This window comes from Gorilla gorilla, chromosome Y (genome assembly GCF_029281585.2).
Source record: "Gorilla gorilla gorilla isolate KB3781 chromosome Y, NHGRI_mGorGor1-v2.1_pri, whole genome shotgun sequence".
Taxonomy (NCBI): domain Eukaryota; kingdom Metazoa; phylum Chordata; class Mammalia; order Primates; family Hominidae; genus Gorilla; species Gorilla gorilla.
Window position 1 is genome coordinate 8,039,638 of NC_073248.2, and position 207,863 is coordinate 8,247,500.

A 207,863-nucleotide genomic window follows, 5' to 3' on the forward strand; every position below is an offset into this window, starting at 1 on the left:
TAGATAGATCAATAGATAGATAGAATAGATAAATGGATAGACACATAGATACATAGATACATAGACAGATAGATGATAGATAGATAGATTATAGATGGAAGACATAGATAGATGGATAGATAGACACATAGACAGATACATAGATACATAGATACATAGGTAGATAGACAGATGATAGATGACAGATGATAGATTAGATAGATGATAGATAGATAGATGATAGATAGATAAACGGATAGATAGACACATAGATACATAGATACATAGATAGATGATAGATTAGATAGATGATAGATAGAAGAGATAGATGGATATATAGACACATAGACGGATACATAGATACATAGATAGATACATAGGTAGATAGATGATAGATGACAGATGATAGATTAGATAGATGATAGATTAGATAGATGATAGATAGATAGATAGATAGATAGATAGATAGATAGATAGATAGACAGACAGACAGACAGACAGGTAGTTGGGATCTATCTGCTATTTCTCAGGCTCCCTTCTGGAAGTTGGAACTGATCTCACTTGTTCCAAGACCCTCACCTTAAATCACATTGTTAGACGGTGAACCATCCAAAGCCCCCAGGCCAGCAAAGATACTACCAGGGGCCATTCCAGGACCTGAGGTATCACCACCCTCCAGCCAAGACCCAACGCAAGACTCCCCTTTGGGTAAGGCTAGGTCTTCAGTGCACAGCGTCTAACAAGGGACAGGAGAAAGGTATGTCCTGGAGATGGGCTTGGCCCGAGAAGAGCCATGGAGACTCACGTTCAGCCCCTGCCCATCCACGCGGGAGGGAACACCGCGTCATGGGGCTCCCCAACGCCTGGGCTCTCCTGAATGAGATCAACATCACCACCACCTCCTACATCCGTGCCTGCGTCTCTCATCCTGTTGAGTCGTGCCGTGGGGAGCAAGTTCCCTAATTCTGTCTTCCTGTGTGGACACAAAACCAGCAGCCGATGCCCCAGACACAGAGGCGTTGAGGGCATGGGGCCAACACGCTTGCCCCACTAACGGTTTGCTGAATAATCACTAACAATGAACCAGATAGATTACTAAGAAACAAGACACGCATATTTTCTTTCTTTCCTTTTTTTTTTTTTGAGACGGACTCTCTCTCTGTCGCCCAGGCTGGAGTGCAGTGGCGCAATCTCGGCTCACTGCAAGCTCCGCCTTCTGGGTTCACGCCATTCTCCTGCCTCAGCCTCCCGAGTAGCTGGGACTACAGGTGCCCGCCACCATGCCCGGCTAATTTTTTTTGCATTTTTAGTAGACACGGGGTTTCACCGTGTTAGCTAGGATGGTTTCGATCTGCTGACCTTATGATCTGCCTGCCTCGGCCTCCCAAAGTGCTGGGATGACAGGCATGAGCCACCGCGCCCAGCTTTTTTTTTTTTTTTTTTTTTTTGAGACGGAGTCTTGTCACCCAGGCTGGAGTGCAGTGGTACAATCTCAGGTCACCACAACCTCCGCCTCCCGGGTTCCAGCGATTCTCCTGCCTCAGCCTCCCGAGTAGCTGGGATGACAGGCATGCACCACCACGCCCGGCTAATTGTGTATTTTTAGTAGAGACGGGCTTTCTCCACATCAGTCAGGCTGGTCTCGAACTCCTGACCTCAGGTGATCCGCCCGCCTCGGCCTCCCAAAGTCCTGGGGTTGCAGGCACGAGCCACCGCGCCCAGCTTTTTTTTTTTTTTTTTGAGACGGAGTCTTGCTCTTGTCACCCAGGCTGGAGTGCAATGGTACCATCTCAGGTCACCATTTCTGTAACGTGCAAATTTCTGTAACATGAAAATGTCTGTAACGTGCACGCACAGAAGCCTTCAGAATGAAGACCCACGCTCCCAGGGAGGCACAAGCTTTTGGAGTGGAAGAAGAGGAAGAAGAGAAATTCTAATGGGGCTTGGATCTTCTCTCCTGGAGTGGGAAAAGAGGAATTCTATTGAGGGAAAGTAAGAGATTGCTAGGAGGATCCTTTGCCCAGGCTGGAGTGCAGTGGCGACTCTTGGCTCACGGCAGCCTCAACATCCCAGGCTTAAACAATCCTCCCACCTCAGCCTCCTTAGTAGCTTGGATGACAGGCATGCACCACCATGGCTGGCTAATTTTTTTCTTTTCTTTTTGTTTCTTTTTTTTGCGAGACAGAGTCTCACTTTGTCACCCAGGCTGGAGTGCAGTGGAGCGATCTCGGCTCACTGCAACCTCCACTTCCCGGGTACAAGCGATTCTCCTGTCTCAGCCTCCCCAGTAGCTGGGACTACAGGCACCTGCCACCACGCCCGGCTAATTTTCTTTTTTTTACTTTTTTTTGAGACAGAGTTTCACTCTTGTTGCCCAGGTTGGAGTGCAATGGCATGATCTCGGATCACTGCAAACTCCACTTCCCGGGTTCAAGCGATTCTCCTGCCTCAGCCTCCCGAGTAGCTGGGATTACAGGCATGCGCCACCACGCCCAGCTAATTTTGTATTTTTAATAGAGACGGGGTTTCTCCACGTTGGCCAGGATGGTCTCAATCTCTTGGCCTCGTGATCTGCTCGCCTCGGCCTCCCAAAATGCTGGGATTACAGGCGTGAGCCACCACGCCAGGCCGAAGTTGAACTGTTGTCTCCACTGGCCAAAGGGTGGTTGCACCTTCTCCTCTTCCCCCCAGGCTGTTGGACTTTGCCCCACTGCCCGTGAGCCGCCGATAGCCCCTCCTGAGAGAAAGGATAGAAAAGACTTTGGAGAGGTTTGCAGATGTCTGGGAAGACAATTGCAAAGCTGGCTGGGCGCGGTGGCTCACGCCTGTAATCCCAGCACTTTGGGAGGCCGAGGCAGGCAGATCACAAGGTCAGGAGATCGAGACCCTCCTGGCTAACAGGGTGAAACCCCATTTCTACTAAAAATACAAAAAATGAGCCTGGCATGGTGGCGGGCACCTGTAGTCCCAGCTACTCGGGAGGCTGAGGCAGGAGAATGGTGTGAACCCGGGAGGCGGAGCTTGCAGTGAGCTGAGATCGCGCCACTGCACTCCAGCCTGGGTGACAGAGCGAGACTCCATCTCAAAAAAAAAAAAGAAAGAAAATTGCAAAGCTTCCTTTTGCCCCCTGGTGACGGTGATTGTTTATTTATTTTATTTTATTTTATTTTATTTTATTTTATTTTATTTATTTTTTGAGACTGAGTCTTGGTCTGTCACCCAGGCTGGAGTACAGTGGCATGATCTCGGCTCACTACAACCTCTGCCTCCTGGGTTCAAGCGATTCTCCTGCCTCAGCCTTCCAAGCAGCTGGAATTACAGACGCCCACCACCATGCGCGGCTTATTTTTATTTTATTTTATTTTTTTGAGACGGAGTTTCGCTCTGTCACCCAGGCTGGAGTGCAGTGGTGTGATCTTGGCTCACTGCAACCTCCGCCTGCTGGGTTCAAGGAATTCTCCTGCCAAAGTGCTGGGATTACAGGCATGAGCCACCATGCCAAGCCTTTTTATTTTATTTTATTTATTTGAGATGGAGTCTCTCTCTGTCACCCAGGCTGGAGGGCAGTGGCGTGATCTCGGCTCACTGCAACCTCTGCCTCCCGGGTTCACGCCATTCTCCTGCCTCAGCCTCCCTAGTAGCTGGGATTACAGGTGCCCACCACCGTGCCCAGCTAATTTTTGTATTTTTAGTAAGGACAGGGTTTCACCATGTTGGCCAGGCTGGTGTTGAACTCCTGGCCTCAGGTGATCCACCCTCCTTGACCTCCCAAAGTGCTGGGATTGTAGACATGAGCCACCGCGCCCGGCCTCCTTTTTAAATTTTTGAGACAGCATCTTGCTCCTTTGCCCAGGCTGGAGTGCACGATCGTGGCTCACTGTAGCCTGACTCCCCGGCTTAGCGATCCTCGTCTCTCAGTCTCCTGAAGTAGCTGGGACCACAGCTGAACGTCACCACACCCGGCTAATTTTTGTATTTTTAGTAGAGACGGGGTCTCACTATGTTGCCCAGGCTGGTCACCAACTTCTGGCCTCAAGCGATCCACCCTCCTCGGCCTCCCAAAGTGATGGGTTTACAGGCATGACCCACCATGCCTAGTCCAAGTTTTTTGTAGAGATGGAATCTCACTATGTTGCCCAGACTGGTCTTGACTCCTAGGCTCCAGTGATCCTCCTGCCTCAGCCTCCCAAAGTTCTGGAATTACAGCCATTCTTTACGCCTTTGCTGTTTTTTTGTTTTTGTTTTTGTTTTTTTTAGACAGAATCTCACTCTGTCGCCCAGGCTGGAGTGCAGTGGCACAATCTTGGCTCATTGAAACCTCTGCCTACCAGGTTCAAGCGATTCTCCTGCCTCACCCTCCCGAGTAGCTGGGACTACAGTCACGTGCCACCATGCCTGGCTAATTTGTTTGTTTGTTTGTTTGTTTGTTTGTTTTGAGACGGAGTCTCGCTCTGTCCCCCAGGCCAGAGTGCAGTGGCGAGATCTCGGCTCACTGCAAGCTCTGCCTCCCGGATTCATGCCATTCTCTTGCCTCAGCCTTCCGAGTAGCTGGGACTACAGGCGCCTGCCACCACGCCTGGCTAATTTTTTGCATTTTTAGTACAGACGGGGTTTCACCATGTTAGCCAGGATGGTCTCAATCTCCTGACCTCGTGATCCACCTGCCTCGGCCTCCCAAAGTGCTGGGATTACAGGCATGAGCCACTGCGCCCGGCCTGTTTGTATTTTTATTAGAGATGGAGTTTCAGCATGTTGGTCAGGCTGGTCTCGAACTCCTGACCTCAGGTGATCCACCCGCCTCGGCCTCCCAAAATGCTGGAATGACAGGCGTGAGCCATCGCACCCGGCTAATGCTGTCTTCTTTGTGGTCATAAAACTTCCCCAGAGAGAGAATTTACAACACTCATCATTTTTCAGAGGTTTTTGCTCTTAGTCAGAAAAGGGAAGCTCCAAGAAGTTTCTTTCTAGATGTGTTAATTCTCAAACGCCTCAGTTCAGAAGAATTTATATACCAATGTGGCTATTTTTTTTTTTCCGAGACGGAGTGTTACTCTGTCACCCAGGCCGGAGTGCCGTGGCGTGGTCTTGGTTCACTGCAACCTCTGCCTCCAGGGTTCAAGCGATTCCCCTGCCTCAGCCTCCTGAGTAGCTGGGACTACAGGCACCCACCATCATGCCCAGCTAATTTTTTTTTTTTTTTTTTGTATTTTAGTAGAGACGGGGTTTCGCCATGTTGGCCAGGATGGTCTCGATCCCCTGACCTTGTGATCCGCCTACCTCAGCCACCCGAAGTGCTGGGATTACAGGCATGAGCCACTGCACCCAGCCTGTTTTGTCAACCTTATGATCTCTGTTTTTTGTTTGTTTGTTTGTTTTGAGACGGAGTCTCTCTCTGTCACCCAAGTTCGAGTACAGTGGCGCAATCTCAGCTCACTGCAACCTCCGCCTCCCAGGTTCAAGTGACTCTCGTGCCTCAGCCTCCCGAGTAGCTGGGACGACAGGCGCCCGCCACGTCACCCGGCTATTTTTTTTTTGTATTTTTAGTAGAGACGGACTTTCACCACGTTAGCCAGGATGGTCTCGATCTCCTTACCTCGTGATCCGTCCACCTCAGCCTCTCAAAGTGCTGGGATTACAGGCATCAGTCACCACACCTGGCCCACTTACCATCTTAACTGTGTGTGTGTGTGTGTGTGTGTGTTTTTTTTAAAGGTAGCTCTCCAGAGAAAGACCCTGTATCTTTTTCTTTCTCGATGACATCCTATGATTGGGCCATGAGTCACCTCCAAGTTCAGTGCTCATGTCATGGAACTGTTTAGCTGTGGGGCCCCACTGAACCCTTTGTGGTCACGCGGCAGCTCTCGGAGGATCCACGGTTCTCCTGAACGCCCCTGGCTCAGCTACTCAACAACGACACCGTGGACAGAGCGACGTCCTTCCTCCAAAGCTGCCCACTGAGAGATTTTCAGGTCAAAAATTGTAGTGCGTTGAACAGTGACCCTTAACATTTATGTCCACGTTAACCTCAGAATGGGACATTATTTCAAAATAAGGTCTTTGCAGATGTAATGAAGTAAAGAATCTGAAGATGAACCGGGAGCGGTGGCTCACGCCTGTAATTTCAGCACTGTGGGAGGCCGAGGCGGGTGGATCACGAGGTCAAGAGTTCAAGACCAGCCTGGCCAACATGGTGAAACCCCGTCTCTACTAAAAAATAAATAAAATTAGCTGGGCGTCGTGGCGGGCACCTGTGGTCCCAGCTACTCGGGAGGCTGAGGCAGGAGAATGGCGTGAACCCGGGAGGCGGAGCTTGCGGTGAGCCGAGATCGCACCACTGCACTCCAGCCTGGGAGACAGAGCGAGATTCTGTCTCAAAAAAAAAATAAATAAATAAAATAAAATAATCTGAAGCTGAGATCATCCTGAATTTAGAGTGGGCCCTACATGTAATGACAGGTGTCCTTCTAGAGACAGAAGAGGAGACACAGACACAGAGGAGGAGGCCACGTGGAGACGGAGGCAGAGACTGGAGTGATGCGGCCACAAGCCCAGGGATGCCTGGAGCCCCCAGGAGCTGGGAGAGGCAGGAAGGACCCTCCCCTAGAGCCTCCGGAGGGAGCACGGCCCTGAGACACCTGTTTCTCAGACTTCTGGTCTGCTGAACTAGGAAACAACCTATTTTTATTTTATTTGATTATTATTATTTTTTTTGAGACGGAGTTTCCCTCTTGTTGCCCAGGCTGGAGTGCAGTGGCACGATCTCGGCTCACTGCAACCTCCGACTCATGGCTTCAAGCGATTCTCCTGCCTCAGCCTCCCGAGTAGCTGGGATGACAGGCACCTGCCACCACATCCAGTTAATTTTGTATTTTTAGTAGAGACAGGGTTTCTCCATGTTGGTCAGGCTGGTCGCAAATTCCCAACCTCAGATCTTCCACCCGTCTCGGCCTCCCAAAGTGCTGGGATGACAGGCGTGAGCCACCGCACCTGGCCCCAATTCCTGTTATTAAACGTCCCTAGTTACTAGTCGGGACTGGCAGGGATGGCTGCAGAGAGGAGCATGTCGTCAGTCACTAGAGGGCAGCAATGTCCCCCACCTTCAGGCAACTGGATTCTCACATCTGGGTCGTGGCCACAAGGACCTCCCAGAAGCTCTCAGGTGGTGCTAGTGATGCTTCCATGGACCACACCTCGAGAAGTGGGAAGAGCTTTAGAAGCTGTCTGGGCTCGGTGTGGTGGCTCACACCTGTAATCCCAGCACTTCGGGAGGCTGAGGCAGCAGGATCTCTTGAATCCAGCAGTTTGAGGCTAGCCTGGGCAACATAGTGACCTCATCTCTTAAAAAAAAATGCAGGCTGGGCGCAGTGGCTCACGCCTGTAATCCCAGCACTTTGGGAGGCCGAGGCGAGCAGATCATGAGGTCAGGAGATCGAGACCATCCTGGCTAACACGGTGAAACCCTATCTCTAATAAAAATACAAAAAATTAGCCAGGCGTGGTGGTGGGCGCCTGTAGTCCCAGCTACTTGGGAGGCTGAGGCAGGAGAACGGCGTGAACCCGGGAGGCCGAGGTTGTGGTGAGCCAAGATCGCCCCACTGCACTCCAGCCTGGACAATGGTGTGAGACTCCGTCTCAAAAAAAAAAAAATGCAAAAACTTAGCTGGACATGGTAGCGTGTTCCTGTCGCCCTAGCTACTGGGGAGGCTGAGGTGGGAGGATCACTTGAGTCTGGGAGGTGGAGGTTGCAGTAAGCTAAGATCACGCCGCTGCACTCCAGCCTGGGCGACAGGGTGTAACTCTGCCTTTAAAAACAAAAACAAAAACAAAACAGAGGCCAGGAGGGGTGATTCATGCCTGTAATCCCAGCACTTTGGGAGGTAGAGGCTGGAGGATCACTTGAGGTCAGGAGTTAGAGGCCAGCCTGGGCCACATAGCAAGATCCTGTCTCCAAGAAAAAGGAAGGAAGGAAGGAAGGAAAAAGAGAAAGGAAAGAAAGAGAAAGAAGGAAGGAAGGAAAAAGGAAAAGAAAGGAAAGAAAGTAGAAAGGAGAGAGAGAGAAAAAAAGAGAAAGAGAAAGAGCAAGCAAGCAGGGAGGGAGGGAGGGGAGGGGAGGAGGAGGGAAGGAAGGGAGGGAGGGAGGGAGGAAGGGAAAGAAAGGAAAGAAAAGAAGGAAAGAAGGAAAGAAAGAAAAAGAGAGAGAAAGAAAAGAAAGAAAAGAGACAGAAAGAAGAAAGGAAGGAAGGAAGGAAGGAGAGAAAGAAAGAAAGAAAGAAAGAAAGAAAGAAAGAAAGAAAGAAAGAAAGAAAGAAAGAAAGAAAGAAAGAAAGAAAGAAAAGAAAGAAAGAAAGAGAAAGAAAATCCCAGGACATAAGTGCTTTGGCCCCACTGTGGATGGAGAGGTTGCTTTTGCCCAGCAGGGCCCCTTGGGCATGACCAAGAAGCACTCTCGTTGCCACCTAACAAAGGCCTGTCTGAGTCGGGACCACGCAAGATGTGGACGCACGCAGGGAAAGCTGTCAGCAGCTTACACCCATAAAGCCCTTTGCCGTCCTCACCCGGAGGTGCAGACTCTGAGGACCCCTGAGGGAAAGAAAGGCAGGAAAGTCTGACCTCCTTGTCAGAGCCCTGTGTCCAAGAACTGGGTACTCAGCGATCACAGGACGGTTGGGTTTCTCCACCTCCTCCCTCAGGTCACAACTCAGCCGTCTGTGCCCCAAACTGGCCACCGACACCAGGTTCTCTCTTCTTTTAAAGGGTTTCCAGAGAGGTGTACCTGGTGCCCAGTCCTGAGTTGAAAACAGAACATACGTTGCACCGTGGCTCACGCCTGTCATCCCAGCACTTTGGGAGGCCGAGGCGGGCGGATCAAGAGGTCGGGAGATCGAGACCAGCCTGGCCAACATGTTGAAACCCCGTCTCTACTAAAATACACAAAAAAATTAGCCGGGCGTGGTGGCGGGCACCTGTAGTCCCAGCTACTGGGGAGGCTGAGGCAGGAGAATGGCGTGAACCCGGGAGATGGAGGTTGCAGTGAGCCAAGATTGCACCACTGCACTCCAGCCTGGGGACTCTGTCTCAAAATAAAAAAAGGAAAGGAAAGGAAAGGAGAGGGGAGGGGAGGGGAGGGGGGAAGGAGGGGGAGGGCAGGGGGGAAGGAGGGGAGGGGAGAGGAGAGGAGGGCAAGGAGGGGAGGGGAGGGGAGGGTAGCAGAGGGGAAGGGGAGGGGGGAGCAGAGGGGAGGGGAGGGGAGGGGAGGGTAGCAGAGGGGAAGGGGAGGGGGGAGCAGAGGGGAGGGAAAGGAGGGAGAAGGGAGGGGAGGGGAGCAGAGGGGAAGGGGGGATGGGAGGGGAGGAGAAGGGGGGACGGGAGGGGAGGAGAGGAGGGGGGAGGGAGGGGAGGGGAAGGGGAGTGGGGAGCGGACGTGAGGGGAGGGGGAGTGGAGGGGGAGGGGAGGGGGGAATGGAGGGGAGGGGAGCAGAGGGGAAGAGGGGAGACAGGAGGGGAGGGGAGGGGAGGAGAGGAGGAGGAGGGGGAGGGGGAGGGAGGGGAGGAGAGGAGGAGGAGGGGGAGGGGGAGGGAGGGGACGGGAGGGGAGGGGAGGAGAGGAGAGGAGGGGGAGGTGTGACAGAGGGGAGGGGAGGAGGGAAGGGGAGGGGAGGGGAGGAGTTGGGGAAGGGGAGGGAAGGGGAGAAGAGGGAGCAGAGGGGAGGGGAGGAGGGGATGAGGGGAGGGGAGGGGACGAGGGAGGTGGGGAGGAGAGGGAAGGCGAGGCAGGGGAATTTCCCCAGGCCACATGCCTCAATTGTGCTATGAGGGAAAAGTAAAAATGCCTGTGGTGGGTGCTGAAGACAGATACCAGCCCGGAGATTCCCGCGGGAATTAGAAACACCCTGATCCGGACCTTGGGTCAAAGCAATGAAGAAATAACACAGGTCCTAAGAGGCCGTGGCTCCTGATCGGACAGATTTTAATTTCAGAACTTCATCCACGTTTTTGGGTTCAGGCAGGGGGAGCGATGAACAGGTGCTATAACAGCCAGCCTCTTTCAAAAGATTTCCTTTGTGTTGACAAACTGAGTTGACACTTGCCCAGTGAAAGAGAGATGATTTGCTATCTCTGTGTGACCACCTGCTCCCCAGGACCCGGTGACCAAGATAAGCCCCCTGCCCCCAGCCAACCAGTCAAGGTGCCACCTGCGATAGCCCCTGAGTGACTCAGGCGGTGCCCACATTACCGTGGGTGACGGTAGCTTTGGTTTTCAGAACCTCTGATCACAAAACATAAGGTTTCTCTGGGACACCCTGGCTGTGCCTCTACGGAGGAGCTCAGCTGTGGAGAAACTTCTGAGTTAGCAGGGTGGAGTTATAGAAAAAAATATCAGGCCGGGCGCGGTGGCTCACGCCTGTCATCCCAGCACTTTGGGAGGCCGAGGCGGGCGGATCACCTGAGGTCAGGAGTTCGAGACCAGCCTGGCCAACTGGGTGAAACCCCATCTCTACTAAAAAGAATAATAATGATAAAAATTAGTTGGGCGTGGTGCCGGGCACCTGCAATCCCAGCTACTTGGGAAGCTGAGGCAGGAGAATCGCTTGAACCTGGGAGGCGGAGGTTGAGATGAGCTGAGATCGTGCCATTGCACTCCAGCCTGGGTGACAAGAGTGAAACTCCATCTCAAAAATAATAAAATTAAATTAAATTAAATTAAATTAAAAAAAAAAAGATATCAGACCGGGCACAGTGGCTCACACCTGTCATCCCAGCACTTTGGGAGGCCGAGGCGGGCGGATCACCTGAGGTCAGGAGTTCGAGACCAGCCTGGCCAACTGGGTGAAACCCCGTCTCTACTAAAAATACAAAAATTAGCCGGGTGTGATGGAACACACCTGTCATCCCAGCTACTTGAGAGGCTGAGGCAGGAGAATCACTTGAACCCGGGAGGCGGAGGTTGAGGTGAGCCGAGATTGTGCCACTAAACTCCAGCCTGGGCAACAAGAGTGAAACTCCATCTCAAAAAAAATAAAGTAAAATAAAATAATAAAAAAATAAAAAATAAAGATATCAGGCCAGGCGCGGTGGCTCACACCTGTTATCCCAGCACTTCGTGAGCCCGAGGCAGGCGGATCCCCCGAGGTCAGGAGTTCGAGACCAGCCTGGCCAACAGGGTGAAATCCCATCTCTACTAAAAATACAACAATTAGCCAGGCGTGGTGGCAGGTGCCTGTAATCCCAGCTACTCAGGAGGCTGAGGCAGGAGAATCGCTTGAACCCGGGAAGCAGAGCTTGCAGTGAGCCAAGATCACACCACTGCACTCCAGCCTGGCGACAAGAGCAAAACTCCATCTCAAAAAAATAAAAATAAAAATAAAATAATAAAAAAATAAAAAATGAAGATATCAGGCCAGGCGCGGTGGCTCACACCTGTCATCCCAGCACTTTGTGAGGCCGAGGAGGGCGGATCCCCTGAGGTCAGGAGTTCGAGACCAGCCTGGCCAACAGGGTGAAAGCCCATCTCTACTAAAAATACAAAAATTAGCCGGGCGTGGTGGCAGGTGCCTGTCATCCCAGGTACTCGGGAGGCTGAGGCAGGAGAATCGCTTGAACCAGGGAGGCACAGGTTGAGGTTAACCTACATAGGGCCACTGCACTCCAGCCTGGGCGACAAGAGTAAAACTCCATCTCAAAATAAATAAATAAATACATAAATAATACATACATACATACATACATACATAAAATTTAAAAATAAATAAATAATAAAACTATCAAAGCCTGGGAGTCAGTCTGAGACCGTTTCTGTGGCCAGCGGGTTCTGAGAAGGTAGAGATCAGAGTGTGTGCAAGAGGAGATTGTGAACGCCTCGAAGTGGCCAGGTCCCTGCCTCCCGGGACCCAGGACAGGTTCCCGAAGGCCAGAATGAGGGGTCTGAAGGGAGTGTGAGGAGAAGGAAAGGAAGAAGGTGGTTATTGTAGAAGTTTTGCTGGGGTTGCTGTAATGAATGATGACAAGGTAGAGAATGGAAACCGCGGAGATTCATCCTCCCTCCATCCTGGAGAGCAGGAGTGTGAGGTCCAGGTGTCTCAGGGCCACGCTTCCTCCAGAGGCTGTAGGGGAGGATCCTTCCTGCCTCTCCCAGCTCCTGGGGGCTCCAAGCATCCCTGGGCTTGTGGCCCCATCACTCCAGTCTCTGCCTCCGTCTCCACGTGGCCTTCTCCTCTGTGTCTGTGTCTCCTCTTCTGTCTCTTGGAAGGACACCTGTCATTACATTTAGGGCCCAGCCTACTCCAGGAGGATCTCATCTCCACATCCCTTAACTTAATGACATCTGCAAAGACCCTATTTCCAATTAAGATCCTATTCACAGGCTCCAGGTGGACGTGAATTTTGGCGGCAGGGTGGACACCATCCAACCCAGTACAGTTATAAAAAAGCTATATTTTACTCCAGGAGGAGAAAATTGCAGGAAAGATTCACAAGTTCCCGAAACAGGCTGTTAATATGGACACAAGCCAACGCCTCCTCCCTGGCAAGCAGCTGAGATCTGCAGAAGGAGATCTGTGTACCTGGAAAAGGCAAGAAAAATCCTTAAGAATGTGAAAACATGGGGCCGAGGCGGGCAGATCACGGGGTCAGGAGTTTGAGACCGGCCTGACCAACATGGTGAAACCCCGTCTCTACTAAAAATACAAATATTAGCCGGACGTGGTGGTGTGTGCCTATAGTCCCAGCTACTCAGGAGGCTGAGGCAGGAGAATCGCTTGAACCCGGGAAGCGGAGCTTGCAGTGAGCCAAGATCACGCCACTGCTCTCCAGCCTGGGTGACAGAGTGAGGCTCCATCTCAAAAAATAAATAAATAAATAAAACTGAGCACAGTTGGAGCCCCTCATCCCCACGACCCCTTTTAACAGTAACCCAGGGGATGGTATCTCAAGTTCAGACAGAAGTGGGTCGGTCTTGCAACTGCCGGAGACCGTGGCCCCTGCCCCGGGGGGCCCTGAGCAGTAGCAGAACCAGCCACATCGCAGAAGCCGGGAACCAGGGGTCAGCCTCACGGTGGGTGGAGGGTGGGGGGCTGGAGGATCTCTCATTTCCCCGAGACAGACCTGCACGTCCACCCTCTTAGAAGCCAGGGCAAGAGCAAAGAGTGGGCACTTGGTCTGAGAGACCCACTGGTCACGGAAGGTCTCAGCAACACCATCCCCAGGAGGGTCTTGCAGGCGCCTGTGGGGCTAGTTCCTGGCTCCAGGCGGCCTTTACCGTCCAACCCAGGCAGGAGTGGTTTCCGTAACCCCAGTATTGCCCGTGGAATTCCCCTGAGACGAGGGGCTTTCCTGGTGAACTTTCCCAGCAAAAACACATCCGGTCGCAGGCTTTGCAGCCCCCTCACTCCTGGGATCCCTGGGGAAGTGGGGGCTGAGTTTCTGAGATTTCTTTTTTTTTTTTTTTTTTTGAGATGCAGTCTCGCTCTGTCACCCAGAGTGGGGCTGAGTCTCTGAGACTTATTTTTTTTTTTTTGAGATGGAGTCTCGCTCTGTCACCCAGAGTGGGGCTGAGTCTCTGAGATTTCTTTTTTTTTTTTTTGAGATGGAGTCTCGCTCTGTCACCCAGAGTGGGGCTGAGTCTCTGAGATTTCTATTTTTTTTTTTGAGATGGAGTCTCGCTCTGTCACCCAGAGTGGGGCTGAGTCTCTGAGATTTCTATTTTTTTTTTTGAGATGGAGTCTCAGTCTGTCACCCAGAGTGGGGCTGAGTCTCTGAGATTTCTTTCTTTTTTTTTTTTTTTTGAAACAGAGTCTCACTCTGTCTCCCAGGCTGGAGTGCAGTGGCGCGATCTCGGCTCACTGCAACCTCCGCCTCCCGGGTTCAAGTGATTCTCCTGTCTCAGCCTCCTGAGTAGCTGGGATCACAGGCGCGCCCCACCATGCCTGGCCAATTTTTTGTATTTTAGTAGGGACAGGGTTTCACCATGTTGCCCAGGCTGGTCTTGAACTCCTGAGCTCAGGCAATCCACCCACCTCAGCCTCCCAAAGTGCTGGGATTACAGGCCTGAGCCTCCGTGCCCGACTGACTACTCCCGGTTTAATTCATCCCAGGCAAATGCAGGCTGGATATGCTGGGACCCCTCTTTCATGGCAAAGAGGTCTTTGTAGATGTAGTTAAGCAAAGGATCTTGAGATGAGATCGTTCTGGAGGGGGGTGGCCCTAAATGCAATGACAGGTGTCCTTCTAAGAGACAGAAAAGGAGACACAGACACAGAGGAGAAGGCCACATGGAGATGGAGGCAGAGACTGGAGTCATGCGGCCACAAGCCCAGGGACACCTGGAGCCCCCAGGAGCTGGGAGAGGCAGGAAGGACCCTCCCCTAGAGCCTCCAGAGGGAGCTCAACCCTGAGACACCTTTTTTGTTTTTTTGTTTTTTGTTTTCTGTTTTTGAGACGGAGTCTTGCTCTGTCACCCAGGCTGGAGTGTGGTGGTGCCATCTCAGCTCACGGCAACCTCTGCCTCCTGGGTTCAAGCCATTCTCCTGCCTCAGCCTCCCCAGTAGCTGGGATTACAGGCACCTGCCACCATGCCTGGATAATTTTTGTATTTTTTACCAGACACGGGGTTTCACCATGTTGGCCAGTCTGATCTCAAACTCCTGATCTCATGATCCGTCCGCCTCAGCCTCCCAAAGTGCTGGGATTACAGGAGTGAGCCATCATGCCTGGCCCGACCCTGAGACATCTTGATCCCAGACTCCTGACCTCCAGGACTGGGGGATAGGATGTTGTGATCAAGGTGCGGCTTCTGGCATGGAGACTGGCAAGGCCCGAGATTGCTCCAGCAGGCACACAGGAGGGCTGCATCACCGGAGGGAGACCTGAGGTCTCCAGCCATCACCCAGGCTGCGGAAGAGCAGTGGACAGAAACCCAGAGGAAGGTTAACCGAAGCCAGGTCCCATCCCACTTACCTGGCCACTGTGCACCCCTCAACATCCTCACAAGGGATGCCTCAGCCTCCCGCGTAGCTGGGATGACAGGCACCTGCCATCATGCCCAGCTCATTTTTTTCTTTTTCTTTTTGAGGCGGAGTCTTCTGTGTCACCCAGGCTGGAGTGCAGTGGCACGATCTCAGCTCACTGCTACCTCTGCCTCCCGGGGTTCAAGCGATTCTCCTGCCTCAGCCTCCCGCGTAGCTGGGATGACAAGCACCTGCCATCATGTCCAGCTCATTTTTTTCTTTTTCTTTTTGAGATGGAGTCTTGCTGTGTTGCCCAGGCTGGAGTGTAGTGGCACGATTTCAGCTCACTGCTACCTCTGCCTCCCGGGGTTCAAGTGATTCCCCTGCCTCAGCCTCCCCAGTAGCTGGGAGGCAGAGGTAGCAGTAAGCCGAGATCTCGCCACTGCACTCCAGCCTGGGCAACAGAGCAAGACTCCATCTCCAAAAAAAAAAAAGAAAGAAAAAAAATTTAGCTGGACATGATGGCAGGTGCCTGTCATCCCAGCTACTTGGGAAGCTGAGGCAGGAGAATGGCGTGAACCCAGGAGGCAGAGCTTGCAGTGAGCCGAGATCGCACCACCACCCTCCAGCCTGGGCAACAGAGCAAGACTCCATCTCAAAAAAAAAAAGCTGAACATGATGGCAGGTGCCTGTCATCCCAGCTACTAGGGAAGCTGAGGCAGGAGAATCGCTTGAACCCGGGAGGCGGAGCTTGCAGCGAGCCGAGATTATGCCACTGCACTCCAGCCTGGATGACAGAGCGAGACTCCGTCTCAAAGAACAAAGAAAAAGTCGGCTGTGCTCCTGGCGTGGGTGGCACACACACGAGGGTCTGCACACACAGGTGCACGCCTTGCTGCGTTAAGGAGGTTCTATTTCGGGTGTCTCCCATCTGTGCTATCTCCCAGACTCACCCACCATCCCTTCTCATTTCCTTGTTTCTGTTCCTCCTGCCCAAGTCCTGCCAAGGCCGCCACCCCTCCTGCAAGCTTCTGAAGCTATTCCCAATTGCCTCCCTCCTCTGCCACCAGCCCAAGGAGTTTTTCAGAATGAGCCCTGCTGGGTGCGTGGCTCACGCCTGTCATCCCAGCCCTTTGGGAGGCAGAGGCAGTTGAATCACCTGAGGTCAGGAGTTCAAGACCAGCCTGACCAAGAAGCTGAAACCCCTTCTCTACTAAAAATACAAAAATTAGCCGGGCATGGTGGTGGGAGCCTGTAGTCCCAGCTACTCGGGAGGCTGATGCAGGAGAATCACTTGAACCTGGGAGGTGGAGCTTGCGGTAAGCCGAGATCTTGCCACTGCACTCCAGCCTGGGCGACAGAGCGAGACTCCGTCTCAAAAAAAAAAAATAATTAGTTGGACATGATGGCAGGTGCCTGTAATCCCAGCTACTCGGGAGGCCGAGGCAGGAGAATCGCTTGAACCCTGGGAGGCAGAGTTTGCAGTGAGCCGAGATCTTGCCACTGCACTCCAGCCTGGGCGACACAGCAAGACTCCGTCTCAAAAATAAATAAATAAATGAAATGAAACGGCCCCCACCGGGCATGGTGGCTCACGCCTGTAATCCCAGCACTTTGGGAGGTTGGCAGATTGCCTGAGGTCAGAAGTTCAAGACCAGCCTGGCCAACATGGCAAAACCCGGTCTCTACTAAAAATACAAAAATTAGCCAGGCGTGGTGGCGGGAGCCTGTAATCCCAGCTACTCGGGAGGCTGAAGCAGGAGAATCTCTTGAACCCAGGAGGCAGAGGTTGCAGTGAGCAGAGATCACACCACTGCACTCCAGCCTGGGCGACAGAGAGAGACTCCATCTAGAAAAATAAAATAAAAATAAAAATAAAATAAAATGACCCCATCCCCCCAGACTCAAGGTGGAGGGGAGGTGTTGGTTTTTAAAGGGCTGTTTTCTTTGTTTTTTTATTTCTATTTTTATTTTATTTTAAGTTCTGGGATACATGTGCAGAATGGGCAGGTTTGTTACATAGGTATATGTGTGCCATGGTGGTTTGCTGCACCCATCAACCCGTTATCTAGGTTTTAAGCCCTGCATGTATTAGGTATTTGTCCTAATGCTCTCCCTCCCCTTGTCCCCCAACCCCCGACGGGCCCTGGTGTGTGATGTTCCCCTCCCTGTGTCCCTGTGTTGTCATTGTTCAACTCCCACTTATGAGTGAGAACATGAGGTGTTTGGTTTTCTGTTCCTGTGTGAGTTTGCTGAGAATGATGGTTTCCAGCTTCATCCATGTCCCTGCAAAGGACATGAACCCATCCTTTTTGATGGCTGCATAGTATTCCATGGTGTGTATGTGCCACATTTTCTTCATCCAGTCTATCATTGATGAGCATTTGGGTTGGTTCCAAGTCTTGGCTATTGTGAATAGTGCTGCAATAAATGTACGTGTGCCTGTGTCTTTATAGTGGAATCACTGATCATCTAAAGGGCTATTTTCTTTCTTTCTTTCTTTCTTCTTCTTTTTTTTTTTTTTTGAGACAGAGTCTTCCTCTGTCACCAGGCTGGAGTGCAGTGGCATGATCTTGGCTCACTGTAACCTCCGACTCCTTGGTTCAAGCCAAATTCTCCTGGCCCAGCCTCCCGACTAGCTGGGACTACAGGCGCCCACCAGCACACCCAGCTAATTTTTTTTGTTTTTTGTATTTTTAGTAGAGACAGGGTTTCACCGTGTTAGCCAGGATGGTCTCGATCTTCTGACCTCGTGATACGCCCGCCTCGGCCTCCCAAAGTGCTGGGATTACAGGCTTGAGCCACACGTGATAAAATTACTTAGAACTGAATGTTTAGTAATACTGGGAACACTTAAGTAAGATCATATCAATCTCCAGGTTGCAACATTGCAACCCTCATTTTGTAAGATGTTACCATGGGAAAAAACTGACCCAAGCATGCCAGGGTGTTTGTATTAATTTTTTTTTTTTTTTTTTTTTTGAGATGGAGTCTCGTTCTGTCACCCAGGCTGGAGTGCAGTGGCACAATCTCAGCTCACTGCAACCTCCGCCTCCCAGGTTCAAGAAATTCTCCTGCCTTATTCTCCTCAGTAGCTGGTATTACAGGTGCCTGCCACCATGCCCAGCTACTTTTTGTATTTTTTTTTTTTTCAGACGGATTCTTGCTCTGTTGCTCAGGCTGGAGTGCAGTGGTGCGATCTCGGCTCACTGCAACCTCCGCCTCCCAGGTTCAAGCAATTCTCCTGCCTCAGCCTCCCGAGTAGCTAGGATTACAGGCACCCACCACCACAACCAGCTAATTTTTGTATTTTTAGTAGAGACAGGGTTTCAACATGTTGGTCAGGCTGGTCTTGAACTCCTGACATTGTGATCTGCCCGCCTCGGCCTCCCAAAGTGCTGGGATGACAGGTGTGAGGCACCACGCCCGGCCTGCCGCCATGGTTTTCTTAATACCATTCTTTTCTGTAGCCTAGTTAATTGCAAGAATGCAGTATAGCATACACAGAGCATAACAAATATGTATGAATCAACTGTTTATGTTATCAGTAAGGCTTCTGGTTAACACTAGGCTGTTAGTTGTTACGGTTTGGGGGAGTTAAAAGTTACACTTGGATTTTTTTTTTTTTTAGATGGAGTCTCTGTTGCCCAGGCTGGAGTGCAGTGGCGTGATTTCAGCTCACTGCAACCTCCACCTCCTGGGTTCAAGCGATTCTCCTGCCTCAGCCTCCTGAGTAGCTGGGATGACAGGCATGTACCACCATGCCTGGGTCATTTTTGTATTTTTAGTAGAAATGGAGTTTCGCCATGTTGGTCAGGCTGGTCTCGAACCCCTGACCTCAGGTGATGCACCCACCTTGGCCTCCCACAGAGCTGGGATTACAGGTGTGAGCCACTGGGCCCTGCCCTATACTTGGATTTTTGACTGCACAAGGTGGCAGTGTCTGTAACCTCCACATTGCTTAAGAGTTAATTCTGTATCAAAACATCTTGTTTGTACGTTAAATATATCCAATTAAAAAAAAAAATAAGGAAGCGGTTAGCCATGAGTTGACGTCAAGTTTACAACCCCATCATTTCAAACTTCCTTTTCTGGGTGTGGTGACGGGCACCTGTCATCCCAGCTACTCGGGAGGCTGAGGCAGGAGAATCGCTTGAACCCGGGAGGCGGAGGTTGCGGAGAGCTGAGATCGCGCCATTGCACTCCAGCCTGGGCGACAAGAGCGAGACTCCATCTCAAAAACACAAAACAAAACCTGCGTAGGAGACTTATGTGTATTTGGGGGCCTGGGTGCATCTTCGCCTCCTGGGCTGCAGTAAAGGTTTCAGTGTGTCTATAGACAGTTGACCCTTGGGTGTCCAGGGTGGGCTGACCAGGGGACGGGGAGATATCCTGGCCCCCAAACACAGTTAAAGGGTTGTTGGAAGCAAAAGAGAAAGGAAAAAAAGACATGCAATTGCCCGTTTAGTTGAAGCCCAGGCGTACTAACGACTCAGGATTCCGTTACAGAGCAGACGGTCTCAGAGGGGGCTACCGTCTTCTGGTTGCTAAGAGTCACCAGCATAGGGGTGACCTTGACCCTGTGATTCACAGAATGAGGCAGAAAGGATGCTGGGGGGAGCAGTGGGCAGCCTAGGGGTGGTGTGGGTTGAGCAGATCCTCCAGGAGAGAGGAAAAGCTTTGAAGGCTATTGTCCTCCGTGAGGACTTAGGGCGGTGGATCTCACTTCCTGCTGTTTTTTTCTGGAGGGAAACCATCACATTAAAATATGGCAGAGCCCTCCCCACCCAATCCACAGCCAGGGGCACATCCGCAAGCCACTTGTCCCTGAGGCCACGTCCGCAAGCCACCCGTCCCTGAGGCCACCGTTGCCTCCTGAATCCCTACGGCAGCACCAGGCCAGGCGGACGGCCCTGGTTTAACATAGAGAACTGCAAAGTGGGGCCAGGACCTCACACTCCCTCCGGGTGGGGTAAGGGCCCCCTCAACCCCCACTCACAGGGGCCACAGGAGGTGTGGGAAGTTACAGCAGGGTAGAGGGCACCCTGGGAGGGGCCCCCAAAGCCTTGGTCCTCTCCCCTTGCCACCTGGGAAGGCCTCACGATAAAAGAGACCACGGCGGGCTGAGACTTCCAACAGCAAGACCACAACCTGGTTCAGGCTGCCCGCTTTCTGGAAACTTTGCTCACGTTTCTTCCCTCCCTCCCTCCTTCCCTCCCTCTCTTCCTCTCTCCTTCCTTCCTTTCTTCCTCTCTCTTCCTCCCTCTCTCCCTGTCTCCTTCCTCCCTCCCTCCCTGTCTCCTCCCTCCCTCCCTTCCTTCCCTTCTTTTTTCTTCCCTCCCTTCCTCCTTCCTTCCTTTCCTCTCTCTCCCTGTCTCCTTTCCTTCCTTGATTTCCTTTTTTCCTTCCTTCCTTCCTTCTTTCCCTCTCTCCCTCCTTCCCTCCCTCCCTCCTTCCCTCCCTCCCTCCTTCCCTCTCTCCCTCCCTTCCTTCCTCCTTTCCTCTCTCTTCCTCCGTCTCTCCCTGTCTCCTTCCTCCCTCCCTTCCTTCCCTTCTTTTTTCTTCCCTCCCTTCCTCCTTCCTTCCTTTCCTCTCTCTCTCCCTGTCTCCTTTCCTTCCTTGATTTCAGTTTTTCCTTCCTTCCTTCCCTCCCTACCTTTCTTCATTCCTTCCTTCCTTCCTCCTTTCCTCTCTCTTCCTCCCTCTGTCCCTGTCTCCTTCCTCCGTCTCTCTCTGTCTCCTTCCTCCCTCCCTCCCTTCCCTTCTTTTTTCTCTTTTTCTTTTCTTGTTGTTTTGTTTGTTTGTTTGTTTTGTTTTTTGAGATGGAGTCTTGCTCTGTCACCCAGGCTAGAGCGCAGTGGCGCTGTCTCGGCTCATGGCAACCTCCGCCTCCCAGGTTGAAGGGATTCTCCTGCCTCAGCCTCCCGAGCAGCTGGGATTACAGGCGCCTGCTACCATGCCTGGCTAATTTTTGTATTTTTAGTAGAGGCGGGGTCTTGCCATGTTGGCCAGGCTGGTCTCGAACTCCTGACCTCAGGTGATCCGCCTGCCTTGGCCTCCCAAACTGCTGGGATTACAGGCATGAGGCACCATGCCCGGCCTCTCTCTCTGTCTCTCTCTCTCTCTTTTATTTATTTATTTATTTTTGAGATGGAGTGTCACTCTGTTGTTCAGGCTGGGGTGCAGTGGCGTGATCTCGGCTCACTGCAACCTCCAACTCCCGGGTTCAAGCGATTCTCCTGCCTCAGCCTCCTCAGTAGCTGGGATTACAGGTACACGCTACCACGCCTGGATAATTTTTGTATTTTTAGTAGAGATGGGGTTTCATTCATGTTGGTCAGGCTGGTCTCGAACTCCTGACCTCGTGATCCGCCCGCCTTGGCCTCCCAAAGTGCTGGGATGACAGGTGTGAGCCACTGCTCCTGGCCACCACCCTCCCGTCTGTAGACACAATGAGGCCCTGCGGGACCTGGTCCCCAGCCGCATCCCACCTCCTCAGCGTCCTCCCCTGTCTAGACACAGCCCCCTTACTTATCCACAAAGCCCAAGACAGAGGTTGAGGCCCCGGAACACTGGCAATTGCTGTTTTCTGCATGTAGAATGCCTTGGCTTTGCCAGGTACGGTGGCTCACGCGTGTGATCCCAGCGCTTTGGGAGGCTGAGGCGGGTGGATCACTTGAGCCGCGGCGTTCGAGACCAGCCGGGCCAACATAGCGAGACCCCATCTCTGCAAAACAAAAAAAAAATTAATTTTAAAATTAGAATACCCCCCTGTGAGCACGGGGTTCCTGTACTCGGTCCCGGCAGCTCTGACGTCTTCATGAAATGAAATATGTGTCTCTGCCCGCCCCAGAGCACTCCCCACCCACCGCCACACTTACACCCGCCATGCCTGGTGTTTAATTTACTTCTTTCTATCTTGTGTGTCTCCAGGGAGGGCTGTGATGGGGGCTGTAGTGACTGCTAATCCTGAGAGAGAGAAAGAAAGGAGGGAAGGAGGGAGGGAGGGAAGCAGGGAGGAAGGAAGGAAGGAAAGAAGGGAGGAAGGAAGAGGGAGAGGGAGGAGGGGAGGGAAGAGAAAGGAAAGCAAAGTAAGGGAAACAAAAAGGAAAAGAAAGGAAGGAAGGAAAAGAGAAAAGAAAGAGAGAGAGAGAAAGAAGGAAGGAAGGAAGAGACCAGGTGCTGTGGCTCATGCCTGTAATCCCAGCACTTTGGGAGGCCAGCGGAGGTGGATCACCTGAGGTCAGGAGTTTGAGACCAGCCTGGCCAACATGGCAAAACCCTGTCTGTACTAAAAATTCAAAAATCAGCCGGGCGTGGTGGCACATGCCTGTCATCCCAGCTACTCGGGAGACTGAGGATGGAGAATCGCTTGAACCCGAGAGGCGGAAGTTGCAGTGAGCTGAGATGGCACCACTGCACTCCAGCCTGGGTGACAGAGTGAGACTCTGTCAAAAAGAAAGGGTAGAAAAGAAGGAAAATGAAAGGAAAGAAAGAACAGGAAGAAAGAAAAAAGAAGGAAAGAAAGGAAGGAAGAAAAAAGGTAGAAAGAAAAGGAGGAAAAAGGAAAGAAAGAACAGAACAGGAAGAAAGAAAAAAAGGAAAGAAAGAAGAAAGAAAACAGGTAGGAAGAAGGAAAAAGCAAAGATAGAACAGAAAAGGAAGAAAGAAAAAAAGAAGGAAGCCGGGCACGGTGGCTCACACCTGTAATCCCAGCACTTTGGGAGGCCGAGGCGGGTGGATCACGAGGTCAGGAGATCGAGACCATCCTGGCTAACATGGTGAAACCCCGTCTCTACTAAAAATATAAAAAATTAGCCGGGCATGGTGGCGGGCACCTGTACTCCCAGCTACTCAGGAGGCTGAGGCAGGAGAATGGCGTGAACCCGGGAGGTGGAGCTTGCAGTGAGCTGAGATCACACCGCTGCACTCCAGCCTGGGTGACAGAGCAAGACTCCGTCTCAAAGAAAAAAAGAAGGAAAGAAAGGAAGAAAGAAAACAGGTAGGAAGAAAAGGAAAAAGAGAACAAGAAAGAAAGGAGAAAGGAAGGATGGAAGAAAGGAAGGAAGGAGAAGAGGCAGGGAGAGAAGGAGGGAGGAAAGCCTAAAACCTTTTTCTTTCATTTTGGGGCATTATAAGGACAGACGAAAGTCAGGGTCATTGCCCCAAAGCACACTTTGACTCATAATGCATGTAACGACAGCGCCTGTGTGTGTTGTAACGGGAGCTGTTCTGATGTAAAAGTGTGGGGTAATTTTGCCTCGTCATCCCCTTGTCATCCCCCCGCTTCTGCCCAGGACCTGCCTGGCACCTCCTCCTGCATTTGAAGTCGCCCTGGGTCCCCTCCTGTGCCCATCTCAACCCTCTCCTTCCCAGGCTCTTGTTTCCACAGAGCTGGTGGCAAATGCCCCACCCAGGTTGGCGCATCAGAGTCAGCCTCTGAGCTGGGTCCCTGTCCAGATCAGCAAGTGCACGGTGGCGTCTAATACAGGAGCCTCCCCACCCGGACCCAGCCCTGTGCTCAACTGCAGGCCCTCGGGGTCTCGTGGCTGAAGGCTGTAGGACTTTGATGTACTCTCTTCTTCTGTGAGCCCAGCCATCACCCCTGTCTGCCTAGAGCAGGGTCCCAGACCCAGAGGGACCCCAGACCGAGCCGTCTGCACTGGGAATGGGCCTTGTGCGTCCAACGCCGCTCATTTCAGAAACGCCTGCTCCAAAAGTTCAGAGGACTCAAAAACTCCAGCTCCTAAAATAGAAGAAACACCTGCCAAGTAGAGTGAGAAGATGGTTACATCCACAGAGGCACCTGCTCCAAAAGTTCAGAGGACTCAAAAACTCCAGCTCCTAAAATAGAAGAAACACCTGCCGAGTAGAGTGAGAAGATGGTTACATCCACAGAGGCACCTGCTCCAAAAGCTCAGAAGGGTCAAAAAGCTCCAGCTCCGGCCAGGCACACTGGCTCACGCCTGTAATCCCAGCACTTTGGGAGACCGAGGCGGGCGGATCACGAGGTCGAGAGATCGAGACCATCCTGGCCAACACGGTGAAACCCCGTCTCTACTAAAAATACAAAAAAGTAGCTGTGCGTGGTGGCGGACACCTGTAGTCTCAGCTACTCGGGAGGCTGAGACAGGAGAATCGCTTGAACCTGGGGCAGAGGTTGCAGAGAGCCGAGATCACACCACTGCACTCCAGCCTGGGTGATAGAGCAAGACTCCATCTCAGAAAAAAATATATATATATATCTTAGTGGTCAGGTGCGGGTGGCTCACGCCTGTCATCCCAGCACTTTGGGAGGCCAATGAGGGTGGATCACCTGAGGTCAGGAGTTCGAGACCATCTGGCCAACATGGTGAATCCCCGTCTCTAGTAAAAATTTAAAAATTAGCCAGGCGTGGTGGCAGGTGCCTGTAATCCCAGCTACTTGGGAGGCCGAGGCAGGAGAATCACTTGAACCTGGGGCAGAGGTTGCAGGGAGCTGAGATAGCACCACTGCACTCCAGCCTGGGTGACAGAGCAAGCAAAGCGAGACTCCATATCAAAAAAAAAAAAAAAAAAAAACAGGAGCAGGGCTGCAAGGTGGAGGAGGCTCCAGGGAAGAGCTGAGGTTGAGCTGGAATTCGGGAAGGGTGCCAAGAACCAGAGAAGAGTTGATACATTCAGAGGGAAGGGAAGGGCTGTCTGGGAGTGCGCGTGCTGAGTAAACAGAAATAACAGATTTCAGCGTTGGAAAGAGAAGCCCGGGACAGGTTGGTGGGTGCCCCATTCAGGGCTGGACTTTACTAAGGGTTTTTGTTTCTTTGTTTGTTTTTTGTTGAGACAGAGTTTGCTCTTGTCACCAGGCTGGAGTGCAGTGGTGCGATCTCGGCTCACTGTAACCTCCGCCTGCTGGGTTTAAGTGATTCTCCTGCCTCCGCCTTGGGAGAAGCTGGGATTACAGGCACCTGCAGGTGCCAGGATTACAGGTGGCAGGTGCCACCACGCCTGGCTAATTTTTAAATTTTTCTAGAGACGGGGTTTCACCATGTTGGCCAGGCTGGTCTCGAACTCCTGCCCTCAGGTGATTCACCCGCCTCGGCCTCCCAAAGTGCTGGGATGACAGGTGTGAGCCACCGCGCCTGACCACTAAGTTTTTTTTTTTTTTTTTTTGAGACGGAGTCTCGTTCTATTTCCCAGGCTGGAGTGCAGTGGCGCCATCCTGGCTCACTGTAACCTCCGCCTCCCAGGTTCAAATGATTCTCCTGCCTCAGCGTCCAGAGAAGCTGGGATTATAGGTGCTCACCACCACGCCTGGCTAACTTTTTTCTTTTTACTAGAGAAGGGGTTTCACCATGTTGGTCAGAATGGTCTCGAACTCCTGACCTCAGGGTGATCCACCCTCCTCGGACTCCCAAAGTGCTGGGATGACAGGCGTGAGCCACCGCACCCGGCCACTAACATATCTTTAATAAGATCCGTCATCTGAGACCAGGGGCCACCTCCCTGTCCGGGTGCTGTTTTCCACGAAACAGGGAGGAAACACAGGCAGGAGACCCTGGACACCAGCATTCACGCCTCCAAGGCTGAATTTACTGTGTCAGGAAGTTGCCCAACCCTGCCTGTATAGCCAGCAAGAATTCTAATTATAGCAAACAGAAACACTTGCAGAAAAAAAAATGAGAACGGGAACATGGCAATTTTCAAAGAAAGAGTCTTTCTTTCAAGGAAAGTCGGGTTCATGGTTACGAAGCTGCTGACCCCAGGATCCCAGCCCGTGGGAGAGAAGGGGGTCTCTGACAGCCCCCACCTCTCCCCACTGCCACATCCTTATCGGGTCTGAGTTTCAGGGGTGGGGCCCCAGCTGGAGGTTATAAAACAGCTCAATCGGGGGAGTACAACCTTCGGTTTCTCTTCGGGGAAAGCTGCTTTCGGCACACACGGGAAGATATCAGAAGCATCCTAGGATCAGGACACCCCAGATCTTCTCGACTGGAACCACGAAGGCTGTTTCTTCCACACAGCACTTTGATCTCCATTTAAGGTAAGGTCCCCTCTCCAGGGTGGGATGAGGGAAAAAGAGGGCAGGCAGGGGAGGCGGTGGACTGTGGGTTCCCAAATCCAAGCTGGCAGACACGGGGCATTGGCATGTAACAGGTTTCTGCTGAGACCTGCTGTCCGTGTGGGCACCACACCGCACATAGAGTGACCCGGTACCAGAGAAGTATGTTTGCGATCTCATTCACCCTTTGTAAGTGGATCGGACGCTGAAGCCATCATAGCATGTTAGATGCCTTGGGTTTATAAAGGTGATAGGATTAGGAGTAATTTGACGGTGCTTTCTGCTTTTTCGGTGTGCTTGCTAGAAAATGTAAACACCTACACGTGGCTAGAGTTCTCTGTTTATTAGAAAGCGCTGGTTCAGTTAGTCAATGAGCTCACGCCCAGGGCGGGCTGACTGCCAGCCGGGGAGCCGCTTTTGGAGCTGGGACCCCAGCCTGCTTGTAGTGTTTCTCAGTGGTTTTCAAAGGCTGGCGGGACTCAGAATGTTCCAGACGGCTGGTGAAACCTCAGGTCCCTCCTAGCAGCTTTATTCACAGTAGCCAAGAGGTGGAGACAGCCCTCGTACCCATCTATAGATGAATGGAAAAATATAATGTCCATCCACACAGTGGAATATTACGCAGCCATGAAAAGGAACAAGCGCTTTATTCACAATAGCCAAGAGGTGGAGAGAGCCCTCATACCCCCATCTATAGATGAATGGAGAAATATAATGTGGTCCAGCCACACAGGGGAATATTACACAGCCATGAAAAGGAATAAGCAGCTTTATTCACAATAGCCAAGAGGTGGAGACAGCCCTCATACCCATCTATAGATGAATGGAGAAATACAATGTGGTCCAGCCACACAGTGGAATATTACACAGCCATGAAAAGGAATAAGCAGCTTTATTCACAATAGCCAAGAGGTGGAGAGAGCCCTCATACCCATCTATAGATGAATGGAGAAATATAATGTGGTCCAGCCACACGGTGGAATATTACACAGCCATGAAAAGGAATAAGCAGCTTTATTCACAATAGCCAAGAGGTGGAGACAGCCCTCATACCCCCATCTGTAGATGAATGGAGAAATATAATGTGGTCCAGCCACACGGTGGAATATTACACAGCCATGAAAAGGAACAAGCGCTTTATTCACAATAGCCAAGAGGTGGAGAGAGCCCTCATACCCCCATCTATAGATGAATGGAGAAATATAATGTGGTCCAGCCACACAGGGGAATATTACACAGCCATGAAAAGGAACAAGCAGCTTTATTCACAATAGCCAAGAGGTGGAGAGAGCCCTCATACCCATCTATAGACGAATGGAGAAATATAATGTGGTCCAGCCACACGGTGGAATATTACACAGCCATGAAAAGGAAAAAGCAGCTTTATTCACAATAGCCAAGAGGTGGAGACAGCCCTCATACCCCCATCTATAGACGAATGGAGAAATATAATGTGGTCCAGCCACACGGTGGAATATTACACAGCCATGAAAAGAACAAGGCTCTGCCACAGGTGGCAATGTGGGTGAATGCTGAGGACATCATGCTTCCTCAGAGAGGCCAGATACAAAAAGATACATAGTGTCTGTATGATTCCATTTATTCCCCATGTCCAGATACAGGCAAATCCACAGAGACAGAAAGTGGATGAGTGGTTGCCACAGGCTGGGGAAGAGGAAGGACGGGTCTTTAACGGGTCTGGGGTCTCCTTTAGGGGTCGTGACAATGTTCTAGAAGATAGAAGTGGTGGGGTTTTTTTGAGACAGAGTCTCGCTCCGTCGCCCCGGCTGGAGTGCAGTGGCGCAATCTTGGCTCGCTGCAACCTCCACCACCCGGGTTCAAGCAGTTCTCCTGCCTCAGCCTCCTGAGTAGCTGGGACTACAGGCTCCCGCAACTACGCCTGGCTAATTTTTGTATGTTTAGTAGAGACTTTGTATGTTTGGTAGAGTAGTACAGATTTTGTATGTTTAGTATGTTTTGTATGTTGGTCAGGCTGGTCTCGAACTCCTGACCTCAAGCAATCCACCCCCCCCCCCCTCAGCCTCCCAAAGTGCTGGGATGACAGGCGTGAGCCACTGCGCCTGGCCAATGAAAATATTAATCAATAAATGTTAAGAGCACAGATTTCCCAACGTTCTCACTCAGGCATCTTCGTGGACCACGGCCCCTGCAGGCAAGTGTGACTGTGTGTGGTGTGCCCAGCACATTTTGGACAGCGAGGCCATTATGAGCACTCACCCCCTGGTCTCTTGGCTGAGCTGAACACAGGCTGTGTCCGAAAGGAGACTCTAGAGATTGCCTGTTGCCTTGGAGGTGGGCTGCGGTCCCTCTGCCCAGGCAGGAAGGGGCTCCGAGGCCTCTGGAACCTCGTTTCACCTTTTCCCTGCTGCCCTCAGTCCTGTCCCCAGCCTCAAGGGGCTCAGCTTTTTCCAGGCTCACCCCTTCCATTTATAATTTGGAGACAAGCAAGATCCACTGACGCTAACGCCATTTGGTTCTTTAAAAGACGTTAGGCCGGGCGCGGTGGCTCACGCCTGTCATCCCAGCACTTTGGGAGGCCAAGGCGGGTGGATCATGAGGTGGGGAGATCGAGACCAGCCTGACCAACATGGTGAAACCCCATCTCTACTAAAAATACAAAAATTAGCTGGGTGGGGTGGCAGGCGCCTGTAATCCCAGCTACTGGGGAGGCTGAGGCAGGAGAATCGCTTGAACGTGGGAGGTGGAGGTTGCAGTGAACCAAGATCGCGCCACTGCACTCCAGCCTGGGCAACAAGAGTGAGACTCCATCTCAGAAAAAACAAAACAAAACAAAACAAAAAAAAACAGAAAGGACAGCTGCCACCCCAGAGCACAGTGTAGGAGAGCCAGCCTTTCTGGGATGCGGCAGAAAGTTCCAGCGCAGGAGGCTGAGGTCCTGTACCCCCTTGTTACGGTAACTGCAGCCACTTAGGAATTTCTGTGTGTTGATTTCATAATTGTAATTATACTTCCTTCCACTGCTTTGTCATCTGAGCTTCCTGGTGCGCCGCAGAGGATGTGTTCTCCTGGTTTGTGGATACAGCTCGAGCCAAGAACGGGCTAAACCCCCAGGGCAGCAACTCTTTCTTTTTTTTTTTTTTTTTTTTTTGAGACGGAGTCTCGCTCTGTCGTCCAGGCTGGAGTGCAGTGGCGCCATCTCGGCTCACTGCAAGCTCCGCCTCCCGGGTTCAACCGATTGTCCTGCCTAAGCCTCCCGAGTAGCTGGGATTATAGGCACACTCCACCACGCCTGGCTAATTTCTGTATTTTTAGTAGAGACAGGGTTTCACCATGTTAGCCAGGCTGGTCTTGAACTCCTGACCTCCGGGCAATCTGCCCACCTCTGCTTCCCAAAGTGCTGGGATTACTGGCATGAGCCACTGCACCCAGCCGGCAGGGCTTCTTTCAAAAGGGAAAGGCTGACACACACACAGATGCATGCACATACATGCACATATACACACTCATGCAAACACATTTGTACACATACATTCGCACATGCATGCACATAAATATGCACTTCTAGGCACATACACGCACACATACAGACTCATGCATGCATATTTGTGTATACACATATATTTGTGTATGCACGTGTGTACACACGGAATGCATGCACAGATACATATGCATTCAAACACAAAGACATGTTTGAAATGCATGCATGAAAACACACAAACACAGCCGGGCACGGTGGCTCACACCTGTAATCTCAGCACTTTGCGAGGAAAGGGCGGGCGGATCACCTGAGGCAGGAGTCTGTGACCAGCCTGGCCAACACGGTGAAATCTCTACTTAAAAAATACAAAAAGTAGGCTGGACGCGGTGGCTGATGCCTGTCATCCCAGCACTTTGGGAGGCTGACGTGGGTGGATCACCTGAGGTCAGGAGTTCGAGACCAGCCTGGCCAACATGGTGAAACCCCGTCTCTGCTAAAAATACAAAAATTAGCCGGATGTGGTGGTGGGTGCCTATAATCCCAGGTACTCGGGAGGCTGAGGCAGGACAATCAGTTGAACCTGGGAGGTGGAGGTTGCAGTGAGCCCAGATCACGCCATTGCACTCCAGCCTGGGCAACAAGAGCAAAACTCTGTCTCAATAAATAAATAAATAAATAAATAATACAAAAATTAGCCAGGCGTGGTGGCGGGCACCTGTAATCCCAGCTACCCAGGAGGCTGAGGCAGGAGAGTTGCTTGAACCTGGGAGGCGGAGGTTGCAATGAGCCGAGATCGTGCCACTGCACTCCAGCCTGGACAACAAGGGCGAGTCTCTGTCAGGAAAAAAAAAAAAAAAGAAAACACACAAACACTTATGTGTGCACACAGATACACACGGGCACAAAAATGTACACACATGTGCAAGCACACACACAGATAGACACATGTACACAGTACCCGTGTGTGCACAGGCATGCATGCAGTCCTGCAAATGTGCAAACAGACATGGCTACACACAGGCATGCAGACATATAGACCCATGTACACACACACAAATATTCATGCACACATGTACAAGCACACTGACGTGCATGCGTGTGCAAAGGCGCATTTGCACACAGACACATATGCACACTCACCACCACTTTCCCTCCAGAAGCAGCTCCTTCTGCTGTGAGCACCAGGCTCTGGAAGGGGCAAGCATCCTTCATTACCCGCAACCCAGTTTCACAGCCAGTCCCAGCTGCCTGACTCTCGTTTCTCCTCCAGCAGGCACCTCTGTCCTGCGTTCCGGAGCTGCGTTCCCGATGGTCCTCCTTTGGCTCACGCTGCTCCTGATCGCCATGCCCTGTCTCCTGCAAACGAAGGAAGGTAAGAACTGGAGAAAAAATGCACGTGCCACCTGGGGAGCGGTGGGGGTAGACAGACACACAACGTCAGTTTGCCGTCCTTCAGGGAAACTTTTCATGCTGAGCTCATGGCAGAGTCTCATGCAGCGGTCAGGAATGACTCACACACTTCCCTGTACCCGTCACCAAGTTCCCTGTAATGCAGCATCTTGCAAAATGGTAATACAACCTCACAGGCAGGGACCTGATCGTGACACAGATGCCATGTGAGGTGTTTTGATGAAACTCACATGCTGGGATCAACAGCACCAATAACAATTTCCAGTTTCCTTCATTGTTTATCTTACTTTTTCATTTTCTTTTTCTTTTTCTTTTGGAGACAGGGTCTTACTCTCTTGCCCAGGCTGGAGTGCAATAGTGTGATCTCGGCTCACTGCAACCTCTGCCTCCTGGATTCAAGCGATTCTCCTGCCTTAGCCTCCCGAGGAGCTGAGATTACAGTCGCGCACCACCATGCCTGGCTAATTTCTGTATTTTTGATAGAGACGGGATTTCACTATGTCAGTCAGGCTGGTCTAGAACTGCTGACCACAAGTGATCCGTCTGCCTTGGCCTCCCAAAGTGCTGGGATTACAGGTGTGAGCCACAGCGCCCAGCCTTTTTTTTCATTGGTTTTTACGGTCTATTACTGCAGGGTTTCACTCTACCTTGAATTTCTTTTAACTTTAATTTGCTTTTCATTCTTTAACTTCTTTGTTTTTTTTTTTTTTTTTTTTGACACAGAGTTTCATTCTGGTCGCCCAGGCTGGACTGTAATAGCGTGACCATGGCTCACTGCAACCTCTACCTCCTGGGTTCAATTGATTCTCCTGTCTCAGCCTCCCAAGCACCTGGGATTACAGGTGTCCGCCACCACGCCCAGCTAATTTTTCTGTTTTTACTAGAGACGGGGTTTCACCATGTTAACCAGGCTGGTCTCAAACTCCTGACCTCAGGTGATCTGCCTTCCTCGGCCTCCCAAAGTGCTGGGATTACAGGTGTGAGCCACCGTGCCCGGCCAGAAGTTCTACTCTGAGGCGATCCTTTTGTTTTGTTGTTGAGATGGAGTCTTGCTCTGTCGCCCAGGCTGGAGTGCAGTGGCATGATGTCTGCTCACTGCAAGCTCCACCTCCCAGGTTCACGCCATTCTCCTGCCTCAGCCTCCTGAGTAGCTGGGACTACAGGCGCCTGCCACCACGCCGGGCTAATTTTGCGTATTTTTAGTAGAGACGGGGTTTCACCGTGTTAGCCAGGATGGTCTCTATCTCCTGACCTCATGACCCACCTGCCTCGGGGTTGGGATTACACACTTTGGGAGGCCAAGGCAGGTGGACGATCACAAGGTCAGCAGTTCGTGACCAGCCTGACCAACATGGTGAAACCCCGTCTCTACTAAAAATACAAAAATCAGCTGGGCGTGGTGGCAGGCGCCTGTAATCCCAGTTACTTGGGAGGCTGAGGCAGGAGAGTCGCTTGAACTGGGGAGGAGGAGGTTGCAGTGAGCCGAGATCACGCAATTGCACTCCAGCCTGGGCGACAGAGCGAGACTCCGTCTCAGAATGAATGAATGAATGAATGAATGAATGAATGAATGAATGAATTTCTTATAAGAATTTTTTTTCCCCAGACAGTTTGTTTTAAGGGATAAATTATCCTTCTAAGTTAGAAGAAAATAATGCCAGAAGTCTAGACATTCTTATGCTTTGGTCCTGCTTATCAAACCAAGGTTGCTGACCTTGATAACCACTCAAGATCCTTACAGTTTATAAAGTCATTTCCTCAAGTTTTCTAAGTGGCCGATCAGAGATAAACCCTAGAGAAATAGTTGATGTATGTTTCTAGCTTTGGGTGACCAGCAAAATGTGATAGAATATTGCCTTTTACTGGCCGGGTGCAACGGCTCACGTCTGTAATCCCAGCACTTTGGGAGGCTGAGGCGGGTGGATCACTTGAGGTCAGGAGTTCAAAACCAGCTTGGCCATCATGGCGAAACCCCGTCTCTACTAAAAATACAAAAAATTAGCTGGGCGTGGTGGTGTGCACCTGTCATCCCTGCTACTCAGGAGGCTGAGGTAGGAGAATCACTAGAACCCGGGAGGCGGAGGTTGCCGTGAGCCAAGATCACGCCATTGCACTCCAACCTGGGTGACAGAGCGAGACTCCATCTCGAAAAAAAAAAAAAAAAAAAAGAATATTGCCTTTAACATCATTGTACAGGTCATTTATGAAATATCTTGAGCCCTGTGATGGCTAAGAGGGACCTTCTTTTTCTTTCTTTTTTTTTTTTTTTGAGATGGAGTCTCACTCTGTTGCCCAGGCTGGAGTGCAGTGGCGTGATCTTGGCTCACTGCAAGCTCCGTCTCCCGGGTTCACGCCATTCTCCTGCCTCAGCCTCCCGAGTAGCTGGGACTACAGGCGCCCACCACCACACCCAGCTAATTTTTTGTGTTTTTTTAGTAGAGATGGGGTTTCACCGTGTTAGCCAGGATGGTCTCGATCTCCTGACCTCATGATCCGCCTGCCTCGGCCTCCCAAAGTGCTGGGATTACAGGAGTGAGCCACCGCGCCCGGCCTGAGACAGTCTTGCTCTTGTCACCCAGGCTGGAGTGCAATGGCATGATCTCAGCTCGCTGCAACCACTGCCTCCCAGGTTCAAGTGAGTCTCCTGCCTCAGCCTCCTGATTAGCTGGTATTACAGGCCCGTGCCACCACACCCGGCTAATTTTTGTATTTTTAGTAGAGGTGGGGTTTCACCATTGGCCAGGCTGGTCTCGAACTCCTGACCTCATGATCCTCCCACCTTGGCTTCCCAAAGTTCTGGGATTACAGGCGTGAGCCACCACACCCGGCCTTTTTTTCATTGGTTTTTACTGTCTATTACTGCAGGGTCTCACTTTACCTTGAATTTCTTTTAATTTGCTTTTCATTCTTTAACTTCTTTTTTTTTGACACAGAGTTTCATTGTTGTTGCCCAGGCTGGAGTGTAATAGCGTGACCATGGCTCACTGCAACCTCTACCTCCTGGGTATAATTGATTATCCTGTCTCAGCCTCCCAAGCACCTGGGATTACAGGTGTCCGCCACCACGCCCAGCTAATTTTTCTGTTTTTACTAGAGACGGGGTTTCACCATGTTAACCAGGCTGGTCTCGAACTCCTGACCTCAGGTGATCTGCCTTCCTCGGCCTCCCAAAGTGCTGGGATTACAGGTGTGAGCCACCATGCCCAAGTGTGTAATCCCAACCCTTTGGGAGGCCAAGGCAGGTGGATGATCACAAGGTCAGGAGTTCGTGACCAGCCTGACCAACATGGTGAAACCCTGTCTCTACTAAAAATACAAAAATCAGCTGGGCATGGTGGCAGGCACCTGTAATCCCAGTTACTCGGGAGGCTGAGGCAGGAGAGTCGCTTGAACCGGGGAGGAGGAGGTTGCAGTGAGCCGAGATCACGCCATTGCACTCCAGCCTGGGCGACAGAGTGAGACTCCGTCTCAGAATGAATGAATGAATGAATGAATTTCTTATAAGAATTTTTTTTCCCCAGACAGTTTGTTTTAAGGGATAAATTATCCTTCTAAGTTAGAAGAAAATAATGCCAGAAGTCTAGACATTCTTATGCTTTGGTCCTGCTTATCAAACCAAGGTTGCTGACCTTGATAACCACTCAAGATCCTTACAGTTTATAAAGTCATTTCCTCAAGTTTTCTAAGTGGCCGATCAGAGATAAACGCCAGAGAAATAGCTGACGTATCTTTCTAGCTTTGGGTGACCAGCAAAATGTGATAGAACATTGCCCTTTACTGGCCGGGTGCAACGGCTCATGTCTGTAATCCCAGCACTTTGGGAGGCTGAGGCGGGTGGATCACTTGAGGTCAGGAGTTCAAAACCAGGTTGGCCATCATGGTGAAACCCCGTCTCTACTAAAAATACAAAAAATTAGCTGGGCGTGGTGGTATGCACCTGTAATCTCTGCTACTCAGGAGGCTGAAGCAGCAGAATCACTAGAACCCGGGAGGCGGAGGTTGCCGTGAGCCAAGATCACGCCACTGCACTCCAGCCTGGGCGACAGAGCGAGACTCCATCTCAAAAAAAAAAAAAAAAAAAAAAAGAATATTGCCTTTAGCACCTTTGTACAGGTCATTTATGAAATATCTTGAGCCCTGTGATGGCTAAGAGAGACCTTCGTTTTCTTTTTCTTTCTTTTTTTTGAGACGGAGTCTTGCTCTTGTCACCCAGGCTGGAGTGCAGTGGCGCGATCTTGGCTCACTGCAACCTCCGCCTCCCGAGTTCAAGTGATTCTCCTGCCTCAGCTTCCTGATTAGCTGGGATTACAGGCATGCGCCACCACGCCCGACTAATTTTTGTATTTTTAGTAGAGACGGGGTTTCACCATGTTGGCCAGGCTGGTCTCGAACTCCTGACCTCGTGATCTGCCCACCTCGGCCTCCCAAAGTTCTGGGATTACAGGCGTGAGCCACGGTTCCCGGCCTAAAGAGACCTCCTTCTACTCCGACACTGTGGTGTTAATATGTTACTATTTCATTACGCTTCAGTGTGTATTGGAATGTATGTACTCTGATTTTCCATCAATACCAGAATTGCTCAGTTTGGGAGCTAGGTAAGAAAATGGATACCACAGTATAATAATCATGCCTCATGTTGAAAAATACATGCTTGGCCGGGTGCAGTGGCTCACACCTGTAATCCCAGCACTTTGGGAGGCCGAGGAGGGTGGATCACCTGAGGTCAGGAGTTCGAGACCAGCCTGACCAACACGGTGAAACCCTGTCTCTACTAAAAATACAAAATTAGCTGGGTTTGGTGGCGCATGCCTGTAGTCCCAGCTACTCAGGAGGCAAAGGCAGGAGAATCGCTTGAACCCGGGAGGCAGAGATTGCAGTGAGCCAAGATTGCACCATTGCACTCCAACCTGGGCAACAGGAGCGAAACTCCATCTCAAAAAAAAAAAAAGGAAGGAAAAGAAAAATACATTCTTTTGCAATTTGCAAACTGCCATTTCAAAAATCACAGTCTATATAGCACACTGTGTGAAATTTCCTTTTTTTTTTAAATTTGAGACAGAGTCTTGCTCTGTCACCCAGGCAGGAGTGGAGTGGCGCGATCTCAGCTCACTACAACCTCTACATCCAGGGTTCAACTGATTCTTCTGCCTCAGCCTCCCGAGTAGCTGGGATTACAGGTGCCCGCCACCACGCCTGGTCGAGTTTTGTATTTTTGCAGAGATGGGGTTTGTCCACGTTGGTCAGGCCGGTCTCCACCTCTTGACTTTAAGTGATCTGTGCCCGTCGGCCTCCCAAAGTGCTGGGATTACAGGCATGAGCCACTGCACCCGGCCTTTGTGTGACATTCCTAAACCACAATTTGTTCTCGGTTCTTGAAAATAACACGCATGACATACCTGGTTATAAAAGGTATACTTCACAACCACAGGAAAAGCATAATTGGTCTGTTTGGTTGAGTGTCCCCTCTCCCCACATCCCACACCTTTGGGAATGTGATAAAATCAAGCTTATAAGGAAGGCTGATTAGATCAATATGGCATTATTGGCTTATGATTTCTTTTTTGTTTGTTTGTTTTTGAGACGGAGTCTCACTCTGTTGCACAGGCTGGAGTGCAGTGGTGCAACCTCCGCTCACTGCAACCTCCCGCTCTGGGTTCAAGCGATTCTCGTGCCTCAGCCTCCCGAGTAGCTGGGACTACAGGCACCCGCCACCACGCCCGGCTAATTTTTGTATTTTTAGTAGCGACGGGGTTTCACCGTGTTAGCCAGGATGGTCTTGATCACTTGACCTTGTGATCCGCCCACCTTGGCCTCCCAAAGTGCTGGGATTACGGGCGTGAGCCACCACGCCCGTTTGCTTTATGACTTCCACCAGCTCACAGAAGTCTCCTGTCTACATAGAACTCCACTTCCCAGCCAGGCTCAGTAACTCACGTCTGTGATCCCAGCACTTTGGGAGGCTGAGGCAGGCAGATCGTGTGAGGTCGGGAGTTCGAGACCAGCCTGGCCAACATGGTGAAACCCCATCTCTAGTAAAAATACAAAAATTAGCCGAGTGTGGTGGCAGGCACCTGTTATCCCAGCTGCACAGGAGGCTGACACAGGATAATCACTTGAACCCGGGAGGCGGAGGTTGTAGTGAGCCGAGATCGCACCACTAAATTCCAGCCTGGGCGACAGAGTGAGACTCCATCTCAAAACAAACAAGCAAACAAAAATACCCATTACAATGTTGTTTTAAGATTGTTTTATATCAACTGGGCATGGTGGCTCATGCTTGTAATCCCAGCACTTTGAGAGGCCGAGGCAGACAGATCACGAGGTCAGGAGATCGAGACCATCCTGGCTAACATGGTGAAACACCATCTCTACTAAAAATACAAAAAAAAAAAAAAATTAGCCGGGCTTGGTGGCAGGCGCCTGTAGTCCCAGCTACTCGGGAGGCTGAGGCAGGAGAGTTGCTTGAACCCGGGAGGCGGAGCTTGCAGTGAGCCGAGATCGTGCCACTGTAGTCCAGCTTGGGTGACAAGAGTGAAACTCCGTCTCAAAAAATTTAAAAAAATAAAATAAAAGAACTCCACCTCCCAAAGGTATTGGTTAACTCCACGGGCAAAAAAAACCATACCCCTTACAATGCTGTTTTAAGATGCTTATGTATCTCTTCTAACTCCAACCTGTCACCACTTTAGATCCAAACCCACCAATCACGAACCTAAGGATGAAAGCAAAGGCTCAGCAGTTGACCTGGGACCTTAACAGAAATGTGACCGATATCGAGTGTGTCAAAGACGCCGACTATTCTATGCTGGTAAATCATACTCTCTATTGTTTTTTATTTTTATTTTATTTATTTATGTATTTATTTATTTATTTATTTATTTTTTTGAGACGGAGTCTTGCTCTGTCACCCAGGCTGGAGTGCAGTGGCGCGATCTCGGCTCACTGCAACCTCCACCTCCCAGGTCCACGCCATTCTCCTGCCTCAGCCTCCCAAGTAGCTGGGACTACAGGCGCCCGCCACCACACCCGGCTAATTTTTTGCATTTTTAGTAGAGACGGGGTTTCACCGTGTTAGCCAGGAGGGTCTCGATCTCCTGACCTCGTGATCTGCCCGCCTCGGCCTCCCAAAGTGCTGGGATGACAGGCGTGAGCCACCGCGCATGGCCCAGACTCTCTAATGTTGACGAACAAGACGTTTCCGTCTTCTGCAGGAATCTCAGAACCAATACTGCTCCCATCGCTGGTGTCATGACTACCTGGTTTCTGCCCCGAAGTCAGCTGTGGGATTTGAAGTGACTTTGGAGGGTCTGGTTCCCCGTCCGCAGGATATCTAAGATGGCACACACTGGACAGGGTGGATGTGAAAGTGAAATGAGGCTAAGCTATGACTGGTGCGAAACCCAACCCCACGCTGGGCGCGGTGGCTCACGTCTGTAATCCCAGCACTTTGGGAGGCTGAGGCGGGCGGATCACGAGGTCAGGAGTTCGAGACCAGCCTGGCCAACATGGTGAAACGCTGTCTCTGCTAAAAATACGAAAATTAGCCGGGCACAGTGGCTCACACCTGTAATCCCAGCACTTTGAGAGGCTGAGGTGGATGGATCACCTGGGGCCAGGAGTTCAAGACTAGTCTGGGTAACATGGTGAAACCCCGTCTCCACTAAAAATATAAAAATTAGCCGGGCATGGTGGCGGGCGCCTGTAATCCCAGTTACTTGGGAGGCTGAGGCAGGAGAATTGCTTGAACCCGGGAGGCGGAGGTTGCACTGAGCCGAGACTGTGCCACTGCACTCCAGCCTGGGGGACAAGAGCAAGAGTTCATCTCAAAAAATAAAAAGAAAAATTAGTCGGACGTGGTGGCAGGCGCCTGTAGTCCCAGCTATTCAGGAGGCTGAGGCAGAAGAATTGCTTGAACCCGGGAGGCGGAGGTTGCAGTGAGCCAAGATTGCTCCATTGCACTCCAGCCTGGGTAATGAGCAAAAATCCGTTTCAAAAAAAAAAAAAAAAACCAAAAAAGAAAAAAAACAAAAACAAAAGCGTGTGCTCAGGAAACAAGGTCCTTATCACAAAATCCTTCCAAATCCCCCATCTTGTCATCACCTGCGTTCTCAGGGTTGGAGAACAGCGCCAGACCTCATGGGGTGGCCCAGGTGAGACTGTGAGCTATTTACAAGTGAGTGTCTTATGGGAAAGGAGCATGTTTCCCTGAGAACCTATTTGGTCCCCTCCAAGAGCTATGTTCGTTCAATACAATTCAAATCACGGCCCTTTATGCTTCTGCTGGGGCCACCATTATAAAGTCCCACAGCCCAGGAGGCCTAAACCACAGACATTGATTCTCCCACAGTCCTGGAGGCTGGAAGTCTGAGATCCAGGTGTGGGCAGGGCTGGTTCCTCCTGAGGCCTCTCTCCTGGGCTTGGAGACGCCGTCTTCTCCCTGTGTCCTCACAGGGTCGTCCCTCTGTGTGTGTCTGTGTCCTCATCTCCTTTTGTTACGAGGTGTCTTAGTCCATTTCAGGCTGCTATCACAGAATACCATAGACTGGGCGGCTTATAAACAACAGACATTGATTCTCCCACAGTCTGGAGGCTGGAAGTCTGAGATCCAGGTGTGGGCAGGGCTGGTTCCTCCTGAGGCCTCTCTCCTGGGCTTGGAGACGCCATCTTCTCCCTGTGTCCTCACAGGGTCGTCCCTCTGTGTGTGTCTGTGTCCTCATCTCCTCTTCTTTTTTTCTTTTTTTGAGACAAAGTTTTGCTCTTGTCGCCCAGGCTGGAGTGCAATGGTGTGATCTCGGCTCACTTCAACCTCCACCTCCTGGGTTCAAGCGATTCTCCTGCCTCAACCTCCCGAATAGCTGGAATTACAGGCGCCTGCCACGACGTGCGGCTAATTTTTGTATTTTAACTAGAAACAGGGTTTCTCCATGTTGGCCAGGATGGTCTCAAACTCCTGACCTCAGGTGATCCACCCGCCTCAGCCTCCCAAAGTGCTGGGATGACAGGCGTGAGCCACTGTGCCTGGCCATCATCTCCTCTTCTTATGGGATGTCTTAGTCCATTTCAGGCTGCTATCACAGAATACCATAGACTGGGTGGCTTATAAACAACAGACATTGATTCTCCCACAGTCCTGGAGGCTGGACATCTGACATCAAGGAGTGGGCAGGGCTGGTTCCTCCTGAGGCCTCTCTCCTGGGCTTGGAGACGCCGTCTTCTCCATGTGTGCTCACAGGGTTGTCCCTATGTGTGTGTCTGTGTCCTCATCTCCTCTTCTTATAAGGGCACCAGTCCTATTGGATCCGGACTCTCCCTAGTGACCTAATTTGACCTGAATCACCTCTTAAAGACCCCAGCTCCAAATACAGTCCCATTGAACTTTAGGGCTTCGTATGTGATTTTGGAGAGTAGAGATAAAACAGTCTAGAATCCCAGAGCGATTTTACCCCATACCATGGCAAACTGACTCTCAACTTTAGAAACACAAATGCTGAAAAAAAAAACTAAGGAAATTTTGAAAAAGGTGAATGAAGGAGAACCTGCCTTACTTATATCAAAAGGCACTGAAAAGTTGTCATACCCAACGTGCGGATTGCTATAAGAATACACAAGTAGGCTGGGCGCGGTGGCTCACGCCTGTCATCCCAGCACTTTGGGAGGCCGAGGCGGGTGGATCACGAGGTCAGGAGATCGAGACCATCGTGGCTAACACAGTGAAACCCCATCTCTACTAAAAGTATAAAAAATTAGCCGGGCATGGTGGCGGGCACCTGTAGTCCCAGCTACTCAGGAGACTGAGGCAGGAGAATGGTGTGAACCCGGGAGGCGGAGCTTGCAGTGAGCCGAGATCGCGCCACTGCACTCCAGCCTGGGTGACAGAGCGAGACTCTGTCTCAAAAAAGAAAAAAATCTTGGCTGGGCACGGTGGCTCACGCCTGTAATCCCAGCACTTTGGGAGGCTGAGGCAGGCGGATCACATGAGGTCAGGAGTTCGAGACCAGCCTGACCAACATGGTGAAACCCTGTCTCTACCCAAAAAAATACTTTAAAAATTAGCTGTGTGTGGTGGCGGGCACCTGTAATCCCAGGTACTCGGGAGGTTGAAGCAGGACAATGGCTTGAACCCGGGAGGGAGAGGCTACAGTGAGCCGAGATCGCGCCACTGCACTCCAGCCTGGGCGACGAGAGCGAAACTCTGCCTCAAAAAAAATCTGAACATCATTAGCGTCAAATTAAGCATGGTGTCTCAGCAGCCATCATAGTCCTATGTCTCTCTTAGGCAATGAACAATAGCTATTGCCAGTTCGGAGCAATTTCCTTATGTGAAGTGACTAACTACACCGTCCGAGTGGCCAACCCACCATTCTCCACGTGGATCCTCTTCCCTGAGAACAGTGAGAAAAATGTTCATTGTTTGTTTATTCTCTGTCTATTCCCTCCCTCCTTCCCTCTCTCCCTCCCTTTCTCCCTCCCTCTCTCCTTCGCTGTGTCTTTTTTTCTTTTCTTTTCTTTTTCTTTCTCTTTCTTTCTTTCCTTCTTTTCCTTCTTTCCTGTCTCTCTTTCTTTCTCTTTCCCTCCCTCCCTTCTTTCTCTTTTCTTCACTCCTTCTTTCCTTCCCTCCTTCTCTTCTTTTCCTCCCTCCTCCTTCCCACCCTACTTCCTTTCTTTCTCTTTCCTTCCTTCCCTTTCTTTCGTTTCTTTCTTTTCCTCCCTGCCTCACTCCCTTCCTTCCTTCTCTCCCTCTTCTTTTCCTTCCTTCCCTCCATCCTTCCTGTCTTCCTTCCTTCTTCCCTCCTTCCCTTTCTCTCTCTCTCTTTCTCTCTTTCCCCCTCCCCTACCTTCCCCTCCTCTCCTCTCCCCTTTCCTGACACGGTCTTGCTCTGTTGCCCAGGCTGGAGTGCAGTGGTGCAATCACAGCTTACTGCAGGCTTCACCTCCTGAGCTCAAACAATCCTTCTGCCTCAGCCTCCCACGTAGGTGGGACTACACCCATGTACCACCATGCCCACCTAATTTTTTAAACACTTTTTTTTTTTTTTTTTTTAAGACAGAATCTCACTCTGTCCGCCAGGCTGGAGTGCACTGGCATGATCTCGGCTTACCGCAACCTCCGGCTCCCGGGTTCAAGCGATTCTCCTGCCTCAGCATCCCGAGTAGCTGGGATTATAGGCGCCCACCGCCATACCCGGCTAATTCTTGTATTTTTAGTAGAGACGGGGTTTCACCATGTTGGTCAGGCTGGTCTCAAACTCCTGACTTCGTGATCTGCCCGCCTCGGCCTCCCAAAGTGCTGGGAGTACAGGGGTGAGCCACCGCGCCCGGCCTTAAATACTTTTTGTAGAGATGGGGTGTCGCTATGTTACCTGAGCTGGTCTCAAACTCCTAGGCTCAAGTGATCCTCCCGCCTCAGCCTCCCAAAGTGCAGGGATTATAAGCATGAGAGCCACAACGCCTGGCCTCTTCTTTGTTTTTTAATTAATTAGAAGTCCATCGTTTTTTTTTTGGTTTTTTGTTTTGTTTTGTTTTGTTTGTTTTTCTGTGATGGAGTCTTGTTCTTGTCGCCCAGGCTGGAGTGCAGTGGTGCGATTTCAGCTCACCGCAAACTCTGCCTCCCGGGTTCAAGCGATTCTCCTGCCTCAGCCTCACAAGTAGCTGGGACTACAGGCATCCGCCACCATGCCTGGCTAAATTTTGTATTTTTAGTAGAGACGGGGCTTCACCATGTTGGTCTCGAACTCCTGACCTTGTGATCCACCCGCCTCAGCCTCCCAAAGTGCTAGGATTACAGGCGGGAGCCACTGTGCCTGGACTCAGTTTAATTATTTTTAAGTTTAATGGATTTCCAGGCAGTTATGCCGAGTTGGAAAAAAAAGACCACTCCACAGCATGACACACAGAGTGATTTCATTAATACAACTGTCTTGAAATGGCAAAATTTTACAAATAGAAAACCATCTCCTGGTTTGCAGGGATATAAGCAGGAGTGAGAGCTGAGAGAGGTGGGTTTGGCTGTAAAAGTGCTCCTTGGGGAGGCCGGGCGCAGTGGCTCACGCCTGTAATCCCAGCACTTTGGGAGGCCGAGGCGGGCGGATCACCTGAGGTCAGGAGTTCGAGACCAGCCTGGCCAACTAGGTGAAACCCCATCTCTACTAAAAATACAAAATTAGCCAGGGGTGGTGGCAGGTGCCTGTAGTCCCAGCTACTCAGGAGGCTGAGGCAGGAGAATCACTTGAACCCGGGAGGCGGAGATTGTGGTGAGCTGAGATCGTGCCATTGCTCTCCAGCCTGGGCAACAAGAGTGAAATTCCATCTTAAAAAAAAAAAAAAAAAAAAAAATTAAAAAGAAATTAGTGGCCGGGCGCAGTGGCTCACACCTGTAATCCCAGCACTTTGGGAGGCCGAGGCGGGTGGATCACGAAGTCAGGAGATCGAGACCATCCTGGCTAACACGGTGAAACCCCATCTCTATTAAAAATACAAAAAAATTAGCCGGGCGTGGTGGCGGGCGCCTGTAGTCCCAGCTACTTGGGAGGCTGAGGCAGGAGAATGGCGTGAACCCGGGAGGCAGAGCTTGCAGTGATCGGAGATTGCGCCACTGCACTCCAGCCTGGGCGACAGAGCGACACTCCGTCTCAAAAAAAAAAAAAAAAAAAAAAAAAGAAATTAGCATGGCAAAAGGGTACTTGCCTGTAATCTCAGCTACTCTGCAGGCTGAGGTTGGAGGATCACTTGGGCCCAGGAGCTCGAGGCTACAGTGACCTGAGATCTCACCACTGCACTCCAGCCTGGGTGACAGACCAAGACGTTGTCTCAAAAACAAACAAAAAAAACCATGAAAGAAAAAAAATCTAGATTGGCCAGGCACGGTGGCTTACGCCTGTCATCCCAGCACTTTGGGAGACCAAGGCCCGTGGATCACCTGAGGTCAGGAGTTCCAGACCAGCCTGGCCAACATGGTGAAACCCCATCTCTACTAAAAACACAAAAATTAGCCAGGTGTGGTGGCGGGTGCCTGTAATCCCAGCTACTCGGGAGGCTGAGGCAGGAGAATCACTTGAACCTGGGAGGCGGAGGTCGTGGTGAGCCATTGCGCTCCAGCCTGGGCAAAAAGAGTGAAACTCTGTCTTAAACACACACACACGTACACACACGCACACACACACAAACAGTGAAAGAAAAACATCTGTAATCCCAGCAGTTTGGGAGGCTGTGGTGGGCAGATCACTAGGTCAGGAGTTCGCGACCAGTCTGGGCAACATGGTGAAACCCCATCTCTACTAAAAATACAAAAATTAGCTGGGTGTGGTAGTCGGCGCCTATTGTCCCAGATACTTGGGAGGCTGAGGTAGGAGAATTGCTTGAACCCGGGAGGCGGAGGTTGCAGTGAGCCGAGATGGCGCCACTGCACTCCAGCCTGGGCGACGGAGCGAGACTCTGTAAAAATGAATAAATAAATCATTAAAAGAATATGCAGGATCTCTCCATGTTATTATTATTTTTTACAACGGCTTGTGTATCCACCATGGCCTCAAAATACAAAAGGCACTCTAAAAAGCAATTAGAGTTTTATTTTTTTTTTTTTTGAGACGAAGTCTCACTCTGTCGCCCAGGCTGGAGTGCAGTGGTGTGATCTCAGCTCCATGCAACCTCTGCCTCCTGGGTTCAAGAAATTCTCCTGCCTCAGCCTCCCGAGTAGCTGGGATTACAGCGGCCCGACATCACGCCCGGCTAATTTTTGTATTTTTAGTAGAGGCGGGGTTTCACCATGTTAGCCAGGCCGGTCTCGAACTCCGAACCTCAGGTGATCCTCCTGCCTCAGCCTCCCAAAGTGCTGGGATTACAGGCATGAGCCATCATGCCCGGCTTTGTTTTTTTTTTTGAGACGAAGTCTCACTCTGTCGCCCAGGCTGGAGTGCAGTGGTGTGATCTCAGCTCCATGCAACCTCTGCCTCCTGGGTTCAAGAAATTCTCCTGCCTCAGCCTCCCTAGTAGCTGGGATTACAGCGACCCGACATCACACCTGGCTAATTTTTTATATTTTTAGTAGAGACTGGGTTTCACCATGTTAGCCAGGCTGGTCTCGAACTCCGGACCTCACGTGATCCACCTGCCTTGGCCTCCCAAAGTGCTGGGATCACAGGCGCGTACCACCAGACACGGCTAATTTTTGTATTTTTAGTAGAGATGGGGTTTCTCCATGTTGGCCAGGCTGGTCTCGAACTCCTGACCTCAGGTGATCCACCTGCCTTGGCCTCCCAAAGTGCTGGGATCACAGGCGCGAGCCACCACACACGGCTAATTTTTGTATTTTTAGTAGAGACGGGGTTTCTCCACGTTGGCCAGGCTGGTCTCGAACTCCTGACCTCATGTGATCCACCCGCCTCGGCCTCCCAAAATGCTGGGGTGACAGGCGTGAGCCACCGTGCCCGGCCCCGATTCGAGTTCTCTTTCATGTTTGTGAACCCAGGTGGGAAGCCTCGGGCAGGTGCGCAGAATCTGACCTGCTGGATTCACGACGTGGATTTCTTGAGCTGCAGCTGGGCGGTAGGCCCGGCAGCCCCCGCGGACGTCCAGTACGACCTGTACTTGAATGTTGCCAAGTAGGTGTGCCCTTGGGCAGAGGCCCGGCTGCCCCCGGTGCGGGTGCCATCGGCGCGGGGTCGTCCCCCAACCTTACCGCTTACCGCAGCAGGCGTCAACAGTACGAGTGTCTTCACTACAAAACGGATGTTCAGGGAACACGTACCGGGTGTCGTTTCGATGATATCTCTCGACTCTCCAGCGGTTCTCAAAGTTCCCACATCCTGGTGCGGGGCAGGAGCGCAGCCTTCAGTATCCCCTGCACAGATAAGTTTGTCGTCTTTTCACAGATTGGTGAGTAGCCCAGGACACTCCCTCCCACCCTCAGTTCTGTGATACCACGGCTTTAGCGTCAGGCCAGATCGCACGGGACCACGTGGCTCCCAGCGCAGACGTTGGCCTCTCACATTTCCAGAGGCTGGACGCTGGAGGTCAGGGTGCTGGCTGGGCTCCTCGGGAGGTCTCTTCCTGGCTTGGAGAGAGGGTCATCTTCTCACTGTGTCTTCATGTGGTGCAGAGAGAGAGAGAGACAGAGAGAGATGAAGTTCTGGGGTCTCCTGTTAGAAGGGCACTAACACCATCATGGGTCCCATCATGGGTCATAGGATCCCTCATCATGGGTCATGGGACCCCCCATCATGGGTTCCATCATGGGTCCCATCATGGGTCATAGAATCCCCCATCATGGGTCCCATCATGGTTCATAGGATCCCCCATCATGGGTCCCATCATGGTTCATAGGATCCCCCATCATGGGTTTCATCATGAGTCATAGGGCTCCCTATCATGGGTCCCATCATAGGTCATAGGATCCCCTATCATGGGTCCCATCATCGGTCATAGGACCCCCTATCATGGGTTCCATCATGGGTCATGGGACCCCCCCATCATGGATTACATTATGGGTCATAGGACCCCCTATCATGGGTTCCATCATGGGTCATGGGACCCCCCCATCATGGATTACATCATGGGTCATAGGACCCCCTATCATGGGTTCCATCATGGGTCATGGGACCCCCCCCATCATGGATTACATCATGGGTCATAGGACCCCCCCATCATGGGTTCCATCATGGGTCATGGGACCCCCCCATCATGGATTACATCATGGGTCATAGGACCCCCTATCATGGGTTCCATCATGGGTCATGGGACCCCCCCATCATGGATTACATCATGGGTCATAGGACCCCCCCCCATCATGGGTCCCATCATGAGTCATGGGATCCCTCATCATGGGTTTCATCATGGGTCATAGGACCCCCTATCATGGATTCCATCATGGGTCATGGGAACCTCCATCATGGGTCCCATTATGGGTCATAGAATCCCCCATCATGGGTTCCATCATGAGTCATGGGACCCCCCATCATGGGTTCCATCATGAGTCATGGGACCCCCCATCATGGGTTCCACATGGGATCCCTCATCATTAGTTCCATCATGGGTCATAGGATCCCCCATCATGGGTCATGGGACCCCCCATCATGGGTTCCCTGATGGGTTCCACATGGGATCCCTCATCATTGGTTCCATCATGGGTCATAGGATCCCCCATCATAGGTCCCATCATGGGTCATGGGACCCCCCCATCATGGGTTCCATCATGGGTCATGGGAACCCCCATCATGGGTTTCATCATGGGTCATGGGAACCCCCATCATGGGTTTCATCATGGGTCATTGGATCCCCTATCATGGATTCCATCATGAGTCATGGGATCCCTCATCATGGGTTCCATCATGGGTCATGGGACGCCCCCATCATGGGTTCCACCATTGAGTCATGGGATCCCTCATCATGGGTTCCACCGTGAGTCATGGGATCCCTCATCATGAGTCCCATCATGGATCATGGGATCCCTCATCATGGGTTCCATCATGGGTCATGGGACGCCCCCATCATGGGTTCCACCATTGAGTCATGGGATCCCTCATCATGGGTTCCACCGTGAGTCATGGGATCCCTCATCATGAGTCCCATCATGGGTCATGGGACGCCCCCATCATGGGTTCCACCATGAGTCATGGGATCCCTCATCATGGGTTCCACCATGAGTCATGGGATCCCTCATCATGGGTTCCACCATGAGTCATGGGATGCCTCATCATGAGTCCCATCATGGGTCACAGGATCCCTCATCATGGGTCCCATCATGGATCATGGGACCCCCCCCCACCATGGGTCAAAGAATGCCCCATCATGGGTCAAAGAATGCCCCATCATGGGTCCCATCATGCATCATTGGATCCCCCATCATGGATTCCACCATGAGCCATGGGATCCCTCATCATGGGTCATGGAAGCCCCCATCATGGGTCATGGGACCCCCCCCAATCATGGGTCATGGATGGGAGCCCCCATCGTGAGTCATGGAATCCCTCATCATGGGTCTCATCATGGGTCATGGGTCCCATCATGGGTCATGGGAGCCCCCATCATGGGTCATGGGTCCCATCATGGGTCACAGGAGCCCCCATCATGGGGGTCCACCCTCATAACTTCAGCCCACACCAGTCACCTCCCAAAGGCCCCACCTTCTAACACCGCCCAACCAGGGGTTAGAGCTTCAACGGAGGAATTTGGGACAGAAGGACACACACTTTCAGTCCACGATACCCGAGCTCCGGGGAATCTCCCAGGTGGTGAGAATGTCAATATGCCCAGAGCTGACGTGCCCTGACCCCACGGGCAGGGTGCTCGGATGCTTCAGAAGAGGAGGGGGAAACGAGGAAGAGGAGGAGAAGGACAAGGAGAAGACAAGGGAGGAGAGGAAGAACATGAGCAGGGGGAGGAGGAGGAGGAGGAAAAGAAGAAACAGAGGAAAAGGAGGGGGAGGAGGTAGAGATGGGGAGGGAAAGAAGAGGAGGAAGAGAAGAAAACGGAGAAAGGGGGAGGAGGAGGAGGAAGAGAAGAAAACAGGAGGGGGAGGAAGAGAAGAAAATGGAGGGAAAGGAGGGGGAAGGGTGGAGATGGGGAGAGAAGGAGCAGGAGGAGGAGAAGAAAGAGGAGAGGGGGAGGAGGAGGAGAGGGTGGAGGAGGAAGAGGGTGAAGGAGAGAGGGAGGAGAATGGAGAGAGGAGGAGGAGGTGGGGGAGGAAGAGAAGGAGGTGAGGAGGAAGGGGAGGATAGAGAAGGTGGGGTAGAAGGGTGGTGAGGTGGGGAGGGAGAAGGAGGGGGAGGAGGAGAGAGAGGAGGACTGGGAGGAGGGTGGAGGGGGAGGAGGGGAGAGAGAAGGAGGGGAGAGGGTGGAGGAAGGAGAGCAGGAGGAGGGAGGAGGAGGGGCAGAAGGAAGAAGGAGCGGGAGGAGAGGAGGAGAAAGGAGAAGGAGGAGGAGAAAGGAGGAGAAGGAGGAGGAGAATGGGCAGGGGAGGAGGAGGAGGGAGGAAAAGGAGGCGGAGGAGGGTGGAGGGGGAGGAAAGAGGAGGAGGGAGGAGGGGAGAGGATGGAGGAAGGGGAGCAGGAGGGGGAAGAAAGAGGAGGAGGAGGGGCAGAAGGAAGAAGCAGGAGTAGAGGAGGAGGAGGAGAATGGGCAGGGGAGGAAGAGGAGAGGGAGGAAAAGGAGGTGGAGGGTGAAGGAGGAGGAGAGAGGAGGGAGAAGGAGGGGAGAGGATGGAGGAAGGGGAGCAGGAGGGGGAGGAAAAAGGAGGAGGGGCCGGAGGAAGAAGGAGCAGGAGGAGAGGAGGAGAGGAGGAGAGGAGGAGAGGAGGAGGAGGAGGAGGAGGAGGAGGAGGAGAATGGGCAGGGGAGGAGGAGAGGGAAGAAAAGGGGGAGGAGGGTGGAGGGGGAGGAAGAAAGAGAGGAGGGAGAAGGAGGGGAGAGGATGGAGGAAGGGGAGCAGGAAGGGGAGGAAAAAGGAGGAGGGGCAGGAGGAGAGGAGGAGGAGAATGGGCAGGGGAGGAGGAGAAAGGAGAGTGGAGGAGGAGGGTGACAAGGAGAATGGGGAGGAGAGACGAGGGGCAGAAAAAGGAGAGAGAGGAAGAGTAGGAGCGGAGGGGGAGGGGAGAAAGACCAGGAGGGTAGGAGGAGGGGGAGAAGGAGGAGGGGGCCAGGGCTGGACTTCCTTCCAGGGGCCCAGGGGAGACCCACACAGACAGACAGCCGGACACACAGGGCTGGGCTGGTAGTCGGGTCACACCTGAGGATGTGGAAGTGCCTGGGGTTCCCGGGAAGTGGAGGATGTCCTGGGCCACTGGGAGAGGCGGGACATCCCCTGGGGGGCTGAGGTGGGGGAGGTGAGAAGCCAGGCAGGGGCCAGGAAGTGGAAGCTTCAGGAGGATGTGTGCAGGTCAAAGTGTAGGAGTCTCCGGGGCGGGGGGGCCCATCTTGAATGACGCAGAGAGGGCCTCCAAGGCTCCAGTGCGCTGCAGGTGGGCAGAGGAGGCATGGGAAGTAGGGGTTGGCCCTGGGCAGGGGTGGGGAGTGGGCCAGGCTGCCCAACGGGGCTGAGCCGAGAGATGGAGGGGGCAGGGACAAAGACGTGCAGCCGCCAGTCCTCGGAAAAGCTGAACGCCTGGTACTTCAGAGAACAAAAGGGTGGTTCTGAAGGCTGCTCCCAGGACAGTGGGGCTCCGAGGGTGCAACCCCAAGGCTCACTCCCCCCAGTGCCCCCAACACGGCTCAGTCCTGTGTCTCTGCCTGTAGAGTTTCTTTGTTCCCTCTTCCTTCCTGGTGTTTTTCTCTCCCGCTCTCCAAATGCATAGAAGTAATTTGAAGTATCTCCAGAAAAAAAGAGAAAAAGAAAAAGAATTGATTTCTTGTACTCCTAAAAGTGTTTTTCTCGTTGCTAGAGATATTAACTCCACCCAACATGACTGCAAAGTGTAATAAGACACATTCCTTTATGCACTGGAAAATGAGAAGTCATTTCAATCGCAAATTTCGCTATGAGCTTCAGATACAAAAGGTAAACTTTCACCCCACCCCCAGCCCCCCCACCCCCGTGGACATCCCTTATTTTTGGTAAGTCGCACTCTGGGGCGTTGAAACGGGCAAAAATCTCCTCTGATAACGCCACAGAAGGCATGGATCATTAAAAAACAAAAACAAGAGGCTGGGTGCGGTGGCTCACGCCTGTAATCCCAGCACTTTCGGAGGCTGAGGCGGGCGGATCACAAGGTCAGGAGATCGAGACCATCCTGGCTAACGCGGTGAAACCCCGTCTCTACTAAAAATACGAAAAAGAATTAGCTGGGCGTGGTGGCATGGTCTTGTAGTTCCAGCTACTGGGGAGGCTAAGGCAGGAGAATTGCTTGAACCCAGGAGGTGGAGGTCGCAGGGAGCCGAGATCGCGCCACTGCACTCCAGCCTGGGCGACAGAGCGAGACCCCGTCTCAAAAAAAAACAAAAACAAAAACAAAAAAAAAAAGTTTGAGACTGTATGCGGTCTGTTGTTTTTTATTTTTATTATTTCTATTGTTATGTGGTTATTTTTATTTTTTCTTGAACTTCCTTTTTTCTTTTGTAGTGATCTACAGATTGAATGCAAGTTTCCCAGATATTTTTGATCCACAGTTCGTTGGATCAGTTGAACATAAATATATATTTATTTATTGAGCCACTCTGGCTCTGTAGCCCAGGCTGGAATGCAGTGGCTTAAATCTTGACTCACTGCAACCTCTGCCTCCTGGGTTCAAGTGATTCTCCTGCCTCAGCCTCCCGAGTAGCTGGGATTATGGGCACCCATCACCACACCCAGCTAAGTTTTTGTATTTTTAGTAGGAACAGAGTTTCACCATGTTGGCCAGGCTGGTCTCAAACTCCTGACCTCAGGTGATCCACCCGCCTCGGCCTCCCAAAGTGCTGGGATTACAGGTGTGAGCCTCCGTGCGCAGCCTATGTGTTATATTTAGTTTGTATTTTATTTTATTTTATTTATTTTATTATTTATTTATTTATTTTTGAGACGGAGTTCTGCTCTGTCACCCAAGCTGTTTGCTTGTTTGTTTATTTATTTATTTTTGAGACGGAGTCCTGCTCTGTTGCCCAGGCTGGGGTGCAGTGGCATGATCTCAGCTCACTGTAACCTCCGCCTCTCGGGTTCAACCAATTCTCAGCTTCAGCCTCCTGAGTAGCTGGGATTACAGGCACCTGCCACCACACCTGGCTAATTTTTTTTTTGGTATTTTTAGTAGAGATGGGGTTTCACCATCTTGGCCAAGCTGGTCTTGAACTCCTGACCTCGTGATCCACCTGCCTCAGCTTCCCAAAGTGCTGGGATTACAGGTGTGAGGCACTGTGCCCGGCCATATATTTATTATTTATGCTCAAATACTAATTATTTCATATGCAATTTTTCTGTAAGTCTAAATCTGCTCAAAAACGTTAGGTCTATTAATTTCTTTTATATTACCAAGTGTTTTTTAGCCAATCTGTTTGGGTTTTTTTTTTTTTAAGAAAATAAATGGCCGGGTGCAGTAGTTTATGCCTGTAATCCCAGCACTTTGGGAGGCCGAGATGGGCGGATCACTAGGTCAGGAGATAGAGACCATCCTGGCTAACATGGTGAAACCCCGTCTCTACTAAAAATACAAAAAAAATTAGCTGGGCCTGGTGGCGGGCGCCTGTAGTCCCAACTACTTGGGAGGCTGAGGCAGGAGAATGGCGTGAACCCGGGAGGAGGAGCTTGCAGTGAGCCGAGATCGCGCCACTGCACTCCAGCCTGGGTGACGGAGTGAGACTCCGTCTCATAAATAAATAAACAAATAAACCTTTTGGTCAGGTGCTATTTACTCCTAAGCTCATTATTTTGCCCCCACTGCTGCCCGAAGGCCTTCCCAGACCCCTCACTGTTTTGCTGGTTTTCCTGGAGGGAGAAATTTGAGTTTGGGAGGAGGAGGCTGTCAGGGACGGTCCAGACACTCAAAAGTTTGTTTGCTTTTGTGTTGCAGAGAATGCAGCCTGTTATCACAGAACAGGTGAGTGTTCCCTACCCCCAGCCGCTGTACTTGCCATTGCAAAGGGTGAGTTTTATTATTATTAAGAATAAAATGATACAAATATTAATAACTCTTATTAATAAAATAATGAAAATATTATTAATAATAAATGTTATTAGTCAATGTTCAGTGACTTTCATTGGACAGACTCTGAGTGTCACCCTTACTGCGATCTTGCAAAATTGGGATATTTCACATCCCCAAATTGAGGGATGGGAAAAGGAAGAGTCAGGGATGACACCTCCCAAGGTGTGAGAGCCAGATGCTATGGCTGGCCAGGTGCTGTCCAAACGAGGTCCACCCATTTGCCCCAGATTCCTTACCCTGGGCCAGGCAGCCCCAGTCCAGCAGGAACAAGCTACCAAACCATAGCTCTACCCAGCAGAGACAAGCATTCAGACAGGTGGCCCAGACCTCAGACAAGCATCCCACACAGAGGACCCTCCCCCAGCCCCTGCCTGGGATCTGGAGGAACAGACAGCCGGACCACAGCATTCTCTGTCCCCTCTCTCTCTGTCCATCTCTTTCCCCGTATCTCTTTCTCTGTCTCTGAATCTCTCTCCCTTTCTCCCTCCCTCTCTTTCTCTCTCTCTCGTGTCTATCTCCCTCCCCCTCTCTGTATCTCCCTCCCTTTCTCCCTCCCTCTATCTTTCTGGCTCTCTCCCTGTGTCTATCTCCCCCTGTCCCCATCTCTCTCTGTGTCTCTTTCCCTCCCTCTCTCATTCTCCTTCCCTCTCTCTATCTTTCTCTCTCTCCCTGTCTCTATCTCCCGCTCCGTGTCTGTCTGTCTGTGTCTGTATCTTTCTCCCTCCATCTCTCTCTCCGTCTCTCTCTCCCCGTTCCCATCTCTCTCTCTGTGTCTCTGTCTCTCCCTCTCTCATTCTCCCTCCCTCTTTTATTCTCCCTCCCTCTCTTTATCTCTCTCTCTCCTGGTCTCTATCTCCCCCCTCCCCATCTCTTTCTCTGTGTCTGTCTCTGTATCCTTCTCCATTTCTCCCTCCCTCTCTCTCTCTCTCCGTCTCTATCTCCCCCTCCCCATCTCTCTCTCCGTGTCTGTCTCTGTGTCTCTCTCTCTTTCTCCCTCCATCTTTCTCTCTGTCTCCCGGTCTCTATCTCCCTCTCTCCCCGTCTCTTTCTCCGTGTCTGTCTCTGTGTCTCTCTCCCTTTCTCCCTCCCTCCATCTCCCTCTCTCCCCATCTCTTTCTCCGTGTCTGTCTCTGTGTCTCTCTCCCTTTCTCCCTCCCTCCATCTCCCTCTCTCCCCATCTCTTTCTCCGTGTCTGTCTCTGTGTCTCTCTCCCTTTCTCCCTCCCTCCATCTCCCTCTCTCCCCATCTCTTTCTCCGTGTCTGTCTCTGTGTCTCTCTCCCTTTCTCCCTACATCTTTCTCTCTCTCTCCTGGTCTCTATCTCCCCCTCTCCCTGTCTCTCTCTCTGTGTCTGTCTCTGTATCTCTCTCCCTTTCTCCCTCTATCTTTCTCTCTCTCTCTGCCTCTATCTCCCACTGTCCAAATCTGTCTCTGTCTCTCCCTCTTTCATTCTCCCTCTCTTTCTCTATCTCTCTCCTTGTCTGTATCTCCCCCTCTCCCAGTCTCTCTGTATCTCTGTATCTCTCTCCCTTTCTCCTTCCCTCTCTTCATCTTTCTTTTTGAAACGGAGTTTCGCTCTTGTTGCCCAGGCTGGAGTGCAATGGCACGATCTCGGCTCACTGCAACCTCCGCCTCCCAGGTTCAAGCGAATCTACTCCCTCAGCCTCCCAAGTAGCTGGGATTACAGGCACTCACCACCATGCCCAACTAACTTTTTTTTTTTTGTATTTTTAGTAGAGACAGGGTTTCACTAGTGGGCCAGGCTGGTCTCGAACTCCTGACCTCAGGCGATCCACCTGCCTCATCCTCTCAAAGTGCTGGAATTACAGGTGTGAGCCACCGTGCTCGGCCCCTCTCTTAATCTTTCTAGCTCTCTCCCTGTCTCTCTATCCCTTCCCCTCTCTGTCTCTCTCTCCCTTCCCCTCTCTGTCTGTCTCTCCATTCCCCTCTCTGTCTGTCTCTCCCTTCCCCTCTCTGTCTCTCTCTCCCTTCCCCTCTCTGTCTCTCTCCCTTCCCCTCTCTGTCTCTCTCTCCCTTCCCCTCTCTGCCTCTCTCTCCCTTCCCCTCTGTCTCTCTCTCCCTTCCCCTCTCTGTCTCTCTCTCCCTTCCCCTCTCTGTCTTTGTGTCTCTATATCTCTCCCTTTCTCTCTCCCATTATTTCTCTGTGATTGTCTCTTTCTTTCTCTACCTCTGTCTGTCCCCCTGTATTAGTCCATTGTCACACTGCTGATAAACATATACCCAAGACTGGGTAATTTATAAACAAAAGAGGGTTCCTGGACTCACAGTTCCATGTGGCTGGGGAGGCCTCACGATCACGGCAGAAGGTGAAGGAGGAGCAAAGGCATGTCTTACACGTCAGCGGGCAAGACAGAATGAGAGAGTCGCTGGGCGCGGTGGCTCACGCCTGTAATCACAGCACCTTGGGAGGACGAGGTGGGTGGACCACGAGGTCAAGAGTTCAAGACCAGCCTGGCCAACATGGTGAAACCTAGCTCTACTAAAAATAAAAAAAATTACCCAGACGTGGTGGTGGGGGGCGCCCGTAATCCCAGCTACTCGGGAGGCTGAGGCAGGAGAATCGCTTGAACCCGGGAGGCGGAGGTTGCAGTGAGTTGAGATCGTGCCATTGCACTGCAGCTTGGGCGACAGAGTGAGACTCCATCTCGAGAAAAAAAAAAAAAAGAGAGCCGAGAGAAAGGTTTCCCTTATTAAACCATTAGAACTCGTGAGACTTATTCACTACCCCGAGAACAGTGTGGGGGGAAACTGCCCCCATGATTCAGTTATGTCCTACCCAGTCCCTCTCACAACAGGTGGGAGTTATAAGGGCTACAATTCAAGATGAGATTTGGGTGGGGACACAGCCAAATTACATCACCCACTCTCTCTGTCTCTCTGCTTCTGTTTTCCTCTCTGTCTCTGTTTTTCTTTCCCTCTCTCTGTCTCCCCTCTCTCTGTCTCTTTGTATCTCTGTCTCTCTCTCTCTCCGTTTTTATCTCTGTCTCTCTCTGTCCATCACCCACTCTGTCTCTTTGTCTCTCTATGTCTCTGTTTCTGTTTTTCTCTTTCCCTCTCTGTCTCCCCTCTCTCTTTGTATCTCTGTCTTTCTCTCTGTCTCTCCCTGTTTCTGTCTCTCTCTGTCCATCACCCACTCTCTGTCTCTCTGTCTCTGTTTTTCTGTCTCTGTTTTTCTCTTTCCCTCTCTGTCTCCCCTCTCTGTGTCTCTTTGTATCTCTGTCTCTCCCTGTCTGTTTCTATCTCTGTCTCTCTCTGTCCATCATCTACTTTGTCTTTGTCTCTGTCTCTCTCTTTCTGTTTTTCTCTCTGTCTTTCTCTTTCCCTCTGTCTCCCCTGTCTCTTTGTATCTCTGTCTCTCTCTGTCTCTCTCTGTCCATCACCCACTATCTGTCTTTGTCTATGTCTGTTTTTCTGTCTCTGTTTTTCTCTCTCCCTCTCTCTGTCTCCCCTGTGTCTCTTTGTATCTCTGTCTCTCTCTCTGTCTCTCCCTGTCTGTTTCTATCTCCGTCCTCCTGTATTAGTCCATTTTCACGGACTAATGAGGATCCTTCCCACCTCTCCCAGCTCCTGGGGACTCTGGGGTCCCTGGGCTTGTGGCCATATCACTCCACTCTCTGCCTCCGTCTCCACATGGCCTTCTCCTCTGCATCCATGTCTCCTCTTATTTATTTATTTATTTATTTATTTATTTATTTATTTATTTATTTTGAGATGGAGTCTCACTGTCACCCAGGCTGGAGTGCAGTGGTGCGATCTCAGCTCACTGCAACCTCCGCCTCCCAGGTTCAAGCGATTCCCCTGCCTCAGCTTCCCGAGTAGCTGGGACTACAGGTGCCCGCCACCACGCCTGGCTAATTTTTGTATTATTAGTAAAGATGGGATTTTACCTTGTTGCTCAGGTTGACCTCGAACTCCTGACCTCAGGTGATCTACCCGCCTCAGCCTCCCAAAGTGCTGGGATTACAGGTGTGAGCCACCGTGCCCGGCCACGTCTCCTCTTCTTATAAGGATATTTGCTCATTGCATTTAGGGCCCACCCTGATCCAAAATGACATCATCTCAATCTACATCTTAATGACATCTGCCATGAACAGCTATTTCATCATAAGGCCCCACTGTAAGGTGCTGGGGGCTAAGACTGCAACATATGAATTTTGGGGGATCACAATGCAGCCTCATTCTTTTGTACCCATCAAATATGAATGGTGTTTTCTTCTACTTTTTTTTTTTTTTTTTTTGAGACGGAGTCTCGCTCTGTCACCCAGGCTGGAGTGCAGTGGTGCGATCTCGGCTCACAGCAAGCTCCGCCTCCCGGGTTCACGCCATTCTCCTGCCTCAGCCTCCCGAGTAGCTGGGACCTCAGGCGCCCGCCACCGGGCCTGGCTAATTTTTTGTATTTTTAGTAGGGACAGGATTTCACTGTGGTCTCGATCTCCTGACCTTGTGATCTGCCCACCTCGGCCCTCCAAAGTGCTGGGATTACAGGCGTGAGCCACCGCGCCTGGCCGAGCTATTTCATCATAAGGCCCCACTGTAAGGAGCTGGGGGCTAAGACTGCAACATATGAATTTTGGGGGATCACAATGCAGCCTCATTCTTTTGTACCTATCAAATATGAATGGTCTTTTCTTCTACTTTTTTGTTTGGTTTTTAATTTCAGACAGGTTCTCACTCTGTCACCCATGCTGGAGTGCATGGCACAGTCACGGCTCACTGCAATCTCTGCCTCCTGGGCTCAAGGGATCCTCCTGCCTCAGCCCCCCAAGTAGCTGAAACTACAGGCGTTTGCCACCATGTCAGCTCATTTAAAAAAAAATTTGGCCGGGCGTGGTGGCTCACGCTGGTAATCCCAGCACTTTGGGAGGCCGAGGCGGGTGGATCATGAGGTCGGGAAATCGAGACCATCCTGGCTAACACGGTGAAACCCCGTCTCTACTAAAAAAAAATACAAAAAATTAGCCGGGCATGGTAGCGGGTGCCTGTAGTCCCAGCTACTCGGGAGGCTGAGGCAGGAGAATGGCGTGAACCCGGGAAGCGGAGCTTGCAGTGAGCCGAGATCACGCCACTGCACTCCAGCCTGGGTGACAGAGTGAGACTCCATCTCAAAAAAAGAAAAATTTTTTTTTTGGCTGGACGTGTTGGCTCACACTGGTAATCCCAGCACTTTGGGAGGCCGAGGCGGGTGGATCACCTGAGGTTGGGAGTTCGAGACCAGCCTGACCAACATGGAGAAACCCCGTCTCTACTAAAAATACAAAATTAGCCGAGCGTGATGGTGGGCACCTGTAGTCCCAGCTACTCAGGAGGCTGAGGCAGGAGAATCGCTTGAATCTGGGAGGCGGAGGTTGCAGTGAGCTGAGTTGGTGCCACTGCACTCCAGCCTGGGCAACAAGAGTGAAACTCTGTCTCAAAACAAAACAAAACAAATTTTCTTCTAGAGATGGGGTCTTGGTTTGTTGCCCAGGCTGGTCTCAAACTCCTAAGCTCAAGGTATCCTCCCACCTCAGCCTCCCTAGTAGCTGGGACCAAAGACGTGTGTCACCACATCTGGTAATTTTTACAGTTTTTTTTTTTTTTTTTTTTTTGGTAAAGATGGGGTATTGCTATGTTGCCCAGGCTGGTGTCAAACTCCTGGGCTTAAGCAATTCTCCCACCTGAGCCTCCAAAAGTGCTGTGGTGAGAGGCATGAACCATAGCGCCCAGCCCCTCTTTTCTTCTTTTATTATTTTATTTATTTATTTATTTATTTAGAGACAGAGTCTCACTCTGTTGCCCAGGCTGCAGTGCAGTGGTGCGATCTTACCTCACTGCAACCTCCACCTCTCAGGTTTAAGCGATTCTCCTGCCTCAGCCTCCTGAGTAGCTGGGATTACAGGTGCGTGCCACCACGCCTGGATAATTTTTGTATTTTTAGTAGAGACGGGGTTTCACTGTGTTAGCCAGGTTGGTCTCGATTTCCTGACCTCGTGATCCACCCACCTTGGCCTCCCAAAGTGCTGGGATTACAGGCGTCCACCACCACGCTTGGCTAATTTTTTGTATTTTTAGTAGAGACGGGGTTTCACTGTGTTAGCCAGGATGGTCTCAATCTCCTGACCTCGTGATATACCCGTCTCGGCCTCCCTAAGTGCTGGGATTACAGGCGTCTGCTAGCATGCCTGGCTAATTTTTGTATTTTTAGTAGAGACAGGGTTTCATCATGTTGGCCAGGCTGGTCTCGAACTCCTGACTTCAGGTGATCCACCTGCCTCGGCCTCCCTAAGTGCCCAGGTGAGAGTCATGAGCCACCATACCTGGCCCCTCTTCTTTATTTTCTTTCAAACCACAGGTCAGAGACAGAACCTCCTTCCAGCTACTCAATCCTGGAACGTACACAGTACAAATAAGAGCCCGGGAAAGAGTGTATGAATTCTTGAGCGCCTGGAGCACTCCCCAGCGCTTCGGTGAGTGGGCTGTGCAGGGTGCGCGGGGTGCGCCGGGTGCACGGGGTGCGCGGGGTGCGCGGGGTGCGCCGGGTGAGCGGGGTGCGCGGGGTGAGCGGGGTGCGCGGGGTGCGCCGGGTGAGCGGGGTGAGCGGGGTGAGCGGGGTGCGCGGGGTGCGCGGGGTGCGCGGGGTGCGGGGTGCGCCGGGTGCGCGGGGTGCGCGGGGTGAACGGGGTGCGCCGGGTGAGCGGGGTGCGCGGGGTGAGCGGGGTGCGCGGGGTGCGCCGGGTGAGCCGGGTGAGCGGGGTGAGCGGGGTGCGCCGTGTGCGCGGGGTGCGCGGGGTGAGCGGGGTGCGCCGGGTGCGCCGGGTGTGCGGGGTGCGCGGGGTGAGCGGGGTGCGCGGGGTGTGCGGGGTGCGCCATCCTGGGTCACGGAAACACTCCTCTCCTGCAAAGGAGAGGAGATTCACTCCCCCAGTTTCTGTGACCCCAAAAAGGACCCTGAACCCGACGGTGAACTCACACCTTGCTCTTACGAGAGGAGACGTGGAGGGGAAACAAGGTCGTCCCACTGACAGACACCCCCTGGGCCTTGTAATAAAGACCGAGGCGGGCGTATCACAAGGTCAGGAGATGGAGACCATCCCGGCTAACACGGTGAAACCCCGTCTCTACAAAAAATGTAACAAATTAGCCAGGCGTGGTGATGGGCGCCTGTAGTCCCAGCTACTCGGGAGGCTGAGGCAGGAGAATGGCGTGAACCCGGGAGGCGGAGCTTGCAGTGAGCCGAGATCGAGCCAGTGCACCAGCCTGGGCGACAGAGCGAGACTCCATCTCAACAACAAAACAAAAGGATCGCCTCAGCGTAGAACTTCTGGCCAGGCATGGTGGCTCACGCCTGTCATCCCAGCACTTTGGGAGGCTGAGGTGGGTATATCACCTGAGGTCAGGAGGTCGAGACCAGCCTGACCAACATGGAAAAACCCTGTCTCTACTAAAAATACAAAAATTAGGTCGGGTGCTGTGGCTTAAGCCTGTAACCCCAGCTACCAGGGAGGCTGAGGCAGGAGAATCGCTTGAATTGTGTTCCCTCAAAATTCGTGTGTTGAAGCTTTGATACCCCAGGACCTCAGAATGTCACTGTGTTTGGAGTTGGGGTGTTTAAAGAGGCGATTAAGGTAAAGTGAGGTCATTAGGGTGGGCCCTAATCTAACAGGACTGGGGTCCTCAGAAGAAGAGATGGGGACACAGACACACACAGAGGCACGACCCTGTGAGGACACAGGGAGAAGATGGCGTCTCCAAGCCCAGGAGAGAGGCCTCAGGAGGAACCAGCCCTGCCCACTCCTTGATCTCAGACTTCCAGCCTCCAGGGCTGTGGGAGAATCAATGTGTTTTGTTTCTAAGCCGCCCAGTCTATGGTATTCTGTGATAGCAGCCTGAGATGGAGTAAGGCATTGCATAAGAAGAGGAGATGAGGACACAGACACACACAGAGGGACAACCCTGTGGGACACAGGGAGAAGACGGCGTCTCCAACCCCAGGAGAGAGGCCTCAGGAGGAACCAGCCCTGTCCACACCTGGATCTCAGCCTTCCAGCCTCCAGGACTGTGGGAGAATCAGTGTGTTTTGTTTATAAGCTGCCTAGTCTGTGGTATTCTGTGATAGCAGCCTGAAATGGACTAAGACATCTCATAAAAAGAGGAGATGAGGACACAGACACACACAGAGGGACGACCCTGTGAGCACACAGGGAGAAGACGGGGTCTGCAAGCCCAGGAGAGAGGCCTCAGGAGGAACCAGCCCTGCTCATGCCCATCTCTTGATCTTGGACCTGCAGCTTCCAGGACTGTGGGAGAATCAATTCCTTTTTTCTTTTTTTTTTTTTTTCTCTTTTTCTGAGATGGAGTCTCACTCTGTCGCCTAGGCTGGAGTGCAGTGCCGTGATCTTGGCTCGCTGCAAGCTCCGCCTCCCAGGTTCACGCCATTCTCTTGCCTCAGCCTCCTGAGTAGCTGGGATGACAGGCGCCCGCCACCACACCCGGCTAATGTTTGTATTTTTATTAGAGACGGGCTTTCTGGCCATGTTGGCCAGGCTGGTCTCATACTCCCGACCTCAGGTGATCCGCCCACCTTGGCCTCCCAAAGTGCTGGAATTACAGGCGTGAGCCACCGCGCCCAGCCAAATTCCTTTTTTCTGAAGCCACCAGGCTGTGGGACTTTTTTATGGCAGTCCCAGCAGACAGATCCACCCTCATTCCAAATAAGGTTATCGTCATAGGTTCTGGGGGTGAGGTCGTAATGTATGTTTGTTTTTTTTTTTGGAGAGAGAGTCTCTCTCTATTGCCCAGGCTGGAGGGCAGTGGCGCAATCACGGTTCACTGCAGCCTCGACCTCCTGGGCTCAAGCAATCCTCTCGGGAGGCTAAGAGAGGAGAATCGTTTGAATCCGGGAGGCAGAGGTTGCAGTGAGCTGAGATCGCACCACAGCACTGCAGAGCGAGATTCTGTCTCAAAAAAAAAAAAAAAAGAAAAAAGAGAAAAAATAGGCCGGGTGCGTGGCTCCCGCCTATAATCGCAGCACTTTGGGAGGCCGAGGCGGCTGGATCACTTGAGGTCAGGAGTTCAAGACCAGCCTGACGAAGATGGTGAAACCCCATCTCTATGAGAAATACAAAAATTACCCGGGCGTGGTGGCGGGCGCCTGTAGTCCCAGCTACTCGGGAGGCAGGGGCAGGAGAATCGCTTGAACCTGGGAGGTGGAGGTTGTGAGCTGAGATCACGCCACTGCACTCCAGCCTGGGTGACAGAGTGAGACTCCATCTCAAAAAAAAAAAAAAAAAAAAAAAAAAGAAAAAGAAAAAATTAACACACACACACAAATTCCGTGATAAACACAAAATCAAGTTCAAAGCACGCACGCCAGTGCTGCCTCTGCTGCTCCTCCATGCTGCCCACACCCAAAGCACCCGCCGGCCTGCTGGGCACAGTGGAAGTCCCTGGCGCTCCCCGTGTCCCAAGCACCAGGCAGACAGGGATCCCTGGTGGTCTTTCATCTCCCTTAGGGTTCCAGACTGGGGCTGGGAGGTCCGGAAGTCGCTCCCGGTCCTGGTACTCAGGTGGCCTGCAGGTGGTCACAGTCCCTGTGCAGGTGGCACTACTGGGGTGTCCCCCCCTGGACACCACCCCATGTGGCAGCCACCTCTGTGCTTCCCAGGGCCCCGGGGAGAGCTTACAGTCCCTGGTCCCCCCAGGACGGCCCCTGGTCTGTGACCCTCTCGCCCTTTCCCCCCTAGAGTGCAACCAGGAGGAGGGCGCAAACACACATGCCTGGCGGACATCGCTGCTGATCGCGCTGGGGACGCTGCTGGCCCTGGTCTGTGTCTTCCTGATCTGCAGAAGGTGAGCCCTCGAGGGCGTCCGCGGGCGTCGCTTGTTTCCAGTGTGACCCTGAAAGTTATTCACAGAACCATCCTGAGAATTATCATTATTATTTTTGCGACGGAGTCTCGCTCTTGTCGCCCAGGCTGGAGTGCAGTGGCGTGATCTGGGCTCACTGCAGCCTCTTCCTCCCGGGTTCAGGCGATCCTCCTGCCTCAGCCTCCCAAGTAGCTGGGATTACAGGCACCCAGCAACACACCCAGCTAATTTTTGTATTTTTAGTAGAGACGGGGTTTTGCCATGTTGGCCAGGCTGGTCTCGAATTCCTGACCTAGTGATCCACCTGCCTCAGCCTCCTAAAGTGCTGGGATTACAGGCGTGAGCCACCTCGCCTGGCCCTTATTATTATTGTTATGATTATTATTATTTTTTGAGTCTTGCTCTGTCACCCAGGCTGGAGTGCAGTGGCACGATCTTGGCTCACCCCAGCCTCCACCTCCCAGGTTCAAGTGATTCTCCTGCCTCAGCCTCCCGAGTAGCCGGGATTACAGGTGTGCAACACTGCACCCAGCTAATTCTTGTATTTTTAGTGGAGACAGGGTTTCACCATGTTGGCCACGCTGGTCTTGAACTTCTGGCCTCAAGTGATCCTCCTGCCTCGGCCTCCCAAAGTGCTGGGATTACAGGCGTGAGCCACCTCACCTGGCCCTTTGAGAATTATTCACAGAAGACCAGGGGCCAGGTCCTCTCTGCTAGCTGCCCCCTGCCAGGAGGTCTGTAGAGCCAAAGCTGAGGGCTCTGGTGGGACCAAGGGTGTCCCCAGGGTGGAGGAAGCAGGGCCAGTCCTCCCCTGCCCTGCCCAGCGGGCCTGACAGAGTCAGAGGGCGAAAGACCAGGCTTTCTGGTCGGAAAGGGGCCTGGGCTAACGTCAAAGCTGTCCACTTGGATGGGCCAGGATCCGTCATGCAGACCAACTCTAGGTTTTTGGTCACCAGCTGGGTCACCCCAGGCCCTGTATCCTTTTTTTTAGAGAAGGAGTTTTGCTTTTGTTGCCCAGCCTGGAGTGCAATGGCGCCATCTCGGTTCACTGCAACCTCTGCCTCCTGGGTTCAAGCGATTCTCCTGCCTCAGCCTCCTGAGTAGCTGGGATTACAGGGATATGCCACCATGCCTGGCTAATTTTGTATTTTTAGTAGAGACGGGGTTTCTCCGTGTTGGTCAGGCTGGTCTTGAACTCCTGACCTCATGTGATCCACCCACCTCGGCCTCCCAAAGTGCTGGGATTACAGGCATGAGCCACCATGCCCGGATAATTTTGTATTTTTAGTAGAGACGGAGTTTCTCCGTGTTGGTCAGGCTGGTCTTGAACTCCTGTCCTCAGTTGATCTGCCCGCCTGGGCCTCCCAAAGTGCTGGGATGACAGGCATGTGCCACCATGCCCAGATAATTTTGTATTTTCAGTAGAGATGGAGTTTCTCCATGTTGGTCAGGCTGTTCTCGAACTCCTGACCTCAGTTGATCCGCCCACCTGGGCCTCCCAAAGTGCTGGGATTACAGGCCTGAGCCACCATGACCAGCCAGGCCCTGTTTCCTTCCTGCTGGGCATCAGAGCTTCACAGTCTGTCAAATGGGTGCCATGGTGACTTCTGTCTCCTGGGGAAAGGGGGAAAAGGGGAGGGGGAGGGGGAGGGGGAAGGGGAAGATGGGGAGGAGGGGGAGGGGGGAGGAGGGGGGAAGGGAGGAGGGGAGGAGGAGGGGGGGAGGAGGGGAGGAGGAGGGGAGGAGGAGAGGTGAGGGGGAGGGTGGGGGAGGGGGAAGGGGGAGGAGGAGAGGGGAGGATGAGGAGCGGGGAGGGGGACGAGGAGAGGGGAGGGGAGGGGGAGGGGACGGGGAGAGGGGGAGGGGGAGAGGGGGAGGGGGAGAGGGAGGGATGGGGGAAGGGGGGAGGAAGAGGGGGAGGAGGCCCTTGCTGCAAGCTGTCTCAGGTCGTAAACTCAAGTGACCTGAGGCACCAGGGGTCTGTCTTTGCAGCTGCACCCCTGGGTGGCTCCGGTACCAGCGCCCTACTCCTTTAATTAGACACCAGCGCCTGCTTATGATGATTGTCGGGGGCGTGTCAGGGCCTCGGGGGCCGGGAAAATAGAGACCCCTCGAGTAGATGACTTGAGTCTTTTGCTCCATCGTGGCACTGCCTGTCCTGCACACGCTGTGTCCCAGATGATGAGCTGGTCGGTGCTGGGTTCAGAGCTGGGCCATTTCTCTTTCCTCCGAGGTATCTGGTGATGCAGAGACTCTTTCCCCGCATCCCTCACATGAAGGACCCCATCGGTGACAGCTTCCAAAACGACAAGCTGGTATGTTGTTTTTTCTGCCTTCGGACGGGTCTGGAGGCGTGGTGGCCACTTGGGGAGGCCCAGGCGGGCGGACCACTTGAGGCCAGGAACTGGAGACCAGCCTGGCCAACATGGAGAAACTCCGTGTCTACTAAAAATACAAAATTAGCCGGGTGTGGTGGCGGGCGCCTGTAATCCCAGCTACTCGGGAGGCTGAGGGAGGAGGATCACTTGAACCCGGGAGGTGGAGGCTGCAGTGAACTACGGTTGAGCCACTGCACTCCATCTGGGCGACAAGAGTGAGATGGCCTGGACTAGGAGGCTGCACACCTGTCTGCTGGCGCTGGTGGGCGGCTGGGAAAAGCTGCAGGATGAAGGGAGTGGGGGGACACTGGGCTCCCAGCCCACCGTGATCACGGGCCGTCTCCGCACCCTGCACACCAGAGCAGAGCAGATTTTTTTTTTTTTTTAGATGGAGTTTTGCTCTTGTTGCCCAGGCTAGAGTGCAATGGTGCGATCTTGGCTCACCGCAACCTCCACCTTCCCGGTCCAAGGTTCAAGCGATTGTCCTGCCTCAGCCTCCCGAGTAGCTGGGACTGCAGGCACGCACCGACACGCCCAGCTAATTTTGTATTTTTAGTACAGACGGGATTTCACCATGTTGGCCAGGATGGTCTCGATCTCCTGACCTTGTGATCCCCCTGCCTTGGCCTCCCAAAGTGCTGGGATTACAGGCGTGAGCCACCGTGCCCAGCCCAGTTTTCAACAAGATTTTAATGATACCTGTGTCCCTAAGAGAAAGGAAGGGCAGAGGAAAAGGAGGCAGACATCTCTGTCAGATTTTTTTGTTTTGTTTTGTTTTTTGTTTTTGAGACGCAGTTTTGCTCGTTGCCCCGGCTGGAGTGCAATGGTGCAATCTCGGCTCACTGCAACCTCCACCTTCCCGGTTCAAGGTTCAAGCGATTCTCCTGCCTCAGCCTCCCAAGTAGCTGGGACTACAGGCATGCACCAACACACCCAGCTAATTTTGTATTTTTAGTAGAGAAGGGGTTTCACCATGTTGGCCAGGATGGTCTGGATCTCCTGACCTCGTGGTCCGCTCGCCTCGGCCTCCCAAAGTGCTGGGATGACAGGTGTGAGCCACTGCGCCCGGCCCAAAGTGCCGGGATGACAAGGCGTGAGCCACCGTGCCTGGCCCACAGAGCAGATCTGAGATGGGACAGGCCCCCGCAGATCAGGACGTGGGCTCTGTTATCTGGGGGTGGCCGACTCACCCTGCCTCCTCCTCTCGTCTCTGCAGGTGGTCTGGGAGGCAGGCAAAGCCGGCCTGGAGGAGTGTCTGGTGACTGAAGTACAGGTCGTGCAGAAAACTTGAGACTGGGGTTCAGGGCCTGTGGGGGTCTGCCTCAATCTCCCTGGCCGGGCCAGGCGCCTGCACAGACTGGCTGCTGGACCTGTGCACGCGGCCCAGGAATGGACATTCCTAACGGGTGGTGGGCATGGGAGATGCCTGTGTAATTTAGTCCGAAGCTGCCAGGAAGAACAGAACTTTGTGTGTTTATTTCATGATAAAGTGATTTTTTTTTTTTAACCCACTCACTGGTCCCTGTCTCTGGATTCAGTCCCATTCCTCCAACACTACTAGAGAGACTGTTTCCACTGTTTTTTTTTTTGGAGATGGAGTCACGATCTGTCTCCCAGGTTGGATGTCTCTGGATTCAGCCCCATTCCTCCAACACTACTAGAGAGACTGTTTCCACTGTTTTTTTTTTTTGGAGATGGAGTCACGATCTGTCTGCCAGGTTGGAGTGCAGTGATGCAATCTCAGCTCACTGCAACCGCTGCCTCCCGGGATCAAGCAATTCTCCTGCCTCAGCCTCCCGAGTAGCTGGGATTACAGGCACCTGCCACCACCCCCGGCTAATTTTTATATTAGCCGGTCTCGAACTCCTGACCTTGTGATCTGCCCGCCTCTGCCTCCCAAAGTGCTGGGATTACAGGCGTGAGCCACCACACCTGGCCTTTTTTCTTTTTTGAGACAGAGTCTCAGTCTGTCGCCCAGGCTGGAGTGCAGTGACGCGATCTCGGCTCACTGCAACCTCCACCTCCGGGGTTCAAACGTGTCCTGCCTCAGCTTCCTGAGTAGCTGGGATTACAGGCACCCGCCACCACACCTGGCCAATTTTTGTATTTTTAGTAGAGATGGGGTTTCACCATGCTGGCCAGGCTGGTCTTCAACTCCTGACCTCAAGTGATCCACCCACCTTGTCCTCTCAAAAGTGCTGGGATTACAGGCATGAGCGACCGCGCCCAGCCTCTGGTGTTTTATAACTAGCTCCTCCAGGACTTCTGAGAAACACATCACCTTTGCTGCTTTCCGAAGGTGCCAGATGTCCGGCCTGGCCTGTCTGTCCTCTCCGGCCCCCGGCTGTACACATGACCCTGGCTGCATGGATTTTTTTTTTTTTTTTTGACACAGAGTCTGTCACCCAGGGTGGAGTGAAATGGAGCCATCTCAGCTCACTGCAACCTCCACCTCCAGGGTTCAAGCAATTCTCCTGCCTTAGCCTCCTGGGTAGCTGGGACTACAGGCACCTGCCACCACGCCTGGCTAATTTTTGTATTTTTAGTAGAGACGGGGTTTCATCACGTTAGCCAGGCTGGTCTCGATCTCTTAACCTCGTGATCTGCCTGCCTCAGCCTCCCAAAGTGCTGGGATTACAGGCGTGAGCCACCGCGCCGGGCCCGGCTGCCCGTCTCTTAGCCACCTTACAGGGCTTGTGTAGCCAGGTAGACTCTGATGTCCCTAAACATGCGGTGTTCACGCACCTTTTTACCCACAGACGTGAGGAGCGGCCCACATCCGGCCGGGGCTCTGGGATCTGCCCTGGCAGGGTCAGTCGTGCTCACACCCCGAGGCCAGCCTGGGCTCTTTTCTCCCCACCCTGGCCTGACCTCTGTGTCCCCGCCCTCATTCCCCAGAGCTGGATGGATGCTGGCTTGACGTCTGACCCTCTCCCCAGGCCCTGTCTCCCTGTCGGGGTCTTCCCGACTAGGCCTCTGCTGGGTGTGAGGGCCAAACCGAAAACAGGGGTACCTGGAGCTGCAGGAAAGGAGGTGAAAGGAGGTATCAGCGTCGCCTGTGTGTGGCGGGGGAGGCCGGGCAGCCTGGCGCAGGAAAGCAGGGAGAAGGAATCCAGGAAGCAGGTAGGCTGGCAAGGAGGGAGCCCACCAGCCCACCTGCGGCCCCTGGGAATGGTCCCATCGTCTGCGGGTTGAACCTAAAACACGGAGCCCTGGATGCCCCACTGTAAATCCACAGGAAGGAACTATGATTTTTTTTTTTTTTTAAGACAGAGTCTCGCTCTGTCGCCAGGCTGGAGTGCAGTGGCTTGATCTCAGCTCACAGCAACCTCCACCACCCAGGTTCAAGTGATTCTCCTGCCTCAGCCTCCCCAGTAGCTGGGATTACAGGTGTGTACCACCATGCCCAGCTAGTTTTTTGTATTTTTAGTAGAGATGGGGTTTCTCCATGTTGGTCAGGCTGGTCTCAAACTCCCGACCTCAGGTGATCCGCCCGCCTTGGCCTCCCAAAGTGCTGGGATTTCAGGCGTGAGTCACCAGGCCCGGCCCTTTTTTTTTTTCTTTTTTTGGAGACAGTCTTGCTCTGTCACCCAGGCTGGAGTGCAGTGGCACCGTCTCAGCTCACAGCAACCTCTGCCTCCTGGGTTCAAGCGATTCTCCTGCCTCAGCCTCTCGAGCAGCTGAGACTACAGGCACGTGCCACCATGCCCGGCTAGCTTTGTGTTTTTAGTAGAGATGGGGTTTCACCATGTTGGCCAGGCTGGCCTGGAACTCTTGACCTCATGTGATCCGCCCACCTCGGCCTCCCAAAATGTTGGGATTACAGGCATGAGTCACTGAGTCTGGCCCCCCACCACCCCCCCCTTGTTTTTTTCTGAGACAAAGTCTGGCTCTGTCACTCAGGCTGGAGTGCAGTGGCACAATCTCACCTCACAGCAACCTCTGCCTCCTGGGTTCAAGCAACTCTCCTGCCTCAGCCTCTCGAGTAGCTGGGATTATAGGTATGCACCATCATGCCTGGCTAACATTTATTTTTAGTAGAGACAGGGCTTCTCCATGTTGGTCAGGCTGGTCCTGAACTCCCGACCTCAGGTGATTCACCTGCCTCACCATCCCAAAGTGCTGGGATTACAGAGGTAAACCACTGAGCCCAACCGGAACTGTGATTTTGATAGTACCCACGAGGCAGGATTCTCTTAAAAACAGCTATGCCACCATGTATTATTGTCTATGAAGTTATCTCCAACACTCAGCTTGCTGAGAGCCTCAGCATTTCAAGATTGTGCAGGACTGGCCAGGCACAGTGGCTCATGCCTGTCATCCCAGCACTTTGGGAGGCCGAGGCGGGCGGATCATGAGGTCAGGAGATCGAGACCAGCCTGGCTGACACGGTGAAACCCTTGTCTCTACTAAATACACAAAAAAAATTAGCCGGGCTGTGGTGGTGGGTGCCTGTAGTCCCAGCTACTCAGGAGGCTGAGGCAGGAGAATGGCGTGAACCCGGGAGGTGGAGCTTGCAGTGAGCTGAGATTGCACCACAGCACTCCAGCCTGGGTGACAGAGTGAGACTCCATCTCAAAAACAAAAAAACAAAATTAGCCGGGCATGGTGGCGGGCACCTGTAATCCCAGCTACGTGGGAAGCTGAGGCAGAATGGCTTGAACCTCGGAGATGGAAGTTGCGTTGAGCCGTTATCACACCATTGCAGTCCTGCCTGGGTGACAAGAGACTCCATCTCAAAGAAAAAAAAAAAATCAAGGAGTAAACTTGTTGGTCTTTGAATTGTAACTTTGGAGAACCTCCCCGCCACTACCAAATTCCCCAAAGTCCAGTGTACCACGTAGGATTTCACTTGATCCGCTGAGGAAACCATGCCCCAATTACTAGGTTAAAATCTATTAAGTGCCGGGCACGGTGGCTCACGCCTGTAATCCCAGCACTTTGGGAGGCTGAGGGTGGATCACCTGAGGTCAGGAGTTCGAGACCAGCCTGACCAACAAGGTGAAACCCCATCTCTACTAAAAATACAAAAATTAGCTGGGCATGGTGGCAGCTGCCTGTAATCCCAGCTACTTGGGAGGCTGAGGCAGGAGGATCGCTTGAACTCAGGAGGCGGAGGTTGCAGTGAGCTGAGATTGCGCCACTGCACTCCAGTGTGGGGGACAGAGCAAGACTCCGTCTCAATAAAATAAATAAAAATAAAAAACTATTAAGTATCAGGAGTGAAAATACATCCAAGAGTGAATGAAGCAGTGACCACAGCTCCAGGCAGGAACTCGGAGCCCAGGTCCCCGTGGGTCGCAGCTGTTTTGTGGAGGGTGTGCAGGACCCACAAGGCTGATGGTGGAAGGTCGTTTTGCCACTTGCCTCTGGGCCGAGTCACGTGACCAAGAGGAGGGCTCACGGAGCTTTCCTGATCTCTGATATCATCGGGACACAAATGAGGGTTTCTACCTGGCCAAGTGCAGAGATGTAGAGTCTGCCTTTCGGGCCAGGAGCGGTGGCTCACACCTGTCATCCCACCATGTTCGGAGGCTGAGGCGGGCGGATCATTTGAAGCCAGGAGCTCGAGAGCAGCCTGGTAGGTAAACATGGTGAAACCCCATCTCCACTAAAAATACTAAAATCAGCCGGGTGTGGTGGCGCATGCCTGTAGCCCCAGCTACTTGGGAGGCTGAGGCGGGAGAATTGCTTGAACCTGGGAGGCAGAGGCTGCTGTGAACCGAGATTGCACCACCGCACTCTAGCCTGGGCGAGAGCGAGACTCCATCTCAAAAAACAAAGATTCTTTTTACTACGGCTGGGATTTCTGGAGAGCACGGGAGAGCCGGCGCTGGAACCCCAGGGCTATAGTCTCTGTGGCCCTGCCGTGCGCTGACACCAAGGCCCAAGGTTGGGCCCGGTAGAGATTCAACACGGCTTTTCTTGCCCCGCAATGAATGTTTGAGCAGAAAGAGCTCGAAGGAAGCTGTCGTGCCTCGCGGTGGGTACCCCTTGTGGTGGATTCTCACGGGTGACCCCGCGAACACACAGCTGCCACTCTGGGGACCCCGACCGACTCCACTGTTCATGTTGGAATGGGGGCTGGAGTGGCCCTCGCGGGCTACAGGAGGTGGAGAGGAAGGCAGGGTGTCACGCCTGTTTGTTTCCCCAAGATTCACGCTGAAAACGCCCGTCTCCCAAGTGATGGCGTTGGGAAGTGGGGGTCTTTGGGAGTCATGAGGCCTCATGGATGGGATCAGTGCCCTTACAGAAGGGACTCCAGAGAGCACCCTGGCCTCATCCATCATCTGAGGACACACAGGGAGAAGGCGCCATCTACAAGCCAGGAACTGGGTACTCAGCAGAGACTGCATCTACCATACCTTGGTTTTCTGGGACCTCCAGCCTCCAGAGCTGAGACATGTGGTCATACAAATGCTCTCAGAGAAGGTAAAGTGCAGGTGCCCTGGGGTCCTCCAGCATTTACCAGGGAGCCCGGCTACACTTCTGCCAGCCTTGGTTTCTACCCCCCCCGCCTCTTCCCAGTGGTGACCCTGCCCTCCGTGCCCCGGGGGTGCTGGGGAGGAGGCAGCACCGCACGCAGACCGGGAACGTGGGCCAGCCACAGGGGCAGAGCGTGGCCCCAACTGCGTCCCGTGGGCCCAGCGCCCATCTCCAGGCCCCAGGCCGCCCTGTGGAGAGGTGCGCCGCCAGGCAGGAGGACCTCTGCGTCCTCTGTTTATTGTTTTGCAGCAGGAGGCCCAACATAGAACATACTCGCCAGTACTCGGCTGTGCAAAACAGGGGCTAGCGCTGAAGTACAAATGGGAAAACATGATTCTTTTGTTTTAAATAAATACTGAAAACGCGACTTGGGTCCTACAAGCATCTGGACTCTAGGTCTCAGTATTGGAGTGTCTCACCCATGGGCCCCACGCAGGGACGCCACGGTTCCCTCCCACCCCGTGGATCAAGACATGGAATCGGCTGCCGATGACTGGATCGCAATGCGCCCCTTTTCTAGAGCCTTCCCCGGCCGTCTACAGGCAGGATGCGGCTGGGGAAAAGACAACTGGAATTTCTCGAAGGTCGATGGTCCGCACGGTGGAGGATTCTACGTGGTTCTCTTGGTTCCCCTGGTGTGTGTGTGTGTGTGTGTGTGGAGGAGGCCGCGGCCCCTAGATCACCTTCTTGAGCTCGTCGTACAGGACCAGCACGAAGGCGCCCCCCATGCCCCGCAGGACGTTGGACCACGCACCCTTGAAGAAGGCCTTGCCCCCCTCGTCTCTGAAGATCTTCCTCCAACAGTCGACGGTGCCCGTGTACATGATGTCAGCTGCAACGACAGGGAGACAGTGAGGGCCTCGCCGCCAAGCTCTTCAAGACACGGACGCCACCTGCGCCCACAAAGACGTTTCACAGAAATAACACCCCAGACGCCTGAGCCACAGTTCTGATTACAGGAGGGATAGCTGAGGCTCCCCCAGCTCAAGCCCTCCTCCTAAGCCACTGTCTCAGGGAGGGCGGGACACAGGACTTCAGGCCCCGCCCTGGGTGTCCCCCATCTCCACCCCTGGGGTCCATGCAGAGAAGGCAGGATCGAGGGTGTAGGTGCAACCAGAGTTCTAGGAGGCGGGGATTCAGAAACTGCCGCCCGGACCATGAAACCCCAAAAAGATCAGCAGCCCATTGTTCAGGAAAATCCTTCCACACAGCCAGGTTACTTTCGGACACACTTTTGCTGTCTCACACGCCCTGGAAGTGCCTCCTTTGATGGTTCCTGACCTCCCACGGGCCCAGGGCAAGGAGCTTGGTTCCCCTTCCCGGCAGCAAGGGTCCCCCGCCCCCCGAGCCCGCGCGGGTACCTCCTTTGCGCCCGGACTGCATCATCATGCGCCGCCGCACCGTGTCGAAGGGGTAGGACACCACGCCGGCCACGGCCGTCACGGTCTGCGCGATCATCCAGCTCACCACGATGTGTGTGTTCTTGGGGTCGGGGAGCATGCCTGCGGGGGAACGGCACGTCACCTTCTCCAGCGCCTGCACGGCCACCCGAGACCAGGGTCGGCCCCCAGGGTGTGCTCACGGCCACCTGAGGTGGTGCCGAGCTCTTCCAAGACCACCAGTGCCCCCTCCACGCAGCTGCTCAGTGCCAGCTGATGTTTACAACACGACAGGTCGGGGCAGGGCCAGGAGGGGAAAAGGCCGCCTGCCACCTGCTGGAGCCCAGCAAGACAGTCCCAGAGGCCGGGGTTAGGCCTCTTTGGGGAAGAGAATAGGGCCCTGACCTTCTGAAGGGCCACCGTTACTATGGGAGTTACACTCTGTCCTCAAAATCCACATGCTGAAGTCCCACCCCCACCGCCACCCCCACCCCAGGACCTCAGAATGCAACTGTACTTGGATATAAGGTCTTTAAAGAGCTAAGACTAAAGGAGGCCAGTAGGGCGGGCCCTGATCCTACGACCCTAGTGTCCTTCTAAAAACAGATGAGGACGCAGACACATGGAGGGATGACCCTGTGAGGACACAGGGAGAAGACGGTGTCTACAAGCCAAAAAGAGAGGCCTCAGGAGGAACCAGCCCTGCCCACTCCTTGATCTCAGACGTCCAGCCTCCAGGACTCCGGGAGAATCAATGTCTGCTGTTTATAAGCCACCCAGTCTATGGTATTCTGTGATAGCAGCCTCAAATGGACTAAGACATCTCATCAGAAGAGGACACGAGGACACAGACACACACAGAGGGACAACCCTGTGAGGACACAGGGGGAAGACGGCGTCTCCAAGCCCAGGAGAGAGGCCTCAGGAGGAACCAGCCCTGCCCATGCCTTGGTCTCAGACCTTCAGCCTGCAGGACTGTGGGAGAATCAATGTCTGCTGTTTACAATCCACCCAGTCTATGGTATTCTGTGATAGCAGCCTGAAATGGACTAAGACATCCCATAAGAAGAGGAGATGAGGACACAGACACACACAGAGGGATGATGCTGAGGGCACAGGGAGAAGACGGCGTCTCCAAGTCCAGGAGAGAGGCCGCAGGAGGAACCAGCCCTGCCCACACCTTATCTCAGACCTTCAGCCCACGGGACCCTGGGGGAACGTCTGCGTGTTGAGCCCGTCTCTGGGACTTCGCGATGGCAGCCACACGTACCCTTGGCCGTATCGTACACGCCGAAGTAGGCCGCCCGGTAGATGATGATGCCCTGCACGGAGACGCTGAAGCCCTGGTACAGGCCCCGGATGCCGTCGGACTTGGTGATCTTCACCAGGCAGTCTCCCAGGCCTCGGAACTCGCGCTCTGTGCCTGACTTTCCCACGTCCGCTGCCAGGCGGGTTCTGGCGAAATCCAGCGGGTACACGAAGCAGAGGGAGGTCGCGCCGGCTGCACCGCCGGAGGCCAGGTTGCCCGCAAAGTACCTCCAGAACTGCGTGTGCTTGTCCACGCCCCCCAGGAAGATCTGCTTGTACTTATCCTTGAAGGCGAAGTTGAGGGCTTGAGTGGGGAAGTAGCGGATGACGTTGGCAAGGTTGCCCCTCCAGAAGGACAGCACGCCCTGCTCCTTGGGGATGCGGACAATGCAGTCCACGATGCCCTTGTACTGCTTGTCGGCGGCAATCTGCTTGCTGGCGTGCTGGACCTGGAGGACGCAGAGGGTGTTCAGACCGGACCCGGGGCCAACCACCCAGAAACATCCCAGCTACAGAGTGCATCCTTTTTTTGACACAAGTCACTCTTGTTGCCCAAGGTGGAGTGCAATGGGGTGATCAAGTGATTCTCCTGCCTCAGCCTCCCGAGTAGCTGGGACTACAGGCGCCCACCACCACGCCCGGCTAATTTTTTTGCTTATTTAGTAGAGACGAGCGTTCCACCATGTTAGTCAGGACAGGATGGTCTTGATCTGCTGACCTCGTGAGCCACCGCACCCGGCTCTTTCTTTTTTTAAAAAGACAAGGTCTCATGCTGTTACCCGGGTTTGAGTGTAGTGGTGCGATCTCACCTCACTGCAGCCTCCAACTCCTGGATTAAGCCATCCTCCCGCCTCAGTCTCCCGAGTACCCAGGTCTACAGATGCACAACCATCAAGCTCCACTAAGTTGAAAAATTACTTTTATAGATGGAGTCTTGCTACGATGACCAAGCTGCTCTCAAACTCCTGAGCTCAGGTGATCCTCCCTGGGCCTCTCGAAGCGCTGGGACATCCCGCCCTGCTAAGTTTAAAAAAATTTTTTAAGCCGGGCACAGTGGCTCATGCCTGTAATGTCAGTACTTCGGGAGGCTGAGGTGGGTGGATCACGAGGTCAGGAGATCAAGGGCATCCTAACACGGTGAAACCCTGTCTCTACTAAAAATACAGAACATTAGCAGGGTGTGGTGGCGGGCGCCTGCTAGGGAGGCTGAGGCAGAATGGCGTGAACCCAGGAGGCGGAGGCTACAGTGAGCCGAGATCGTGCCACTGCACTCCAGCCTGGGCAACAGGGAGAGACTCCATCTCAAAAAAAAAAAAAGGTTTTTCTAAGATGTGGGGTCTTGCTATGTTACTCTGGCTGGTCTCAAACTCCTGGGCTCAAACGATCCTCCCTGGGCCTCTCCAAGTGCTGGGACACCCCGCCCTGCTAAGTTTAAAAAATTTTCTTAGAGATGGGGTCTTGCTATGTTGCCCTGGCTGGTCTCAAACTCCTGAGCTCAGGCGATCCTCCCTGGGCCTCTCAAAGTGCGGGGACACCCCGCCTGCTAAGTTTTAAAAATTTTCTTAGAGATGGGGTCTTGCTATGTTGTCCTGGCTGGTCTCAAACTCCCGGGACACGCCACCCTGTACTAGGTTTAAAAAATTATCTTAAGAGATGCGGTCTTGCTCTGTTGCCCAGGCTGGTCTCAAACTCCTGAGCTCACGCGATCCTCTCAATGCACTGGGACGTCCTGCTTCGTTAAGTTAAAATAATTTTTTTTGAAGTGAGGTCTTGCTGTGTGGCCCCGGCTGCTCTCAAACTCCTGGCCTCAAGCGATCCTCCCCGGGCCTCTCAAAAGCGCTGGGATCGCGGGCGGGACCGGTCCTTGCAGCCAAGCCTATTCATTCCCATCACCGAGCTGTCACTCGGAGTACAACGTTAGCAAGGACGTCCCGGCGGCAATGTTCCTAGGCATCATGCTACTTTCGATAAGCCTCTCCCAAAAGACAAAAAATGCATTGCTCTGGATCAGAATTGCACAAATGAGCTAAGAAGGGGGGTAAGAACCACCAATAACCATATCCTGGTTATTCCAGGACACCTGCGGGCAGGCTCGTTGCCCTATTGGCCTTAGAATTACCCTTCACGGTGGAGGGAGCAAGAGCAGACGCCTGCCAGGCATCCGCCGGAAGGGTTGGTCCCAGCTCGGGGGACCCGCAGGATTGAGCTCAAGGTCAAGGCCCGCCAGCCGCAGGGTCCGTCCATGGGCCCTGCTCACCGCGCATGCGCCCTGCAATCCGTGCCGCATTTCCCCCCGACCGCCGGGCCCAGTGCGCACGCGTGGACGTCGCCACGCCCTGCGGCAGCGGTCACGTGATGCGGCCCCCAGAAGCCGGCGGCGCGTGGACAAAGCGATCGCGGCCTTCCACTTCCGGCGCCCGCCTGCAAGGCTCTGCTGCCCACGTCCCCGCCCGACCCGGCCACTCAGTTCCGGTCCCCTAGTCCCCGGAGCGGCCGCGCCCGCGTCCTCACCTGCAGCAGCAGCTTGACCCGCTCGATCGGAGCCACGGCCGTCTTGGAGATGGCGGCGGCGATGCCTCCGGCCAAGAAGTCCTTGGCGAAGGAGATGGCCTGTTCCGTCATGGTGGCAGGGCGGGCAGCGGAACGGGCGGATAGCCGGCGAACGGGCGCGGAGAGTGAATGGAGGGCGTCGCTGGCTCAGCCCTGCCGCCGCCGGGACCGAAAGGACGGAGCGGCCACCGCGCAGCCGCTAAGGCGCCGACGCCACGCCCACTCTCCTCCCCCCGCGCCTCCTCGCGCCGCGCCCATTGGCTGCGCCGCCCGGCCACGCCCCGCCCCCGCCTGCGTGCCTCGCCTCTGAGGGCTGCCGGGAATCTCGCTGCGTCCCGCCCCGCACTCCAGCGAACCGCGCCCATTGGCTGCGCTTCCCGGAGACGCCCCGCCCCGCACCCCTAGGTATGCCGGGAGCCAGGCCCCGCCCATGCGCCGTAGGGGCCGCTGGGGGTTCCGCGGTAGCCTTGACCTTGTGAAGGTCACGCCGCTGCCAGTACCCGAGCGGGCGGGAGGGCGGCTGCGGAGTGAGAAGCCCACCCTGATGCCCTGTTCGCTCCGACTGCGCCGACCGCTTTCTCCCGGAGGCCGCGGCGACCCCGCCGGGATGTGCGACATGTGGTGCCCCGAGCCTTGACCCTTGACCTCCAGGCAGCTCCGACCCTTTCAACACTCTCCGGGGTCGTGCGTCGGGAGACGCCGGCCCCTGCCCGCGTACACCCGGGGAGCCCCGCGCGAAGCCTGCGGCGGCTTCCACGTGGGCGCGGCTCAGTCCCGCTGCCGATCCGTGACTCCGCGCGGCCCTCCGCGCCCGGCCTAGGTTGGTGGAGTGGTGATCTCTGGGCCTCCGTTCTTTGACCCCGCGGTGCCCTCCGCGCCGGGGCTGGGGGTTCCGTGGGCCGCGCCCACCCGCCCGGGCTCTCCTATTTCCCGGTGTCTGTCCCCGTGTCTGCCCGGCGGGGGCTGCGGCCGGGGTCCTCCTTCCCGACCTCCCAGTCCGCCCTGCCTCCCTCCCGCCTCCCTCCCTCCCTCCCCCCTCCCTCCCTCCCTCCCGCCTCCCTCCTCCTCTCCCTTCCCCGCTCTCTCCCGCCCGCCCTTTTCTCCCCGTCTCTTCCTTCCCTGCTTGCCTTTGCTTTTTGCTGCTTTCCCGCCTCCCTCCTTTTTCTCCCTCTTTCCGTCTCTCCCTTCGTTTCCCTCCCTTCCTTTTTCTTTCATTTCTCTCTCTTTCTCCTTCCTTTCTTGCTACCTTCCCTCTTTTTCATTTTTTTCCTCCCTTCCTTTTTCTGCTTTTCTCCCTCCGCCCTTCCTCTATTTTTTCTTTGGTCCCTCTCTTTTTTCTCCCTCTTTCCGTCTCCTTCCCTTTTCCTCTTTCCTTCCCTTCCTCCCTTTTCTGCCTTTCCCTCCTTCCCTCTTTATTTCCTGTCTCCCTTCCTCTCGTCCCTTTCTCCCCTCTCTCTTTTCCGTTTTTTTTTTCTTTTGAGACAGAGTTTCGCTCTTGTTGCCCAAGCTGGAGTGCAAGCTCCGCCTCCCGGGTTCAAGCGATTCTCCTGCCTCAGCCTCCCAAGTAGCTGGAATGACAGGCATGCGCCACCACGCCCAGCTAATTTTATATTTTTAGTAGAGACGGCGTTCCACCATGTTGGCCAGGCTGGTCTCGAACTCCTGACTTCAGGGGATCCGCCCACTTCGGCTTCCCAAAGTGCTGGGATGACAGGTGTGTGAGCCACCACGCCTAGCTGTCTCTTTTCCGTTTTTTTTTTTTTTTTTCATTTTTCCTCTCTCCCTTTGCCTCTCTTTTTCTTCTTCCTTTTATTCTTTCCTGTCTTGGTCTTTCCTTCCTCTCTGTTTCTCCCTTTCTCCCCGTTTTCCTTTTTTTTTTTTTGAGATTGAGACTTGTTCTGTCACCGAGGCTGGAGTGCAGTGGCGTGATCTGAGCTCACTGCAATCTCTGCCTCTCAGGTTCTAGAGATTCTTCTGCCTCAACTTCCCAAGTAGCTGGGATTACAGGTGCCTGCCACCCCACCCGGCTTTTTTTTTTTTTTTTTTTTTAAGGACAGATGGGGTTTCACCATGTTGGCCAGGCTGGTCTTGAACTCCTGACCTCAGGTGATCCGCCCACCTCGGCCTCCCAAAGTGCTGGATTACAGCCGTGCGCCACTGCGCCCCGCCTCCTTTTCTTTTTTCTTCTCTCCTCCGTCTTTTTCTATCCTACCTCCCTGCCTCTTTCCTCTCTCCTCCCTCCTTTTCCTTTTTCTTCTCTCCTCCCTCCCTCCTGTTTTTCTCCATCATTCCCTCTCTCTTCTTTTCTTTTTCTCCCTTTCCCCCTTTGCCTCCCTCCCCTTTTTCTTTCCTGTCTCCGTCTCCTTTGCTCTTTTCCTCCCTTTCTCCTGTCCCTCCCTCCCCGCCTTCCTTTTCACTTCTTTCCCTTCCCACTGCTTCCTTTCGTTTCCTGTCTTTCCCTGTCTCTCCCTTTCTTTCCTGCCTTTCCCTGTCTCTCCCTTTCTTTCCTGCCTTTCTCCGTCTCTCCATTTCTTTCCCTCTCCTCCCGCTCTCCCTCTTTCCTCCCTTTCCTCCCTTCTTTTCCTTCCTCTTCTTCCCCTGTGTCTTTCTTTTTTCTTTCCTTCTCCGTTCCTTTTCTCTCCCTGTGTCTTTCTCGCTCTTGTTTTTCCTTTCTCTCCCTTGTGTACTGAGAAAATGACAGTCCCTGGCTGTGGGTGGGCAGGAGTGACCCGCCCCGGAGAGCGGGGTCACCCTGGGTGACTCCTGGGCGCAGCTGTGAGCCCTGCCTGAGGCTTTTCCTGACCTCTGGGGAGGGCGGCTCAGCCTGGGGCTGGAGGTCGGGGCCAGCTCTGGAGGCCGGAGTGGCTGCTGGGCGGCGGGACGGGTGTCTCAGAAGTCACTGAGGCATGGGTAGGTCTAACCTTGGGACATTGCTGTGGGGAAGGCTGTGGAGACCAAGCACATTCCTGAGGCTCTGCCAGGGCAGCGGGGGTGGACAGTGTCCCCTGAGGACCCAGGACCAAGCCAGGCTCGCTACAGGGGTCCTGGAATAGAGGACAGAGGCCGGGAGCGCTGTGGGTGCTGGGCAGGGGTGGGGAGTTTGCTGGGGGAGCTGCGCCTTACAGACCTGTGTTTGTTTCCCAGCCTCAGCGAGGCCGGGCTGGACGGGGCCCTGGTGCTGGTTTTCAGTGCCTCAGCGAGGCCGGGACCAGAGCTGCTATTTCCAGATGAGGCTGGTTCGCATCTGCTCTGGCCGGGGGCTCCAGGCCTGAGCCCTGGAACATGGCGTTCCCTTTCCAAGTCTGCAAAGCCTGTCTTAGGGGAGAGAAGAAGTTTCCTTCCACGCGGGTGGGGACGGCTAACCATGTCCAGACACTGAGACGGTGCTCTGTGTGCTCAGCCCTCAGCCTGCACTGGCTTGGTGGCTTGGTGACCCGCCAGCAGGGTGGTGCTGTCTGTGGGCTCTGCTCAAGCTCCTCTCAGAGCCAGGAGGATGCCCGCCTGCTTGGGCCTGGCACCCAGGATGTGCTTGGCAAATGCTTCTGGGATGGATGGATGGATGGGTGAATGGATAACGGATGGATGGATAATGGATGGATGGATGGATAATGGATGGATGGATAATGGATAGATGGATGGATGATGGATGGATGGATGGATGGATAATGGATGGATAATGTATAGATGGATGGATAGTGGATAGATGGATAATGGATTGATGGATGGATAATGGATGGATGAATAATGGATGCTTCTGGGATGGATGGATAATGAATGGGTGGATGGATAATGAATGGGTGGGTGGATGGATGGATAGATGGATATGTTTGCTTGGCAAATGATTCTAGAATGAATGGATGGATGGATAATGAATGGGTGGGTGCGTGGATGGATGGATGCACTCTGTTGGCAAATGCTTCTGGGATGGATGAATGGTTGGATAATGGATGGATAGATGGATAATCAATGAGTGGGTGCTTTGATGGATAGATGGATGTGTTTGCTTGGTAAATGACTCTGGAATGGATGGGTGGATGGATGGATGGGTGGCTGGATGGATGGATAATGAATGGGTGGGTGGATGGATGGATGCGCTCGATCGGCAAATGCTTCTGGAATGGATGGATAATGAATGGGTGGGTGGATGGATGGATGCGCTCGATCGGCAAATGCTTCTGGAATGGATGGATAATTGGATGGGTAATGGGTGGGTGGATGGATGCATGGATAGATGGATGTGCTCACTCAGCAAATGCTTCTGGAATGGATGATGGATGGATGAATAGATGGATGGATGGATGGATGGATGAATGAATTGCTAATTGGGGCTGTTTTTCCATACAGAGTGCTGCACGTGGGACTTAGCCTTGGACACTAACTCCTTTGCCCCTCGTATCTGGGAGGGAACAACACAGTCGCTATGCCTGACTAGTGCATGACCTGGGAGGCCTTTGGGGCCACACAGCCTCCCTGGGAAAGGAGGATCAGGTGGGCCTCACACCCGGGAATTGGAAGTGGGAGAGACAACAGCTGCTGGGTAGTGGGGGTAGAGCTGTGTCTCTCACCGCCCTGCCCCTCCAAGGACCGAGAAGAAAGGAATGAGCCCCCATCCGCCTACCAGGTACCCATCCATGAGAACCCCTTCTCTGCCAGCATCTGATAAAATTACCTGCGTGGCTTTAGAGATCACTGCTGCCTGACCAGCAGCCGCTCTCCTGGAATCTGTGTCCAGAAAGCCCCTTGGGGCTCAGAAAAGTAGGTGGGTTAATAATAGAAGTAGACGTGGGTTTTTTTGTTTGTGTGTTTATTGAGACGGAGTCTTGCTCTGTCGCCCAGGCTGGAGTGCAGTGGCGTGATCTTGGCTCGCTGCAATCCCTGCCTCCCAGGTTCAAGCATGTCTTCTGCCTCAGCCTCCCAAGTAGCTGGGATAGCAAGTGTGCACCACCATGCCTGATTTTTGTATTTTTAGTAGAGACAGGGTTCCATCCATCCATTCCAGAAGCATTTGCCAAGCACAGCCTGGGTGCCAGGCCCAAGCAGGCTGGTCTCGAACTCCTGACCTCAAGTGATCCACCCACCTCGGCCTCCCGAAGTGCCGGGATGACAGCTGTGAGCCACCGCGCCCCGCCCAGACGCAGAGGTGTTTTAACGGGAAGACTTCAGACTTCATCGGACGGCCGGGAAGGAATCAGAGCAGGGGTGAGGTTGGCTTTGTGCGGGGTGGGGTGGGGTGCCAGGCTCTGTGTTGGGTGGGGGCAGCAGCACATCTTTTGTAATTAATCATTGCCGAGGCTCTGCCTGTACGAAGTGTGGTCCAGGGAGGGCTGATGAGGCTGCAGGATGAGAGGGCTTGACAGACCCCTTTCCCCAGAAGAGGGTCCCCAAAAGGCATTGCCCCTGAAGAGGGCTCCCCAAGACCTCATCCCTGAAAAGGGACTCCCAGGGTCACCCCCCTGAAAAGGGCTCCTCAAAAGGCCCCCCCAAAGGGGTCCCCCCAAGACCTGCCCTCTGAAGGAGGCCCCCCAAGACTTCCCCCGTGAAGAGGGCTGCCTCAAAGACTTCCCCCCTGAAGGTGCCCCCCAAGACCTGCCCCCTGGAAGAGGGCTCCCCAAGACCTCTCCCCCTAGAAGAGCCCCCTAAGACTTTTACCCTGGAAAAGGGCTCTCTGCAAAGCTTCCCTGGACGTGGGCCTTCGAGCTGGGCAGGTGGGGAGGAGCTGTGTACTCAACATCATCCTTAGGATCTGTTGTCCTCCCGCTTCCCCTGCCCCGGTCCCCAGATAAATCCAGAGGCTGTTTTAGAGCCAGACGGACACTTCTGGTATGCACCAGACACTCATAGTGCAGTGCTCGCCGAGTGGAGGAGGAGGGAGTGGGTGAAGCCGGCCCGCCAGGCTGCCCTGCACAGAATTCCAGCCGTGTCACCCCACTGGTTTTTAAATCATCACAATCCTCGGGATGTTCTGTGCATGCCACACACAGACTCTTAGAGTCCAGAGGTCCTGTTTTTGCACAGTTACTCCAATGAATAAAAAGACGGGCTGGGCGTGGTGGCTCACGCCTGTCATCTGAGCACTTTGGGAGGCCAAGGAGGGGTGGATTGCCTGAAGTCAGGAGCTGAAGACCAGCCTGGCCAACATGGTGAAACCTCGTCTCTACTGAAAATACAAAAAAATTAGCTGGGCATGGTGGTGGGCGCCTGTAATTTTAGCTACTGCGGAGGCTAAGGCAGGAGAATCGCTTGAACCCGGGAGGCGGAGGTTGCAGTGAGCCGAGATCACACCACTGCACTCCAGCCTGGGCCACAGAGTGAGACTGTCTCAAAAAAAAAAAAAAAAAAAAAAAAGTTCCAGCAGACAGAAGGGAGAGGGAGAGGAACAAGCCCCAGGGACCCTTTATCCGGCTTCCTTCCACCTGGGGGACTCCGTCCACGGGCCCTTGGTTTAAGGGCAAATGGCGAGGGCACCAGAACACAGGGAGGCCATGCCGGAGGTCCCTGCTGCAACCATGCGGCCCCCCAGCCCACTCCCAGCAGCCAAGATGAAGGGGGGCCTGGGCTCCCCCCTAGGGCAGGCGCCTCTGATTCTCTCCACCGAGAGGCCCCCCCCATGCCGGCCTCTTCCTGGGGTGACTCCCAGAACCTTCTCGGACCCATGAACGTTTCAATTTGGGGTGGGGCCTTCCCTGGGCATCCAAGTGGTGGGAATCTGTCCCTAGCCCCTAGAACTCCTGGAGAGCTGGGCCCACCTCTGTCTCCATCCTGTCCCCATTCCCTGCCCCGGGTGGCAGGGGCTCGAGAGGAAAGAGCTCCATGCTTGAAAACCATCAAAGCAGGTTGCTTCCGAGATGGCCAGTGGTCACCTGAGATGGAGCAGAGAGCAGCTGTGGCGGGCATCTTCTCTAGAAGCCACCTGTGAGCCCTACGGAGGCCCCGGGCTTCGTGCCTTAAGACAGACGGCGTCCTGCAGGTACGCGGGGGATCCCTGCAGGCAGGGACTTTGCCTGCTTTCCCAGAACAGGACAGAGGAGTTTGGCTGGGGCAGCCCAGGGTGACCTGGATGCTGTAACCCCAGCTCTGGGCCAGGCTGACGTGGGAAGGGAGGAAGGAGGGACAGTTGCGGGCCAGGCTGACGTGGGAAGGAAGGGAGGGAGGAGCGAGGTAGGAGGGACAGAGGCCTGGCTGTTCTCCAGGGCCGGGCTCCGTGGCATCTCCTGGCAGCTGTCAGGTCCTGCTTGGCCCCATGCTGAGGCCAGTGTGATGGAGGGGTCTGGAAGCCTCATCCTTCTTGGTTGCCACGCGGTGAGGGCCACAGGCATGCGCCACCGCACTGGACTCCCCGTTTCATCATCAAAGCCAAATTTTCTTTTTGCTTCATCTAGGCCTCCCATGGAGACACCATGTGTGATTGTAAAAAAAAAAAAAAAAAAATGAGTCAGGCCGGGCACGGTGGCTCATGCCTGCAATGCCAGCACTTTAGGAGGCCGAGGTGGTAATCCCTGCACTTTGGGAGGCTGAGGTGGGCAGATCACCTGAGGTCAGGAGTTCTAGACCACCCTGGCCAACATGGTGAAACCCCGTCTCTACTAAAAATACAAAAATTAGCTGGGTTTGGTGGTGCGTGCCTGTAATCCCAGCACTTTGGGAGGCCAAGGTGGTCGGATTACCTGAGGTCGGGAGTTCCAGACCAGCCTAGCCAACATGGTGAAACACCATCTCTACTAAAAATACAAAAATTAGGCGGGCATGGTGGTGGGTGCCTGTAATCCCAGCTACGCCGGAGGCTGAGACAGGATAATTACTTGATCCCAGGAGGTGGAGGTTGCAGTGAGCCGAGATCGTGCCATTGCACTCCAGCCTGGGCAACAGAGTGAGATTCTGTCTCAAAAAAGAAAAAAACAGACCAAAAAAAAAACGGAGTCTGTCCAGAATTATACACAGTCACCCGTGCCAGGTAACAACCCTTCAGTCAACAACGGCCTTCCTAGACAGCGGAGGTCCCAGGAGATGGTAATACCGTAGTTTTCCTGTGCCTTTATTTGTAGACAGACAAATCCCTACCATTGTATTACAGCAGCCTGCAGCACTCAGCACACTCACCTGCTGTCCAGGTTTGTAGCCCGGGAGCCTGGGGCCCTGCCATGCAGCCCAGGTAAGTAGCAGGCCGGGAGCTGGGGGCCCTGCTGCACAGCCCAGGTGAGTAGCAGGGTGTATGTGCCACGGCGGTATGTGTGAGTGCACCCCGGGATGGGCACACAAAGAGAATCGCCTAAGGATGCATTTCTCGAAACAGGTCCCTGTCATTCAGTGACACACATGACTGTGTGTGTGCGTGCACAGATGGGTGTGTATGTGTATGTATGTATACACACCTGAACACATACACCTCTACACACGTGCCTGTACACGGATAGAACACATCATTCACAGAATTTATGGAACACATAATTTATATTACATAAAATATATAGAGGTCAGTTTTGTTTTATTTATTTATTTAGACGGAGTCTCACTCTGTCGCCCAGGCTGGAGTGCAGTGGCACACTCTCGGCTCACCGCAACCTCCACCTACTGGGTTCAAGCCATCCTCCTGTCTCAGCCTCCCCCCCGTAGCTGGGATTACAGGCTCCTGCCACTACGCCTGGCTAGTGTTTGTATTTTCTGTAGAGACAGGATTTCACTGTGTTGGCCAGGCTGGTCTCGAATTCCTGACCACAGGTGATACGCCCACCTCGGCCTCCCAAAGTGCTGGGATGACAGGCGTGAGCCACTGCACCCAGCCTATTTCAGCTGTTTTCTTTTTTCTTTTTTTTTTTTTTTTGAGATAGAGTTTCACTCTTGTTGCCCAGGCTGGAGTACAATGGCACGATCTTGGCTCACCACAACCTCCGCTTCCCAGGTTACAGCGATTCTCCTGCCTCAGCCTCCCCCCAGTAGCTGGGATTATAGGCACCCGCCACCATGCCCGGCTGATTTTTGTATTTTCTGTAGAGTCAGGGTTTCACCATGTTGGCCAGGCTGGTTTTGAATTCTTGACCTCAGGTGATCCGCCCGCCTCGGCCTCCCGAAGTGCTGGGATGACAGGCGTGAGCCACTGCACCCAGCCTATTTCAGCTGTTTTCTTAAAGCACAAAGCAACCTACACATTCTTCTGTGATACCAGGCCACTGTAAGGGTGGAGCAGCGTGTGACTTGGGTGTTATTGAGATCATCCGTGACCATTGCAGAAAACCACTCCCATCTGTGCAGCGGGCACCTTGAAATAGGCCGCCCAGGAGGCAGAGGGTGCACCTTGAAATAGGGCTAGGAGGCGGGGCTTGCACCTCGAAATAGGTCGCCCAGGAGGCGGGGCTTGCGCCTCGAAGTAGGCCGCCCGGGAGGCGGGGCTTGCACCTCGAAATAGGCCGCCCGGGAGGCGGGGCTTGCGCTTTGAAATAGGCCGCATAGGAGGTGGGGCTTGCACCTTGAAATAGGCCGCCCAGGAGGCGGGGCTTGCGCCTTGAAATAGGCCGCCCAGGAGGCGGGGCTTGCGCCTTGAAATAGGCCGCCCGGGAGGCGGGGCTTGCGCCTTGAAATAGGCCGTCCGGGAGGCGGGGCTTGCGCCTTGAAATAGGCCGCCCGGGAGGAGGGGCTTGCGCCTTGAAATAGGCCGTCCGGGAGGCGGGGCTTGCGCCTTGAAATAGGCCGTCCGGGAGGCGGGGCTTGCGCCTTGAAATAGGCCGTCTGGGAGGCGGGGCTTGCGCCTTGCAGTAGGCCGCCCGGGAGGCGGGGCTTGCGCCTTGAAATAGGCCGCCCGGGAGGCGGGGCTTGCGCCTTGCAGTAGGCCGCCCGGGAGGCGGGGCTTGTGCCTTGAAATAGGGCTAGGAGGCAGGGCTTGCACCTTGAAATAGGCCACCCAGGAGGCGGGGCTTGTACCTTAAAATAGGCCGCATAGGAGGCGGGGCTTGCGCCTTGAAATAGGCCGCCTAGGAGGTGGAGCTTGCACTTTGAAATAGGCCGCCTAGGAGGCGGAGCTTGCACTTTGAAATAGGCTGCCTAGGAGGTGGAGCTTGCACTTTGACATAGGCCACCCAGGAGGCGGGGCTTGCACCTTGAAATGGGGCTAGGAGGCGGGGCTTGCACCTTGAAATAGGCCGCCCGGGAGGCGGGGCTTGCACCTTGAAATAGGCTGCCCGGGAGGTGGGGTTTGCACCTTGAAATAGGCCGCCTGGGAGGGAGAGCTTGCACCTTGATATAGGCCGCCCGGGAGGTGGAGCTTGCACCTTGTAATAGGCCGCCCGGGAGGCGGGGCTTGCACCTTGAAATAGGCGTAGAAGGCGGGGCTTCCACCTTGAAATAAGCTGCCTGGGAGGCGGGGCTTCCACCTTGAAATAGGCCGCCCAGGAGGCGGAGTTTGCACCTTGAAATAGACTGCCCAGGAGGCCGAGGTTGCAGTGAGCCGAGATTGCATTATTGTACTCCAGTCTGGGCAAGAAGAGCTAAACTCCAGAGTCCGTCTCAGAAAAAGGAAAACAGCTGAAATATAGCAGACTGACGCCCAGCCCAGGAGCAGCTAAGCTGGGTGCTCTCGCCGTGAAAACAGCACCTAGGCCTGCTCCGGTTCTCCTCGCTTTGCAGATGCCTCCTGAACCTCAGTGCCTCCTGAGGTCAAGGCTGTCAGTGAAAGGGCTCCACCCCAGCCCAGCCCCAGGTTGGCCCAGCCACTCCCTGGTTGGGGGGCCAGGGAGGAAAGGGGGCTGTGTGGGCACCAGAGGGCGAACTGAGGTCTGAGGGTCGGGACACAGCCCGGGAAAAGCAACTGGGAGCGGAGCACGGGGGAAACGTGGATGCGCTGAGCTCCCTACAACCGCAGTGAGTGTGTGCCCAGGAGGGCCTCACGGGGTGGGTGTGAGTCTGGCCTGCCTGGGCTCGGGGTGGGGGGTGTTTACAGACGCATTTCAGCCCCGCAGCAGGGGCTGGGGAGGTCCCGCTCGTGACAGTCTCTGCACCAAGGCAGGAGAGATGGAAGCCGCCCAGAGAACTGCCACTCCATAGCCTGTGGGCATCCAGGGGTGAGGGGCAGCGATGGCGTCCCATGGAGGAAACACACTGGAAATCGTGCAGAAGATGGGAAGATGCAGGCTGGAGTGCGGAGAAGGACTGAGACCCTGCCTGGTAGACGGCACCGTCACAGCAGCCGTCGGCCTGCTAGGAGGTAGGAGAAAGCCCTGTCCCCATCGCCCTCCCCGGGAGTCCCCACTGGCTACTCTGGAAGGCTGCTGGTTCCCAGAACATCTGTGGGCTGGACAGTTATCCCTGGCTGTCCCTCCGTCCCCTCCTCCCCGAATGCAGCCTCCATCTCCTCCTCTAAAAATGTAGCCTCCATCCCCTCCTCCCCCATTTCAGCCTCCGTCCCCTCCTCCCCCAATTCAGCCTCCGTCCCCTCCTCCCTGAATGCAGCCTCCTTCCCCCCTCCCAAAATGCAGCCTCTGTCCCCACTCTGCAAATGCAGCCTCTTTTCCCTCCTCCCCCAATACAGCCTCCTTCCCCTCCTTCCCAAATGCAGCCTCCTTTCTCCCCTCCTCCCCAAATGCAGCCTCTGTCTCCTCCTCCCTAAATGCACTCTTCTCCCTCATCAAAACCCCTACGGAGGAGGCAGAGACAGGCTTTTGCTTTCTTTATTCAGTCACGACTACACGCTCCTATGTGACTGTCCTATGGTACTTGGGGATCGGGCGGTCCACCTGCAGCCTGGGGGAGGACATCCCTATAATGAACATGCTGCCTGGGCTTCAGGGGGCCACTTTGGTGGCCAAGATGGCATCCAGGACACCCCCCAAGTGCACCACCTGCACCTGGTGGAAGCCGTGCAGCTCCAGCAAGCACTGATACTCGCCCAGGCTCCGCTCCTTGCCTTCAGTCTGCACCAGCATGTTCAGTGACTGCATCAGGGTGTGCTGCACCACCCTCTTCTCATCCAGGAGCGTCTCCACCAGCAGCAGGCCGGCCCCTGAGGGAGACAGCAGAGAGCTGGAGTCCTGGCCAGCCAGGTGGGGATCCTTCAGCGGGACACAGGGGACACAGCAGGCAACAGTAGCTCAGAACGGTGAGCAGAGGCTGCCGAGAACCCTTGCCCAGGGGGCCGACACAGGTAGGGGAGGGGAGAGAGACAGAGACTTGATGCAGGGCAGACAGACAGGGAGAAGGAGATTTGATCGAAAGATGGATGGATAGATGGATGCATCACCTGGACCTTTTCCGATTCTCCTGGATGCATGGATGAACAGATGGTAGATGATGGGTGGGTAGGTAGGTAGAAAGATGTATGGATAGGTGGACGCATGGATGAGAAGGATGGATGCATGAACAGATGGTAAGTGATGGGTAGGTAGACAGATGGATAGATGGATGCATGTATGAGATGGATGGATGGGTGAATAGATGGTAGATGATGGGTAGGTAGGTAGATAAGTGGATAGATGGATGAGATGGATGGATGGGTGAATAGATGGTACATGATGGGCAGGTAGACAGATGAATGGATGGACAGATGGATGCATGGATGAGATGGAAGGATGGGTGAATAGATAGTACATGATGGGTAGGTAGGAAGATGAATAGATGGGTGCATGGATGAGATGGATGGTTGGGTGAATAGATGGTAGATGATGGGTACGTAGGTAGATGGATGCATGGATGACATGGATGGATGGGTGAATAGATAGTAGATGATGGGTAGGTAGGTAGATGAATGGATGGATAGATGGATGCATGGATGAGATGGATGGATGGGTGAATAGATGGTAGATGATGGGTAGGTAGGAAGATGAATAGATGGGTGCATGGATGAGGTGGATGGTTGGGTGAATAGATGGTAGATGATGGGTAGGTAGGTAGATAGATGGATGTATAGATGGATGCATGGATGTGATGGATGGATGGGTGTATAGATGATAGATGATGGTTAGGTAGGTAGATGAATGGATGGATAGATGGATGCATGGATGAGATGGATGGATGGGTGAATAGATGGTAGATGATGGGTAGGTAGGAAGATGAATAGATGGGTGCATGGATGAGGTGGATGGTTGGGTGAATAGATGGTAGATGATGGGTACGTAGGTAGATGGATGGATGCATGGATGAGATGGATGGATAGGTGAATAGATGGTAGATGATGGGTAGGTAGGTAGATGAATGGATGAATAGATGGTAGATGATGGGTACGTAGATAGATGAGTGGATGGATAGATGGATGTATGGATGTGATGGATGGTTGAATAGATGGTAGATGATGGGTAGGTAGGTGGATGGATGGATGGATAGATGGAGGCATGGATGAGATGGATGGATGGGTGAATAGACGGGTAGGTAGGTAGATGGATGCATGGATGTGATGGATGGATGGGTGAATAGATAGTAGATGATGGTTAAGTAGGTAGATGAATGGATGGATAGATGGATGCATGCATGAGATGGATGGATGAGTGAATAGATGGTAGATGATGGGTAGGTAGGTAGATGAATGGATAGATACATGGATGCATGCATGAGATGGATGGATGGGTGAATAGATAATAGATGATGGGTAGGTAGATAGATGAATGGATGGATAGATGGGTGCATGGAACAGATGGATGGATGGGTGAATAGATGGTAGATGATGGGTACATAGATAGATGGATAGATGGATGCATGGATGAGATGGATGGATGGGTGAACTGATGATAGATGATGGGTAGGTAGATAGATGAATGGATGGATAGATGGATGCATGGATGAGATGGATGGCTGGGTGAATAGATGGTAGATGATGGGTAGGTAGGTAGATGGATAGATGGATGCAGGGATGAGTTGGATGGGTGAATAGATAGTAGATGATGGTTAGGTAGGTAGATGAATGGATGGATAGATGGATACATGGATGAGATGGATGGGTGAATAGATGGTAGATGATGGGTAGGTAGATGAATGGATGGATAGATGGATGCATGGATGAGATGGCTGGATGGGTGAATAGATGGTAGATGATGGGTAGGTAGATGAATGGATGGATAGATGGATGCATGGATGAGATGGATGGATGGGTGAACTGATGATAGATGATGGGTAGGTAGATAGATGAATGGATGGATAGATGGATGCATGGATGAGATGGATGGCTGGGTGAATAGATGGTAGATGATGGGTAGGTAGGTAGATGGATAGATGGATGCAGGGATGAGTTGGATGGGTGAATAGATAGTAGGTGATGGTTAGGTAGGTAGATGAATGGATGGATAGATGGATACATGGATGAGATGGATGGGTGAATAGATGGTAGATGATGGGTAGGTAGATGAATGGATGGATAGATGGATGCATGGATGAGATGGCTGGATGGGTGAATAGATGGTAGATGATGGGTAGGTAGATGAATGGATGGATAGATGGATGCATGGATGAGATGGATGGATGGGTGAATAGATGGTACGTGATGGGCAGGTAAATAGATGAATGGATAGATATAGATGGATGCATGCGTGAGATGGATGGATGGGTGAATATATGGTAGATGATGGGTAGGTAGATGATGGATGGATGGATAGATAATAAATGATAGATGACGGAGCATTGTTAGAAGGCCAGACGCAGTGGCTCACACCTATAATTGCAGCACTTTGGGAGGCAGAGGTGGGAGGATGGTTTGAGCCCAGGAGTTTGAAACCAACCTGAGCAACATAGTGAGACCCTTTCTCTATTTTATTTTTTTTAAAAAAGGATGATAGATAGATGTATAAAGAGAGACAGAGACAGGGTGGAGAGAGGGAGGAAGAGACAGAAGATAAGGAAGGAAAGGAGGAAGGAGGAGAGAAGAGAAACAGAGATTGATGATGATAGATGAGATACCTAAAAAGACAGAGGAGGAGACAGAGAGGAAGAGGGAGAAGAGAGAGAGAGAGAGAGAGAGGCCGGGTGCAGTGGCTCATGTCTTTAACCCCAGCATTTTGGGAGGCTGAGGCAGGAGGATCGCTTGAGCCCAGGAGTTTGACGGTAGCCTGGGCAACATAGCAAGATCCCATCTCTACAAAAATTTTAAAAAAAACCTAACAGGGCATGATGACAAATGCTTGTACTCCCAAATACTCGGGAGACTGAGGCAGGAGGATTGCTTGAGCGCAGGAGGTCAAGGCTGCAGTGAACTATGATGACACCACTGCACTCCAGCCTGGGTGACAGAGGGAGACTCCCATCTCCACAAAAAACTTTTTTTTTTTTTTTTTTGAGACGGAGTCTTGCTGTGTTGCCCAGGCTGGAGTGCAGTGGCGCGATCTCTGCTCACTGCAACCTTCGCCTCCCAGGTTCAAGTGATGTCCTCTCTCAGCCTCCTGAGTAGCTAGAATTAGAGGCATGCACCACTACGCCGGGCTAATTTTTGTATTTTTAGTAGAGGCGGGGTTTCACCACGTGGCTTAGGCTGGTCTCGAACTCCTGGCCTCGAGATCCGCCCACTTTGGCCTGCCAAAGTGCTGGGATTACAGGTGTGAGCCACCGTGCCCGGGCTCAGAAAAAACTTCTTAAAAAATTAGCTGGGCATGGTGATGCATGCCTGTACGTCCAGCTACTCGGGAGGCTGAGGTGGGAGGACAGCTTGAGCCTAGGAGGTCAAGGCTGCAGTGAGCTGTGACTGCGCCACTGCACACCAGCCTGGACAGCAGAGTGAGACCTCGTCTCAAAAAATATAAAGAGAGCCGGGCGAGGTGGCTCACGCCTGTAATCCCAACACTTTGGGAGTCCCAGCTGGGTGGATCACCTGAGGTTGGGAGTTCGAGACCAGCCTGACCAACATGGTGAAACCCTGTCTCTATTAAAAATACAAAATTAGCCGGGCATGGTGGTGTGTGCCCGTAATCCCAGCTACTCGGGAGGCTGAGGCAGGAGAATCACTTGAACCCTGGGGGTGGAGGTTACAGAGAGCCGAGATCGTGCCACTGCACTCTAGCCTGGGCTACAGAGCGAGACTCCGTCTCAAAAAAAAAAAGAGAGATAGATACACAGAGAAAGAGAGAAGGAAGGAGAGAGAGAGGGAGAGAGACAAGGATGGAAGTCTCTTGACCATTTGAGCCTATGGGGAGTCCTGTTTTAACACGCAGGTGCCAGGCCCTGGCTCTGTGAAGATAATTAAGCGTTGTCTGCAAATATTCCAGGAATTCTCACAGCAGCAAGAACGCTGAACTCTTGAGGGAGGCTGAGCGCCTGTCAGATTCCCTCAGGGCCAGCTCGTTCAACTGTGGAAACCCAATATGCAGCCCTGGCCCGAACCCCTGGAGCCAGGGGTTCCAGCAGCCCCACTGGGCTCCAGGAGCAGCCTGGGTGGACGGGGGAAAAAACCTGATGTGAAGGCTTTGAGCCGAGACGGTGCGTGCTGTGTGTGTGTGCACGTGTGTCTGCGTAGAAACACACAGATTAGATCCAGCTGACACTTCAGCAACACGGCTCTAAACTGTGGAGTCCACTCATGCGTGGATTTCCCTCTGCCTCGGCCGCCCCTGAGACAGCAACACCAGCCCACGGCTTCCTCCTCCTCTGCAGCCTCCTCAGTGTGAAGACCTCCTCAAGAATGAAGACCTTTATCATGAACCACTTCAACTTCACGAATAGTAAATATATTTTCTCTTTAGGATTTTCTTTTTTTTTTTTTTTGAGATGGAGTCTCACGCTGTTACCCAGGCTGGAGTGCGGTGACGCAGTCTTGGCTCACTGCAACCTCCGTCTCCAGGTTCAAGCGATTCTCCTGCCTCAGCCTCCTGAGTAGCTGGGATTACAGGCACCCGCTATCAAGCCCGGCTAATTTTTTGTGTTTTTAGTAGAGACGGGGTTTCACCATGTTGGCCAGGCTGTTCTCAAACCCCCGACCTCAGGTGATCCGCCCACCTTGGCCTCCCAAAGTGCGGGGATGATAGGTGTGAGCCACCGCACCTGGCCACACTGGCCAACTTTAAATACAGCAGATTTACCCTCCACAATTTGGCGGGCCTCTCACCCAGACGCTGGACCTGCCAACCTCCAAAGTCACATAAGCCAATTCTTTTTTTGTTGTGGTTGTTCTTTTTTGACACCGAAACTCACTCTGTCGCCCAGGCTGGAGTGCAATGGCGCAATCTCGGCTCACTGCAATCTCCACCTCCCGGGTTCAAGCGATTCTCCTGCCTCAGCCTCCGAAGTACCTGGGATTACAGGTGCGCACTACCACCCCTGCCTAATTTTTGTATTTTTAGTAGAGACGGGGTTTCACCATGTTGGCCAGGCTGGTCTCAAATTGCTGACCCCAGGTGATCCACCTGCCTCAGCCTCCCAAATTGCTGGGATTATAGGCATGAGCCACCACGCCTGGCTAATTTTTGTATTTTTAGTAGCAACGGGGTTTCACCACGTTGGCCAGGGTGGTCTGGAACTCCTGACCTCAGGTGATCCGCCCGCCTTGGCCTCCCAAAGTGCTGGGCTGACAGGCGTGAGCCACCGCGCCCGGCCTCCTTGTAAAACTTGAACCCAAAATACTATGTCTTAACAAAAACAGCGAACCTGACGATGGGCTCTCACCTGGCTTGCAGCTGTCGGCGACCCTGCTGAGTAACTTGTGGACTTTGTCGTCTGGCCAGTCATGCAGGATCCGGCACAGGACGTACAGCTCAGCGCTGGGGAGGGGGTCCCTGAAAAAGTCACCTGGTTTAAAGACAAAAGGAGACACGTCCGTCAGGTATGGAAGAAGCAGTCCTCCCCGGACAGATCCTGGGACGGCCACCCGCATCCTAAATCAGGGACAGAGAAGAGAGGGGTGTGGGCAGGAATGGGTGTTCCTGAAGTATATCCCCGTGGGGACTTGAACAGAGCTCCATGAGGAGCTGGTTAGTGATGCCACGCCCGTGTGGTTTGACTCCGGCTGAGAAAACGCTGGGGACAGTGGCTCACACCTGTAATCTCAGCATTTTGGGAGCCTGAGGTAGGCAGATTGTCTGAGCTCAGGAGTTCGAGACCAGCCTGGGCAACACAGGGAAACCCCATCTCTACTAAAAATACAAATTAGCTGGACAGGGGTGGCGGGTGCCTGTAATTCCAGCTACTCGGGAGGCTGAGGTAGGAGAATTGCTTGAACCTGGGAGGTGGAGGTTGCAGTGAGCTGAGATCGCGCCATTGCAGTCCAGCCTGGCTGACAAAAAAAAAAGGAAGGCAAGGGAGACAAAAAGCAGGAAATTCAGGGGCACCACCTGGGCGAGGCAGGCAGAGTCGGCGCAAATGGACGTGTGCCAGGGAGAGTCGGGGCTGCACTGCCGTTGACTGGGCAACAGTGGGGCCTTCTCTGGTGATCCCCTGATCCAGGCGCCCCGGGAGGGTTGCCTGTTGGGGGGAGTGTGCGTAGCTGCACGCCCCTCCGTAATTGCTGAAATAAAAAGATGGTCTGCTGTAGTGCAGTGAATGGTGTCCCCTTAAAAGATACATTCAGGGGCTGATCCTCCGTCGCTGGGAATGGGACCTTATCTGGAAATAGGGTCTCTATGGATGTCATTGAGTAAAGAATTTCAAAATGAGGTCATCCTGGAGTAGGGTGGGCCCTAAATCCAATGGCAGGTGTCCTTCTAAGAGACAGAAGAGGAGACAGACACAGAGGAGAAGGCCACGTGGAGACGGAGGTAGAGACTGCAGTGATGCGGCCACAAGCCCAGGGATGCCTGGAGCCCCCAGGAGCTGGGAGAGGCAGGGCAGGAAGGATCCTCCCCTAGAGCCGCCGGAAGGAAGCACACCCAACTGCATTGTGTTGGATGGTGACGTCCAAAAGATCTGTCCATGTCCTAAGCCCCAGAACCTGGGAATGGGACCTCATTTGGAAAAAGGTTCTTTGCAGATGTGATTAAGGATCTGGAGATGGGATCACGCTGGAGTAGGATGGACCCTAAATGCAATGACAGGTGTCCTTCTAAGAGACAGAAGAGGAGACACAGACACAGAGGAGAAGGCCACGTGGAGAAGGAGGCAGAGACTGGAGTGATGTGGTCAGAAGCCCAGGGATGCCTGCAGCCCCCAGGAGCTGGGAGAGGCAGGAAGGATCCTTCCCTAGAGCCCCCAGAGGGAACACAGCCCTGAGATGCCTTGATCTCAGACTTCCGGTCTGCAGGACAGGGAGAGGATAAATAGCAAGCTGTGAGTTGCATGAGGGGAAAGAAGGGGTGGGAGAGTGTGTGGTGGGAAGTATGAGCTGTTTTCCCCCAGCTGCGAGGAGAAGGTGCTCTTTCAGGGCTCATGATTTTAAACTTTAGCATTTCCGGCCAGGCAGGGTGTAATCTCAGCACTTTGGGAGGCCAAGACGGGTGGATCACCTGAGGTGAGGAGTTCGAGACCAGCCTGGCCAACATGGTGAAACCCCATCTGTACTAAAAATACAAAAATTAGCCAGGCGTGGTGGCGGGCACCTGTAACCCCAGCTACTCGGGAGGCTGAGGTGGGAGGATCACTTGAACCCAGGAAGTGGAGGTTGCAGTGAGCTAAGATCACGCCACTGCACTCCAGCCTGGGTGACAGAGCGAGACACCATTCAAAAATAAATAAATAAATTTTGGCATTTCTGTCTCTGCAGATCTGGCAAATCAGAAGCACAGCTATCATGATGTCCTGCAGGAGGACCTGTAGGATGGTTATGTTTTGTTTTTTTAAAAACTAGAAAAGCATCCAGGAACCTCTGGGGGAGGGGTGTGGAGGTCCCCAGCACCTGCGCCCACAGGCCTGGCCGCTGTCGGATGGTGCTGAGTTACAGCACGTCAGGTGTCTCTTTTTTTATTTTTATTTTTTTTGAGATGGAGTTTTGCTGTGTTGCCCAGGCTGGAGTGCAGTGGCGCGATCTCGGCTCACGGCAAGCTCCGCCTCCCGGGTCCAAGCGATTCTCCTGCCTCAGCCTCCCGAATAGGTGGGATTATAGGCACCCGCCACCATGCCCGGCTAATTTCTGTAATTTTAGTAGAGATGGGGTTTCACCAGGTTGCTCAGGCTGGTCTCAAACTCCTGACCTCAGGTGATCCACCCGCCTCAGCCTCCCAGAGGGCTGGGATTCCAGGCGTGAGCCTGGGCACGTGGCCCAGGCGTCTCCTGTCAATCCATCCTGGCCTCAGCAGCTGCCACCTGGAAGTTCTCCTTCAAGTCTAACCTAAGGCCGCCCTGTGACGGCTCTCGGGTCAGTTACTTCCGTGACCTCGGCACCGTGGATGCCCATGAATGCTGATCTCGGCTGTTCCCCATCTCCACTCCCCTCCCGTCTCAGCTACTTGCACCGATGATAACTTCACACAGCCGTCCCCCTGTTTATTTTTATTTATCATTATTATCATTGTCTTTTTTTTTTTTGAGTTGGAGTTTCACTCTTGTTGCCCAGGCTGGAGTGCAATGGTGAGATCTCAGCTCACTGCAACCTCTGCCTCCCAGGTTCAAGCGATTTTCCTGCCTCAGCCTCCTGAGTAGCTGGGATTACAGGTGCCCACCACCACACCTGGCTAATTTTTGTATTTTTAGTAGAGATGGGGTTTCGCCATGTTGGCCAGGCTGGTCTCAAACTCCTGACCACAGGGGATCCACCCGCCTCAGCCTCCCAGAGTGCTGGGATTACAGGCGTGAGCTAGTGTGCCCAGCCTTGTCCACCTGTTTGGAGATGCCCTCGTGTCTGTGTGGACCCGCAGAGAGAGATGCACAGGCAGACCCACGGATGCAGACACAGACACACAGGCACACACACATATACCCATCCAGATGCACAGACATGGAGACACAAAGGCACACATGCAAGCACATACCACAAGACATGCACACACGGACACATGCATGGACACACAGATACACTGACAGGTACACATGGACACACAGATACACCAACAAGACAGGCACACACACACACACACGGACACAGAGATACACCAACGCGCGTACAGAGACAGACATGCACAGATGGGCACACTCACGCACGGACACAGTGAACACCAACAGGCACGCAGACATGCACAGATAGGCACACACAGACACGCACGGACACAGATACACCAACAGGCACATGCACACAGATGCAGACATGCACAGATGGGTGCACACACACACACACGGACATACAGATAGTGACAGGCACACAACGCACACACAGACGCAGACATGCACAGATGGGCACACACACACGGACATACACCAACAGATAGGCAGACATGCACAGATGGACACACACACACACACATGGACATACAGATACAGCGACAGGCACACGCACACGGATGCAGACATGCACAGATGGGCACACACGCACAGACACACAGAGATACACCAACAGACAGGCACACAGACGCAGACACACAGACATACACACAGACGCACAGAAACACACATACCCTCACAGACACATGCAAGCACACACCACAGAGAGTTGGACACACACAAACTCAGATGCAGACACACACATTCTTATGCACAGACACACACACAAGGACATACCACACAGTCATGCACACACAGATGCGCACACAGACGTACACACAAGCACAGCAGTGACATGCACACACAGCATGCACACAGACACAGATGGGCACACAGATGCACACAGACATGTACACATATATCCACGCAGACACACATACCCTCAGACACATACACACCACAGAGGTGCACACACACACACGGACTCAGACACACGGAGACATTCTGACGTACAGACACGCATGCAAGGACATACCACACAGAGACGTGCACACACAGACTCAGAAACACACAGAGACAGAGACACACAAGCACAGCAGACGATCACATATCCACACAGACACACACCATGCACGTAGATGCAGACACAGACAAGCACACACAGACACATGCACACAGACACACAACCACAGTAGTCACATATGCACACAGACAACCACCGGCACACAGCATGCACACAGATGCAGACACAGGCACACAGAGATGCACATACACATACCCACAAAGACACACACACATACCCTCACAGAAACATATGCAACCACACATCACAGAGACGTTCACACACACGCACACACAGACACCCAGAGACAGTTTCACGCAGAGACACACACAACTACACACAGACATTTACACAGAGACATACAAGCACAGCAGTCACATATGCACATAAGATACACATAGACACAGCATGCACACAGATGCAGACATGTACACACAGACACATGCACACAGGGACACACACATACAACCACAGCAGTCACATACACACCTACCGGCACACAGCATACACACAAATGCAGACACAGACAGGCACGCACAGACACAGACATGCACACATATATCCACACGGATGCACACACATCCCCTCACAGAAACATATGCAACCACACACCACAGAGACTTGCAGACACACGTGGACACAGACACCGTCTCATGCACAGACTCACACACAAGGACATACTACACACAGACGTGCACACACAGCAGTTACATATGCACGGAAGACACACACCATGCACACAGATACACATAGACATGCACACACAGACACACATGTACACAGACACAAGCACGACAGTCATATATGCACACACCCACCGGCTCACACAGCATGCACACAGATGCAGACACACACACACACACAGACATGCACACATATACCCACACAGACACACACATACTCTCACAGAAACATATGCAACCACACACCAGAGACGTGCACACACATGCGGATGCAGACACACACACACAGACATTCTCACGCACAGACACGCTCCAGGGCATACCACACACATGCACACAGAGAGACAGATACACACACACACAAGCACCGTAGACAGTCCCATTTGCAGACACATACCCACCATGAAGACGCCCAGGCAGAAACACAGGTGCGCACGCAGCCATGCACTCTGTCTAGAAAGAGATGCTGGAGTCTGGAAAAGGTTAGCAGGGTGAACAGGAGGAGGGCTCACCTGCGGCGAAGTGGATCTGCGCTGCCTGCGGTCCGGGGGGTTGGAAGTGGGCGGCCAGCTCGATGATGTCCGGGAGGTCAAACACAGTCACCTGCATACGAGGGTACTCACGGGCCAGCTCTCGGGCCAGTGCACCCGTGCAGCCTGCGGGGAAGGAAATGCATGCTCTGTGGCTGGGTCGTCTATGGAACTCTGACGACTCTCCAAAGCTCAACAGGGGCAGAAGTAATGTTCAAGGGCATGGCATTGAGACCCATGCTGGAAGGGAAAGCCAGTGGTGGGGAGCTCGCTGGTATCCCAGACAAGACTGTACAAGCAGTTGAGTGTGGGGGCACAGACCTGCAGGGAAATCCTTCCAGCCCAGGGGTGGAGGGCTGTACTCCCTTCTCCTTCCTGCCGTGGGGATGTAGACACAATGGCCGGTGCTACAGCAGCCACTCTGGGCCACGTGTAGGGGGCACAGACCTACAGGGAAATCCTTTCTGCCCAGGGGTGGGGGCTGTACTCCTCCCTTCTCCTTCCTGCTATGAGGATGCAGACATGATGGCTGGTGCTACAGCAGCCACTCTGGACCACAAGGAGGAGAGGCATTCAGAGGTTGGGGAAATGTAAGCTGATGGTGTGAGAATCGTACCAGGCCCCTGATCCCCCAGCAGCCCTTGGGAATGTGTCTACTGCTCCACCCACTGTCCAGGGCTGGGGTGGGGTGGAGGGTGAGTCAGGATATAATCAGACTTGCTGAGGGGAATCAAGGGGTTCCAAGGTGCTCTGCCTCAGCTCTGCAGCCGAAAGAGAGGGCCCCGGAGTTTCTAGGGGGGCATTTAGGCATCCCTGGGGTCCTCCTGGAACTTGGGAATATCCACTCAGCCTGGCCCAGTTCAGGTCATTATTAGGTTTGTCAATGGAAAAAGGCAGTTTGCAGGTGTCCTGAGCAGGGAAGATAACTGTCAACTGTGGCTTAATAAACGAAAGTAAGGAGAGCCCTGGCGGGGGGGCCACCCACCTCCCACGTCGCAGGCGGAGGAGAAGTGGGACAGATTGAAGGCCGTGGCCACCTGGCACGCAGTCAGCTTCGTCGTGCCGTGCATGGCCCGCATGAACCTCAGCCGCGTCTCCGGGCTCTGGTAGTACACGTCCTGGAACACAGCGGGTGCTTAGGGGCACCAGAGAACATGGGCCGAGGGCTCGCCCAGCCTCTCCCCGGGGGTCGGGGGGAGAAGTGCAGGGCTCCAGGGCGTGAGGGCTCAGCCGTGCCTGGGCTGCAGAGTGGGCTTCATGCCACAGCTGTGTGGGATACCCCTGTCTGTGTGGGGGCTGGGCTGGCTGGGGACAGAGGACCCCAAAGTGGTGGACGATCTCCTTGGAATCACTTGGTTCACACCACAGCCTGAACTCCAAGCGTCTGAGTTTCGCAGTAGGCTTTTCACAATAAAGCTTTTCACCCTGGAGGCTCCGGGTGGCCCACAAACATCTCACTGGAGAAAACCGGGAGAGAAGCCACAATGTCTCTGCAGGTGCCCCGGCTCATCCTTCACCACAATGGTGTGGTGTGCAGAGGAGAAGCTCCTCCGAGCTTCTCCAAGTCCCCCCAGTGGCACCTACCCCGGGTCCCAGAGGAGCCCAGGCTCGTCCTGGCTCAGTGCTGTGTCCAGGGTTCGCCTGGACATCCCGTCCCTGCAGGGCAAGCAAGCCCAGCTGAGAATGCTTCTGAGCCCCGCTCCCAGCAGGATAGCCGGTCTCCATCCTGGCTCCCTAAATCCCGCGGGGGCTCCCCGGACCTCCCCTGCGTGGGTGGCAATCATGGGGCTCAGGGATCTGTCCTCTGCGATGCCCAGGCTGGCTGCTCACGCCAGCTCAGGGCCCCTGTCCATGCCTCTCGTCTTCTCCACCACTGGCTTCTCTCTCTCTCTGACTTCTCCCTTGGTCTCTGTCTGTCTCTGTTTGTCTCCCTCTGTGTGTCTCTGTCTTCCTCTTTCTCTCTCTGTTTCTGTCTCCTTCTGTCTGTTTCTATCTCCCTCTGTCTCTGTCTCTGTCTCTCATGTCTGTCTCCTGTTTGTCACTATCTGCCTCTATCTCTGTCTCTCCAAGCCTCCCTGTCTCTGTCTCCGTACCTCATTGTCTCTTTCTGTCTCCCATCTCCCTCTATGTCTGTCTGTCTCTGTCTCCATCTTTGTTTCTGTCTCCCTATCTCTGCCTCCTGTCTCTCAGGTCTCCCTGTCTCTCCGTCTCTCTCCCTATCTCACTATCTCTGTCTCCCATCTCCGTGTCTGTCTCACTCTATCTCTGTCTCTGTCTTTCTGTCTCTCTGTTTCTGTCTCCCTCTATCTCCCTGTCTGTCTGCCTCCATCTCTTTCTGTCTGTCTCCCTCTATCTTTCTGTCTGTCTATCTCTCTCTCTCTCTGTGTCTCCCTCTGTCTGTCTGTCTCCCTCTATCTTTCTGTCTGTCTATCTCTCTCTCTCTCTGTGTCTCCCTCTGTCTGTCTGTCTCTCCCCAACATCTGCAGGAAGCCCCCGGCTCCCTGGGGCTCATCTCTGCATCACACACACACACCCTGACTCAGTGCTCACTGCCACAGAAGCTCGGCCAGCGCTGCCAAGGAGGAATGAGGCCATGGCCAGCTGAGCTCACAGCATAATCCCCACGCCTGGCTGGCACAGCCCTGCAGACCGAGACCCACCCATCTGCACAGGCCCCACGGACCCCACCACATCTCACACGTCCACCTCAGGAAGGTTCTGGGCGGGGAAAGGGGAAGAAGGGGCGAGAGGATGCAGGGAGCGCTTTGCAAACAGCGGCCTCAGATAAGCAAGTGTCAGTTCCATTGAAGCAAAGAAGAAACAGGTCATTCATTTAAGGCAGCCTGTCCAACTCCTTCCTATTTCTATTTTTCCGACAGAGTCTTGTTCTGTCACCCGGGCTGGAGTGCAGCAGCACCATCATGGCTCACACTGCAGCCTTGACCTCCCAGGTTCAAGTGATCTTCCCACCCACCTGGGCCTCCCAAAGTAGCGGGCTAATCATATCTGGCTAATTGTTAATTTTTTTTTTTTTTTTTTTTTTTTTTGAGATGGAGTTTCGCTCTGTCGCCCAGGCTGGAGGGCAGTGGCGTGATCTCAGCTCACTGCAACCAGCACATCCCCGGTTCAAGCGATTCTCTTGAGTAGCTGGGACTACAGGCACGCGCCACCATGCCCAGCTAATTTTTTTTGTATTTTTAGTAGAGACGGGGTTTCAGCATGTTGGCCAGGCTGGTCTCGCACTCCTGACCTCAAGTGATCCGCCCACCTTGGCCTCCCAAGCTAGCTGGGATTACAGGCTCATGCCATCATGCCCAGCCTAATTGTTAATTTTTTTGTAGAGATGGGGTCTCACTATGTTGCCCAGGCTGGTCTCAAACTCCTGGGCTCAAATCATCCTCCCAACTTGGCCTCCCAAAGTGCTGGGAGTGACAGGTGTGAGCCCCTGAGCGTGGCCTTCAAACCTGTTTCTAGGAGGAAATTCTATTTTCATCAGCTGCTGGATAACAGTGGAGGAAGTCTACCTTGCACCTGTTCTAGGGCTGAGTGACGCAACAGCCACAGGACTAAGTTCTCCAGGCAGAATGAGCAAAGCCTTTGGGATCTGTCAGACTGGAGACAGACTGATCAAGGTGCCTACTGATCTGTGTGTCAAAGTGCTTTAGCAAAATGCATGCTAGATGGAAAGGTGTCCACGGGGGTGTTATGCTACCTGGAACAGATCTTCCACCTTCTTCCCCAACGCCCTGTGGTGCTGGTTTGTTCCCTCTCGGATGGCAAACTCCAGGTATGTAAAGAGGTTCCAGGTGAGGTCATTATTGTGCATGATGAAGCCGTGCAGAGAGTACTCGCCATCTGATGCCAGGTAGATGTTCGCTGTCTCTGTGTTACTGTAACCTGAAGAAATGGGGACAGTCGTGTGACCTCCTAACGAGAAAACCCAAGGAAACCTGACCGTAGGGGATGTATCATTGAGATGTTAAAATAAACATCACCCATCTGACTATAGCAAACCGTACACTCAAGGAAACCTGACTATAGGGGATGCATCATTCAGATGTTAAAATAAACATCATCCATCTGACTATAGCAAACCGTACACTCAGGGTCAGCTGGGCAGGAAAACAGCAGCCACCACGCCCCAGCTGTCAACTGCTGTAACTGTTACCCACTGAGGCTGATCCTTCATGATCGTGGCCACGCTCAAGTTCCCAGTTATGCAGGCAAACACCCATCTAGATGTGGCTGTGGAGGTGCGTTGTAGCTGGCGTTTGCATCTACCATCGGTTTGACTTTAAGGAGATTAACCCCCCAAAATGTGCGCTGGCCTCATCCAGCTCATTGAAAACCCCAGAAGCAAACATTGGGCTTTCCTGAGGAGAAATTCCACTTGAAGATGGCAGCAGCAGCTCCTGCCTGAGCTTCCAGCCTGCTGGCCTGCCCTGTGGATTTTGGACTTGCCAGCCCACGCAATCACGTAAGTCCTCAAGATAAATCTCCTAGGTTATATCCTAGGGGTTCTGTAACCCTGGAGAGCCCCAAATGATACAGGGAACTTCATCCTCCACCCACTTCATGCCCAGGTCAGCTGTCCATAGACCCAGTCCCCAAGCTCCCTTCCAGGATGCCCCCTCCCACAGAATGGGAGGCTGGAAGGTGGAGAAGTTGGTGGAGACCTGTATATGGAAACAGATGGCCTTGCACCACTCCGGTCCTCCTATGTAAGAAACAGCCCTGTGTTCATGTTCATCATGAAATGTTACTGTTTTCCCACCGAGCTGACCCTGAGTGTACAGTTTGCTATAGTCAGATAGATGACATTTATTTTCATCATGAATAAATGATGAGACCTATGGTGAGGCAGAAGCAGCTTCTGCAGACGTGGAACTGCTCCTAGGACTCAACTGCACAAAGCATTGTCAAAAGGAGTTGGAACAAGCTTTCATGGTGCTGGTGATGAAAAGCCTTTCACCATATTCATCATTATTTTCTTTCTTTTAATTTTTTAATTTTTTTTTGAGATGGAGTCTCACTCTTTCTCCCAGGCTGGAGCGCAGTGGCAGGATCTCAGCTCACTGCCAGCTCCGTCTCCTGGGTTCATGCCATTGTCCTCCCTCAGCCTCCTGAGTAGCTGGGACTACAGGCACCTGCCACCATGCCTGGCTAATTTTTTGTATTTTTAGTAGAGACAGGGTTTCACCGTGTTAGCCAGGATGGTCTTGATCTCCTGAACTCGTGATCTGCCTGCCTTGGTCTCCCCAAGTGCTGGGATTACAGACGTGGCCTATTCATCATTATTTTCAATACAGGAGAATGGTCCTGAACTGCTCTGGCTGGGGAAGATGTTCTGGCTTCTATGTTCCAGCCTCTAAGGATATAGTCACATGTCTCTGTGGTAAGGGCACAGCCTTTGGAGCCTCAACCAGGGCATGCTTTGTCTCCTAATCACAGAAGCACAGCCACCTCTGCCCAGGTGTCATCTGTCGTCCTGCCCTTCCCAAGCTACTCAAGGACTTGGCCATGTGCTCTCCGTTCTAGCACCGTGCTGAAGAGTTCTGTTCAATTCAGAAAACACATTGTCATCCATCCATCCATCCACCCATTCACCCACCCATCCAGTTATCCACTCACCCACCCATCTAATCATCCACCCATCCATCTGCTGATCCACCCATTCATCACTCATCTATGCATTCCCCCACCCATCCAATCCACCGATCCACCCATCTACCCACTCGTCCATCCATTCCCCCACCCAGCTACCCATCCAGCAATCCACTGATACATCTATCCATCCATCCTCCCATCCATCCGTCCACCCACCCATGCATCTATTCACCCACCCTCCCAATCATCCACCCAGCCATGCACCCATCCATCCACTCATCCATCCATTCACACGCCCACCCATCCACATGCCCACTCATCCATCCATCCACCTACCCATCCATCTATTCACCCATCCACTGATCGATCCACTGATCCATCCACCCATGCATGCATCCATCCATCCACATCCATTTATCCATTCATTCCCCCACCCATCCAATCACTCATCCATCCATCCATCCATCCATCCATCCACCCACCCACCTACCCATCCACTGATGGATCCACTGATCCATCCACCCATGCATGCATCCATCCATCCACATCCATTTATCCATTCATTCCCCCACCCATCCACTCACCTATCCATCCATCCATCCACCCACCCATCTGTTCACCCACCCTCCCCATCATCCACCCAGCCATGCACCCATCCATCCATTCATGCACTCAGCCACATGCCCACTCATCCGACCACCCATCTACCCATTCATCCATCCATTCCCCCACCCAGCTACCCAACCACCGATCCACTGATACATCTATTCATCTACCCTCCCATCCATCCATCCACCCACCCATCCATCTATTCACCCACCCTCCCAATCATCCACCCAGCCAGGCACCCATCTATCCACTCATCCATCCATTCACACGCCCACCCATCCACACACCCATTCATACATCCATCCACATATCTATCCACTCACCCATCCATCCACACATCCATCAGTCCATCCGTCCATCCATCCATCCACTCACCCACTTATCCATCCACCCATCTATCCACTTACCCACCCATCTATGCACTCATCCACCAATTCGTCGATCCATCCAACAATCTACCCACTTTTCATTTATCCATCCATCCATCCATCCACCCATCCGTCCACACACCCACTCATCCATCCATCCACACATCCATTCACCCACCTACCCATCCAGTCATCCACCCATCCATCCACACATCCATCCACACATCCATCCATCTATCCACTCACCCACTCATCCATCCACCCATCCATCCACTTACCCACCCATCTACCCACCCTTTCATTTATCCATCCACCTCTCCACCAATCCATCCACCTTCCCATCCATGCATCTACCCATCCATTGATCGATCCATCCGTCCATCCACCCATCCATCCATCCATCCATCCTTCCTCCCATCCATCTATCCACCTACCATCCATCCATCCATCTATCCATCCATCCATTTATATATCTATCAACTCTACCCATCATCTACGTATCTATCATCTATCTATATCAATGTATCTATGCATTTATCATCTATCTATGTATCTGTCTACCCATCCATACACATTATCTGTCTATAAAAATAAATAAGCAAGTAAATCAATGTCTGTGTACACCCTATTGGGTTCTGTTTCTCAGGAGAACATGGACTGATACAGCCCCTTTGAGACTAGAGCCCATAAGGAGGTCACGCTTCTCTTATGTGCTCGCGGCTGCCACTGTTCCCTCTCTGTCATTCACCCTCTGCTTCTCACCCCTTCGGGAAAAGCAGCATTCCTGAGGGCAGAGTGACAGAAGGTGTGGCCCTCCTTCCTCGCTCTGCCCAGGCTCCAGGTCACCTTCCCTCAGTGACTTCCACCTGCAAAGATTCTCAGAGCAAAACCCGCTGGGTCCTGTCACCTTGCTCTGTCTTCTCCAGGAGCCCCATGGCAGCACAGATGTCCAGAAGCCTCTCCGTTCCACACGCAGAGGCGTCCACTTTGCTGGCAATATCCACAGCCTTCTGGGGTGCTTCATCTTTTAACAAATCAAACACCTTCAGTTTGCAAGCGGTGAACAGGGCCTGTTAAAAACAAGTGCAGAGAGACTCATTAAGTCACTTGTCGAGTACTTTTTACTCCCACAGACTCAAAAGATGGAGGCCAACGTTGTCAAAAGTATACAACTTGGCCACTGAGCCTTCTTTCACAGAGAACGGTGGGGATTTATAGGACCAAGTCCCCAGCTATAAAACAAGGTGTACACAAGGTAAAAGCACATCAACGAATATCATGCAGAAAAACTAGCCCATGGGAGAAAAATCAACATGCTGCAGATATGGGCTGAGTTCAAAACCCGTATGTTGAACTCCTAATCCTCCCAGTCCCTCAGGATGTGACTGTATTTGTAGGCAGGGTTTTAAAGAAGTGATTCAGGTAAAATGAGGTCATTTGGGTGGACCCTAATCCAATAGGACTGGGGTCCCTATAAGAAAAGGAGGACACAGACACACACAGAGGGACGACCCTGTGAGGACACAGGGAGAAGACAGCATCTCCAAGCCCAGGAGAGAGGCCTCAGGAGGAACCAGCCCTGCCCACACGTTGATACTGGACTTCCGGCCGCCAGGACTGTGGGAGAGTCAATGTCTGTTGTTTATAAGCCACCCAGTCTATGGTATTCTGTGATAGCAGCCTGAAATGCACTAAGACATCTCATAAAAAGAGGAGATGAGGACAGAAACACACACAGGGATGACCCAGGGGGAAGACGGTGCCTACAAGCCCAGGAAAGAGGCCTCAGGAGGAACCAGCCCTGCCCACACCTGGATGTCGGACTTCCAGCCTCCAGGACTGTAGGAGAATCAATGTCTGTTGTTCATAAGCCACACACAGAGGGATGACTTGGGGGAAGACGATGTCTCCAAGCCAAGGAGAGAGGCCTCAGGAGGAAGCAGCCCTGCCCACACCTCGGTCTCAGACGTCCAGTCTGTAGGACTGTGGGATAATCAATGTCTGTTGTTTATAAACCACCCAGTCTATGGTATTCTGTGATAGCAGCCTGAAATGGACTAAGACACCTCATAAGAAAAGGAGATGAGGACACAGACACACACAGAGGGACAACCCTGTGAGGGCACAGGGAGAAGACGGCGTCTCCAAGCCCAGGAGAGAGGCCTCAGGAGGAACCAGCCCTGCCCACATGTTCATCTCGGACCTCCAGCCCCCAGGACTGTGGGAGAATCAATGTCTGTTGTTTATAAGCCACCTGGTGGTGATTTAATAATCACCACTCGGTAAATTAGAGGCACAGACAGAATGTGCTGTAACCACCTTTATTCCTTATTCACTGCATGTTCTCTCTCCTGATGATGAATGGCAGGAGGTGTCGTCAGCCCGTCTCCCTGTCTCCCAAAGCCTGTGCCCCTCCTGCACCTGAAATCCCCACCTCTGCTTCCCAGAGGATGCCCTGTGAGGGACCCCTGGTGTTGGGAGGGCTGCATCCCTTCTAGGCTGCCACCGTGAGGGGCCCCTGAACAGAACAGCTGAAAGACGGGGCCTCAGGCCGGGCGCGGTGGCTCATGCCTGTAATCCCAGCACTTTAGGAGGCCGAGGTGGGTGGATCAGCTGAGGTCAGGAGTTCGAGACTAGCCTGGCCAACACAGCGAAACCCTGTCTCTACTAAAAGTACAAAAATTAGCCGGGCTTGGTGGTGGGCGCCTGTAATCAGGAGGCTACTCCTGAGGCTACTCAGGATCTCCTCTTGAGATTCTTAATTACATCTGCCAAGACCCCTTTTTAAAACAAGGTCCCATTCACAGATTCTGGGGATCAGGCTATGAACAGATCTTTCAGGAGGACCACAGTTAGGAGGCTGAGGCAGGAGAATCGCTTGAACCCGGGAGGTGGAGGTTGCAGTGAGCCGAGATCATGCCACTGCACTCCAGCCTGGATGACAGAGCCAGACTCTTTCTCAAAAACAAAAACAAAAACAGAAACAAAAAAAAGAAAAAAGGGTCTTTGCAGACGTAAGTAAGCTAGGGGACTTCAGATGACTTGGAGTCAGTGGATTAGGGAGACCTCAAAATCCAATGACAGGTGTCCTTCTAAGAGACTGAAGAGGAGACACAGACACAGAGGAGAAGGCCACGTGGAGACAGAGGCAGAGACTGGAGTGATGTGGCCACAAGCCCAGGGATGCCTGGAGCCCCCAGGAGCTGGGAGAGGCAGGAAGGACCCTCCCCTAGAGCCTCCAGAAGAAACTGGATACATCTGTAGTGGACTGAACTGTGGTCCTCCTGAAAGATCTGTCCATATCCTGATCCCCAGAAACTGTGAATGGGACCTTGTTTTAAAAAGGGGTCTTGGCAGATGTAATTAAGAATCTCAAGAGGAGATCATCACGAAGAAGGGTGGACTCCAAGTCCAATGACAGGTGTCCTTCTAAGAGACAGAGGAGGAGACACAGACACAGTGGATGAGGCCACGTGGAGGACGTGGCAGAGACTGGAGTGATGCGGCCACAAGCCCAGGGATGCCTAGAGCTGTCAGGAGCTGGGAGAGGCAAGAAGGAGCCTCTCCTAGAACCTTCGGAGAAAGCGTGGCCCTGAGACAACCTGACCTCAGACTGCCAGCCTCCAGGACAGTGAGAAGTAAATTCCCTTTGATTTAAGCCGAGTGTGTAGGGTCATTTGTGAAATGCGGCCTGAGGAGACAGACACAGGTACCTTGGATAGCATAAAGCCCTCAATCAGCTCCAGGAGGCGTGTCGGGAACGGAGGCAGGGTCTCCCGAGTCCTGTGACACTCAGCCTCTGCCGCGGCCTGTCCCGCCTCTCCCGCCTCGGCCTTCTCATCGCGGCTGCCCGCGTCCCTCTGAGCGGGCTCCGAGCCGCCCCCCTCCACGTCACTGAGGTCTTCGAAGGTGTCCGCGGCCGGGATGGAGTCATGCTTGACACTCCGCCGCAGGTCCTCCGGGCGGGGCGGGTAGTAGAGCTTCACCAGCTGCTTGCAGAAGTGGTTCAGCGGGAATCCCACCACGTTCAGAAAGTCCCCGTGTATAGACTCCACCAGCATGCCGCCCAGGGCCTGGATCCCGTAGCCGCCAGCTTTGTCCCTGGGTGGGCAGGGGAAGGTAAGAGGTGACAAGGAGGAGAAAAGTTTCTGCGTCTGAACATTTCACGGCTGGGAGGCCGAGGCGGGCGGATCACGAGGTCGGGAGATCGAGGCCATCCTGGCTAACACGGTGAAACCCTGTCTCTACTAAAAAAAATACAAAAAAATTAGCCAGGCGTGGTGGCAGGCGCCTGTGGCATCTCAAAAAATAATAATAATAATAATAATGTCACAAGGCTGGGCGCAATGGCTCACGCCTGTAATCCCAGCACTTTGGGAGGCCGAGGCGGGCGGATCACGAGGTTGGGAGATCGAGGCCATCCTGGCTAACACGGTGAAACCCTGTCTCTACTAAAAAAAATACAAAAAAATTAGCCAGGCCTGGTGGCAGGCGCCTTTGGCATCTCAAAAAAAAAAAAAAAAAGAAAAAAAATTTCACAGCAAGGCTGGGCGCAATGGCTCACGGCTGTAATCCCAGCACTTTGGGAGGCCGAGGCGGGTGGATTACTTGAGGTCAGGAGTTCAAGACCAGCCTGGCCAACACGGTGAAACCCCATCTCTACTAAAAATACAAAAATTAGCCAGGTGTGGTGGCAGGTGCCTGTAATCCCAGCTACCCAGGAGGCTGAAACAGGAGAATCACTTGAACCCAGGAGGAGGAGCTTGCAGTGAGCCGAGATCATGCCACTGCACTCCAGCCTGGGCGACAGAGGAAGACTCCGTCTCAAAAAAAAAAAAAAAAAAAATCATGTGTTAAATGGGATGTTTTGACATATGTATACATGCGTCATCATTAAATCAAGCCAATTATCCCATCCAGCACCTCATGTACGAATTTTGTGTGTGTGTGGGGAGAAGACTTCAGATCTAGTGTGCTGGTAATTTACCAGTAAGACACTGTTCCTGTAAACCACAGTCACAGGCTGTAAAGAGCCTTGAACTTCTTCCTCCTGTCTCACTTAATTTTTTATTTTTTATTTTTATTTTTTAAAGACAGAGTCTCGCTCTGTCGCCCAGGCTGGAGTGCAGTGGCGCCATCTCGGCCCACTGCAACCTCTGCCTCCTGGGTTCAAGCGATTCTCTTGTCTCAGCCTCCTGGGTAGCTGGGATGACAGGCACCTGCCACCACACCCGGCTAATTTTTGTATTTAGTAGAGATGAGGTTTCACCATGTTGGCCACGATGGTCTCGAACTCCTGAGCTCAGGTGATCCGCCTGCCTCGGCCCCCCAAAGTGCTGGGATTACAGGTGTGAACCACCACGTGTGGCCCTCTTTTCTTTTTCTTATTTTATCAATTTTTTTTTTTTTTTCAAGACAGGGTCTCACTCAGTTGTTCAGGCTGAAGTGCAGTGGTACATTGTTGGTTCTCTGCTCCCTCAAAATTCTGGGCTCAAATGATGCTCTAACCTCAGCCTCCCACATAGCAGGGACACACTCAGCTAGTTTTATCACTTTTTATAAAGATGGGGTTTCACTGTGTTGCCCAGGCTGGTCTCGAACTCCTGGGCTGAAGTGATCCTCCCGTCTTGGCTTGAGCTACTGTGCCCGGCCTGTCTTTCTTTAAATGTATGTAAACATTTAAAGTATGTATGAAAGTTCAGGTGTTGGGCTGGGCGCGGTGGCTCCCAGCACTTCGGGAGGCTGAGGCAGGCAGATCACCTGAGGTCAGGAGTTCGAGACCAGCCTGGCCAACATGGCAAAACCCCTTCTCTACTAAAAATAAAAAAGTCGCCAGGCGTGGCGGTGGGTGCCTGTAGTCCCAGCTACTTGGGAGGCTGAGGCAGAAGAATCGTTTGAAACTGGAAGGTGGAGCTTGCAGTGAGCCGAGGTCGCGCCATTGCACTCCAGGCTGGGTGACGGAGGAAGACTCCGTCTCAAAAAAAAGTTCATGTGTTAAATGGGATGTTTTGATATATGTATACATGTGACATCATTAAATCAAGCCAATTATCCCATCCAGCACCTCATGTACTTATTTTGTGTGTGTGGGGAGAAGACTTCAGATCTAGTGTGCTGGCAATTTACCAGTAAGACACTGTTCCTGTAAACCACAGTCACCAGGCTGTAAAGAGCCTTGAACTTCTCCCGTCTCACTTAATTTTTTTTTTTTTTTAAGACAGAGTCTCGCTCTGTTGCCCAGTCTGGAGTGCAGTGGCGCAATCTCAGCTCACTGCAACCTCCACCTGCTGGGTTCAAGCGATTCTCCTGTCTCAGCCTCCTGGGTAGCTGGGATTACAGGCACCTGCCACCACACCGGGCTAATTTTTGTATTTTTAGTAGAGATTGGGTTTTGCCATATCCAGGCTGGTCTTGAACTTCTGACCTCAGGTGATCCGCCTGCCTCGGCCTCCCAAAGTGTTGGGATGACAGGCGTGAGCCACCATGCCCGGCCCTAATTTAAATCTTGTATCCTTTGACCAAGTGCAACTGTTTCATATTCCATATAAGTGAGATCCTGTGGTATGTGTCTTCTTCTGCCGGGCTTATTTCAATTGATGAAAAATCCTCTAGGTTAATATACATATATATTACGCAGACTCCATCTCTACAAAAACTAACAATAAAATCAGCCGTGTGTGTTGGTGTGTGTCCTGTGGTCCCACCTACTCAGGAGGCTTTGGTGGGAGGATTGCCTGAGCCCAGGAGTTCAAGACCAGCCTGGGCAACATAGTGAGACCCCATTGCTACAAAAAATAAAAAAAAATTAGCCAGGCGTGGTGGTATGCGTCTGTAAACCCAAGTCATTAGGGGGGCTGAGGTGAGAGGATCATTTTGACTTGAGAGGTTGACGCTGCAGTGAGCTATGACTGTACCACTGCACTCCGGCCCGGGTGACAGAGTGAGACCCTGTCTCAAAAAAAAATAAAATTATTTATATAAATATAATAAAATTATTTATATAAATATATAAAATAAACATATTTTCTATAAATATATTTATACACATATATTTAAATATTTTATATACCTTTATAATATAAAAATATATTTTATATAATTATATATTTATATAACACATAATACATTATATATTATATATAATTAATATGCATAATTACATACATTTAATTAATACATAATTTACATGTAATCACACATAATTTATACTAATTATGTAATATGTATTAATATGCATAGTTACATATATTAATCATATTTAATACATATATATTATCTGTATCATATTCATATAAAATTCTATATTATATAAATATATAATTATATATTATAATATATAACCGATTATTTTATATATAATTATATATAATCGATTATATATTATATATTATAATATATAAGAATATATTCTTATATATTATATAATATAATATATAAGAATATATTCTTATATATTATATATAATATATAAGAATATATATTATATATTTATATATAAATTTATATATACATTATAATATATAATATATACTAATATAATTATAATATATAATCATTATATATTATATATAATCGATTATATATAATACAATATGTATAATTTATATATAATCGATTATATATAATTATATATAATCTATAACTACCTATCATATAATCTATTTTAACAGTTATATAACCTATTATATAATCTGTTATAACAGTATTATAATTATAATAGTATATAATCATATTACATTAATATTAATCATTACTTAAAATTAATCATTAAAAATTAATCATTACATATCAATCAAAATTAATATATAATCTATACTATAATCTATATGTAATATAGTTATACATATTACAGTATAATCTATTATAGTATATAATACATTATGAATATATAATATATAATTTGTATAATGTATATTATATATATTTAATAGAATATATAATGTGGAATACATAAATTGTATATAATTGTAAATATATCATGTTACGTTATATAATGTATAATTATGTAGACATTATATGATATATGATGTAGATAAATATAATACATATAGATGCAAATGGTGGGTGATGAAGTGAAGCTGATCGGTGCACACATACTTCCCGTGCTCACCAATCTTTGGACGGGACGACAGGTAGAATCACCTCTTAGGGTGACTATGGATCACACAGTTTATTCGTGTTAATTGCAGCCAGCGTCCTGGGCACCGACCTCTGGGGTCTCCTCCTCCCACCAAGTGAACTTCTCTACCCCTGCCCAGCGCCTCCCCAGTCCCCACTGCAGCCCAGCGTTGGCTCCCACCCTGCCCCTCTCTGTCCTGGGAGTTTGGCTCTTTGGGCCCCCATGGGTCAGTGTGGTCGTGAAGGGTTTGTGCTTCTGAGCCGGGTGGCTCTCCCTGTGCCACACGGCCTCCGGAGCAGGGCCTCCTTCTTTCCCAAAGGCTGGGTGGGACACCCCATGTGTGAGGGTGGCCAGGCTTCCACACGTGTCCCCCGTCCCCCCACCGCCCCCGAGACTCACATGGGCTCCCCGCTGTGGACGTATTCCCAGAGCAGCTCCTCGGACAGCTCCGAGAACTTCACCTTCGTTTCCTCGTAGAATTCCGAGACCGTGGTGTCCAGCTGATGGTCTGCAAGGACACAGCCGTGGGGGTGAGCGTGGACGCCAGCTTGTCACCTCTGTGCCCTGACAGCTGCATGGCTGTGCTGTGGAGGTGTGTACTCGAGCATAGCACACAGTTCAGATACGGATGGTTCATGGGAGAATAAGGTTTATTTCAGACAAGAAAAGAGAGAAAGGGGCCAGGCACGGTGGCTCACGCCTGTAATCCCAACACCTTGGGAGGCCGAGACGGGCGGATCACGAGGTCAGGAGATCAAGACCATCCTGGCTAACACGGTGAAACCCCGTCTCTAGTAAAAATACAAAAAATTAGCCGGGCGTGGTGGCGGGCGCCTGTAGTCCCAGCTACTCGGGAGGCTGAAGCAGGATAATGGTGTGAACCCGGGAGGTGGAGCTTGCAGTGAGCCGAGATCACACCACTGCACTCCAGTCTGGGCAACAGAGCGAGACTCCGTCTCTAAAAAAAACAAAAGAAACAGCACTTTGGGAGGCCGAGGCGGATGGATCACCAGAGGCCAGGGGTTCAAGACCAGCCTGGCCAACATGGAGAAACCCCGTCTCTACTAAAAATACAAAAATTAGCCGGGCGTGGTGGCAGGTGCCTGTCATCCCAGCTACTCAGGAGGCTGAGGCAGCAGAATCGCTTGAACCCGGGAGGCAGAGGTTGCAGTGAGCCCAGTTTGCGCCACTGTACTGCAGCCTGGGCGACAGAGCGAGACTCTCTCTTTAAATAAATAAACAAAAAATAAAAGAAACAGATGTTTGGTCTCCGCCTCAGGGTCCGGACACAGAGCCCCTGAATCCCAGGGAATCTGTTGAGTGACAGGAGCGAAAGCAGGCGTTTTGCTATGTGGTGACAAGCCCCTTTCATCCGCAGGGGAGCTTATGTTAATGAGGGGCCTTTTGGAAAGGGCAGGCTTTGGTTGTCATGGGAACAGGGAGAGGGGCTGGAGATGCAGTTTGCTCCCCAGTGGCGGATGATGTCATTAATCCTGGCCTTTTAAGAGACCCAGAAGGGGCCGGGCGCGGTGGCTCACGCCTGTTATCCCAGCACTTTGGGAGGCCGAGGCGGGAGGATCACGAGGTCAGGAGATCGAGACCATCCTGGCTACCATGGTGAAACCCCGTCTCTACTAAAAAAAAAAAAAAAAAAAAAATAGAAAAAATTAGCTGGGCGTGGTGGCGGGCGCCTGTAGTCCCAGCTACTCGGGAGGCTGAGGCAGGAGAAGGGCGTGAATCTGGGAGGCGGAGCTTGCAGTGAGCCGAGATGGCACCAGTGCACTCTAGCCTGGGCGATAAAGCGAGACTCTGTCTCAAAAAAAAAAAAAAAAAAAAAGAGACCCAGAAGGACAGGGTTCAGGGAGCTTCTGGTGGGTGAACACATCAGGGTGTTGGGGGAGCTGTGCCACGGTGGGCATGGAGGCTCCATACATCCTGCACCCAGCACCCTGTGCTGTGCCTGGCTTCTGTCTGGCACTTCCTGACCTGCTCCTTCATAACAAACCCGCAAGCTGGGAAGGAAAGTGCTGTCCTGAGTTCTGTGAGACCCTCGAGCAAATGACCCAACCTGAGCAGGTGCTTGCAGGAGCCAGCAGTGAGCGGCAGGTGGGTCAGAAAACTACAGGTGTGCCCAGGGATATGGGGCTGGGATTGTGCGTGGAGGTCCCATGGGACCCGGCCCTTCACCTGTGGGATCTGCGCTAACTCCGACGGCTAGTGTCAGAACTGACTGAATTCTACGATGCCTCCTGGTGTCCGCCAACAAGCTGGGAATGGGTTGGTGCAGGAAGAACCCAGCAATATGGTGATACAACTGCCTGGGCCGGGCACCGTGGTGCACACCTGCAGTCCCAGCAATATGGTGATACAAGTGCCTGGGCCGGGCACCGTGGTGCACACCTGCAGTCCCAGCAATATGGTGATACAAGTGCCTGGGCCGGGCACCGTGGTGCACACCTGCAGTCCCAGCAATATGGTGATACAAGTGCCTGGGCCGGGCACCGTGGTGCACAGCTGCAGTCCCAGCAATATGGTGATACAAGTGCCTGGGCCGGGCACCGTGGTGCACACATGCAGTCCCGGCACTTTGGGAGGCTGAGATGGGAGGATTTCTTCAGCCCAGGAGTTCGAGACCAGTCTGGGCAACATAGCAAGACCCCACCTCTATAAAAAATACAAAAATGAGCCAGGTGTGGTGGCGTGTGCCTGTAGTTTCTGTGACTGTAGGGGCTGAGGCGGGAGGATCGCTGGAGCCCAGGAGGTCGAGGCTGCAGTGAGCTATGATCACACCACTGCACTACAGCCTGGGTGACAGAGGGAGACCCTGTCTCAAAAAAAAAAAAAAAAAAAAAAGAAAGAAAGAAAGAAAAAGGCCGGGTGCAGGAGCTCACACCTGTAATCCCAGCACTTTGGGAGGCTGAGGTGGGTGGATCACCTGAGGTCAGGAGTTCCAGACCAGCCTGGCCAATGTGGTGAAAACCGTCTCTGTTAAAAATACAAAAGTTAACCAGGCGTGATGGCAGACACCTATAATCCCAGCTACTCAGGAGGCTGAGGCAGGAGAATTGCTTGAACCCGGGAGGCGGGGGTTGCAGTGAGCTCAGATTGCACCTCTGTGCTCCAGCCTGGGCGACAGAATGAGACTCCATTTCAAAAACAACAACAAAAAAGAAAAGAAAATGGCAAAATAGCCGGGGCATGGTGGCTCACGCCTGTCATCCCAGCACTTTGGGAGGCCGAGGCAGGTGGATCACCTGAGGTCAGGAGTTTGAGACCAGCCTGGCCAACATGGTGAAACCCCGTCTCTACTAAAAATACAAAAATTAGCCGGGTGTGGTGGCGGATGCCTGTAATCCCAGCTACTGAGGCAGAAGGATCACTTGAACTTGGGAGGCGGAGGTTGCAGTGAGCTGAGATCGTGCCACTGCACTCCAGCCTGGGTAAGAGAGCGAGACTGCATCTCAAAAAAAAAAAAAAGGAAGAAAAAGAAAAAGATAAACCACACATTTTCCTTTGTCCTGCACACTTCCAAATCGGCGGACAACTTTCCCAAGCAGGACATAGGCACAAACCCCTCTGCAGGTGGGGGGTGAGCAACCGTCCTCCTCCCTCAAGCCAAGGGTCCCGAGAATGTCCCGGGTTCTTGTCTCGGCCTCTGGGGGTACCCCGATCCCCGGGCTGCGGTTACCTTTGCTGGAGCAGTGGACGATCGCGACACCTGTGAACACGCTGTGTTCTCTCCCACTCAACCTGCAAGACAACAACGGGTGACCACGTGACCACGCTGTCACCTGTGGGAGCTACAAAGCGAGTTTCTCAAAACCAGGGGAGGCAGCGAGGCGTCCTTGGTCCCGGCTCCGTCCCCAGCCTCTTCTCCCCGATCGTACCGCCGTGGGGTCTGCAGGGAAACCTTTACGGAGAGGCGGGGGACGGGGTCACAAATCCCACCAGCAGTGGCCCTGACGGGAGGCCCCAGGCCAGGCAGCTCTCAGCTGGGCCTATGGCGGGCAGGGGGTGCGTCTCTTCCATGTCCTGGGATGGGGATGACGTGCCGGGCTACGGGCTCCGGTCCAGGACGCCCAGTGGGAAGGACAGGACACTGCCAACTTCTCATGACCCCAACAGTCTGCAGTGGGCACGAGACACTCTGGGATCAGTGCTGCAGAATCCTAGACAAGGATGAGCATGGAGGGATAGTGCCTGCTTCCCTGCATAGTTCAGACAGCACAGCTCACGCAGCACAGCTCAGACAGCACAGCTCAGACAGCACAGCTCACGCAGCACAGCTCAGACAGCACAGCTCAGACAGCACAGCTCACGCAGCACAGCTCAGACAGCACAGCTCACGCAGCACAGCTCACGCAGCACAGCTCAGACAGCACAGCTCAGGCAGCACAGCTCAGACAGCACAGCTCACGCAGCACAGCTCAGACACCACAGCTCACACAGCACAGCTCACTCAGCACAGATCAGACAGCAGAGCTCAGACAGCACAGCTCAGACAGCACAGCTCACGCAGCACAGCTCAGGCAGCACAGCTCACGCAGCACAGCTCAGACAGCACAGCTCACTCAGCACAGCTCAGACAGCAGAGCTCAGACAGCACAGCTCACGCAGCACAGCTCAGGCAGCACAGCTCACGCAGCACAGCTCACGCAGCACAGCTCAGGCAGCACAGCTCAGGCAGCACAGCTCACGCAGCACAGCTCACGCAGCACAGCTCAGACAGCACAGCTCAGACAGACAAGCACAGACCGCACAATTCAGACGGCAGAGCTGAGAGAGATCCACCCTGCTCCCCAGGACACCCGGCCAGATACCACAGCTACTCTGTGGCTCAGAACCCGAGAGGGCTCAGAGGCCAACACGGTGCTTACCGGGACAGCATCCTGTAGGCGTCCTGCTTGTCCACCGGCTTCTCCAGAATCAGCCCCCCGACCGTCTGCGAGAGGAAGGGAACAGAGGGAGTTGGTTCCCACCGGCTGAGTCAGGCCTGTGGAAGCCCCACGGTCCCATTCGCAGAAGTCACTTGTTTTATGGAAATGAAGTTGACACGTCCTGAGAGTCGCCATTTCAAACAACTAACCGGAGTTGCCATGTTGTACCACCACTACCTGCCTGGTTCCAGAATGTTCTCTTCACTCCAGAAGGAGACCCTGTCCCCACGCAGCTGTCCCTCCCCAGTGCGCCTCCCCAGATCCTGGTAACCGCCCATCCTCTTTCTTTCACAGTGCGTTTGCCTATTGCGGACGTGGTGTAGTCATGGAATCCTGCAACGTGTGGTCCTCCGGGGCTGGTTTCTGTCACTGAGTGTGATGTCCTCAACATTCATCCACGTTGCAGCCTGTTTCACAGCCTCATTCCTTTTCTTTTCTTGAGACGGAGTCTCACTCTGTCGCCCAGGCTGGAGTGCAGTGGCACGGTCTTGGCTCACTGCAACCTCCACCTCCAGGGTTCAAGCGATTCTCCTGCCTCAGTCTCCCGAGTAGCTGGGATTACAGGTGCCTGCCACCACCATGCCTGGCTAATTTTTGTTATTTTTTATTTATTTATTTTTTGAGACAGAGTCTCGCTCTGTCACCCAGGCTGGAGTGCAGTGGCACGATCTCGGCTCACTGCAAGCTCCACCTCCCGGGTTCACGCCATTCTCCTGCCTCAGCCTCCCGAGTAGCTGGGACTATAGGTGCCCGCCGCCACGCCCGGCTAATTTTTTGTATTTTTAGTAGAGACGGGGTTTCACCGTGTTAGCCAGGATGGTCTGGATCTCCTGACCTTGTGATCCACCCGCCTCGGCCTCCCAAAGTGCTGGGATGACAGGGGTGAGCCACTGCGCCCGGCCATGCTCGTTCCTGTTCATGGCTGCATAGTATTCCACTGTGTGTGGATGGACCATGTTGTAATTACCCATTTATCCACTGACAGACACTTGAGCTGTTTCTGCCTTTTAGCTGTTGTGAATAGTGCTGCTGTGAACATTCATGTAGAAGGTTTTGGTGGAACACCTGTTTTGAATCCTTTTGGGTACATACAAGAGTAGATGTATTAGTCTGACCGGGCCACCATAGCAAAGTCCTACAACCCAGGTGGCTTAAACTACAGACATTGATTCTCCCACGGTCGTGGAGACTGGAAGGGCGAGATCCAGGTGTGGGCAGGGCTGGTTCCTTCTGAGGCCTCTCTCCTGGGCTTGGAGACGCCATCTTTTCTCTGTCCTCACAGGGTCGTCCCTCTGTGTGTGTCTCTGTCCTCATCTCCTCTTGTTATGAGGTGTGCTAGTCCATCTCAGGCTGCCATCACGGAACACCATAGACTGGGTGACTTAGAAACAACAAGCATTGATTCTCCCACAGCCCAGGAGGCCTAAACCACAGACATTGATTCTCCCACAGTCCTGGAGGCTGGAGGTCTGAGATCCAGGTGTGGGCAGGGCTGGTTCCTCCTGAGGCCCCTCTCTTGGGCTTGGAGATGCCGTCTTCTCCCTGTGTCCTCACAGGGTCGTCCCTCTGTGTGTGTCTGTGTCCTCATCCCCTCTTCTTATGGGATGTCTTAGTCCATCTCAGGCTGCTATCACAGAATACCACAGACTGGGTGGCTTATGAACAAAAGACATGGGCCGGGCGTGGTGGCTCACGCCTGTAATCCTAGCACTTTGGGACGCCGAGGCGGGCGGATCACGAGGTCAACAGTGTGAGACCATCCTGTCCAACATGGTGAAAGCCCATCTCTACTAAAAATACAAAAAATTAGCCACACGTGGTGGCATGCACCTGTAATCCCCACTACTCGGGAGGCTGAGGCAGGAGAATCATTGAAATCCAGGAGGCGGAGGTTGCAGTGAGCCGAGATCGCGCCACTACACTCCAGCCTGGCAACAGGGTGAGACTCCATCTCAAAAAAGAAAAAGGAGAAATGGTTCTTTGCCTAGGTAATTAAGATGCGGTTGGACAGAATTAGGGTGCGCGTTTTATGAGTGGTGTTGTTAAAAGAAGGGGAAAATTTCAGCCGGGCACGGTGGCTCACGCCTGTCATCCCAGCACTATGGGAGGCTAAGGCGGGCGGATCACTTGAGGTCAGGAGTTTGAGACCAGCCTGGCCAACGTGGAGAAACCCCGTCTCTACTAAAAATACAAAAATTAGCCGGGCGTGGTGGTGAGCACCTGTAATCCCAGCTACTCAGGAGTCAGGAGAATCGCTTGAACCAGGGAGGCGGAGGTCCCGGTGAGCCGAGATCACATGACTGTAATCCAGCCTGGGCAACACAGTGAGACTCTGTCTCAAAAAAAAAAAAGAAGAAGAGGGAAATTTGGACACAGACACCGAGAGGGGAGAAGGCCACATGGAGATGGAGGCACAGATAGGAACCACAGGGCCATGAGCCAAAGGAGACCATGGGTTGCCAACAGCCTCCAGGAGCTGGAGAAAGACCAAGACCAACTTCTCCTCAGTACCTCTGGAAGGAAGAAACCCTACAGACGCCGTGATTTGTGGCTGCTGGCCTCTAGAACTGCGTACCTTCCTGTGCCTTTTGAGACGGAGTCTCGCTCTTGTCACCCAGGCTGGAGTGCAGTGGCGCGATCTTGGCTCACTGCAACCTCTGCCTCCTGGGTTCAAGCGATTCCCCCTGCCTCAGCCTCCCGAGTAGCTGGGACTACAGGCGGAGTCTGTATTCTGTATCATTGATGATATAGAATTAATGTAGCTTATCTGTTACTATGTGTTATAATATTCTCTTGCAATTGATATCATATAGTATCACTTATGATACTACCAATTAGCCACCACGTCTGGCTAATTTTTGTATTTTTAGTAGAGATGGGGTTTTACCATGTTGGTCAGGCCGACCTCGAACCCATGACCTAAGGCGATCCGCCCACCTCGGCCTCCCAAAATGCTGGGATGACAGGGGTGAGCCACGGCGCCTGGCCCCTTCCCGTGCCTTTACGCCCCTCATCTGCTGGGAGTTTGTGATGGGAGTTTCTGGAAGCGAGTCCACTGCTGTCTTAAGGGGAAGGTACAACATCCGCAAGAGGCAGAATCACCAAGCACGGGAAAACCACATCAGACATTGGAAACGAGGGACCCTGGCCGCACTCACCACGATCGTGTCCGCTCCAATGACCACGTCGGGGGCCCGCAGGTCTTTCTGTAAGAAAACCAGATTCCGGTTTACTGGTGACATGCCGTGGCTCTCACAGAGAAGTTTTCCCGTCGGTACGGGCGTGAAACAGCACCGCAGGGGCGAAGCCGGGCCGACTTTGGAAGTGAAGGTTGGGGGTGCTCAAGGTCATGAGCAAGGACACAAGTGGGTCCCCCAGGTGGTCACCCTGCAGGGGCTGGAACGTGGGTGAGGCCGGGGCCCACGGGGGCTGTGGGATCAGGGGTCAGGCACTCACGGAGCATCTCACGGGCACTACGGGAAACGCAATGCCTGTTCCGTAAGCTTTTGTTCTTCCGGGGGGCAGGTAAGGTTTGATTCAGGGGCCCCAAACCTCCCTGAGTTACCCAGAATTAAGGCCAAAAGGTTTTTGATCCCTTCAATGTAATTTCAGAAAAAGCTACTTGGGGCCGGGTGCAGTGGCTCACACTTGTCATCCCAGCACTCTGGGAGGCCGAGGCGGGTGGATCACCTGAGGTCAGGAGTTCGAGGCCAGCCTGGCCAACATGGTGAAAGCCCGTCTCTACTAAAAATACAAAATATCAGTCGGGCACCTGTAATCTCAGCTACTCAGGAGGCTGAGGCAGCAGAATCGCTTGAACCTAGGAGGCGGAGGTTGCAGTGAGCCAAGGTTGCGCCCCTGCACTCCAGCCTGGGTGACAGAGCGAGACTCAGTCTCCAAAAAAAAGAAAAAAAAAACAAGGAAAAGAAAGAAAAAGAAAAAAGGTACTTAGGACGATAAAACAAATCCAGGTTGAAAATTCGGCCTCAGAGCAACAGGCAGTCACAGGACATCTGTGTGCAGCTTTGACCCTAGGTCACCCCAGCACTGGTCTCCCTAAGCTGTGCGCTGCCAAAACCCACAATCAATACCCTTGTCTTCATAGCACTACTGACAACAGCCTTACCGCTAATGTATTTCTTTCTTTCTTTCTTTCTTTTTTGAGACGGAGTCTCGCTCTGTCGCCCAGGCTGGAGTGCAGTGGCGCGACCTCGGCTCACTGCAAGCTCCGCCTCCCAGGTTCACGCCATTCTCCTGCCTCAGCCTCTGGAGTAGCTGGGACTACAGGCGCCCGCCACCACGCCCAGCCAATTTTTGTGTGTGTGTTTTTAGTACAGACGGGGTTTCACCGTGTGAGCCGGGATGGTCTTGAACTCCTGACCTCGTGATCCGCCCGCCTCAGCCTCCCAAAGTGCTGGGATGACAGGCGTGAGCCACCGCGCCCGGCCCTTGAATGTATTTCTTATATTAACAGCAATGGTATACTGTGCGCTAACACACAGCAGCAGGGAAGCTACATTAACTCTATATCTTAAATGATAGTATTATATTCATTGTAACAGCACGTTAGAACATACAGTAATAGCTATGTTAATTTTATATATTGTGACTGATATTATCTTAGAGTCATATATAACATATAGTAATTGATAAGCTACATTAATTCTGTATCCTAAATGACAGTAGTGTATTAATTATAATAGTGTATTACGGTGAGGCACGGTGGCTCACGCCTGTAATCCCAACACTTTGGGAGGCCGAGGCGGGTGGATCACCTGAGGTCAGGAGTTTGAGACCAGCCTGGCCAACATGGTGAAGCCCCATCTCTACTAAAATAATAGTGTATTACATAGGAGCATATAGTAACAGATAAATGACATAATTCTACATTATGATACAATTATATTAATTGTCATGGTATATTACATAGTATCATACAGTAACATATTAATTCTATGTATCACAACACATAGTAACAGATGTTAATTCTATATCGTAACCGATATTACTATATTAATTGCAATATTATATTCAAACATAGTAACAAGCTACATGAATCTTAAATCTTAAATGATAGTAGTATGTTAATTATAATTGTATATTGCATTGTAGCATACAGCAACAGATAAACTGCATAATTCTATATTATGAATGACATTATTTTAATTAAAATCCAATATTACTTAGTGGCATGGTAATAAGCTACATAATTCTATATCATAAATGATACTATTATATTAATTGTAGAATATTACAACACATAGTAATAGATACAGTACATTAATTGTATACCATAAATGATACTATTATATTAATTGCAAGAGAATATTATAACACATAGTAATAGATAAGCTACATTAATTGTGTGTCATCAACAAGACTATTATATTGATTGCAAGATAATTTTTGTTTTAATTTTTTATTTTTTGGAGACAAAGTCTTGCTCTGTTGCCTAAGTTGGAGTGCAGTGGGATGATCTCGGCTCACTGCAACTTCCGTCTCCCAGGTTCACGCAATTCTCCTGCCTCAGCCTCCTGAGTAGCTAGGATTACAGGCACCCGCCACCACACCCAGCTAATTTTTGTATGTTTAGTAGAGACGGGGTTTCACCCTGTTGGTCAGGCTGGTCTCGAATTCCTGACCTCAGGTGATCCGCCCCCCTTGGCCTCCCAAAGCGCTAGGATTATAGGTATGAGCCACCGCGACCGGCCACAAGAGATTATAATACATAGTAATAGATAAGCTACATTAATTCTATATCATCAATGATACTATGATATCAATTGCAAGAGAATATTGTAACACATAGTAACAGATAAGCTACATTAATTGTATATCATCAATGATACTGTACGAATTGCAAGAGAATGTTATAACACATAGTAATAGATAAGCTACATTAATTCTATATCATCAATGATACTGTATCAATTGCAAGAGAATATAACACATAGTAATAGATAAGCTACATTAATTCTATATCATAAATGATACTATATCAATTGCAAGAGAATATTATAACACATAGGAATAGATAAACTACATTAATTGTATATCATCAATGATACTGTATCAATTGCAAGAGAATATTATAACACATAGTAACAGATAAGCTACATTAATTGTATATCATAAATGATACTGTATCAATTGCAAGAGAATATTATAACTCATAGTAATAGATAAGCTACATTAATTCTATATCATAAATGATACTGCATCAATTGCAAGAGAATATTATAACACATAGTAATAGATAACTACATTAATTCTATATCATAAATGATACTATGAAATCAATTGCAAGAGAATATTATAACACATAGCAATAGATAAGCTACATTAATTCTATATCATCAATGACACTGTATCAATTGCAAGAGAATATTATAACACATAGTAACAGATAAGCCACATTAATTCTGTATCATAAATGATACTGTATCAATTGCAAAATATTATAACACATAGTAATAGATAAGCTACATTAATTCTATATCATAAATGATACTATGAAATCAATTGCAAGAGAATATTATAACATAGTAATAGATAAACTACATTAATTGTATATCATCAATGATACTGTATCAATTGCAAGAGAATATTATAACATGTAGTAACAGATAAGCGACATTAATTCTGTATCATTAATGGTATTATTAGGTTACTGCAATAGTGTATTACATTATAACATAGCAATAGCTAAGCTGTGCCACCAACTGCATCTTCTGAATGATGTTTATTTGTATCATGTATATTTACCACCTGCAAATCCCCTCATCACAGCAAAGGAATTTTCATAAGGGCCGAAGGGCAGGGGCCCCTTGCCTGGTGCATCCGGTTGGCCACCTCCAGGGCCTTCTGCTTGGCGGTCTCCATGGCGTAGCCATACGGAGTAGCGAAGGAGGCTTTGTCCAGCTTCTCTTTAAACTTGGAAGGGACCACCTCAAACCTGAGGCCCTGCAACAGGAGGAAAGGGGTCAGGACGGTCGATGAAAGACCCTAAGAAAAGTGAATGGGACATGCAAGATTTGCAGGACGCACGTAGCGTTTGCTACACTCCCCGACCCTGTCCCGGGGGAGCTCATCCATCTGCCAAGCTTCCCCTAAGTGTGGCTGGGGAGCCGGGGACCGACCAGTGCTTTCCCTAAGTGTGGTTAGTGGGCCGGGGATGGGCCCGGGACCGACCAGGGCTTCCCCTAAGTGTGGTTAGTGGGCCGGGGACCGACCAGGGCTTCCCCTAAGTGTGGTTAGTGGGCCGCGGACTGACCAGGGGCCTTCAGGGACTGCCCAGGGGCCTTCTTGGCTCTCGAGGGAAGAGATTGGCAAAGGAAGAAGCCAGGAACAAAGAGGCCAGCAGGGAGGTATTGACTCAGGCCCAGAACCCACGAGCCAACAGTGTCTGAGGGTTCCCAGAGACCTGAAGGTTGGGGCAGAGTACAAAACCCATCCTGCCCACAGGAAATTCAGGAAAAACGCCAGCAATGATGGCTGTGGGAAGGGAGGCAATGATGGCTCTACGTCAATCCCTGGTACCCAGGAAGAGACAACACCGTCCCTGGGGAGGCCTGGCCTAGAGGTAGTGACCCCCACAGAGGCTGTGGGGTCAGGAATGATGGTGGTAAATGCCCCCAGTGCGGGTGCCCCTGGCTGCCACACCCTGCCAGGGTGCAGGGAACTCCGCATCTCCCCTCTGACAGAGCAGAAGCATCGCCATCTTGGACACATACCGCCATCTTGGAGAGACACCGCCATCGTGGACACACACCGCCATCGTGGACACACACTGTCGTCGTGGACACACACCGCCATCATGGACACACACTGCCATCTTGGCCATCATGGACACACACCGCCGTCATGGACACACACCACCATCTTGGACAGACACCACCATCGTGGACACACACTGTCGTCGTGGACACACACCGCCATCATGGACACACACTGCCATCTTGGCCATCATGGACACACACCGCCGTCATGGACACACACCGCCATCTTGGACAGACACCACCATCGTGGACACATGCCGCCATCTTGGCCATCATGGACACAGTGTCATTGTGGACACACACCGCCATCTTGGACAGACACCTCCATCTTGGACACACAATGCCATCATGGACACACGCCGCCATCTTGGACACACACTGCCATCTTGGCCATCGTGGACACATGCCGCCATCTTGGACAGACACCGCCATCATGGACACACACCGCCATCTTGGCCATCGAGGACACACACCGCCATCGTGGACAGACACCCCCAATGTGGACAGACACCCCCATCGTGGACAGACACCCCCATCGTGGACACACACCGTCATCTTGGACAGACACCGCCATCTTGGACACACGCTGCCATCATGGACACGCGCCGCCATCTTGGGCAGACACCGCCATCTTGGACACACACCGCCATCGTGGACACACACCGTCGTCATGGACACACACCGCCATCCTGGAGAGACACTGCCATCTTGGACACACACCGCCATCGTGGACACACACCGTCGTCGTGGACACACACCGCCATCTTGGACACACACCGCCATCTGGGACACACACCGTCGTCGTGGACACACACCGTCGTCGTGGACACACACCGTCGTCGTGGACACACACCGCCATTGTGGACACACACCGCCATTGTGGACACACGCCGCCATCTTGGACACACACTGCCATCTTGGACAGACACCTCCATCTTGGACACACACCACCATCATGGACACACACCGCCATCGTGGACACACACTGCCATCTTGGCCATCGTGGACACACACAGCCATCATGGACACACACCGCCATCTTGGACAGACACTGCCATCTTGGACACACACCGCCATCGTGGACACACGCCGCCATCTTGGCCATCATGGACACAGTATCATTGTGGACACACACCGCCATCTTGGACAGACACTGCCATCTTGGACACACAACGCCATCGTGGACACACACCGCCATTGTGGACACACACTGCCATCTTGGCCATCGTGGACACACACCGCCATCTTGGACAGACACCACCATCTTGGACACACGCTGCCATCATGGACATGCGCCACCATCTTGGACAGACACCGCCATCATGGACACACACCGCCATCGTGGACACACACCGCCATCGTGGACACACACCCCCATCGTGGACACACACCCCCATCGTGGAGACACACCGCCATCGTGGACACACGCCGCCATCGTGGACACACGCCGCCATCGTGGACACACGCCGCCATCTTGGACAGACACCGCCATCTTGGACACACACCCCCATCATGGACACACACCCCCATCGTGGACACACACCCCCATCGTGGACACACACCGCCATCTTGGCCATCGAGGACACACACCGCCATCGTGGACAGACACCCCCATCGTGGACACACACCGCCATTGTGGACACACGCCGCCATCTTGGACAGACACCGCCATCTTGGACACACACCCCCATCATGGACACACACCCCCATCGTGGACACACACCCCCATCGTGGACACACACCACCATCGTGGACACACACCGCCATCTTGGCCATCGAGGACACACACCGCCATCGTGGACAGACACCCCCATCGTGGACACACACCGCCATTGTGGACACACGCCGCCATCTTGGACACACACTGCCATGTTGGACAGACACCTCCATCTTGGACACACACCACCATCATGGACACACACCGCCATCAAGGACACACACTGCCATCTTGGCCATCGTGGACACACACCCCCATCGTGGACATACGCCGCCATCTTGGACACACACTGCCATTTTAAGTTTCCTTGATTAAAAACTGCCTAAATCCAGCCCCCAAACATCAGCCTAATGGCTAATGTCAGCATGACCAGAAACATTCCAGCCATGGGATAAACCCCTCTGTGACCAGAAACCTCCCCTCTGACCAGAGACAGTCCAACCCCGCAATCAGTTTTCCCTCACACAGAAACATTCCGAGCCTGCGAGAAGCCCCCTTTTCCAAAGCCCTTTGTTGAGCCACTTTTTGTATTTTTTTTTTTTTTTTTGAAACGGAGTCTCGCTGTGTTGCCCAGGCTGGAGGGGCAGTGACGCCATCTCGGCTCACTGTAAGCTCCATCTCCCAGGATCGAGCAATTCTCCTGCCTCCGTCTCCCGAGTAGCTGGGATTGCAGGTGCGCGCCACCACGCCTGGCTAATTTTTGTATTTTTAATAGAGACGGGGTTTCACCACGTTGGTCAGGCTGGTCTCGAACTCCTGACCTCAGGTGATCCACCCGCCTCGGCCTCCCAAAGTGCTGGGATTACCGACGTGAGCCTCCGCGCCCAGCCTCACTTTCTGTATTTGTTTCCTCCTTCTTAAACTCTTACACTTGGTGCCGAAACCCAGGACAGGTGTTACGGACAGAGGCCCTTTTGCAACCCAGGATGCAGTGGGCAGGGGCGGCCCGTCCCGGGCTAACTCCTGGATCCCTTAGAGCCTCTGGCCCCCTGACCCTGTCCTCTCTCTCTGTCCCTCTTTGAGTGTTGGGAGTGGAGGTTCTCTTGCAACCCAGGAAGCTGTGGGCGGCAGCAGCTCATCCTGGGCTAACTCCTGGATCGTGAGGGTCTCTGGCCACGCCCCCCATCTTTTCTCTCCATGCACTTTCCAAGCAATTTGTGTGAGGAAGACAACTCATGTAAAGGGGACTTAGAGGCTCAAGCTGGAGGGTTCTCAAAACCCTCAGGTCTCAGAAATCCACCTCTGACCCCCTGCAACAGGTATTTCGCTCCCTAACCCTTGCTTTGCCTTCCTCTCTCTTCCTCCATCTTCTTCCCTCTTCTCTCTCTCTCTCTGTCTTCCCTGCGCGGCTCCAGTTTGGGAGCCCCTGTGCCAATTCCAACAGGAACATCCAACGTCAGACACAAATCCAGCCGGCTGGTAAGATCTGCCCTCCTCTGACTTTTGGTACCCAGGAAAAGTCAGGTCGGCCATCCCGGTCCTCGGAGGACCAGCGGCACTAAGCTAGAAGAGATCTTGACGGATGCCCAGTATCTTCTCAGCTTGACCGTCCTCCTTATAAAGAGGATTCTGGGTCTCTGTCTTTTGTCTGGGGTTGCCTAAAACACGAACAGACACTGTCGGCTTCCTTTTACCAGCCCACGTGGGTGCCAAACAACCCGACATTCCTATGTCCTCCCCTCTGGGATGTCTCCTTTCCAACCTGGCCAAACTTGGCTTACAGAGGAACCTAAAGCCAGAGTGTTGAATTTTTTATTGCAATAGTCTGGCACCAACACAAACCACATAATGACAGCAGATGGCCCGAACATGGCACCTTTAACTTGCAAATTCTCAGGGACCTTGACAACTTTATCACCGGGAAATGACAAGAGGTTCCCTATACTCAGGCTATCTTCTACCCTCCCTATGTCAAGTTGCACCTCTCATTGTGGGCGGCAAGCCACCCAGGCGCCGAGGCAAGAGACCGAGGACACGAGCTCTTCCGGTATATAATAAAATATAAAACAAGAATAGTTATACCAGATATAGATCTTAGATATGATTATATATGAATATCATTAATCATTAGTCGGTAGTAATTACTCTTTATTCCAATATTATAATAATCCTTGTTCTAGAATCATAATGTAGGAAAAGCCAGAACATACAGAGATAGAAGCTGAGGGGACATAGTGAGGAGTGACCAGAAGATGAGTGTGAGCCTTCTGTTATGCCTGGACAGGGTCACCAGAGGGCTCCTGGGTCTAGTGGTAATGCCAGCATCTGGGAAGATGCCCATTGGCAAGCAGACCGTGGTCTAGCAGTAGCATCAGTGTCAAGGAACAACACCCGCTACTTAGCAGACCGGGAAAGGGAGTCTCCCTTTCCCTGGGGGGGTTTAGAGAAGACTCTACTCCTTCACCTCCTGTGGAGGGCCTGACATCAGTCAGACCCACCCGCAGTTATCCGGAGGCCTAACCCTCTCCCTGTGACGCTGTGCTTCAGCGGTCACGCTCCTAGTCCGCCTTCATGTTCCATCCTGTACACTTGGCTCTGCCTTTTAGATAGCAGTAGCAAATTAGTGAAAGTACTAAAAGTCTCTGATAAGCAGAAATAATGGTGTAAGCTGTTTCTCTCCTCCTCCTCTCTCTCTCTGCCTCGGCTGCCAGGCAGGGAAGGGCCCCCTGTCCAGTGGACACGTGACCCACATGGCCTTACCTATCATTGGAGATGGCTCACACTCCTTACCCTGCTCCTTTGTCTTGTATCCAATAAATATCAGTGCAGCCTGGCATTCGGGGCCACTACCGGACTCTGCGTCTTGGTGGTAGTGGTCGCCCGGGCCCAGCTGCCTTTTCTTTTATCTCTTTGTCTTGTGTCTATTTCTACACTCTCTTGCTTCCGCACACAGGGAGAGACCCACTGACCCTGTGGGGCTGGTCCCTACATCTCGTGACTTTTTTTTTTTTTTTTGAGACGGAGTCTTGCTCTGTCGCCCAGGCTGGAGTGCAGTGGTGCCATCCTGGTTCACTGCAACCTCTGCCTCCCAGGTTCAAGCGATTCTCCTGCCTCAGCCTCCCAAGTAGCTGGGACTACAGGCGCCCGCCACCACACCCGGCTAATTTTTTGTATTTTTAGTAGAGACGGGGTTTCACCGTGTTAGCCAGGCTGGTCGTGATCTCTTGGCCTTGTGATCCACCCGCCTCAGCCTCCCAAAATGCTGGGATTACAGGCGTGAGCCACCGCGCCCGGCCTTGAGTCTTCTTAATTTATGGCAATATAAATATTTGCATAAGTGTGATAAAAATCTGTTTTCTTTAATAAGAGGACACAATTGGAAAAACTGGTCATTTTACGAAAGCTTTGACTGGAATGTTGTGCTTTCCTTTAAAGGAAAACTGGCCTACTTTGTGTACACAGTCCCTGTACAGGGTTTCTGACCTGTGCTAAGAAAAGAATGTCAGTTTCCGACAGGCCCAGAACCCCAAGTTATCTTGGAACCTCAAGAGGAAAGGAATTTGCCTACCTCATAGGTATTTAATGGTACAAACCCATGGCTGGGCTCAGCTTAAAAAAGGTCCCATCTGATATTCCTTGTCTTACCAGGGACCAGGGACTCATGTGCCTGGTTTTATGAAATGAGACCACTACTTCTCCTGTTGTCCTTCCCAGCTTCTCCCCAACCTCCCCTTTTCCCTACTTTATAAGACACGACAAAAGGGAGAAAGCAAAAGTTGGAAAAGAAACAGAAGGAAGATAAATAGCCAGATTACCTTGGTGCCACCACCCAGCCCTGGTGGTTAAAATAATAATAATATTAATCCCTGACCAGGAGAATCGCCTGAACCCGGCAGGGCGGAGACTGCAGTGAACTGAGATCGCGCCACTGCACTCCAGCCTGGGTGACAGAGCGAGACTCCATCTCAAAATAAATAATAAGGAAATAAATAAAAGTAAAAATAATAATTACTCTTGCTGCATTGTATACATATAATTAGGCCAAGTATAATAAAGCAAACCAGTCCTACCATAATTTGTCTTTTTTTTTTTTCTTTTTGACACGGAGTCTCGCTCTGTCACCCAGGCTGGAGTGCAGTGGCGCGATCTCGGCTCACTGCAAGCTCCATCTCCCGGGTTCACGCCATTCTCCTGCCTCAGCCTCCCGAGTATCTGGGACTGCAGGCGCCCGCCACCATGCCCGGCTAATTTTTTGTAATTTTAGTAGAGACGAGGTTTCACCATGTTAGCCAGGATGGTCTCGATCTCCTGACCTCGTGATCCGCCAACCTTGGCCTCCCAAACTGCTGGGATTATAGGCGTGAGCCACCATGCCCAGCCCATAATTTGTCTTTTAATAAAAGTGGGAAAACTGGAAAAAGAAAAATCGTGTTTGAAAAACTATAGTTACCCCTGTGGTGAAATTCTAGTCTTGCCTAATGGTTTTCAGTTTTTATTCTTTTCTACGGTTTGAATTAAATTCTAATTTTTCTGGCTACATGTCTCCAAGATAATGTTTTGCATTCTTTTCCTTTTTCTTTTTCTCCAATTTTTCCTAACTGAAAACCTCTGAAACCCCAAGTTCTGCTTTCTTAAAGCCCTGTGAACTAAAAGCTAGATGTTTCAACAGGTGCTGGGTGGAAGGCCCCAAAATAAAGAGTGCTACCAGGAACAAATCAACCTCTTCCCCTCCACGGCTGTGTTTGGTGACCCGTAATAACCACCTCCCTCAGCAGGAAGTGGCCAGAAAGAACACACCACCCCTCGTCCTGTTATAACTAGAGGGTCTGGATTCACAGAGCAGGAGCATTGCCATCTTGGACACACACCGCCATCTTGGATACACACCACCATCTTGGACAACCACTGCCATCTTGGACACACACCATCTTGGACACACACGGCCATCTTGGATATTCACCACCATCTTGGACACACACCATCTTGGACACACATGGCCATCTTGGATATTCACCACCATCTTGGATAAGCACCACCATCTTGGACAAGCACTGCCATCTTGGACATGCATGGCCATCTTGGACACACACCACCATCTTGGACAACCACTGCCATCTTGGACACACACCATCTTGGACACACACGGCCATCTTGGATATTCACCACCATCTTGGACACACACCATCTTGGACACACACCATCTTGGACACACACCGCCATCTTGGATAAGCACCACCATCTTGGACACACGCCGCCATCTTGGACATACACCGCCATCTTGGATAAGCACCGCCATCTTGGACACACACCATCTTGGACACACACCATCTTGGACACACACGGCCATCTTGGATATTCACCACCATCTTGGGGACACACCATCTTGGACACACACCGCCATCTTGGATAAGCACCACCATCTTGGACACATGCCACCATCTTGGACACACACCGCCATCTTGGATAAGCACCACCATCTTGGACACACACCATCTTGGATAAGCACCACCATGTTGGACACACACCATCTTGGACACACACCGCCATCTTGGACATACACCGCCATCTTGGATAAGCACCGCCATCTTGGACACACACCATCTTGGACACACACCGCCATCTTGGATAAGCACCACCATCTTGGACACACACCATCTTGGACAAGCACTGCCATCTTGGACATGCATGGCCATCTTTGACACACACCACCATCTTGGATAAGCACCACCATGTTGGACACACACCATCTTGGACACACACCGCCATCTTGGATAAGCACCACCATCTTGGACACACGCCGCCATCTTGGACATACACCGCCATCTTGGATAAGCACCACCATCTTGGACACACACCATCTTGGACACACACCGCCATCTTGGATAAGCACCACCATCTTGGACACACACCATCTTGGACACACACCGCCATCTTGGCTAAGCACCGCCATCTTGGACACACGCCGCCATCTTGGACAAGCACCGCCATCTTGGATAAGCACCACCATCTTGGACACACACCATCTTGGACACACACCATCTTGGATAAGCACCACCATCTTGGATAAGCACCACCATCTTGGACACACACCATCTTGGACACACACCGCCATCTTGGATAAGCACCACCATCTTGGACACACACCATCTTGGATAAGCACCACCATCTTGGATAAGCACCACCATCTTGGACACACACCATCTTGGACACACACCGCCATCTTGGATAAGCACCACCATCTTGGACACACACCATCTTGGATAAGCACCACCATCTTGGAGACACACCATCTTGGACACACACCGCCATCTTGGATAAGCACCACCATCTTGGACACACACCATCTTGGACACGCACCGCCATCTTGGACACACACCATCTGGGACACACACCGCCATCTTGGATAAGCACCACCATCTTGGACACACGCCGCCATCTTGGACACGCACCGCCATCTTGGATAAGCACCACCATCTTGGACACACACCATTTTGGATAAGCACCACCATCTTGGAGACACACCATCTTGGACACACACCGCCATCTTGGATAAGCACCACCATCTTGGACACACACCATCTTGGACAAGCACTGCCATCTTGGACATGCATGGCCATCTTTGACACACACCACCATCTTGGATAAGCACCACCATCTTGGACACACACCATCTTGGACACGCACCGCCATCTTGGATAAGCACCACCATCTGGGACACACACCGTCTTGGACACACACCGCCATCTTGGATAAGCACCACCATCTTGGACACACGCCGCCATCTTGGACACACACCACCATCTTGGATAAGCACCACCATCTTGGACACATGCCACCATCTTGGACACACACCGCCATCTTGGATAAGCACCACCATCTTGGACACACACCATCTTGGATAAGCACCACCATCTTGGAGACACACCATCTTGGACACACACCGCCATCTTGGACAAGCACTGCCATATTGGACATGCATGGCCATCTTTGACACACACCACCATCTTGGATAAGCACCACCATCTTGGACACACCGCCATCTTGGACAAGCACTGCCATTTTAAGTTCCCGTGATTAAAAACTGCCTAAAACCAGCCCCAAAACGTCAGCCTAATGGCTAATGTCAGCATGACCAGAAACAGTCAAAGCCTGAAATAAACCGCCTCTGACCAGAAACATCCCAAGCCCAAGATAACCTCCTTCAGACCAGAGACATTCCAACACCTCAGTCAACTTTGCCTCACAGGGAAACATTCCGAGCCTGCAATAAGATTCCCCTTCCTAAACCCTTAAATACCCTTAGTCTGTAAGAGAGAACACTCCTGACCTAACTCAGCCAGAAGCCCTGTCAGGCTTGTTCTCCAAAATAAACCCGTCTTTGACTGTGAAGCTGCTTTTCTTCTTTCGTCTTTCTTCCACTCTTCTACCCTCCTCAGCGCTCCTCACCTCTTGAAGGTGCCCCCAGATCCTGGCCCTGACGCCCATCCTGGTCTTCACGGCACCAGTCACCAAGCCCTGGACCTGCCCTGCAGATCTCAACCCCAGATCATATAGACCCCTGCCCTATGCCCTGTCACCCCCAATCATGGAGACCCATGCCTTCTGTAAGGCACCCCGACCACTCTCATCCCCGTCACTAGGACCAGGCATGTGGTGTCCCCCCTCCCAGGGTACCAGACCTCCAGTCCGTAGTCCCCAAGAGTAGACGCCTGCCCCACTGCACTATCCATAGGCAACCAGTAACTACCCTACCATCACCAGTAACTTCTCTGCCATCACCAGTAACTACCTCACATCACCAGTAACTACCCCCCATCACCAGTAACTATGCCCCATCATCAAACCCAGTAACTACCCCCCATCACCAGTAACTATCCCCCATCACCAGTAACTATGCCCCATCATCACCAGTAACTATCCCCCATCACCAGTAACTATCCCCCATCACCAGTAACTATGCCCCATCATCACCAGTAACTATCCCCCATCACCAGTAACTATCCCCCATCACCAGTAACTATCCCTCCACCACCAGTAGCTATCCCCCCACCACCAGTGACTATCCCCCACCACCAGTGACTATGCCCCATCATCACCAGTGACTATGCCCCATCATCACCAGTGACTATGCCCCATCATCACCAGTGACTATGCCCCATCATCACCAGTAGCTACCCCCCATCACCAGTAGCTACCCCCCATCATCACCAGTAACTATGCCCCATCATCACCAGTAACTATGCCCCATCATCACCAGTAACTATGCCCCATCACCACCAGTAACTATGCCCCATCACCAGTAACTATCCCCCATCACCAGTAACTATCCCCCCACCACCAGTAACTATCCCCCCACCACCAGTAACTATCCCCCCACCACCAGTAACTATCCCCCACCACCAGTAACTATGCCCCACCACCAGTAACTATGCCCCATCACCACCAGTAACTATGCCCCATCACCACCAGTAACTATGCCCCATCACCAGTAACTATGCCCCATCACCAGTAACTATCCCCCATCACCAGTAACTACCCCTCATCACCAGTAACTACGCCCCATCACCAGTAACTATCCCCCATCACCAGTAACTATCCTCCCATCACCAGTAACTACCCCACATCACCAGTAACTACCCCCATCACCAATAGCTATGCCCCATCATGAAACCCAGTAACTATCCCACCATCACCAGTAACTAACCCCCACCACAAGTAAATATGCCCCATCATCACCAGTAACTATCCCTCATCACCAGTAACTATCTCCCATCATCAGTAACTATCTCCCATCACCAGTAACTATGCCCCATCACCAGTAACTATCCCCCATCACCAGTAACTATCTCCCATCAACAGTAACTATCCTCCATCACCAGTAAATATGCCCCATCATCACCAGTAACTATCCCCCCATCACCAGTAACTATTTCCCATCACCAGTAACTATCCCCCCATCACCAGTAACTATCCCCCATCACCAGTAACTATGCCCCATCATCACCAGTAACTATCCCCCCATCACCAGTAACTATCACCCCACCACCAGTAACTATCCCCCATCACCAGTAACTATCCCCCATCACCAGTAAATATGCCCCATCATCACCAGTAACTATCCCCCCATCACCAGTAACTATTTCCCATCACCAGTAACTATCCTCCCATCACCAGTAACTACCCCACATCACCAGTAACTACCCCCATCACCAATAGCTATGCCCCATCATCAAACGCAGTAACTATCCCACCATCACCAGTAACTAACCCCCACCACCAGTAAATATGCCCCATCATCACCAGTAACTATCCCTCATCACCAGTAACTACGCCCCATCACCAGTAACTATCTCCCATCACCAGTAACTATCCCCCATCACCAGTAACTATCTCCCATCAACAGTAACTATCCTCCCATCACCAGTAACTACCCCACATCACCAGTAACTACCCCCATCACCAATAGCTATGCCCCATCATGAAACCCAGTAACTATCCCACCATCACCAGTAACTAACCCCCACCACAAGTAAATATGCCCCATCATCACCAGTAACTATCCCTCATCACCAGTAACTATCTCCCATCACCAGTAACTATGCCCCATCACCAGTAACTATCCCCCATCACCAGTAACTATCCCCCCATCACCAGTAACTATCCCATCACCAGTAACTAACCCCCACCACCAGTAAATATACCCCATCATCACCAGTAACTATCCCTCATCACCAGCAACTACGCCCCATCACCAGTAACTATCTCCCATCACCAGTAACTATGCCCCATCACCAGTAACTATCTCCCATCACCAGTAACTATCCCCCATCACCAGTAACTATCCCCCCATCACCAGTAACTATCTCCCATCACCAGTAACTATCCCCCCATCACCAGTAACTATCCCATCACCAGTAACTATCACCCCATTACCGTAACTATCCCACATCACAAGTAACTATCTCCCATCACCAGTAACTATCCCATCACCAGTAACTATCCCCCCATCACCAGTAACTATCCCCCCATCACCAGTAACTATCCCATCACCAGTAACTATCACCCCATTACCGTAACTACACCACAAGTAACTATCCCTTCATCACTAGACCCTGTCCTCCATGTGATTAGGGCTCCAGAGAGAGGCAGACACCCACTGCCTAGGCGTCCTGCCACCTGCAATAAGATCCTCATGGGGGCACCAGGAAACACTTCCCATACCCCAGCTACAAAGTCCAACCTTCAGTCACAGGGCCCACTCCATCCCTAGAAGTCCTGAGTCACTCACCTCCCCAATCCCTAGGGGTCCCCGGTCACTCCCCTCCCCCACCCCTAGGGGGTCCCGGGTTACTCTCCCCTCCCCCATTCCTAGGGGTCTTGGATTACTCTCCCCTCCCCTATCCCTAGGAGGTCCTGGATCACACTCCCCTCCCCCATCACTAGGGCGTCCTGGGTCACTCTCCCCCTCCCCATCCCTAGGGGTTCCGGGTCACTCTCCCCTCCCCCATCCCTAGGGGGTTCCGGGTCACACTCCCCAACCCCATCCCTAGGGGTTCTGGGTTACTCTTCCCTCCCCATCCCTAGGGGTCCTGGGTTACTCTCCCCTCCCCCATCCCTAGGGGTCCTGGGTTACTCTCCCCTCCCCCAACCCTAGGGGTCCCGGGTTACTTTCCCCACCCACATCCCTAGGGGGTCCTGGATCACTCTCCCCTCCCCCATCCCTAGGGGTTCCGGGTCACTCTCCCCTCCCCCATCCCTAGGGGTTCCGGGTCACTCTCCCCTCCCCCATCCCTAGGGGCTTCCAGGTCACACTCCCCTCCTCCATCCCTAGGGGGTTCCAGGTCACACTCCCCAACCCCATCCCTAGGGGTTCCAGGTCACTCTCCCCTCCCCCAACCCTAGGGGTCCCGGGTTACTTTCCCCACCCACATCCCTAGAGGGTCCTGGATCACTCTCCCCTCCCCCATCCCTAGGGGGGTTCCGGGTCACTCTCGCCTCCCCCGTCCCTATGGGTCCCAGGTCACTCTGCCCTCCCCATTCCTAGGGGGTCCTGGCTCACTCTCCCCTCCCCCATCCCTAGGGGTCTTGGGTTACTCTCCCCACCCCCATCCCTAGGGGTCCTGGGTCACTCTGCTTTCTCCATTCCTAGGGGTCCTGGGTTACTCTCCCCTCCCCTATCCCTAGGGGTTCTGGGTCACTCTCCCCTCCCCCATCCCTAGGTGGTCCTGGGTCACTATCCTCTCCCCATTCCTAGGGGGTCCTGGGTCACTCCTCCCTCCCCATCCCTAGGGGGTCCCGGGTCACTCTCCCCAACCCCATGCCTAGGGCGTCCTGGGTTACTCTCCCCACCCCCATCCCTAGGGGGTCCTGGATCACTCTCCTCTCCCCATTCCTAGGGGTCCTGGGTCACTCTCCCCTCCCCTATCCCTAGGGGTTCCGGGTCACTCTCCCCTCCCCCATCCCTAGGGGTTCTGGATCACTCTCCCCAACCCCATCCCTAGGTGGTCCTGGATCACTCTCCTCTCCCCATTCCTAGGGGGTCCTGGGTCACTCTCCCCTCCCCTATCCCTAGGGGTTCTGGCTCACTCTCCCCTCCCCCATACCTAGGGGTTCCGGATCACTCTCCCCAACCCCATCCCTAGGTGGTCCTGGATCACTCTCCTCTCCCCATTCCTAGGGGATCCTGGGTCACTCCTCCCTCCCCATCCCTAGGGGGTCCCGGGTCACTCTCCCCAACCCCACGCCTAGGGCGTCCTGGGTTACTCTCCCCACCCCCATCCCTAGGGGGTCCTGGGTTACTCTCCCCTTCCCCATCCCTAGGCGGTCCTGGGTCACTCTCCTCTCCCCATTCCTCGGGGGTCCCAGGGGATCACTCTTCCCTCCCCCATCCCTAGAGGGTCCTGGGTCACTCTCCCCAACCCCATGCCTAGGGGTTCCAGGTCACTCTCCCCTCCCCCATGCCTAGGGGTTCCAGGTCACTCTCCCCTCCCCCATCCTTTTGGGTCCCGGGTTACTCTCCCTACCCCCATCCCTAGGGGGATCCTGGCTTACTCTCCCCTCCCCCATCCCTAAGGGGTCCCGGGTTACTCTCCCCTCCCCATTCCTAGGGGGTTCTGGGTCACTCCCCGCAACCCCATGCCTAGGGGTTTCAGGTCACTCTCCCCACCCCTAGGGGGGTCCCGGGTCACTTGACCTCCCCATTCCTAGGGGTCCCGGGTTACTCTCCTATCCCCCATCCCTAGCGGTCCCGGGTTATTCTCCCCAACCCCATTCCTGGGGGTCTCGGCTTACTCTCCCCATCTCCATGCCTGGGGGTCCCGGGTTACTCTCCCCATCCCCATCCATGGGGCTCCGGGGTCACTCTGCTGTCCCCATCCCTAGCGGTCCTGGGTCACTCTACCCTCCCCATTCCTAGGGGTCCCGGGTTACTCTCCTCTCCCCCATCCCTAGGGGTCCCGGGTTATTCTCCCCAATCCCATTCCTGGGGGTCTCGGCTTACTCTCCCCATCTCCATGCCTGGGGGTCCCGGGTTACTCTCCCCATCCCCATCCATGGGGCTCCGGGGTCACTCTGCTGTCCCCATCCCTAGCGGTCCTGGGGCACTCTACCCTCCCCATTCCTAGGGGTCCCGGGTTACGCTCCCCTCTTCCATCCCTATGGGGACCCAGGTCACTCCCCACCCCCATGCCTAGGGGGTTCCGGGTTACTCTCCCCTCCCCCATCCCTAGAGGTTCCGGGTCACTCTCCCCAACCCTATCCCTGGAGGTCCCGGGACACTCTCCCCTCCCCCATCCCTAAGTTTCTCGGGTCACTCTCCCATCCCTATCCCTAGGGTTCCTGAGTCGCTGGGCCCTCCGGGGTTCAGCCCCTCTGTCCCCGGCCCCCTGCCCCGCCCAGGCCCAGGCCGCACCGCGTTGCTGAGGATCTCCTGACGGCGTGGGGAGGCGCTGGCCAGCACCACGCGCTTGTGCAGCAGCTTCCCAATCACCGGGCACAGCAGCATGGCGTCCACGCCGGGAGCCGGGCGTCCGCACTTCTGAGCCCGGAGCCCGCGGTGCGCGCAGCGCAGCTGCAAAAAAAGAGGCGGCCAGAGTCCCGCCTCCGCGAGGCCGCGCCCAGGCCACGCCTCCATTGCCCTCTCCGCCAAGCCACGCCCATGTCACGCCCCATTGATCTCCCCTGAGGCCGCGCCCAGGCCACGCCTCCATTGACCGCTCCGCCAGGCCACGCCCAGACCACACCTCCATTGCCCTCTCCGCCAGGCCACGCCCATGTCACGCCGCCATTGAGCTCCCCGTGAGACCACGCCCAGGCCACACCTCCATTGCCCTCTCCGCCAGGCCACGCCCATGTCACGCCGCCACTGAACTCCCCGTGAGGCCACGCCCAAGCCACACCCCCGCCCGCGTCCCCCCCCCGGGCACCGCCCCGGCCGCTTGGTGAAGCACCGCCCCCAGCTCCGCCTCCCGGGCCCCGTCCCCGCCCCCGGCGCTCGCCCCGCCCCTCCCCGCCCCGCCTGCGGCGCCAAGACCTGCAATGGCGCAGGCAGCTGCGGGGTCCCGGGGAGGAAAGGCTGGCGTGGATACTTGGGGTTCCTTGCAGGCGTGGCGTGGGGAGTGGAAATGCTGGGTTCCCGCGGCTGCGGTTGTGGGCAGTTGTGGGGGTGGGGGGGGTTCTTACCCGCACATGGAGGGGCCCGGCTCAGAGATGGGGGTCTTGTGGGAGCCGCGTCGGGGAAGGTAGAGATAGGGGGTTCGCCGCGGACCCGGTGCGAGTGGCGTGGAGATGGGGATGTACTCATGCCTGGTGGGAGGGGCGTGGAGATGGGGATGTCCACGGGCCTGCTGGGAGGGGCGTGGAGATGGGGGTGTCCACGGGCCTGGTGGGAGGGGCGTGGGGATGCGGATGTCCTCGTGCCTGGTGGGAGGGGCGTGGGGATGGGGGTGTCCACGGGCCTGGTGGGAGGGGCGTGGGGATGCGGATGTCCTCGTGCCTGGTGGGAGGGGCGTGGGGATGGGGGTGTCCACGGGCCTGGTTGGAGGGGCGTGGAGATGGGGGTGTCCTCGTTCCTGGTGGGAGGGGCGTGGGGATGCGGATGTCCTCGTGCCTGGTGGGAGGGGCGTGGAGATGGGGGTGTCCACGGGCCTGGTGGGAGGGGCGTGGGGATGGGGGTGTCCACGGGCCTGGTGGGAGGGGCGTGGAGATGGGATTCCCCGCGGGGATGCTGGGAGGCGCGTGGAGATGGGGGTCCCCGCGGGGATGGTGGGAGGGGTTTGGAGATGAGGGTCCCCGGGAGAATGCTCGGAGGGGTATGGATATGGGGGTCCCCGCGGGCCAGGTGGGAAGGGCGGGGAGATGGGGGGGTCCCCGCGTGCCTGGTGGGAAGGGCGTGGAGAAGGTGGGGGTCCTTGTGGGAGGGGCGTGGACACTGGGGATCCGCGCGGGCGTGGTGATGGGCGCGGCGTGGGGACCCCCTGGGGGCGCAGTGCTGGGGGCGCAAGGATGAGACCAGAGCGGGCGCTGTGAGGTGGGGGACGCCCTGGTGGTCTCGGCTGTGCCTTCCCTCCCTAAATGGACCCCACCTCCAGGGCAGCGGGTCCCTTGCGCGCCGCAGGCTGCAGGGGGCGCGCGTGAGCTGTGCGAGGATTTTTCTTAAACCCCCCCAGAGCCTAGCCGCACCTGCTCCACATAAACCCAGCGTGGCGTGGAGACTCCGGGCACTGTTTCCCCAGCCTTTGTGACTCAAAAGATTTTGAAATAAAATGTCAAAAATAATAATATACCCAGAGCCTATGCCAGTGATGTGTAGATGCAGAAAATGGAATCCTACAGTTAATTTTGTTAACTGTGGAATGACATCCGAGGGTGTCCAACACATTACGGAGAAAACGAAAAACTGTAGTCAGAGAAGTCACAGAAGAGCCAAATAAAAGAGAGGAAAAAAGCGTCTCAACCATGTGATGTCTGATTTTCAATATTGTGAGTTTTTGAAAAAAAATTTTAAAAAGCACATAGATTCACATTTCAGAATTTTGGAGAAGTAACTTTCTTCGATTTGAAGCGATAGAAGGAATCAGAAGTTTATAAACTGTACTGCATATAACATAAACTCCATGCAGGTGAAGGTTTTTGTTTGTTTGTTTGTTTTTTGTTTCTTTGTTTCTTTCTTTTTTGAGACTGAGTCTCACTATGTCGCCCAGGCTGGAGTGCAATGGTGCAATCTCGGCTCACTGCAACCTGCGCCTCCCAGGTTCAAGCGATTCTCCTGCCTCAGCCTCCTGAGTAGCTAGGATTACAGGCACCTGCCATCACATCGAGCTAATTTTTGTACTTTTAGTAGAGATGGGGTTTCGCTGTGTTGGCCAGGCTTGTCTCGAAGTCCTGACCTCAGGTGACCCACCCGATTCAGCCTCCCAAAGTGCTGGGATTACAGGTGTGAGCCACCGGGCCCAGCTGCGGGTGAGATATTAAACATAAAGAAAAATAGCAAAGGAAATTACAGTAATTCTCTATAGAAGATGAAATGAAGGCTGCCTCTTCCTACACGGGTACAGGCAAAGCTGGAGGGTTTAGTGACCTAGGGTGGGGGTTGCTGGTAACTGTCACTCAAAACCCTGGGGCTTAAAACAGCAAAACTTAATTGTATTACAGCTCTGGAGGCCAGACATCTGAAATCAAGGAATAGGCAGGGCCACGCTCCCTCCGAAGGCTCTAGGGGAGGGTCCTTCCTGCCTCTCCCGGCTCGTGGGGGCTCCAGGCATCCCTGGGCTTGTGGCCGCATCACTCTAGTCTCTGCCTCCATCTCTACGTGGGTTTCTCTGTGTCTGTGTCTCCTCTTCTGTCTCTTAGAAAGGACACCTGTCATTGTGTTTAGGGCCCGTCCTTCTCTAGGATGATCTCATCTCCAGATTGTTAATCACATCTGCAAAGATCCTTTTTCCAAATGAGGTCTCATTCCCAGGTTCTGGGGCTTAGGACATGGACGTATGGTTTGGAGTTCACCATCTAAACCATTGCAGTTGTGTTTGCTTCCTTCTTGAGGCTGCAGGGGAGGATGCTTCCTGCCTCTTCCAGCTCCTGGGGGCTCCAGGCATCCCTGGGCTTGTGGCCACATCACTGCAGTCTCTGCCTCCATCTCCACGTGGCCTTCTCCTCTGTGTCTGTCTCCTCTTCTGTCTCTTACAAGGACACCTGTCATTGGACTTAGGGTCCACCTTAATCCAGCATGATATCTTGAAATCATGAACTAATTGCACATGTGAGGACCCTATTTCCAAATAAGGTGCCATTCACCAGGTGGATGTATCTATGGGGAGGCACGAATCAACTCAGTCCCCCATACCAGCATTGCAGAAGGAGTGCTAACCAGAGATGGGGTCCAGCAGCCTTTAACATGCCTGTATTTATCCCTATAAGTTCTCCATTACGGCCACATCATTGAAACCCCAGCAGGCAGAGGTTTAACTGCTCTGAAGCCCTGACTACCGCAGCTTCCTCCTGCTCTCAATGTGCCCTTCCGTGACTTTCAGATTTTTCTTTGCCTTTTTTTTTTTTTTTTTTAGACTGACCCTTGCTCTGTCACCCAGACTGGAGTACAGTGGCACGATCTCGGCTCACTGCAACCTCCACCTCTCAGGTTCAAGTGACTCTCCTGCCTCAGCCTCCCGAGTATCTGGGACCACCACCACACCTGGCTAATTTTTTGTATTTTTTAGTAGAGATGGGGTTTCTCCATGTTTGCCAGGCTGGTCTTGAACTCCTGACCTCAGGTGATCCGCCCACTTCAGCCTCCCAAAGAGCTGGAATTACAGGCATGAGCCACTGTGCCCAGCCAATGCCTGTTTTTTGTTTGTTTGTTTGTTTTGTTTTGTTTTGTTTGTTTGTTTTTGAGACGGAGTCTCGCTCTGTCACCCAGGCTGTAGTGCAGAGGCGCGATCTGAGCTCACTGCAAGCTCCGCCTCCTGGGTTCATGCCATTCTTCTGCCTCAGCCTCCCGAGTAGCTGGGACTACAGGCGCCCACCACCACGCCCGGCTAATTTTTTTTTCTATTTTTTAGTAGAGACAGGGTTTCACCGTGTTAGCCAGGATGGTCTCGATCTCCTGACCTCATGATCTACCCACCTTGGCCTCCCAAAGTGCTGGCATTACAGGCGTGAGCCACCGTGCCCAACCAATGCCTGTTGTTAATAAGCAACCCAGTCTATGGTATTCTGTGATAGCAGCCTGCAATGGACTAAGACATCTCATAAGAAGAGGAGATGAGGACACAGATACACACATGGAGGGACGACCCTGTGAGGACACAGGGAGAAGACGGCGTCTCCAAGCCCAGGAGAGAGGCCTCAGGAGGAACCAGCCCTGCCCACACCTTGATCTCAGACCTCCAGCCTCCAGGACTGTGGAAGAATCAACGTCTGTTGTCTAAGCTGTACAGCGTACAGGACTTTGCTATGGCAACCCCAGCAAACTCATACACCCCGTCCCACCAGGCCGGGCTTCCCTCCTTAATGTTCTGTTTTGCATTGAGCCAGCATTGCATGCTTGGAGGTTCAAAGATTCTGAAATGTGTGCAAGTGTGTGGGTTTTGTGTAATTCAGTTGCCACCAACTGAGGAGATCCTACCGTCCAGGAGACACCTGGCAATGTCTGAAGATATTTTTGGCCATCACGTCTGGGGGTGTGCGTGCAGTGCGGGGGTGCTGCTCCCATCTGGTGGGTGGAGCCCAGGGTCTCTGCTCAGCACCGTACAGTGCCCAGGATGGCCCCACCGCAGAGAGTCCTCCAGCCCCAAATGTCAGCTGTGCTGAGGGGGAGGAACCCTGAGTTAGCATGAGAGGGTTTGTCTATCTACCATCTATCTATGTATCCATGTTATCCATCATTTATCCAGCTGTTCATCTATCATGTATCCATCTATCTTGTCTATGTATCTATCTATCACTCTTCCATCTATTTAGCCATAATATCTATGTATCTCTCTATCCATCCATCTATGTATGTATGTGTGTATCTATCTATCCATCTATGTATGTATGTATGTATGTATGTATCTATCATCTATGTATCTATCCATCTATCTATGTATGTATGTATCTGTCTATCATCTATCAATCTATCTATCCACCTGTCTATGTATGTATGTATCTGTCAATCTATCATCTATCTATGTATCTATCCCTCTATGTATGTATGTATGTATCTGTCTATCATCTATGTATCTATCCATCTATCTATGTATGTATGTATCTGTCTATCATCTATCTATCCATCTATCTATCTATGTATGTATCTGTCTATCATCTATCTATCCGTCTATGTATGTATCTATCATCTATCTATGTATGTATCTATCATCTATCTATCCACCTATCTATGTATGTATCTATCATCTATCCATCTATCTATGTATGTATGTATCTGTCTATCTATCATCTATGTATCCATCTATGTATGTATGTATGTATCTATCATCTATCTATGTATCCATCTATGTATGTATGTATGTATATCTATCATCTATCTATGTATGTATCTATCTATCATCTATCCATGTATCTATCCATCTGTATGTATGTATGTATGTATCCATCTGTATGTATCTATCATCTATCTATCCATCTATGTATCTATCATTTGTCTATCATCTGTCAATCTATCCATCTATGTATCTATGTATTATCATTTGTCTATCATTCATCTGTCTATCCATCATTTATCAATCTACCATCTATGTATCTATCATCAATCATTAGATATATCATCTATCAATCTACCCATCTATCATCTATCTTTCTATCTATTCTACCTACCTATCATCTATCTATTGTATCTACCTACCTATCTCATCTATCATTTATCCCCCCTCTTATGTTGTCTATGTATCTATTATCCATCTGTGTATCCATTATCTACCTATCATCTATCTAGCTATCATCTATTATCTATCTATCCATCCATTCTGTTTATCTATGTATCCATCTATCTATCGTCTGTATAACTATCCATTATCTATCTATCATCTATCTATCTATCTTCTATCCATCTACCCATCTTTCTATCTTTCCATCATCGATCCATTATCTATCTATCTTCTATCCATCTGTCTATCTTTCCATCATCAGTCTGTTATCCATCTATCTATCCATTTATCCATCATCTATATATTCATCTATCATCTATCAATCTATCGTCTACCTATCATCCATCTATGTATGTATGTATCTATCTATCATCTATGTAGCTATCCATCTATGTATGTATGTATCTATCATCTATCTATCCATCTATGTATGTATGTATGTATCTGTCTATCATCTATGTATCCATCTATCTATGTATGTATGTATATGTCTGCCTATCTATCATCTACCTATGTATCTATCCATCTATCTATGTATGTATGTATCTGTCTATCTATCTGTCTATGTATGTATCTGTCTATCATCTGTCTATCTAGCCATCTATGTATGTATGTGTCTGTCTATCATCTATGTATCTATCTATCATCTATCTATCCATCTGTGTATATATGTATGTATCTGTCTATCATCTATCTATCCATCTATGTATGTATGTATGTATGTATCATCTATCTATCCACCTATGTGTGTATCTATCATCTATCCATATATCTATGTATGTATCTGTCTATCTATCATCTATCTATCCATCTATGTATGTATCTATCATCTATCTATCTATCCATCTATGTATGTATCTGTCTATCATCTATGTATCCATCTATCTAGGTATGTATGTATCTATCTATCATCTATGTATCCATCTATGTATGTATGTATCTATCATCTATGTATGTATGTGTCTGTCTATCATCTATCTATGTATCTATCCATCTGTATGTATGTATGTATGTGTCTATCATCTATCTATATATCTATCTATCCATCTATGTATCTATGTATCTATCATTTGTATGTCTATCATCTATCAATCTATCCATCTATGTATTTAGTATTATCATTTATCTATCATTCATCTGTCTATCATCTATCAATCTATCATCTATGTATCTATCATCTATCATCTATCATTAGATATATCATCTATCAATCTACCCATCTATCATCTATCTATCTATTCTATCTACCTATCATCTATCTATTTTATCTACCTACCTATCTCATCTATCATTTATCCCCCCTCTTATGTTGTCTATGTATCTATTATCCATCTGTGTATCCATTATCTACCGATCATCTATCTAGCTATCATCTGTTATCTATCTATCCATCCATTCTGTTTATCTATGTATCCATCTATCTATCGTCTGTATAACTATCCATCTATTATCTATCATCTATCTATCTATCTATCTATCTAATCTATCTACTATCTATCTATCTGATCTATCTACTATCTATCTATGTAATCTATCTACTATCTATCTATCTATCTATCTAATCTATCTACTATCTATCTAATCTATCTACTCTCTATCTACCTATCTGTCTAATGTATCTACTATCTATCTATCTAATCTATCTACTATCTATCTACCTATCTAATCTATCTACTATCTATCTAATCTATCTACTATGTATCTAATCTATCTACTATCCATCTATCTATCTATCTACTATCTAATCTATCTACTATCTATCTATCTAATCTATCTACTATCTATCTACCTATCTAATCTATCTACTATCTATCTAATCTATCTACTATCTAATCTATCTACTATCTATCTATCTATCTATCTACTATCTAATCTATCTACTATCTATCTAATCTATCTACTATCTATCTAATCTATCTTCTATCTATCTATCTATCTATCTATCTATCATCTATCTGTCTGTCTATCTATCTGTCTATCTATCTATCTATCCTATTAGTTCTGTCCCTCTAGCGATCTCTGAGTAATGCAATGGTGTTTTGTTTGTTTGTTTTTTTGTTTGTTTCCAGCAGGATAAACGGACCAAGACAAGGAGCCTGTGAAGAGGATAAGACATTGGATCCAGCATAAAATGGGACGTGTGTTTAAAATGCAAGCCCTGCAGAAATCAGAGACAGAAACACATCTGCCCTGTGCCCTGGGAAAAAATAGAAGCAGCTTCAAAGCTCATGGTTTTTTTAATGTTTTATTTTTAGTTTTTACAGAGATGAGTTCTCACTGTGTTGCCTAGGTTGGCCCTTGAACACCCGGACTCAATCAGTCCTCCGGCCTGAGCCTCCCAAAGTGCTGAGATTACCGGCATAAGCCGCCACGCCTTGATGGAGGCTGAGACTTTTTGGAATCCCTCCCTCTCTCCATGTCCTGCCAAGAACAGAAGTAAAGTTTTCCATCTTAAAACATGTGTGTGAGTCAATAGACCTGTGTTATCTTTTCACTCAAAGCTCAGCCAGTGAACAGACTGAGTCAGCTTCCAGGAAACATCCACGGCTGTAAGAGGGGGTGTCGGCTGCTCTCCATAGCCAAGTGGCTGCAAAAATAATCATACTGACCAAAAAAAAAAAAAAAATCGACGCATTTTGCCTGCTTGCAACGTCTTCCTTTGCTGGGGGACGTCAGGGTTCTCGCATGTTGTCGAGGAAGGATATTGTCTCGGCTTCCTCTGACTCAAGCTCTCATTTTTGTTTACAAGGCAGTTTAGGGATCGTCCGTGCGTTACTGTGAAGATGCTACTCTGAGGTTTTTCACAGTTTTTTTTTTCCCCCGTGAGACACACCCAAGGCCCACGCTCAGCACTTGCGACCTGTACTCCTGCGGCCTGGATGCTTCTGTGTCAGCTTTGCTTTCTAGGGTTCAGCTTTGGAACAGTCTAGAGAAGCAGGAGGTTAATTTTCCTCCTTCTGTGGAAGTTCTGGGTCTCTTACTCATCCTCCAGTTCCCCCTGGAGGCTCTAGGGGAGGATCCTTCCTGCCTCTCCCAGCTCCTGGGGGCTCCAGGTGTCCCTGGGCTTATGGCCACATCACTCCAGTCTCTGCCTCCGTCTCCACGTGTCCTCCTGCTCTGTGTCTGTGTCTCCTCTTCTGTCTCTTAGAAGGACACCTGTCATGGCATTTAGGGTGCTTAATAATCCAGCACAATCTCATCTTCATATCCTTAAGTAATGACATATGCAAAGTTCCTTATTACCAAATAAAATCTATAATAATTTCAGGTTCTGGGCTTTAAAACAAAGCATGTCTTTCTGGGGCAACTGTTTAGTGCACTCTGCAATTGTATCCAGTTCCCTCCAGAGACTCTAGGGGAGGATCCTTCCTGCCTCTCCCAGCTCCTGGGGACTCCAGGCATCCCTGGGCTTGGGGCAGCATCACTGCAGTCTCTGCCTCTGTCTTTATGTGGCCTCCTCCTTTGTGTCTGTGTCTCCTCTTCCGTCTCTCATAGGGACACTGGATTGAGCCCAATGTAAATGCAGGATGGCCTCGCCTTACTTAATTACATTTGGAAAGACCCGATTTTCAAACGTGGTCCCATCCTGATGTTCCAGGTGGACACGGGTTTGGGAATGATAATTCATTACTAAACCATCTCTGTTTTCCTGCCATAGTGATGACGGCAGGAGAGAGGCACCAATAGAGGGCCTCCCAACAGCAGCTTCAGCCTCCATCAGCGTCCCCAGTGCACAGAAAGGGAGGGGACGGGTATCCAAGGCCACCCACTGTGGAGACGCAGAGCCCCTGGGCAGACAGGCAGCTCTCCCACTCCCACCTCCAGAATGGTCTTTCTCGCCCAAGAGAGCCTGGAATCCAATTCCACATGATGTCCCAGCACCCCTGGAGAGTCAGAGCTCTTCTTTGCGCTAAACCAGCTCAGGTGTTGGGGCTGGTGCAGGCACATCCGGTGTAGAAGAAGACAGACAAAGACCCAGCCTGCTCACCACCCACACAGCACAGAGGGGGCTCAGCGGCTGACACCCCTATAGGTTCCTGGGGTCCACACCTGCATCTGCTGCCTGGTCTCCAAACGGTCTCATGGGTCAGGCCAGTTGCCTGCTCCCTGGACTCCAGATGGACTTGCCATGGCTGAGGCTCCCCATGGGGTAAAAGGACGCGGAGAATGGGCAGGAGGTGGGGAACTCCCGAATCAAGCTGCACCCTTGGGTTGGGATGGGCTGGACCCCATCTCACGGAGCCTCCTTTCCACACCTGGGCCTCCCATGGTCCTTGTCCTGAGTCTGGGAGGCCTGAGTGTGTTCCAGGGGCCTGATGGGACCTCCTTCTCTATCAGGGACTCACAGAAGCAGAATAGGGGTGGGGTCCCACCAAGCCAGGTCAGAACAAATGTGCCAAAAATCACCTTGGTCAGCAACAGGGTGGGGTGTGTGTTGGGGGGGAAGTGGGGACGGAGAGTAGCTGACTTGCAGGAGCCCCAGGCGCTCCCCTGAAAGAAGAATTCCAACCACAGCAACCACAGTGCCCCTGAGTGAAATAAACAGAAATTTCGGCGTGCACCAGGCTACGGAGACCAGAACCCCTGGAGGACAATGGAGAAGGCCAGAGCCACAACTAAGGGACGATGTCAGCAGGGAGAAGAGCTGGGAATGGGGCTCGCAGGTAGCCCAGGGAGGATATCCAGAAACCGAGTTGGGGAGGCGGTGGGGCTGGTTGAATATCCACCCTCGGGTGTGGACAGGTGTGAGAAGGAGTGTCTAAGGAGCTCGGGGGTGACAGCCCGGCTCTACTAAAAATATACAAAAATTAGCCGGGCGTGGTGGCACAAGCTGTCCCCTGACACAGAGAGGCAGAAGCACCCTCTACAGGATAACAAAGCACCCTGTGCGCTGCTGGGCTTTGCTTGTTTCTCTACCCTGAGTGAAGCCTGGAGACCCTTCCTCACCGGTGCCTCTGCAGTGCCTGGGAGGAATAAAGCCTGGAGACCCTTTCCCACCGGGCCTCTGCAGTGCCTGGGAGCAACGCAGCTGTTCTCCGTGAACCTCTGGCACCGTGGCCTCTCCGTGCGCCCCCGGCTCTCCAAGCTGCGCCCCCGGGACTCAGAACACACTCTCCTGCCTCTGGAGGCCAGGCCTGGGGGCTCCCTCCATCCCTTCAGGGTGCGCACCGGCCTCGGAGCGCACGGACGTGGTCCTGGCGGAGAAGAGGCTCTCGCGGCGCGTGTCCAGGGGGTCTCTGGGCACCCGGCGGCAGCCCAAATATTCCCGCAGGCGCAGCTGGAATTCCCGGGACGCAAAGTAATAAACAAACGGGTCCAGACAGTTGTTGAGGCAGCTGAGACACAGCGTGAGCTTGTACACGTGGTAGTAGCTCTTGCCGTAGAACAGGCGGCTCACGATGTGCGCCAGGAGCACGAAGTTGTTGGGGGCGAAGCAGGTGACGAAGGCCAGCAAGACCACCGCGGCCAGGCCCACCGCGCGCCTCCGCTGCTCCCGGCCGTGCGCCTCCTCCGTGCGCAACAACTTGAGGATGGTGGCCGTGTAACAAGCCACGGTGATCACGAACGGGATGAGGAACAGCAGGATGAAGATGGTGAAGAGGAACACGGCCCACATGGCCACGCTGGGGAGCATCGTCCACTTGAGGACGTCGAAGCAGGTGATGATACCCAGGGCGTGCACCGGGTAGGTGAGATCGGTGCGCGCCAGCGGGGACAGGGCGGTCAGGAGCAGCAGCCAGGTCCCTGCACACGCGGCCACCGCGTAACGACGGCGGCGCCAGCGCTTGGAGCTGAGCGGGTACAGGACCCCCAGGAAGCGCTCCACGCTGATACATGTCATGGTGAGGATGCTGGAATACATATTTGCGTAAAAGGCCACGGTCACCACGTTGCAAAGCAGCACCCCGAATACCCAGTGGTTGCGGTTGCAATGGTAGTAGATTTGGAAAGGCAACACGCTGGCCAGCATCAGGTCCGTGACGCTCAGGTTGATCATGAAGATGACCGACGGGGATTTGGGCCCGATGCGCCGGCACAAGACCCACAGAGAGAAGAGGTTGCCCGGGATGCTGACCACCGCCACCAGCGAGTACACCACGGGCAGGGCCACCGCGATCGCCGGGTTCCGCAGCATCTGCAGCGTCGCGTTGTCCGGGCCGGTGCTGTTCGGGACCTGCATCCTGGAGGGGTCCTCGCCCGGGCTCTGCGAGGGAAGGGGGCACGGGTCAGGGGCGCAGGTAAAGAGGTGGCTGCCGGGAGGGCTCCTGAGCGCCGCTCCCTGGGGACCAAGGCGGGGGAAATGCTTTAGCAGGACCTCCTGTCTCCTCCATCCCTCCCTCCCTTAGTTCCTCCTTCCCTCTCCTCCTTCCTTCCCTCCCTCTCTGCTTCCTTTCTTCACCCTCTGTCATTCTTTTCTTCTTTCCTGTCTTCTCCCCTTTCTTCTTCCTTCCTCCTCTCTCCTTCCTTCTCTTCTTCCCTCCCTCGTTCCCTTCCTTTCTTTTCTCCTCCCTCCCTTCTTCCCATCCTTCCTTCCCTCACTCCCTCCCTCCCTTCCTTCTCTTCTTTCTTCCTTCCCTTTCTTCCTTCCTTCCCTCCTTTGTTCCCTCCCTCCTTCCTTCTTTCCCTCCCTTCCTCCCTTTCTCCCTTCCTTCCTACCTTCCTTCTGTCTTTCCTTTCTCCTCTCTCCTTCCTTCCCTCCCTCCTTCCTTTCCTCCTTCCCTCCCATCCTTCCTTCTCTTCCCTCCCGCCCTCCTTCGTTCCTTCCCTCCCTCCCTCTCTCTTTCCTCTCTTCCTCCCTTCCTTCCTTCTTTCCTCCCTCCCTCCCTCCTTCCCTCCCTCCCTCCGTCCTTTCCTTACTTCCTTCCTGCCATCCTTCCTTCTCTTCCCTCCCTCCCTCCTTCGTTCCTTCCTTCCCTCCTTCTCTCTTTCCTCCCTTCCTTCCTCCCTCCCTCCTTCGTTCCTTCCTTCCTTCCTTCCTTCCCTCCCTCCCCGCCCTCCCTCCCTCCCCTCCTTCCTTGGATCAGGGAGGTCATTGGAGACCTCGGCCCATGTCAGAGGCTGAGACTCTTAGATGATCCACGGTGGGGCTTGTGGCTCCCCTGGGCAGGTTGAATGCATTGTCATACGAACCTCAAGACTCACTCAGTGTCCCCCGTGGATGGAAACCACAAAGCCACTGTCAGCCCCCAGGGTGGTCTTAATGGGAATTCTTGACACCCCAGCAGCCCAGGAACATTAGTCTGGGTATTAGTCCTTTCATCTCAGGGACATCCACCCACAAAGCGTCTATCAGCAGAAAACACACAATCCGAGTGCCAGGAGACCAACCCGCAGCCTCCAAAGTCTTTCCAGCTTTTAACACCCATGTCAACCCACGGCTCCTCCCTGCTCTTTCTTCCTCCAGAGGAGACCTGTGACTTCTTACCAACTGCTCTACAAACAGCTTCCTCAAGCTGGTTTTAAAATGGCCCAGAGTTTTCGTTTCAGTTTCAGGGAGAAGTTTTCTGCCCCACCGGTCCATGCGCAGGTGTGAAACCTACAGTTATGCACGAGTCAGCACCGCCCCCCATGGCCAGCTGGGCACCTCCAGCCACCTATGGCTTCAGGAGGAAAAGCAGACCCTTCCTTCTTTGGGTTCCGCTTGGTGTGGCCGTGGGGGACGTCTGGAAGGAGAGATGCTTTATCCATGAGCTGGTGATGAAAAAGTGTCTGTCAAAGGGACACTATTTTTATTTTGAGAACGTAAAGTGGACAGAGCTGGAAACAGGGGTGCCCTGGAATTGTTCTTTTGTTTGTTTGTTTTATAGAGATGGGGTCTTGCCTTGTTGCCCAGGCTGGAGGGCAGTAGTGCAAACGTAACTCACTGCAGCCTCCAACGCCTGGCCTCAAGCAATCCTCCTGCCTCAGCCTCCTGAGTAGTTGGGACTACAGGTGAGAGTACAACCACGCCCAGCTAATATTTTTATTTTTTGTAGATACAGAGTTTTGCTATGTTTCCCAGGCTGGTCTCAAACTCCTGGCCTCAAGCAATCCTCCTGCCTCAGCCTCCTGAGTAGCTGGGACTACAGGTGACAGTACCTCCATGCCTAGCTAACATTTTTATTTTTTATAGATACAGAGTTTTGCTATGTTTCCCAGGCTGGTCTCAAACTCCTGGACTCAAGCAATCCTCCTGAGGAGCTGGGACTGCAGGTGCATGCCACCCTGCCCAGCTAATATTTTTATTTTTTGTAGACATGGGGTTTGGCTATGTTGCCCAGGCTGGTCTCAAACTCCTGGCCTCAAGCAATCCTCCTGCCTCGGCCTCCCAAAGCATTGGGATTACAGGTGTGAGCAACACACCTGGGCTGGAATTTGTTGCTTTAACTCTCCACGTAGGCAGCAGTGCCTCGCACACATTTAAACACCACGTGCTGTTGAAAGTCCTATGATGGCGGCCTCACCCGACCACCCTCATGTCTGTACCTGTGTGGTCTGGGGATCCAGCAAGCAGCCTCTTGGCAGCCAGATCTGTTGCAATTTCGAGTCTGTCCCCCGTGGCCACCGGACAGCCCCCGGGGAAGACAGCCAGCCAGGACTGCTGAGGAACGTGCATGATTAATCAAGAAATTACCTCTAACTGACGCCAGCTGCCCTGACACAGGAGGCACCGGCTTGCGGTTTAGGCCCCGCCGAGGCTCAGGGGGCAGGATGGAAATTTTAGAAAATCAGCACAACGGTTGTTCTTGGCGGTATCTGGCCTGCAGAGGTGGCTGTCCAGAAATTTCTGGGCACTGAATTGTCTGAAGCAACGGACAGACCACAGGTGGGCGCTCAGGGGCTGTAGGTGGGACCCTCCTCTCCTCTCTCCTCTCTCCTCTCTCTCCTCTCTCCTCTCTCTCCTCTCTCCTCTCTCTCCTCTCTCCTCTCCCCTCTCCCCTCTCCCCTCTCCCCTCTCCCCTCTCCCCTCTCCCCTCTCCCCTCTCCTTCCCTCTCTCCTCTCTCCTCTCTCTCCTCTTTCCTCTCCCCTCTCCTTCCCTCTCTCCTCTCCCCTCCCCTTCCCTCTCCCGTCTCCTTCCCTCTCCCCTCCCCTTCCCTCTCCCGTCTCCTTCCCTCTCCCCTCCCCTTCCCTCTCCCCTCCCCTTCCCTCTCCCATCTCCTTCCCTCTCCCCTCTCCTTCCCTCTCCCCTCCCCTTCCCTCTCTGCTCTCCTTCCCTCTCTCCTCTCCTTCCCTCTCTCCTCTCCTTCCCTCTCTCCTCTCCTTCCCTCTCTCCTCTCCTTTCCTCTCCCCTCTCCCCTCTTTTCTTTTCGCAGTCTGTCATTCAGGCTGGAGTGCAATGGCGTGATCTCGGCTCACTGCAACCTCTGCCTCCCTGCTTCAAGTGATTCTCCTGCCCCAGCCTCCCGAGTAGCTGGGATTACAGGCATGCACCACCACGCCCGGCTGATTTTTTATTTTTTTGTAGCCCCAAAAAGAGTTTCACCATGTTAACCAGGCTGGTCTTGAATTCCTGACCTCAGGTGATCCACCAGCCCCGGCCTCCTAAAGTGCTGGGATGACAGGCGTGAGCCACTGCACCTGGCCAGGTTGAACCCTTTTTCTTATGCTTTGCAGGAAAATGCACACCTGTCTGGCAGCAATGCATCCAGCAATGTTTCTCTCCTCTTGAGGGTCTGTGTGTATCTCCTCCAGCCCTCTCACTTATTTATTCTTAAAACAGCTTTGCCAGCCGGGCGCGGTGGCTCACACCTGTAATCCCAGCACTTTGGAAGGCCGAGGTGGGCAGATCACAAGGTCAGGAGATCAAGACCATCCTGGCTAACACGGTGAAACCCCATCTCTACTAAAAAAACAAAAAAACAAAAAAATTAGCCAGGCGTGGTGGCATGGTGGCGAGTCCCAGCTACTCGGGAGGCTGAGGCAGGAGAATGGCCTGAACCTGGGAGGCGGAGCTTGCAGTGAGCCGAGATCGCACCACTGTACTCCATCCAGCCTGGGCAACAGAGCCAGAGTCTGTCTCAAAACAAAACAAAACTAACAAACAAAAAAACAGCTTTACCAAGACGTGAGTTACATACCATAAGCTTTCACTCATTCATACAGTTCAATGGTTTTTAATATATTCACAGATGTGCAAACAACACCATAATGCAATTCCAGAACCATTTTTCTCCCTAAACAAAACTCAGGACCTGGCCGGGCATCATGGCTCACACCTGTAATTCCAGCACTTTGGGAGGCCGAGGCAGGTGGATCACCTGAGGTCAGGAGTTCGAGACCAGCCTGGCCAACATGGTGAAATCCTGTCGTTACTAAAGTTAAAACAAACAAACAAACAAAAACAACTGGGCCAGGCGCGGTGACTCACGTCTGTAATCCCATCACTTTGGGAGGCCGAGGCAGGTGGATCACCTGAGGTCAGGAGTTCGAGACCAGCCTGCCCAACATGGTGAAACCCTGTCTCTACTAAAAATACAAAAAAAATTAACCGGGTGTTGTGGCACGTGCCTGTAATCCCAGCTACTCCAGAGGCTAAGGCAGGAGAATCGCTTGAACCTGGGTGGGGGGCAGAGGTTGCAGTGAGCCAAGATCACGCCATTGCACTCCAGCCTGAGCAACAAAAGCAAAACTCCATCTCAAAACAAAACAAAAACCCTTCAGAACCCCACAACTGTTAATCCTGTTCTTTCCTGTCCCCAGCCCCTGTGAACCTCAAATCTGCTTCCTGTCTCTGTGGATTTGCCTATTCTAGATATTTTATAAGAATAAAATTCTACAGTATGTGGTCTTTTGTATCTAGCTTCTGTCACTGAGCCAGAGGTCTTCAAAGTTCATCCACGCTGCAGCCTGGGTCAGAGCTTGAGTCCTTTCAGTGGGTGCATAATAGTCCACTGTGTGGATAGACCACATTCTGTTTATTCATTCTCCTGTGGATGGACATTTTCGTTCTTTCTGATTTTTTTTTTTTTTTTTTTTTTTTTTTGAGATGGAGTCTTGCTCTGTTTCCCAGGCTGGAGTGTAGTGGTGCGATCTTGGCTCACTGCAACCTCCACCTCCTGGGTTCAAGCAATTCTCCTGCCTCAGCCTCCTGAGTAGCTGGGGCTACAGGAACCTGCCACCACGCCTGGCTAATTTTTTTGTAATTTTTTTTTTTTTGGAGAGGGAGTTTTGCTCTTTTTGCCCAGGCTGGAGTGCAATGGTGTGATCTCGGCTCTCGGCAACCTCCGCTTCCCCGGTTCAAGCAATTTTCCTGCCTCAGCCTCTGGAATAGCTGGGACTACAGGCATGCACCACCGAACCCAGCTAATTTTTGTATTTTTAGTAGAGACGGGGTTTCACCATGTTGGCCAGGCTGGTTGCGAACTGCTGACCTCAGGTGATCCACCCTCCTCAGCCTCCCAAAGTGCTGGGACTACAGACGTGAGCCACCGCGCCCAGCCCATTTTTTTTTTTTTGTAATTTTAGTAACGACGGGGTTTCATCGTGTTGGCCAGGCTGGTCTCAAACTCCTGACCTCCCATGATCTGCCCGCCTCGGCCTCCCAAAGTGCTGGGATGACAGGTGTGAGCCACCATGCCTGGAGTGTTCCTGATTCTTGGCTATTGTGCATAAAGCTGCTCTCCCCTCATTCCCAGCCCTGGGAACCCCTTTCTAAAGGGTTCAGATGCTGAGTGCAGTGATCACTACAGTCTTGTTCCGGGTGGACCTTACAGGGTTGGGATGAGAAATAGACAAAAGGCATCTCCTTGTGGGCAGCAGGGATTGCATGCCGGTGACAGACCCTTTTTTGCCAGCTATTGTGTTCTGGCTATAACCACCCCTCTTTCCTGAGTGCTGGGGGCTGTCCCAGCTGTTGAACACACAGGGGAGTGAGAGGACCCAGCCCTAAGGAAACACAAGCCAGCCCCGTGCTTGTCGTCTGTTCTCCTTTCTGTTTTCTGGGGGTGTTTGCACCACCCAGTTTGTGGTTCTTTTGATAGAGCTGCCTCAGGAGGCCCTCAACCCCAAAGACAGCAAATGGCACTCTGTTGGAGCTGTGGTGCTGGAAGACAAAACAGACGCTGGCTTCAATTACCTACTTTGATTACGTAGAAGGAAGTTGTCGTGGGCCACACCCTGGCTGATACTCTCGTTATTATGGCCATTTCTTACTTAGAAATAGGGTCTGCGTCTATGTCATTAGTGAAGTCAAAATGTGGTCATAATAGAGCAGGGAGAGGCCCTAATAAAATTCACTGGTGTCCTTAGGAGAAAGAGAAATTTAGGCACAGACACAGAGAGAAGGCATGGGAAGATGAAGACAGAGACGAGAGTGGATGGATGGGTAGATGGGTGAATAAATGGATGGATGGGTGGGTGGATGGATGGGTAGATGCATAGATGGGTGGATGAATGGGTACATGGGTGGGTGGATGGATGGATGGGTGGATGAGTGGATGAGTGCACGGGTGGGCAGATGGGTGGGTGGATGGATGGGTGGGTGGGTGAGAGGGTGGGTGGGTGGATGAATGGTAGGCGGGTTTGTGAATGGGTGGGTAGGTGGGTGAGTGGGTGGATGGATCAGTGTTTAGATAGGATGTGTGGGTGGATGAATGGATGGGTTGATGGGTAGATGGATGGGGGGATGTATAGATGAATGCATGGATGGGTGGATGTCTGGGTGGGTGGGTGGGAGGGTGGATGGGTGGGTGGATGGAAGGGTGGATAGATGGATGAGTGGGTGGATGGGGGGTTGGATGGATGATGAATGGACGGAGATGGGTAGATGGATGGGTGGGTGGATGAATGGTGGATGGGTTTCTGAATGGGTGAGTGGGTGGGTGGGTGGATGGGTGGATGGATGGATTAGTGTTTAGATAAGCAGAAGTGTGGGTGGATGAATTGATGGGTTGATGGGTAGATGGATGGGTGGATGGATGGATGGGTGGATGGATAGATGAGTAGGTAGATGGGTGGGTGGATGGATGATGAATGGATGTGGATGGGTAGCTGGATGGGTGGGTGGATGAATGGTAGGTGGGTTTGTGAATGGGTGAGTGGGTGGGTGGGTGGATGGGTGGATGGATGGATCAGTGTTTAGATAGGTGGATGTGTGGGTGGATGGGTTGATGGGTAGATGGATGGGTGGATGTCTGGGTGGGTGGATGTATAGATGAGTAGGTAGATGGGTGGGTGGATGGATGGGTGAATAGATGGATGAATGGGTGGATGGGTGGATGGATGGATGATGAATGGATGGGGATGGGTAGCTGGATGGGTGGGTGGATGAATGGTAGGTGGGTTTGTGAATGGGTGAGTGGGTGGGTGGGTGGATGGGTGGATGGATGGATCAGTGTTTAGATAGGTGGATGTGTGGGTGGATGGGTTGATGGGTAGATGGATGGGTGGATGGATGGGTGAATAGATGGATGAATGGGTGGATGGGTGGATGGATGGATGATGAATGGATGGGGATGGGTAGCTGGATGGGTGGGTGGATGAATGGTAGGTGGGTTTGTGAATGGGTGAGTGGGTGGGTGGGTGGATGGGTGGATGGATGGATCAGTGTTTAGATAGGTGGATGTGTGGGTGGATGGGTTGATGGGTAGATGGATGGGTGGATGGATGGGTGAATAGATGGATGAATGGGTGGATGGGTGGATGGATGGATGATGAATGGATGGGGATGGGTAGCTGGATGGGTGGGTGGATGAATGGTAGGTGGGTTTGTGAATGGGTGAGTGGGTGAGTGGGTGAATGGGTGGATGGATGGATCAGTGTTTAGATAGGTGGATGTGTGGGTGGATGAATGGATGGGTTGATGGGTAGATGGATGGGTGGATGTATGGATGGGTGAATGAATAGATGAGTAGGTGGATGGGTGGGTGGATGGATGGGTGAATAGATGGATGAGTGGGAGGATGGGTGAGTGGATGTATGATGAATGGATGAGGATGGGTAGATGGATGGGTGGATGGATAGATGGGTGGATGGATAGATGAATAGGTGTATGGGTGTGTGGATGGATGGATCAGTGTTTAGGTGGTTGGACGTGTGGGTGGATGGATGGGTGGACAGATGGATGAGTGGGAGGATGGGTGAATGGACGTATGATGAATGGATGAGGATGGGTAGATGGATAGATGGGTGGATGGATAGATGAATAGGTGTATGCATGTGTGGATGGATGGATAAGTGGGTGGGTGGGTGGGTGGATGGATGGATCAGTGTTTAGGTGGCTGGATGTGTGGGTGGATGAATGGATGGGTTGATGGGTAGATGGATGGGCAGATGTATGGATGGGTGGATGGATGGATGAGTGGGTGGATGGGTAGGTGGATGGATGGGTGGGTGGGTAGATGGGTGGATGGATGAATAGATGATGCATGGATGGATGCTTCTATCCACCATGAAATGCCATTTGTTTCCAGAAAATCACCAGAAGCTGCAGCAAAGCTTGGAACAGATTTTCCCTCAGAGCTCTAATGAGGAACCAACCCTGCGAATACCTTCATCTCAGACTTCTGGTCTCCAGGATGGGGAGAGAATGCATTGCTCTTATTTAAGCCACCACATCAGTGGTAATTAGTTATGGCAGCTGTCACAAACCAATATACTGAGAAAAGAGAGGAAAAGTTTTAACCAACAGACTTCAAAGAAATTAGAGAAAGCGTCATCATACCAAATAAAAGAGAGGAAGAACCTTAAAAGAAAGATAAAGCATGAAAAGCACAAGATTATAGGATAAGAGAAAGAAATGAGGAACAAGCCAATGGGCCTCAGAAACTCAGTGGAAGACAAGGATCTCAAGACTTGAAGATATAAAGATGGCACTGCAAAGCAATAACAACAACAACATGTATTCATGCAGTCCCCGTTTCTTTGGTTGACTTACTGTTGAGAAATGTCCAACACTAGCAGAGTGGAGCATATAGGTTATGATGTGATTTGCCAAAGCCCAGGAGGAATGGCTGCATAGGACCCTCTCCTCACCTGCCATGGTTGCATTGAACCACTAGGGTAGGGAAGGAAGCAAGGCTCAGAGCTCCCTGCTCAAGCATCTCCCTGCAGGGGCCAAGACATCTTCTTGACCTTTGACATGTGGATCTACGGCACAGGGGCTGTCCAGAGCTCTCCATGACCCAGGCATCAGACCCCTTCCAGCTCCAGGAGGGAGGAGGTACAGGTATACACCTGGTGCTGACCTACAAGGGTCACAGGAAGAATCCAGCTTTGGGACACCTCCTATGACCAAGTTGTTCCGGATTTTACAATGTGGCCTCAGGGTCACTGTTAGTGCACCCAGACCTGTTTGAGCAAGAGTCCTTGATATCGATTTAGAAATATAATGGGTCGGCTGGGCGCGGTGGCTCATGCCTGTAATCCCAGCACTTTGGGAGGCTGAGGTGGGCAGATCACGAGGTCAGGAGATGGAGACCATCCTGGCTAACACGGTGAAACCCCTTCTCTACTAAAAATACAAAAAAGAAAAAAAAAATTAGCCGGGCGTGGTGGCGGGTGCCTGTAGTCCCAGCTACTCGGGAGGCTGAGGCAGGAGAATGGCATGAACCCGGGAGGCAGAGCTTGCAGTAAGCCTAGATGGCACCACTGCACTCCAGCCTGGGTGACAAAGCGAGACTCTGTCTCAAAAAGAAAAAAAAAAGAAATATAATGGGTCATGTAGACGTTTGAGAGGTAGCCAAGGGTGGCTGATGCGAGGTCTAGAAGAACAAGGGTCACCTAGAAGGCTTCCCCCACCCTCAAGAATAGTTGGAAATGTAGGAAACATCCCCGGTTGTCACAACTTAAGGAAGGATGCTACTGGGATCTGGTGGGTGGAGCCCAGGGATGGCGCTCAACACCCTACCATGCACAGGAGGGTCCCCACCACAGAGAAGCATCCAGCCTCAAATATCTACAGTGCTGAGGTTGACAACCTGGCATGAGCATAAGAAATTCACCATCAGCCTGGAGCAGTGGCTCACACCTGTAATCTCAGACCTTTGGGAGGCCGAGGGGGGTGGATCACCTGAGGTCAGGAGTTTGAGACCAGCTTGGCCAACACAGTGAAGCCCCGTCTCTACTCAAAATACAAAAACTAGCCAGGTGTGGTGGCGGGTGCCTCTAATCCCAGCTACTTGGGAGGCTGAAGCAGGAGAAGCACTTGAACCTGGGAGGCGGAGGTTGCAGTGAGCTGAGATTGTGCCGCTGCACCCCAGCCTGGGCGACAGAGCAAGACTGCATCTCAAAAAAAAAAAAAAAAAAAAAAGAAGAAGAAGAAGAAGAAGAAATTCACCATCTGTGTATCCATGAATCCCTTTGTTGATCTAACCCCTGTCATCCATCCATCATCTATCTTCTATGTATATCAATCATCTATCAATCAGACAATCACCTTGCAACCCTTGATCTATCATCTATCTATATCAATTATCTATCAATCGATCATCTATCTACCTATCAATCTTCTCTCTATCAATTACTTATCTATCTAGCAATCATATCTATCAATTATGAATCAATCATTTTTCTATGGATCTGTCATCTATTCATATCAATTACCTACCAATCAGTTATCTATTAATTACATCTATCATCTGTGAATCAGTTATCTAACAATCACATATACGTGTTCATCAATCATCTATCAATTATTTATCTATGCATCAATTGTTTATCCATTCAATAGTTTGCAAATGTGAATGATTCAGGTATCATAATTGGGAAGATGCGTCTGGCATCTGGTGGGTAGATCCCAGGGACACTGCTCAACACCCTACAGTACACAGGATGGCCCCACCACAGAGGATCATCTGGGCTGAAATGTCAGCAGTGCTAAGGCTGAGAAACCTGCCCTCAAGCAACTGTGTAACAGGAGCAGCCTTCAACAAACACACAGAGCTCAGGAGTACTTTCCAAAGAATGTCTGCAAGAGGCTTTCGGGGAGAGAAAAGACCCCAGGCAGATGTTCCTAGCAAGAAGCTGGTGTCGTGGAAAGGGACAGTGGTCTCGTCATGGTTAGTGACCAGCTGTGGATGAAGAGCAATTCCTTAAAATGCCTGCACGTGCCCCTCATTGCCTTGCCGTCACGGACCTCCCACCCCATCACAGAGGAGGAGACCTGGTCTTCAGGAAGACAGATGGAACATGAGCTAAAGCATCTTTTGGGCCCCTGAGCTGGGGAGGGGTCAGACGTCAGATCTGTGGCCAGAAGCAATGACAAAGAGAAGTTCTTGACTCATGTGGAACCTTCCATTGGTATCTCCTGTTTCCAATCCTAAGCATTTCTCTGTATGATGGACACCAATGCTTTTAAAATGAAAAATGGTGCTGGCAGGCGTGTGTGTGTGTGTACAGTAGGGAAGCAGAAATTATGACCAACATATCTTTTGCAAACAGGGATCATATAAACTAGAGAGATTGCAGAAGGCAGACTGTAGATAAGAGATTGCAGAGAGGTTGTAGGGTGACAGACAGGTCCTTTTGGGAGGGAGGAAGTAGGAAGAGAGTTGGTGGTTTTCAGTATGGGAAGCTGAAGTGGCACAGGTATCTTTTATTTATTTATTTATTTTTTGAGACAGAGTCTCGCTCTGTTGTCCAGGCTGGAGTGAAGTGGCACGATCTCGGCTCACTGCAACCTCCACCTCCCGGGTTCAAGCGATTCTCTTGTCTCAGCCTCCTGAGTATCTGGGACTACAGGCGCCTGCCACCATGCTCGGCTAATTTTTTGTATTTTTAGTAAAGATGGGGGTTTCAGCATGTTGGCCAGGCTGGTCTCGAACTCCTGACCTTATGTTCCACCCACCTCGGCCTCCCAAAGTGCTGGGATTGCAGGTGTGAGCCACTGCACCCGGCACAGGTATGTTTTTATGTGAACATAGATAGCAGGGGCTGGGAAAACAGAGAGGCTAGGTGGTGGGCTCATGGTGCAAAGACTATCATGGAACATACCAGAAGCCTCCTGCCCCCTGCTGTCTGCCTTTCTGGTGGTCCCTCCCCACTGAACTCCAACTTATCCTAATAAAACCAGGGTTGATACCACCACTTCCAGGTTCCCACATTCCAAGTCCCCTCAGCCACAGAAGCAGATGCAACCTCTTCTGAACTTCCAGACACCATTGAGTTTTCAACTTTGGTTGAATTTTTAGACCTTCCAATTACAGAACACACACACACACTTGTTATGAGTAAAAGAATAAAGAGAAATAGAGAGCTCTGTGTTCGTGTTTGTCTTTGTATCTTTCCCCTCCAGGTCCCACTTCCCTTCAGAAGTAACCTCTGGGAGTTTGTTTGCTCTGGAGCCTCCTTTCAGACACAGGTAAGTTTTATTTTGCATAGTAGGACATACACCAGTGACCACCTTTGTGAATGTCTTGTGGTGTCTCTAATCATATGCCCCACAGTGAGGGGATTTGGATGGCTCAACTCTGCTTCAGCCTGTGTGCTTACACACACTCCTCTGTAAGTATTTTTGTGCATACCTGTGAGAACATTTTCTAGGATCAATTTCTAGGAGAAGATCTGCTGATTTGAAGGGTGTGCATATTTTTAATGGAATGCACGTATTAGAAAGGAAGTAAGATCTAAAATCAATAATTTAAGTTTCCACCTCAAGAAACTAGAAAAAGAAGAGCAAATTAAATCTAATAGAAGAAGAAAGAAATAAATCATAAATATTAGATTAGAGGAGAAATCAGTGGATTTGAAAATAGGAAATCCATAGAGGACAGAAATCAGTGCAATTGAAAACAGCAAGTCAATAGACAAAAATCAAAACCATAGGCTTGTTCTTTGAAATAACAATCAATGAGAGTAATAAGCTTCTAGCCAGGCTAACAGCAACAACAACAAAGAATGAGGACACAAGTTACTAATACTGTAAATGAAAGAGGAGACATCACTACAGATCCCATGGACATTAAAAAGATAATAAAGAAATATTATAAACAATTCTGTGCCCATAAAATTGATCACCTTGATGAAAAGAACAAAAGGATAAAATCTGACAACTCACACTAGAAGAAACAGCCAATCTGAGTGAGCCTATATCTCTTAAAGAAATTGAATTGATAATTTAATAACCTTCCCAAACAAAAGGCTCCAGGCCCAGATGGGTTTACTGATGAATTTTCCCCAACATTTAAGGAAGAAATTATATTGATTCTCTACAATTCCTTCCAGAAGATAGAAACACAGGGAATATCACCAAATATCCACCCAATAAATTTCACCAATATGTGCTTACAGCTAATAGACAAGGGCAACACTCATTCTCATACCCTCATCAACAAGGGTGACAGCAACTAGCCTGAAGGGTGAGAGGTTTCAACTCATATTTTCATCACAGCAACAGAGGTTGACATGTTTCTTTCTTTTCTTTCTTTTTTTTTTTTTATTGGCTGAGTCAGAGTTTCCCTCTGTCTCCTGAGCTGGACTGCAGTGGCACGACCTTGGCTCACTGCAGCTTGCGCTTCCCGGGTTTTTTTTTTTTTGAGACAGGGCCTTGCTCTGTCAACCAAGCTGCGGGCAGTGGTGCAATGACCGCTCACTGCAGCCTCGAACTCCTGGCCTCAAGAGATCCTTCTGTCTCAGCCTCCTGTGTAGCTGGGACATGGATGAATCTGGAAGCCATCATTCTCAGAAACTAACAGAGGAACAGAAAACCAAACACTGCATGTTGTCACTCATAAGTGGGAGTTGAACAATGAGAACACATGGACACAGGGAGGGGAACGTCACACACCAGGGCCTGTCGGGGGGTTGGGGGATAGGGGAGGGAGAACATCAGGACAAATACCTAATGTAGATGACGGGTTGATGGGTGCAGCAAACCACCATGGCACATGTATACCTATGTAACAAACCTGCATGTTCTGCACATGTACCCCAGAACTTAAAGTAAAATAAAAAGAAAATAAAAGAACTTTTTTTAAAACAAAGAACCAGTATGCAAAATGTGCCAAAAAAACTCTTAAGATTCAACCACTGGAAAAAAAAAAAAACCCATTTAAACATGGGCCACCTCACCAGAGATGCTTTGCAGGTGGCAAATTCACCTACAAAAAATCACTCCATGTCGTAGCTCATCAGGGAATTGCAAATTAATACCGCCGAGACATGCCAGCCGACAGGTCTCGGGGTGACTAAAATCTAGAGATACCAACAGATGAAGTACCGGAACTCTCATTGAATGCTGGTCACAAGAAGACGGTCCCTGCACCCTCTGACCTTTAGGTCACTCTGCAGCATGCAATACATTTTTTTTTTCTTGAGACTGAGTCTTGCTCTGTGGTCCAGGCTGGAGTGCAATGGCACAACGTCGGCTCCCTGCAACCTCCGCCTCCCGGATTCAAGCCATTCTCCTGCCTCAGCCTCCAGAGTAGCTGACAGGCACCTGCCACCACGCCTGGCTAAGTTTTGTGTTTTTTAGCAGAGATGGGATTTCACTATGTTAGCCGGGCTGGTCTTGAACTCCCGACCTCAGGTGATCCACCTGCCTCGACCTCCCAAAGTGCTGGGATTACAGGCGTGAGCCACCGTGCCTGGCCAGGTAGTCACATTTTCTTCAAGCTTTGGGTTTAAGGGATCCCAGCTTTGGGCTTAAGGGATCCCAGCTTTGGGTTTAAGGAGCCCAGCTTTGGGTTTAGGAGAGTTCAGCTTTGGGATTAGGAGAGTCCAGCTTTGGGATTAGGAGAGTCCAGCTTTGGGTTTAGTGGAGCTCAGCTTTCAACCCTCGCACCCTCAAAGTTCCCCATCTTTGTAGACTCAGTGACCCCTGTTTCTGCGATAACACCTGCCTCTGAACGAACTCTGTGTTCTACTGACTTCAAAGTGACCCACCAGCCCCAGTGAACTGGCAGCTGGCAGGCGTCAGGGGATAGAGGACCTGCTGGCGTCGGCCTCAGATCACAAGGCAAGAATCCTCCTAGCTAAGCACAAAAACGCGTAGGAAATGCTCTGAGCTCTGTCGCTGTGTGTTGATTTTCCTGTATTGCATCACCCAACCAAGCAGACCGTTTGCCCAGCGAGATTTGCATGCTGTCCTCCGCAGACGCCCCGTGGAGATTTTGATCTGTGTCTTCTGCAAAGGCAGCGGCCGCGTTTCTCTGATTTCTGTATCTCATTCTCAGAGTATATAGCACGGGGCTTCATCGCTGGCCAGAGAGCAGATTCTGAGAAACATAAGAAGCCCCTTTTGAAACAAAATTAATTTGTGTGTGTGTGTGTGTGTGTGTGTGTGTGTGTGTGTGTGTGTACGGGTGTCTCAACAACAGCTGCAAAATCGGCCTCACTCTGGAAGGCAGGAAGCCACTGTACGTGGAATTAAGCTAATTAACATGAAATGCCATTTGGTGAAAAAAGAAAAACCCAAAGTGGTTGAGTGTGTGGCTCCTGCCCTGCTGCAAAAGAAGAGTGTGGAAATAGCACGTATGCTGAAATTTAAGCACTTCTGCCGTTACTGAGCCACAGTGCCCATGGTTTTAGCAGGTTATGGCAGACAGATTCATTTAACAGACGAGAGAGAGGTGACAGGAAGGTTTGCAGGCTTGACTTCCTAACAGCTGCTCTCTGTTTAAAGATCGTTGCTCTAGACATGAAGTCCTTGCCCATGCCTTTGCCCTGAATGGTAGTGCCTAGGTTTTCTTCTAGGGATTTTATGGTTTTAGATCTAAATTTAAGTATTTAATCCATCTTGAATTAATTTTAGTATAAGGTGTAAGGAAGGGATCCAGTTTCAGCTTTCAACACATGGCTTACCAGTTTTCCCAGCACCATTTATAAAAATGTGGCACATATACACCATGGAATACTATGCAGCCATCAAAAATGATGAGTTCATGTCCTTTGTAGGGACATGGATGAAGCTGGCCACCATCATTCTCAGCAAACTATCGCAAGGACAAAAAATCAAACACGGCATGTTCTCACTCATAGGTGGGAATTGAACCATGAGAACACATGGACACAGGGTGGGGAACATCACACACAGGGGACTGTTGTGCGGTGGGGGGAGGGGGGAGGGATAGCATTAGGAGATATACCTAATGTTAAATGACGAGTTAATGGGTGCAGCACACCAAAATGGCACATGTATACATATGTAACAAACCTGCACGTTGTGCTCATGTACCCTAAAACTTAAAGTATAATAAAAGATAAAATCAATTATTTTAATTTAAATAAATAAATAAAGAGCGTTGCTCAGGGTGAGTTGACGCGGACTTGCCTTAGGATACTTTAATTGTGATTTGGTGGATTCTGCTCATCCTGTTTCCAGCCATGTGCTCAGCAAGGCAGTCAAAGAGAAAGATCCCTGGAGAAGAAACCGACACGGTCTCAACTACCTTGTTCCTGCCCGAAGTCAAAGCTGGGCTCCCTTAGATCCAAAGCGGGGTTTCCTTAAAACCCAAACAGGAGCCAGGCGCGGTGGCTCATGCCTGTAATCCTAGCACTTTGGGAGGCTGAGGTGGGTGGATCACCTGATGCTGGGAGTTCGAGACCAGCCTGACCAACATGGAGAAACCCCATCTCTACTAAAAATACAAAATTAGCCGGGTGTGGAGGTGCATGCCTGTAATCCCAGCTACTCAGGAGGCTGGGGCAGGAGAATTGCTTGAACCCGGGAGGCAGAGTTCGCGGTGAGCCGACACTCCAGCCTGGGCAACAAGAACAAAAATTTGTCTAAAGAAAAAAAAAAAAGAAACAACCCAAACAGGAGCTCCATTAAAACCCAAAGCTACCCTCCCTTAGACTCAAAAACAGGCTTCCTTAAAACCCAAAGAGGGGCTCCCTTAGACCCAGAGCTGAGCTCCCCAAAACCCAAAGTTGGACTCCCCTAAACCCAAAGCTGAGCTCCCTTAACCACAGAGCTGGGCTCTCCTAAACCCAATGCTGACCTCCTTTAAACCTGAAGCTGGGCTCCCCTAAAACTCAAAGCTGGGATCCCCTAAACGCAAAGCTGGGTTCCCCTAAACCCAAAGCTGGGCTCCCCTCAACTCAAAGCTGGGCTCCTTTAGACCCAAATCTGGACTCCCCTAAACCCAAAGCTGGGCCCTCATAGACCTAAAAAGCTGGGTTCCCCTAAACCCAAAGCTGGGCTCCCTTCCACCCAAAGCTGGGCTCCCCTAAAGCTGGGCTCCCCTTAACCACAAAGCTGGGCTCCCTTAAACCCAAAGCTGGGTTCCCCTAAAACTCAAAGCTGGGATCCCCTAAACCCAAAGCTGGGTTCCCCTAAAACTCAAAGCTGGGCCCTCATAGACCTAAAAAGCTGGGTTCCCCTAAACCCAAAGCTGGGCTCCCTTCCACCCAAAGCTGGGCTCCCCTAAAGCTGGGCTCCCCTTAACCACAAAGCTGGGCTCCCTTAAACCCAAAGCTGGGTTCCCCTAAAACTCAAAGCTGGGATCCCCTAAACCCAAAGCTGGGTTCCCCTAAACCCAAAGCTGGGCTCCCCTCAACTCGAAGCTGGGCTCCCTTAGACCCAAAGCTGGACTCCCCTAAACCCAAAGCTGGGCCCTCATAGACCTAAAAAGCTGGGTTCCCCTAAACCCAAAGCTGGGCTCCCTTCCACCCAAAGCTGGGCTCCCCTTAAACTCAAAGCTGAGCTCCCTTAACCACAGAGCTGGGCTCTCCTAAACCCAATGCTGACCTCCTTTAAACCTGAAGCTGGGCTCCCCTAAAACTCAAAGCTGGGATCCCCTAAACGCAAAGCTGAGCTCCACTAAACCCAAAGCTGGACTCCCCTAAAACTCAAAGCTGAGCTCCCTTAAACCCAAAGCTGGGCTCCCTTAGACCCAAAGCTGGGCCCTCATAGACCTAAAAAGCTGGGTTCCCCTAAACCCAAAGCTGGGCTCCCTTCCACCCAAAGCTGGGCTCCCCTTAAACTCAAAGCTGGGGTTCCTTAAACCCAAAGCTGAGCTCCACTAAACCCAAAGCTGGACTCCCCTAAAACTCAAAGCTGAGCTCCCTTAAACCCAAAGCTGGGCTCCCTTAGACCCAAAGCTGGGCCCTCATAGACCTAAAAAGCTGGGTTCCCCTAAACCCAAAGCTGGGCTCCCTTCCACCCAAAGCTGGGCTCCCCTAAACCCAGGAAAGATTTTCATCTTTGAACACAAAGGAGTGTGTTTTTCTCTTGCTCCCTGGACCCAAACCCCCAATGACGGGAACCCTCAGCTGTGACAAGCCTCCAGTATACGTATTTCCCCACGTGTGAGCCAGTTTCAATCTCTCTCCTGTGAAAGGTGAAAGGGTCCCAAGGTAGCAGTGATCATAGACAGAGACTCATTTCTTTGTTCTCTTTGTGACCTAAGGGAGGTTCTCAGGCCCACAGAAAAGGATATTTTAAAAGATTTCAAAGCAGTACCCATCCTAGGCTACCCCTCAGCACAAGAAATTAACATTACAGGCCGGGCGCGGTGGCTCACGCCAGTCATCCCAGCACTTTGGGAGGCTGAGGCGGGCGGATCACGAGGTCGGAAGTTCGAGACCAGCCTGGTCAACAAGGCAAAACCTCATCTGTACTAAAAATACAAAAAACATTAGCTGGGTGTCATGGCAGGTGCCTGTCATTCCAGCTACTCGGGAGGCTGAGACGGGAGAATTGCTGGAACCTGGGAGGCGGAGGTTGCAGCGAGCTGAGATCACACCACTGCACTCCAGCCTGCGTGACAGAGCAAAACCCTGTAAAAAAAAAAAAAAAAGAAGAAGAAGAAGAAGAAGCAGCAGCAGCTGGGGCACCTTCATGAGCAAAAACTAGAATCCTCTGTGTCCCATTCGAGTCCTGCATGTTTGCAAATTGACTCCAAAAATCACCTCGTGTGTCCTCAAATAGTTAACCATGTCATGCACCAATTCTCCTCCTAGGTAAAAGCTGGAGACAAATAAAGACAGGTGGAGAATTTGTTAAGCAAACATCTGATTCCTTAATGATGTAATAATGTCTTTTTTTTTTTTTAGAGAGACAGGATTGCAGTTTGTTGTTCAGGCTGGTCTCCAAGTCCTAGACTCAAGAAATCCTCCTGCCTCAGCCTCCAAAAGTGTTGAGATTACAGGTCTGAGCCACTGCACCCAGCCCTTAATAATGTCTTTTTTCTTCTTTTGAAGGCAGATTCTCACTCGGTCGTCCAGCCTGGAGTGCAGTGGCTTCATGGCAGCTCACGGCAACCTTTACCTCTGGGGTTCAAGCAGTTCTCGTGCCTCAGCCTCCCAAGTAGCTGGAACTACAGGTGTGCGCCACCACGTCCAGCTACATTTTTGTATTTTAGCAAAGATGGGCGTTTTACCATGTTGCCCAGGCTGGTCTCAAATTCCTGAGGTCAGGCAATCCACTTGCCTTGGCCACCCAAAATGCTAGGATTACAGGCGTGAACCACTGTGCCCAGCCCCTTAATGATGCCTTACTGTAAATTATGGCTAAATGTGTACACATTAAATTAAATATTACCTTATTAACATTTTATTTACTTTTGTTTCTCTTTTATATTGTAATTAAGGCTATATGGATATGTAAATTTAATATGTAAATAATATACATAATCATATAAAGTGATATAATGTATAAATTATTATTATATAATATTACATATATTATTTATATATTATTGTTATATAATAATTTACAACTTATTTTATAATAAATTAAACATGTTATATAGTATGTATATTTAATAATTATATACAATATATTGTATAGTATCATTTATATGTTATATATAATTTGTGTATTATATGTAACATATTGAACATAGCATATATAAAATTACATACAACATATTTTATAGATCTCCTTATGTGTATATATAATTATATGTATAATACATTATTTCTGCATGTCATTTTGGTAAGTGAAGGTAGCATTAGAAAATATCTCATATAAAAAGGGGTGAGGCTGGGTGTGGTGGCTCACACCTATAATCACAGCACTTTGGGAGGCTGAGATAGGTGGATCACCTGAGGCCAGGAGTTCAAGACCAGCCTGGCCAACATGGTGAAACCCTGTCTTTACTAAAAATACAAAATTATCTGGGCGTGGTGGCAGGCACCTGTCATCCCAGCTACTTGGGAGGCTGAGGCAGGAGAATCGCTTGAACCCGGGAGGCGGAGGTTGCAGTGAGCGGAGATCACGCCATTGCACTCCAGGCTGGGTGAAAAGAGTGAAACTCTGTCTCAACAACAACAAAAAATGGTTGCACCCATAAAAACTTGCATATGAACGTTCCCTGCAGCACTCTTCACAACAGCCAAAAGGTGGAAACAGCCCAAGTGTCCGTCAACAGACAGACAGATAAACACAATGTGGCCCCCCCATGCACACAGTGGAATAGTATACAGCCATGAAAAGGAACAAGGCTGTGACCGAGGCTACACTGTGGATGAACCTTGAAGACATCATGCTCAGGGAGAGAAGCCAGACACAGAAGGCCACATGGTGTAGGACTCCATTTCAATAAAATGCCCAGAACATGCTGATCCATATAGAGAGAAAGCAGATGACCATGGCTGGGGCTGGGGATGGGGAAATGAGGAGTGACTTTCCCCCTAAAGGGGGTGTTTCCTTTTGCAGGAATGACAAAGTGGTGGAAATAGACAGAGGCGGCTGTTGCCCAGCACTGTGAATGTCCTAAATGTCCCCCAGTTATTCGCTTTAAAACGGTGAGTTCATGTCAAGCATAATCTCAACAAGAAACAATTGTCTCTTGAAGCAGGAAGGACATTCCTCAGGTTTCTGTTTTACTTCCTGCGTCTGAGCTGGCCCTTCCCCTACACCCTCCTGGCTGACTCCCTGCCCACGCTGACTCCTGAATGCTCCTGCAGTCTCAGTGCTCCCCCCCTTGTTGCTTGGGTCTTCCTGTCCCTCACAGAGCCCCGGCCGCGGCCAGGGTGACCCTTTTTCCCCAGGACAGGGCAGCGCCAGGGCCGAGCTTCCGCTTTTGGGGGCTGCAGCGGTCACTGGGGCTGTAGTCAGCCTGGCCTCCTCATCCTTCAGGTCCCCACCGGGGTGTCTGGGGCCGGCTGCACACGCCTTCCCTGTCTGTGGTCACTATGGCTGATTTGACCTTGGCTGGGCGTGAGTGGAGGGGAAGCAGTGGCCACCACTGTGTGAACCAGTGACCTCACGGTGTCCCTCAGGAAGCCACAGTGAAAGGCGTCCAAGTTCTCAAGTCCAGCATTGTTTCAATTTCCTCCTTGTCTTTCCCGGCCACACAGAGCTTCCTTCCTAGCTACCTGGAGATGACAGGGAAGGAGAAGGTCAAGTGTGCTTGAGTCCTCAGGTGACATCGCCTGTTCCTAGAGCAGACGTCACATTGAATGTTTGCAAACTTTTTTTGTGCTCCCGTCCTAGGAAGACGCACTTATCATCTTTGCTTTACATATGGGGACACTGAGGTGCAGAGGGCATAAGGAACCTGGGCCATGAGTGACAAGGGGCGTGGTGCTTGGGACCCAGACCATAGGTTTTCTGGGCATGTAGAAGATGCCACACTCTGCTTTGCAATAATCTCCAAATACACACATCTGAGTGGAAACACACCTGCGCCTCTGAGCCTGAACTCTGCACCTGTCTCCGGCTGCCTGTTTCATCCTCCCTGCCCTCCCAAGGGGATTTCAGGGACCATACTGCATACTGAGAGCTCCCCAAGGAGAAGAGACCTGAAGTGTATCATCCTGGTGCTCCCTGAGGCTGGAGCATAGTCCTGGCCTGCTGGGCAGGTGCATTTGCGCCTGCTGGGCAGGTGGGTGCATTTGCACCTGCTCTTTGCAGGGGTTGGGGACAAGTCAGAATACAAGTAAAAAAGAGGAGGCCGGGCCAGGTGCGGTGGCTCACGCCTGTAATCCCAGCACTTTGGGAGGCCGAGGCGGGTGGATCACGAGGTCAGGAGATCGAGACCATCCTGGCTAACATGGTGAAACCCCGTCTCTACTAAAAATATAAAAAATTAGCCAGGTGTGGTGGTGCATGCCTGTAATCCCAGCTACTTGGGAGGCTGAGGCAGGAGAATCGCTTGAACCTGGGAGGTGGAGGTTGCGGTGAGCCAAGATCGTGCCACTGCACTCCAGCCTGGCCAACAAGAGCAAAACTCTGTCTAAAAAAAAAAAAAGGAGAAGAGAAGTGGGTCTCAACAGGGTCCCCAGTGTATCACTAACAGCTGAGCCCCCAGGAGCCCCTCAGCCTGCCTGAGTTATTCCTGGAGAGGCAGAACGAGCTGAGGAATCTCACTGCCTGGTTCTGCTCTAAACCACCCTCCCGGGAAGGGGTGAATGCAAAGCTACCAAGTGACTACTACTCAAAGGCTGGGGTGGTGTTTCCCCTGCTCGCTGTCAGGCACAGATGATGTGCTTATGCCAGTTTCCTTGGTACAGTGGTCTACCTGGCCCTGCAGAAGGCTGTGTCCCCACAGCGGTGGGACCAACTCACAGATATCTCCTTGCCCTAGCTCCTGTGATTCCTCTGCCCCATGCAGCTCCTTATGCCTGTCTGCACCCAGCACAGTCTTGAGTGACACCTTCAACCCTCCTTCTTGGGGCATCAGTCCACCATGGACCTGCCAGAGCCTCTTGGAAATCTGCATTTCATTCCAGCCCATGGGTGCCAGCTCCTGCCTCCATGAAGACCCTCTCCTCCCCACCAGGTACCTGCTGCAAACTCCTTTGGGTCTGCCGTCCTTAGCTTAGAGCTGTGCACCCAGGCTGGTCTTGGTAAATGCAGGGTGTGTGTGTGTGTGACATTCCCAATGACTGTGGAGGGAATGAATGGGTGCATTTATGAATAACACTCAGAGCGTCCACACAAATGTGGAGAGAATGAATGAATGACATCCAGGATTCAGTCAGGCAAATGTGGAGGGAATGAATGAATGATACCCAGGGTTCACTCCCACAAATGTGGAGGGAATGAATGAATGGCATCCAGGGTTCACTCCCACAAATGTGGAGGGAATGAATGAATGATACCCAGAGATTCACTCCTGCAAATGTGGAGGGAATAAATGAATGATACTCAGGATTCACTCCACAAGTGTGGAGGGAATGAATGAATCACATCCAGGGTACACTCCTGCAAATGTGGAGGGAATGAATGGATGATACCTAGGATTCACTCCCACAAATGTGGAGGGAATGAATGAATGATACCCAGGGATTCCCCACAAATGTGGAGGGAAAGAATGAATGACACCCAGAGATTCATTCCCACAAATGTGCAGGGAAAGAATGAATGACACCCAAGATTCTCTTCTGCAAATGTAGAGAAAATTAATGAATGATGCCCAGAGATTCCCCACAAATGTGGAGGGAATGAATGAATGATATCCAGGGATTCCTCACAAAAGTGGAGGGAATGAATGAATGACACCCAGGATTCACTTTGGCAAATGTAGAGAGAATGAATGAATGATACCCAGAGATTCCCCACAAATGTGGAGGGAATGAATGACTGACACCTAAGGATTCCCTACAAATGTAGAGGGAATGAATATCACTCAGAGATTTACTCCTGCAACAGTGGAGAAAATGAATGAATGAATGACACCTAAGGATTCCTCACAAATGTGGAGGTAATGAATGAATGACACCCAGGATTCACTTCCGTAAATGTAGAGAGAATGAATTAATGATACCCAGATATTCCCCACAAATGTGGAGGGAATGAATGAATGACATCCAGGGATTCCCTGCAAATGTGGAGGGAATGAATGAATGATACCCCAGATTCACTTCTGCAAATGTAGAGAGAATGAATGAATGATACCCAGATATTCCCTGCAAATGTGGGGGGAATGAATGAATGACATCCAGGGATTCCCCACAAATGTGGAGGGAATTAATGAATGACACACAGAGATTCATTCCTGCAAATGTGGAGGGAATGAACGAATGAGTAGCACACAGGCCTTTCTTGATAAACGAATGGGTGAATACATAAATCAATGACGTGTAGGGTTTTCTCCCTAAAAGTGGAGTGAATAAATGAAAGAGTGAATGCATGATGCCCACTAGTTCATGACAAGTGTGGAGCAAATGAGGAAATGAGTGAATGAATGAATGCCACTCTGAGAATGCAGAGCGAATGAGTGATGAAATGTGTAGAGTAAATGAGTAAATGAATGAATGAATGAATGCCACTCTGAGAATGCACAGCCAATGAGTGACGGAATGTGTGGAGCAAATGAGTAAATGAATGAATGAATGAATGTTACTCTGAGAATGCAGAGTGAATGAGTGATGAAATGTGTAGAGTAAATGAGTAAATGAATGAATGAATGAATGCCACTCTGAGAATGCACAGCCAATGAGTGATGGAATGTGTGGAGCAAATGAATAAATGAATGTATGAATGAATGAATGCCACTCTGAGAATGCAGAGCGAATGAGTGATGGAATGTGTGGAGCAAATGAGTAAATGAGTGAATGAATGAATGCCACTCTGAGAATGCAGAGCGAATGAGTGATGGAATGTGTGGAGCAAATGAGTAAATGAGTGAATGAATGAATGCCACTCTGAGAATGCAGAGTGAATGAGTGATGGAATGTGTGGAGCAAATGAGGAAATGAGTGAGTGAATGAATGCCACTCTGAGAATGCAGAGCGAATGAGTGATGAAATGTGTGGAGCAAATGAGTAAATGAATGAATGCATGAATGAATGCATGAATGAATGCCACTCTGAGAATGCAGAGTGAATGAGTGATGGAATGGACAGAAGGCGGCAGGGGCAATGTGGACGTTAGCCCCACCGCCTCCCTCTGGTCCACTTTGGTCCAGCTTGCTACTGGCCCTGACCTCTCTGCTGCATCCATGGAAACTGTGCACCCAGCACCCCTCGCCCCTGGGGTCACTCCCTGTCTGGGCTGTGTGGTTCTCCAGGACTTCCAATCAATGAGGAGAGGGGTGTGGTCCAAGCCTTTCAATCACTGAGGATAGGGGGGTGTGGTCCAAGCCTGTCAATCACTGAAGATGGGGGTGTGTGGCCCAAGACTGTCAATCACCCAAGAGAGGGGTGTGGCCCAAGCCTGGCCAGTTAGGGGGCCCACCTCACCCTGTTCATAAAAATTATCTCAAGCAGTGGTCATTTGTTTCTGACATGGCTGGTCGGAACCCTTCAGGAGGTGTGACTTGTGGGTGCCAGGAGAGAGAGGGTGTCTCTTTTCCCATTTGATTCTGCTCAGAAAAGATGGGGACCCCAGGCTACCAGAGACCCTCTTCCCATTTGATTCTGCTCGGAAAAGATGGGGACCCCAGGCTACCAGAGACCCTCTTTCCATCCCTATAGAGAAAGTGGTCTTCCTCCAGTGATTCCACACCCTGCAGCTGAGGGAGGCAGAAAAAGGTGGGGCTGAAACGTGGGAAGAGAGAAAGAGAAAGAGGAGAAACTGATAACCATGTAAGCTCCTGGATCCAGCCATGCCTGAAGCTCCCATAGAAATCCTAATTATCCAATTTGACAATTTCAACCTTGACTTCAGCTAGCTCGACTCAAGTTTCTACTGCTGGCCATAGAAGACAGTTATGCCTCAAGCACTAGGGGTAGGCAGGTTGGGCTCCCAGTTGAGGGACAGAATGGTCCTAGTTCCAGAGAGAGGGCCCACGGAGCCCAGGCCACCTGCCCTGGGCTGAGACATGGTTGTTTCAAAGGCAGTCACGTATCATTCATCACTAATTCCCCAGTGCAGTGGTTCAAGGCTAACGAGCCACACTCAGCTCCCACCTCTACCTCTTTCTGGTTGTAGGTCTTGAACACCCCCGCCTCCATGTCTGCCTCAGTTTCCGTTACTGGTAAAACAGGGATGATCGTAACAGCACCTGTCTCACGAAGTTTTGAAAATCCCAGAGATCAGGCCAGGTGCACTTTGGGAGGCCGAGGCGGGTGGATCATGAGGTCGGGAGTTCGAGATCAGCCTGGCCAACATAGTGAGACCCCATCTCTACTAAAAAATACAAAAAATTAGCCGGGCGTGGGGGTGGGCGCCTGTAATCCCAGCTACATGGGAGGCTGAGGCAGGAGAATCACTTGAACCTGGGAGGCGGAGGTTGCAGTGAGCAGAGGTCGCACCATTGCACTCCAGCCTGGGCAACAGTGCGAGACAAGAAAGGAAAGAAAGGAGAGGAGAAGAGAGGAGAGGAGAGGAGGGGAGGGGAGGGGAACGGAGGGGAGGGGAGGACAGGGGGAGGGAGGAAGGAGGAAGGAGGGAGGGAGGGAAGGAGGGAGGGAAGGAGGAAGGAGGAAGGAGGAAATAGGAAGGAGGAAAGAGGGAGGAAGAAGGAAGGAGGAAGGAGGAGAGAGGGAGGAGGGAGGAAGGAGGAAGGAGGAAGGGAAGGAGGAAGGAGGAAAGAGGGAGGAAGGAGGGAGGGAGGGAAGGAGGAAGGAGGAGGAAAGAGGAAGGAGGAAGGAGGGAGGGAGGGAAGGAGGAAGGAGGAAGGAGGAAAGAGGAAGGAGGAAGGAGGAAAGAGGAAGGAGGAAGGAGGGAGGGAGGGAAGGAGGAAGGAGGAAGGAGGAAAGAGGAAGGAGGAAGGAGGGAGGGAGGGAAGGAGGAGGAAGGAGGAAAGAGGAAGGAGGAAGGAGGAGGAAGGAGGAAGGAGGAAAGAGGAAGGAGGAAGGAGGAAGGAGGAAGGAGGGAGGGAGTGAAGGAAGGAAGGAAGGAAAGATCCCAGAGATAAAGCCCTTGTAAAAGTGGCTGCTGCTTCCTCCTCACTCAATCGACGTCAACTATTTTTATTAGCGAAAAACCAAGAACAACCTCTCCTCCCCACAAAACAAAAGCAAAATAAAAGCCAAAGACAGGTGTTAAGAAGATTTCTGGGAGAGCGCATTTTAAAGAAGGTGGACTTTCTTCATCCCGAGAGCCACCCAACCCAGCATCTCGGCGTGGGCTGGCCTGTACCCCTCGTCAAAGGAACAATTGTCTTGCAAACTGGGAATCTCCGTTAAAACGGACAAGATGATTTTGCTCTTTTCTTGCAGCAACGTCTGAAGATGTGCAAGAAGGGGGTATGTTTTAGGTCAACCTCAGCCCTCTCTGCGACCCTCGAGAGCTTGTGCAAATGGCACAGCTCCTGTCTGGAGGCTGTGTGTCCTTTTGCAGGACTCTGGTGAGGCCGGGTTAAAAATCACACACCCCAAAGGGAGGCTGAGCTGAGGGCTTTCTCTGCCATTCAGCAGCGTCTCTGGCCCGGATATGCCCTGCTAACTGGGGTATTTCTGCAGAGCAGCCTCTCCTACCCGAACACTCCCAGGTCCCCGTGACTTACAATGGTGGCTGCAGGGAGGGCAGACGTCCTGGGTGATGCTGGTCTGATGGTGCTTGTCTGAGCAGCCGTCAAGCTAGGCAAGGGGTCCTGGGGGACCCTCCTCCTGGTCCAGAGGCGGCTGCCCTATGGGAGTGAGCTCCGCACAGGAGCAGGAGTGGAGGGCCAGCTCTCTGCTCTGCTGGGAAAAAAATCCCACTGGCTGTGCCTGCACCGCACCCTGAGACAGACACCAGCAGCCTCCAGAGACCCAGCAAGCTGCTCTTAGCTGCGATCTGTCATCTGCAGACTGAGCTTGGTGCATGGCGGTTACGAAACTGGCCAGACCAACAATAGATGGAAAAGCTTCCTCTTTTTGGCCCTGGGCCCCAGGGAGCGAGGTCAGGTAATCAGAGGGGGATTTTATGTGTTTTTCTCCTAATGCGGTATTTTTCAATTTGGCTTTTAAAAAAAAAAATGAGTTTGGCCTCCATGTATGTGGGACCATTGCTTCAGAAGGGTTAGTTTAGGATTAGAAAGTGGGTTAAACTTAAGGACAGCTTCTCTTGGATATATTGGATATTACTTTATGCTTTATGTGAAAATACTAATTTTTAAAAATATGTATGTCCATAGTCACTATTTGTTTTCTTTTGAGACTGAGTCTCGCTCTACCTCCCAACCTGGAGTGCAATGGCACCGTCTCGGCTCACTGTAACTTCCTCCTCCCAGGTTCAAATGATTCTGCCTCAGCCTCCCAAGTAGCTGGGAAGACAGGCAAACATCACCACACTTGGCTAATTTTTTTTTTTTTTTTGTATTTTTTTTAGTAGAGACAGGGTTTCATCATGTTGGTCAGGCTCGTCTTGAACTCCTGACCTCAGGTGATCCACCCGCCTCAGCCTCCCAAAGTGCTGGGATTACGGGCATGAGCCACTGTGCCCGGCTGCGTATTCACTATTTAAAAGCAGTCAGTAGTCATTGGATGGTGCTAAGACAGTTTTTTATTTGGAAGCTTGAGGCTGCAGTGAGCTGAACTGCACTGTACTCACTGTTCGGAACTGAATTGAACTCACACCACTGCACTCCAGCCTGGGTGACAGAGCAGGACCCTGTCTTAAAAATTAAAGGGGGGGCCGTTTATTACAAACAGCGAGCTCAGTATATATTTTCTGAGTTTTGTATCTGTTACAGGCTGAATTGTACCCTCCCAAATTCATACATTGAAATCCTAACCCCTAGGACCACACAATGTGGCTGTATTTGGAGATTACTTCTTTAAAGAGTTAACTACAGTAAAATGAGGTCACTAGGGTGGGCTCTGATCCAATGGGACTGGCTCCTTATAAGAAGAGGAGATGGGGACACAGACACACAAAGAGGGACGGCACTGTGAGCACACAGGGAGAAGATGGCGTCTCCAAGCCCAGGAGAGAGGCCTCAGGAGGAACCAGCACTGCCCACACCTGGATCTCAGACCTCCACCCTCCAGGACTGTGGGAGAATCAATGTCTGTTGTTTATAATCTACCCAGTCTATGGTATTCTGTGATAGCAGCCTGAGATGGACTAAGACACCTCATAAGAGGAGATGAGGACACAGACACATACAGAGAGATGACCCTGTGAGGACAAAGGGAGAAGACGGCATCTCCAAGCCCAGGAGAGAGGCCTCAGGAGGAACCAGCCCTGCCCACACCTGGATCTCAGACCTCCACCCTCCAGGACTGTGGGAGAATCAATGTCTGTTGTTTAGAACCAACCAGTTTGCAGTGTTTTATTACGGCGGCCGAGCTGACTACCCATTCACTCTGAAGCAGTCGGGAGAAGGCAGACGTCAGAGATGCTGACGAAACCTAGGCTGAATGGACGTGAACTTGGGATGCTGCCGAGACCTAGGCTGAATGGACGTGAACTTGGGTACCACTGGCTTCTCCCTGCTGTCGAATCCCCAAGACCATCTCCAGGCCATCTGGAGCCATGCTCCCCCGCCGGCTTCTCAGTAGAGACAGCATGTTACGGGGTGGAAAATGGTTATTCACAGTTGCTCAGCGGTTGCCTGCCTTGGCGTTGGGGAGCCACATGAGAAGGCTCACAGCCACAGCCCTCCCGGGTGCGACTCCCCGGGATCCCGCCCTCTGCCCTTTCAGAGGGTTTATCTCTCTCTCCGCTCAGTTCGCAGGAAGCAACTTGTCTGCAGTTCCCAAATCTACTTCTTGGAGCCTCTGTCCTCTACTATTTTCCTGGAGGGAACAGGCTGGGAAGGAGGGTGGTGTCCCCTTAAAACATTCAGTCAGCCGCGGCTTCAGACAGAGCAGTCATTTGTAGATAACTAGGACATGGGATCGTATTCAACACTGCTTCCCGTGAGTATTTTTTCTTTCTTTCTTTCTTTTTTATGAGACGGAGTCTCGCTCTGTCTCCCAGGTTGGAGTGCAGTAGTGCGATGTTGGCTCCCTGCAACCTCCGCCTCCCTGGTTCAAGCGATTCTCCTGCCTCAGTCTCCCGAGTAGCTGGGATGACAGGCACCCACCACCACGCCCAGCTAATTTTTGTATTTTTAGTAGAGGCGGGGTTTCACCATGTTGCTCAGGCTGGTGTCGATCTCAACCTTGTGATCCACCCGCCTCGGCTTCCCAAAGTGCTGAGATAACAGGTGTGAGCCACCGCACCTGGCCAAGTATTTTTAATATTAGTATTTTAGAAACTGAGTCACTCCACTACTAAACCAGTATGGATAGAAACGCAAACATCAGGCCGGGCGCGGTGACTCACGCCTGTCATCCCAGCACTTTGGGAGGCCGAGGCGGGTGGATCACTTGAGGTCAGGAGTTCGAGACCAGTCTGATCAACATGGTGAAACCCCGTCTCTACTTAAAATACAAAAATTAGCCAGGCGTGCTGGTGGTGGGTGCCTGTAATCCCAGCTATTCAGGAGACTGAGGCAGGAGAATCACTTGAACCCGGGAGGTGGAGGTTGCAGTGAGCTGAGATCGCGCCACTGCACTCTAGCCTGGGGGACAGAGTGAGACTCCATCTCAAAAAAAAAAAAAAAAAGAAAAAACAGAAACTCAAACATCACAGAGAGAGATCATTTTTTTTAATAGCATGTTAATTAGGGTTTTCTCTTTTTTTTTTCAAGACAAGGTCTCACTCTGTGGCCCAAGCTGGAGTGTAGGCCGGGCACGGTGGCTCACACCTGTAATCCCAGCATTTTAGGAGGCCGAGGTGGGCAGATCGCCCGAGGTTGGGAGTTTGAGACCAGCCTGGCCAAGACGGTGAAACCCTGTGTCTACTAAAAATACACAAATTAGCCGGGCATGGTGGCGGGTGCCTGTAATCCCAGCTACTCAGGAGGCTGAGGCAGGAGAATCGCTTGAGCCCGGGAGGCGGAGGTTGCGGTGAGCCAAGATCGTGCCACGGCACTCCAGCCTGGGCGACAAGAGTAAACTCTGTCTCAAAATAAATAAATAAATTAATAAATAGTATGCTGACAAGCAAATACGGCTTTTTCTGTTTGTTATTACGCCTGGCATCTCCAAGAAGGTACCGGACTTGCTGAGGTGTGGAGTAGCATCCAGGCTGGTGAGAGATGGTTGGTTTGGGAGGGCAGTGGGGCGGCGAGGGTCCCAACAAGGGACCGGCTTGGAGGCCTGTGGGTGTCAGACCTGCAGCCTAGCGGGTCCTTGCCGTCCAGGAAGCTGTGAGTATTTGGTTTGGGGCAGCTGAACCCAGGACGCAGGACTGAGGAGGTAAGAAGCAGAGAGGGATGAGCAGTACACGCCCGCCGGGTGCCAGCCAGCAGACACGGAGAGCATGAAGGATAAAAATAAAAGACCAACTGCTCCCTGCGAGCTGATTCCTGGTTTGCCCTGGAGACTCAAGCTGCTCCTGAACTTTAAACAGTACCCACAGTGTTAGAAAACTGTTGACGAGGCCAGGTGCGGTGGCTCACGCCTGTCATCCCAGCACTTTGGGAGGCCGAGGCGAGCAGATCGCGAGGTCAGGAGATCGAGACCATCCTGGCCAACATGCTGAAACCCGGTCTCTACTAAAAATACAAAAATTTAGCCGGGCGTGGTGGCGGGCGCCTGTAGTCCCAGCTACTCGGGAGGCTGAGGCAGGAGAATGGCATGAACCTGGGAGGCGGAGCTTGCAGTGAGCCAAGATTGCGCCACTGCACTCCTGCCTGGGCGACAGAGCGAGACTCCGTCTCAAAAAAAAAAAAAAAAAAAAGAAAGAAAGAAAGAAAACTTGAAGACGGCCAGCCCATCTTGGTTACAGCCCCCAAGAGGTGACCTCCCAACACTATGGGACCTGCAACAGCCAACTCTGTATTTTTTTTTTTCAGACGGAGTTTTCCTCTTGTCACCCAGGCTGGAGTGCAGTGGCACAATCTTGGTTCACTGCAACATCTGCCTCCCGGGTTCAAGCGATTCTCCTGCCTCAGCCTCCTGAGTAGCTGGGACTACAGGCACCTGCCACCACGCCCGGCTAATTGTTGTATTTTTAGTAGAGATGGGGTTTCACCATGTTGCCCAGGCTGAACTCCTGATCTTGAACTCCTGGTCTCGAACTCCTGATCTTGTGATCCGCCCTCCTCAGCCTCCCAAAGTGCTGGGATGACAGGTGCGAGCCACCGCACCTGGCCCTCTGTTATTTTTTGAGATGGAGTCTCACTCTTGTCACCCAGGCTGGAGTGCAGTGGCACGATCTTGGCTCACTGCAACTTCCACCTCCTGAGTTCAAGCGATTCTCCTGCCTCAGCCTCCTGAGTAGCTGGGATTACAGGCGCGTGCCATAATGCCTAGCTAATTTTTGTATTTTTAGTAGAGACAGGGTTTCACCATGTTGCCCAGGCTGATCTTGAACTCCTGATCTTGTGATCCACCCGCCTCAGCCTTCCAAAGTGCTGGGATTACAGATGTGAGCCCCTGCACCCAACCCTCTGTTTTTTTTCTTTTTCTTTTTCTTTTGTTTTTTTTTTTTTTTTTTTGAGACAGTTTCACTCTTGTCCCCCAGGCTGGAGTGCAATGGCACGATCTCGGTTCAGTGAAACCTCTGCCTCCCAGGTTCAAGCAATTTTCCTGCCTCAGCCTCCTGAGTAGCTGGGATTACACAAGGTGTGTGCCACCACGCCCTGCCAATTTTTATATTTTTAGTAGAGACGGGGTTTCACCATGTTGGCCAGGCTGGTCTCGAACTCCTGACCTCAGGTGATCCTCCTGCCTTGGCCCGCAAAATGCTGGGATTACAGACGTGAACCACCATGCCTGGTGGCCTTGGCCTTTTCTTACGCATGAGGTAATGCTTGCCACACTTACTGGTTATGTTCCTGCAAACTATCACCAGATCGCCTCTTACACCCAAACTTTAATACAATGTTTCACGTACTATGTATTTACTGCGTATATTAAAACTATAACTTATGGGAAATGTGTCATTAGGTGAAACGTACGAATAAGGAAAAAAAAGAAATAAAAACAAAACAAAACAAAAAAACCCTATAATTTAAAATACTACATTCAAACAACCTGACCAAAACTTTCTAAATGATTTCCCCAAAACAGAGCCATAAGTAACTTGGGAACAAGACAAGAGGCAACCTGGGATGTCTTTCTATTTATTTATATCTCTAATTTTTTGAATCTGTTTTTTTGTTTTGTTTTGTTTTGTTTTTCTTTTTGAGACAGAGTCTTGCTCTGTCGCCCAGGCTGGAGTGCAGTGGTGCGATCTCAGCTCACTGCAAGCTCCACCTCCCGGGTTCATGCCATTCTCCTGCCTCAGCCTCCCGAGTAGCTGGGACTACAGGCGTCTGCCACCACGCCCAGCTAATTTTTGTATTTTTAGTAGAGACGGGGTTTCACCCTGTTAGCCAGGATGGTCTCAATCTCCTGACCTCCTGATCTGCCCGCCTCGGCCTCCCAAAGTGCTGGGATGACAGGCATGAGCCACCACGCCCGGCCTGTTTTTGTTTTTTAATGTTTTTTTTTTTAGTTTTCGGTGTACAAATCTACTTTCACGATTAATTTCTAAGTGTTTTATTCTTTTTGGTGTTATTGTTAATGTAATTGTTTTCTTATTCTCTTCTTTATGTACTTATTTTGAGGTAGGGTCTCACTCTGTTGCCCAGGCTGGAGTGCACTGGCACAATCATGGCTCACAGCAGCCTTGAACTCCTGGGTTCTAGTGATCCTCCCACCTCAGCTTCTCAAGTAGCTGGGACTACAGGCATGCACCACCATGCCCAGCTAATTTTTTTTTGTTTTTTTGAGATGGAGTCTCACTCTGTCATCTAGGCTGGAGTGCAGTGGTGTGATCTCAGCTCACTGCAACCTCTGCCTCCCGAGTTCAAATGATTCTCCTGCCTCAGCCTCCCGAGTAGCTGGGATTCCAGGTACACGCCACCACACCCAGCTAATTTTTGTATTTTTGGTAGAGACGGGGTTTCTACTAAATGTTGGCCAGGCTGGTCTCGAACTCCTGACCTCAGGTGATCCTCCAACCTTGCCCTCCCAAAGTCTTGGGATTACAGGCGGGAGGCCCTGTGCCCGGCCACGTTAATTCTTTAGAAGTCAACAGAGGCCCATTGCTCTGAGCCGTCGCCACCCCCGGCCCTCTTTGTGACGACCAATGGGCTGCCGTGGACGTAGGATTTTGGGTGCTAAAACCAGGAAAGCCCCCAGCAGCACCCAGGCTCCGAGGTTCTGGGAGACGGGGTGTGAGAGACACAACCTCCCCGCCAGAGGGAAATGACCCATTACAATCCCCTGGGTGGTTTTCCAGGCCAAGCAGCTGGGGCCGCCTGTCTGACCCAGGGTGGCCTGAATCTCTCGGTTCTGTCCTGGGAGAGGTGGGGATTTTTAAGCCTGACCTTTTAACTTTACCACAGGGCTGCTATCCAGCCTTCCTTCCTGTGACAGACTCTACACCCATCTTCCAAAGCTCACAGAGCTGGCCGGAGAGTCCCAGGGCCCTCTTGTGAACTACGTCTTGGAAGGAGGTGGCTGTGTCTTCTCAGATACCATGTCCAGGCTTACATCTGAATCTTTTTGCTCCGACTTCAAGGGACGTAAATATCAGACCCCTGGAAGCACTCTGTGTATCCCTGTGATGGTGCTTTGCAGACTTTCGGCCTGTGTTTGACTTTCTGATGCGTTTTCATTTTCATTTTCGTTTTTCTGTATTTATTTATGGAGACATAAGGTCTTGCTCTGTTGCCCCAGGCTGGAGTGCCATGGTGACATTATATAGCTCACTGCAACCTCAACTTCCTGGCCTGAAACGATCCTCCCACCTCAGCCTCCTGAGCAGCTTGGACCACAGGTGCACACCACCATGGCTGGCTAATTATTTACTTTTGTAGACATAGGGGTCTCACTATATTGCCCCGTCTTAGTTTTCATTTTTATTTTTTATTATTATTATTATTTGAGACAAAGTTTCACTCTGTTGCCCAGGCTGGAGTGCAGTGGTGCGATCTCGGCTCACTGCAACCTCCATCTCCCGGGTTCAAGTGATTCTCCTGCCTCAGCCTCCCGAGTAGCTGGGATTACAGGCATTTGCCACCATGCCCAGCTAATTTTTTGTATTTTTAGTAGAGATGGGGTTTCACCGTGTTAGCCAGGATGGTCTCGATATCTGGACCTTGTGATCTGCCTGTCTCGGCCTCCCAAAGTGCTGGGATTACAGGCATGAGCCACCACGCCCGGCGAGTTTTCATTTTTATTGATTATTATTATTTTTTTCTGAGATGAAATCTCGCTCTGTCACCCAGGTTGGAGTGCAGCGCTGTGATCTTGCCTCAGTGCAACCTCCACCTCCCGGGTTCAAACGATTCTCCTGCCTCGGCCTCTTGAATATCTGGAACTACAGGCATGCGCCACCACACCCAGCTCATTCTTGTATTATTAGTAGACACAGGGTTTTACCGTGGTGGCCAGGCTGGTCTTGAACTCCTGACCTCAGGTGATCCACCCGCCTCGGCCTCTCAAAGTGCTGGGATGACAGACGTGAGCCACCACGCCTGGCCTCATTTTTCTATTTGGAAATAAAGTCCGGTCTAGGTTTATGAGGAGTGGGAACACATCACTGAAGATATACGAGCAAGAACATGGATTTGCTTATCTCTGTTTTGGTCATGTCCTCCCGGGGGGCAGGGGTGGGGGTGGCAAACCTCCTCCCCTCCCTCCCCCACTTTGAACACAGACAGGTGACACTCAGCCAGGGACAGGACCCCACTGTGACCCAGGTTCCTCTTTCTACTGACTCTCTGGGGACCCTGTTTGCCTCCCTGCAACACGTTTTGCCGAAGAGACTCTGTGCTGGCTGCCACGTGAGCCGCCCCTGTCCCTACTCTCAGCAGCCTTCCCCACCTGCAAACCCACATCAAGGGCCTCCCATGCTGGGTTGGATGGTGGCCCCCAGAGATATGTCCGTGTCCTGAGCCCTGCTATTTGGGGAGGGGGTTTCATTTGGAAAAGAGGGTCTTTGCAGATTCATTCCGTTGTGGATCTTCAGAGAAAATAATCCTGCATTGTCTGGGTGGGCCTTAAATGCAATGACAGGTGTCCTTCTAAGAGACAGAAGAGGAGACAAGACACAGAGGAGAAGGCCACGTGGAGATGGAGGCAGAGACTGGAGTGATGGGGCCACACACCCAGGGATGCCTGGAGCCCCCAGGAGCTGGGAGAGGCAGGAAGGAGCCTCTGGAGGGAACTGGATCCAATTGTAATGGGTTGAACAGCGGATCCTGGAAAGATATGTCCATATCCTAGAGCCCAGAACCTGGAATGAGACCTTATTTGGAAATAAGAACTTTGCAGATTTAATGAGTTAAGGATCTCAAGATGAGATACTCCTGGATTAGGCTGGGCCCTAAATCCAATGACAGGTGTCCTTGTAAGAGACAGAAGAGAAGACACAGACACAGAGGAGAAGGCCACGTGGAGATGGAGGCAGAGACTGGAGTGATGCGGCCACAAGCCCAGGGATGCCTGGAGCCCCCAGGAGCTGGGAGAGACAGGAAGGACCCTCCCCTAGAGCTCCTTGAGGGAGCACGGACCTGAGACATTTTGATCTCAGACTTCTGGCCCCCGGAACTGTAAGAAAGTAAATTCCTGTTGTCGAAGTACCCAGTTTGCGGCATTTTTTGTGTCAGCCTCAGGGGACTCACAGAAATGGCTTTGTCTCTGCACCCCTAAAATAATTTTAACGTTGCTACCGAACAAGTTTGAAAGATGAAGGCACTTTCTGACATGCCACGAGCTTTGTTACTTAAAATACAACTGCCAGCCGGGCATAGTGGTTCACACCTGTCATCCCAGCACTTCAGGAGGCCAGGGCGGGCAGATCACCTGAGGTCAGGAGTTCGAGACCAGCCTGGCCAACATGGTAAACCCCGTCTCTACTAAAAATACAAAAATTAGCCAGGTGTGGTGGCTCACACCTGTAATCCCAGCACTTTGGGAGGCTGAGGCAGGTGGATCATCTGAGGACAGGAGTTCGAGAACAGCCTGGCCAATGTGGCAAAACCCCGTCTCTGCTAAAAATACAAAAATTAGCTGGGCGTTGGTGGCAGGCACCTGTAGTCCCAGCTAATCAGGAGGCTGAGGCAGGAGAATCACTTGAACCCGGGAGGCAGAGGTTGCAGTGAGCTGAGATCGTGCCACTGTACTCCAGCCTGGGTGAGACTTAGTCTCAAACAAAACAAAAAACAAGAAAAACAAAACACAGCTGCTTTGTCACTGTTCTGGAGGAACTGAATAGACTCTAATCATCTTGGTGTTTTACAGGCAATTATCCACTTAAATAACCTGTAAAGGAACTGTCTTTAAAGATTTGGGAATTCTGCTGGGCGTGGTGGCTCACGCCTGTAATCCCAGCACTTTGGGAGGCCGAGGCGGGCGGATCATGAGGTGAGGAGTTCGAGACCAGCCTGGCCAATATGATGAAACCCCGTCTCTACTAAAAATACAAAAATTAGCCGGGCATGGTGGCAGGCGCCTGTAGTCCCAGCTACTTGGGAGGCTGAGGCAGGAGAATCTCTGGAACCTGGTAGGCGGAGGTTGCGGTGAGCTGAGATGGCGCCACTGCACTCCAGCCTGGGCAACAGACCAAGACTCTGTCTCAAAAAAAAAAAAGATTTGGGAATTCCACATGCTTCTTTGCCCTCCTTGAAGCTTCTGTTTCAATCTTATTGCCTCCTGATGTGATGTAGACCTGGATTTGAAAGCCTTTTAGTGGTGACCCTGTCCATCTCATGACAGCAAAACAGTTCATGTGTTGAAATTTAAACATAGGTTTCACTTCCTGCTACCATAAGGATCCCATGTGCTGGAAACTTTCCTCTGTTGAAATGTTCTCTGTGGTCAAAACTGATCAGGCTGGGTGCAGTGGCTCATGCCTGTCATCCCAGCATTTTGGGAGTCAGAGGCAGGTGGATCACTTGAGGTCAGGAGTTTGAGACCAGCCTGGCCAACATGGTGAAATCCCATCTCTATTAAAAATACAAAATTAGGCCGGGTGCTGTAATCCCAGCACTTTGGGAGGCTGATGCGGGTGGATCACCTGAGGTCAGGAGTTCGAGGCCAGCCTGGCCAACATGCTGAAACCCTGTCTCTACTAATAATACAAAAATTAGCCAGGCATTGGCCAGGCGTGGTGGCGCACGCCTGTAATCCCAGCACTTTGGGAAGCCGAGGCAGGTGGATCACAAGGTCAGGAGATCGAGACCATCCTGGCTAACATGGTGAAACCCTGTCTCTACTAAAAAAAATACAAAAATAAATTAGCCGGGCGTGGCGGCGGGCGCCTGTAGTCCCAGCTACTCGGGAGGCTGAGGCAGGAGAATGGCGTGAACCCAGGAGGCGGAGGTTGCAGTGAGCCGAGATCGCACTACTGCACTCCAGCCTGGGTGACAGAGAGAGACTCCGTCTCAAAAAAAAAAGAAAAAGGAAGAAAATCTCATGCTCAACCTCAAATTGGAAACGTGAATCAGGGCGTCTCAGAGGACCTGAGCTGGGTTTCTGTGACTGACGTGGTACTCTGGCCACTTGCCCATCACAAAAACGGATGAGACTGTGGAAAGCAGATCTTTATCTTTCTGAGAAGGAAGCAACAGAGGGCCTCGTCACCGGCCTTTCCGTTGGCCTTGGCGTCTTAATGACCACAGATAGTGTCCATGGACTGAGTTTCCTCGTGGCCAGCAAGGACAGGGCTGAAAAATGGAACCACTCCACACGGAGGCACTGGATGAGTGTCTGCAGACAACTGAAGATGAAGCTAGGTGTCTCATCAACAATTTCAGAATATTATCCACTAGCTTAGGAAGATACAAAAAGCCTTCTGGGAGGCCGAGGCGGGTCGATCACCTGAGGTCAGAAGTTGGAGACCAGCCTGGCCAACATGGTGAAACTCCATCTCTACTCAAAATACAAAACTTAGCTAGGTGTGGTGGCAGGCGCCTGTCATCCCAGCTACTCAGGAGGCTGAGGCAGGAGAATCACTTGAACCAGGGAGGCGGAGGTTGCAGTGAGCCGACATGGCGCCATTCCACTCCAGCGTGGGCGACAGAGCAAGACTGCATCTCAAAAACAAACAAACAATAAAACACAAAAAACAAAAAACAAAAAAATCCAGGAGGAGGACTTGCAAATAGAGTTTCCATTTCTACCCCTGTGTAAAATTCCTTGAGTATTGCATTTTTAAAAATCATTTCCCATTTCTAAACTTTGTAACAAAAGAATATCTTTTTTACATTGAACAAAGCATCTTAATTTCTTTCTTCTTTTTTTTTTTTTTTGGACACAGAGTCTCGCTCCGTCACCCAGGCTGGAGTGCAGTGGCACAGTCTTGGCTCACTGCAAGCTCCGCCTCCCGGGTTCAAGTGATTCTCCTGCCTCAGCCTCCCTAGTAGCTGGGATTACAGGCACCCGCCACCACACCTGGCTAATTTTTGTATTTTTAGTAGAGACGGGGTTTTGCCATGTTGGCCAGGCTGGTCTCGAACTCCTGACCTTAGACGACCCGCCTGCCTGAGCCTCCCAAACTGCTGGGATGACAGGTGTGAGCCACCATGCCTGATGCTTAATTTCCTTCTTAAAACATGCTCCCCTGTGCCCTTCCCCTTCTAAGATGAGCCAGGAGGCTAACTGGGTAGACAAAAGAAGACAGAAGTTTGTGTCCTTCTAGACAGAACTGGTGTGGCCCACCAGGCTATAGATGGAGATGTCTCTTCTGGGAGAAGACTGCCTCTTGGTCCTTTCCATTGAGAAAATGCTTCCTTTTCAGCCCTAAGCTGGGGTTATCAGGAGTCCAGGAAAGAAAGAAGGCAGAGGAGAGAGAGAGGTGTTTGGATGTAAAGATGTGTCTACCACGTTGACCAGAATCTTGACGACATCACCATGAGCTCGGTGACTCAGAGGGACCCTGGACATTTTGGATGTTTGTCACTTGCTGGCCACTTTCTTTCTTTCTTTCTTTCTTTTTTTGAGGTAGAGTCTTGCTCTGTCACCCAGGCTGGAGTGCAGTGATGCAATCTTGGCTCACTACAACCTCTGCCTTCCCAGTTGAAGTGATTCTTCTGCCTCAGCCTCCCGAGTACCTGGGACTACAGGCGCCTGCCACCACGCCTGGCTAATTTTTGTATTTTTAGTAGAGACGGGGTTTCACCATGTTAGCCAGGATGGTCTCAATCTCCTGACCTCATGATCCGCCCACCTAGGCCTCCCAAAGTGCTGGGATGACAGGCATGAGCCACCGCACCCGGCCACTTTCTGGCCATTTTCATTTCTGTAGGCAATGGATGGGTCATAGAAGTCTCCATGGCTAAAATTAAGATGCAATTTAGTTGGAAGCGACATGGATTCAGGGGTCCTAGGAACTGGCAAGGCCAGCAAGAATAACTCAGACCTGGTCAAGTTTCAAGGTATCAGGTCCCTGTTTGTTCAAATCAGAGTCCTCATGGGCCCAAAAGTTCCGTGGTCTACTGTTTCCAAAAGCCTCCTGAAGCCCTTGCGTACAGGCAACCCCCCAGCTGCCTCTGAGCCAAGCAAGGAGGGTGTAAGTTCAGAGGCATGATCAGGGCAGGCGTCCTCACTTGCTGTCTCTGTGTGTGTCCAAGATGAAGTCCCCTAGATTTCACCGGATGAGGTGAGACCTGACATTCCACATTGTCCTTGAACACCTGGCAGTCAGCACCCACTACTTCCTGAGTCCTGGAAAAAAATCAACCTCATCTCTCGTTGGATGAATTGTCCCGGGAGACACGCCAGGACCCCACCCAAGCCTTCCTAGCTGAAAATCATCACTGAGCCAGAAAAGCTGTCACTCATATCCCCGGTGACCGCCGACGGTGGTTCGGAGCTGGGGTAGCTCATGAGTCCCTGCAGTATTGGCGACATACCTGTTGTGTGGATTGCTAAACTGAGGCTCGGGGCCGTGACGGCACCCGGTCACAGCACCCGGCGGAGTCCCCACGTGCCGGCCTCTCCTGTTGGCGACGCGCGATTTCCGCCCCCCCGCCTGACTTCCCGTGTCTCCATGCCACATTCATGAGTAGCTTCATGTTGAGTTTGAGCCTGCTTCTGGGTACACCACCCCTGTGGTGACGGGAGGGAAAGTAAAGGTTTTTCTCACTTGACAGAAGAGGAAATTGAGGTTAGCTATTAGGTCATGGCATGGCCGTGGTCAGACCCACGGCTGATAACATGTAAAGGCACGCCTGAATCAAGCCAGCCCCGTCTGGCACTCAACACACACGCCACGTCTTTGCAGCCGGGCGGGACCAGGCGGGACCCACACCGCCATCCCTCAGGAGACCTCCCTGCCGCCTCCCCCACCTCTTTCACCCCGTATGGTGTGTGCCTGATGACCTCTCATCACGATGCCCCTGTCCCCCCTACGCCCTGTGGGTTTAGGGGAAAAATCCAGCCATGGCCTAGGTCAGGTCACATAAGATTCCTCACAACAGACTCTGATGTTCTGGCAGTATTGCTGAGTGTCTCTAAAACCATGGAAAGCCCCAGGGGCTGGCAGAGCTGCAGACAGTCAGCTGGGGAGGTGGCGTTCATGCTGCCGTTAACCAGGCTGAGTGTTGATCAAAGGTTTTCAACTGGGGCCACTGTGGTCCCCAGGGGACGCTGGGCAGCAGCGACATCTCTGGCTGTCACGACGGGGTGGAGGAGCTCCTGGCATCTGGTGGGTGCAGCCCAGGGACACCGCTCAACATGCTACACTGCACGGGACGGCCCTGCCGCAGAGTGTCATCCAGCCCCAAAATGTCAGCAGTGCTGAGGCTGAGAAACTCCACATATCGGTTATCCCCACATGAGAGACTCTGTATATTGGTTATCTATGTATCCATCTATGTATCTACCTATCTAGCCATCCATCTATTTATCTCTCTATCTATCATCTATGTATCTATCTGTCTAGCCATCTATCTATCCATCATCTATGTATCTATCCATCTATTCATCCATCTGTCTATCCTGTATGTATTTATCTATCCATCCATCCATCCATCCATCTATTCTATCTATCTATCTATCTCTATTATCTATCTATCATCTACGTATCTATGTATCTATCCATCCATGTATGTGTCTATCATCTATGTATCCATCCATCCATCCTTCCATCCATCCATTCATCCATCCATCCATCCATCCATCCATCCATCCATCTATTCTATCATCTATGTATCTATGTATCCATCCATTCATTATATCTATCATGTATCTATCATCTATCTATCATCTATGTATCTATCCATCTATTCATCCATCTATCTACCCTGTATGTATTTACCTATCCATCCATCCATCCATCCTTCCATCCATCTATTCTATCATCTATGTATCTATGTATCCATCCATTCATTGTATCTATCATGTATCTATTATCTATCTGTCATGTATGTGTCTATCCATCTATTCATCCATCTATCTATCCTGTATGTATTTACCTATCCATCCATCCATCCATCCATCCCTCCATCCCTCCATCCATCCATCCATCCATTTATTCTATCTATGTATCTATGTATCTATCTATGTATCTATCTACCTATGTATCTATCTATCTATCTATCTATCTATCTATCTATCATCTACATATCTATGTATCCATGCATTCTATCTATCTATCTATCTATCTATCTATCTATCTATCTATCTATCTATCTATCTCTATTATCTATCTATCATCTATGTATCTATGTATCTATCTATTCTATCTATCTATGTATCTATCTTCTCTGTCTATCATCTATGTATCTATGTATCCATCCATCTATCTATGTAAATATTATCTATGCATCCATCCATCCATCCATCCATCCATCTATTCTATCACCTATGTATCTATGTATCTATCCATTCATTGTATCTACCTTGTATCTAACTATCCTCTATCTATCATCTATCTATCTATCTAATCTATCATCTTTATACATCTATCATCTACCACCTATCTGTCTCAATATCTGTCAATCTGTCATCTATATCTATGTATTACCTATCTATCTCAATAGCTAGCTATCAACCATCTATCATCTAATCTATTCATCCGTCTATCTCAATATCTATCAATCATCGAATAGCTATATCTATTCATCTATCTGTCTACACCTGGCTTAGAGCGTGATGGACTCACTACTCTGGGAGAGTAGCTGCGAGGAACACCACCAGTGTCCTCACTAATACAAGCTTTTTGTTTTTCTCTAGCAGCTGAACAAGCCCTGGCTTGGAGATGAACAATATGAAAACTGGTGAAGCTCGTCCAGCTCACAGATGCTCACTCATGGATCCCCTGCTCCACCAGCCATAACTACAACTTTGATTGCACAAGAGATTAATTTCAGCCACTTTCTCCTGGTAAGAGACTCTGACAATGGGCTGGTTCTGGATGGTTGACAGAGGCTGCACACTCGGTGCCTCTGTGTTCTGGAAGCCCCTTTTGACAGCCGGGCGCAGTGGCTCATGCCTGTAATACCAGCACTTTGGGAGGCTGAGATGGGTGGATCACTCGATGTCAGGAGTTCAAGACCAGCCTGGCGACCACGGTGAAACCCTATCTCTACTAAAAACACAAAAATTAAGCCAGGCACGGTGGCGTGCACCTGTAATCCAAGCTACTCAGTAGGCTGAGGCAGGAGAATTGCTGGAACCTGGGAGGCGGAGGTTGCAGTGAACCGTGATTGCGTCACTGCACTCCAGCCTCGACAACAGAGTGTGACTCCGTCTCAAAAAGAAAAAGAAAAGAGGCCAGGCGCAGTGGCTCCCGCCTGTAATCCCAACACTTTGGGAGGCCAAGGCGGGTGGATCATGGGGTCAGGAGATTGAGACCATCCTGGCTAACACAGTGAAACCCTGTCTCTACTAAAAAATACAAAAAAATTAGCCAGCTGTGGTGGCAGGTGCCTGTAGTCCCAGCTACTCAGGAGGCTGAGGCAGGAGAATGGCATGAAGCTGGAAGGCGGAGGTTGCAGTGAGCCGAGATCGCACCGCTGCACTCCAGCCTGGGCGACAGAGTGAGACTCTGTCTCAAAAAGAAAAAGAAAAGAAAAAAAGAAAACACCTTTTGGTATAGACAGCCTCATTGTGGCACATTAAAGGTTAAAAGTCTCTACCCCCAAGTGAATGTGGAACTTCTGCCACACGCATGTTTGTCCTGTATCCACGTGTCAGGACGCCCTTCATTGAAATTCATAGCTCCTCCTGTAACCCATTGAATACAAGTATGCTTGGTCATCTCATTCAACATAAATTCCCATCTCTGTCTTTTCTCCTTCGAAATGTCTAGTTTTAGTCTCTGCCAGAGGCTACATTTCCCAGCCTGTTAGGCTATACAAATCAAGCTCTCCTCTCCAAATGTGTACATCTTGTCATTTTTTTTTTTCTTTTAGCGATGAGATCTCGGTCTGTCACCCAGGCTGGAATGCAGTGGTGTGATCACAGCCCACTGCAGCCTCCAACTCCTGGGCTGAAACTGTCCTCCTACGTCAACCTCCCAAAGCACTGGGGTGAAAGACAGGAGCCACCTTGCCCAACCAATCTCGTGATTTTAAGTTGACACCATCCATTCTCTTGATCGCACTGAGCACTTGCCTTCAATGGCATGTCTACGGATGGCCAGCTGGGTCCCTTCCGGGGCTCCAGACACGATTCTCTTAGCTGTCTGTTGTCTGAGAGTTCTTCCTGATTGACACATGGCCGCCTGCCTTATAACTTCTCCCACCTGAGTCCTCTCGTCTGTCCCACATCACTCAGTGACAACACCCACAATGGCCAGGTGTGTCCTTCTGGAATTCCAGGTGAGCAAGTGTTCTGCCTTCGGTGATATGGGGGCCCACCTGCTCCTCTGCATTTTTTCCTAGCTCCTTGGTCCAGGGCTCATCACACCAGATATGTAAGCAAAGAGAAGAGGCTCCCAGGCTGGGGGAGGGGTCTCCTGTCCAGGGTCTCCTGTGTAAGAGTGTCCTGGGGGTATAGCAAACAATGACCCCACACTGGGGGTACTTAAACAACAGAAATTCATCATCTCCCAGTCCTGGAGGTGAAGAGTCTGAGATTAAGGTGCAGGCAGGCCCACGGTATTAGTCTGTTCTCATGCTGCTAATAAAGACATACCTGGCTGGGCGCAGTGGCTCACCCCTGTAATCCCAGCGCATTGGGAGGCCGAGGTGGGTGGATCACCTGAGGTCAGGCGTTTGAGACCATCCTGGCCAACATGGTGAAACCCCATCTCTACTAAAAATACAAAAATTAGCCAGGTGTGGTGGTGGGTACCTGTCATCCCAGCTACTCGGGAGGCTGAGGCAGGAGAATCGCTTGAACCTGGGAGGTGGAGGTTGCAGTGAGCTGAGATCATGCTACTACACTCCAGCCTGGGCAACAGAGTGAGACTCTGTCTCCAAAAAAAAAAGACATACCCAAGACTGGGTAATTTATAAAGGAAAGAGGTTTAATGGACTCACAGTTCCACATGGCTGGGGAGACCTCACAATCATGCCGGAAGGCAAAGGAGGAGCAAAGTCATGTCTTACATGGTGGCAAGCAAGAGAAAAGGGGAAAGTCCCCTTTATAAAACCATCAGATCTCCTGAGACTTATTTACTCTCACAGGAACAGTATGGGAGAAAACTGCCCATAAGGTTCAATTATCTCTGCCTGGTCCTGCCCTTCACATGTGGAAATTATTATTATTATTATTATTATTTAATTTTACTTTAAGTTCTGAGATACATGTGCAGAATGTGCAGGTTTGTTGCATAGGTATCCATGTGCCATGGTGATTTGCTGCACCTGTCAACCCATTATCTAGGTTTTAAGCCCCACACGCATTGGGTATTTGTCCTAATGCTCTCCCTCCCCTTGCCCCCCCACCCCCCAGCAGGCCCCGGTGTGTGATGTTCCCCTCCCTGTGTCTGTGTGTTCTCATTGTTCAACTCCCACTTATGAGTGAGAACATGCGGCATTTCATTTTCTGTTCTTGTGTTAGTTTGCTGAGAGTGACTTTCTGGCTTTATCCACGTCCCTGCAAAGGATATGAACTCATCCTTTTTTATGGCTGCATAGTATTCCATGGTGTCTATGTGCCACTTTTTTTTTTTATCCAGTCTATCATTGATGGGCATTTGGATTGGTCCCAAGTCTTTGCTATTGTAAATAGCGCTGCAATAAACATAGACCCGTGAAGATTATTACAATTCCAGGTGAGATTTGGGTGGGGATATAGTCAAACCATATCAACCATCCTCCCTGTGGAGGCTCTAGGGGAGGGTCCTTCCTGCCTCTCCAAGCTCCTGGGGGCTCCAGGCATCCCTGGGCTTGTGGCCGCATCACTCCAGTCTCTGCCTCTGTCTCCACATGGCCTTCTCCTCTGTGTCTGTGTCTCCTCTTCTATCTCTTACAAGGACAGCTGTCATTGGATTTTGGGCCCACCCTGATCCAGAATGATCCAGTCTCAAGGTCCTTAATCACATCTGCAAAGACCCTATTTCCAAATAAGGTCTTACAGACTCTGAGCATTAGGATACGGACAAATGTTTCTGGTGGCCACTATTCAATCCGCTACAATTGTATCCAGTTCCTTCTGGGAGGCTCTAAGGGAGGATCCTTCGTGCCTCTCCCAGCTCCTGGGGGCTCCAGGCATCCCTGGGCTTGTGGCCGCATCACTCCAGTCTCTGCCTCTGTCTCCCATGGCCTCCTCCTCTGTGTCTGTGTCTCCTCTTCTGTCTCTCAGAAGTGAACCTGTCATTGGATTTTGGGCCCACCCTAATCCAGAATGATCTCATCCCAAACCCTTAAATCACATCTTCAAAGACTTTTTCAGCAAACAAAGGCCTGTTTCCAGGTTCCAGGGGGTTAGGACATGGTCCTATCTTTTGCAGGTACGCACCATTGAATCCACTACACATAGCCTAACAACTTGTGCCCATTTTCCTTTAATTGTCCCACTTTTACCCCTGAGGTTCTTGGGTCCTGAAAATACCTTATAAATCCAGTGCAAACCAAGATGGATTATCTTCCCGCATCCAACACCTGCACAGGTAAGTACAATTCTGTTTAATCCTGATGTCTGCTCAGGCTGGCTCTTCTCTCTGCCTACCACAGCTGGGTTCTGTACTTGGTATGGACACCCGCCCCTTTCCTTTCCTTTTCCTTTTCCTTTCCTTTCCATTTCTTTCCTTTCCTTCCCTTCCCTTTTCTTTTCCTTTTCCTTTCCCTTCCCTCCCTTCCCTTCCCTTTCCTCCCCTCCCTTCCCTTCCTTTCCCTTCTCTTCCCTTCCGTCCCTTCCCTTCCCTTTCCTCCCCTCCCTTCCCTTTCCTCCCCTCCCTTCCCTTCCTTTCCCTTCCCTTCCCTTTCCTCCCCTCCCTTCCCTTCCTTTCCCTTCTCTTCCCTTCCCTCCCTTCCCTTCCCTTTCCTCCCCTCCCTTCCCTTTCCTCCCCTCCCTTCCCTTCCTTTCCCTTCTCTTCCCTTCCCTCCCTTCCCTTCCCTTTCCTCCCCTCCCTTCCCTTCCTTTCCCTTCTCTTCCCTTCCCTCCCTTCCCTTCCCTTTCCTCCCCTCCCTTCCCTTCCTTTCCCTTCTCTTCCTTTCCCTTCCCTCCCTTCCCCTCCTTTTCCTTTCCTTTTCCTTTTCCTTTCCCTTCCCTCCCTTCCCTTCCCTTTCCTCCCCTCCCTTCCCTTCCTTTCCCTTCTCTTCCCTTCCCTCCCTTCCCTTCCTTTTCCTTTCCCTTCCCTTCCCTTTCCTCCTCTCCCTTCCCTTTCTTTTTCTTTCCCTTCCCTTCCCTTCCCTCCCCTCCTTTCCCTTCCCTTCCCTTCCCTTCCTTCCCTTCCCTTCCTTTCCTTTCCTTCCCTTTCCCTTTCCTTCCCTTTTCCTTTCCTTCCCTTCCCTCCCTTTCCCTTTCCCTCCCCCTTCCCCTCCCCTTCCCCTCTCTTCCTCTCCCCTCCCCTTCCCCTCCCCTCCCCTTCCCTTCCCTTTGACAGAGACTTGCTCTGTTGTCCCGGCTGGAGTGCGGTGACGCTACCTCAGCTCTCTGTAACCTCAGCCTCCCTGGTTCAAGCAATTCTCCTGCCTCAGCCTCCCGAGTAGAGTAGCTGGGATGACAGGCACCCACCACCACACCCAGCTAATTTTTGTATTTTTAGTAGAGATGGGGTTTCACCATGTTGCCCAGGCTGGTCTCAAACTCTTAACCTCAAACAATCCACCCACCTCGGCCTCCCAAAGTGCTGGGATTATAGGCATCAGCCACCGTGCCCAAACTGCCTTTTTCTTTTCTTTTATTATTATTTTTTAAAGATAAAAACAACTTTGTAGAGATAGAATTCCTATAGCATGCAATTCAGCCATCTACAATTCATTGGGTTTAGAACATTAAGTTGTGCAAACACCTCCGCAGTCTATTTTAGGATATTTTCTTTCTTTTTTTTTTTTTTTGAGACAGTTTTGCTCTTGTTGCCCAGGCTGGAGTGCAATGGCACAATCTCTGCTCACCGCAACCTCCGCCTCCCAGGTTCAAGCGATTCCCCTGCCTCAGCTTCCCGAGTAGCTGGGACTACAGGTGCCCGCCATCACACCTGGCTAATTTTGTATTTTTAGAAGAGATGGGATTTCTCCATGTTGCCCAGGCTGGTCTCGAACTCCTGACCTCACGTGATCCACCCGCCTCGGCCTCCCAAAGTGCTGGGATTACAGGCATGAGCCACTGTACCCAGCCATTTAGGATATTTTCATCACCCCAAAAAGAAATCCTATACCCTCTGGCTCTTACTCCCTGCTATTGTCTGAAGGTTTATATCACCCCAAAATATATAGGTTTGAACCCTAAAGCTCAGGATGCTGTCAGGAGGTGAGAGCTTTGGGGAAGATTAGGGTGAGATGAGTTTACAGCAGAGATGTTCCATGATGAGACAACTTTCCTTATAAGAACAGGAAGAGGGCCAGGCATGGTGGCTCATGCCTGTAATCCCAGCACTTTGGGAGGCCGAGGGGTGGGGGGTGGGGGTGGATCACCTGAGGTCAGGAGTTCGAGACCAGCCTGGCCAATATGGCGAAACCCTGTCTCTACTAAAAAAAAAAAAAGTACTAAAGATTAGCCGGGCGCGGTGGCGTGCACCTGTAATCCCACCTACTTGGGAGGCTGAGGCAGGAGAATCGCTTGAACCTGGGAGGCAGAGGTTGCAGTGAGCGGAGATTGCACCACTGCACTCCAGCCTGGGCAAAAAGAGTGAAACTCCACCTCAGAAAAACAAAACAACAACAACAAAAAAAACAGGAAGAGACCGCAGAGCATCCATGTACTCCCTCCTCTCCCTCCCTCCATTCCTCCCTTCTTCACCCCTCTCCCACAAATATAAGCACAGAGAACAACCCTGTGGGGACACAGGGAGAAGACGGTGTCTACAAGCCCAGGAGAGAGGCCTCAGGAGGAACCAGCCCTGCCCACACCTGGATCTCAGACTTCCAGCCTCCAGGATTGTGGGAGAATCAACGTGTGTTGTGTATAAGCCACCCAGTCTATGGTATTCTGTGATAGCAGCCTGAAATGGACGAGAACATCTCATAAGAAGAGGAGATGAGGACACAGACACACACAGAGGGGCGACCCTGTGAGGACACAGGGGGAAGACGTCATCTACAAGCCAAGGAGAGAGTCCTCAGGAGGAACCAGCCCTGCCCATTCACTGATCTCAGACTTCCAGCCTCCAGGGCTGTGGGACAATCAATGTCTGTTGTGTATAAGCCACCCAGTCTATGGTATTCTGTGATAGCAGCCTGAAGTGGACTAAGACACCTTGTAAGAAGAGGAGATGAGGACACAGACACACACAGATGGACGACTCTGTGAGGACACAGGGGGAAGACGTCATCTACAAGCCCAGGAGAGAGGCCTCAGGAGGAACCAGCCCTGTCCACACCTGATGTCCAGCCTCCAGGAGAATCAAGGTCTGGCTTTTAAACCACCTCGTCTGTGGTCCTTTGTGGTAGCAGCCTTCAGCTTGGGCCCCCGCCCCATCCCACAAACGCCCCCAACCTTGTCCGCCTCTGTGTGCCTTGTGGGCAGCCCCCAGTACATGGCCTTAGACTGCTGTTCCACCCTCCAGAGTCTCAGGATGAACTGGAAGGTATTAAGGAAGTCATCTGAGGGCTCTGAGCGAAATGGAAACTAATTTCAGTGGGAAAAGAGGATCTGCAGTGAGTGAGTCTGTTGAGCTCAGGCAGAGAAGAAGCCTGGTGTCAGGGTCCTTCTGCCTGAGCCTGTGGGGCCAGGTAATGTTAACAGGAAGCATACTCAGACCCAAGCGAGGTCTCAGAAGATTTAAGGGAAGTTCAATCTTCACACGTGTCTCTAGTTTCCAGTAATATCTGGCCCCCAATATTCTCCCTGGTCCTCAGTATTTTCTGGTTCTTAGTAATCTCTCGGCCACACGCGGTGGCTCAGGCCTGTCATTCCAGCGCTTTAAGAGGCTGAGGCGGGCAGACCACCTGAGGTCAGGAGTTCGAGACCAGCCTGGCCAACATGGTGAAACCACATCTCTACTAAAAATACAAAAATTAGCTGGGCGTGGTGGTGCGCACCTGTAATCCCAGCTACTCAGGAGGCTGAGGTGGGAGAATTGCTTGAACCTGGGAGGCGGAGGTTGCAGTGAGCCGAGATTTCGTCACTGCACTCCAGCCTGGGCAACAACAGCAAAACTCCATCTCAAAAAAAATAAAAAATAAATAAAAATAATCTTGGCCGGGCGCGGTGGCTCACGCCCGTCATCTCAGCACTTTGGAAGGCTGAGATGGGTGGATCACCTGAGGTCAGGAGTTTGAGACCATCCTGGCCAACATGGTGAAACCCCGTCTGTACTAAAAATACAAAAATTAGCCAGGCATGGTGGCAGGTGCCTGTAATCCCAGCTACTTGGGAGGCTGAGGCAGGAGAATGGCGTGAACCCAGGAGGTGGAGCTTGCAGTGAGCTGAGACCGTGCCACTGCACTCCAGCCTAGGTGACAGAGGGAGACTCCGTCTCAAAAAAAAAAAAAATAATAATAATATAATAAAATATAAATATTTAATATATATAATAAAAAAATAATAATCTCTTTGGTCTGTAATATTCTCTGATTCCCCAAAAGCTCCCTAGTCCCCCAAATCCTGTCTGGTTCCCCAAAATCTTTCTGGTCTTTAATATTCTTGCTGGGCCCAATGGTCTCCCTGATCCTCAATATCCTTGCTGGGCCCTGATCATCTTGTTTGTCCCCAATCTTCTCTCTGGTTCCCCAAAATCTCTCTAGTCCTCCAAATCCTGCCTAACTCCCAAAGCCTGTCTAATATCCAATACTTCCATTAAGCCCCAATATTTTATCTGGTCTGCAATAATCTTCCTGATCCCCAATCATCTCCTTGGCCCCCAATAATCTTCCTGCCCCCAGTAATCTCCCTGCTCCTCAGTATTTTCTCAGATCCCCAATATTCTCTGTGGTCCCCAATCATCTCCTTGGTCCCTAATCTCTCTCGTCCCCAATAATATTTCTGATCCCCAATATTCCTCTGGTCCCCAATAATCTTTCAGCTCCCCAATATTCTCTCTGATCCCCAATCATCTCCTTGGTCCCTAATAATCTCTCTGGTCCCCAATCACCTCCCTGATCCCCAGTAATCTCTGAGATCTCAATATTCTCTCTGAGCCTCAATATTCTCTCTGAGTCTCAATGTTCTCTCTTGTCCCCAATAATCTCTCTGGTCCCTAATAATCTCCCTGCTCCCCAATATTCTCTCCGATCTCCAATTATCTCCTTGGTCCCTAATAATCTCTCTGGTCTCCAATCATCTTTCTGATTCCAATATTCTCTCTGGTCCCCAATATTCTCTCTGGTCCCCAATATTCTCTCTGATCCCCAATAATCTCCCTGCTCCCCAATATTCTCTCTGATCTCCAATAATATCTCTGATCCCAATATTCTCTCTGGTTCCCAATAATCTCTCTGGTCCCCAATCATCTTTCTGATTCCCAATAATCTCTCTGGTCCCAATATTCTCTCTGGTCCCCAGTCATCTCCTTGGTCTCCAATATTCTCTCCGATTTCTAATATTGTCTCTAATCCCCAATTATCTTCTTGGCTCCCAATCATCTCCCTGGTTTCTAATATTATCTCTGTTCCCCAATATTCTCTCCGATCCACAATCATCTCCTTGGTCCCTAATCATCTCTCTGGTTACCAATCATCTCCCTGGTCCCCAAGATTTTCTCTGATTTCTAATATTGTCTCTGATCTCCCCCAAATCTCCCTGGCTCCCAATATTTTCTCGGATCCCCAATCATATACTTGGTCCCTAATAATCTCCCTGATCCCCATCATCTTCTTGATCTCTAATAATCTCTCTGGTCCCCAAAAATCTCCCTGGTTCCCAATAGTCTCTCTGGTCCCCAATCATCTCTCTGGTCCCCAATCATCTCTCTGGTCCCCAATAATCTCCCTGGTCCCCAATATTTTCTCTGATCTCCAATTATCACCTTGGTCCCTAACAATCTCTCTGGTCCCCAATCATCTCTCTGGTCCCCAATAATCTCTCTGGTCCCCAATATTGTCTCTGATCTCCAATTATCACCTTGGTCCCTAATAACCTCTCTGGTCCCTAATCATCTTTCTGACCCCCAATAATCTCTGTGGTCCCCAATATTCTCTGTGATCCTCAATTATGTCCTTGGTCCCTAATAATCTCTCTGGTCCCCAATCATCTTTCTGATCCCCAATAATCTCTCTGATCCCAATATTCTCTCTGGTCCCCAGTCATCTGCTTGGTCTCCAATATTCTCTCTGATCTCTAATATTGTCTCTGGTCCTCAATCATCTTCTTAACCCCAATAATGTCCCTGGTTTCCAACATTATCTCCCTGATCCCCAATATTCTCTCTGGTCCCCAATCATCTCTCTGATCCCCAACAATCTCTCTGATCCCCAATATTATCTCTGATCCTCAATTATCTCCTTGGTCCCTAATAATTTCTCTGGTCCCCAATCCTGTCCCTGATCCCCAATAATCTCTCTGACCCCAATATTCCCTCTGATCCTCAGTCATCTCTTTGTTCTCTAATAATCTCCCTGGTCTCCAATATTCTGTCTGATTTCTAATATTATCTCTGGTCCTCAATCATCTTCTTGGCTCCCAATAATCTCCCTGATCCCCAATAATCTCCCTCATCCCCAATATTTTCTCTGATTTCTAATATTGTCTCTGGTCCCCAATAATCTCCATAGTACCCCCAAATGTCCCTGGTTCCCAATAATTTCCCTTGTCCCCAATAATCTCCTTGATCCCCAATCATCGCCTTGGTACCTAATTATCTCCCTGGTCCCCAGTCACCTCTTTGGCCCCCAATCATCACCCTGGTCCGCAATATCCTCTCTGATTTTTCTTTTTTTCTTTTTTTTTTTTTTTTTGAGACGAAGTCTCACACTGTCGCCAGGCTGGACTGCAGCGGTGCGATCTCAGCTCACTGCAATCTCCAACTCTCTGGTTCAAGGGATTCTCCTGCCTTAGCCTCCTGAGTAGCTGGGATTACAGAGCTGGGTTTACAGGCATGCGCCACCACGTCCAGCTAATTTTTGTATTTTAGTAGAGACGGAGTTTCACTATATTGGCCAGGATGGTCTCCATCTCCTGACCTCGTCATCCGCCCGCCTTGGCCTCCCAAAGTGCTGGGATGACAGGCGTGAGCCACCGCGCCTGGCCTTCCTCCTCTCTGATTTCTAATATTCTCTCTGTCCCCAATAATATCTCTGGTCCCCAATATTCTCTCTGCTCCCCCATCACCCCTCTCTTATGGTCCACTGTAATCCTTATGCTCCACTTTAATCCGTCCCAATATGGACAAACCCTAAGATCATTGAGTACCCAGCATGGAACACGGGTTGCAACCACTGTCACCCTGGCATCAGCAGGAACCTTGGCATCAAAGTCACAGGCCGGAGGACACTCTGCATTTGTCTGCAGGAAGTCAATGCACTTGGACCCTGCCTGCGGGAATGTGGACCGTCAGTCATTTGCATGAGTGCTTAGAAACGGCAAATGAAGGTGTGTTTACTTAGAAGCGAGTCGCATGGGGTGAAGGAAGCCAGTCAGCCGCACCTCAGCTGGGTATTTGTTGGTGGAGGTTTCAGAAACTCCCCTTCCTTTGCTTCCGGTGAGCGTGACAGACAACCTCCTAATTCCCGTGCAGCTCGAAAAGGGTCCCGCGAAGAGTGTTTATAGCCCAGAATGAGGAAGTGAGACAAGGGGTATTGCATGGTTATTTTTTCTTATGTCTTTCTCTTTCTCTCTCGCTCTCTTTTTTTTTTTTTTTTTTTTTTTTTTGAGATGCAGTTTTGCTCTTGCTGCCCAGGCTGGAGTGCAATGGTGCGATCTCGGCTCACCGCAACCTCCGCCTCCCGGGTTCAGGTGATTCTCCTGCCTCAGCCTCCCGAGTAGCTGGGATTACAGGCGCCCACCACCACACCCAGCTAATTTTTTGTATTTTTAGTAGAGACGGGGTTTCACCATGTTGGCCAGGCTAGTCTCGAACCCCTGACCTCAGGTGATCCACCCGCCTCAACCTCCCAAAGTGCTGGGATGACAGGCGTGAGCCTCCATGCCCCGCCCTCTTTTTCTCGCTTAAAAAAAAAAAAGGTGAGGTTTACATAATGAACTCAATCATTGTAAACGGAATACCTCAGGGGGATTTATTGCATTCATGCCTCCGTGCAGCCAATACCTCGATGTAGTTTCAGAATATTTTCCTCACCTCCCAGACACGTGTGTATTGTAACTTTAAATGCAATCCTCAGATGACAAGGCTCGGAATCATCGTGCACGCACAGAGATTCAACAACCAAGATGCGATAATTATAGTGCACTGGCCAGGCACGTTG

General features: G+C 51.6%; 5 protein-coding genes and 1 long non-coding RNA gene across 8 annotated transcripts; 2 read left to right on the forward strand and 4 right to left on the reverse strand.

Annotated features, from left to right (window-relative positions):
- The first annotated feature begins 25,896 nt into the window (after positions 1 to 25,896).
- Positions 25,897 to 66,181, forward strand: LOC129530049 (interleukin-3 receptor subunit alpha). Of its 2 annotated transcripts, none has more exons than XM_055377217.2 (12): positions 25,897 to 25,941; positions 30,690 to 30,791; positions 37,519 to 37,637; positions 41,106 to 41,220; positions 45,294 to 45,426; positions 45,516 to 45,700; positions 50,199 to 50,314; positions 52,299 to 52,325; positions 58,782 to 58,896; positions 62,173 to 62,278; positions 64,530 to 64,611; positions 65,891 to 66,181. In XM_055377217.2, the coding sequence occupies exons 2-12, from the start codon at positions 30,728 to 30,730 to the stop codon at positions 65,963 to 65,965; spliced, it is 1,137 nt and encodes a 378-aa protein (XP_055233192.1). In that variant the 5' UTR covers positions 25,897 to 25,941; positions 30,690 to 30,727; the 3' UTR covers positions 65,966 to 66,181. The 2 variants fall into 2 exon arrangements, with proteins under 2 accessions (XP_055233192.1, XP_055233193.1); XM_055377218.2 differs by having other exon boundaries at positions 45,519 to 45,700.
- On the reverse strand, positions 30,198 to 58,803 carry LOC129530051 (uncharacterized). The gene is made up of 7 exons (XR_010132618.1): positions 58,747 to 58,803; positions 54,953 to 55,097; positions 54,719 to 54,854; positions 49,547 to 50,127; positions 45,573 to 45,908; positions 30,560 to 30,775; positions 30,198 to 30,253 (listed from the first exon to the last, which is right to left on the reverse strand). It is a non-coding gene; the product is annotated as an uncharacterized lncRNA (long non-coding RNA).
- A 5,294-nt stretch (positions 66,182 to 71,475) lies between the features above and the next one.
- On the reverse strand, positions 71,476 to 76,632 carry LOC129530050 (ADP/ATP translocase 3). Its single transcript, XM_055377219.2, has 4 exons — positions 76,359 to 76,632; positions 73,810 to 74,296; positions 72,522 to 72,662; positions 71,476 to 71,992 (listed from the first exon to the last, which is right to left on the reverse strand). The coding sequence occupies exons 1-4, from the start codon at positions 76,467 to 76,469 to the stop codon at positions 71,835 to 71,837; spliced, it is 897 nt and encodes a 298-aa protein (XP_055233194.1). The 5' UTR covers positions 76,470 to 76,632; the 3' UTR covers positions 71,476 to 71,834.
- An 11,405-nt stretch (positions 76,633 to 88,037) lies between these two features.
- LOC101150363 (acetylserotonin O-methyltransferase like) lies at positions 88,038 to 142,223 on the reverse strand. 2 transcript variants are annotated; one of them, XM_063703354.1, is made up of 13 exons: positions 142,102 to 142,223; positions 125,818 to 125,949; positions 122,145 to 122,192; positions 118,927 to 118,991; positions 117,738 to 117,799; positions 114,449 to 114,557; positions 109,644 to 110,031; positions 106,838 to 107,000; positions 103,059 to 103,243; positions 100,332 to 100,464; positions 99,329 to 99,472; positions 93,954 to 94,076; positions 88,038 to 88,383 (listed from the first exon to the last, which is right to left on the reverse strand). In XM_063703354.1, the coding sequence occupies exons 2-13, from the start codon at positions 125,866 to 125,868 to the stop codon at positions 88,166 to 88,168; spliced, it is 1,689 nt and encodes a 562-aa protein (XP_063559424.1). In that variant the 5' UTR covers positions 125,869 to 125,949; positions 142,102 to 142,223; the 3' UTR covers positions 88,038 to 88,165. The 2 variants fall into 2 exon arrangements, with proteins under 2 accessions (XP_063559424.1, XP_055233190.2); XM_055377215.2 differs by lacking the exon at positions 142,102 to 142,223 and adding an exon at positions 141,332 to 141,556.
- Positions 94,028 to 106,843, forward strand: LOC134757952 (putative proline-rich protein 21). Its single transcript, XM_063703355.1, has 2 exons — positions 94,028 to 94,110; positions 104,656 to 106,843. The coding sequence occupies exon 2, from the start codon at positions 105,172 to 105,174 to the stop codon at positions 106,516 to 106,518; it is 1,347 nt and encodes a 448-aa protein (XP_063559425.1). The 5' UTR covers positions 94,028 to 94,110; positions 104,656 to 105,171; the 3' UTR covers positions 106,519 to 106,843.
- Positions 142,224 to 146,792: 4,569 nt separating the features above from the next.
- On the reverse strand, positions 146,793 to 180,770 carry LOC129530052 (P2Y purinoceptor 8). Its single transcript, XM_055377221.2, has 2 exons — positions 180,483 to 180,770; positions 146,793 to 153,486 (listed from the first exon to the last, which is right to left on the reverse strand). Exon 2 carries the CDS (start codon positions 153,460 to 153,462, stop codon positions 152,383 to 152,385), a length of 1,080 nt encoding a protein of 359 aa, XP_055233196.1. The 5' UTR covers positions 153,463 to 153,486; positions 180,483 to 180,770; the 3' UTR covers positions 146,793 to 152,382.
- Positions 180,771 to 207,863: the final 27,093 nt, after the last annotated feature.

What these genes read in the sequence shown, in the direction of transcription:
- LOC129530049 (XM_055377217.2), top strand. Translation starts at nt 30,728, where the DNA reads ATGGTCCTCCTTTGGCTCACGCTGCTCCTGATCGCCATGCCCTGTCTC. An exon ending in CTGTACTTGAATGTTGCCAA is followed by an intron (nt 45,427 to 45,515) that starts GTAGGTGTGCCC and finishes CGCTTACCGCAG; the next exon opens with CAGGCGTCAACAGTACGAGT. An exon ending in GTCTTCCTGATCTGCAGAAG is followed by an intron (nt 62,279 to 64,529) that starts GTGAGCCCTCGA and finishes CTTTCCTCCGAG; the next exon opens with GTATCTGGTGATGCAGAGAC.
- LOC129530050 (XM_055377219.2), bottom strand. Translation starts at nt 76,469, where the DNA reads ATGACGGAACAGGCCATCTCCTTCGCCAAGGACTTCTTGGCCGGAGGC. An exon ending in GGGTCAAGCTGCTGCTGCAG is followed by an intron (nt 74,297 to 76,358) that starts GTGAGGACGCGG and finishes TGCGTCCTCCAG; the next exon opens with GTCCAGCACGCCAGCAAGCA. An exon ending in CGTGTACGATACGGCCAAGG is followed by an intron (nt 72,663 to 73,809) that starts GTACGTGTGGCT and finishes GTTCCCCCGCAG; the next exon opens with GCATGCTCCCCGACCCCAAG.
- LOC134757952 (XM_063703355.1), top strand. Translation starts at nt 105,172, where the DNA reads ATGCATCTATTCACCCACCCTCCCAATCATCCACCCAGCCATGCACCC.
- LOC101150363 (XM_055377215.2), bottom strand. Translation starts at nt 141,553, where the DNA reads ATGGAGGCGTGGCCTGGGCGCGGCCTCGCGGAGGCGGGACTCTGGCCG. An exon ending in TGGCCAACCGGATGCACCAG is followed by an intron (nt 122,193 to 125,817) that starts GCAAGGGGCCCC and finishes GTTTTCTTACAG; the next exon opens with AAAGACCTGCGGGCCCCCGA. An exon ending in AGGTGGAAGATCTGTTCCAG is followed by an intron (nt 100,465 to 103,058) that starts GTAGCATAACAC and finishes GCTGTGTTCCAG; the next exon opens with GACGTGTACTACCAGAGCCC.
- LOC129530052 (XM_055377221.2), bottom strand. Translation starts at nt 153,462, where the DNA reads ATGCAGGTCCCGAACAGCACCGGCCCGGACAACGCGACGCTGCAGATG.